We start from the raw sequence: 288358 nt of genomic DNA, 5'->3' as shown, positions 1-288358 counted from the left end.
TGAAGAATTGATGCTTTCGAACTGTGGTGTTGGAGAAGACTCTTGAGAGTCCCTGGGACTGCAAGGAGATCAAACCAGTCAATCCTAAAGGAAATTGACCTTCAATATTCATTGGAAGGACTGATGCTGAAGCTGAAGTTGCAACACTTTGGCCACCTGATGCAAAGAGCTGACTCATTGGAAAAGACCTTAATGCTGGGAAAGATTGAGGGCAGGAGGAGAAGGTGTTGACAGAGAATGAGATGGTTGGATGGTATCACTGACTCAAAGGACATGAGTTTGAGCAAACCCTGGGACATAGTGGGGTAGGGGGACAGGAAAGCCTGGCGTGCTGCAGTCCTTGGGGTCATGAAGAGTCGGACACGACCGAGTGACTGAACAGCAACCATTAACAGTAACGCGGTGTTGCGAGTGCAGGCGAGGTATGTTTCTCTGGGTCCATAAATGCTCTTCAGCTGTGAACTGCGCTCCACTTCCCAAGCTAGAGCCAGGATCGAGATACAGTGCCTCCGCTGGGTGGACTTTACTGAGCCCCATGAGGCGACAGAACCCAGATCGTGCACATGGGCGCAACCTGTTCTCTAAGTGAGACAGACCCGGGGGCTGGGGGGCTTCCTCGTTAGGGGTCCGCTGTGGGCGGGCCTCAGTCTGTCGGTAACTGACCTGTGGCTGGGCCCGCCCTTGTGGTTCTTATTATGACTGCAAGATGCCCTTTAGCAACGACCATTAGGAAACTTTGAAAACAGAGGTTTATTACTTACAGGGCCTGCAAATTACACAGCACACCTGGGGCCACACAGAGAGGCCATGGGTGGGGAGAGGGCGAGCAGGGCCCGGGGGTGGCTTTTACTGGGGTCAAGAGCAGGATCAAGGGCAGGGCCCAGGGGCTTGTGGGCTTCATTGGAGAATTTAAAACACAAGAGCAGGGATTTAAGGCACTGGAAGAGGAAAAAGCAAGTGGCTGAAAGGGTCAGATATCAGAATCAACCAAGTTCTCTGAAACAGAAGAGTTTCCGTGAAAGAAGCAGCTTGGACTAACTGGTCCTGAGGCTGCAAGGTGCTACTCCAAGAAGGCCGTCTCAGAGGTGGGTGCCTCCTCCGTTACCAAAGCTCATTCCAGGCGCTTGTGCTTCAAAGCAAGTAAACAAACGGCCCGGGAGCCCTGCAAGGCTCCTCTGTCTGTGCAATTCTCCAGGCAAGAATGCTGGAGTGGGTAGCCTCCCTTCTCCAGGGGATCTTCCCATCCCAGGGGCTGAGCTGTGGTCTCCTGTGTTACAGGCAGATTCTTTACCATTCGAGCCACTGGGGAAGCCCTGGTTTACACTACAGTGTCTTAGTTCTTAATTAAAATGCTTAGCAAATAGTAAATGAAGTATGCTCTAAGATGCTAATTTTCCTACACTGTAGAATTTCACAGAGCTACTCAGCACCCAAAGATTGAAGAAAAGTGTATAGAATGTATTTCCCCCAGTTTATTTGGTTGTGTGACTCTTTTTTATGCAGGATACCCAGAGAAAGTATATTTCCAAAATGAAGAAGAAATAAACAGTCTTTCATACATACAAAGGCTGAAATAATTCAGAACCACAGAGCAGAACTAACAACATAAATGCCATGTATTACTCCCTTCTTTTGAAGTCTTTAGTTATTTCTTGCGGCACTAAAAAATAATAATCCTTATTAGATAGGTATAGATAGATATAGATTATAGGTAAGTGAGTAAACCCAATATGTGATAGATATTGATAGATAGATAGGTTGATAGACATAGTGTGTGTATTCAGTCGCTCAGTTGTGTCTGACTTTTTGCGACCCCATGGACTGTAGCCCGCCAGGCTCCTCTGTTCGTGGAGTTTCCCAGGCAAGAATACCGAAGTGGGTTGCCATGCCCTCTTCCAGGGGATCTTCCCCACTAAGGGACTGAACTCGTGTCTCCTGCATTGGCAGGTGGGTTCTTCACCACTGCGCCACCTGGGAAGCCCAGATAGACAGACTGACGGGTAAACCAGTAAACCCAGTGGGTTTGCAGTGTCTCTGTGGGAACCTGTGGCGTCTGGGCACAGAGTCCTGGGCTGAGCCCAACCCAGCCCAGACCTTGAGAGCTGATACCGCCTGTCTTCCAGCTCACACTGCTTCCAACAAGACAGCTCTCATTACTGCAGTCTTCTGAGGAGGTATGTCTTTTAGAATCTCCCCTTGACAGCTGATCCTGGGTGATCTGATTATACTGTGTTTGGGTGTAGGACCCAAGGCGCTGGCTCCCACACCCCCTCCCTGCCCTGCAGACCACTTACAGAGGGTCTGTCCATCCCGGGGAGAATGTCCACGCTGCAGCCTCACTAGGGGAACGCCAGTTACCCGCCACTCCTGGACAGGAATTCGATACTCGTCTCATTCCATTCCCATTACTCCTGAAGCTTTTAATTGCACGTCAAGTGTCTGGGCCTGGTGTTTGATAAATATGTCTTGAAGAATCTTAGAGAAGCCAGAGAGAATAAAACTGCTGGAGCACACGGGGTGTTAGGGTGTTTCCCCAGCTTTCCTCCAGGCAACTTGGAGCTCTTGCCCATTCTTGCAGACTGGACAGGCTCAGGGAGCACTTCAGAGCACCCTCCCACCCGCATCCCACCAAGACACCCGCTCTTCAGGCACTTTGCAATCACACTGAGCACAGAGCCCCTGCAGGCTTCCGTTTTCCTTCAGAGCTCCTAGAAATCTGAGTCTGCTTTGTCCCCTCCATGTTGGTCTACACCACACCAAGCTGTCTACACCACACCAAGCTGTCTACACCACACCAAGGTGTCCATCCCACACCAAGGTGTCCAGGTTGACCATGGAAACAGCGATCTCCTGCCTCATTGTGTCTCTCCCATGAAATGAAGGCTCTTAGCCTTCCTGGATGAATGCTCTCATCTTGGAGGGTCTTCCAGCTGTTCTGGTGCTGTGGGCCCACAGACTGGGGCACAGGGTGCCAGGAAAGGGGCTTAGAGTGCTGTTCCTGCCTTTATCCCAGGGACAGATGGGCTGTGTGAGCAGTCCACTGGGGAAAGGGGTGACCATATTTTGTCTTTTACAGGACACATGGAGAAAATATAATGCCCAGTGGTATGGAATCAAGCCAGATAAAAAAATCAATTTATTATTCCAGCCACTCCTGAACAACACCTCTTTGGCGTCCCCAGGCCTGGGATGTGACGAGAAGCAGCACCACACTCCATAAACCATCTGGCAGCAAAGTGATTCGCGAAGCGAGCCCTCCCCTCCCTCCCCTGGCAAACGACTAGGCAGAGGGGCGGGGCGGGGCGGCGAGTGTGGGGCATGCAGTGAACCTCTAGCCTGGCTGCTCTTTCTGTGCATATTTCATCTTTGTGTGTGTCAGTCTCTCAGTCATGTCCGACTCTATGACCCCATGGGCTGGGGTGCATCAGGCTGCTCTGTCCATGGAACTCTTCAGGCAAGAATACTGGAGTGGGTAGCCATTCCCTTCTCCAGGGGATCTTCCCAACTCAGGGATCGAATCTGGGTCTCCTGCATTGCAGGCGGATTCTTTACCATCTGAGCCGCCGGGAAAGCCCTGTGTGCGTGCCAGCTTTTTAATGTTTGTAACAAACCTGTCACCCTCATGGGGGTGGGGATGTCTGAGCCATCAGGACGCGTCAGGTGCTAAGAGGCCCGCAGCCTGGCTCAGCGTGGCCAGGAGGACACAGCAGTGGCAGATCCTTTGTATCTGGAGCTCAGGCTCAGCCTTCAGGAGGCTCCTGGCTGGACCACGGAAGCTGAGAGCAGTACTTGCCTCTCTAGTAAGGTCCATCTCTTCTCGGAATTGGCAGGGTCCCCTTCAAGCCCTCGTGAAGGTAAAACACGTCCCTCCCTCCACCAAGGATAAGGCAGACCAGCTTCTGAATCCAGGACAAGAGTACCAACCACCCAAACCTTGAGGTCTGGAAGGATCCCAGGACACCCCCCCGCCCCCATTGAAGAAAGCCCTTCCCAGTGTTCACTGACGCCCCATCTTCATCCCCCCAGGATCTGCTCTTTGACGTAACTCAGCACTGCCTTTGTGTCCTTTAGAATCAAGAAAGCACTTGATGACTCTCGGCTGGTTCCGTCTTCACGGAGAAAATGAAGGACAGACCCCAACCCCAGGGCGGCCGAGGAGGCCCAGGTGGTTGGAGCCAGGCGTGAGCATACTTGCAAAGGACGTCAGCAGTGAGAGCTGAGGGTGCCACACCCCAGGGTGCTTGGTGGGGTCGCCCAGGGTGCTCGGTGGGGTCACCCAGGGTGCTTGGTGGAGTCGCCCAGGGCCCAGGTGCCCCAGAAGGCCAGCCTCGCTCCTCTGAGCCGCTTGTCTCTAGTCTGCCCCGCCACACCCCAGGGTGCTCAGTGGGGTCACCCAGGGTGCTCGGTGGGGTGGCCCAGGGCCCAGGCACCCCAGAAGGCCAGCCTCGCTCCTCTGAGCTGTTTGTCTCTGGTCTGCCCCGCCACACCCCAGGGCGCTCGGTGGGGTCAGCCCAGGGTGCTCAGTGGGGTCGCCCAGGGCCCAGGTGCCCCAGAAGGCCAGCCCCGCTCCTCTGAGCTGCTTGTCTCTGGTCTTCCCCGCCTCCCCCATTTCACCCGGAAGTGAGCCCCATCACTTCCTGCCCTTCTCTCCCGCTCCATGGACTCATGGTCAGTGTGGGGGCATTGCTGAGCCTTCCCTTCCAAGCAGCTGCACAGTAGAGAGGTCCTCGGCGCCTCCCCCTGGGTCTCCTGAGATGCAGGTAGGAAACCGGATGGCAGGTTCCCGATACTTGGGCGCCTCCCGGGGCCACAGCCGGGGCCGCAGTGAGGCCAGGAACCTAACATCCAGCTGGGCGCATCCGGGCTGAGCAGGAGTGAGCACTGCCCTTTTGTGCCTCCTGTGCATCTTTCTGGCTTTCCCGCCTTCTACTCTGAAGTCCTCCAGTTGCTATGGAAACGAAGGGCTTCTTGGGGCTGCCTGAAGGTGACCCACGAGGGGCACTGATCTCCATCAGGGCTGATGGCATAACCCAGCACAGGTAGGGCAAAGTACCACGGACACCACCTCCACTCTTCTGCATGGTAGGGATCCGGCTGCTGCAAGCCGTGAACCTAGGTGTGGGCACCACACTTTGCCCTAACTCACCAGTGCGGTTTGAAATCACGAACTCGGCCTCATGATGATGCAGCTACGGAGAAACACCCATTTCCACATGCATCTTCTCACGTTCCTCAGGGCCCTCAGGGCTTCTCCGTTGAGACTCCACCAGACCCACCTCTGTGGCCTTACACGCAATCTTCCTCCTGGGCTCTGCCCCGCAGGGACACGCCTCTGCTCCCCATCCTCTGCTCTTGGGGGACCCAGGCCCCTTACATCCCTGTCCTGAGACCTCAGGGCGGGCTGAATAACCCCAGAATGGCTTCTGAGGGCTGGTCCAGGCTGGACTCACCTTCCATGAGATCAAGTGCCAGGAGCCAGGACCGCCCTGGGTTCTTGCCGCGCGCCAGGGCTAGGCAAGTTGGCGTTTGTCTCCCAAACAGGCTCCTGGGGGCAGAGAACATGTGCTTCCCTGGCACGTGAGCAGCCCAGCCTCCCCGGGGCCCTGGCTTCTTTTCCCGCCCAGCCCCAGGGTTCTTCCAGCCCCTTTCTGCAGAGACCCTGGGCTCTGGGTGTCAAGGGCTCTCAGGGCTCCTGAGCCAGGGCGGGCCCTTCAGACACCCCACGGAGCTGCACACCCACTCAGGCACGGCGAGGTGCGGGCCTCCTACCTGAACCTCCAGCAATATTAATAACCAGGCGCATCCACTTCCGTGGCCTGTACCTCCCAGTGGGGAAGGCCCCTCCCTCTCAGAGCAGGGCGCACACTGGACACGGCCAGCAAAGCCCCCCGGCCGGCTCTCCGGGCTGTCACCCTGCCCATGGGGAGCAGGGAGCTCTTCCCAGAAGGATACAAGCCCGTCGTGTGTGGTCTTTTATGATGACGTACAGAGCAAACACTGGGGCACTAGACATAGATGGGAGGTGTGTGTGTGTGTGTGTGTGTGTGTGTGTGTACACATGTGTACGTGTGCCTGTAGAGAGAACGAGACAGCATGTGCATCAAAAACTGACCCTTGGGGGAGGGTTCCTCATCTTTTATAGTCTTCTGTATACTTCTTTAAGACTGATGCTTATGTAAGATGCATAAATTGTTTTTGAAATCAGAAAAAAAAACAGCCAGTGTACCCACGACATGAAGCAGCCTGAGGTGGCCAGGCTGGGGTGGCCTGGAGACGCTCCTCGCTGCCCCGTCTCTGTGTCCCTCTGAAAGGCCACATCTGTCCACTCACGTCCACTCCCAAAGGCCACTGTGGAGAAAGGACACTGATTTGCCGTCTCTGCTGAACCCTGGCCATTTCCCAGATCATCCGGGAGCTTAAGGGGCAGAGGATGCTGCCAACTGTGGGAAGAGAGGGACACTCAGCCCACCTTGTCCAAGATGGAGGTCTGGACGCGTCCCTGGTGGTGTGCTAACGAGCGTGCTCCAGCAGCGTAAGGGTGGGCTGTCCAGAGCCCCGGGGGCTTGCTGAGTAACCGGAAAGGCAGGATGAGCCCCGGAAGGAGAGCTCACCGCTCAGCCTGCTGGTGCCGCCGCTCTGCTGCCCCTCAGCCACCTGAGCCTGTGCCCTGCAGGGTCCTCGTCCTCCCCCTCCCTTTAGGCCAGAGCTGAAATCCAGCCTACCTGGGAGCACAGGTCTGTGGACCCACGAGCTGCATCTGAAGACAAACAAGGGGTGTTTAAATTACCCACTAACCCCTGCATTCATGCGGAGAATGGACAATTGACCAAATGCTGAACCAATAAGGATTAGGAGGCTGGCAGACGAAGGGCTCACCTGGGCGAGGCTCCATCCAGGAGAAGGATGGACTGATTCCAGGGCAGGCACTGGGATCACTTCGTCCACAGCCCTGGCTACACAAAGAGCAGTGAACTCAGGGTCTTGATCCAGACTATGCACTTTGGGGCCCGCATCTGCTGATGCTTCTGCAGGCCCCCTCTGTCTGGAGATGCCCCCTTGCAGGTAGGGCTCTGGACCAGCCACACCCGGAGCAAGCTGCTTACCAGCAGAGAATCTGGTAAACAACCTCCCTCTGGCTGACGCGTATGTAGGAGAGTCATTTGTATGAGGTTGGGGATTTGGATAAATACAAAGGCTGCCACGTTGCCAAAGCGTGTGACTGTACTTGTGTGGTCTCTGGAGGGACGCTGGCCCCCCGTGAGCTGGGACAGGACTCGAGAGCTCAGAGCAGACCTGCTGACCTTCCAGAAGTGGCCTGCTGGGCCCGGGACCCCACCGTCCCCCTTACATTTTCTCTCTCCCTGCCTCCTTCCCTCCTGCTCTCCTCCCAGGACATATCTCACCAGTAGCACTGCTGACCCCTCAGACATTGGGGGGTGCCCTTTAAAATGGCAAACTGCATCCAAACGCCTGCTTCCCAGCCTCTCTCAGATTTAATTACAACCGTTTGTAAACAAGCTGCCGACTGTCACAAAAGTCGCATCCGCGAAACAACGAGAGCACAGCAATCCGCTCAACATGTAACTGAGAGAGTGTTTTCTGAACTTTCCAGATAGGATTGGGATGTGGGGTTTAACAGAAGATTACGAGCTGCATTAGCCAGTGAACATGCAAATATTTGCCTTCTGTATTCAGAAGGCATGGTACGGAGTCATTTTTCAGTGTTGTGTCTTTCGGCATCTAGTCAGGAGCTGGTGCCAACAGATACAAAAGCGAATTAATTCTGGACACATTCAAACAACAAATTCCAGCCGACCACCTGTTTTTGGGTGACAGCTTTATGCCATTTCACTGGTTTATAAACAGGCCGGCAAATCAACTCCTCGTTTCTGAGCCACACGGAGCGAGGCCAGCTCGTTATCCTGCTCGGCCAGCTTGGTACCCTCACTCAGGCCTGTTGACATTAAGCAACGGTCAGCTTTAAGGGCTTTGCCAATTGTGAGAAGCTTCCAGAGTCACTTCCTTTCAGTGAACAGGGGGAAATTTGCAGCAAAAAAAAAAAAATCAAAAACTCTTTAAGGAGGAAAAAAAAATCTCAATACACTGGGAACCCACACCAGAAGTGAGAGTGATGCTGGAGGGCAGGTCTTTGGATGCAGCCCTTGATTAAGGCTGTCCACTCAAGTGAAAGCGAAATCGCTCAGTTGTGTCCGACTCTTTGTGACCCCATGGACTCTACAGTCCATGGAATTCTCCAGGCCAGAATAGCCTTTCCCTTCTCCAGGGGATCTTCCCAACCCAGGGATCAGGCCCAAATCTCCCACATTGCATATGGATTCTTTACCAGCTGAGCCACAAGGGAAGCCCAAGAATACTTGAGTGGGTAGTCTATCCCTTCTCCAGTGGATCTTCCTGACCCAGGAATCGGACTGGGGTCTCCTGCATTGCAGGTGGATTCTTTACCAACTGAGCCACCAGGGAAGCAGACAGCAGATCTTCCCCTCCAAGGTTTAGCAGACGGGGAAGATCTCTGTCCCTAGACACAGAGGAGAACTGGGGGCTTCCGGAGGCATTGTTGCCAGGTCAGTTTCAACTGTAAAAGGCGAAGGGTGTGACCTGGTGCCCATCAAAGCCGCCTTGTGGGCTGGCAAAGTTGGTCTGAAAAGATCTGAGACTGGATAAAAGGGCGATTCTCTTGAGATCTACAGAGAAGAGGCTAAATCCCAGGACTTGCAAGTACTTGGGGAAACGGCAGCAGGGCCGTGAACACCAAATGCTTCTCTTCTCCAGGCTCCTGTAGCCCAGTGTGCCTTGGGCAGGGAGGACTGCGCTCTGGCAGGTGGGGAGGCCGGGTGGGAGGCAGGGGATTGCCCCTGTGGGATGGATCCAGCTGTGCAAGTTAGAACTGCTTCAAGCACTTTTCAGCAAATGTCCTTTCCCTTGATGTATAAACATACATCAAGATGAACTCTTGTACCAACTCCATCAACATGAATTTGAGCAAACTCCGGGAGATGGTGAAGGACAGGAAGCCTGGTGTGCCGCAGTTTCTGGGGTCGCCAAGAGTCAGACACGACTTAGTGACTGAACAACAGCGAATCGTGTAATGGTGTGCTTTGTATGTAATCATGCACCATTGTAGACGTGTGCAGTGTAGATACGTGTGCTGTATGCACACACATGTCCATGCAGGCACACCTTGCTTTATTGTGCTTAAGATAACTATGTTTTGTTTTTTTTAATAAAAGGAAAGATTGCGACAGCCCCGTGTTCAGAGAGAGAGTCGGCACCATTTTCCCAACAGCGTTGCTCGCTTCCTGTCTGCATCACGTCTTGGTAATTCTCACATTACTTCAAGCTCTTCGTTATTATCGTACATGTGTTGGAGATCTGTGGTCAGTGATCTTTGAGGTAACTACTGCCACTCAGATGCGGAAAGCTTGGGTGACGGTTAGCGCTTTTTAGTAATAAAGTAGATTTAGTTCAGGTGTGAACATTTTTAGACATAATGCTATTGCATACTTCATAGGCTCCAGTATAGGAGCAAAAAAATGCTTTTATACCCCCTGGGAAACCAAAAAATGTATGTGTGAGACTTGATTTATTGTGACATTAACTTTACCGGAAGCAAACCCACAATACCTCTGAGGCTTGCCAAGGCAGCATGTATAGTTCTTGGGTTGGCCAAAAAGTTCATTTGGGTTTTTCCATAATATTAACGGAAAAACTTGAACAAACTTTGCAACGCAATATACATGCATAGCTGTGTATGTAATAAGCATTGGCTTTTTCTGATGCATAGAGAGACCAGCAATATGGCAACTGTCTCTCTCACACGCGCACGTCTGCCAGCGGGGGAGGCTGGAGAGAATCCTCAGCACCGTTCAGCCTTGACCTTCAGCTCACAGGGGCCCATCTGCTCATCTTGGTTGATGAGTTAACTGGGCCGTGTGTCCACATAGCACCATGAGACACACGGGAGGGTCAGGGGAAGGTAACCTGAGGAGCCACCATCACAGATCTCCCCCTCAGCTGTCGGCAGACACGTGGAAGCCACAACAGGCAGGGCCTGTGTCCCCTTCCTTGGACCCTACGCTATCTTTCTGTTTAAAATGATGATTATATTCGTTTTCTCTGGCTTGCTGTGGCTGTGCTGGGCCCTCGCTGCGCACACTGGCTCTTCATTGCTGCGTGTGGGCTCACTAGTTGTGTGCAGCTTAGTCACTCCACTGCACGTGGGATCAGGGATCGAACCTGCGTGCCCTGCAATGGCAAGTGGGTTCTTAACCACTGGACCCCCGGGAAGTCCCTGCATCATGATTCTTTTAAACGAAAGTGATGGCTCTTGGGGAGAAGGGCACTTTGTGCTTAAACAGTCAGCCTGAGCTGTCCTGTATTTAGTATTTCCATTGGTCAAAATAAATAAATAAAAGCACCTTCCCAGCCCCCACCCTGGATCTGCCCATCTCAGTGACGTGATCCTGCAACAGTCCAGCTGCTGGTTTCAAAGACTGATGTTTGTTCAAATGATCCAAGTCGACAGCTTTATAATTGTGTCCGCTCTATTCCTGGATTTAATGGCTTTGTAAATAGGGGGCATTCACCAAATTATTCCCCAGGGTCAGGGAGGGTCTTTCCTATTACGGACAACTGAGTTAGAAACTCACTTCAGAAGGTGTTTCTTGTTCCAATTTGTTAGTACTAAAATTACATTTTATTCCTTCTAAATGCAAATTAATCAAGGCTGTGACTTAAACTTAAAGGCTGTTCCAGCTCACCGGAAATTAATCTGATACTCCGCACCAGCGTGGCTAGCCTGGGCAGCAGGTCCTGTCTGCGCCGCCCTGCAGGACAGAACCACGTCCAGGACCACCTGCTGCTGCCCCCGGGAGGCCCCGCCGGTGGGAGAGGGCCTCTGCAGTCCTGTTCTGCATGTGTCCGGGAGGCCCCGCCGGTGGGAGAGGGCCTCTGCAGTCTTGCTCTGCACGTGTCCGGGAGGCCCCGTCGGTGGGAGAGGGCCTCTGCAGTCTTGCTCTGCACGTGTCCGTGATGACCAGATGCGGCTTCTGCCCGGCCGTCTTTCTTAGAGACTCAGGCTTCAAGAGGCTGGAGCATCCTGTTTCCAGATTATTCAAAAGGAACGAGGGGACAGGACAGGTTGGCCCTGGACTCTGGACCTTTCCACCCAGAGAGACAGGTGTCACTTCTCCCACCACCTTGGTCAAAGCAAGCTCAAGGTCATGCTTCATGTCCTCAAGGGCAGAGGCTCTTGAGTCTTCTTTGGGCATGGAAGGAACCACATTGGAGATATCTGTAGGTAACTATCAAACCCATTCAAAGCACCTCCAGAAAGCTGGTGATGCTGAAGGTTAAAATAGACAGTCGTGGGTGCATCAGGGTCACTCACTCTGCTTCATCAAGGTGGATGCCTCACGCAGATGGAAACTGAAATGGGTCCAACTTTATTCTAGAAACATGACTCCCACCCCCAACATTCCCGTCACTGCTGGAGATGGAACTGGGCACAGCAGGTCACAGCCCACAACACAGACATGCTCTCTTCTTGGGACCCACTGAAATGCCCGCAGTCAATTGACCACTACCCCAGTCCACCACCGGGCACAGGCTACCGGCCATGAACCCCTTCGTCAGACGCACGGAGTCCACCACCCGGCACAGGCTACCGGCCATGAACCCCTTCGTCAGACGCACGGGGCCAGCGTCACCTCCCCTGCAGGAGGGGGGCCTGAGGTGGGCTGTCTCTGGTCTTGGCGCCCCTCAGGGCTGGCCTGGTCTTGGGAATGATGCTGCTGTCGGTGCAATGCCAGTGGGAGCCGCAGAGTGGTACCTGCTCCCCAGTGGGCTCTTCAGGTCGCAGGTCATGCAGCATCTGTGTCATCCCACTCCCAGCTCCCCTCTGCCCCCAGCCCCAAGGCACAGCCCTTTACGTAGGAGCACAGGGCTGGAAAGACAGCTCGTGCTGTGTCAACTCTTTCTGGTCACTTGATTGACTGTCGAAGGGCTTCACACAGCCCTGAATCCCAGGGCGCCCCTGGGGTGTGGAGGAAGGGCCAGGGCACTCAGTTCAGAGCTGGGGGAGCCCCACCTCTTCCCCCGAGCCCAAGGAGACCAAGGTCCTGCACCTTCTCAGCAGCGGGGCTAGAACCCGGGCCCCGGACGCCCAGGCCAGCCGTCACCAGTTGCGGCCAGCACCTCCCTCCTCCTGACTCAGCGCTAGGTGGTCTCCGGTCAAGGTGTCTACAGAAGCCCCTGGTAGAGGCCATAGGTTTCGGCCACACCAGGCCCTGCATTCTGCTCTCCAGCAGGGCGGCCAGGCTGAGCATCAGCCCCGGGGCAGGACGCAGGACACAGAGGGCCCCCTGGCCCTTGGCTTCCTGTTGGCTTGAGGCCCTGAGTATTCATTTGACAGAGAACTGAGCAGAGGGTCTGGAGTGGAGAGGGGGCAGAGGGGAGAAGGCAGGTCCTGCCCGCGGGGGGCAGATGCTGACCAGGGAGAGGGGAGAGGGGAGGGGGCGGGCCCTGCCTGCAGGGGGCGGGTGCTGACCAGAGATCGGAGCCTCGTCCTCAGGACAGCCGTGGCCCCTGTGCCGCTCTCCCGGGATCCACGGCAAAGCACAACATACTGGGGCTGAAAGCATCCGAAACCCAGCCTCTCAGCGTTCCGGAGACCAGGTCTGAAAGGCAGGTGCCAGCAGGCTGGCTCTTCTGGAGGCTCCGAGCAGACTCGTCATGCCGCCCCTCCCCTCTCTTCCGGCAGCACCACCACCTTGGTGCCCCCCAGGGCTGCAGACGTGCCCCCCGTTCGTCACCTCCATCCCCCCACCATGGCACGCAGCTCCCTTCCACACCTCCCCATCCCAGACACCAGCTTGGATTTGGGGTCCACTCTGAATCCAGGGCCTTAATTGAATCACACATGCAAGAACCCCAGTTCCAAATAAAGCCACATTCACAGGTGGGGTTGGATGAAGATACGCCTTTGAGGGGACACTGCTCGGTCCACCCCAGTACCCACACGCTCCGGTTTCCAGAGAAGGCTGAGGGCGGGCAGGGCATAGGGGGAGGGCAGCTGGGGGTCTGAGCCCACAGGGAGGGGAGCCAGAGAGTGAAACTGGAGAGAGACTGTGGGCCACTTAGAGACGGGAACTTTTAAATCTTGCTGAGGCTACGATGAGCCACTCGGCCAGCAGAGTAAAGTGCGGGTGGGGTGGGGCCGTGGGAAGGAGGGGGCTCCTCTGAGGGCCCCAGAGACCTGGTCTTCAGGAAGGTGCCTCCAGCGGACCTCGCATGTGAGGAATCCACTACCCAAAGCTAAATTATCAGCATTCTGCCCGAAATTGCAAGGCCAGTGACGCCGTCCTAAGGAATGAATGAATAAGTAAATGAGTCAAGTCAATAATTTATACTCCGAGGGTTTCAGTATTAACACAATCACTGCTCCGTTTGTTAAATTTTAAAAATGAGAACAAAACACTAGAAATTAGACGATTTCCCCATTCTAATCAGAAATTCTCATTCAAATGTATCACCTCATATCACAATGTAGAACATGTTATTATACTGAATAATCAGATAATGCCGTTCAGGTTATAAGGCTCAGAACTAAGCCTCAAGGAAAGACAATAAGCCTGGAATATTAAACATGGAGTGTAGAGGCCTAGGCGTTGGGAGGATGCATGGTTTCCGGGTGGGAATCTTCCACGGCCTGGGGAGTGACTGCGGGAACCTGGAGCATTCTGGCCCAGTTCCCTGTGGACGAGCTTTACCAGCACCTCATCTGGACCCAGGCCCAGGGGACCAGGGGCTTCAGAGACAGCACGTACAGAAGCTCACGATAGATTTCGCGTTCAGTCGAAAATAGGTGCTGTAAGAAGCTGCTCACACGTGTCAAGTTCTTAGAGGCACAAAGACAGGCTTTGGTGCCGAAACTGGAGGCCTCCTGCGTTCAGTCAGCACAGCTTCCACTGCCCAGCCTTTCTTTTCAGGAAAGAAGGAAAATTCTCCCCTTTTCAGCCATCCTTTCATTTCAATTCTATGAAAGTGCATGTAACTTTATAAATCTTTTTAAAAGATACAGTTTTGTAAATAATATTCCGCTAGTTTGATTTTGACTATAAATATCAGGTATGCTATTTGGGGGTTTTAAGTTTTATTGAATTTTATTAAAAAGGAAAAGTCGTACATTTCTAGAATTTTTTTATGAGTAAATGTAATGTACTGAAAAAAAATTAAATGTGTGTTTCTAGTGAGCAGCGTGAGAACTAGAGTGGATCTCAGTGTAGAGCCGCGTCATCACTGTGGCGGATGCTGTGCTCTGCATTTGAACCCCTGAAGCTGCTCTCACGTTTGTCTCCAGCTGATGACACGTGACTGAGTGCCTGCTTCTCTCTTTAGCTCTCTTGCTTTTTGCTGCATATGTTCTGAAGCTCCAGAATTAGGCACACACGTTTATAATTGTGAGGTCTTGGCAGATATATTGTTCTTTTCATCATGAAAAGTTATTTGACTTTTAGGTGCATTTTTTTGTTCTATTTTGCATGATATTAACAATATGTGCTCGGAGAAGGCAATGGCACCCCACTCCAGTACTCTTGCCTGGAAAATCCCATGGACGGAGGAGCCTGGTGGGCTGCAGTCCATGCGGTCGCTAGGGGTCGGACACGACTGAGCAACTTCACTTTCACTTTTCACTTTCATGCATTGGAGAGGGAAATGGCAACCCACTCCAGTGTTCTTGCCTGGAGAATCCTGGGGACGGGGAAGCCTGATGGGCTGCCGTCTATGGAGTCGCACAGAGTCAGACACGACTGAAGCGATTTAGCAGCAGCAGCAGCAACAATATGTGTTAATGTGCTTGATATTTTCATGCACGACTTTCCTTCATTTTATTCTTCAAATCGATCCTTTCTGTTGGACCAATTGAGTGGTTTTTCCATCTTCAAGAAAAAGCAAAAGCTCTATCTGCTTTTTTTCTTTTTCTCAGATCTCGTGTTATGACTTCCTAGTAAGTTTTTCACTTAATTTTTGACTTTCTTGAGCTGTCGATTTTCCGTTTGGTTCTTTTTTAACTGTCTCTGTATAGATGAGAATCTCTGTTCTGACAGTGTATGTTGATTTTTTTTCAACACATTAAGAGGAGCTCCTCAGAGTCGTTGCCGATCGCAGCACTGGGGGTGTCTCCGTGTCAGTTACTGTTGAGCCTCTTTTCACTCTTAGTTCAGGTCACATTTCACTCTTTATACTTATTATTATTATTATTGGACAGTGGGCGTTATGAGTGATGTGCCGTGGAGACTCTGGCTATTCCTCTGTTACTCTAAAGACTGAATTCTGTCTTAGAAGGCAATTAACTACTTGGAATCATCTGTTTCCTCTGTAGGAAGAAACAGCTAAAATCTCAACTCAGTTATTTCAATTTTCAATCCTTATTCTCTACCTGCCCCTCCGTGGACCCTGCCCCTCCACGTGGAAGGCGACTTCAACCATGAAATTAAAAGACGCCTGCTCCTTGGAAGGAAAGCTATGACAAACCTAGATAGCATATTAAAAAGCAGAGACATTGCTTTGCCAACAAACGTCCATCTAGTCAAAACTATGGTTTTTCCAGTAGTCATGGATGAGAGTTGGACTATAAAGAAAGCTGAGCACTGAAAAATGGATGGTTTTGAACTGTGGTGCTAGAGAAGACTCTTGAGAGTCCCTTGGACTGCAAAGAGATCCAACCAGTCCATTCTGAAGGAGATCAGCCCTGGCATTTCTTTGGAAGGAATGATGCTAAAGCTGAAACTCCAGTCCTTTGGCCACCTCATGCAAAGAGTTGGCTCATTGGAAAAGACTCTGATGCTGGGAGGGATTGGGGGCAGGAGGAGAAGGGGACGACAGAGGATGAGATGGCTGGATGGCATCACTGACTTGACGGACATGAGTTTGAATGAACTCCGGGAGTTGGTGATGGACAGGGAGGCCTGGCGTGCTGTGATTCATGGGGTCGCAAAGAGTTGGACATGACTGAGCGACTGAACTGAACTGAAAAAAGACACAGAACACGAGAGCTGTGATTTAAGTTTTACTTGGGGTAAAAGAAGGCTGCAGCCGGGAGACTGCACCTCAGATATTAGCTGGGAAACCGCTCTAAAGATGCAGTGGGGGAAGGTCAGTATATAAGGTTTTGGTGAAGCGGGAGTTCAGTGCAAGGAAGCACTTATCTTACAAGAGGTTTTCTGCTAGTCAGGAGGAGTTGATGTCAGCATGAAGGGATTTAGGGCTTTTCTAGATATGAGGAGATACAAGGATTAGGATCGTGAAATCAGGTCCTGAAAATATCTATCAAAAGGCGTATTCCATTAGTTTTCCTGGAGCACAAAGCGCCTCCTTGTCTTCCCTGAACTCCCTTCAGGACCTGCTGAAGGTCAACAGCCACAGCAGCACAGGGTTCCATCCCCACAGAGGCAGATGGCAAATGCCCTTGGCAGGCGCCAGTTTGCAGCTGACACTGGCAAAACTCACCCACCCACTCGATGTTCAACACAGCTTCCCTCCAGGTTCCTTTGCTTTGGGTCTCCCTCAGTGCCTGCCCAGAGCTGCTGCTGCTAAGTCGCTTCAGTCGTGTCCGACTCTGTGCAACCCCATAGACGGCAGCCCACCAGGCTCCCCCATCCCTGGGATTCTCCAGGCAAGAACGCTGGAGTGGGTTTCCATTTCCTTCTCCAATGCATGAAAGTGACACGTGAAAGTGAAGTCGCTCAGTCGTGTCCGACTCTTAGCAACCCCATGGACTGCAGCCTACCAGGCTCCTCTGTCCATGGGGTTTTCCAGGCAAGAGTACTGGAGTGGGGTGCCATTGCCTTCTCTGTGCCCAAAGCTACATTCTTTAAGAATAGTTTTAGTCCAAAGTACGATTATTATCTGTGAGCAGGTTAGTTTGCTAAGCTACTGTCATTAACCTCTAATGGAATCTTGCTAATGATCTGGTTAAGTAACACTGATTCTGGATTCTTGAGGAAGAATGTTTAAAAGGCTGTATTTCAGATCTAGGCAAAAGCCAGAAACTCAGCATGATGGTGACAGTGGCCTTAATCATTTGTCTCCACTTGTCAGCTTACCAAAAAAAAATCATTCTGTGATTAAATTATAAAGTGCTAAAATCAGAGTATGATTATTGAGCCCGAAAAGACTGCTGCTCAGATTTCTGTACAGTTCCCTAGGGTTTCCAATCAAACAGTGTCAGGGACCATTTGATTGATTATTTTGGTGCTGGTGTCCTTGATGTATGGTACCTAACAAGTTAGCCGATTGCCCGAAGTGTTCCAGGTTTTTCCTTCCTGAATCACAGGGTGATCCCACAATGTGAAAGACTGCATAGTCACCCTCCTGAGAGCAGAGCGCTCTGAACACAGGTGGCTTCCCTTCATGGACACCAGGGGCCAGAGGGGCAGCTCTCTGGCATTAGAGCCAGGTCAGATGCCCATCTGGGCAGGTCCACGCCTGGCTGCGGAGGCCGGACTTCACCCCGACAGCCATGAGAAAACGCTTCAAGCAGCATCAAGGAGTGGATGGTGGAAAGGGACTTTTTTCCTAGCTTGTTTATTTACTTAATGTGTTTGTCATTTCAAAGTTGTGAAAAATACTCATTTATAAACTGAGGCTGACATAGTCAAAGCTATGGTGTTTCCAGTAGTCATGTACAAATGTGAGAGTTGGACCATAAAGAAGGCTGAGCACCAAAGAATTAATTGATGCTTTCGAACTGTGGTGTTGGAAAAGACTCTTGAGAGTCCCTTGGACTGCAAGGAGATCAAACCAGTTCATTCTAAAGGAAATCAACCCTCAGTATTCATTGGAAGGACTGATGCTAAAGCTCCAATACTTTGGCCACCTGATGCGAAGAGCCAACTCATTGCAAAAGATCCTGAAGCCAGGAAAGATTGAAGGCAGGAAGAGAAGGGGGCAGCAGAGGATGAGATAGTATTCAACTATCACCGACTCAATGGACATGAGCTTGCGCAAGCCCCGGGGGATGGCGAAGGACAGAGGAACCCGGAGTGCTGCAGTCCACGGGGTCACAGGGGTTGGACGTGACTTAGCAACCCAGCAACAAGGAGCAGGAGGTAAGAAGAGGCCCGGTGACACAGGAGGAGAAGGCACAAGTGTCGAGGCAGGCTCTGCAGGGGGTCTCGGGGGTGGGACTCAGGCTTGGATGGAGGGACGAGCTTGAGTGGAATGAGGGGCTTTCTTCCATTTCGACAGATGGAGAGATGGGTGCAGATGCAGATGTTTGCAGCTGAGAATGAACCCTGCCTAGTGTGTGAGGAGCAGCACCGGCACTTGGTACTGGGCCCTCCGCAGGTGAAGACACCTCCCTGCTTTCCTTGTTACTCGGACAACACAGACAGATGGGCCCCTGACGTTTTCACCTTCTCATCGGAGAGCAGGGTGCGGGGATCACCCTGCCAGCTTACAAGAAAAGGAGAGGCATCTCTGCAGAATTAAAGATCGACAAGCCGTCCTTTATTTGGGGGACGAGGAGCAGAGGTTGAGACAAGACCTGGGAAAGGTCCCGGGTAAGCCCCCCAGCCTCCCTGCCCCCACTTGCTCTGAGCACACAGAGCCACCAGCAGAATCAGGCTCACTACAGAGCCCCTGAGAGGAACAACCTGGCATTTCCTGTTTAAAGAATAGAAGGCAAGCCAGTACCAGCCATCTTCTCCTGGCAGAGGTGCAGTTCCGTGTGGGCAGTGAGGGCCCTGGAAGTGTGTCCACTGGGGCCTCTCTGTCCTGGCCCCGCTGTCCGGGCCTGGGAGGGGCATATGGTGAGGTGCCCTCCAGGGATCCAAGGTGCAAGGTCAACAGATCCAGAGGGCAGAGACAGCCAGGCCCCCACACTAGGCTTGTCTCACCTTCCGCGAGCGTGTCGTGTCCAGATGGGGGTGGCTGAGGCAGAGTCTGACTGCGGCTGCTGTCTGGACCGCTGGGCACAGTGCAGACTCCTGGGGGTCTCAGGCCCCACTCCATCCGGCCGAAGCGGCTCACCAGTCCCTGCACTTCGGGCTCCAGGCTCAGGGACACCAGACACCGAGGTTCTGCTGGCTCTGCCCATCTTGGCTCACCACCCTACCCTGACTGGAAGTCACCTGCCCTGCAAGGACCACCAGCAGGCTCAGCTGAGGGCTGCCCAGGCTCTGCGGCTTGTTATCAAAGGAACCTGTCGTCTTGACTCCCTCGCAGGCTGCAAGGGGTCCAGCTTCACTTCTGCTTCCCCCCAGTCCCAGGAAGCCTGCTGGTTTTGTATCCCTCCCCGCGGCCCACACTTCTGGTGACCACCCTTCTACTCTGCTTGCATGAGGTCAACTTATTTTTTGGAGTCTGCACGGATCACACCGTGTTCATTTCTTCCTGTCTGGCTGATGTCACCTAGCGTAGCATCCTCTAGGTCCATGGTGCTGTTGAGATGGCAGGCATCCTCCTTTCCCGGGGCTGAGGGCTGTTCCACGAGTGAGTCCCACGGTGTCCTCATCTGTCACCCGCTGGCGCGCACCCAGGCTGCCCCTGACCTGGCCTGTGAGCGGGGCTGCAGGGACCCTGGGCAGGCGGGCGTCTCTTCCAGACACTGGTTATGCTTCCTCTGGACGCATAACCCACAAGCGGGATTACTGGAGGATATGGTAGCTCTATTTTTACTTTTCTGAGGAACTTCCATTCTGATTTCCTTACAGCCTTTCCAGAATATCTGCTTCTTGAGGCCGCTTGTCCTCGCCACGACTTGAGTGGCCTTTCCAAGCTGCTGGCTGACGGCTGAACACGCGGACTTGGCACCTGACCTCGTGTCTCTCGTCACCCGGGCACTTCGTGAAACTGACACCTGGGACCCACCCCAGAGTCTCCGACGTAAATGGTTTGGGGAACAGCGTCTGGGGTTTGGCATTATTAAGGCTTCCCCGGTGATTGGAAGTTCAGGCAGAGATGGGCCCTGTTACCCTGCCTCCCGCGCAGGACATCGGGAGGTACGCCTGGACCCCTGGTCCTCAGAGCCGCTGGGTCCATCGGCGGGGAGCCGTGAGCTGCTGTCTTTTTGTCTTCAGGGGAGACACCACCTCCTGGATTCCATATACAGCGGGCGAGGGCTCTTCTTCTCAGACACTCACCTTCCCTGAAGAACCATCCCACGGCGAGCCTCCCTGCTGAGGACCGGCTTCCTGCCCCTGAAATGCTGAACTGAAGGAGCCTTTAAAGCTGCTGATTCCCGGTGGCCTGCTGCGGGCCCTCTGCTGGACTCCTCGCCATCACTCCCAGGCTTTTGCCCTGGAGACTCGGGCCTGCCTGCAGACGCTGTGGGGGCTGGGGGTGGGGCTGTCTCTTCCTTCCTCTGCTGCAGGCTCTGAGCACAGAGCAGCTAGAAGCCTCCAGCTCACAGGACGCCCTGGTGGGATCTGGGGGCCTCCACGCCTTGGGGAGAGGCCCTGTGATCCTGGGAGGGCTCTGGTCCATGTGGTCCTGGGGGCTCCCACACCCGCAGAGGCCGCTGCTCAGGATTCAGGATGCGAGCTCCTCCTGCACTGGCTCAGTCAGAAGCAGGAAGACCAGACACAGGCAGGGACTGGACTCTGGCTCAGTATTTGGTGGGAATACGATTCCACCTGTTGAGCTACCTGAGGCTGAGAGATCTATGTCCATGGCTCCTCTCACGCCTCACAAAAGCCTCCGACAGCCCCGGGGCCGGCCTGGCCATGCCACAGCCCTTTGTGTCCTGGATTTGCCCACAAGTGTGATCTGGTCTCACAGTCAGGGTGGGAGGCAGCATAGGGGACTGAGATCTTTGCGAGAGTCCAGCCTGCACCTTCTCATCCTGGCTGAGCGGGCTGTGGCACGGTGACACGGAAGGCTTAGACTCTCCTCCTAGAGCAGCTAGGTCTGTCCTGGCCCGAAGTGCTGCTGAAGATGGAGAGAGGTCCCCGCGGGGACAGGGAGAGGTTCCTGTGGGGATGGGGGGATGGGGAGAGGTCCACATGGGGATGGGGAGAGGGCCCTATGGGGATGGGGGGATGAGGAAAGGTCCCCGTGGGGATGGGGAGAGGTCCCTGTGCAGAATGGGGGATGGGAGAGGTCCCCATGGGGATGGGGGATGGGGAGAGGTCCCCATGCAGAATGGGGGATGGGGAGAAGTCCCCGTGCAGAATGGGAGATGGGGAGAGGTCCCCATGCAGAATGGGGGATGGGGAGAGGGCCCCGTGGGGAGGGAGGGATGGGGAGAGGTCCCCTGGGGATGGAGAGAGGTCCCCATGGGGATGGGGAGAGGTCCACGTGGGGATGGAGGGATGGGGAGAGGGCCCCATGCAGAATGGGGGATGATAGAGGGCCCCTGGGGATGGGGAGAGGCCACACACCAGCCTGCAATCAACATCCCTGACTCTCGCCTGCTTGTCTGGCCACAGAAACGATGAGGGTGTGAATTCCAGTTGATGCCACCCAACAAGTCACTTAACAGAGCTTTCTCAGGGCCAGCACCTCGTTTCTTGGAACAGTTTTCTGTCTTGTGTGACAACAGGGTTCTGGTTTTAATAACGAGAAGCCCCTAGCCCTCCATTCCGAGAATGCCCCTGGGTGCGGCCGGAGTGTCCAGGGCTTGCTGCTGGGATTCTGTGTGCCCTTCCTTCCTCAGGAAGCTCGGTGGGGAAGGACCAGCTTGTTAACATGCTTCCCCGCTCCTCCTGCTAGCCCCATTCTCTGCCAGTCTAAGAGGATGGGTCATCCATACCGATGAAATAAGAACCTGTTGAGAGAAAGATTGTTTCCTTTGCATTAATCGATATGTTATTTAGTTAGGAAGTTAAATTACCTGCACAGTGACCTTGAAGTGCTAAAATACGGATGGTTTTTATAAGCTGGGAATGAAACCCAGGAACACGTCTAAATCAAAAGTTTTGTGATAAATGAAGAGAGCAGAATTAATCCGATATTTATGGCCGTTTGAGTCTGTTTTGTGCTGCCAACCATGTGGAAAGAAATCAGATTTCTGCTCCAGAGCAGAAGAGCCGAGGCCCCTTGGAGCGCTTGGAGCCACTGAGGTCTGCGCTCACTGAATCCGGAGCTGCACCGGTGCTTGAAACAGCACCTTTCCTGCGAGTCCAGGAGCTTCCTCTCCCCTAGTACGTGGGGCGGGGGGTCCCTGCCTCCCAGGAGCTTCCTCTCCCCTAGTACATGGGGCGGGGGCTCCGGACAAGGGGCAGCTGCAGCATCACCTGGCCTGGTCCCCCGTCTGTTGATCCAAACCCGTGTTCACAAGATGCTCTGTAAGTCTTACCAAATAACTGCACCCTGCAAGCCATTCGGTTCCAGTTGACAGCCAAAAGTGCTGTGTAGGAGGTGGGCGTTACAGCCTGGAAAGCACCTTGCTCTCCCCATCCGGTTCTCTCACTGGATACAGCATGTTCACTGGGGGACGGGGAATGAGGCTGGGGTGCTCACAGGGGCCACCGAGGCTGGGATGCCCGCAGAGCGATGGCGCCAGAACCTGCCCCTCGTCCACGCCAGCTCCGGGTCGTGCAGACCACTCCCGCGGGCTCTTATTAGGTCCCGGAAACAACTTCAGTGTTTAAGACACACGGGGAGAATCCGAACTGGACCAGGATGCTCCACGGGTGTTCTGTTTCTGTTTGAAGGCTAGACCCTGACCCAGGGATTAGCTCAAAATTCCGTGAAAATATCCATCCTGTGCATCACTCAGACCAGTTGAAAGTCTCTTGTTTGCATCGTGTGTGGTGTCTTTTGGTGCATCGGATGTCATCAAGCTGTGTTGCCTCCAGAGAGACAGAGAGAGAGTCTGGTCCCTCCAGGAAAGGAATCCTGCCTGCCTTCTTTACGAGAAGGGCTCCCTGGCTGATAAACACTTGAGATGGTGCTCATCACCTGGGAAACCAGTGCAGGTGTGGAGAGTGGGGTCCACAGGATTTCCTGTCCATTGCCGGGGCGTGGGGGGTATTAATTAGTGTAATTACTTGGGGACACAGTTTGACATTCTCTCCTCAAGTCCTCCTCCACAGACACTTCATTCCTAGAGGAATACCCACAGGGGGACTGCTTGCCCGTGGACACCTGGAGACAGGCATTAGTATGTTCTCAGCAGCACCACTGACAACAGCAAAGCCCTGGGAATAAGCCAGCTGCCAATCAGCGCAAACGGACGAATGAAAACCGGGGCAGGCACTCGGCAACGTATGTTCTAGCATCCAATTGAATAAGCGCAATAATGCAACCCAATATGGCTTAATCTTAGCAGTATAACGTTAAGTGAACAATTAAAGCCTGAAGGTTACAGGCAAGAGAATGCATCTCTATAAAGTTAACTGTAATGAAAATAAAGCATGTAATTTAAAGAAAAATATAGAAATTGGAAAACAAAGGAATGACGAGTTTGGGATTGAGGAAATTTGCTTTGGGTGGAAGGAGGCGAGGGAAGGGGTGATCCAGCACAGGTTAGAAGTGGTTTCCTTTTCTCTTTTTGATCCTGACTTTCATTTTTGACCGTGGATTTGCAGACACTTATAATATAATAAAAATAACTAAATAAAAGTATAACCAAAGGGAAGAGCTGCATATTATGAATAAAGTTTATAGTCAGAGAACTCTACTATGCAAGGACTAATTTAAAAAATAATATATTTAATACCACAACTTTCTTCTAAGGTAAATATAATTTAAAAGATACTAAATTTCAAACCAGGAAACAAAGGCAGTTTCTAAACCCAGGCTGCCTAGAACACAGTCCAAAGCCCATTTAAAAATTGTAGGCACAGCTCATTCAAGGTTTTGAAGAACCGAATTGAAATAAAAAGTGTTTTCAGGAAAATGTGACTGTGTGCCTGCTAAGTCACTTCAGTCATGTCCAACTCTGCAATCCTATAGAGGTAGCCCGCCAGGCTCCTCTGTCCATGGGATTCTCCAGGCAAGAGTACTGGAGTGGGTTGCCATGCCCTCCTCAAGGGGATCTTCCCAACCTGGGGATTGAACCCAAGGCTCTTAGGTCCTGCATTGCAGGCAGGTTCTTGACCACTCACGCCGTAAAACCAGCAAATTAACTGCCTTCAGACCCTGCTCGAGGGAACTCTAAGAGATGCACTTCTGGGGAACGACAGGGCCCTCAGGAGGAAGATCTGAGGGGCAGCGAGACAGCTGAATGAGGTGAAGACTAAATAAAAGCAGACTGTGTAAAATCACAGACACGGGCTCTCTGGTGGTGAAGCAGCATGGACGGTAAGGAGCCCAGCAGAAGATGGGGAGCTGGGTCGGAGCCCAAGTGCTTGGGAGACTCCACCAGTCGGGAAGAAGAGGAGGCTATTGATTATCCAGTCTTTCAGCCTGCCATGGAAATTTCCAGCATAACCATGAAAGGACAGCACTCGGGCACTGGCGGGGGCTGTGGGGTGAGTGCTTGGGGGAGTGGGATGCGGGGGGTGGGTGAGCTTCAGGAAGGATGGCTGGGCAGACAGAGAGACCCCAGACAAGACGGGCCCCTCTGTCTGTAAGCCGCAGGTGGAGAGCCACGGCAGAGACCTTGCAGGGGGTCTGCCTGCAGGGTCTCTGGGTGGGATCAGGGCTGCACGTGTCCCTGGGGGAGCCTGGGCCCTGCACACAGCGGGCCCTTGCACAGGGAGCTCATGGCAGTCCAGGCACACTCTCAGCACCTCTAAGGGCCTTGGGCCTTAAAAATGCAGGTGGGTTTCCTTTTCTAATAAACAGTAAGGGTTGCAGGATGTTTCGAGCACACACACCGGTCCCTAAGCTGTTTGACGAAGCTGGTATGAAGAGCTGCTCTCCCACCAGCATGTATCCACACCAAAGCTGCTCTCACTTGTGCGCAGCTCGCTAACGTTGCAGGAAGTGGAGCAGGTTTCAGCAGCTTTCTCTGGTGGCTCGGTGGTAAAAAATCTGTCTCCAATCTGGGGGACTTTAGCTTGATTCCTGGTCTGGAAAGATCCCACGTGCCATGGAGCAACTAAGCCCAAAGTAGGAGTGTCAGTCTCTCATCTGTGTCCAACTCTTAGTGACCCCGTGGACTGTAGCCCACCAGGCTCCTCTGTCCATGGGATTCTCCCGACAAGAACACTGGAGTGGGTAGCCATTTCCTTCCCTGGGTCTTCTAACTCCGACCCAGAGTTAGCATCCAGGTCTCCTACATACGGGCAGGTTCTTTACCGTTTGAGCCACTGGTGAAAGTAAAGTGAAAGCCGCTCAGTCATATACAACTTTTTGCAACCCCATGGCTACACAGTCCGTGGAATTCTCCAGGCCAGAGTACTGGAGTTGGTAGCCTATGCCTTCTCCAGGGGATCTTCCCTACCCAGGAATCGAACTAGGCTCTCCTGCATTGCAGGCAGATTCTTACCAACTGAGCCACCAGGGAAGACCCTAACTAAACCCAAGGGCCAACCACTACTGAGCCTGTGCTCTAGAGCCCAGGAGCCTCAATTATGAGCCCACGTGTTGCAGTTCCTGAAGGCCACGTGCCCTAGAGCCTGTGCTCTGCAACGAGAGAAGCCACTGCAACGAGACGCCTGCTCTCCGCACCTGGAGAGTGACCTCCGCTCGGCACAACTAGGGAAAGCCCGTGAGCAGCGACGAAGACCCAGCACAGCGAGAGTGGTGAATAAGCAATGGCTGAAAATGGAGCAGGCTTCATATTCTGAGAGTGTGCAAACTTCAAAGGCAAAGTCTTTCTTTTCTTACAACTTGTGGCAGTAAATAAAGAAAGAGAGAGATTTGACAGCACAGCCATCTCTCGAGCACCATCACTAGCGCCTCTGAAAAGGACTCTTGCTTTGTTTTCTTATTCCTACAACGAGAGCTACTCTTCTCTGGCTTTTTGGGTCCTGAAGTATGTCAAACCCTCAGTTGACATCGTTCTAGGGCAAGTCAACCTCTTTGGTACTCAACCAAGGGTTAATCATCTTTTCTTGTTTTCAAAATTAGTTTTCCCCTTGAAATAGTATTTTTCTCTTCATATATCAAGATGTCAGTATAAGCACTTTGGAAACTGGAACATTCAAGGAGTCTTAACTTGGCAGAAAGAGAAAGGGAGTCATGTGAAAAGAGAGTGGATGTTGCGTCTGAGTCAGTAAGACGTGCTGAGAGAGGATGGGTTTCTGAGAAGTGTTTCCTTTGGTCAGAAGAGGTGCTTTGATCTCCGACCAGGATGATGTATTAATATCTAGAGCAATTCTGTATAGTTGAGAAGGAACTCTTTTTGATAAAATGAGAATAACACTAGTAATATATTAGAGGCTTGTTACTGAGATCAAATAGGCTCATGTGAAGGGAAAAGTGGATAAATTTTAATTCTAAGTGTCTGGTTTAATCTGTGGTAAAAATTCTGACAGGGTCCGTGCCTGCAACCCCCAGAGGGGGCCTGAGAAAGGGGACAGAGCTGAGCCAGGCTTGGGAGGAGTGAGGGGCCCAGGGTGCTCAGGGTCAGAGACAGAGATCTGCGTCTCCCAGGCCCTGGGTGCCTGCAGGACGGAACCCGCCTCCCGACGCCCCGCAGAGGCCAGGCGTCCGAGGGCCCCGCAGGCCCCACAGGGACCGAACCACCTCCCAGGCTCACCCTTGTTTAAGGTGGATCGGAAATCAGGAGTCGGTGAACACGTGTGTGCTGGTTTCTGTTTGCGAATTTCTTCCATCATGTTCCAGGGCAGAGCTTAGGGCCGGGCCCACCTCATCACGCAGGACGCTCACCACAAGCCCAGTGGTGGCGGGGCGGGGGCGCCACGAGCAGAAGAGTCAGAGCTGAATGAAGAGCCGAGAGGTGACGAAACACCTGCCGAAGCCTCCAGACCCCCCGCAGGGCCTGGAGGAGCCTGTCCCCCGTCCAGAGACCCCAACCTTCCGCCCGACCCCCAACCCTGCTGCGCTGTGTCCAGCCACTGAGAACATGCACCGTCCCCGTCTCCTCCACGCCCTGCTTTTCTCCAGACCGCCCCCCATTCCCCTATAATTTCCACCCACCACAGGCCGGGTTTCTGGATTCTCCTCAGCTGTTGCTCCGTAAGCTTGGCACCAAGAGCCTGAGGTGGTGCCTGTGTGTGGTCGTCCCTGCAGGGAGGAAAGCCCGTGTCTACACCAGCCTGAATGTGGGTCCGCTCTCCTCACAGGGTCCTGTGCCTGTGCCGGGGGCAGGGGGACAGGGCTGAGCAATCAGTGGGGGGAGTCCTGTGGGGTGCAGCACCCCGAGTCCAGCCCTTTTCTGGGGCAGGGGGGTGGGGTTCAGGAGCCCACCCTTCTCCTGGGACGAGCAGGGGTGGTGGGATTAGGACCGGAGAAGCTGGGGCCTGTCCTTCCTCAGGGCTGGTCCTCTGTCTGCATTAACCAGCCCACAGCTGCAGCACTTACCACATGCGTTCCCCCGATGCCTTAGCCTCTGAACTGAGCCAGCCCCGCTGAGCCCAGACCTGCCCCAGGCTGCCATCTGGCTGTCTGTCTGTCTGTCTGGGTGATGCCTGCCTGCTCCCGGAGTCCCAGCTGTCACACCTCCCTGCTGTGGTCCGAGGGTTCATGTCCCTCCCAAAATCATGTTGGGACTCTAACCCTCAGAAGGGATGGTGTGAGTAGGTGGGCCTTGGGGAGGTGCTGAGATCCTGAGCGTGGCGCTGCTATCCCTGGGATCAGGGTCCTTCTAAACGAGGCTGCGGAGAGCTCCCGCACCCCGTCCACCCCGCCAGAACCCAGTGAGAAGGCTCCAGCCTCGAGCCAGGCAGAGGGCCCTCGGCTGACCACGCTGAGGCCTTAGATCTTGGTCTCTCCTGCTTCTGGAACCGCAAGAAGTAAATCCAGGGTACGTTTAATCCACTCAGCCCGCGGCGTTTTATCACTGCAGCCCAAGAGGGCTGGGACCACCCCCCCCGCCGAGGTCAGAGCTTCCTCAGACTCTTCGCTGCCCTCCATGGGCTCTGACGGGCCGTCTGCCGCCCCAGCCCCTGGAATCCCTGCCTCCTGCACCGGGATCACCTCCTCTGTGTTGGCGACGCCTGCCCACTTCTGAGCCTGGGGCTGCGCAGTGGGCTTGCTCCAATCACCAGGGTTTGTGCTGCCCGCTGGCCCCCTGCCTCCCCTCCTGCATCTCGCACCCCTGTGATTCAGGACAAGACGCACCCAGAGCCTCGGAGCCACAGCGGCTCTCAGAGTCCTGGTGGGAGGAGTGGCTGTTGCTAAGTGACTCCATGGGGCCAGTGGCTGCCCTCAGTTCGTCAGAGAGTCAGTATTCCAATCCATTTTATTGCAAAAGCAAATGTTACAATTCAGATTTCTTTTCATATGCAAAAATAATTTTATATCTTTAAATCACATAATCACTGTTAATTGATTCTATTTTATAAATGGAGCAATTACTTTGTACAAAAAAGTCAGGAAATATTCTAAAATGATATCAATTTGAATATTACTCATAAATGGTACAAATTAAATCGTTAAAGTTCATATTTTACAATGTTAAGTGACATGGCCTGTGAACAGTTTTTTTTTTTTAATCTTAAGGTTTTTACTGTCTAAAACTTTTTTTTTTTAATGAGTATATAAAAAGGGACTTGTTTGGCCTTGGTTCAAAATAACACAGATGGTGAAGAAAGCCTGTTGGTGGGTGAGTTTCTTTTGATTGAAAGCAGCGAAAACTTTCTATGATCTCTGAAGAATGAAGGACGTGTCGGGAAGGATTCTGTGGCTCACTGCCCTGGGGATGGCTGGACCCTTGGGCCCAGGAAGGAAGGGCAGTAGGGCTGAGACCCCCTGCCGCCCTTTCCGGGATGCCGACCCCTGGCTCTAAGAGCCACTGTCTCCTGTCAACAGACTCAGCAAGATCTCAGAGCATGTGTGGCTCAGGTCCCGAGAGGAAAAGGAGACGCTACACCCAGAAGGCGAAGGGCAGGCATCCCGGGCAGCAAAGCCAACGTCTGACTGCGGCAGATATTTCAGTGATGGGGCAAAAGCAGCCCAGCTCCAGGCATGCGGACCCAGACACATCATCAATTTCAGATAAGCGATCAATAACAGGTTAGGACTTAGTGGATGAAGTGTTCTTCTGCAGATTTATAACATAATGTATTATGTTTGAAATATTTGAATTCTAAAACTCAGCCTAAGCATAACTATAAAAACCATTTGAGGTGGTGCATTTTTCCTAGCTTTTTGATAATTTTCTGAGATTGGAGTCACATATCCTTAAATTATTACCAAGATAATCTAGCATTTTGTAAGAGTAGAGGAAAAATTACCAAAAATAAAATTCACACTTTGTAAAAGAAAAATTACCAAAAAAAAAAAAATTCATCACGATGTTTACAAGCTGGGAGATAAATTTTGTGGAAATGTACCTAAAAAGATTCTCTGAGTACATTTTTCTTACATTTGAATATTCATTGTGTTCAATCGATGGGAACTTGCCTCCCACATGGATTTGATTAAGGGGAATTTTTTATGTATTCATATCTGTTTCTATGTCTGTCTGTTGGTCTACCTATCCATCTCCCCACCATCTACCTACCAGCCTCTCTGACTTCCAGGCTGGCTGCCTTTTGGACCTGAGACATCTACAGACACCTGACATGTATCTTCCCACTATGGAGTCAGTTCTGATCCAGGTGTGTATGAGAAGGTCCTTAATGCAGGGGATCAAGGGGGCTCTGTGGACGCTGGCAGGAAGCTTGTGGCTGGAGCCCAGGTAGGGGACACCCGGGCCATGACGGATGAGGAGGACTTAGTCACACAAAGCAGAGAAGAGCAAGTGTGATGTGGGCACAGCACAAGCTGAGACTCTGGGGTGTGCAGAGATGGCAAGGAGCAGGTCTGGCTGAAGCCCGGGCTATATCTGGGGGTCTGTGGGGATAAGACAGTTTTCAAAGACAAGACCCTCTCATTTCCCTCAAAAGCCCCAATTGCTCTGATGGGCAGGTCCCAATGAGCACGGAAACTTGCCAAGCAGAAGGATCTCCAGAAACCTTTATTTTTAAAGAGTCGGAGCATGGAACCCAGAGGCAGGAGGGGGTGGAGGGGAAGATGAATGCAGGGGACGGTGAGGGCCTCGCTGCAGAAGGAGGGATGCTCAGCCTGTCCTGGTCCCTGTCCTGCGCCTCCCCTGGAAGAGTCTAACACGGTGACTTGGTCGAGCAAAGTGCTGGAACAAACCAGGGGCACACGGCAGCCTTCAGACTGCACCTCTGCGTCCCTCACCGGGTGCAGCTTGAACTCGTGCCTTTGTAACTCATTCCAGCTCTTTGTGGATGTGGGATTGTATATAGATCTGCTTTCTTCAGTTAAAAATCAATTTTACATGATACTTTTATTCTCAGAAGTCTTTTTTATAAGTGCAGAACTGCTCATCCTAACAAAAAAAAAAGAGCATCTTGGCTTTTCATTTGTGGTTTTAATCAGAAAAACGGTATCAAGATTCCCATTACTGGTCCAGCCTGCTGTTCTCATGAACAACAAAAGCATCATGGCCATTTCACTCCAGACTCTATACACACAGGTTCTTTTGCTTTGAGGATTTTTCTGCAGTGGTCTAATTTTAGTGAAAGTCGCTCAGTCGCATCTGACTCTTTGTGACCCCATGCACTGTACTTTATGTGGAATTCTCCAGACCAGAATACTGGAGTGGAGCCTTTCCCTCCTCCAGGGGATCTTAGTGGATTCTTTACCAGCTGAGCTACCAGGGAAGCCCATTTTAAACAAGGTCTGATTTTAAACAAGGAGCAAAGTGAAGTTTTTGTTTGCCACACTGCTGACGGCCATTGCTGTTGAGTTAGGGTGGCCGAGGAGAGAAACCTCAAAGACAGAAAAGACCAACTGAAACACATCACAAAAAAGTGTAGCCTAGGAAAGTCCAAAAGGGAGAAGAGCAAGGTGCCAGAAACTGGAAAGAATTTACCTTAGTGAAGTCAGCTATAGACATTAAAAATGCTTTACCCTCTGCCTTGATATAAAATGGTGCCCAGGAATTGATAACTCAGTAATAACTCACGTGGATGCCGCATCGCAATAGATACCTACACAGATGGATATCTTCAGCAAAGAGGAAGAATTGAACAAATAGGAAGTAATAGGCACTCTGTAAATTCAGCCTAGGGTGAGGACTCTGAAGCTGCGAATGTTCATAGAAGGAGTTCCTCCAGTAGGAGTTCCCGCTCAGACTGACAGTAAGCGTAGCTTCCATTGCTAATAAATAGGTAACAAAGCTCTTCTTTCATTTTAATTCTGCTGCTTCCAACCACAGAACAATACTGTTGTTTCATTCGATGCTGAATCTCTAACCCTGTGAGGCTCAGGTTGGCCTCAGCTCATGGGGTCAGCAGTGCCCACACCACACCCAGGGAGGCTCAGCAAGGAGTCTTACTTCCAGCGCAGAGCTGAGCTCTGACACCTTGGAGCAAAGGGAAATTTCCAGCAGGGAGTGAGGGAGCCACAGCACCTACCCTGGACTGGGGAGCCGGGCCTGGGGATCCCAGGTGGTCGGGCAGGCATCTGCGGGCCAGGTGAGGGATGCAGCCACGCTCTGCCCCCTCCTGATGACCATCCGCCATCCCGATGTTCTGGAATGCTCTTCTTACCCCTGTGCATGCAGAGCCAATTGCATCCATGGTGCCAGCGCCCTGGACAGGGAGATACCCCCCTGTCTGCAGTGACCTGGGAGCTAGGGGCTTACCAAACGGAGGGTCCCCACAGGCTGCGCTTCATGGTGGGGGCCCAGGCTGTGTCCCCTCACAGGGCTGGTGTGGAGCTGCCTCTCCAGGCAAGGGCGGCTCTGTCCTGAGTTGTGAGGAGCTTCCCTCCACCCAGAGCACAGGAGGTCTGACTGTGCTTCCCTCCAGCGCAGGGAGCCCAGGCTGGGAGAGACGCTGGCCGGCCCGCTGCATGCGTGGAATCCTGTGTGCGCGTCATCTCCGCCTGGGGGCTGGGGGCGGACAGTGGGTGTTGTCTGCACAGTGAGCTGGCAGTGAGGCTGGGGGTCATCTCCACCCAAGTGTAGCATCCTGGGGTCCCCCATCCCAAACTCTCCTCAGGGCCCTGGCAGATTCCATAGCCTGTGAGCCTGTGCTGGGGCCTCATACCTGCCTTGGTTGGCTGGACAGGCAAACCCATCACAGTTGGAATGTTTTCCCCAAAGAGGCACATCGTTGAAACTGATCTGAGAATGAAGGGCAACAAGTTTGAGAGCCTGCTTGGGTAAGGAGGGCAGATTGGAGGTATCAGTGGGTTTCTCCTTTCGCATTTTAAGGATAATAAGCTGTAAAATGGTGATTTCCGTGAGAGTGTTTCAGAGAGGCATCCTGGCAGGGGTCCCAGAATGTGCCCCCCGCCCACACTGCCCTGCAGGACACAGGGGTTTCTGTGCTGGCCAGGCAAAGGCCCAGCCCTGGGCCATCATTGGGGCCAGCCTGGTGTCCGCAGTCCTGTGGGGTTTCTGCACAGGCCTGTTTATGGGGAGCTGGGGCTGGAGGCAGCCGGGACGCCAACTCCAGCATCTCCTCTGCTCACCTCCTGCGGGCCCCCTGCCTGGTTCCAGGAGCCATTCAAGGCCCTAGGCGGCAGGAAGCACACATCTGGGACTGCCCCTCTCCAGCTCCCGAGCTCAGGGGTCAGAAGCTTGGACTGGGGCTTTATAATAGGGGCCCCACGTGTCTTGCTTCCAGGACACTATGCCCTACATCCACGGCCTCTATGCAACAACCCCCAGCCCTTGTTCTCATTCTGAAGTGTCCTGGTCTGAACGTCAAGGGATAGACCACCCCTCAAATGACAAACAATTCTGCAGGTGAGTCTGTACTGGTCAGAAATCAGCATTTCGAGACTCAAGGGGAGACCCTGCTGGCTTGCCTCCCTTTGGGGTTCTGCTCCCTGAAGACCTAGAATTGCAGAGACCACACGTGCTCCTCAACCGTGGTCCTCAGCTTGTGTTTTCAGCCCCTGCATGCTTTTAGATGGGGGTCATATCAGGTTTGTGGGAGGGCGCCGGCCAGGATCGAGTGGGGCTGCAGGGCGCCTGTGTCTGAGCCCCGCCCCATGGGTCCCTCGGGGCCAGCCCCCCAGGGCTGCCCTGGGAGGAGTGGCTTCTTCCGGGCTTCCCCCAAGGAGGTGCACCGACACGTGGCCCGTGGCAAGTGCCCTGTGATCTCTGTGTAAATCCACCAACAGTTTGCACCTCCTGTGATTGTATGTAAACATTATGCTGTCCTCTCTGCCACTGGCTTTGTTTTGGAGATTTAGCCGTCTCGATGACATCTGTGGCTCCGGGTTGCTTATTTAAATGCCATGTTGTCGTGCATTTTATAAGTCGTGCATTTTATAAGTGGACTTATCCGCATATTTTCTTATTCATGAAAATTCAACGACTCTCAGTATTTCACATCACAGCATGCATTCTTGTCCCTGTGTGCGTATGTGGGAGAGTTTCTTTCTAGGGGATCTGTTTAGAAATGCGACCCGGGGGTGGGGGCGGGGGAGGCGGGCCTCGGTTTTGTTCAGTTTCTCTACGACACGCCGCACTGTGCTCTCCTCCCACAGCTGCCTCATCTGGCGGCCGAGTCTGATGGCTTCTCACTTCACGGCAGGTTTCCCCAGTCACCTGGGCCTCAGAAACGCTCGGCATGTTTCTGGCTATGCCTGATTCCTCGTCTGTAAGTTGCCTGTTTGTCTATTGGGTTCTGCTTTTTATCTTATTGATTTGTTGACCTTTCACTCATTTATCTTAGACATTGATTATATGCATCACAATGCCTTCTCTGTCTGCATCTCGGGTTTCCATGTTTACAGCATCCGCTTTTGTTGGAATTATAAAACTTTAATGTTACCGTATTTATCAGTCTTTTCTTCTGTGGTTTTTGTTTTGTGCATCTCATTTAAGAAATTTTTGCCTACCCCAGAGTCAAAGAGGCGCTCCTAAAAGTTCTTCTAAAACCTTAAAACACACACACACAAACCTGTTTGTACATCTCTTTCTGTTCTATTTCTGATACTTAGAAGTGTATTAGATTCTATTTCTGATACTTAGAAGTGTATTAGAATCGTTTTTAAGCCTTGCTGCCTCTTTTCCTGAGATGGGTCTGAGATGGTGTATGTCCAGGTCGGGCAAATAAGAAGCAGAAATCTCGATCAGTATCTTTTAACATATAGACTTAAGTTTTGAAATCCCTTAACACTGACAAGATGCAGCCAGCCCACAGGGAGTTACCGAACCCCCTTCCCAGCCTCCTCCAGTGGTGGTGTCTCGCATAATCAAGGGTTTTTTCAAAAGCGGGAGATTGGCATCATTACCATTCAGGTGACTCTAATACAGTCCTTGTTTGGACTTGTCAGATTTTTGTGGGCTGTCTCTTGTTTGGTGTATAGTCCTGTGGAAACTTACCATAGACACGGATTCAAGTTGCCATCAGCACCACGAGGGTGCCAGACTGATCCAGCACCACTCAGGGCTCCCTCCTGCCCCCTCAACAGTCAGGGGTCATGAATTTCTTCATGCTAACCCCTGAAACTTTGCCATATCTAGAATTTCATAAAAATGGAGTCAAACAGTGTGGAACATTTGAGCCTTGATCCTGGTGGCTCAGCTGGTAAAGAATCCACCTGCAATGCCAAAGACCTGGGTTTGGTCCCTGGGTTGAGAAGATCCCCTGGAGAAGGGAAAGGCTGCCCACGCTAGTATTCCAGCCTGGAGAGTTCCATGGACTGTACTCAATGGGGTCACAAAGAGTCGGACACCCTGGAGTAACTTTCACTCTCTCTTCGTTGCTCAGCGTGATGCCCTTGAGCTCCATCCAGCCCGTGTGCCTGTCGCTGGGGGGCAATATTTCGCCCTGTGAACCGACCACAGTTGACTTGTTCATTCACTTCTTGAAGAACATTTGGGCTTGTTCCAATGTAGGGAAATTACAAGTTAAATTAACTACTAATGAACATTTGCAAACACGTGTTTGTAGTAACATACATTTTTCATTTCTCCATAAATACCTGGGGGTGTGCTTGCTGGGTCATAAAGTAGTATCTGTCTAACGTCATAGGTGCATGCTGCCACTTTTCCGAAGGGATGCGCCGTTTTGTGTCCCCCCAGCAACGTACGAGGCTCTTGTTGTTCTGTGTCCTCGTCTTCCCGTGCTACTGTCAACACTTTTCCTTTATCCATCTGAATAAGTGTGCGTAATTTTTCAGCCCAGAGCTAATTTGAATAGTACTCATGATTAATGATAGTAAATATATTTGTGTGTGCTTATTGTGATCCAGTTCTCTAAAGAAAAGACAGCTGTGAATCTTTGCTCGAGTGTCTGTTCAAATATTTTGCCAGCTTTCCAATTAGATGTTTCATTTCTTATCACTCCGTATAGAGAATTCCTAATATGTTCCAGATACAAGTCTTTTTAGATATGTGGTTGGAAAATATTTTCTCTTGGTCTGTGACTTATTTTTTCATTCTTTTAGCATGATTTTCATAGAGCAAACATTTTTAATTTTGATGAAGATCAATTTATCATGTTTTTTATTGGGTTATGTCTTTGGTGCCATACCTAGTAAGTCCTTGCCTCAGAACCAGTCAAGAAGACAGTCTCTTATACTTTCTTCTAAAATTTTTGGAATTTTCTATTTTCTATTCAGATCTGCCATCCATTTTAGTTTATATTTGTAAAAGGGACAAGGTACTGACTGCTTGTCGGGAAGATGTTCATCACTGCTATATTATTGGACTGTTACTGGATGGCCCTTTGTCGCCTCCGTTTCTTTGCTAGTTTGGGGTATTATTTTGAAGGCGTGATGGCAGGAGCTGTGGCAGCTGCTTGGGTGTCATGAAGTTAAATGATTTAAGATGAGCAATAGCATGATAAGAGTGGTGGAGTATTGCAGCAGAAAAAGTCAGCAAGCCAAACCTGGGGCCTGACACCTCCAGACTGCTTTTCAATAGATGGCCTTGTAATTTGAGACATTGGTTGGGCTTTCTTTAATTAGTTTAGTGTGCCCTAACAGACGCGCCATTCTGGTCAATGAGGTGCTTGGTATAGATGGATTATTCATCCCCTTTCTGTCAGAAGTCCATATCCATAAGCCCAACAGAGAATGGAGGAAGCCTCTCTTAAAGCCATCCCAACAAAGCCCGGCTGAGAGGGTGATCAGCCGGCCTGGGCTGTGGAAGCACGAGGTGGTCTCGCTCGGCCTGGTCGAGGGTGAACTCAGGAAGAATGGGGTTTCCACCCAACACAGGATGGAGACGTGACACAGAGGGCTCTGTGCTGACCCAGAGGGGACAGTGTCGCTGCCGGACGACGGTGACTGACCTGACGATCCAGAAAGGACAGCTATGAATCCTTGCTCAAGTGTCTGCTCAAATATTTTGCCGACTTTCTCATGAGATGGTTTGATTTGTTACCACGTAGTTTAGAGAATTCTTAATATAGTCCAGATATAATTCTTTTTAGATAGGTAGTTTGAACCCATGGCTGATTCATGTCAATGTCTGGCAAAAACCACTACAATATTATAAAGTACTTAGCCTCCAATTAAAATAAATAAATTAATTTAAAAAAAAAAAATATTTTCTCTAGGCACAGCTGAATTGCACTGTGTCCAGCTGGGCTCTGTAGTCAGGTTCCAGCTTTGATTTCCTCACCCACCCTTCTGGGAACCAGGACTGCAGCCAACCCTGGGTCACTTTGCTGCCCCACCAGCTACAGAATCCATCAAACAGTGAAGGCTTCCCAGAGACGCTCCTGCAGGAATCCCCACCTACATCTTTTATGAGCACATTTATCACGGCTTTTGAAAGCATCCAATGTTAGGGCTGTCTGTGAACCAGGCTGCAGCTCCAGAGTTCATGGCGTGGTTAATTGTGGCTAACAGGAAAATGGGGGACATATGCCAATATTTATGCAAATAGCAAGGCTGCCCAGGGCGTGTGCCCTGGGGACATCCGCTCAGTGTGGCGTCTTCCAGAGACTCAGGCCCTGCTTTCACAGGGCAATTTAGATTACTTTGCAGATTGGATGGAAATAAATTTTGAATATTAATGCTAATGGTGTCAAAGGTTCATAATCAGACTCCGCGGGCCTAATTTTAGACCCAGCAGTGTGTCTGTGGGAGAGCAGGCTGAGAGTCTCCACGGCCATTGCGATGGTGGGAGAGCGGCTGAAACTCAGCTGCTCACCATTCCGGCATCAGGAGAACTTAGTATGAGCACTGAGAAGTGAGTATCTCAGAAGCTTAAGTGCAGGCTAAGAAATCCCCCAAACATCCAGACTTTATAAAACCCGCACAGCTACTGGCCCAGGTCTGGTCCCCTAGAAGCAGTGCTGGAGATGAGGGTGTGTGTTCCACTGACGAGTTATGGGCATGGCCCTGGGGATGGGGGTGAGGGAGGAGTGTGGGGCTGGGGAAGCCAAGCGAGGGTGGGTCTGGGCTGCAGACGGGCTTCATTCTGAACTGTGGAATCTCTCAGAAGAGCACGGAAACTCATTGCCATCTTCCCATTCAGGGCCCTGGCGTCCTCTTTCAAATCAGGAAAGAGATGGAAAGAAACTGTCTTGCTACTCCTGCCATCATCCAGCTCTTCATCCTCCTGATGGTGATTTCATGCAGAGGTCCTGGGTGACACGTACCGCCCTGTGAAGGGGCCTCCGCCTCTGCCCTTGAGGAAGCTTGGAGGACACGCGGGCTCTGGACCGACAGCAGCGGAACAGGGAGCAGGGGGTGTGGGGGGACTTGGGGTCTAAGCCACGGTAGCAGCACCGCACATGCCCTGAGGGGGCCCAGCCTCGGGGTTTAGACCAGAGTCTGGAGACCGCCGAGGCTCCCTCCTGGTGGGCCTGCTGCTCCCATTCCAGGAAAGCCTCACTTGTGGACCAGGCGGCATTTCCAGACCCCTGGAGCCCAGGTGGGTCTCTCAAAACTTCCCAGAGTGGCGCCCCAGGAAGCCATCATGGGTCAGCCTGGGCGGGTGGGTGACTCGGACTGTATTTGCCTCAGCTAATCTAACCCACGGGGAGCTACTGAGGAGTTCTGATTAGGGGAGTAATCTGAGCGGTGCTTTAGTGAGGCCAACTGAGCAGGAGAGATGGAGGTGCCTGGAGGCCAGACCATAGTCCCGGCTGTCGGCTTTGACGGTCATCCTGGTAACGGCGAGGACCACTGGGCAGTGGGGGGGTCGGGTGCGGAGCAGTGCATGGGTGGTGGAGGGTGGGGAGGGGGATGAGTCTTGCCTTGATGGGGCAGGAGGCATCCACAGGGTCCTGGACTCACAGCCCGCCCTGGAGCGCAGGACCAGAGGTTCAGAAGCAAAGATGTTGGCTGGGGGCAGGCACACAAGTCCAGGCTCCCGCAGCACCGCCTCTCGCCCTTCGTGATGGATTTGGGCGGGAGGGGAGGTGGGCTGGGTCCCACTGTGACGGACTTGGCCCGGGGATTCTCAGGAGGGTCCAGGCCCCTGCCCAGCCCCTGTGCCCGCTCTGCTGTGAGTCTCAGAGCTGACTGAGTGGAGGAATGGCCTCTCCTCCCTGAGAAAGGGCTCCTGGTGTTTCAAACAACCATCACTCTGCGTTTCTGCTTTCTGGGAGCTGGGGCGGCAGCACTCACTGCGCGCGTCCTGTCCCCAGTCCTCTGTGCCGCCCCAGGAACCACGGGGAGCAAGGCCAGGCAGCCGCGGGGCCCTGAGGTCTGCAGGGGGGCTGTCGTAGGCTGGTCTCGGTGTCCAGGGTCATCTGTCGGGCATGCTTGCCTTAGTCCCGGCAGGTGGTCAGGAGCCCTGCTGGACACCCGCTTGCCTTCCCCGGGACCTGGGCCCCCGGGGTCACACTCCAGTAGGAAGAGGCTGATGCTCCAGGCACTCGAGGGTCCTCCTGTTATTGGATGACCAGGCAGCTGCTCCCAGGGTTGAGTGCTCGTCCTGCGTGTCCCCAGGGGTTTGTGAGCGCGGGTCAGGGACAGGCCAGGGTGACCAGCACGTGTGCCTGCCTGGTCATCCCCAGGGAGCTGCCCCAGGTTCCCCGGGACAGTGAGGCACAGCGGGGAGCTCAGGCCTCCCCATCTCTGTCTCCCCACACCCCCCATCTCTCCCCCCACCCCCTCCCTCTCTCTGCTCCTCTCTTGCCATCACCATGGCAACACGACAGCTGTGTTCATCCCTCCCTATCACTCTGCCAGAGCACTTAGGTGGGTGCAGCTCAACTTTTGATCTCTGGTCTCAAATACTGCACTAATTACAGCCACAGGAAGAGGCCGCAGGTCAGGAGAAGGGAAGCCCACGTGTGCGCAGCCCACCGTGAGCCAGGCCTGCTGCTGGCGCCCTGACCCACGATGCCCGTGGATCCACACCAGGAACCAGGTTCCAGAAAGGCTTCTTGTGCAGACCCCCAACACCCTGGATGCTGCATCTGCCCCTCCCCCAGGTGAGTGAGGACTTCCACAGAGCCAAGGGGGAACTGGTCTGAATCCAGATCAGGCCGGGGCACTGGAGTGCGGAAGGCAGGCGAATTGTCCTGCTGCCTGGTGAGGGCTGAGGCTCCTCCCAGCCCAGAGCATGCGCTTGGCCTACGTGGACCTCCATGCCAGGGGAGGGACCCCCCTCATCATTCCTTTAGCTTCTCCTTAGAGGGATGATGGAGGAGGAGGGGGGGAGGTAGAGGAGGGGGAGAAGGAGGAGGGGGAGGAGAGGGAGGAGGTGGGGGGGAGGAGGGGGAGGAGAGGGAGGAGGTGGTGGGGAGGAGAGGGAGGTGAGGTGGGGGGAAGGGGAATGGGCGGAGGGGGCAGGGGAGGAGAAGAGAGCAAGGGGGAAGTTCTTGTTTGAATTTTCCACCTTTAAGCATCTTGGTCTTGTGTCCTGGGGGTACAGCTTGTAAATGAGAACTTTCTCCACTAGAAAAATACTACAAAACAACTATTAAATTAAGGAGCAGGTGCCACTCAGCCCTCAATGTGTGACTAGAAAAATAGAGCAGCTTTCTGTGTTGTGAAACGGGCACATCTTTGGAGCCTGCTCTGGGCTCTGAGTGTGCAGGTTCGCTCTGGAGGGAAACAGTGATGGAAAAGGTGGGGCTCCTGGCGCCTCCCCCTCCTTCATGGCATCTAAATCCTGGCACCGGGATGGGATTTATTCACGAAATACACATTAAACAAAACAGTGACCTGAGAACACCGCGCAGAGGAACATGGGTTTGCTGCGACATTTTCTGCCTATTCACTTTTTTCATACAAAGCACCCCAGAACAAAGATTAGTTCCATGGTGACTAGAACCCAAATAAACCTGTGGTTTTTCCCCTCCTTCCGTTAAGGCCCATCTCAGCCTGGTTACATGTATGGAAGAGATACGTGTGGCTCTAGAAGCCTCCAGGCGTACATCAATATTCGGGGAAGGCTTTTTCCAGGGGGCCGTGCAGAGAAACTGCATCCTGTAACACACAGCACAGCTTCTGCCCGATTCCCCCGTCACTCTCCCCGTGGCGCCCCCAAAGCCCTTTCACATGACACCTGCCTCTAAGTCATCCCTCCCCTCCCTTGTTTCACCCCTGGCTACCCCCTTCCCGGCCACCCTCACGGATACTTAAGACAAGAGTTTGGCCCCCGTCACAGCCGAGTAGATCTTCTGGGTCTGAGAATCTCACTGGGGGAGAGACAGAGTTTAGGAGCTCAGAGACCACTCGGCCGGCCGTTGCAGCTGGAGAGAGCAGCGTTGGCAAGGTGGGCTTCCAGGGTGTCCCTGTGGATGGAGACTGTATACCCGGTCCCCTGAGGCTTCATCACCCCAGTCAGGGGCAGAGGGCCACACCGAGGGTGCTGTCACTGAGTCCTGGATGCTAGGACTGAGCGTTCCCAGGTCCGCTGGCCTTTCCATATGGAGCGCCCAGGTTTTCGGATGAGCTGGGGGCCAAGGGCAGCCCTGGGGAGTGGTACCCGGGGAGATTGGCTGCTGGCCAGCAGTGTGGTGAGGGGAGGGGAGAATGCAGGATCGTGGAGGGAAGCAGGTGTGGGAACAAGGGTGGGCGGGAAGTGGCCGTGTGGGGGTCCACCGTGGTCAGGGAGGGGTGGCGATGCTGGGACGCCGTCTGAAAGGGGCAGGGCAGGTCCCTCTGCGGGCGACCGGCCCCACGTCCTTGGCATGCGGCCTGTGGATGGTGGTGCTGGCCTTGCCCTTGAAAGGAGCAGAGAGAGGAGGAGAGTCTGTATCAGTTCAACAACCAGGATGTTTCATCAACGCCCCGCAGCAGACGGGCGTGAGGTCTACACCTTATGGTGTGTCCGGCACCTCACCCTGAGGCTTAGCCCCGTGAACTCCAAAGGGGAAGCCCTGCTGGGCGTGGGGCCACGAGGGCTTGGGGAGGACAGGGCTGGCTGAGTGCCTGTCCTGAGGCAGGGGGTCTGCACACTGATGCACCTTTGTCTCAGCAGAGTCTCCTTCATCCCACAGTCGGTCCTGAGATCCCACTACAGGACGAATACTCCCGTAGGTGCTGGGACGAGGTCATGGAGAAAGCTGATCACATCCTTGACACAGTTACATGGTTCCACTTCAGTGGCAGGAAGAGACCATTGGGAGGGCTCCCCAGTAACAGTGCTTTGGGTTTCACAGACCTGGAACCACTCATCTGACGGGTAATAAGTAGCTCAGCTGGGGTGGGGGACGGGGTGGGCGCAGGCACAGGATGGAGCTCCTGGCAATGAGACCAGTGAGAACGGGCGACTTGCCCAGAGACTCCACGGCCACGTGGTGAGGAGGCCGGCCAGTGCTGGGAAAGGCCTGCCTCCTGCCTCCTCTGTGTCTGTCTTCCTCTCTGGGGGGTGCCATCCCGGGAAGGTGCCCCCACGGCATCTGAGACCCAGAGGAGACCCAAGGGCAGTACGTTCCTAAAAGGGGCTTGGAGGGGAGGTGACAGACAGGAGAGCATCTGCCCTGAGCAGCAGGATGTAGCGCCCAGTGGAGGGCCACCCACTCGTCAGGAACGGAGCCCACAGCTCGCCCAGCGCAGCAATCACACCGCACCGACGGGCGAGGTGGTGAAGGGCGGGTGTGGGCGCACGGCTCCTGAAACATGCGTGCGCAGTCTTTTCATTCATGTCCAACTCTTTGCAACGCCGTGGACTGTAGCCCGCCAGGCTGCTCTGCCCATGGGATTTCCCAGGCGAGAATGCTGGCGTGGGTTGCTATTTCCTTCTCTGGGGGGTCTTTCTGACCCAAGGATTAAACCTGCATTTCTTACGTCTTCTACATTGGCAGATGGGCTCTTTATCACCAGCGCCACTTTAAAAACAAAGTCTATTAATTTAAAAAACCTTGAACAAATGAAAAACTGACCGAATGTATTTAAGAACATTTAGAGTCTGTTTCTGATCCAAGAAGAAAAGAAGGAAGGAAGGAAGGAAGGAAAGAAAGTTCATACTCAGTAAGAGCGCAGGAAGGGACTTGTATTCTAGAGGGATGGTACCCTCGCAGTACAGATAGAGGTTGATAGCACAGATGTAAATATAATATATAGATACACATATATTATGTACATCTAAAATTTATTTTGATATGGGTTATAAAAGGGACCATAAGTAGAGAAAGGCTATGAATTTCAATGAATAAACCAAACAAAAAATAAATGGAGTAAGGAAAAATGTACTATAAAACCTAAGTTATATGATTTTGGTAGATAAACAGTATTTTTTCCTGGGTGCTAAAATAGAACTCCGGGAGTTGGTGATGGACAGGGAGGCCTGGCGTGCTGCGATTCATGGGGTCGCAAAGAGTCGGACACGACTGAGCGACTGAACTGACTAACTGCTAAAATACTTCATAGACTTTGACCGTGTAGTCTCACTTCTAGGACAACATTTAATCCAGATTATTTAAAAGTGAAAATGAAAGTTTTCCCAAATGTCCAGCCAAAAAGAAAACAGTTCAGTAAATTATTCTACTTTGTTGGAAAGGAAAATTATGGTCGTTGAAATTATGCTTTACAGGTTTTGATAACAAGCTTATTATTATAGTAAGAGAAAAATATATTTTAAAGCAAGGTCTTTCAATGTGACCTCAAATCTATGGAAAACTAAACAAATGGAGACCCAGGGTCAGAGGAGCCTGCAGGTTTGAGGTCACGACAGAAACGGGCTCTGGGAGCCCCACAGAACCTCCCGAGCCCCTTCCCAGCTTGCTCGTCTTGTCCCAAAGCCCGGGGAGGGACCCTGCCAGGTGGTCGCATGTTCACGCGTTTGTAAGGAAGGCTGTGAGTCTCTGCCAGTCTTCCCCTCGTGTGTGTTGCCAGGATCCAGGTGTGGAAGAGCTAAGTTTAATGAGACATATCTGCTGGGCTGTAGTCAGCTTCTCGGAGAGGGCAATGGCAGCCCACTCCAGTACTCTCGCCTGGAAAATCCCATGGACGGGGGAACCTGGTGGGCTGCCGTCTATGGGGTCACACAGAGTCGGACACGACTGGAGTGACTTAGCAGCAGCAGCAGTCAGCTTCTGTCCGGGCGTAGCGGTGGCTTCAAGGCAGCCCATCCTGCTCACCATGCTGACTCCTCAGGTGTGGGGACGTCAAGATAAAGGGTTAGTCTTCTAGGCTTTGTGAACAAGTGCATGGGCCCCACGCTGGAAGGATGCAGTTAGCAAAGGAGGAAAAAGGGTGGAAATCTGTTGAGCCAGAAGCTGGTCTGGGGGACGTTTCCCCAACCATCACATGGGTAAACTCTAAGAGGAGAACCAAGTCCTCTTAAAAGGAAAGTTTGCCTTCTCGGGTTAAACTCAGTGGCTGAGCACATGTAATTAAAAACATGCCATGGGAGCTTCCTTGCACTGGTGCAGTGGTTAAGAATCTACCTTGCAATACAGGGGACTTGGGTTCAATCCCTGGTCCTGGAAGATCCCACGTGCTGCTGGGCAACTAAGCCGGTGCCCTGGAGCTGTGAGCCCAAGCTCTGCAGAGCCCGCACCGGGCCACTGGAGAGTCTCTGCGGTGCAGCAGAAGTCCCAAGCGCTGCAACCAAGACACGGCCAAATAAACAAATAAAGCAATTAAGTTTTAAAAATCACATATACAAATGTGTCATATATCTTCTCTCTGGATGGATAGATGGAGGGATAGACTGAATTCTGTCTGGATACATATTCTATGTCAAATAGTTTCAATATAAACAATTACGTGTATAGTAGATAGATGTGTATATGTATATACTGGAGGAGGAAATGGCAACCCACTCCAGTATTCTTGCCTGGAAAATTCCATGGACAGAGGAGCCCAGAGGGCTCCTGTCCATGGGTGGCAAAGAGTCAGACACAGCTGAGCGACTGAGCGCATATGTAGGAAAGTATGTATAATTACTCTGACTGAAATTCCATGGAATATAACTTAGCCAGACTCCTACTCTACATGGCACACAATCAGCAGCGCTCCCTAAACCCCCGTTACCATCCCCGTGTACTGCTCTCACAGGCTCACATAAACCCACCAGGAAACACTTGCATTCTCTGCTCAAACAACAGGAGAGGTTTACATCAGAGAAGATGCAACTTATACCGCATGAATCAATCAACGACAAGCTGGTGAACAAGCACTGACAACTCAGGGACTGCGTGAGATGAGTGGCTGCCCCGGACATTCAAATGCCCTGAATTATTGGGGTTTATACATGAGAGAAATCTAATGAGATTTCCCCAAATTTGACCACAGTCTTAAATGTACAGGACATTTCCAGGAAGTTGGGAAGCTGAAAGAAATTGTCTAAACTATCAATTGAAAAGAAAAGAGAGGGAAAAAAAAAAAGTTTGATCTACCATGCTAAAGGAAAGTGACTCATTTGTCTATTCTATGTAGAAAATATTTTGCAAGATCATTTAAATTAAGAATCATTGAAGAGTCCATAGATTCATTTTGATATTTGGCAAAACTAATACAATTATGTAAAGTTTAAAAATAAAAAAAAATTTTTTAAAAATCAAAAGGATTATATGAATGTCAGGCAGCTAATACATGATTTGGGTGGAGGGAGATTTGTGAGGCTTCTGGCCTTGATCATTATTTGCAGATTTTGTAATTGGTGTTATATCTTGTCATTACACATATGTATTTTGTATCTAACTTACCTTTGTCATTTCATTGTCTTCCTCAAAGATTTTTCTTTCCCCTCGCATCAGCAGTGCCTAGTAGGTGATGAAACAGTCAGGAAAAGACGCCTCTCCTCCTAGGGAGTTAAACGAGAGGACACGTGACTTGGATAAAGTGAGCTGTTGTTGGTCCAGACCAGGTGGACAGACGTGACGGTGAGCAGGAAGTGTTGGAAGAGAAAGAAGAAGGAGCCGGAACCGCTTGCCCAGATGAGGTCCAAGAGGGGAGCTGGGATCCGGACGTGTGATCAGAATGACGTGCACCAGGGCAGAGGTTAGGGCCGGGTCTCAGTGATGCCAGGCTCCATGGTGACTCTGGACGTCGGGGGGCTCGTGTGTAGAGGCGATGGTATTGGAGATAGGACCGGGGTTAGGATGGCTTGTGCACAGGGACCTACGCCGCCTTGGATGCAGGTCGGAATTATGGCCAAGAAGGACATCATTGTCCAAAAGCCAAGGTATCTGGGAGGCCAGGAGGAAGTCACATGGCAGAAAAGGAAGAGGAAAACTTTTCTCAAGGGAACAGAAGACTTGAAAGAAAAACAGTGTTTTGATGCTCTTGTTTTATGAAGAAAAATGGCACATTGCCTGGAGGTGAAATGAACACTCTCTCCTCCTCTGAACCTACAGCAGCAGGAAGGATCCCAGGAGAAGCTTGGTGTTCAAGTCACATCCTCCCCACCCTGTTCCAGTCTCAGCCATAGCAGCAATGGACAGTGGGCACCATGTGAACAGCTGGAAGGCTGACTGCTCAGACCGCCCCCTGAGCTCCGTGAGCACTGGGGGGCCTAGAGTCAGGGCTGCAGAGGATGGAGGCCCCCTCGGAACAGCTCATCCTGAAAGTGAAAGCCCAGCAGATTGGCTGTTTACACACACACACAGGGCCCAGCTCTTCTAGACCTGACCCTTTCTTCAGGAAAGATCAAAATCCAAATATCCTCCCCTTACTGTGGCCACGGCGATGATGCCGTCAACATATAACGAAGCCTGCATAGCCATTCTCAGGGCTCCCTGCCTTCATCTGCTCAAAAGAAAAGACACATCACCTCTTAACGGGGAGGTAGGAAGTCTCCACACTAAAGGGTAAACTCCCTTCTCTGAGACTTCACTTTGTATCTGCTCTACTGGAAAGAACTGCCTCTTTGCTCAGTGAATGGATGAAGGGTTTCCATCTGTCCGCCCCCACGGTGCAGGGGGTACGAAACCCCTGTAGCGTCACAAATGGGCTAATGAGCCCGCTCTGCCTCCAGGCTGCACCCCACAGAGTTAATGCTGTCAGAGGCGGGGCACCCTTCAGCGGCTCCGCGGGTGCAGGGGGACGATGACTGGCGACAAGGACAGTATTTTTCAATTACTCATCCCCTGTGTGTGCTTCCCTGCGCTGTCTGGGTGCCTGGTCCCCCTCTCCACACCCTTCCACTGTTTCTTCCTCTAAAGTCTCTCTTGGTCTGATTCTCCAAAGAAACATAAAAACACTACAATACAATACAGTAAAGTTCTGTGCAATGAGGCAAGCTACGAATACACTTTTTAACATTTTTCTGACAGCCACATTAAAAAAAATGAAACAGGCAAAACGGATTCCAATAGTATTTTATTTAACTCAGCATATCAAAAATACTACTGTTAAAACATGTTGTTGCTGTTCAGTTGCTAAGTCGTGTCCAGCTCTTTGTGACCCTGTGGACTGCAGCACGCAGGGCTTCCCTGTCCTCCACTATTACTCGAGCTTGCTTAAACTCATGTCCATTGACTCAGTGATGCCATCCATCCATCTCATCCTCTGTCGTCCCCTTCTCCTCCTACCCTCAATCTTTCCCAGCATCAGGATCTTTTCCAATGAGTCAGTTCTTCACATCGGTGACCCAAGTATTGGAGCTTCAGCTTCAGCATCAGTCCTTTCAATGAATATTCAGGATTGATTTCCTTTAGGATTGACAAGTTTGGTCTCTTTACAGTCCAAGAGATTCTCAAAAGTCTTCTCCAGCCCCACAGTTCAAAAGCATCAATTCTTCAGTGCTCAGCCTTCTTTATGGTCCAACTTTCATTCCGTGCGTGACTTCTGGGGAAACCATAGCTGTGACTATGGGCCTTTGTCAGCAAAGTGATGTCTCTCCTTTTAAACACGCTGCTTTTAATTTCCTGCCTGCTGTTACACTCCACAGTGATTTTGGAACCCAAGAAAATAAAATCTGTCACTGCTTCCAATTTTCCTCCTTCTATTTGCCATGAAGTGATGGGACCAGATGCCATGATCAAAGAACATGCAATCAATATAATAATTATTAATGAAACACTTCTTATTTTTTTTCATATGAAGTCTTTGAACTCCAGCACACGTTTCAAACCTGCAGCACGTCTCAGTCTTGCTCAGCCCTAGTTCAAGGGCTTGGCAGCCTCACAGGCCTCAGGCATACTCATCACAGCCCTCTGCTCAAGAACTTCCCCAACTTGCTGTGTCCTCTGTGGCTTGTAGAGTCGATCACTCGGGTTAAATCCTGCCACAGCTCCTCTTGGCTACCTTGGGAAAGCTGCTTCTCATCTCTGAGGACGGTTTCCTTATCTGTAAAAATACCATGACACCAGTATGCAGCCTGTGGTCCTCATGTGGCATGGTCCTCATCTCGTAGGAGGCGCTGAGTCTGGGCTCCCCAAGCCCGTTGTGGGACTGCGGGGCTGCTCCAACCACAGCTGCGGGTTTGAAAGCAGCTCTTCTGCACTTTTCTTGTTTGCCCATTCCTGTTCCCAGCTAACCTTAAAAGAATCTAGTTACAGGAATGAGATCATGGGGCCACTTAACCTAACTCCTGACGGATGCGCCACTGGACACACACCATGCCCTGCTTAACCTGTTGATTCTTTTCCTAGATTGAAAGAAGTAAGAATGAAGAATTAATAAAGCTTTTGTCAGCAATGACCTTTAAGTGCTTATTAATAAAATAGTAAGTACTGATTTTCTATTTTTCAAGAATGAGTTGCCATCCTCCATGGGGGCTATACTGATATCATTGACCACATAAAAAGCTGAAGACAGGAATCTCTGAAAAGCATCAGCTACTACCTCAAAATTTATTTTCAGAATACTGCCCCCAAATAAGGATTTAACACTTTCAGCTGCACATTGTATTTTTATACGACTCTGTGTGGTACGACTTTTTATCTAAATCAAATAGCTGTTCTTCTCAGTTAATTTCACTTATTTTATATTACACAAGGACTTCCCTTGTGGGTCAGTTGGTAAAGAATCTGCTTGCAATGCAGGAGACCTGGGTTCGATTCCTGGGTAGGGAAGATCCCCTGGAGAAGGAAATGGCAACCCACTCCAGTGTTCTTGCCTGGAGAATCCCATGGACAGAGGAGCCTGGAGGACTGCACAGTCCAGGAGGTGGAAAAGAGTCAGACACGACTGAGTGACTAACACACACACGTTATACATGATTCTGGGCATATACCAAAAACAAAGAGAAGCGTATACCAAAAATAAGGAGAAGGCTCTATGGATTGACTCTGTAAACAAGCAAAAAATGAGCAGAGAATTAAGTAAAGAAAGACTAGCTGTCCACCCAGCAGTCCCCTTAGCAATCCTGTAGGCAGACCATGTGGGCAAGACAACCTCTGAAGACAGACCGTGAGAGGCCAGCAAGTCTGTGTGGAAATGATGCGGAATCCTCCTTCCTGATGATTTTCTGAGGTTCTTTCTCCTCCTTTGCTTTAAAAGCCGTCCTCATGGCCAAGCAGGATCTTGGGCGCTGGTTTGGGACACAAGCCTGCCTTCTCCCCAGGCTTGCCGGCTCCCTGAATGAAGCTACCTTTCCCTTCCACCAACCTTGCCTCTTGAGTTTTGGCTTTCTGAGCAGGGTTGACAAAAAACAGTCACAACTTAAAAGCTGAATGTTGTTTTATTCAGTGGTGATTTTTAGGACATTGAGCTTGGGAAACAGCTCTCCCCTGAAAGAGCTGTTCTGAGGAAGTGAGGGGAGGAGCCAGGTTATGTAGAAGTTTTCAGCAAAGGGCAGGTAATCTTAACATCAAAAGATGATTGTGAATTTAAGAAAAACTGATACCCCAAGTTAAGGAATTTAGTGTGTTTCTTTGCCTGGGAACGTCCGAGGATCTGGGTTCTCTGAAGTCACTCCTTTCACAGGCATCTCCGCTCTGCGGGGCCAGCATCCTGCGTCTGTCACCTCCTGAGTTCCTCAGTGCTCACAGTGGGGAGTGGCTGCAGCCTAAAGTTGCCTGATCGCAGGCGCAGGCACCCCTCTCCTCTCTCAGTTCCCTTAGGGCTCGCGGGTTCACATGGAGAGCCTGAGCCCCTGATGACTGTGCCACACTTGCTCACGATGTGGCAGGAACAGCCTCTCTCTAAGCAACTAGCAGCCCAACCTGAACCTGAGTTTGGCAGCAGTTTGTGGGTGTGTCTGGGGGTCGAGACTCCAGGACAGACCTCATCCGTCCACCCCAGGCCACTGAACACCATCACACCCCCCATGACTGACCCCCTGGCACCCCTCCCCCGTCCGCTCTCACGCCCCATCAAGCCGGTCCTCTCCCCTCCTGCCACAGCCCTCTCTCCTGACCTTCTCAGCCTAGTGAATTCCCACAATTTCTCTTCTCATTGAGGATTTCACTGAACCCTCCTAAAACCAAGTTCCCTTGCTGAGCGTCTGATTAACCTCTCTATCGAAAACTATGCCCTTTCCTGTCCTGCTCCTGTTCTCCTACAGATTGAGGAGTACAAAGGAAACGGGATGAAACCAGGCAGGTCCCTGTGGGCTTCCTGGGCACAAAGCCCCTCCTTGTCCCTGCTTCCTGTCTGTAGAAAAGGCTATAGTCCCCCAGGCTTTCCCTGGGTAACAAAGGGCAGACTAGAGCACTCACAAAACCGGAAGTGTGAGGGCGCAGGCGCAAAGGAGAAGCAGTCACGCCGCAACAGCAAGGACAGCAGCTCAGCAGTAGCAGCCCCAGTGCTTCCTGGAGGGGTTCCCGCGACAACCCGACACGTGTCTTTTGAGCAGTGGCTGCCCGCCCTCCTTGCTTGACACCTGCCGTAAAGGCTAACTTCCCGTCCCACAACCCCACGTCAGGTTTGGGAAGGATTGCCAAGTTCTATTAACATATGTTTCAGAGTCTGGCGGATTCCATGTTACAAATTAAGAATGACTGAATGAGTGATGTGCATAGGACTTGGAATACTCGTGCTTGCATTTATCATTTAGGAAGAATGATCTTGACTCAGCCTCTCAGTCGTCACGAAGCACAGGAATCCAAGCAGCTGCGACGCTGGAGACAGAGCGGTCGCTGGTGCAACACAGCTGTGCAGCTCTGGTGTGTGCAGGTCAGTGCAGACCCCGCAGGGCACAGCCCCTGGCAAGACTGCCTTCACCCCGACGCCAGCTGCTAGCCCACCAGGTCTCCTGCGCTGCCAGCCAACTGGCTACACACCTGAGGTTTCATGATCCTCTCACTTTCAATAATTCACTAGAATGACTCAGAAAACTCCAGAAAGCCGTACACTTATGATTCAGTTTTATTATAGAGGAAACAAATCAGAACCAGCCACGTGAAGAGACTGCAGGAGAGGGACACGATTTTCCTCTACCCTTCCAGGTCCTGGCTGGTCTAGTGATTAAACTGGCATGAGACAGGTTAACAGGAGAAAAATCAAGCAAAAGTTTAACAGCATTTAACATGGGAGAGACCCAGGAAGACCAGGTAAGGCCTCAAAATGGACAAAGCCCTCACATTAAACACCATCTTCAGACAAAACAAAAGGGGACTCTGAGGGCAGTGTTTGGGACTTCAAAGAGGGGACGAAGGCAATTGATGTGGAGACAAAAAAAAAAAAGAAAGGTTTCTGTGTCCCATTGTCTCTCCAAGGCCCAGTAAATATTTGTTTATCAGACTTTTGCTTTTCTAGGAGTTATCTAGTTAGCATAAGCTCAGATGTGGTCTCTGTACCCACCATGAATAACAAAGACATCTACTCCTATCAGTCAGGAAACCCAAAGGGTTTAGAAGCTCCCTCCCAGCACCTGGGGACAAAGGCTAGATGCATTATTTATTATGCATGTCAGTTATTCAAAATGCATTGGAAATGGAGTTCTTGTTCACTGCTATTTCTAGTAAATCAAGAATTATTACCATCTCAGTTCTCTCTAAAATTATGAAATAAACGTTTTTCAAGGGCGCACACATTTCGCATGCATTCAGAGAACGTTCCCCAAGTGTCCTGGAGGACAGAGCTCCCATAAGGTGAGAGAGGGCGAGAATGTCCCATAAGGTGAAAGAGGGCGAGAATGTTGCATCAGTTCAGTAGATGGAGATAAGGAGGGCGGGGATTCACACATGCAGTTGTTGAAAACACAAAACAATCATTACGGTATAAAAATTTTGGCAATGGAAAGAGAATTTTGAGCCTAAGGATAATTTTTCAAGTTGTCTACATTGATACCCAGTGACTAAGCGTCGCTTCACAGGTAACAAAGTGGCATTTCCCATAAATTAGTAAGATGACGAGCCCTGCGGTCCCTGCTACTATTTTGTTTCACTGTGACCATATCACAAGAAAGGCAAAGCAAGAAGACTTTGTGCCGGAAACCTGCAGTTTTCCCCCAGAATTACTGCAGTTTAGAGTCTTGATTTTCTGTTAAAGTGGAAAGTTGCATTTAAAAAAAAAACAAAAAACCCTCCATTACTTAGAGGCTTCCTGGCAAGGGAGGAAATTTCAGACTTATGACCTTGATGATTTAATTAACCTGTGAAATGTCTAAGTGCCTCCAGGACCTCCTTTATTTTTATCCTAAGGCCTCTATCAAACCACTTTCGGCATGAAACTCTAGTTTCTGTGGCACAACCCTTCCCGATTTATAACTTTGGCTTTTGAGAGAAAATAAGTAAAGCACTTTCCTGAAGTTCTTCTGGACTTGAGTTCCACTTTAAAGGAAGCTTTCTCGCTGCGTGAATATCCTTCAGAAGAAGAAACAAGTTCTGCACCTAAGGTGTGCTGGGGTGCATACACCTTATGTGGAATTTTTATAAACTGCAATGTCAAGTAATCTCATCAAATAATCTCACATGTGGCTTCATTTCTAAGCATGGGATGTATCTGGGCAGAGTGGTTGCAGGAAGGGGGACCCCTTCCAGGGCCCGAGAGAGTGCGCCTGTCCCACACTCAGAAAGGAATTGTCCAAGGAGACACGCGAGCTGACAAAGCATGAGACTTTGTAGGGAAGGGCGCCCGGGCGGAGAGCAGGAGGCCAGGGGAGTCCAGGAGGTTTGCTCTCCACGTGGCACGCTGTCCTGAGTTTTGTGGTGATGGGGTTAGTTTCTGGGTTGTCTCTGGTCAGTCCTCTTACTTGGCCCATAGTTGGTCTGGATTCCAGCGTGAAGGACTCTGGGAGGTTGGCAGGAGGTGTCTCCTCCCCTCTTGGCCCCTCCCAAATTCTCCCAATTGTTGGTGGCAGCACCGTGTTCCTTATCTGGACCTCCTGTCGTGTGACAGCTTGGCAAGTGGTCATCGCTGGGCATGGCCCGGGCAGGGGGTTCCGGTCAGCAGTTCCCTAACAGAATCAGGTAAAATACCAGTGATCACCACCGTGTTACGGCCTCTCTTCATCTTTACCTCCAGCCACGAGAATTCAAACAAAAACAAAACTTTTTGCTATTATTGATGGTTTTCTTCAACATTTCTTTTGAAATAACTGAGATCAGGAAAGACAGACAGGCACAGCAAAGAGGAGGTGAGCGTGGGATTTACTTTTGTCTCTGAGCGGAGCGGAGGTGGAAGGGCACGGAGCTTCTCACCTGCGTCGAGCGGGAGCCAAAGGGCTCAGAGCTGCTCGTTGCGTGTGTCAGTAGCTGAGTCGTGTCTGATTCTTTGCTGCTTCATGAACTGTAATCCACCAGGCTCCACGGAGTTCTCGGGGCAAGAATACAGGAGTGGGTTGCCATTCCCTTCTGCAGGGGATCTTCCTGACCCACGGATTGAACCTGGGTCTCCTGAACTGCAGGCAGCTTCTTTACTGTCTGAGCCTCCAGGGAAGCCGGCTGACACATCGAGCGGTGGTTTGTTTCCGCACATCTCAGAAGGACGTCCAAGAAGATGGGCCATTTCAGAGGAGCACTGCTCTCTTGTGAAAATCTTGTAATTTAAGCAAAGCTCAAATCAGGCCCAAAACAGAAAACTTGCCTTGAAACTTGCCTTGAAACACCCTGCAAGGCTGCTCATCTTCTGACAAGTGGGAGAAGCCACAGAGGAGCGGGGAGCCGTGCAAAACCCGGTCCTGGGAGAAGCCCGGCTTGTGGCTTCGAGCGGGCAGGGGAAGAGAGGCAGCTTCTCTGAGTGGTGCCGCCCTTTGCCCGGCGGCTGGGGTTTCATGTGACGCCCCCAGGCAGGTGTGCCATCCTGAGACGCCCAGGTGACTCCACTGGCTTTCCACTGTGCCCACTTGTTACCAAACACAAGTTCACGTGCCAAGAAGCACGGTGAGGCCAAACTGAAATGGCAGAGTCTGGAGCAAAGTTTTACTGCAGGGCCAGGCAAGGGCCGTGGGCGACTCATGCTTCAGAAACCCTCATTCCCTGATGGCTCGGGAGTGGGGGAAGCGTTCACAGACAAAATCTGGGGTGAGGGCTGGAAGCCTGTGTAACTTTCCTGATCCTTCAGTGGTAAAGCCACAGGGCCATTGTACGGGGATCTTGTCCTCAGCTGGACTTACCTTCCAGGTGGGAGGCCTCAGTTCCTGCAGAAGAACTCAAAGATACCCTTACATACATCCCTTGACGAAGAACCAGGACCCTGCGTTAATCACTGCACGACTGTTTCCTGACTATTCCTCCTTGTCTCTGTACCCCCTCCCTTCCCTGATTAGCAGCTGTTTGAAGCTGCCCTTTGGAACTCAGGGAAGGCCTGGGAGGCTGCATGAAGCCTGTTTCCTACAAACAAGAAATGAGGGACGCGGAAAGGATTTGTACCCGGAGGGCGCTGCCGGCTTCACTCTCTGCTGTCACAGGATCCGTGTGCAGGCTGTCCTTGTCTTCCAGCCCCTGATTCTTTTTAAAACTTCAAAGGGTGAACCATATCTTTGAAATTGTGGGAAGTTTTCCTTCCTGGAGTAAGTCTGACTGTAATACAAGTCTTAGTATTCAGTACACAGGGAGGACGCCTCCCGCGTCTGGCAACCCATCTGGCTGGGCTGCTTTCGTGTCAGAAGAAGCTCCACACGCCCTCCTGCCTCCTCGCCTTCCCAATCAGGCTGCTCTCAAACACCATCAATAATCTGGAAAGTGTCTCGTCTACGACCACGGGATTTATCAAATTCATAAGAGACAGGCTTGAATTACTGCCTTTCAAGAGATTTTTGTCAAGAAGTGGAAGTAGGTTGTAAGATTTCTCTGCACAGAAATCCTTGTGCCGTTCAGAGTCTGCTCTCAAGCGCTCACTTGAACTTCGCACACACACTTGGCCTTGCAGGAGACGGAGAAGGGCTGGTCTGGGGACAGTTGGCAGGGGAGGTGTAATTCACTGCTCGGCCCGCTCAGCGAGTTCTGCTGACATACGGGCAGGTAAGCAATGTGATTAAAAGCTGTCAGCATCTTGAGTGCGGCTGTGAAGACTTCTGTGGAACAGAGGCTTATCCTGCTTCAGGAACATCAGGGCTGCCCCTCCCGGATCTCTGCAGACAAAAGTCCGGAAGAAAAGAGTGAAAGTGTCTTCCCATTTCTCTTTGAAAAGGAATCTGGGGCTTCTCCCGGCAAGATGGAGAGGATGAACGTTTCCGTGTGCATCTCGCTGAGTCTGCTGCGACCCAGCTGCGTGCATGCTGCTGATGCAGGTAGATTGCGCCCATGCAGGGCGCGTGGATGGTGAGCCTGCGCCTCGGGGCCTGCAGAACAGCCAGTGCTGCAGGCGTCCAGGTCACCTCTGCCTCGTGCATCCAGGCTTGGGACGGAAGAAGCTGGCGGGGGAGCCTAGATGTGCCCCCACATGGCTGCAATGAGCCCCTGGCACCCCACCAGGGTGGTCTCAGAGCCAAGCAGGAAGGCAGCTCTTCCTCTCACGGGGCTGTACCAGGAACTGCCCTCTCCCCTCTCCGGCGCGTTGTCAGTGGAGATGCGGTGCTTTGAGTTTAGAGCAAGTTCACGCCCCAAGGCGCAGGAGTCTTGATTAAAAGTGTCACTCAGCCCCCGCTGCTCCGTGCCCCCATCGCCTTGCCTAGTGAGGTTGCTCAACTCCCCGAGACATTGATTGACATCAGTCCTGCTTTGAAAATGACCAGCTGTGAAATATCAAAGCTAGAGAGCTTCCCTCTGGGTGACAGTGTTCCAGCCAGGGCCTCTCCTGCGAGGGAGGCGTCTCTCCAAGTTTTGCACAGGGGCCTCCAGACCCAAAGACCACCACCCACCCCACCCCACCGCCCTCCATCTGGCAGAGCTCTGATAGCTCCCTGTGCTGCCTGTGGGCGTGAACAGGCAGCTTCGGTTCCGGTCTTGGGACGAAGTTCCAGGAGGCCTCGTTTGTTTTCTGGGCTCCCAAGACCAGCGTCAGCAGTCCTGGCAGGGGCATTTCAGGTTACAAAACACTCTCCCACACGCCCCCTGAATTCGTCTTGCTGGGACTCCATCCACTCTGCACTGGCAGAGACCCGTGTTCTTGCCCCCTGGCCCCACGGCTGGCCACCCCTCCCCTGATCCGTCCCATCCTTTGGGGGTCGCCGCAGGCAGCCTCCCTCTTCCCAGGGGCTGGGGTGGGTGTCCTCAGGGAAGCAGGGCCTCTCCTCCTCCTCTGAAGGCGCCCCGCCCCTGGGGAGAGCCCAAGGCAAATCCAGCAGAGGGCCAGAGTGTGGGTACCCGGGGGGTGGGGCGCGGATCGGGGCCCCCCTTCCCTCCTGACCTGTCCTCAGAAGATTCCAGGAGCCCCCTCTGCCCCCGGCAGACAATGCTTCATTCCTAAGGAGAAGAATAACGAAACCAAAATTGTGTTTCGATCATAAACATAAAATAAAATGAATAACAATAAACCACAAAAGGAAAAAAAGCAGACTGGAAAATTAAGATCTATAAATGCACAATGATGTACGATGAGAAGCTCTTTAGTCAATAGAGAGTAGAACAGACTGCTGGGACTTTGCAGGAGGCTGAGCCCAGAGGAGAGGCTTTCCGTGGTAACTCTGCGGTTTGGAAACTCAAGCTGCCTAGCTCAGCTGTTAGTGGCAGATTCAGCTCTTTATGGAAAGGACTCTGGTTTTGTCATTACTGTCATTTTTAGCAAGTGATGCACACATGTAAGAAAGTATAAAGAAAAGGCATATTTTAAAGAAATATATTTTAAAGACCTGTAATGCCGTAACCCAAGGGTAAGCACTGTTAAATTCATCTGCATGTTCTGCTGGGCTTATGCACATAGATTTACATAATTGAAATTATACTGCATGTGCAATTTTATATCCTGATTTTTTTCGACTTCATATTGTGCAGTAAAATTTTTTACATGTCGTTGACAATTTTCAAGAAGCATTTTCATGATAGTACATTTATCTGTTGTGTGATCTCAGTTCAGTTCAGTCGCTCAGTTGTGTCTGACTCTTTGCTACCCCATGGACTGCAGCACGCCAGGTTTCTCTGACCATCACCAACTCCCAGAGCTTACTCAAACTCATGTCCATTGAGTTGATGATGCCATCCAACCATCTCATCCTCTGTTGACCCCTTCTCCTCCAGCCTTCAGTCTTTCCCAGCATCAGGGTCTTTTCCAATGAGTCAGTTCTTGACATCAGGTGGCCAAAGTATTGGAGTTTAAGCTTCAATATCAGTCCTTCCAATGAATATTCAGGACTGATTTCCTTTAGGATGGACTGGTTGGATCTCCTTGCAGTCCAAGGGACTCTCAAGAGTCTTCTCCAATACCACAGTTCAAAAGCATCAATTCTTTGGTGATCAGCTTTCTTTATAGTCCAACTCTCACATCCATACATGACCACTGGAAAAACCATAGCCTTGACTAGATGGACCTTTGTTGGTAAAGTAATGTCTCTGCTTTTGAATATGTTGTCTAGGTTGGTCATAACTTTTCTTCCAAGGAGTAAGCGTCTTTTAATTTCATGGCTGCAGTCACTATCTGCAGTGATTTTGAAGCCCAAAAAAATAAAGTCTGACACTGTTCCCATTGTTTCCCCATATATTTGCCATGAATTGATGGAACCAGATGGCATGGTCTTAGTTTTTTGAATGTTGAACTTTAAGCCAGCTTTTTCACTCTCCTCTTTTTCTTTCATCAAGAGGCTTTTTAGTTCCTCTTCACTTTCTGCCATGAGGGTGGTATCATCTGCATATCTGAGGTTATTGATATTTCTCCCAGCAATCTTGATTCCAGCTTGTGCTTCCTCCAGCCCAGCGTTTCTCATGATGTACTCTGCACATAAGTTAAATAAGTAGGGTGACAATATACAGCTTTGACTTACTCCTTTCCTGATTTGGAACCAGTCTGTTGTTCCATGTCCAGTTCTAACTGTTGCTTCCTGACCTGCACACAGATTTCTCAGGAGGCAGGTCAGGTGGTTGGGTATTCCCATCCCTAGTGCAATATAATTATTCCCTATGGCTGGACATAAGATTTTTGCATTTTTTCACTATTATAGATAATATTAATTTGAGCAGCTTTATGAAAAAGCCTTTGGTGGTCAATTTGGTGACTATTTCTTGGAAACAAATGCTAAGGAAAGGAATTACCGAGTCAAATTATGTGAGTCAAAAAAGAATATGCCAGTTAGTTCTTACGTGACAGAAGCAAGCTGACGGTATTCTTCCCTGATAGGCAATAACTATTGTCACTATTTTTAAACTTTTCTAATTTAGTGAGTAACAAATATCTCACCACTGTGATAAATTGTCTGTCCCTAATCACCAGCAAATTTGAATAATTTTTAAGTCGCCTTATCAATAATCTCCTTGTAAATAATCTGCTCATTTCCTTCAACCACTTTTCAATTAAGGAAAACAAAAGAAAGACTATTAATTTCTCTAGAGTTTTTGTCACTTAGGAAGTTAACTCTTTGTTTGGCATATTTGTAGCCATCCTCTTCCCTAACTCCTGCCCCTCAGTTATAAACCCACTCTATGCTTTTCAAATAATGTTTTGAGTATTTGTTTAGCCATATCCAGAAGAAAATCATCTTCTTATGATTTCTCTTAACGTTTACAAGCTTCGAAGAAAAAAAGAAACATCAAACAAGAAATTCCACTCCTTCAGATATCAGGTAATAGTTTCCTCCATTTGCCCCCTTCTCTGCACTGCATTCTTGAATTTATTTTTGGTGTAATCATGAACGGTAAGCACCCAGAGCCCCCTCCCTCGCCCTTTATTTTTCAGAATAAGAACTGCCTTGGTAGATCGCATGGACCAGCTGTCTCTCCCTGCCTGATCAGCAGTGGCTCCCTGATTAAACAGGAATTCAAAGCCAGTCGGGTCCGGGTCCATCTGTGAAAAGCCCTTCCTGTTTCTCTGATCTCTGCCTTCTTCCAAACACATCCTGCTATTTCAGTTTCTACAGGATTACAGCATCTGAATGCTCCAAAATGGCCCCAGCTGTTCTCACCTGCTCATTACTCAAATGCATTTCTCTGAATAACAGAGTGTAAGCCACTGTGAGGTGGGCCGGCAGCTGAGAAACCAGAGTGCTGCCCCTCCCCTTCACAGGATTTGCATTTTTACAATCCCCTGCAATCCCATGGGGTGGAATACCGGAGCAAAGAGGCCTGGGGCCACCTAGCCCAGGTCCTAAAGTATTCCCCACTCCAGGGAGGATTCTGGCACTCCGCCTGCCCCCTGCCCTGGCCCCCGAGGGTCCCCGTCCTTGGGGATTCTCATGTGACTCTCAAGGACTTCCCCCCAAAAGACCTGAGTCCTCCAGGGCCACAGGGAGCAAGTCACAGGGAGCAAGCCTGCATGAGCAGAGTCCTGAGTCTATGGACCAAGTGTGAAAACAGCCTCCAGGGCAGGGCCTCTCAGGATGCAGGCGCTCTCGGGCCACTTTTTCTCCTTGGATCTATCTCCTAAGGATGATGTGTCCTAAAGTGACGCCTTCTAAGGACCAGACCATAGCTTTAGCATCTTTCTTTATTCAGACCGTGCATTGTATATGTCCCGATAAGGAAGCTGGGCTGGGGAAATTTCATTTCTGATACAGAAGGTGACAGGAATTGACTGTAAGCAGGTGAAGACATTTGAGGAAATAACAACCTCTAAGGATCCTGGAAGTGTGCATTTTCATCAGGGAACCCTGTGGGTACTCCCTTAAAAAGTCAGAGTGAAAAGCACACTTCATCTGTGTGCGTCTTCCAGTAATAACATGATAAAGTCTGTGACTATTGGAAAGACAGACAAAGCTGTTAAAAAAAAAAGGAAAAGAGACTATATCCTGCATACATTTTAAAATAAATTCATAAAATGAAGATTCAGGATTGACCAGTGATTATTCCACGAACAATTTTTCTTGAAAGTTTTAAAAGCTGACATTCTGAGAGGAACACAGAAATCAGAGGGCTTCTTTGCCATCGTGTGTAAGCAACTGAAAACAACACAGCACTCGACTTTCAACTCCACAGGACAAGGGCTGCGACTCCCCTCCAGCCTGCTGTCCCTGGTTCCAGACGCTGACTTTGCTGTTGTTCAATTGCTAGGTCATGTCTGACTCTCTCTGACCCCGTGGACTGCAGGACTCCAAGCTCCTGTGTCATCCACCGTCTCCTGAAGTTTGCTCATACTCACGTCCATAGAGTCAGTGATGCCGTCTCACCCTCTGTCATCCCCTTCTCCTCCTGTCTTCCGTCTTTCCCAGCATCAGGGTCTTTTCCAGTGAGTTGGCTCTTGGCATCAGGCGACCAAAGTATTGGAGCTTCAGGTTCAGCTAGTCAGGCACAGACCACGTGCTTGATAAACATCGCTGAATGGGTAGGAAGCAGCATCCTGGCAGCCTTCAGCTTGCCGTTGACAGGACTCTCCAATCTGCGACTTGGCGTCTCCAGCAGGGGAAAGGGAGCGGAGTGCTCGCTGTTTCAGTCTGATGATGCCGGAGCTCATCCCAGCCCCACGTCGACCTCCAGCCCCAGGAACACTTGGGGTGGCAGGCCCGGCTCTCCGGGCCCCTCCCTACAGACAAGGCACAGAGGAGTGTGGGAAGAGCGCTTTGCTGGGACATGCGGTCAGTGGGAGACTGGGGTGACAGCTGGCTTCGTGGAGTGGTGGCCCCTACAGGGTCTGGAGTTCTAGCTTGGAATCTGTGGCGCCTCCGAGCCACCCCTGGGACTCCAGCAAGGCGAGCCCCTGACAGGTGGCCGCTGTGGGTCCTGCCCCTTTCCCGCTCGGACCCCAAGTGCCGGGGGCTGTGCTTCAGCTGCAGGGCCAAGGTCTGCTCTGAGGAGGAGCTCCCCGCCAGGTTTTTGCTGGATGGTAATGGTGGTCAGACGTAGGGTGGTGCTTCCTGAAAGTTCTCCTAGAAGCTTGGCCCCCAGGGCAGCAGCACGGGGTGAGTGCCCTGGGGACCAGCTCTCGGGAACCTCCCACTCAAATACCAGCACTGCTTCCAGAACACTGGCTCCAGAAGGGGGTGCCAGCCACGAAATAAAAACCAGCATATTCACCAAACCGAGAAATTAGTATAGCGTTTTTCCCATTGAACTTATATATACATGCACATTTTTAAAATTAACGTATACTTGGTGTATGATATTATTGAAGTTTCAGATGCACAGTGGAATTTTTAAAGGTTATATTCCATTTACAGGTATTATAAAATGTTAACTATATTACCTGTGAGGTACAATTCATCCTTGTTGCTTATTTATTTCTTCTGTATTTATTTTTTTATTGAAGCATAGTTGATTTACAATGTTATGCTAGTGTTAGGTATACAACAAAATGAATTAGCCGTATGTGTGTGTGTGCGTGTGTGTCTGCGTGCGTGTGTGTCTGCGTGCGTGTGTGTATGTGCGCGCGCGTGCACGCACATGTGTGTGTGCGCGTGTGTGTGCATGTGTGTGTGTGTGTGTGTGTGTGTGTGTGTGTGTATCCTTTTTCAGACTCTTTTCCCACACAGGTTATTACAAAGTACCGAGTACAGTCTCTTGTGCTCTTCGGTAGGTCCTGTGGTTGATCTGTTTATTACACAGCTTTTAAAAGAACTTGGCCCTGAGCCATCAGTGCAATCAGCTGGTGCTCAAACTCGCTGGGCACAATAGGTGCTCATCTAGTGCCTGATTTGCTTAGTGTTGAGGGGCTCAGCATACATGGCTGCTTCCTCTCACAAAAAGTTCTCACAGCAACTGGGCCTCTCCCACTGTAACGAGCCTGGCTGCCACGGACAAGGGCCACTCTGCACGTATGGTCTCTGCTCCTGCAATTCCCTTCTTCCTCTCTGCCGGTCAGCCCAAGTCCTGAATGCTCAGCTCCACTATAGGCCCACGTCTCAGAGGCTGCAGAGAAGGTGAAGCAGATACAGTGATCCTCCCTGGATTTCACCCTGTGTTTCCAAGGACACACCGTTTGGAGACAGCCTTGCGTGAACCTTCATATTTGATGTGTGACTTCTACAAACCCGAAGGCCAGTTCCTGATTAAAGCAGCAGCAGCAAAGATGCTCAGGTAGGCAGGAATCAATGCTAACATCCTTGTGATAAAATGTCTCTCAGTCTCAAAGCCAAGCTGGTTCCTGAAAAGAAACACCGTGAGGCTCCAGGCTCACCATCTCTGTGTCTCTTGGCAGCAGGAGCCACAGCAACCAGGCAGGAGAAAGCAAGGCAGGGACAAGGGAGCCTTCCTGTCTGTGGCTAAGTGCCTCCATAGCGAATCCAGGAGACCGAGGACAAAGCCAGAGGCACTAAAGCAAACCTACATGCACAAGCAAGGCAAATTCACTATCAGGTATAAAATTAGCATAATAACAAGCAGCTTTTGTGTGTGCAAACAATGACCACATACAGGGGATGGTGGATTAGAGAACACCATTTAAACAGAATAAAAAGACAAGATTAGGAAGAATAAACTTAACAAAACTGTGGACTCATATGAAGAAATCTTTCAAATACCCTTCAGAAATAAAACTAGACTTGCCTCAATAGAAAGTCATGCTCTCTTTTCAGTTCTGTTCATTCAGTCATTCATTCACGTCCGACTCTTTGCAAGCCCATGGACTGCAGCACGCCAGGCCTCCCTGTCCATCACCAACTCCTGGAGCTTACTCATACTCATGTCCATTGAGTCAGTGATGCCATCCAACCAACTCATCCTCTGTTGTCCCCTTCTCTTCCCACCTTCCATCTTTCCCAGCATCAGGGTCTTTTCCAATGAGTCAGTTCTTCGCAACAGGTGACCAAAGTGTTGGAGTTTCAGCTTCAGCATCAGTCCTTCCAGTGAATATTCAAGACTGATTTCCTTTAGGATGGACTGGTTGGATCTCCTTGCAGTCCAAGGGACTCTCAAGAGTTCTCCAACACCACAGTTCTAAAGCATCAATTCTTTGGCACTCAGCTTTCTTCACAGTCCAACTCTCACATCCATACATGACCACTGGGAAAACCATAGCCTTGACTACACGGACTTTGTTGGCAAAGTAATGTCTCTGCTCTTTAATATGCTATCTAGGTTGGTCATAGCTTTTCTTCTAAGGAGCAAGCGTCTTTTAATTTCATGGCTGCAGTCACCATCTGCAGTGATTTTGGAGCCCCCCAAAATAAAGTCTCTCCCTGTTTCCATTGTTTCACCATCTATTTTCCATGAAGTGATGGGACCGGATGCCATAATCTTAGTTTTCTGAATGTTGAACTTTAAGCCAGCTTTTTCACTCTCCTCTTTTTCTTTCATCAAGAGGCTCTTTAGTTCTTCATCTCTTTCTGCCATAAGGATGGTGTCATCTGCATATCTAAGGTTATTGATATTTCTCCCGGCAATCTGGATTCCAGCTTGTACTTCATCTAGTCCCACATTTCACATGATGTACTCTGCATATAAGTTAAATAAGCAGGGTGACAATATACAGTTTTGACGTACTCCTTTCCCGATTTGGAACAAGTCTGTTGTTGTTCCATTAGAACTGTTCCAGTTCTAACTGTTGCTTCCTGACTTGCATACAGATTTCTCAGGAGGCAGATCAGGTGGTCTGGTATCCTCACCTCTTGAAGAACTTTCCACAATTTGTTGTGATGCACACAATCAAAGGCTTTGACATAGTCAATAAAGCAGAAGTAGATGTTTTTCTGGAACTCTGTTTTTCCGATGAGCCAGTGGATGCTGGCAATTTGCTCTCTGATTCCTCTGCCTTTTCTAAATCCAGCTTGACCATCTGCAAGTTCACAGTTCACCAACTGTTGTCGCCTTGGTTGGAGAATTCTGAGCATTACTTTGCTAGTGTGTGAGTTGATTACAATTGTGTGGTAGTTTGAACATTCTTTGGCGTTGCCTTTCTTTGGGATTGGAATGGAAATTGACCTTTTCCAGTCCTGCAGCCACTGCTGAGCTTTCCAAATTTGCTGGCATATTGAGTACAGCACTTTCACAACATCATCTTTTAGGATTTGAAATAGCTCGACTGGAATTCAATCACCTCGTCTAGCTTTGTTCGTAGCGATGCTTTCTAAGGCCCACGTGACTTCGTTCCAGGATGTCTGGTTCTAGGTGAATGATCATGATTATCTGGGTCATTAAGATCTTTTCTGTATAGTTCTTCTGTGTATTCTTGCTACCTCTTCTTAGTATCTTCTGCGTCTGTTAGGTCCATACCATTTCTGTCCTTTATCGAGCCCATCTTTGCATGAAATGCTCCCCTGGTATCTCTGATTTTCTTGAAGAGATCTCTGGTCTTTCCCATTCTGTTGTTTTCCTCTACTTCTTGGCACTGATCACTGAGGGAGGCTTCTGATCTCTCCTTGCTGTTCTGTGGAACTCTGCATCAGATGGGTAAATCTTTCCTTTTCTCTCTGGCCTTTAGCTTCTCTTCTTTTCTCAGCTATTTTTAAGGCCTCCTCTGACAGCCATTTTGCATTTCTTTTTCTTAGGGATGTTCTTGATCGCTGCCTCCTGTACAATGTCACGAACCTCTGTCCATAGTTCATCAGGCACTCTGTCTATCAGATCTAGTCCCTTGAATCTACTTGTCACTTCTACTGTATAATTATAAGGGATTTGATTTAGGTCATACCTGAATGGCCTAGGGGTTTTCCCTACTTTCTTCAATTTAAGTCTGAATTTGGCAATAAGGAGTTCATGATCTGAGCCACAGTCAGCACCCGGTCTTGTTTTTATTGAATGTATAGAGCGACTCCATCTTTGGCTGCAAAGAATATAATCAGTCTGATTTCGGTGTTGACCATCTGGTGATGTCCACGTGTAGAGTCTTCTCTTGTGTTGTTGGAAGAAGGTGTTTGCTATGACCAGTGCGTTCTCTTGGCAAAATTCTGTTAGCCTTTTCCCTGCTTCATCTGTACTCCAAGACCAAATTAGCCTTTCCTCCAGGTATTTCTTGACTTCCTACTTTTGCATTCGAGTCCCTTATAATGCAAAAGACGTCTTTTGGGGATGTTAGTTCTAGAAGGTCTTGTAGGTCATCATAGAACCGTAAGCTTCAGCTACTTCAGCATTACTGGTCGGGGCATAGACTTGGATTACTGTGATATTGAATGGTTTCCCTTGGAAACGAACAGATCATTCTGTCTTTTTTGAGACTGCATCCAAGTATTGCATTTTGGACTCTTCTGTTAACTATGATGGCTACTCCTTTTCTTCTAAAGGGATTCTTGCCCACAGTAGTAGATAAAATGGTCATATGAGTTAAATTCACCTTCCAATCAATTTTAGTTTGCTGATTCCTAAAATGTCGGTGTTCACTCTTGCCATCTCCTGTTTGACCACTTCCGATTTGCCCTGACTCGTGGACCTAACATTCCAGATTCCTATAGTATTTCTCTTTACAGCATCAGAACTTACTTCCATTACCAGTCACATCCACAACTGGGTGTTGTTTTTGCTTTAGCTCCATCCTTTCATTCTTTCTGGAGTTATTTCTCCACTGATCTCCAGTAGCATATTGGGCACCTACTGACCATTGGGCACCTACTGACCTGGGGTTTATCTTTCAGTGTCCTATCTTTTTGCCTTTCATACTGTTCATGGGATTCTCCAGGCAGGATTACTGAAGTGGTTTGCCATTCCCTTCTCTAGGGGATCACTTTTTGTCAGAACTCTCCACCATGACCTGTCTTGGGTGGCCCTACAAGGCATGGCTCATAGTTTCATTGAGTCAGACAAGGCTGTGGTCCATGTGATCAGTTTGGTTAGTTTCCTGTGACTGTGGCTTTCAGTCTGCCTGCCCTCTGATGGAGAAGGATAAGCAGCTTATGGAAGCTTCCTGATGGGAAAGACTGACTGAGAGGGAAACTGGGTCTTGTTCTGATGGGCGGGGCCATGCTCAGTAAATTTTTAATCCAGTTTTCTGTTGAAGGGTGGGGCTGTGTTCCCTCCCTGTATTTGACCTGAGGCCAGACTCTGGTGGAGGTAATGGGGACCTCCTTCCAAAGGCCCCATGATGCACTGCTGCACTCAGTGCCCCGACCCTGCATCAGGCCACCGCTGACCACGCCTCCACCAGAGGCTCCTGGACACTCATGGGCAGGTCTGGGTCAGTCTCCTGTGGGGTCACTGCTCCTTTATCCCGGGTCCTGGTGCACACGAGATTCTGTTTGTGCCCTCCAGAGTCAGTTTCCCTGGCCCTGTGGAAGTTCTGGCAGCTCTGGGAGGCCAGGCCTCTCAGGTTAATGTATACATTTCCTGAGATGCCAGTGAAAATGCTAGTAAGTTTACTTTGCTGAAACCAAACACATAGATTCCAAATTTCATATGGAAGCGAATGCAAAAGACTTTATAAAAAATTAAAAGAAAAACAATGAAGGGAGACGTATTAGATATTAAAAATATGATAATGTCTCTGACTAAAATAGTATAATATTGGGAAATGAATCAACAGACCACAGAAGAAAATAGAAACCCATAAATAAACCCAATTATATGTGGGAATTGAGCATGTTTTAAAGAGACTATCTGTCAAATCTTTAGGAAGAAGATACATGTTGCTTAGTGGTATTATGGACTTGACTGCCACTGGGAGAATTAGGCCATCAGTGTTCATCATAACACAGCTCAGATAGCTCTGAAGATAAAAATAGATATATGCAAATATTAGGAGAGAGCAGGGCTGAACTTCTTTTTAACCCAGAGGTGAGAAAAAGGTTTTCAATTTGGAACTCAAAATTTAAAGCAACACGACGAAAGACTGACGAGTGCGATGGCGTGCTTTTTAAGTCTCACGGTACAAGTCCTCCCCAGTGAGTTCAAGACGAACAGCGAGCTGTGAGAACGTATGTGCTCGTGAAGAAGGGTCATACGTTAAAGCTATGCGTTGATGCCTTTCCTCGCCTCTCCAAGTAGCACAAATCCAGGAACTTGAAGACTCCCGTTGGCAGGTAGGGAGAGGAAGACCCCTTCCCCACTGCTAGTCCAAGTACCAAAGGCTACTTCCCTGTGGAGGAGAGCTAAACTAATTGTCTAAGAAAATGTGTAACCATACACTCTGGCCTCAAGGTGCACTTCAAGGAGTGCCCTCAAAGATGAACTCCCCTTTGCCCACATTTACTGGGCAGCATTGGGCCCTCTGTGGACCACAGTGCTCCTGCTGGTGGGTGGTCGGGAAACAGGAGAAATGACCGGGGGCCTCTCTATCATAGGGGACAGGACCTGTTTCACTTACACCTCCTTCAAACTGAAGTACAGCTGATTAGGTAGTGCTAGTGGTAAAGACCCTGCCCGACGATGCAGGAGACTTAGAGTCTTGGGTTCAGGCCCTGGGTCAGGAAGATCCCCTGGAGGAGGAAATGGCAACCCTCTCCAGTATCCTTGCCTCGGAAATCCCATGGATAGAGACTCGTGGGCCACAGTCCATGGGTCATAAAGAGCTGGATGCGACTGAGTGGGTGCCCAACCTATAGCTGATTCACACTGAGTGTCAGCCCAGGTGTATAGAACAGTGAGTCAGATATATATGGATGCATACATGCACACATAGATTATATATTCTTTTCCAGATTCTTTTCTGTTATCAGTTCAGTTCAGTTCAGTCGCTCAGTCGTGTCTGACTCTTTGCGACCCCATGAATCGCAGCATGCCAGGCCTCCCTGTCCATCACCAACTCCCGGAGTTCACTCAGACTCACATCCATCCAGTCAGTGATGCCATCCAGCCATCTCATCCTCTGTCGTCCCCTTCTCCTCCTGCCCACAATCCCTCCCAGCATCAGAGTCTTTTCCAATGAGCCAACTCTTCGCATGAGGTGGCCAAAGTACTGGAGTTTCAGCTTTAGCATCATTCCTTCCAAAGAAATCCCAGGGCTGATCTCCTTCAGAATGGACTGGTTGGATCTCCTTGCAGTCCAAGGGACTCTCAAGAGTCTTCTCCAACACCACAGTTCAAAAGCATCAATTCTTTGGCGCTCAGCCTTCTTCACAGTCCAACTCTCACATCCATACATGACCACTGGGAAAACCATAGCCTTGACTACATGGACCTTTGTTGGCAAAGTGATGTCTCTGCTTTTCAATATGCTATCTAGGTTGGTTATAACTTTTCTTCCAAGGAGCAAGCGTCTTTTAATTTCATGCTGCAGTCACCATCTGCAGTGATTTTGGAGCCCCCCAAAATAAAGTCTGACATTGTTTCCACTGTTTCCCCATCTATTTCCCATGAAGTGATGGGACCAGATGCCATGATCTTCGTTTTCTGAATGTTGAGCTTTAAGCCAACTTTTTCACTCTCCTCTTTCACCTTCATCGAGAGGCTTTTTAGTTCCTCTTCACTTTCTGCCATAAGGGTGGTGTCATCTGCATATCTGAGGTTATTGATATTTCTCCCAGCAATCTTGATTCCAGCTTGTGCTTCTTCCAGCCCAGCGTTTCTCATGATGTACTCTGCATAGAAGTTAAATAAGCAGGGTGACAATATACAGCCTTGACGTACTCCTTTTCCTATTTGGAACCAGTCTGTTGTTCCATGTCCAGTTCTAACTGTTGCTTCCTGACCTGTATACAAATTTCTCAAGAGGCAGGTCAGGTCGACTGGTATTCCCATCTCTTTCAGAATTTTCCACAGTTTATTGTGATCCACACAGTCAAAGGCTTTGGCATAGTCAATAAAGCAGAAATAGATGTTTTTCTGGAACTCTCTTGCTTTTTCCATGATCCAGCGGATGTTGGCAATTTGATCTCTGGTTCCTCTGCCTTTTCTAAAACCAGCTTGAACATCTGGAAGTTCACGGTTCATGTACTGCTGAAGCCTGGCTTGGAGAATTTTGAGCATTACTTTGCTAGCATGTGAGATGCGTGCAATTGTGCAGTAGTTTGAGCATTCTTTGGCATTGCCTTTCTTTGGGATTGGAATTAAAACTGACCTTTTCCAGTCCTGTGGCCACTGCTGAGTTTTCCAAATTTGCTGGCATATTGAGTGCAGCACTTTATCTAAATACTGAGTATATTTCTCTGTGGTTACAGTAGGTCCTCATTGGTTATTTTATATATTGCTGTTGTTTTTTAGTTGCTAATTTACGTCTGACTCTTTGCAGCCCCATAGACTGTAGCCCGCCAGACTCCTCTGTCCATGGGATTTCCAAGAATATTCCAAGAATACTGGAATGAGTTGCCATTTCCTTCTCCAGGGGATCAATCTTCCCAACCCAGGGGTCAAATCTGCATCTCCTGCATTGGCAGGCAGGTTCTTTGCACTGAGCCACCAGGGATCTATTATATATAGTAGCAGTGTAAGCTCCTACTTTACTCCTCCCCCTACCATCCCTTTCCTCTCCGGTAACCATGTTGTTTTCTGGGACTGTAAGTAAAAAAGAAGTGCGAAAAGTAGTGTACAATCACTTATTTTGTTACAGAAAGAAGCCCAGGAAGATGAACTGTATGGTGTGGATGGAAATACGGTGAAGGGGCAGAACTGAGCCTGAGGGTCCTCTAATTAATGTTTTATGATTTTAATTTTGAGCCATGTAAATATTTTCCATATTAAAAAATGAAATTAATTAAGAAAGGGGAAGTAATAGTGAATTCAAACAGAACAATATGGTCCCAAGCACGCATCAAATTTATAACAAACAGCTCCCAGAAAAATAATTCAAAGATCTTTTAAATAGAGCACCCCGTCTACTCTTTGTGGGATATATTTTGAGAACAATAAAAAAATGTTATGAATTTTAGTTAGGCTTATCGTTGACCATGGCAATGAGGTAGTAATCACTAAATGACATGTGTGTTGGAGGAGAAAGTGGATGAGTAAGTATTTGGTTGAGGACGCTGGGAAGGCGAGTTCTCACCACTGGAGAAGGGAAGGAAAATGGAAGTGGCAGAGGGTGCAGGAGAAAACTGCGATGCTGGTTTTGAAAGAGTCATGTCAGCATAAACCTTTGATCTTAAAGATATACATTCTTTTTAAAATCTAAAAATAAAATTTCATGCACCTGTAATGTAATTGTGTGCATATGTGTGTGATGTGTGTGCAGATATGTGCATGTATATGTCGTTTTCTGTATCCACTCAGTAAAAGAATCCGCATCTTTGGAGTCTGGTGGAAGCAGAGTGGTTCATGAACCTAGGACATCTCAATGTCGCGAAAATAAAGCAGAACACAAAGGCGAAGGACTGCACAGCAGAAGGACTCGGACGCCCACCTCCAGGGCCTCCCGCTGGCCACAGGCGAGCCATCTGAGCGTCCCATACTGGAGACAGTGGGTGATAAGTCATTGAAAAACCTACCTGTACAGATGAATGTGAGAGAGAAAGGAGCAGAAAGGAACGTTTTTCTTTACCGATAGTAGCACATACGTTCCATTATTTTGCCACCTGTGGCGTGATGGTTCCCTAAGTGAAGAGTCGTGACCATGGAGGGTGGAGCCAGGTGTCCACACAGACTCAGCACCACCGAGTACATTCCCACAGACACTTCACACCCAGGGGCCAGTAAGGGAGCAAGGGCCGCCGTGTGCCTGCTGCCAGGAAGCAGTGGGAAGACACCTCCGCAGAGTCCTGGGCAGAAATGCCATCCCATGGTTAGCCACATGGCACAGTCCTATAACCCCAAGGGCCGGCGCTGGCCTGCCAATGAACCACAGTCTTGGAAAACAAAGACAGCGCAGGGAAGTGGACGGAGGGCAGCTCTGGATTTCTAAATGTCCAGAGGGACGTGACTGAACCAGTGAGTGACACAGACTGCACCCTGGGGGAGAAAACATGTAACACATTTTTATAAATAGAGGAGACTCAGATATGGACGTGAGCTGACCACTGTGAGCTAGTGCTGAGTTAATGCCAAAGCACTTTAGGTGCGACAGCGGTGTTCTGGTTGGGTGGGCAGGAGTCCTCACTCTTTGGAGACTCATGCTGAAGACTTTACGGGTAAAATGCTAGGATGTCTCAGACTCACTGTTACATAATTTATGAATAGAAAAAAAAGTGTGTGTGTATAGCTGTGTGCGTGACTGTAGGTGTACACACGCAGAGAGAGAGCACAGATATGACAAGCCGCTAAAATGTATGAATTTGAAAAATGTAGGAGTGTTTGTTTTACAAATTTTAAACTTTTTTTTTGAAGGTTTCAAAATTTAAAACTAGAAGCTGGGTAACAGAATAATTCTACGTGCTCAAAGCTAGCTGATTTCTTTAGTGACTAATATGAAAGGTGAGTCAGAACTGATTCTGGTTGGAAAAGAAAGACTCTCTCAGAAAAGCAAGTGTCTCAGCCCACGACTGGACAGGGACTGGAACTGCTCCCGGGCCCCTGGGGACCTGAAGTCGGAGGGCTCCGGGCACGGGGTGGTGGCCATGTCCCCCTCCAGTCCTGGGCAGACCTTCCAGGGACTGGAACTGCTCCTGGGCCCCTGGGGACCTGAAATCGGAGGGGCTCTGGGCATGGGGTGGCGGCCGTGCCCTCCTCCAGTCCTGGGCAGACCTTCCTGGGCCCTGCCCGCCCCGTCCTGCCTGCCTGATTTGTCTTCCATGTCCAGTGATTCATCAAAAACAACACCCTTCCCTAAGCTGTATCCTCAAATCAGGCTTGTAAAATTGTTCAGCTCGAAATCTGCAAGCCCACGATTGCATTTATACAACAGCTACACAATGTCCGATGTTTATGTGCTCATTACAAAATGTTTTTATAGCAAAATAAAATTCATATATTGAAAGGAATCAATGTCTTTAATAATTTCTGTGCCCAAATCATCTCACACTTGCATCTCCCAGTGGACACAAGGTGCGCTGGGTCTCGAGCTGCGTGAACCCTCATCCTCCGTCCTCCCCCACCCCATGGTCCGCAGAGCACCGGCATTGCCCTGGGGCCGACTGCCGTTCCATCCCGCATTCCGGGGGTGGACGGAAGGCCCACCGCGTGGTGCTCCTCTGCTCCCCTTTCCACGCACACACATGTGCGCACAAGTGAGTCCTTGCCCCAGAGTGCTCTTGCTCGTAAGTTGCATGCTTAGCCCACGTAGCTCAGACCATGCAGCATCCCTGCCCCGTCCATGCTTCTAGGGCATGAGACCTCAGCACACCCCAGCCCCACAGTCCCAGGGACAGTGGTCCCCTCGGCCGGCAGGGGCCCACACAGCTCTCGCTGCCCCTTCCCTAAGCACCCCTCCGCCCACCCTGGCCTGGTCTTCATGGCTGCCCTCCTCTTGAAGCCACACCCAGGAAACTGCAGTCCAGGTAACTGAGAGAAGCGGAGTAAAATCACTGGTGGGGCTTGTGGCCACAGGCACGAGTGCCTGAGTGTGACAAGCCAGCCATGCCGGGAATGGGCCTGGCCCTCAGGAGAGACCCCATGCGTGACATTCCAGGGAAGGGCCTTAGGCCCTGCTGGACATACGCTTGGCCCTGGTCTCAGCCCCCAGGGACCCTGGTGGCGGGCAGGCGTGGCAGGTGTCCCTATAAAAGGGGCTGCTGTGACCCCTCCAGGGAAGGCTCCAGGTCATCAACACAGGAGGGGAGAGCCCAGAGACACAGACGTTTCCAACCAGAACCCAGGCGGCTCTGCAGGGTCGGGGCCCGAGCTCACTCCTGCACAGGAGCCCCGCCTTCAGGTCACTCCCCTGCCCACCCGGGCGTCACTGCCTGCTCAAGCAGACCCCCAGCTCCCCTCCTCAGGTTTCCGCAGCCCACGTCAGTCCCACTGACCCTGGGATACCTGAGCACTTCCTCACTGCGTCCCTCATCACAGAGAGGGAGCCCTCAAGTCACCTCCACGAAGGGCCCTGGAGCCAGAGCCGCATACCCCCGGCAGCCCCTCCAGCCCCGGGGCTGGACCCAGGGATGGGGGGATGTGCTGTGCTCAGAGCAGGGCTGGGTCCCTCTGGGGGAGCCGGCAAGCACCGGCTGCAGAGGGCCTGCCCTCCCCCGCCCCTCAGAACACAGGCTCTAGGTCCTGGTTTGGGGCCATGTGCTTGTCCTGGATTTCTGTGTTGAGTCTGAACAGGGAAGTTCTAAATGCTTCTCATAAAAAAAAACCCCGTCTTCCAGTTAATCAATGTTTTGTCCAACAGCTCTGCTGAGACCATCAATAAACTTCTGAAGATGTAAATTGTGTCCTGATCTCATTATTGGGCCTTCATCACAAGGTATACGGTGAGCAACTGATTCTGAGCTCAAGAAACAGCAGGACGGTTGGCTGACCTTGCGTGGTGGTGGGGGGCTAGGCCCTTGAAGACCGAGGGGACCCGGCTGGACCCAGGAGGCTGGACGCACATGGATACAAGCAGTTTCTGTCCCTTCTGAAGTGTGTCGTCCCAGAGACAAGCACTAGGTGGAACCAGGCTGGGGCCACACCCAGCTGTCACCTCCATGGTGACACAGCGCCAGGCAGCCCAAGCAACAGAGGCACAGTAAAATGAAAAGGAGCATGGAACCAGCCAGAGGGCGCAGCGGCCGAGCTGCTGGCTTCCCACCGGCCTGCAGAGGAGAGGAGCGTGGGTCGAGGCGGCCTGGGGCTGGCCACTGCTCGGCTGCAGGAGGCCAGGGCGGGGCCTTGTGGGCATCCTGTCTTACGTCACAGTCACAGGGCGGGGCCTCCCTGCTCTGGGCCAGGCTGGGCAGGAGCCGGGGCCCAGCTAGTGCCGGAGCCCCTGGGTCACCGCCTGACCCCTGGTGCTGACCCATGGGCAGCCTGAAGTCTGGTCTGGACGGGGAGGGGCACCTAGGGGACCCACGGTGGCGTCTAGGGCCCCCAGCACGAGGCCTGGGTGCTTGGGGGCCGTTCTTCTGCCCCACTCTTCCACATGCTTGAAAGTGTGCATCTTTACGTGTTTAAAGACCTTGATTCATTCCAGGGCACCATCTCGCGGAAGCTCATCTGCGTTTTGTTGCTCAGCAACAAGGAAGGGCAAAAGTGAGGACGTGTACGGGCTTCACCTTTGCTTCTTCTGCTGGGGAGTCCGTCCTCATCCCCTCCCGGGACCTGAGGCTCCCCAGCCGGGTCCCCAGCCGTCCCTCCATCTAGTTCAGCCCATCCCTGCTGCCAGGAGGCTACGTGCTACTCACCATGTGGCCACAGCCTGGCTCCTTCCCTGGCTCCATCAGCTCCTGGGCTGGGCAACCAAGATGAGGCCAGAGCCCATGGTAAACGCGGTTCAGTCCAGGCCCCAGCCCGTGGTCACCAGCATGACCCGATCTGGCCATGACCCCTGCCCTGCCACCTTTGCTCCCAAACAGCAGCTCTCTGTTAAGCGCCAGGACTGCTGAGAAGGTGAGTGATCCTTGAAATATGCATCAAGGTGCCAAGAGGCTACGCCAGGCTCAGAGCATTCAGCACGGCCTCCGCAGCCACTGCATTCACACCCTGGTCATTCTGCCAGAGGCTGGGAACAGCAGGGCCCCTGGAGAAGGAGGCGAGGAAATGACGGAATCCTAACCCTCACCCCCGGGTGGAGAATCGGATACCACAGAGGAGGCGAGACTGACCGGCTGCTGCCGCCTGCCGCTGCCTGCCAGGCTGAGCCGGGCGCAGAAGGTGGTGCTGCAGGGTGTGCGGGGCAGGGGATGGCAGGGACACCCACCTCCCTGCTGCCACCGACCCCACATGCTCAGAGACCCTTTAAAAAGCCCCCCTGCACCTGGCTGGTTATCTCAGCCTGTGACCGAAAGGTACATTTAAATCCCAAATATTTTCATGTGAATTTGTCTTTAGACTTAATACTAAAAACTCAAATGATCATGGAAATGAACACATAGCTGAGAGGCTGTTTTTTTTTTTTTCTGGAGATATTTTCATTATTTGATAAGGATTTAAATGGATCTTAACTACCTCCCCAGACAGTTCTTTTTAAATGTTTTAATTTTAAGACCTTCCTGGCTTCATACATTATATGGTGCATAATCAGGTTATATATTCTCTAGCCTAACTTTGCCTGAATAATAAGAAAATGGGATTATAATAATACCTCTGCAGGGGCGGTTAAACGCAGCGAACGTGATGCATTGCTCATGTCCACCACCTGCAGAGGCCCCGGGTCCCGGCCAGGCCCAGTGCAGCCCAGACTCCAGAGTCCATGCCCCGTGAGAAGGACTTCTTGGGGGCACAAGACCCCGTGCCTGTGGCATCGGCCTGCTGTCTGCACGTGTGACCCCCCACCTGGCAGCCCCCCGGGAGATGGGAACTGAGGTGAGGTGGCAGAAGAATTGAATCTGGCCTCCCAAGAGTATGGGGCCAGCCCCAGCTCACTGATTGCCCGCCAGCCATCTCTGGCCTCCAGCTCTGTTTCAAACAAGTGTGAGCATCAGTGAAGTCTGGGGGGCCCGTGAGGTTGGGTGTGGCCTGGGTCTGCTGCCCTGGGCAAGTGCCTTCTCTCTGAGCCCCAGAAGGCATAAGAGCAGGATTCTGAGAGCCTTGTGGGCTGCTCAGTGGGGAAGGAGGGTGGAGGAGGGGGTATAGAGAAGGAGGTTCAGGGGAAGGGGCTGAGATACAGGAGCGCCAGGCTCCGGGCCCGGCGTGGTCACAGGAAGCTCTCTCTCCCTGGCAGCCACTCCCATCCTGACCGTGGGGGCCATGTGGAAACATGGCTGAATGCCCAGGTCCTCCAGGCAGAGGCTATGCTCCAGTCCCCGCCCCAGCGCCCTCTCTCTGACTCAGTCTGTCCGTCTATAAAATGGGACGATAACCTTGACCGGCTCCTGGTGCATGTGAGGCTCACAGGAGTGCCCCGCGTGAAGCAGAGAGACGCCTGGGGCAGGGGTCCTGACAGGACACCCAGGGTCATTGCTGCCTCCGGCTCCTTGACCCTCTGGACCCTGCCGCGCTCTATCAGCCGGGCCCCTGTCTCACTCCTGCCTTCCGGCCAATCCGGGTTCTGGAAGCAGGGCTGGCCCTGCCCCTTCATCCCCAGAATGTAACAGGCCCTGGCACTTGGTGGGGACGCAGCATCTTCTTTGACAAATTATGTGTGGGACCCAGTTTTCCACCGTCCACAGCTAGAGATGATGGAGGTGGCAGATCTGGGCAGCCAGAGACCCCTGGACAAGGCTCTCCCAAGCCGGTGACCCCAGAATTGCTGTCCTGACCTCTCAAGAGCTGCCTCAGCTGCCAGAGCTCAAGGTCTCAGGAATCAGCACCAGGAAGGCTTCACCGTGAGCAGCCCAGGTCCCTCTGCCTCCTGGGCCCCCGGCAATGCGGATGCAATCACAGAGGCCTCGCAGGCCCCTGTATGGGCCATTCTCATTTCTAAACTAGGGTGTAAGTTGCCAAGTGATGATGCATGTGGCAAGAAATATTTATTATGTGCAGGACCGTCGTAAATATTCCTTTTATATCCTAAATAAAACCTAAAAATCCTGAGCGTTTTGTGGGCCTCTTTTGTGTCTTCCCATTACAGCCCTGGTCCTGTGATTTAGCCAAAATTTAGTGGCCGTGAACATGAGCTACTGTGGGGCTCCCTCTGACCAGGGCAGCTGGTACCCAGAGCCATTCCACCACCTTTGTCCTGCTGGGGCCGGCGTCTGCTTGGCCCCCAACAGTTGCGCAGGGCTCTCTGACCTGAGCTTCCAGAACTCCCAGAGGACTGACGATGTACCCATGCAGAGTCCTCCAAAGGCTGCCCAGGGCGGGGCGAGACGGGCGGAGGACCAGCCTGCAAGGCGGGCACACACCTTGCCGACGACTTCAGTGAGGGCAGCACCGCTGGCGTGAGGCCCTCCCACCGTGGGCAGTGTTCCTGAGCACTTGGAGGACGGAGTTTGGAACAAGGGGATGGCAGCCCTCATGAAAATTCTTCACAAGCAGTGGCAGGAACTCGGCCAGAAGGCCGCTGGGGTAGCCAGAAGAGTGGTCCCTACTGGGGCTAACCTGTGTATGAGACTCTCTGCCGTCCTTGGGGCGACGAGGATTTCCCAGATCACACCAGCCTGGAGGAAATCCAGGATCCTAAGGCAAAATGGAAAAATAAAGCCCCTCTGGGTTAGACTCATCTGCTAACACAGGTGTCCCTACATCATCCCCTCATCCCCACTCCCTCCGATGATTTGGGCCATTTCTAAAAGCATGGCTCTGGTTTTTGAGCGGGTCCTGGGAAGGTTGCTCACCCCTGGTGTTCGGGCTGCGTCCTGAAGCCCTAGGCATGATGGAGAAGGAGCCCTAATTCCCAGAGGGCTCCGTTTCTGCACGTGCCCAGCTTTTGGGCTATCCTCTCTGTGCCCAAAGCAAAGTGTCTATGCTGGGGTTGAAGAGCAGGAGTTGTAAAGTCATCTGATTGCAAACTTGTCTGTGTTGCAGAAGATGTCTCAGAGCAGAGGAGCAGCTGTCTTCATCTGCCGTTTGCAGGCTGAGGTGCCCAGGTTGAGATCATCTGGGCGAGGTGCCTGGGCTGGAAGGAATCGGTCATCTCTGGACTGCCCATCCAGCGCTGCAAATTCACACCTAGCTGACACAAACTGCATCCGAAAACCCAGAGCCTGTGTGCTGAGCAAACAGGGAAACATGCACAGCTAATCAGCTTCCCAGTTCCTGAATGATCCACAGGGAGGTGGAGGGGACTGAGGAGCTGCCAGCTGGTGTCTCCCAGGCCAGGGACTCAGTCTGTTTCAAATCGCACCTTCCCTGTCCTGGGGTAAGAAGTCACTCACATCCCAGCCATCCGGACCTGAGCCTCGGGATAGGAGGCAGGGTCCAGCCCTGATGAGAATGTCCCCGTGGCTGGACCCATGTCAGACGTGAGCTGGACTCAGTGTAACACCTCAGAGATGAGATGGGAGCCAGGACCGATTAGATCTGATTCCAACCAGATGGAGGGCTTCGTGCTCCTAAACAGGGGGTGTGAGGATGGGAGAAAATGGGGCGCATGCGACGGTGCCGAGTCAGCTGCCGTCCAGGGTGGAGGCTGGGCCAGATGACCTTGATGTCCAGGGCGCCTGGGGGAGGCTGCCCCTCACAGGGTAAACGTGCAGCTCTCCCCCTGTGGCTGCCCTACAGAGGTGCCCTCTGCTCCCCACTCCTGCCTCATCCCCACAGGAACCTCGACCCTGCAGGTCCCCCACCTCCAGCCACTCTGGGGTGCTGGTTCCACTGAGCCCGTGCTCCTGGACATGCCCGCCCTGTGCCCGCCCGGCCCCACCGCCCCCTGCTCTCACCGGTGCACCCTCCTGGGCCTCCGTCCCAGCCCTGCCCGCTCGTGACCCCACACACTGACCGGGTCATTCCTTGTCCCTTTCGGGGCCTCTGCCTTCTCTGCTCCAGCATGAAGTTACCAGAAGGCAGGGCCACGTCCCTCCGTTTCCTGCCTGGAAACTCAAATGAATGAATGAGACCATCTGACAACACGACCTGACTCTCCAGGGACCCACACGAAACAGACTCTGGAGAAACCTCCTGGGTCCACCCACTGATTCAGGCTCTCAGTGTGCTTGTGCCCCAGGTATCCGAGCTGAGGCCCGGTTCTGATACATCAGACACACCCTCGAGGACCACTGATGCTGGGGCGGGACGCTGCGGGCAGTTCCCCAGGCCAACCTCGCTCCCCATCCCTGCCCTCTGAGCCACTGCTGAGCTGGCCCCTCCTCCCCGCCCCTCCCTTCCCCACTCCCTCCTCCCCTCCTCTCCCCCTCCTCCCCAACCCTCTCCCTCCTCCCCAACCCTCTCCCTCCTCCCCCACCCCCCCTCGCCCTCTCCTGCAGCTCCTGGCTCTGCATTAACTGCTCCATCGTGGGCTGACCCTCCTACCGACCTGAGAGCTTCTGCTGGAGTTTCCTTCCCGCAGGGCCTGGTCTGAAGACACAGAGAAGACGGCGAAAGCCCACGAGTGAAGGAAGGCTGACTGCTTTCAGCCGTGGCAGCCAGATTCTATGTGCCCTGAGGGGTGGGGGCCAGGGAGGGAGTGGTTTGGAGCAAGTTTCCGGAGTCAGATGGACATCTGGGCAAGTCCCGCCTGCGTCAGTCTGGGCGCCTTTGGGCAGGTTGCTCACCCCTCCAGAGCTGAGGTTCCCAGTGAACAGAGGATGGTAGCAGAACCCAGCCCAGAGGGTGCCGAGAGGTCCCATGAGGCCCCCCGCTGGCAGCCGGCAGGGAGCGGCGTCTGTGACGTCATCCACCAGGGTCAGCGTGTCCCATCATGTGCCCTGGTCACTTGGACTGAGAAGCATGTCCTGGGTACCGAGTCACCCTGAGCTGCGGTGGCTCAGAACAAGGGCACTTCCTGCTCTGCTCATAGCCTGCGACGTGGGTGGGCTGGGGTCTGCTTTCCTTGGGGGTCGCTGCTGCCTCCATAAGGTTGGGAGCCAGAAGCACGGCCCCCAGGTGGGGCCCACGACTGGGACGCCTGCACCCGGCTTTTCCACGTTGACAGGGCTTCCAAACAGCCCGGTGGCTCCCAGGGAGGGCTTCCAAACCTGGAGGAGTCACGAGAGGCCCCATCCCGTCCCGTCCTGGCCTGGCCAGTCACAGCACGAAGTCCGTCACACTCTGATGCTGGAGGCGGGCGCAGACCCCTACCCAAACCCCACCCGCTGCAGAGTGTCAGTAAGGTGAGCACGAGGGCTGTGTGTGTGTGTGTGTGTGTGTGTGTCGGGGGAGGGAAGGGCCATTTTTGGGACACAACTTGCCACAGAACCACACTGGAGTAAAGACAGGGCTCTAAAGCTGCCGCGTGCCGGACCAGGGAACAAAGGACGGTGTAGCCACGCGGTGCCGCCACCCGGACGGGGAGCCCGGCGGGAACGCAGGACAGAAGCAGGGTGCCTGCGTCCAGCCATCGGCCCCTGCAGCCACCCACCCACCTCCACCCCCAGGCACCCTGAGGACACTCAGGGCAGGAAACACAGGATGCCAGCCCCAGAGAGCCCAGGCGGGGTCAGAGGAATGAGTTCAGTGAGCCCCGACCCTCGCGTCTTCCCATACGCATCTCTGAATCAGCAGCAGTCTTTCCAAGTTCCGACCACCCAGTCATCTGTTGTAAGAACTCCTACGTGCGTGCGTGCGTGCTAAATCACTTCAGTCGTGCCCCCATGGACTGTAGCCCACCAGGTTGCTCTGTCCATGGGGTTTCCCTGGCAAGAATGCTGCACTGGGTTGCCATTTCCTTCTCCAGGGGATCTTCCCAATCCAGGGATCAAACCTGTGTCTCCTGCATTGCAGGCGGATTCTTTACCGTCTGAACCACCAGGGAAGCCCTTCACAGAAATGACCCCCTTCGAAATCGTTACTTCATTATCTTGGCAGACATTTCATGAATCATCAGGAGACTTTAACCTGGTTGACACTTCAAAAACTTTATCAGGAAAATATAAACAAAGTTCACAAATTTGGCAAAAAAAAAAGACACATGAACAATTTTCTCTCACTATTGTTGATGAACTGTTTGAAGCAGATCATCCAAATGAAGCATCAGTGAAGACAAAAACATTTAGTAACAAAGTGAGTACTCAGCAGATCCGGGGTGAGAAATCTGCCATCACTTACATATAAGAGCAACCAGGAGCAAAGCCGCTCAGGCTTGTCATTCTGGCTCCTGTCGGCAGGCGGTCCAAAGCTCCACGCTGTCTCACTGCTCTGGGGTCCAGGCCCCCCGCCTGTCTTCTGAGGACCCTCCTGCAGAGCCGGGGGCCCCAAGGTGGGAGATCAAAAGGGCAGAGTTCTCCCGGGGACGTCTGCCCTGGGCGAGAGGTTCCAAGAGGCTGAGGAAATGGGGCCCATGGCATTACCAAGAAGGACTTGAAGACCACCAGGTAGAGAGGAAGAAGGGTCACTGATGGCCCAGGGGTCACAGGCAGCACCCACCTGTAGGTGCCGTGTAGCAGGGTAGCAGGGGAAGAGGGGTCCGGAGGACGGGTTCTCATCTGGGTGACACATTGGGGCAAAAGCAAGGGGAGGTGTGGGGTGATGGGGACCAGGACCAGAGCCCTGAAGCTCAGGGACACGAGGAGGGGTTCAGTCAAAGGATCGGGGACAGAAAGAGCCCCCCTTTCTTCCAGCTCCTGTCTGTCCTGTGACTGAGAGACGCGCTCACAGCCTCCAGGTGAGCTTTGTAAGAGCAGGTGCAGGCGAGGTTCGCTCTTTGTCCTCTACGCCTCACCCGTTCTCCCACCTGCACCCCTGCCTCTGGCGACCGCCATTCGGTGGTTAGCTTCCTGCTAATGTTTCGCAGCTTAGAAGTCCCACTGAGTTAACCTCAGCGATGCTAGTGGCATTTAAATGAATGTGAAATGCACAAAAATTAAAGGAAGCTATCGTTTAAAAGAAATCTTCGTCTATTATATTTTTACAGCATCCATATATGCAGACATCTAAAAAATATTGATGGTTTCTGCAGCCCGGAAAAGGAGCAAGCGTTTGAAATGCAGTCCATGTACAAAGATAAACCAGCTTTTCTCAAACTTGTGTTTCTCCTGAGGCCTTGTCTGGTTAGACCCTGGGTGCCTTGCCCCTCCTGTGACAAACTGATTGATAAGTGACAGATGTGAATCTAGATGTAGATATAATCAGAAATTATCTATCCATCTTCAACTGTAAATCATTTAATTTTTTTAGATTCAACATCACGACTACATGAACTAAAAGGTAAGTTCCCCAATGCTTGGGTGAAAAGCAAAAATGTCTAGATTTTTCTGCAGGGTGTTGGGGAACCTGTGTCTTTCTAAGCACTAAGTTATGTATAATTTAAACTTTTAGTCAATATCCCTTTAGTGATTAATTTGTAACAAAGTCAATAGAATATGCAAAAAAGCAGAACCAAAATGCTGGATTCTGCCCCTGGGGACCAGACTGTCCAGACTCAGAAGCTGGGAGGTGGGAGTAAGGATTCCCTGGGTGGGTCACTGAGCTTAGTAATGAGGGGGCCCCCTCACCTCCCCTTCGTGGTGATGGGGAGAGTCAGCCTAAGAAGACAACCCCACAGCCCAGCCTCTCAGGACTCTGTCCCTCTGGTGGCACCGTGTCAGAGCTGACCAGTGCTTCATCAAGCCAGCTGCTCCCAGGGTATGAGGCTCCTGGTCGCTCCAGGGAATCTGGTGGGTGTGAACCCATTGCTGCAACTACTCTCCCAGCAAAAGTGTTCCTTGGTCAAGAGAACTTTCTATGGGAAGCCAGGACGACAAGTCCTTCTGCGAGAGCATGGACTGTGATGATGGTGGAGTCGCTTTGGGCAGGCAGGGGGATTGATATCTGAGGGACTCATTTATTCAAGAGGAGAAAGTGCTGCCCCAGTAACGGAGTGCTGATCCCCGTGATCAGCCTGGAAAGGCACCGCAGTGAGGACAGAGCCACCTCTCACGGCAGCAGCTACTCCATGCTGACCCGCAGGTTGCTGAACGTACAGGAGTCCCACCCCGGCATCATGGTCTCTCTGCAGGCGGGACCACTGAGCGAGGATCTGGGGAAGGAGAGGGCTGACTGCCGCAGGGCCGCCCGCCTGGCCCTCCTGGGGTTGGAAGCTCTTTGTAAAGCTCACGGGGCATCAGTGCCTGCAGGCTCTTCAGTGACCTCTCCATCACCTGTCACGCCCGCCGCTGACACCGCATCAACCCCAGCCTGCAGAGCGGCGTGGTTCCTGCCTTGGGCTGGAAAGACAGGTTCTAGAACTGTTGTTCTGAGCAGTCTCAAGCTCCCCCACAGAGAGACCCTCCTCCTCTGGGGCTTTCGGGGGTCTCTCCTGACCCTGGCTATGATGGGCCAGGGGCTGCTCACGTCTGGAGCCAGCAGCTGCACCTTCTAGGTGGTGAGCAGGGTGGTGAGAGGCAGACCGCGGGCGGAGAGCATCCAGAAGGGGCGTGGGTTCCCTCCCACCTCCAGACCGGCTCAGGCCCCGGCTTGGCTGCAGTCATCCATTTTAAATGAAACACTGCCAGGCACATCCAGTGTCGCGCTGGGGGATCAGACGACAGTTTACAGAGGGCAATCAGGCTGCAGACGTTTGTGTGAAGAACGTGGAAATAGCAGGAGTAGGGAGCAGCCATCCCCCACACCCCACACCCCAGGCTCAGAGAAGCATCTCTGGAACGTGCCTCTCATGAGTGCAGAGATGCAGACCCTGACGGACAGGGCACAGCTGGCTGAGCAAACGCCAGAGAAGCCAATGGGAGCAGCTGGACAGCCACCCCCTAGGGTGCCGGGCCGTCCCTGTGGCCATGTCTCCTGAGACGCACTCCGCTCAAACCCAACCAGAGATGGCACGTTGGGGACGCTCTGGCTGCCCAGCTCTCAGGGGCTGGTGCTCAGGTGGTTGCCCCCAGCCCCTCATCAGAGCCAGAAGCAAGCAGCTGGCTTGGCAGATGGATCCTTGCTGCTGATGGCAGGAGAGGGCTCCAGCTTCCTAGAAATCCCAGGGGTTCCCCGGGAGCTCCTACATTTCCCAGTTCCCTCCTAATACATTCAGCAAAGTGTTCTTTCTCAGGAATTGTCTGACGAGAAAGAAGTTACGTGGGAGACATTGCCAGGGTTGTGCTGGGGACAAAGACAGGCTATCTGAATAGACACTTCATAAACCTGAAATCAATAAACAGATGCTCAATAATTCACAGAATGCGATTAATTAGGAGGTTTTATCAAATATGATTCCACCTGGGACTGGTAGCTTGAAAAGCAAGACTTCCTTTTGAGTAGTCCTTTCACAGCCCTTACAGGCAATCACAGATGCTTTTATGAATCTTTTGAAATAGAGTATCTTTAAGTAAAAGTGTTAGTCGCTCAGTTGTGTCTGACTCTTTGTGACCCCATGGACTATAGCCCACCAGGCTCCTCTATCCATGGGATTCTCCAGGCAAGAATACTGGAGTGGGTTGCCATTTCCTTCTCCAGGAGATCTTCCTGAGCCAGGGGTCGAACCTGGGTGTCCTGCACTACAGGCGGGTTTTCTACCATCTGAGCCACCAGGGAAGCCATAATTTTTGTTGCTTAAGATTGGAAGTCTAAGCCACAAGATACACTGGTTTAAAATATTTATTAATTCAAAAAAATTTAAAATTTTTTTATACAAAGATGGTGAGAAAAATCTCATGCAAACTCTGGGCATACAAGAAAAATAACTCAAATATTCATAAGATGATTTTGTACAAAATAATTCTTTTTTAAGGAGGACCTCCCACAGACAGTGCAGCCCCCTTCTCCAGGCCCTACACTCCCCGGGGAGAGGGTGGGCGATCACCCTTCGACCTGCAGGCGGTCCGTGGTCCATGTGTCTGATGGTCACAGGTGTCACTGCGATGATGAACAGCCTATGCTACTACTCAGAAAACTAGACTGAGACCCGGGACCCGAGTCGGGGAGTCCCAACACCATGGAACTCCTGAGGGATGGAAGGAACTCACAAAGGTTTCCAGAAAAGTTTCGGATAATTGGCTCGACTGATGAAAACACCTTGAGGGGGTTAGAGTCGGTGCCTCTTTCCGCTGAGGTGCAAACCTGCGGCAGACTTAGAGTCTGTCTGTATTACAAGTAATCTGCATAAGTAAAACACTTCAGGGAGCGACATATCATGGCAATAAGAAATGCGTCAAACTCAGAAGGCTGTACCAAAGGGAGCTTCAATATGAAACAGTAATCCTGGGAGAATGAAGCCCACGGCCCCGCGGGCTCCCGCCCCCACGCCTCCTCCACCTCCGCCCTGACGCTCGGACGCTCAGCCTGATCGCGTCCTCACACTCTCATCTCATCTTCCGGAGCCTGAGTCTGTTTTCCTTGTCCCGCTTCTTGAGAATAAGGATGAACTGGTTGAAAAAATGCTCCTGGTCCTTCCGCTTTTGGACGAGTCGAAACCTCTGATCCCGGCCGTACTTCTCAGCAAACTCCTTAAATGTGGTCCTGGAAGACAAAAGGCATCCTGAGGGCTTTCCTGGAGGAGAGCGGCTCCTGGGGCTCTGAGCACCTCCTTCCTGAGCCCAGGGTCCCAGGAGCAGGACGCTCGGCAGGTGGATGGGCAGAGGGAACGGCCACTGGGCCTCCGACACCACCTGTCTGCTCCCCATACTGGGCATCACTTCCCACAGGCCCGGCCGAAGCCCGAGCCACGTTAACTCACACAGGTGCCCGTCTCTGCACCCGGCCGCCCTCTGGGCCCGAGCCTGGCTTCTCGTCCCTCCTGGGCCCCGTCACTCCGAGCCCCCGGCGCCCACCGGCACTTCTCCGGCCACACAGGTCTTCTTGCTCCCTGTGCTCTCAGCACACTCCTGCTTGCCTTGGGCTTCGCATATGCTGTTCCATCCCCTGGCACACCCTTCCCTCCTTTCCCCACTCATCCTTCAGAGCTCTCTCCTCACTAGAAGTGAGCAGCAGGACATTTCCTGCCACATCAGTAAACAAAGGATGTCACAGGCACCAGCGATTGCAGCCCCCACGGACAGTGCACTCAGGAAGGAAAGAACCCCTGCCAGCTGGCAGCCACCAGACAGCAGCCACTCCCCACGGCGAGTCCCGAGAAGCTCGGGATGTGGAAACACAGGACCCTGGCCCCAGACAGCCAAGGTGCAGATCAAAGGATCGGCTTCCGGGAACCCAGGCTCTAGCACCTTCCCATGCACAGAGAGGCTCCCTCTCAAGGCCCTCACCACAGATGTCATCTTGAAGAGCCTCAGTCGTGCGACTCAACTGGCCTCTCCCTGCGAGTGGAAGTGCGTTACCTGCTTTGTTTCTATGGAGCCTCTTGACGGTCTAAGCCCAGTGGCATGTGCTTAGCACCCGAATACTGACTCACTGAACCTGTGATCGCCAGGTCAGGGAGGCACCTGTAAGGAGCTCAGAGATCCCAGCCAGGCCAGGCCTGAGGGGCCAGGGAAGCTCACAGGGCGGGAGTGGATGCAGCCTTGCAGGGACAAGTGGAACCTCGGCCAGGACCTGGTCCCTAGAGCTGCCTCTCCTCCCAGCTGTGAGCTTGAAGCCAAGGGTTTTGACAGCTCCAGGGGGCAGCGGCCCTGGGTAGCTGGGTGCCTGGACATTGGCTATCTGCCTCCTGCCTGGGGCTCCTGCAAGAGCTATACCTGGAGCTGCAGGAAGGGCCCAGAGTGTGTGAGAGACTCATGCACCCTGTGCCGGGGGAGACCTCTTCCTCCAGTTTCTCTTTGCGGACAATTTCATTTTTTATTGCAGAGATTTCATTGTTGCATTGAATTCTTATAACTTAACGTGCTATGCTCAGTCTATCAGTCGTGTCCGACTCTTAGCGACTCCCTGGACTGTGTAGCCCACCAGGCTCCTCTGTTCATGGGGGTTCTCTAGGCAAGAATACTGGAATGGGTTGCCAAGTCCTCCGCCAAGTGATCTTCCCAACTCAGGAATCGAACCCAGGTCTCCCACATTGCAGGCAGATTCTTTACCTTTAATACATGAATAACAAGATTATATTGACACGGCTATTAAGAGACAAGACCAATAATTAGTAGACCCTTGTTGGCTTCCCCAGTAAAGAATCTGCCTGCAATGCAGGAGACACAGGAGGTGCAGGTCAGGAAGATCCCCTGGAGAAGGAAATGGCAACCCGTCCAGTATTCTTGCCTGGGAAGTCCCGTGGGCAGAGATGGGCTGCATTGCACGGGGTGGGAAAGTCAGACGTGACTAAGCTGCGACAACTGTGACTGTGTCTCACTAACAAGGTGTCTCACACCTTCCTCGAGCACTCGGGTTCTCCGGGAATGTTCCAGAACCCCGCTTGCTCCCAGGCTTCCTAGACAGAAAGCACTTCTCTCTGGTTGCCAGCATTCTCCCTTCTTGCTTTCCCTCCCTCCCTTCCTCCCTCCATTCCTTCCATGATTTCACAATTGCCTGGTCCTGGACTAACACACTTATTTGTACTTCCATCACCCATCTGCATGAGGAAAGTGAGGCGCTGAGTCACGGGGTGCTTGTCATCTTGGGGTGTCTAGAGGGAGCCTGAGCATTTTCAATAGGGGGCTGGGTAGAGACCCTTCTAGAGAAATCCTATTTCGGGCACCTCTGAAAAGAAGCATCCCTGAAAAGAAAAACGAATCAAAACTCTGTGAGCTGTTAGCCATCTCGAGGGGGCAGCCTGCCTTACTGTTGACCCTGGTGGACAGTCCAGTGAGCCTGAGGAAGTTCTCTGAGCAACTAGCACTGCGGCTTCCTTTCCCTGGCAGGGACTTGGCTGTCCACAGAAGGAGGAGGCTGATCCAGCCAGAGTGCTGGTCCCACAGCCCACAGGGATGTTCCCCCGAGGCTCCTCTCCCTGCCCCCAGACCCTGAGAGCTGGGCAGGGCTGGAAGCGGGCCCTGGACTATCCCTGTGGTCAGGATGGGAGCCAGGATGATGGAAGGTGTCACCAAGGGTCCTCGGGACGCCTGCGCTGGGCCAGAGGGCAGCAGCAAGAACGGCCTGCTGCCGCTAGGACACCTGTGAACGGCAGGAAGAGAACGTGAAGAGGATCTGGAAAGGGTTTGAAACATCCCGGAATTGGCTGCCTGTGAAACGCAAGCCAGCTTTGTAATTACAAAAGTATTGTATGCCCAGTGTACACTTCTAAAAAGTGGCAGGAATTAGATCTAATTTCAACAAAGAGTATATCCATTTATAGCACTGATTTTCCTTCTCTCTGTGTGTGTGATCTTCCTAATTGTCAAATACAGCCTGAATGTTTCTCCTTTGCATTCATGATATGTTCACGGTACGGGGAGACACACTGGCTTATGGTTAGCATCTCGGCAGTGGATGGACAGACACCATGAGCTAACTGTCCTTGAGGCCGGCGCAGTGGCAAGGACGAGAGTCTGAAGGACCTGCCGGGCACTGCGCGTCTTGCCTGGTCTGCCCCACACGCCGTCCTCCTAGAGGCCAGTGAAGCAGGGCAACTCATCCCCTCAGATGGAGACACGTGAGCTGTGAAGGTCCAGGGCCTGACCCAGGGCCAGGACCAAGGATGGGCAAGGCCGCTCTGCACTGATGCAGGAGCTCCAGAACCAACCCCCGACCCGGGGTCACTGACTAGGATGGTGGGGCAAATCCATGGCCTGAACCCAGCGTTCCCGTAGAAAACCGCAATTTACAAATCATTAGACCCACATTTACTTTTCAAGGTTAGCATTTGGCGATGGGGCTAATTCATTCAGGAAGTACCCACCCTCTAAACAGCTGAGAAGTTTTCTGAGGACCCATAGTGAAGTGAAAATGTTAGTCACTCAGTCGTGTCTGACTCTTTGTGACCCCATGGACTGTAGCCCACCAGGTTCCTCTGTCCATGGAATTCGCCAGGCAAGAATACTGGAGTGGGTAGCCCTTTCCTTCTCTAGGGGATCTTTCTGACCCAGGGATCGAACCCGGGTATCCTGCACTGCAGGCAGATTCTTTACCATCTGAGGCACCAGGGGAGGGCTATATAACCAATACAAAATCACATTATCCAATTATTGACCAAGTGAGTTAGCCAGTTACTGGTCAAAATGTAGATGCCAACATCTGCACAGAAAGCAAATGTCAATTAATGCCCAATTAAATATGAGCTGCTGCTGCTACTGCTGCTAAGTCGCTTCAGTCGTGTCCGACTCTGTGCGACCCCATAGGCGGCAGCCCACCAGCTCCCCAGTCCCTGGGATTCTCCAGGCAAGAACACTGGAGTGGGTTGCCATTTCCTTCTCCAATGCATGAAAGTGACACGTGAAAGTGAAGTTGCTCAGTCGTGTCCGACTCCTAGTGACCCCATGGACTGCAGCCCACCAGGCTCCTCCATCCATGGGATTTTCCAGGCAAGAGCACTGGAGTGGGTGCCATTGCCTTCTCCTTAAGCACTATTAAAAATGTACACTATCAGCGTTATTATTAAAAATAAAAATGCACAAATGTCCACTAAAAAATAATGTCCTAATTGAAAATTAGGACAAATCAAAATTAATCATTTTTCACTCATAAAATTTATAGTTTTATAATTAAAAGTAGTATATACACGTTAATTTTTAAATGTCAGTCAATTAAAGTTAATTTCTAGAAGAGTTAAGTTTATGCATTATTTTATTTCTAACATCATTTTCATATCAGCTTGTTTTATTTCTCAGACATAATGCCTGATTATCTTAGGTGAATTTGATGGCCAAGTTCACTCCTCCCTTTGGCCCGTGTAGGACCATCTTCATATTACACTCTGGACAGCTGCCCAGGAGTGTGGAACCCAGGCTGGTGGAGTTTATTTTGCTGTTGTATGTTATTTTGGATTTTCACTCTCATATCATTTGATCAGGACTTAGACCAATCTAATGAGGGCTGACCTATTGATGAGTTATTTTGGCCTTGGAGTCTGGGCTGCTGACAGGTTGAAAACCATCATGCAGGATGGACAAAATGGCCAGGGTGCCCTTGGTCAGCAGACAGCACCCCCATTGCCGGGTGCTGCGAGGTAGGAAGCACCCTCGAAGCAGGGCTGCGAGGTCCATTCATGAACAGCACAGGGAGAAGTCCTTCCTTCTCCAAAATTACATGCTCGACGGAACACAGGTCACCGGATGTAACCCACACTGATTTTAAAAAATCCTCTCACAAAATGCGGTAAATTTCCAGCCCCAGAAATTGCCTGATGTTAACTCTCTCTCCATACCTGGGTGACAGTTTGGATTCCTCTAGAAGCTTTTTGAATTCTTCTTTGGCTAGCAGCAATTTGCTTTTCTTTTCCTTGTATTCTTCTTTTATTCTTGTCTTGACGAACTGCTCAAATATCTTAAGACACACACAAAAGAGAAGTATTACAAGACTGCACATCAGAAGTGAAATCTCGGGCTTCGCACCCAACAGGAAAACAGCGAGGATCTGAGCTAAGCCTGTCTTCTTCACGGCTGCTGGAGCTACAAGCCAGAGCCTTCCATCACGGTCTCTCTGTGACACCGAGTGTCTCCACAGTCACACCTGCTCTCCCAGAGACCAGTGCGCTCCGTCTGCAGGTGCAATCTGCAGTCAAACACTGAGTCAGCTTGCTTAGAAATCCCTGGAATGACTCAGGGGTGCTCTCTAGAGGCAGTGGGGGCAGAGGGCAGTTTAGAAACCCAGCTCCAGGGCCTCAGTATCTCTCTTTGGAACGCCTGGAGCTTCCCTTACCGTGTGAGTTTTCTCACCAACTCTCACATCCCAGCCAGCAGTACCACGACACAGGAGAGTATGCAATTTGTTCTAGCAATCCCCAGGGCAACGTAACTGGCATTTGAGTCTCCAAAATGACTTTGAACTTGTGAAAAGAAAGTCAACCCAGCATCTCTCACTTCCCCACCTTGAGGCTCCCAGAAGCCCCTTGTGAAGGGGGGCCTGGTTCCCCAGGACTCCTGCAGATGAGGTGAGCCTCTCCTGGGTGTTATGGAAATGCCCAGTGAGGAGCCCTGACCCTTGGGTCCTGCACTCCCGCCCCCGGCTTGATGAGAAGTGGGCCTGAAGGCTCCCTCAACAGGGAAACCTGCCCCTTCATCTAAAAGGCCATGGGCATCATCTGGTAGGCAAATCCACCCACAACTTTGGGGAGGTTTCTCTCAGAAACCAGCAGCTGACATAACACAATGCCACCAGGGACTCGCTCTTTGCAGCAGTGCCTGGAGTGAGCCTCGCTTGCTTGGATTAAGGCCGCTCCCTGTCGTAATATCAGAAAATTGTCAGTTGCAGACGAGGGCCAAAGGAGGTGGAGACAGCTGTGTCATTCCCGGTGCTCTCCAAGCTTCAAGGTCATTAAAAGGAGGATATACTAGAGGTCATTTAGACGGGTTGTTCAGTTCAGTTCAGTTGCTCAGTCGTGTCCGACTCTTTGCGACTCCATGGAGTACACCACACCAGGCCTCCCTGTCCATCACCAGCTCCCGGAACTTGCTCAAACTCATGTCCACTGAGTCAGTGATGTCATCCAACCATCTCATCCTCTGTCATCCCCTTCTCCTCCTGCCTTCAATCTTTCCCAGCATCAGGGTCTTTTCCAATGAGTAACCTCTTCACATCAGGTGGCCAAAGTATTGGAGTTTCAGCTTTAGCATCAGTCCTTCCAATGAATATTCAGGACTGATTTCCTTTAGGATGGACTGGTTGGAGCTCTTTGCAGTCCAAGGGACCCTAAGAGTCTTCTCCAACACCACAGTTCGAAAGCACCAATTCTTAGGCGCTCAGCTTTCTTATTAGTCCAACTCTCACGTCCATACATTACTACTGGAAAAAACCATAGCTTTGATTAGATGGACTTTGTTGGCAAAGTAAGGTCTCTGCTTTTGAATATGCTATCTAGGTAGGTCATAGCTTTTCTTCCAAGGAGCAAGCGTCTTTTAATTTCATGGCTGTAGTCACTATATGCAGTGATTTTGGAGCCCCCCAAAATAAAGTCTCTCACTGTTTCCATTATTTCCCCATCTATTTGCCATGAACTTCTGGATGTTCAAGCTGGATTTAGAAAAGGCAGAGGTACCAGAGATCAAATTGCCAACATCAGTTGGATCATCAAAAAAGCAAGAGAGTTCCAGAAAAACATCTACTTTCGCTTTATTGACCACACCAAAGTGTTTGACTGTGTGGATCGCAGCAAACTGTGGAAAATTCTTAAAGAGTACCAGACTACCTGACCTGTCTCCCGAGAAACCTGTATGCAGGTCAAGAAGCAACAGTTAGAACTGGACATGCAACAACAGACTGGTTCCAAATCGGGAAAGGTGTATGTCAGGGCTGCATATTGTCACCCTGCTTATTTAACTTATATGCAGAGTACATCATGTGAAATGTCAGGCTGGATGAAGCACAAGCTGGAATCAAGGTTGCCAGGAGAAATACCAATAACCTCAGATATGCAGATGACAACACCCTTATGGCAGAAAGTGAAGAAGGACTAAAGAACCTCTTGATGAAAGTGAAAGAGGAGAGTGAAAAAGCTGGCTTAAAACTCAACATTCAGAAAACAAAGATATGGCTTCTGGTCCCATCACTGCATGGGAAATTTAGATGTGTATGTGGACATAAATAAAAAAGATTAATAAAAGCTCACATTGGGTCCTATTAGGCCAATAAATAGCAATTGTGTGCCAACCCAATCAGTGGCCTTTGCAGATCCTGGAATTTGAACCAAGAGTTCAGTGAGTCTCCTGTGCTCCTCCCAAGGATCCTCCTGAGGACACAGAGCCGGAAGTGACCACATGGTCAGTCACAGGCCCCCATTGTTCCCCGGGCAGAGTGTGTCTCCTTGGCTCTGCCTGATGGCTTCAGATTCCATTGCAGTCCTGGCAGCCTTTGTGGGACTATAAATCCAAAATGCTTCTCACCTCCAGAAGAATCATCAGCAAAATAAAATATTCACGAACAGGACTTAGATGGAGAGGGTGCATATACGTATCAAGGCAAACGGTAACGTGAGCTCTCCAGTTCTCTAACAATTTCAGCTAATAAAAAGGTGAATGCAGGGTTATTGTCCAAATACAAGCGTGGGGCTCCATCATTAGTCAGAGTTTTGCTCTATTAATTTTAAATCTGGATAGACACCCTGGCTGGCAGTGGTCAGAGCTGTGAGAAAGACCTGCTTCTCTGTCTGCCTGGAACCATTTATCCCTCTAATCAGATTCTGCTCTCTCCGCTGCCTTTGCTCTTGTGCTTTATTTATGCCGCTATAATTTAATGTAACAGGTTTTTTTTCCTCCTGTTTAACAAATTACACTAGTCTTATTCAAAGTGGGGCATGACTTTTTAAAAGACAGACCACTGGCCATTATCTTGTCATGCTGTGTTTCGGTGAAATAAGATGGATTGCCATTTGTTGCCATAGAAACAGTTCTGACACGCGCTCCCCAGAGCCCTGCTCTCTGTCAGGCCCCTTCACCACTCCCCTGCAGCCCCCCGCAGAGGGATGGATGCAACGAGCACACTGAGCCTTGGCTTTTGCCGCGAAACACTAAGGGACAGTGGGTCCCCGAAGAGCCCAGGACCGCTGCTTCCAGCCAGATCCATTCATAAAGAGGACCGTGTTTTCTGAATGGGCCCCAATACCGTCTCCTTCATCAGCTCTGCTTCAGCTCTGCGCCTCTGAGAAATGACAATATGCCGCTTTGCCGGGAGGTGGGTCTCTCTGACGGTGCCGGGTTCCCTCTGAGGCTCTCTGGTGCTGAAGGACGTCAACTACGGGGAGCTGGCCTCCTCCTCCTCCTCGTGGGGCTCGGGGACCACACTGCGGGATGAGCCCCTCCTGTGTGCAGTGTGAACGTCAGAGGGCCCGACGTGCCCCCTGGTGATTTCACAAAGATACCTGTGAGCTCCACGCAAAGGGTGGACTCGGCGTGAGCTGACCATTCATCTAGTCTGGTCTGTCCGCCCCCGGTGCATCCTGGCACCCGAGCCCCTCCTGTCGGAGCCTGCCTCTCTGACCAGGGCTGCGGGATTCCAGCCCGGCTGCTACTGAGGGTGCTTCTCGTATCATGGCCACCCCTCCAGACTCAAGACGGCAGGCAGGAGTCCCCACTCAGCCGGGGAGCCCAGTCCATCCAGCAAGCAAACAGGCCCTGAGCACCCTGCCTTCTGAGAGACGGGTAAACATCAAACCATCAGCGGAGGAGAGTCTTACTTCTTCAGCTTCCTTTAAGGGGCTGATGGCCTCTGAAAACATCCATGGACTGGAGGCAACAGCGTTGACCTCGACGGTCAGTGAGACGCCACTGGCAGCTGTGCTGAGTGTTATCAGTTATGGCTTAAAGTGATCCTGTCACCAAATTAAACGAGCTCCTCACCATATGTGGTCATGGTTGGAGAGTGAGCTTTCTGATTTCTAATACTGCAACAAAAGGGGGTGATGTTACCAATGATTAAAGTCGCCCGGTTTTCTCAGCTGAGGGGAAAATAGATATAAAACGCCCAGACTCCAAGTAAGCCCCTCCCCGAGTGCCTTCTCTTGAGCCCCTGGTCTGCACCCTAAGGGAACTTCATGAGCTGATGATAGAATTGAAAACAAAGCCGCACTTTCTGTCCTCCTGGCTCCTGCTTTCCAGGACCCCGCATCTGAAATCAGACGGATGCTTCTGATGGCCCGTGATGCCAGCTCCCTCCCTGAGAGGGCCCTCGAGGGGCTTCTGCTTCCCGGGGTGGCTCCCGGTCACCCACTTTCCACAGGCATCCTCTCTGCACTCGGAAGTCTGGGGGAGAAGCCCGGTTGGGATGGAACCAGAGATGCAGAAGCAGAACCGGAATCCTTCTGGAACTTCTCTCAGGGCCCTTCTTGGCTATATGTGCTCCGGGAGCCACAGACGTCAGCAGAGCTGTGAGAATTCAGGCCTCCCCACCGGCCTGCACAGCCATCCGTCTGTCTGTCTAACCCTGGAAGCGGTTGTGGCTCCCTGATGGGACTGGTCGGCACGCCAGGGTAGACTCCTACCAGGTACTCATTTAAAATGACCTCCAGGCCAGCTACCTGCAACCCATTCTTGCATTTCTGGGGATCTGTTTTCTAGAAGCGTCCATCCTTTACTTCTGTTCCTGTGTTCCCTGGACCTCTCCTACGTCACTGTTCTTACGCTGGATCTTAAGTTTTTTAATACAGTCATCTAGGATACGGTTAACACGCCCCCAAACTGAGTTTTACCTTCGAATATGAGTATTGTCTCTGGGGGTGATGACCAGACATTTCGCCAAGAGCAGGAACAAGGGTAAGCCCCCTCTGCACCCAGGGCACTTTCCCTTCACAGCTCACAGGCTAGCACTCAACCTCACAGCTTCCCCACAGACACAGCGAGGACACCAGGCACCTGCTCGTCCACAGAAACCTCTGGACGGAGCATCAGTTCAAAGCCTCATCTCTCGAGTCTGTCAGCGTGCCTCCCACCACCTTACCTGTTTCCGCTCCTCCGAGTTCAGCAGGAGATAGCGTGGATCAAACACAATTTTGTGTAATTCTTTCTCCCAGGTAGAAAACGCTGACACCTGAAGAAAGATATTCAATAGAGTTGCTTTTAACATCTAATGCTGAGCCTGAGTCACAACGAACTGGTCGATGGTGAGAAACAGCCCTGAGGAACCACGGGTTTGGGGACGCAGCAGCGTTTAAAAGTGTTTGACTTGTCAAACTTTTAAGAAAATCAATTTTTTGAGCATAAGAAAATTTAATTTCTAGACTCATGACACTATGTCTTCCCTGGATATCTTCCAGGACCAAGTGCCCTGATCTAAAGCCCTGATTGTATCTGTGAGTCTGAGATATTCTCAAATGTCACATCTTGAGAAGAGAAATTATACTTGTGAGAATTTTCAGGATGCCACAGGCCTTAACGGAGGGCAGCGTCTTGTAATTAGTCAGAATTTGGCATAATTTTAATTGATTTTTAATCAACATTTAAACCTTTTTCAGGTAGGTAGCTTTTTAACCAAACTGCCTTATCTTATAGCAGCTTAGATTTACACAGAACTTGCGAGAACACGATGAAGTCAGCCTCCAGCCCACCCCCGGCTTACTGTCTCGCTGACATCGCAGCACGACTGTTAACAGGAGTCTGCGCCTTACTCAGTTTCTTTAGTCTTTGCCTAATTATTTTTCTGTCCTGGGATCCCCCCAGGGCAAACACCACACGGACTCTCACATCTCCTCGGGCTCTCAGGGGTGACACAGCTTCTCACTCTCCTTGGTCTGGATGACCTTGACAGCTCTGAGGGGAGCCAGTCAGGTGTTCCATGAGATGCCCCTCTGCTGGGTTTTGTCCCAGCTTTTCTCACGGTTCCACTGTGGGTTTGGGGAGGAAGACCCCAGAGTAACGTGCGCTTCCTGTCAAGGTCCATACTGCCGACGTGATGTACCACAGCTGGTGCTGACGTTGGCCGCCTGGCCGGGGTCTCTCTTCTCTGCATCTCTTTTTCCCTGAGTCGTGCTGTCCCCTTTGGAGGCGGTCTCTGTGTGCCTGTCCCGCTGTCGCTCGGTCGCGTCTGACTCTGTGGCCCCGTGGACTGAAACACTCCAGGTTTCCCTGTCCTTCCTTATCTCCCAGAGCTGCTCCAACTCGTGTCCATTGAGTCGATGATGCCACTTGAGGGGCCTGACCCACCTCCTGATACGGAAGAATCTGTACAAGTGCCTTGGAATCCTTCTGGGTGGGGATTTATCCATTCTCCCACATTTACTTCTTAGTTCAGCCATCTGTTTGTGTCAGTTTAAACTCATGGATATGTACTTCACGCTTGGGGTTGGAATCTAATCTGACTGCTGGTTTGTGCTCAGATTGCTCCAGGTTGGCTGTTGTTGGCCTCCCGTGTCCCGGGAGCGTATCCCCACTGTTCCGTTTTCTGGGCCCTGGAAGATGCTCCAGGATGATCTCCTATCTCTCCTGCGTTGGCCCTAGAATCAGCATTCTCTGAGAAGCCCTGGTCCCTCTTATCGGAGAAGGTGTTGGGACTTGAGATCCAGGTGAGCAGCTCATTGCTGCTGAGAGGTTGCGACTTCCAGATTCTCAGCTGATGGGGCAGTAAAACTTTTAAGTCATCCAAAAATAATTTATTCACTTAAAAACATTGACTAAATATTGGCTATGTCTTAGGCCCCTTGCTGGGCGCTATGGGTTCAGAGAAAATAAATCAAGGCCACTGACCTTGAGAGGTTGGTGGGGGGTGAGACAGAAAGTGAATTCAGGATCTCCTGGGGGCATGAGTGTCCTTCTGGGTACAAAGAGACGTGCCCAGGAGCCAAGGGCACAGAGAAGTGCCCCCATCAGCCTGGGGGGAGCTGTCTCCAGGGCGGTGGTGTCGGGACCTGGCCCATGGAGGGGCCTGGGAGGGTGTGCAGCAGGGGCTGTTCGTGGTGCGGAGGCCAGACTCCGGGGACCGCGGGAATGTGGGGGTCTCAGGGGGATGTAGGAGGCTGTGCAGAGCTGGGAAGAAGCGGGAGAGACGGCCTGAGTGGATGTGGGGACACTCGCCGGCCTCCTCAGGAACCAGGGGTTTGTTCTGAGAGTAATGGGAAAAGCCAGATGCGATGTGCGCCCAGGGGCCCGGGCCAGGGATGGACTCAGCGCAGTGGAGAGGAGAAGCTGATGGGCAGGTTTCACAAACAAGGCCCACCCGCTCCTATTTCTGAGCAGGTTACAGTATGGCTGGTAGAGATACTATTTCGACAGACATGGGCTTTGCTTGGAACGGGCTTCCCTTGTGGCTCAGCTGGTAAAGAATCCTCCTGCAATGCAGGAGATCTGAATTCCATCCCTGGGTTGGGAAAATGCCCTGGAGAAGGGAAAGGCTACCCACTCCAGTATTCTGGTCTGGAGAAGTCCATGGACTGTATAGTCCATGGGGTCACAAAGAGTCAGACATGGCTGAGCAACTTTCACTTGCTTGGAACATTGTAAAGATTTTCTAAATTTACAGTTTCTGTATTCAATAATAAAAATCAAAATTCTTTTTAAAACTCATGAGCTCTTTTATGGGCAGGGTGAACCAAGCTCCACCCAGGGATCTTTCTCAATTGATTAAGAACATGGTGAAGTATTGACATGTCATGGCTGGGTGAGGGGGACTCCAGAAGAACATCAGGGCAGAATGGTCCCTCTGTTTGGCTAGAGCTGATGCTTGACCATGTGAGCATTAAGGTGGACATGAGAGAAGGGATGGTCACCTTCAATTCAGCCCAGTCAGATGGGGTCAGTCCATCACACAGAGCCCTGAAAACCCCTTCAAGGTTTCAGCTCTGTACAAAAGGCAGGTGATTATTAAGAACTGGTATCACATAACTGACTCCACGAGTGTGATGAGAATTTTTGGAGTTCTAGATATATAACAAACTAAACTCAAAAATATATATATATATATATATATATATATAGAGAGAGAGAGAGAGAGAGAGAGAGAGAGAGAGATCATCCTTGGCTCCAAAGGAAATTAGGAAATTACAATCTATATACAAGGCAAGGAGATCAAACCAGTCATTCCTAAAGGAAATCAACCCTGATTATTCATTGGAAGGACTGATGCTGAAGCTGAAGCTCCAATGCTTTGGTCACCTGATGTGAAGAGTCAACTCCTTGGAAAAGCCCCTGATGCTGGGAAAGATTGAGGGCGGAAGGAGAAGGGGGCAATAGTGGATGAGACGGTTGGAGGGCGTCACCGACTCAAAGGACATGAACTTGGGCAAACTCTGGGAGATAGTGAGGGACAGGGAGGCCTGGCATGCCGCAGTCCATGGGGTCAGAGTCGGACACGACTTAGACATGCCTGAGCAACTGAACAACATGCAAGGAAGAAGAGTCATTTCCACAGAGACTAATTTGTGATGAGAAGACAGACGTCGTCACGTAACCTGACAGCCATGCCAGCGCATGCTCTGACGTGCGGAGGAGGGTGCAGTGCTGGGGAGGGCAGCCCGGGCACAGGGCCCGTGACTGAGGCTGGAGCCGATGGGCAGGCTGGACAGTCAAGTGTGAAACGGGGTGTGGCAGTGCCTGCAGGGGGGCACAGCCTTGTCCACCAGACCCACTCTTCCCAAAGGACCCTGATGACTGTTGCTGCCTCAACCATGAGACTCACTCCTGATGGAAGACCACCCTCCCCAGGCCTGCATCTCTGCAGGCATGTCCTGGTACGCTTATTCTGTGGGACAGGGCCAAGGCCTCCCCTTTCTTGCTGCAGGCCAGTGGGGAGCCATTCTCCGCTCCCAGGAGTCCCCAAATTCCCTGTCGTGGCCCCTTCTGCAACAGGGCGCCTTACTGGAAACCGGTGGGAGAATCTCTATATATGAGGCCTCATCTTACGTAACATACTATCACAGCATCACAGGGGAACGCCTCCGTCCTATTCGCAGGCCAGCCCCCTCAAGGGACGGGGTCATTTGGGATGGGTGTCCCGGGGTGGGAGTCCTGGGACCACTGTCGGGATGTGCCCACGCAGCAGGTCCCTGAGACGAATGCACCCTCTTGCCTCCAACGTGGCCTTCATTCTCCACCTTGGTCTTCATCCCTCATCTGCCTAACAGACCTCCCTTTGATACTATGGCATTTCACATGTGTTTTGGTCCTAGATAGTGGGATTCTTCAGCCCATTTTAGACCCTCTCCTGTGGAAGTCAGTCCTTCCCTGCAGCCTGGCTGGGTCTGGGGTGGTTCCGTCTCCCCTCCTGGGCTGTGTTCTGTGATGTTCACATCATCTCCTGACAGTCGGCAACATACTCCCAGAAGCACCTGAACACCTCAGGGTGCTGACGCCGGGTGACACCCTGCCACGGGCGAAGGTCGGTGCTCCGTGCTGGTGCGAGTGCGTGTGGACATGGCCCACGCCGCCAGGTTAGGGCTCTGGCTAGCGCTCACACACGTCTTTATTTGACCTCCCCCTGGAGCACATCCTGGAGTATCGCCATCGTTTGGGAACCAGGAGAGCTCGGGCAGCAGTCCCCTGGGCTGGGCTGGTGGCCAGGCCCTTCCTTCCTCCCAGCATCCTGCCAGCAGACTCTCCCCGGCCCCGACTCATCCTTAGTGTCTGAACTGCGCTCCCTGCCATTTCTACAAGGGCCGACACCAGAGCTTGTGGTTCAGAACAGGCACAGGGAAGGAGCCGCCGCGTGGACCCTGGCGGGGGAGCAGTCCCCAGGCTAAGACCGCGGCTCCACATCGTGGAACGGGGTCCGCCCCTACCGGGGGTCGGGGGCCACCGCCTGCCTGCCTGGCAGGGGTGCCCTCCTGGCTCTCCACCTCCAGCCCCCAGCCTGGTCCCAACACCACCACCTCTGTCAGCAGCGCACTCCACGCCTCCCCTCCCTGCAGGGCTGCCCTCCGCCCCCCCACCCAGCCCTGACCCTGAAGGTCAGGTGTGCACACGCGCCCTGTCCGCCCGCCCTCCCTTCCTCTGGGCCTCTGCTCCGTCCTCCTTGCTGCCTGCGGCTCTGCGGATGACAGACGGCGTGTTCCTTGCAATTAGCACTCACACCATTACCCTCTTTATCCAATTTCCTGGAACGCACAGCTGTGTCTTCTATTTCTGGCTCTGGAGTTCCTGACAGTTCAAGGCAGCTCCAGGCGGGCAGACCACAGGATGCAGCAAGCAGGCCATGCTCTGAGCTCAGCCTGCCCAGACGCAGGGTCGTCTTGACGTTTGGGAGGTAATTCCAGGCATACAGGCCACCGACGCGGGGAAGGAGACGGGCTGAGGGTGATGCAGGAGAGAGCAGGTCCCCCAGGAGCCACCCCTCAGGGGAACCCTGGAGGAGCACATAGGACCTGCCGGGGCCCGCCTGCGATTCATCCAATCACGGGGCAGGAAGCGGGGGTTTCCTCCTGACCCACCCCTCCCTGGTGCAGTGTTGCCCCTGGCAATGCTCCAACCTTAAATTTAGAGGGAATGGTCAGCCTGTGGAGAGGTCTCGTGAGCCAGGTGACCCCCAGGTGAATCCCGAAATGACAGAGGGGTTGGTGCCCGCCCCCAGACTCTGGGACTTGTTGACTTCTACCCCATCTCCAAACTAGATAGCATATTCAAAAGCAGAGACATTACTTTGCCAACAAAGGTCCGTCTAGTCAAGGCTATGGTTTTTCCTATGGTCATGTATGGATGTGAGAGTTGGACTGTGAAGAAGGCTGAGCGCTGAAGACTTGATGCTTTTGAACTGTGGTGTTGGAGAAGACTCTTGAGAGTCCCTTGGACTGCAAGGAGATCCAGTCCTGGGTGTTCAGTGGAGGGACTGATGCTGAAGCTGAAACTCCAGTACTTTGGCCCCCTCATGCGAAGAGGTGACTCATTGGAAAAGACTCTGATGCTGGGAGGGATTGGGGGCAGGAGGAGGAGGGGACGACAGAGGATGAGATGGCTGGATGGCATCACTGACTCAATGGACGTGAGTCTGAGTGAACTTCGGAAGATGGCGTGCTGCGATTCATGGGGTCGCAAAGAGTCGGACATGACTGAGTGACTGAACTGACTGACTCACCCCATCTCCCAGTGCTCAGAGTGTTCTACCACTTTCTGTATTATGTGTGTGTGTGTGTGTGTGTATTTTGATCAGTAAATAAAATCTTGCACTGTTATTCCACAATATCTCACCTAACTTGGTTTTCACACTACGGCTAGTTATACTCCCATCTTAAGCTTAGAGTGGGTGGTCCATGTGCCCCGCCCCTCGGGTCATCTTCTTGTTAGACGGCTGTCTAATCACTAACAGAGAGGTGACCACAGTAATATCTGCGGAGTGGAATCACCAAAAGCTGTGGCAGTTAATTCAGGAAAGAACCACAGCACAAAAGCTGAGAGAAAACACAAATCAAAGGGAAGGAACCATGAGATTCAAAAAATAATAAGTAGTAAATATCTATACTTCTTACTATTCAGTGGTGGTGGAACGTGCCGAGAAAACAAATTTTCAGGAACTTTCAAACACTGCTGGGAGAATACACTGTGTGAAAACAACTTTTTCCAAAACAATTTGATAACACAGGTCAGATGTTGACGGCACGCAGGAAGCAACCCCCCACACACATAAACCAACGTTCATGCATCAGTATGGTCATCGGAATACTATTTAAACTAGCAAAATTGGGCAGAGACTAAATGAATGAAAATGAGGGCGCTTTGAATGGACAACGAACTGACAATTATATCCTCATCAAAAATGTTTCCAAAGGTTTATAATAATATTTTAAAACTGCTTCAAAGGAGAAATAGTATACAAATGTATAAATTAGGTTGAACCTTATCAAATTACCTATCTTTTAAAAACAAATGGGACTTCCCTGGCGGTCCAGTGGTGAAGAATCTGCCTGCCAATGCAGGGGACACGGGTTTGATCCCTAGTCAGGGAAGACGGCGCGTGCCGAGGAGCAGCAAAGCCCCACGGTGCCACAGCGGCTCAGCCTGAGCTCTAGAGCCCTCAAACCACAAGTACTGAGGCCCCTGGCACCCTAGAGCCTGTGCTCTGCAACGAGAGGGGCCGCCGTGATAAGCAGCCTCGCACCGCGGCTAGAGAAAGCCTGCAGGCAGTGAAGGCCCAGCACAGCCCGAGTTAATAGACAAATAAATAAAACATTGGTTCAGCCACGTTTAACCACGGTTCAATCCTGGTTATACTATATAACTATACCGTATGATATGTATTGTACTATATAATACGAATGTTTGATTTTGCTATTGCCTTAAAATCTGTTTCTAGGATAAAAAGACTAGAAGGAAAGGGATGCATTGATGGCAATAACTGTGTCTTAGGACTTCAGGTGATTTTCATTTCTGTTCTTTGAATTTTGCATCTTTCCTATAAAGAACGTGCACTCCTTCGATGGCACAATCTTATTTTATTAGTGGCATGTGCCTGGTGAGACTTTGAAGAGCTGCCATAGGAACACGAAACGGGTAAGCTTCCTAAGGAGCAAGGATCCGTCTCATGGGGAAGCTCCTGCCAGTCTCCAGGACTCCAGAGCCACGACTCAGGCGCTTTGCCTCCAGTGCCATCTCAACCCGGATGTATACCTGCACATGAGGGGGACCGAGCCCTTCCCCGAGTCCTGGCCCAGTGGCCACTACAGCTTCAGGCAACACCACCTACGCATCTGGGCAGAGGGGCACTAGACGCCAGCCACGGGGAGGTGCTCCTGTCCCCCACCTGGGAGAAGGGAGAAGGCACGGCCGCCGCGCTGGCAGGAGGGCACCAGGGAAGAGCCTCTCCTCATCTGGGCTGCCTTTGCACCAACAACTCAGCGCAGAGAGAGCCCTGTGGCTCAGCCAGGACGGGTGTGTGCATTGTGAATTCCTCTTTCCAACACAGACTCAGATGCAAAGTCCAGGGGTCTCAGCTGCAGGGCTGGCCACTGTGCCAGTCAGTCTCCCCAAGGCTGCCGCAGCTGCAAAGCTGGCCAGGGTTCCCCTGCAGAGGGGCCCGACAGTGTCTGAATGAAAATTCAAGGTTATGGAAGAGTCTTTCTTTCCCGGCCTCTGGGAAAGCCACTTCCCAAGGGCTACTTTGCAGAAAGAAGAGACCCTCGATAAAATGTCTCTAATGCATTTATCTAAATAGACAGGGTTAAATTAATCAGCTGCTACTCAATTAATCCTGCCCTTTATAGACTGAAGTTTAAAGAGAGCCCTATTGTGGTTTATACTAGTGAAAGCAGATAAAAACAAAACCTTCCACCTACATATTACAAAACCACAAAACCGAAGGCCTTTCCCCAAGCCAAAATCCCCACAGCACACCCCAAACCATGCCCTTTTTAAACTGCTGGAAATCCACATACCTAGCTCCCTCTTTCTATAAGCACATGAATCTCTGAGCTGAAGCATTGAACAAATGCAATAAAAATTCTTATTAATCACTCAGTCTATGAAAAAGGTGACCTTTTTCAGCCTCATTTTTAAGCAACTAGAAATCTGACGGGCTTAGCCATCAAAGCCTCTTGAGCATGGGTAACTCATAAAATCTGCCGACATACTTTATAAAGTCAAGAGTCATAAATGCGGGCATTGCTTTATGACATCAGCAGTACATTCAGATTGGTCTTCTCTATTCATGAGGGGTATGTGGGCTTCTTCTGAAATCCTTGTAAGATGAGGGTCTCAGCTTTACCCCCGTCTCTGTCTCCTGGGAAAACCCAGAGTACTGGGGCTCCCGTTTCCACATTGTTTTTGCTGATTCTCATACGTGAATATATCTAAGAACCAAGGCTGGATGGAATCAGCTCAATGAGACAAGAATGCACTGAACACACCCTTAGTAAAATCGCTCAGCTGAGGGCTCTGGGGTGCATCAGAGACCACGTAGACTCAGTGTCCTTGGGAGGGCGGGGTGGGGTCTCCAGCAGTCCTCACCCTCCAAGTGGCTTAATATCACGCTGTGCGAGTAAGCTGGGCATGGGTGGTTTCCAAAACAAAGCGGTGGAAACCTAGGCATTGATGAGATGAAGGCTGCATATGCTTCTCAAATGCTCACGGTGCCGTCCCTTCTCTGGGAATTCTCAGTTAATTCCACTGGGGCAGACTGGCTGGGTCCATTCAGACCTCAGAATTGTGACTATTTCTGCACTGGCCTTGCCAACAGAAGAGGCATGGCGGCAACACTCAGGCACTTCCACCCTTGTGGCCTGCAGAGAAGAATCCTCTTCTTGGTGACTTTGTGGGGAGAGAAGCCTGCTTTATCATGAGTGATGTCTTATCCTGCAAATGCTTTGGGGCCATATGAGTGGAGGAGAAGGAAACAGGAAGAACAGCTGCTCCAGGAGATACACCCCTCCTCCAGGCTCCATGGGCCTACTCTCTGATCAGCGCAGGGACGGCCCAGGGCACACGCAGCAGGACCAGGGCTTGGACATGAAGGGAATCCCGGGAGGTCCCTGAGCGGCCCTGGGAGCCAGTGCCTGGATCCGGGCTCGAGGAGCCCAGTGGGGCATCAGAGCGTCCCCTGCCTCCAGGACCCAGCACCATGACTCGGCAACGAGAAGGCACACCGAGCGGCTGTGAGGCACACGTGTCAGCCAGGGAGTGGGGAGGCCGGGCTCGGAGGGCCTCCCAGGAAAGAGACCTCATGCCAAGGTGCAAGGAGGGCAGGGCGAGTGAGACAGCTCAGGGCCCAGGCCGGCGGTGACACTGGGCACAAGCCTCCAGGACCCTGAGGCTGGCCCGATGGCTGCGCAGCAAGCAGCCTCTTCAGGTGGCAGTGACGGTGTCTAAACCCAGCCAGCTCCATCCTCCTGGAGCACCTGGGACTTGATGGCGGACCCACTTCTCCAGCATAGGAGCAGCGGGCCGGGGCGGCCAGAGCTGGGCACTCTGGCCTGTGTTCCTGGCCTCCTCTCTTTAGCCAGGGGGAGAGGTCATGTCTTTGCTGTTGACGTGGGGAGGCTGAGAATAGGGCAGTGAGGGCCGAGCAGGGAGTGAGAGAAGGGCTCGGGGGAGCCCTGCCCATCAGCCATGTGGGGTCTGTGGTGGGCCCGGTAGGGAGTACACACCACACACAGACACACACGTGTATACACTCACAGCACACACACACACAGACACACGTATACACACTCACAGAACACAGAGAGAGACACACATGTGTATACACTCACAGAACAAACAGAGAGACACACATATACACTCACGGCACACAGACACACACGTGTACACACTCACAGCACACACACACACATGTATACACTCACAGAACACACACAGAGATGCACATATACACTCATGGCACACAGACACACACGTGTACACACTCACAGCACACACACACACACACGTATACACTCACAGAACACACACAGAGATGCACATATACACTCATGGCACACAGACACACACGTGTACACACTCACAGCACACACACACACACGTATACACTCACAGAACACACACAGAGATGCACATATACACTCATGGCACACAGACACACACGTGTACACACTCACAGCACACACACACAGAGACACATGCACGTACACTCACAGAATACACAGAAAGACACACCTATACACTCATGGCACACAGACACACATGTGTATACACTCATAGCACACACAAAGTATACACTCACATAACACACAGAGAGATGCACATATACACTCATGGCACACAGACACACACATGTATACACTCACAGCACACACACACAAACACCCACAGACACACACATGTATACACTCAGAGCACATATACACACACATATATACACTCACAGAACTCACAAGAGAGACATACACATATGCTCACGACACACAGATAGACACGTGTATACACTCACAGCACACACACATGTATATACTCATAGCACACATATATACACTCACAGAACACACAGAGAGATATACACAGACACACATGTGTGTACACTCACAGCACACACACACGCACCTCTACACACGCACCTCTACACACAGCACACACACACACACACACACACACACACAAAGATACATCCCTCACAAGAGCATCAGCTGCTTCCAAGGCCATCCCATTCTACAGGATTTTGTGATGAAATCACCTCTACATCTTGAAAGAAAGAAGAAAGTTGCATGGGAAGGGATTCTATATTTGGCAAAACTAATACAATTATGTAAAGTTTAAAAAATAAAAAATAAAAAAATTAAATTAAAAAAAACATCATTTTAACCTGGTAAATATAACTCTTAAAATCATGTTTTTTAAAAGAAGCTGCCCTCCGTCCACATCGGGAACAGGTCCTGTGCGTGTGAGTTCATGTGCCCCTAGGCGTCCTCATGACTTCACACTAAACATACGGCATTGCCACTCAGATCACAAGCCTGCTTCTCCTCCAGGTCCTCGCGCCAAGGGCTGTATTTTACTTTTGAGTGTGTCTCCAGACAGATAAAGCGACGCACACATTAAAATTCATGGTGCAGAGGAGACGAGGGGCCCCTCGGAGTGCGGCTGAGATAATCTCCTTCTCCTAGTTCTTCAAGAGCTCACACCGGCTCAGCTCCGGGGAGCCTGTGGGCCCCGCCTTCCCAGGTGCCAGCCCTGCTCAGACTCTCCCCAGGGGAGTCAGGGTCTCCACAGACCACCCTCCCCTCGGTTCTCGGCTGCACCTGCTCTGGGAGGGGCCTCCCAGGAGGCAGCCTGCCCTGGGTGCTGCCTGCAGAGGGAATTTGCTTTTGCATTGCCAAGGCCACTTACAGTGTTCATAATAATTATCATTACACACCAGCTCCCATCACTGCCTTCTGCGTTCGGGCTCATCCTACGAAGAAACCCAACTGGGTTGAACTACTGTATCAGGCTCATTTTATACCCAAAAGCCAAACCAGGAAATAAAAGTCATTGGAAGGAGATTCAATTATAAAATGCGTGTCCCCCTTCAATTCAAAGGTGATTCAGAAGTCAACAACCATGAAGACATCCCACCTGCACGAAACCCACTGGGCTGACCCAGAGGGGTACGAGCCCCTCCCTGAGTGAGGTCACCGCAAGGGTGTGTCTCGTGGAGGGCTGGACGTCAGAAGCTGGCTGGGCTCCTGCAGGAAGGCCATTGACACCAACCAGCGCTGCATCCTGCGTCCCCTCCGGGAGACCCACATCTGCTCACCTCTCAGCTGCATCCGTGGACAGGTGGCAAGAACCGCCCTGCGACGCATCGCACCCCCCAAAGCCTCGCTCCCTCCTAGGACTGGTCCCTTTGCGTGTCTTTTGGCCCCTGAATGTCCTGCACGCAGCCTATCTACAGCTCGGTGAGGAAGGGGACGTGGTCCTGGGGGGGCGATGGCCAGTTCGCCCCCCACCCCGCCGAGGCAGCCACGGTGGGGCCCCCTTACCCCTCTCTCCAGAAGCATGTCTCGGAAGTGGGTCGCTCGCTCCTCCAGCGGCAGAAGGATCTGGGGCAGGGGTGTCTTGGCACCCACGTCCTGTCTCTCCGCCTCCTCAGCACTGGGACTCACGTGGCCTTCCGTCCTTCAGGGCACAAGATACAGAGAGTCAACTGAGACTTTGGAGACCCACCTGATTCTCACTGTGACCTTTCAAAGCCCTCCGGGCCCCTGGAAGGACCAGAGTCTTTGAACACTTTGCAAAGCACAGCTCAGATGAGACTTGGCTCTTGGGATACAAACTGCTTTGCTGCGTTTGGGGCAGAAAGTGGAGACCAAAGCCCCGACAGGACAGCACGGCCGGAGGGAGACCTCGGTGGGGCCTGAGGGTTGAGAGCGCTCAGAACGGCCTGGGAAGGAGGCCGAGCGGCCCCGAGGCTTCCCCGCCAGCGGCCACTGCCACCTGAGCGGACGGAGCCAATCTGTCACTTGGACCAGTCACTGCATCTTGAACCTGGTTCCACTTTGGCTTTTAGAGATGACTTGACTTTGAACAAAGGCATGGAAGACAGTCGTGGGGAAATTATTCTATCTACACCCAGAGGGCAGAAAGCACTGTCTGGGGGTTTAGCCCAAAAGGGAGGATTTAGTGACGGCAGTGAGACAGGACCACACCCTGGGGACTCTGCAAAGGACAGGGAGAGCTAGGTGACCGTGAGCCCAGGGGTGGCCACAGGGAGGAAGCAGGACCCAGCGTGGGCACGGCCAGGGGCCAGGCAGGGCGGCCCAGAGGAAGGAGAGAGAGTCCCCTTTTGTGAATCAGCGACCCGGTAGCTCGCATCATTTGTCTAACTGCCCATCTGACGGGGGTCCTCGTGGTTCTACTCCTCGTATTGGAAGCACCTGGAAACCTCCCTCTACCACACCTTGATGCTCGCTGCTGGAAGAAAGCATCTGACCAAACACACACGGTTACTCCCACCTCCTTCCCTCCTGTTCCCTGACACGGCCCTGCCTGGGAGTGGTCCGCCCAGCACCTCATCCTCAACCAACCTCTTCCCATCTCCTAAGGTGCCGACTGGACCCCTGCTGCCCAAAAGGCATCCTGGCTCTGACACCCAGACCCCTCTGTGGGTACAGCCACAAAATTAAAAGACGCTCCTTGCAAGATAATCTATGACAAACCTAGACAACATATTAAAGAGCAGAGACATCACATTATTGACAAAGGTCTGCACAGTCAAAGATATGCTTTTTCTAGTGGTCATGTATGGGTGTGAGAGGTGGACCATAAAGAAGGCTGAGCGCCAAAGAATTGATGCTTTTGAACTGTGGTGTTGGAGAAGACTATTGAGAGTCCCTTGGACTTCAAGGAGATCAAACCAGTCCATCCTAAAGGAGATCAGTCCTGAATATTCATCTGAAGGACTGATGCTGAATCTGAAACTCCAATACTTTGGCCACCTGATGCAGAGAGCTGACTCATTAGAAAAGACTCAGATGCTGGGAAAGATCAAAAGTGGGAGAAGGGGGTGACAGAGGATGAGATGGTTGGATGGCATCACCGACTCAATGGATGAGTTTGAGCAAGCTCCAGGAGATGGTGAAGGACAGGGAAGCCTGGTGTGCTGCAGTCCACAGGGTCACACAGAGTTGGACGACCTAGTGACTGAACAACAACTCCTCCACCCTCCAGGACCAGGATTGCAGGCAGTGATGTCAACAGGCCAGTGCAACTCTGATCAGAGGCCACCTTTCCCGGAAGTCCTAAAGAGAAGTGCGCTGGGAAGCACCATGACTTCCTCGCATCCTGGGTGCTCACAGGTCCAGAACAGCGGGGCACGTGCATTTCAAAAGCCCGCTGCACCCCAGGAATTGCGGGGAGAGAGGCACGCACACCATGCATGTCCGGGTTTCCTGATGTAGGTCACGATCAGGGCTCCCCAGGTGGTCTGCTGCCAGGGGCCTGTGGCAGCGTCTGCAGACATTTGTGGTTGTCACCACTCGGAAGGTGCTCCCAGCACGTAGGAACAGAGGCCAGGGCAATGCACAGGAGGCTCTGGGCATGTCTCTGTCCCCACATTTGGGAGGAGGAGACAACCATCCAGGTCACAGGTGCTAAGTCGCTTCAGTCATGCCCAACTCTTTGTGACCCTATGGACCATAGCCCAGCAGGCTCCTCTGTCTGTGGGGTTCTCCAGGCAAGAATACTGAAGTGGGTGACTATGCCCTCCTTCAGGGGATCTTCCCAACCCAGGAATCAAACTCGAGTCTCTTACGTCGCCTGCATTGGCAGGTGGGTTCTTTCCCACTGGTGCCACCTGGGAAGCTCCATTAAGTCATACAGTCATTTAACTACCCAGCCAGGGCAGTCTCACCTCCTGACACCCACCAAGGCTGCAGCTTCTCCAGCTCTGACCAGGGTGCCGTGAAGACACGCAGGTTAGCAGTTTGGGACTTGCTAGGGGCGTGGAATATATGTAGCATGTGCTACATCTGACAAGGGTTGCCACGCATCAGGGTTATAATGTGGATTAATCCAACCTCACACAGAATGTGCAAAGAAAAACAACCTGCTTGCTCAGCCCATTAGGGAATCTTATTTATAAACCAACAATTTCAGAACTTACATTCTTCGCTTCTTATGCCATTATGTGGAATTTTGAAAAAAGAAAATTGCCAGTGGATTTGCCATTGTATCACACTCCAAAGGGTATAATTAGGATTTCTTTGTAATAAATTTTCATTAGTTAAAAATAGAAGTGTGGAAACAAGTCTTGCATTGTTTTAACTCGAAACAAGACTAATAGGAACATGTGATGATTGCAGATTACAGCTTTTTCCACGAAGTATTTTGTTCAGAACCACTGGACGCCTTCCAGACCGCAAAGCAATCGGTTCAATTAGAGTCAATCAAAAGCAAAGCAAACTTGGCTAAAAATATTTTTTACATCCTAAGTCTGAAAAGCTTGGTACTAAAAGTAAATCCTAATACTGAAAAATAGAGTAAAGTCAACATCATACGGAGGGTGAGAGGCGTTGCCCCCAGGGGCCCGGCTGGGTACCCGGGCCCTGGGGTGGCTGTGTGGGTGGGGACCACTGCAGGGCCGGGGTCTCCTCGCTGCGAGGGGAGGGGCATGTCCCCTGCCTCCTGCACCCCCTTGGGAGACAGGGGGCCAAGCCCCGCCCTGAGCTCTGCCCTCTCCTGCTCCCATTCCGCCCCTTCCCCAGAACTGCCTCTGAGCTCCAGCAGCTGAACCGCTCATGAGACGTGTGTCAGGGCTTTCTGACCCTGCCCGTGAGCCCAGGACAGCACAGGCTTCCGGTGGATGCTCGAGACCAGACGCAGTACAGCAGGATTCCAGAGGCAGCAAGTTCTTTGGCAGACGACGGACTTTCCTGTGTTTATCTGGTGTGGAGGTACTCGGGCCACTGGCCTTGGTACTTCTGTCCCTGCCTGGAGGCCGTTCTTGGACCCACAGACTCGCCTTTTCTGCCTCCTGAATGGTTCAGCATGGCCATTCTGGGGTTGGAATGGTCACCTTGGCGAAGAAATTATGGCCACAGACCAGCTGCCTGTTACAGTTCAAAGGAAAGTGTTTTTTGTTTTTGATTTTGTTTTCACTGTCCAGTCTATGAGGGGAGGTGAGGAGAGAGAGAAGGAAGAAAAGAAGGGAGGAGGGGCGGAGAGAGGGCGGGAGAGGTTGACTCAGAAGGCGGCGATCTTCGCAGCAGCCGACAGTGGAGGGTGCGCTTCTCCAGATCTAAGGCCCCTCCCACCGACTCAGCATGCACACCTGCCGCATGGGGCAGGTGAGGGGAACACGCTGGACCACGTCTTTGGAAAACCAGTTTGAACAGGAAGATCCCGACACGCCTCCATCTGTGATGCTAACGTGAGCCTGTTTTTCAGTCCTGTTGAAATATTTAAACATCTTGATTCTGCCATCAGTTTATTAGCTCTGTCTCCCAATTTTGCAGTCCCCATAGATGTGATAAGCCGGCCTCCTGCACCTCTGTCCAATTTGTTCATAAAAATGTACAGCAGGAAATGCCAAAAGCAGATGCTTCTGGCGGGTCCAACCAGCCTCTCCCTGCAGGTGACAACCTCCCTTTCCTGCTGCTGATGAGCAGGGGCAGGATGGCCACCGTGCCCACCAAGAGGTCTGGAAAGCCCTGGCTGGCAGGAACTGTGTCTACTCCTGCCACAGCCATCATCTGGGGCTTGTTGCTCCGAGGCCCAAAGGGTTAAGGGTGGCGTGTCCTGCGGCTCCTGCTGCCCAAAACCCTGACTCGCTCCTCTGCCCCTCCTCGTGCCTGGCCAGCGGGTCCACCAGGGTGGGGTCCAGGTCCCTGGCAGCTGACATGAGTTCCCTGCCAGGGCATGGAACATGGACATGTGGTTATTTATCCTCAAGATCCCGAGGAGCTGAGATCCATAGGCTTGCATCTTCCTAAATGATTCCTGGACATAAAACAACTCCTGAATGCCTATTTCCTTGGCGTGCCTTTTATGATTATTCATTATTCCAGGTGGGGCACCAGATGCCAGATGCCGCCTGAGGCGAAGGACAGAGATAAGGAGCACAGCGCGGCCCAGAGACCCTGCAGCCCCATCAGAGGACGCCTGATACTTGCTGAAAACACGGTCAAACCCTCTCCTCCCACTTTACTTGCACCTCATTTAGTCCTTCTCACAACCCTTTGAGGCTCATTTTACAGCTGGGAGAACTTAGATGAGGCATGTAAGTTCCTCAGCACAATGACAGGTCTGAAAACAGTGATGGTGATGGTGACGAAGCTGATGGTGGTGATGGTGACGAAGCTGATGGTGGTGACGACGGTGGTGATGTTGTGATGGTGACGTTGATGGTGATGTGATGGTGATGGTGTGATGTTGTGATGGTGATGATGGTGTTGATGCCGATGGTGATGGTCTTCATGATGATGGTGATGCTGGTGGTGGTGGTTATGATGGTGTTGATGGTGGTGGTGGTGGTGGTGATGGTGATGCAGCTGATGGTGGTGATGGTGACGAAGATGGTGGTGACGATGGTGGTGATGGTGATGATGGTGCTGATGTTGATGATGGTGACGTTGATGGTGATGTGATGGTGAGGGTAGTTATGTTGGTGTTGATGGTGGTGGTGGTGGTGGTGGTGATGGTGAGGATGGCGGTGACACGACAGTGACAATCACGGTGATGACAGTCATGGTGATACTTCTCCTTCATTGTCTCTGGCGCTTCTGACGATCCCCACCAACCCTTCCCCAGGCTGGGTTCCAGCCTTCTGTTCAGCCGGATGACATCTCATCTTTTATTTAATTTAATCGATGGGAGAATCTGTTCTTTCCTCTGGCAAAGAGGGCTAGGAATTTATCATCAAAATGCTGCCAGGCTGTAACTCCGATGTGAGACATGATATAAAATTCTGCAGGAATCAAAGTTTCTGTGAATCTCTGCCTTGTGGGGCCTCAGACACTCTGTCATGTGGCTTGTAACAAATGGTCTTCGGATGAGGCCAACTTGGAAAGATCTGTGTTCTCTAGTTTTTAGCCTCGCTGTTGTAGCGTAGGAGGGTGCCTTTGGCTGCTGTCAGAAGACTGGGCCATCAGTCAGGTGGTCTCCAGGCCCCTGGCTGGGCTGGGGTGCAGGGCACCAGCTCAGCTGGCACTGCCCACCTACGTGGAGGTCCAGACTCAAAGCCAACGCTGGCATTGAGGAGGATGCCCCCCTAGGATGGAGTCATGGCCCAGGGTACATCCGGGCTCTCACCCCAATCAGGGAGCCATGGGAGCTGAGCAGGAAGTGCTGTCCCCAGCCCAATAGAGCAGCCCTGCTCCACAGTGTGCAGGGACAGGGCCATGACACGGGAGAGATGGGGCCATGACACGGGAGAGATGGGGCTCTAAGATGGCAGGGATGGGGCTCTAAGATGGCAGAGATGGGGCCATGACACGGGAGAGATGGGGCTCTAAGATGGCAGGGATGGGGCTCTAAGATGGCAGGGATGGGGCTCTAAGATGGGCAGAGATGGGGCTCTAAGATGGGCAGAGATGGGGCTCTAAGATGGCAGGGATGGGGCTCTAAGATGGGCAGAGATGGGGCTCTAAGATGAGCAGAGATGGGGCTCTAAGATGGGCAGAGATGGGGCTCTAAGATGGCAGGGATGGGGCTCTAAGATGGGCAGAGATGGGGCTCTAAGATGAGCAGAGATGGGGCTCTAAGATGGGCAGAGATGGGGCTCTAAGATGGGCAGAGATGGGGCTCTAAGATGGCAGGGATGGGGCTCTAAGATGGGCAGAGATGGGGCTCTAAGATGGGCAGAGATGGGGCTCTAAGATGGGCAGAGATGGGGCTCTAAGATGGGCAGAGATGGGGCTATAAGATGAGCAGAGATGGGGCTCTAAGATGGCAGGGATGGGGCTCTAAGATGGGCAGAGATGGGGCTCTAAGATGGCAGGGATGGGGCTCTAAGATGGGCAGAGATGGGGCTCTAAGATGGGCAGAGATGGGGCTCTAAGATGAGCAGAGATGGGGCTCTAAGATGGGCAGAGATGGGGCTCTAAGATGGGCAGAGATGGGGCTCTAAGATGGCAGGGATGGGGCTCTAAGATGGGCAGAGATGGGGCTCTAAGATGGGCAGAGATGGGGCTCTAAGATGGCAGGGATGGGGCTCTAAGATGGGCAGAGATGGGGCTATAAGATGAGCAGAGATGGGGCTCTAAGATGGCAGGGATGGGGCTCTAAGATGGGCAGAGATGGGGCTCTAAGATGGGCAGGGACGAGGTTCCAGGATGGGCAGAGACGAGGCCCTGACATGGGCAGGGACACAGAACCCCCTGGAGGAGAAGGCTGAGGCCTCCAGGCTGTGGCCTGGGCTGTTTCAGACCTCAGGTACTCCTCCAGCCGGAGTTCACTGCCCTCTGCTCTGTCTGACTGCTGACCGCTGACTGCCTGGCTAACCCCCTCATGCCCGCCCCTGCCCTGCTCCCCTCAGCCCTGCTCGTCCTGCCCTGGCCCCACCCCCAACCCTCGATGCTGTGACACCTGCCCGGGAGGGGCTCTGGGGGTTACGGAGCTCCTCTCTGCTCTCTGGAGGCCAAGCAGCCCTTCCACGGGGGTGACCACACTCACCCAGCCTTTCTGTCCACATGCTCAGAGCGCTGTGAACCAGGAGTCACGCGGGTGGAGGGAGGGGATGAGGAAGTGAGCAGACCCCCCATGACCCCCGCCTCCCTGAAGCCCGGTCAGCGTGGGCCTTGGGAGGGATGGAGGGTTGCCAGCTGCAGGCACGCTTGGTCTCGGAGGCCAGCGTTCCTTCCTGGGGAGGCCGCCTGGGAAGGCGTGTCTCCGTGCCAGAAGGTGGCCCCTCTGGGGTGTGGAGGAGCTCCTGTGAGCAGCAAGAGCAGGCTCCCCAGGTCCAGAGACAGGCGACCGTGCTGCTGGAGAAGGCCCGACCCCACATCTGCCCCCAGCCCGACTCTGCGGGTGCTACATGGTCGTCTTAAGGGCTCGTCAGCTAAAGCTGAGAGGACTCCCTGGAGATTAAAGGTCCTCAGGCGGGTCCCGGACCCTGTGCGGCCGCCTCCCTCATCTGGGGACTCGCACTGGCAGCCTCAGTGCACCAGCGATGTCCCCCAACAGGTGACAGGAGACACTGCCAGGCCCACCAGCGTCCGCCCCACTGTGCCTTTGGTAGGCCGTTTCTAGCCGCATCCGTGAGGTCACCACGCTCTCAGCCCTGAGAAGCGGCCGGGGGGCCCTCAGCCTGAGGGCTTGGGGTGCATCTCACAGAGGCTGCTGTGTCACTTCTGTCCCAACAACAGCGAAACCCAGACCACCCTCCCGCCCCCGCTGGCTGCAGCCAGAGTCACCTGCGGGGGCCCTGGAGGACACGTGACGACCTGATCGCATCTGTCATATAACACACGATGCTTAGGGCTGCCTGTCCTGAGGCTCAAGACCAAACAGACCTCCTGACATGAAATGCAGCGAAGGATGCTTTTTAACCTATCCGAGTCCTCACACAGAAGTAGGCAGAGCTGTTAGAACAAGAAGCCTGCAGTGTCCTCACAAATTATGGGGCGAGGGGTCCCCAGAACTTACACTGTGAGCAGGGCACCAAGGACCCTCAGGGCGTTTGCAGCCGTCCAGAGAAGCTGAGAGGAGCCAGAGGCCCATCCCAGGGCCGTGACCCCAGGAGCCTGTGATGCCCTGGACGGAGGAGCAGCCGCTGGCTGTGGCCTCTGAGAGCGGGGACACTGAAGCTGGAGGCGCCTCTGGGCTACTGACTGCGAAGGGGCCAAGGTGACCCACGGGGGTCAGTGAGCAGGGTGCCCCTTGCAGGATAAAAACAGGGATGAACTCAGAGAAACAGACGCGAGCATAATCTTAACACTCCTTAGATAAGATACCAAGGAAAGGGGAGAGGCGTTCCGGGGAACGTGAGGAAGCAGAGGGCACAGTCACACCGCGCGGTGGCACGAGAGGAGGCGCCAGGGCCCAGAGCCAGCAAGGCCGTCCTGGGTCTCCGTCCTCCTGCAGCCACTCCATCAGGTCACTCCAGTCCACCTGGGGCTGCAGCGACGGTCACCGTCTGGCCCCACATCAGGTCACTCCAGTCCACCTGGGGCTGCAGCGACGGTCACCGTCTGGCCCCACATCAGGTCACTCCAGTCCACCTGGGGCTGCAGCGACGGTCACCGTCTGGCCCCACATCAGGTCACTCCAGTCCACCTGGGGCTGCAGCGACGGTCACCGTCTGGCCCCACATCAGGTCACTCCAGTCCACCTGGGGCTGCAGCGATGGTCACCGTCTGGCCCCACATCAGGTCAGCGAGAGAACAGGAGGAGAACACAGCCTAGACGAGCACACAGGCAGAAGAAGCGGGAAGACAGCCCCACGCTCCGATGAAACTTTACCTGATTCTTTGAACAGGAGCTGAAGTTTTCAAAGAAGATGGTGCATGCTATGAAATAGCAGCACGTATCAGAACAGACAAATTCAGTGGGAAACGGGACATTGGACCAAAGAAAGATAGGAAAGACATCCCAGAGATCCAAGAAATTGGAAATAAAAGGGGACGAAACACTTTGGGGGCCAAGCAGTGTACTTGGCGTCACCAATATGGAAACTCAAAGCAATGAAATAGAACAAACATTAAAAAATAGTTCAAGGAAAATATCTTTACATAGAAAAGATGCACACCTACATTTTGAAAAAGTGCACATCCTACCTGATAACTACCCAAGAATCACCAAGACAGAGACACACTCTGTCTCTTACAGGCTAAAATTAAAAACGAAGACGGATTGAAACGTACCAACTATGTGTAGATCTAGGGATTGATAATGAATTTGTCACTGCTGGAGAACGGTGCCAGAGAAACGACACAGTATTTTGAGAATCAGTATTACAGGGAGTGAGTGATGAGTGAAAGTCGCTCGGTCGTGTCTGACTCTTTGCGACCCCATGGACTGTAGCCCGTCAGGGTCTTCTGTCCATGGAATTCTCCAGGCAAGAATACTGCAGTGGGCTGCCATTTTGTTCTCCAAAAATTAAAGGGAAGGAATCAATAATTTACTTTGGGTATTCTGTTTGAAGTACACCCCCAGGGAACCAAATGGTTTATGAAGGTATGTTTTGCTTTATAAAAGTTGTCAAGGTACTAAATGCAAATGAGATAATATAATTGAAACATTAGCATGAAAAAGTCCTTTTAGAAAGAAAGGATGAGGGCAAGTCACCTGCTCACATCACAGAAGACAGAGGATCAGACATCAGATGCCTCTTGACAGAAGGAACTCAATACGACCGTGAAGGATTCTTGCCCAAATACTTATCGAACTCAAACTCATACAGCCTCCAGATCTGCTAGAGAGTTGCAGAACCTACCAGGTCAGAAGAACCAGTTACAGCACAACTTGGAGATCCAGTGATATCCACAAGCCAAGGTCCAGACTGTGGGAGATTTCACAGTTAAGAAGAAATTCTGATGTCTTTAAAAACAAATGAAAAAAAAAAAAAAGCTGGAGCAAAAGGGAACAAACCTACAGATTAAAATAAATTTAGGAGAGAGTCACGGAGAGCTGTGTACAAACAATCTTGACTTGACTTGAGAAATAAAGTTTTCAAATAAAACAGTCAAGGAAATCTGAGCAATGTCTGAGAAGCTCTTTGATAACAGTAAGCTGTTTGTTAATATGTGTCGTTTATTTTTTAGGTGTGACTATGATTGCTGTTAAAATGTCTTTATAGTTTCGTCATGTGTCCTGATATATTTACAATAGCTGGGGTTTGCTTCAAAATATTCCGAGTTGAGGGGTAATGAGAACTAAAGGTGATCAATACTGGCCTTGAGATAGTTGTTGAAACTGGGAAATGTGTATCTGGGAGGGTTAAATAGCCTGTTCCATTGTCACATAGAACTTTTCCATAGTAAAAGGTTAAAAATGGGCAAACAAACTTCCTCATTGGGCGTTTGGGGCCATTTGCTCTGTGCTGGGCCTTTCCCCGCGAGTATCTAACAGCTGGATGGACTCAGAGCCACGGACTGGCCCCGCCCATCATCTGAGGATGTTTGCTGTAGTAGAAATCGTGGCGGCCGGGCCTGTTGGCTGTGCGGGCTGCCTTTCCCCTCCGCTCCCGGGTCTCTCCAGCCCCTCCCGGCGCTGAGAGTACATCTCCCATTGTGCTCCAGCCAGACACCCGCCCTCCTTCCCTTTGCAGCAGTAAAGGCCACCTCCTCTACCTGCCTCGTGAAGCTGAGCGCACGTTCCAGCAGGAGGAATCACAGACTTGAACAGAACTGAATTATGAATTTATAGTTTAAGGGACTTCCCTGGTGGCTCAGACGGTAAAGTGTATGCCTGCAATGCAGGAGACCTGGGTTCAATCCCTGGGTCAGGAAGATCTCCTGGAGAAGGAAATGACAACCCACTTCTGTATTCTTGCCTGGAAAATCCCAATGACGGAGGAGCCTGGTGGGCTACAGAACATGGAGTTGCAAAGAGTTGGACACGACTGAGCGACTTCAGTTTCTTTTTTTTCAAACCATGAATTACCATAAAGAGCGGAAATACATTCTTCCTCATGGGAGATGAGAGGAGAGACTCTCCTAGATGACTGCACACTTACTACTCCAGGAGCATTTGGGTGTGCTCTTGACTGCTGAATGGAGCCCCCGAAGAAGAAGATTCTGCAGCAGACACCCCCCATCCCGGTCCGGCAAGAGCAGACAGACCTGACTTCATCTCAGAGCCACGCGTCTGCTGCCAGAAAGCAAGGGCCCCGGGAACGTCCCGCCACTCTCGTCGTGTCTGCTACAGGGGGATTCACGATACCCACTGAAGGCCAAGTGCTTACTGAACGCCAGGGTCAAAGGCGGGGAGAGGCAGGCTGAGATCTGATAAAGGGCCAGTGAAGAAGCCCCAAGGTCAAGAGCTCTATTAGAACTGATTCCAGAGTGCAGTGGTCTCCTGGTGGCCAGATTTCAGCTTTACCTCCATGAGGGTGAAAGCTTCACAGAAACTGGGAGCAGAACTTGATCCAGTCACTCAAACTCCAAGAAACGACACCTGCTGTAGTGAGCCAGGGGGTGATGTGTGGGTCTCAGGATTTATGCTGACGTCTGGTCTCCCTCTCAGAAAGCCACAAGTTTCATAATCTTTTTCGGGGAGGAAATAAATGCCAGGGAATATTGATGCTTCGATCTGAAAGGACAAACTAAAATCTCATGGCAAGTGACCTACGTGCACACAATCTTCTCGTAGCCAGGCATCCATGGAGTGTCCGTCGGCCCAGGTAGGAGGCCCCGAAGACTCAGGGTGCAGGCTATTCACAAAACTGCAGGGCTCTCGAGAGAAACAACTGGTTGACTAGACTCATGACCTGTGTACAAGGTAGGAGCTCGAGATGCTTGTGTGCACAGTTGTGTCTGACTCTTTGTGACCCCATGGACTGTAGCCCGCCAGCCTCCTCTGTCCTTGGGATTCTTCAGGCAAGAATACTGGAGTGGGTAGCTCTGCCCTTCTCCAGGGGATCTTCCAGATCCAGGGATCGAAGCTGAGTCTCCTGCATTACAAGTAGGTCAGCATAGGAAAGTGGATATTAAGTCATTGTCCATGCAAGTCTGAGGCCACAAAGAGATGCACAGTGTCCCATCAATCTGATTCTGAAGAAAACCAGACTCCGCACTCGCATTGGAGTGCAGCTCATTCTCTTGTTTTCTTGGGTGTTTTAAAGATATAGTTTTACAGCAATCTTAATTTGGAGTCACGTGTTTTCTGGCACTACCTCATAGCATGCAGAGAAGCCATGCTCGCACGTTCTCAGTAGCTAATTTTTGGGGGATTCTGGAAACCCATGCATGTGGAAGTGAAAGGGCTCAACTCGTGGTTCGTATGAAGACAGGGTTCAGCACATTGACCCCTCCTCGCTGCCCACACTCGCTGACCATAGCCCTTGCACTGGGGTGGGGTACGGGCAGCATAAACATATACTTTGTTGGAGTATAAAAAGAGTGTTTCCTTTTCTCTCACGCAGTTGACTCTCTCTAGGTGTGGGCTTGATTTGGGGACAGACTCAGGGGTAGTGGCTGCAAAGCCTCCAGACACTAAATTATTTTGTCTTGTCCTGTCTTTTGGGTGACGGTGTTGCTTCTTTCAACCTAGACAGAGGCTCTCTGACCCAGAGTAGGATGCAGAATTGCAGCTCAGTCCAGGGGACATGCTTTGAGTGTGCCTTGGCCATCTTGGTTTGTGAAGAGGAGCATAATGGAGGGTATATTTGGGGAAAACAGAAAAATGCCCCCAGGAGAACTTCTTGCTAATTTCACCCTCTTCAGTCTCCAGATACAGCTGTAGATGATCCCATGGAAGCGCCTGTTTGATGTCAAGGTTTTACTCTACAAGGTCAACTTCTTACCTCCAAGGCCATCAACTGGGTGTCCTCAAAGTTTACCGCAATAAACAATGTTCTGGGATTCCCTGCTGGTCCAGAGGTTAAGCATTTGTCTGCCAGTGCAGAAGCCTCGGGTCAACGCCTGGTCCGGGAAGATCCCTCATGCAGGTGCAGAAGCCTCGGGTCAACGCCTGGTCCGGGAAGACCCCTCATGCAGGTGCAGAAGCCTTGGGTCAACGCCTGGTCCGGGAAGATCCCTCATGCAGGAGAACAACCAAGCCTGTGCACCAGCTCCTGAGCCTGTGCTCCAGAGTCTGGGAGCTGCAGCTTCTGAAGCCCATGAGCCTAGAGCCTGTGCCCCACAACAAGAGGAGCCACTGCAATGAGAAGCCCACACACAACTAGAGAGGAGCCCCACTAACCGCAAGTAGAGAAAGTCCGTGTGCAGCAGTGAAGACCCAGCGCAGCCAACAACACATAAGTAGATAAATTTAAAGAAAAGAATAATGTTTCCAGCCGAGATTTCTTTGGGTCACTTATAGTAAAACACTTCTATACCAAATGGCATAAAAACATAAATAAATTTCTAAAGCTGTGGGGCCAATGATATTTGAAAACTCACAAGAGCAATTTCACCCTGTCCTGCTATGGAAAGCCATTAATTTAGCAGGAATCCCTTGGCTCAGCAACTGGCAAAACCCGGCACATGGAAAAGGGGCTGGGAGACACGCGTGCCACCGGCAATTTCTTCTCTAACACGTTTTGTGGATAATCTCATTCTAGTTTTTAAACCAAATGACATACTTTTGCTGAATCCTTCAAATAATTCTACTCAATTATTTGAAATAAATTCTAAGTTCTTTAAATAGTGCATTTGAAAAACAGGTCTGAACTATAAAAAAACCGTCAGGTGGGAAACCAGCAGAACCTCCGGGGCGCTGCACACAAAGGGGAGAGGCAAACAATCAATTTCCTGGTCCCAGGGACGCGTGCAATCGTGCAGCACAAACACCTCCCATGAAACAGTAAATAACAAGCCGTCTGGAACGGCACTCACCAGTAGCTGAAAATATTTGGGTAATTTGAAAGCTTGTCACTGTGACATATTTCTCTTCCCAGGGAATGTTAGGAAAAGTATCATTTGGATCTGAATTATAGACACAGCTGATTTAATCCCATTTGCATAATAATGTCCAAAATGCATATGAACGGGCCAGGATGTACAAAGGATGCAGGGAGCAGGCAGCAGCGTTCAAAACCTGCCTCGTACTTTAGAGGCCAGGATATGGCAGCTGCAGTCATACTTGGCAGGAGCATTTACGTGCTTTTTGATAAGAGAAATTACATCACACATACAAAAGGAAGGTCAAATGGACTGATTCCGGCAGGTTCTCTGGAGCCTGGCCTCTTACTAGTTAGGCCAGTATCTGCTACATAAAAACGCACAAAAGCAGATAGACGCTTGAGGAGTCCTTGGGTGTATGGCAATGACCTTCCCCAAAGGCACAAAGAGGCCAAGAGGATGCCAGTGTCAGCCCACCGGTGACGAGCTCTGAGCCAGGGAGCAGGCCCGGTGGGGAGGGAGCTTCAGAAAAAGCCCCACAAGGGCGAAACTTCACCCAGAGTGAGCGCAGTTTGTGTAAAACGGCCCAGAAGTGAAGGATCAGGACTGTCAGAACATTCCAGATCCTGAGTCCAGCCCACAATATTCACTGAAGCCTTTTCCTCCCGAATCTCAGAGGCAGAACAGAGCAGAGTGACCTGGGGAGTGAGCCCTGAATTGCAGAGGGAACCGGGTGTCTGGGCACTGCCCTCACACACGGAACCTGTGGGCCCAGCGGGCTTGGAGACCCACAGTTGCTGAAACTCCATGAAAACACCTGTGATGGCTTCAAAGTCAGTGCTCAGTCATGGAAAAAGTCACTGAGATGATGAAAACAGAGATGAATGCTTTGACGCTACTTAAAAGCCAAGTGTGCAGAATCTGGGGCCGGTCCCATAGACAAATGAAGAGAACTGGACGATGCGGGAGGACTGCCCAGTTCCCTGGGGCTCAGTGAGTCTTCCCTCCCGCGAAAGTTTAAAAACATCCCATAACGGCTAGATTGCTATTTCTCTTGTGCCTCAGGAAGCTTGTCTTGTTTTTAAAATTATATGCATTTATTCAAGATCACAGAGACTGACGCAGCTGCCGCAGGGTCTGAGCGCAGCAATAAAGCGATCACAATTTGATTCCTGTCCCGAGCCCTTGACGCCAGCGAAGGTGCTCGGTGTCCGTCCTCTGTGGCCTCTGCCACCCCTAAAGTGACTGTTTAAGGACAGGACCTGGGGGCGCGAGAGCACAGAGGCCTGTGGGGAGGTTGGGGTCAGCCCTGCCCCAGCGCCGCAGAAAGTCCAGCCAAGCCGCAGCCCCTGATCTCCGTCAGCTGGAGAAGCAGGCCCTGCCTCCCACCCGGGCTGCCCCCTGGACCAGTGGAGGGCACTGCTTACCCTGCCCTGGACTGCTCTCACAACCTTCTGGCGCGTCTGCTTGGCATCAGTTAAAGTGACCATAAACCCACACTTGGTCAGCAAAATCATTCTGAGGGGTGCTCGTGGGAAAAGGCCAAAGATACCACAACAGAAGGAACAGGGGCTCTTTGTTATTTAGCCACCCAGTCGTGTCCAACTCTGTGACCCCGTGGACTGTAGCCCCCCGGGCTCCTCTGTCCAGGGGGTTCTCCAGGCAAGAATACTGGGGCGGGTTGCCACTTCCTTCTCCAGGGGATCTTCCTGACCCAGGGATTGAACCCGCGTCTGTCTCTGTTTGACAGGCAGTTTCTTTCCACTGAGCCCCCAGGGAAGCTCCAGTTGCGTGGGTTTGTGGCTACTCGGGCCGCCATCAGAGCCCAGCCCTGACCCCAGGCTGCTGGCCCTCTTCCCCAACAGGGGTGCCCTCTCTGCCCCCCTCTCCCACCGTCCTTCCCCAGGAAACCGCAGGGCAAGGACAGAAGAGCTGAGAACGGGCACCGCCTCCGGGGCGAGATCACATCTCCCTTCATTGCTGCGCACGCCTGTTGCTGGAAAAGTCTTACCCCACCTAGGGCACAGTTTAAAAAAGAAGACACGCAGTGCCAACACCCTGACCGCTGCTCTGGGACTCCTGCCGCTGGCCTGGGGTGCCCCCGATGGGAGCGGGCGCTTGGACCCCTGGAACAGGACTGGATGTGCCGCTGGGCGGGACGCAGCCCACTCTGCAGGGTCATCGGCACCACGTCTGCTCAGGAAGTGGGCTTGCGGTCCCTTTCGACGCCCCTCATCCTCCCTGCCCTGTGCCTTTCATCCACCTGCCCTTCCAGGAACTCAGACTCACAGACCTCGAATTTTACCCCTTTGCCTGGAAGTGAGTAGGGAAGGGCCACAGACCGGCCTTCCAGGAGGGCTAAAGGGGGAACAGCCACCCCTGGCTTGAGGGGAGGCCGATCTCCTCCCTTCTGTGCTGTGCCTGCAATGGGTCGTAAAGAGCAAACTTGGGCGAGAACGTGTTCTCCGGGCGCCACTGTGGGTCATTGGTCCTCACCCAGGCGTCAGCCGCCTCACTGATGACACGTCTGATTTGAGTTGAGAATCAACCTGAATGGAGTTACTGAATGCAGACCTGGTGGAGTTACTTTGCCCAAAGTCTCGAAGCCGGCAAGCCACAGAGCCAGACCTCTGACCCAGAGCTGCAGGAGCCCCGGCCCACCCCTCACCCAGCACACGGCCCCACACGGCACCTCGATGGCTCCGTCCACTCCTCAGGGCCCCGGAAGCAAGGCCAGGGCTGAGCATGGGCCCAGGGAGGCCGCGGAGGGAGGTGCCGTCCAGTGTAGACTCGGGGCTCCCAGAGTGGCTGGGATCCCCCACCCTCTGTTTGGGGTTGAACCCGTTCCTGGCTCAGTCAACAGAGTCAAAATGATACTTTTCTTTCTCAAGGAAAGACGCACAGGGAAGGGCCTGGTCACCTACCGATTCCTCTTGGTTTTCACATCTGGGTCTTCCCTGCTGTCTTCAGAGCTCGATCCATCGCTGGGCTCGGCTGAAAGAAAGTCAGTTTGGTACTGTCAATACAGAGCTCGCAGCTTTGGCAAGCCACCAGGAAGCACCTCTTCCAGCAGGCTCAGCTTGAAATTAGGAAAACGGATTTCCCTTAAAGATGGACCTCAGTCCTATAACTATGCTACTGGGCTTCCCTTAAAGACGGACCTCTGTCCTGTAACTATAATAACTATCCTAGGGGGCGTCCCTTAAAGATGGGCCTCCATCCTATAACTGCACACTCCTTCCATACTTCAGCAGGAGAGAAATCTGTGCTGCTCTTGTGCACAGAAAAGTCATCTCTAGCTGCTGGCCGTGGAGAGGCTGTCAGACCCTCCAGAAGGGTGGGCGAGGGAGTGCATCCACCTGACCCCACCCCTCGCAGGACACGGGCCTGGACCGGCCCTTCTGTCCAAGCTGCCTCCGCGTCCCTGGGCTTGAACTGCAGACCCAGGCTCCCCCTCTGACTCCTGCAGTGAAGGACCCGGGTTCTCTGCACACAGCCTGTGGACCGCTGCTGTCTACGTGTCTACTTTCTAAGAGCCAGATTGGTTTTGAAGTCAGGTCCCCTCCTTACACTCTGAAGAGGCTGGCCCTGTAAATGTTTGATGAGCTTTTGGAATGAAAAAGTAAAAGGTTCTTGGGTGTTTCATATTTGTCTCCAAAAGGAAAGAGGAAAAATGAGTATAAAGATGGTTCCAGAGCGTTATTATTTCGGTCCTGACAGGCTGAACGATGCCCAGACACTCCCTGGCATCACAACTGCCTGCTCGCCTGCTTTTCATTCTGCGTCTGTCGTCCCAGGAAGCAGCCTTCTCGGAAACTCGTCCCTGGCGGGCCCGGGGACAGGGCTGGACCACCGCCCCCACCGCAAGGCTCGAACCCACGTCCTTCCTGAGGAGGCTCTGTAACAAGCTCGTAATGAATGTGATGTTTATGGGGAAATGTGAATATCCTCGACAGAAAAGCCCTCCACTCCTTTTCTTTTCATAAAACCCAACAGTCCTCCATGCGCACTGACTGCAATCCCAATAATGCCTCCAGCTCCGGCCCCAGCTATTCTCTGGCTGGCTCTCAGTGCCTGGTGTGGGGCTGAAACAAGACGAGGAGATGTGGGTCACGCCCTAGAGGTGCCCAGCGAGCCCGGTCCACCCAGCCTCTGGGTTCTGGCGGCCTCTTCCCGCCAACGGCCTGTCCACTCCAGACCCTGCCCTGCCCAGCGTGGCACAGTCAGCGGACCCAGGAGACTCCCCTGGCGGGCGCCTGAGCCCAGAGCAGGGCCCCCCAGCCCTGGCACCAGGGACACGCGGGCTGGACGACAGGGCATCCTGTGCCCCGCAGGGTGCTGAGTGGCATCCCTGGTCTCCAACCCCGGATGCCTGGTGTCCCTGCCAGTACTGAAAACCACAAGTCTCCAGAAACCACCCAAACTCCCCCCTAGGAGACAGAGCGTCCTAGCCCCCGGCCCTGTTGAGAACCAGGGGTCTAGAGAAAGACCCTCGCGAGAGCAAAGCTAACAGGAGGGGAGGGGCCCGCTCCTTCTCACCCACACTCTCTCCCCACACTCCCGTCTGTGGCCCCCCAGTCACATAATTCAATGACAAAGACAACGCACACGTCATACGAACGCACAGCAAAACAAACGGCCAACCAACCAGTCGAAGGGTTCAATTTCTCTCATAATTACAGAAATGCCAGTGGACACAATGAATGGTTTTAGAAGCTTAAGGTTGGGTGATCTACAGTGCTCATGAGAGTAGCAGAATCTATCAGCAGGCGTGTGAACTGGCCCATCTTTTTGGAGGAAGATTTAGCAATATCTGTCACAATGTGAAATGCATGTACCTTTCGAACTGGTAATTCCAATACTATGAATTTATACAATGAAAGTACTCACAAATGCTCCTGAGATAAGTATATGCGTACGAAGGTATTCTTATCAGTATTCTGTGTGTGCATGAAAAACCAGTGACCTGGAAGTCCACCAACTGGAAAGACCTGGTGGAGATGTCGGAGTCCAGTCAAGGTGGGCACGGGTGCGAAGGGAAGGGCTCAGAACTCGTGCATGCACACGTGCTCAGTCGCTTTAGTCATGTCTGACTCTGCGACCCCATGAGCTGTAGCTCACCAGGCTCCTCTGTCCATGGGGTTCTCTGGGCAAGAGTACTGGAGTGGGTTGCCATGCCTTCCTCCAGGGATCTTCTCAACCCAGGGAGTGAACCAGGATCTCTTGCGTTACAGGCAGATTTCTTTACCACTGCTGCAAACTGGGAAGATAGCCATAGTGATGAGAAGCAGAAAGCGGAGCAGGTCAATTCCTCAGCCGTTCTATTAAAAGCACACGTACACACAGACATCTGCCTGTCTTCACAATACATTGTTTTGTGCGTTTAATGGACAAGGAAGGGCACGTCCATTTGTGAAAAGGTGGAGTGAACAGGATAGTTGAAGCAGGTAGTCAGAGGTCTTCTTAGTCTGAGAGAATCACGTCTCCCATTCCTTTACAACGGCTGCCCTCATCCAGGGTCAGGTGAGCAGGGGAGTGTGAAGCACTGGTTTCTGAGGCAAACTGCTTTGAGAAGTGCTATTCCGGTCTCTCCTACGTCCTGGGCCTTGAAGGCAGAGACAGGACACAACCGCTTTATCGGCACTGATTCGGGGGCATCTAGAAACCTGAACAAGCCTTGGCCCTGCCCATCCAGCAAACTGAAGGCGAGTGTTTACAAAGCATCATTACAGAGCGTTACGGATCCCTGTGGGGCCTGCACGCCGGGCTCTGGAACCTTCCATCCCATCATAGTTCAGTTCAGTTCAGTCACTTAGTGTGTCGGACTCTTTGTGACCCCATGGACTACAGCACACCAGGCCTCTCTGTCCATCACCAACTCCCAGAGTTTACTCAAACTCATGTCCATTGAGTCAGTGATGCCATCCAACCATCTCATCCTCTGTCGTCCCCTTCTCCTCCTGCCCCCAATCTTTCCCAGCATCAGGGTCTTTTCAAATGAGTCAATTCTTCACATCAGGTAGCCAAAGTGTTGCAACTTCAGCTTCAGCATCAGTCCTTCCAATGAATATTGAGGGTTGATTTTCTTTGAGATTGACTGGTTGGATCTCTTTGCAGTCCAAGAGACTTTCAAGAGTCTTCTCCAACACCACAGTTCAAAAGCATCAATTCTTTGGCGCTCAGCTTTCTTTATAGTCCACCTCTCACATCCATACATCCATACATCCTACTGGAAAAGCCATAGCTTTGACTAGATGGACCTTTGTTGGCAAAGTACTGTCTCTGCTTTTTAGTAAGCTGTCTAGGTTGGTCATAACTTTTCTTCCAAGGAGCAAGCATCTTTTAATTTCATGCTGCAGTCACCATCTGCAGTGAATTTGGAGCCCCCCAAAATAAAGTCTGTCACTGTTTCCACTGTTTCTCCATCTATTTGCCATGAAGTAATGGGACCATATGCCATGATCTTAGTTTTCTGAATGTTTAACTTTAAGCCATTTTTTTCACTCTCCTCCTTCACTTTCATCAAGATGCTCTTTAGTTTTTCACTTTCTACCATGAGGGTGGTGTCATCTGCATATCTGAGGTTATTGAGATTTCTCCTGGCAATCTTGATTCCAGCTTGTGCTTCATCTAGCCCAGCACTTCTCATGATGTACCCTGCATATAAGCTAAATAAGCAGGGTGACAATACACAGCCTTGACGTACTCCTTTCCCTGTTTGGAACCAGTCTGTTGTTCCATGTCCAGTTCTAACTGTTGCTTCCTGACCTGCACACATATTTCTCAAGAGGCAGGTCAGGTGGTCTGGTATTCCATCTCTTGAAGAATTTTCAACAGTTTGTTGTGATCCACACAGTCAAAGGCTTTGGTGCAGTCAATAAAGCAGAAATAGATGTTTTTCTGGAACCCTCTTGCTTTTTCTATGATCCAACGGATGTTGGCAATTTGATCTCTGGTTCCTCTGCCTTTTCTAAATTCAGCTTGAACATCTGGCAGTTCACAGTTCATGTACTGTTGAAGTCTGGCTTGGAGAATTTTGAGCATTACTTTGCTAGCGTGTGAAATGAATGCATTGTGCGGTAGTTTGAGCATTCTTTGGCATTGCCTTTCTTTGGGATTGGAATGAAAAGTGATCTTTTCCAGTCCTGTGGCCACTGTTGAGTTTTCCAAATTTGCTGGCATATTGACTGCAGCACTTTCACAGCATCATCTTTTAGGATTTTAAATAGCTCAACTGGAATTCCATCACCTCCACTAGCTTTGTTCATAGTGATGTTTCCTAAGGCCTACTTGACCTCACATTCTAGGTGAGTGATCACACCATTGTGTTTATCTGGGTTGTGAAGATCTTTTTTGTATAGTTCTTCTGCGTATTCTTGCCACCTCTTCTTAATATCTTCTGCTTCTGTTAGGTCCATTCCATTTCTGTCCTTTATTGTGCCCATCTTTGCATCACAGGGTACCTGGTAAATTCTGTCAGTGAGGGATTCTCTGCAGGGATGACCTGTCTACACTTACCTGCTTTATGCTGGGTCCTGTTACAAGGGCTAATCAGAGTGGGTGCCAATCTGATAATGGCGTTAACAAACAAGAAGCCTGGTTCATTCTTTGTGCGGAGGAGGCGCGGGTGAGGCCACCAGCTGGTGTCAGGGTGTGGACGGAACACAGGGCAGGTGATGGCCAGGGTTCCTCCCAAAGAGGGGCCAGGTGATCTGCATGGAGAGGTACCCTCTCGCCCGCCAGAATCCTTGTGGATGAGCGGTGATGCTCATCCTTGACTCTGTGGAACAACCAGCATCTGCGTTGTCAGCGGTCCCAGGTCTGGCCAAGCACCGGCCACCTGGCCCCCTGTGGCGTGGAGAGTGATGCGTTGTTCCTGGGCAAACAGCACTTGGGAAAGTGACCCTTTCACAGGTCACAGCTGTGTTTACTCACAGGCACGGCTTCATGCCCTTCTTGGTGAAATGAAAGTCATCGTCAGTGTATATCTGCCTTGAATAAAAACGGCTGAAATGTTTACAGTTCAACTGAAGCCAAGTGACATCCTGCCAAGTCTATCACGGGTCGGGACAAAGCAGGGTGGAAGTGCCTGGCTCCCCGCACCCAACTTTTCTGTGTCAAGCAGGAAGCAAAATGCTTACCAGAGCCCCTTTTAATCTAATGCGCATAAGACATCTGGCCAGGCTGGCCCTCCTTAGATCTGGAGTCAGACTCTCCACAGTGCAAATTCCTGGTCCCCTGCTCGATAGGAGTGTGACCTTGAGCAGGCCAAATGGTCTGCTTTCTTTAATTCCCTCTACTGTCAAAATAGGCATAAAGACAGAAGATTGCAGACCAATGGCCTCCAAAGAGGTCCACACCCAAACCCTGGAAAAGAAAGTGAAGGTGAAAGTCGCTCAGTCATGCCTGACTCTTTGTGACCTCATGGACTACACAGTCCATGGAATTCTCTGGGCCAGAATACTGGAGTGGGTAGCCTTTCCCTTCTCCAGGGGATCTTCCCGACCCAGGGATCAAACCCAGGTCTCCCACATAGCAGGTGGATTCTTTACCATCTGAGTCACAAGGGAAGCCCAAGAATACTGGAGTAGGTAGCCTTTCCCTTCTCCAGTGGATCTTCTCAACCCAGGAATTGAACCCAGGTCTCCCGCATTGCAGGCGGCTTCATTACCAGTGGAGCCACTGTGAATGTCTTAGGTTGCATGGCAGGGGTGAAGGCTCCTAACCAGCCTTGGGGCTCCAGAAACCAGATGCCTCTTGGACTGGAAGACACAGGAAGTGAGTTATGCCTGAGAGCCTCCAGAAAGAAGCAACTCAGACCCACCAGGGAGACTTCAGTCGGGCTTCTGACCTCCAGGACTGGAAAGCAGCAAGTTGGTGTTGGTTCAAGCTACTAAACTTGTGATCATCTGTTACAGCAGCAACAGGGAGCTGATATGGGTGGTGACCAGCTCCTGGGGAGGTGGCAGGCATGGAGGAACCAAGAGGTCCCTTTCCCCCCAGGGCGCCCCCCCTCCTCCTGCCTAGGCAAGCCCCCTGCCCTACCCCACAGCAGCACCCTGTCCACCTTAGCCTCTGGGAGGTGCCCACGGGAGACAGAAGGCAGGGGAAAGAGGCTGGGAGATCGTCCTCTGCCTTGTCTGCCTCCCCACCCTAGAGGACAGACTCACAGGCGTTTTATCTGATCACCCTCTGGTACATCCTACCAGACTGCACCAAACCCCCGGCAGAAGGGATGGGATCCCCATCCTGAATGGGGCAGGTGATGAGGCAGCAGGGGCCAGAAGGCAGGAAAATTTCTACTGTGGACCAAAAGAGGTCACCTGCCATTTCAGGAAACAAAGAACGTTGCCTGCTAACAAGCCATCAGTCACAGCCCTGACGCTGAGCCTTGAGGGGACTTCAGGGCAGAGAAAAGCAGGGCACAGGTCCTCGATAGTGAAGGTGTGCGTCTCAGGAGAGATGTCGCTGAGTCCGACTCTCGCACCTTCCCGCACACAGAAAAGCACAAATCGTTTACTTGAGATGTCTGTTTTTTGTGATTAGCTGTAGTCTTTTGGGTTCAATTAAATTTTTTTTCCTAAGGAAGAACCCCTGTATATCCTGGCTCCTCCCTTATCTCTGGAGAAGGAAATGGCAACCCACTCCAATATTCTTGCCTGAAGAATCCCATGGACAGAGGAGCCTGGCTGGCTACAGTCCCTGGGGTCCCAAGAGTTGGACACAACTTAGTAACTAAACCACCACCACCTCCTCCCTCACCTTGGTCACCCACAAACTGGCACCTGCCGTCCACCTCTACAAGGGTTACATCAGGCTCTGCTGCACCTGCCAACCTTCAACACCCCTGGAAGGAGCTCAGGGTGGAGAGCAGGAGCAAGGCTCTCTGTGCTCTGAAGAAACTGGCAGGACAGGTGTTCAGGCAGCTAGATATTTTCAGGAGCTGATTTTATGAGCCCAGTTCTTGTACCTCCTCATATCTATAAAAGCACCAAAATCCTTCATGGTGATGACTGCCCCTCGTGACTAGCAGTAACCCTCATGAGACTAGTAGAAATCTGCAAAAATATGTGTCTGATTGCATGGACTCCCCCTTCACCAAAATCACATATATACTGACCTGCCCCCAACTCATCGGAGCTGTCTCTCAGAGCTAGCTATCCGAGATGCTGCCTCCCAGGCTGCAGTCTTCATTTCACCACAAATAAAACTTGACTCACAACTCTCACATTGCGCTTTTTTTTTTCTGTTTTAAGTCAACACCGTTTGGAGCAGCTCCTCAGAGTGATCTGAGAGGCTCTCTCCCTGGCTACAGTCCTCAGTGAGGTCCCCGAATAAAACGTATCTCACGACTTTTCATTTCACTTCAGTCTCCACTACCCATTGCCCTGAAGAGAGGTCTTTGGTGCTTCAGGTAAACACGGGTGGCAGAACTGAGCTGCTAAGAGATTTGGGAAATGCTGAAGCTGGAGGGAAGACAAATGTGAGTGGGGCGTCCTCACCAAGGAAGAGCCTGTAGCAGCCCCGAATGTCAGGACACGGAGCGGACATGGCGTGAAGGCTGCTCCTTCTCACTTCGCAGTTCAACAGGCATTATTCCCAACTAGCAGTCTGTCTGCTAGAGCCGTAAAAGTCCAGATGCACTGGAGGATGATTAGGAAATAATTCAGGCCTTTAGCTAAACCTCTCAGCAAGGAAAACAGAATGGAGAAAAGGGGGCCTTTTCTTTATCTGTTGAAAGGCTTAGTCCTTCTGGCAGTTCTGCACCCTTTTCCCATAGTTGCCTGACAATATTAACTCCTCCTTCCATGCTGATATTCCTAGTATGCACACAAAATACTCACACACACACACCCCTCCAAACCTACTGCAGTTAAATGTGGCAGAAAGTGAAAGTGTGAAAGTCGCTCCGTCCTGTCTGATTCTTTGCGATCCTATGGACTATACAGTCCATGGAATTCTCCAGGCCAGAATGCTGGAGTAGGTAGCCGTTCCGTTCTCCAGGAGATCTTCCCAACCCAGGGATCGAACCCAGGTCTCCGACACTGCAGGTGGATTCTTTAGCAGCTGAGCCACCAGGGAAGTATTTTGTCAAATTCTACTTGCCTCTTGAAAAATAATGAATATCAATTGGAATGCTTAATGGTTCCATTTCAGACAAGAAACAGGTTTTAATATTTAAATCTATAATGACTCATAGCCCAACACAATGTGAAAAACAAAATTCTATACCAAGGACAGTCTTCCCTAGAGCTGATTCTTATAATAATTAGGGTCAGAACATTAGATGAGTCATGACAGGTGATCAGCCAGGGAAAAATTCACCTTGCTCGTGGCCTGAGGTCAGCAACTCTGCCTGCTCATTGCTAATTAGTCTTCCAGAAATACTCCCTGTCCTGTTTTGCTGCAAACAGAATAATTTCAGTGAGTGGATCTTAGGAAATTACAAGTTATCCATTTAAATGTCAATTCCTTCTCTGCAACCTGAAGTTGAGAACGGAGGTCATTTGCATGTCTTTAAGATGCAGGTTAAAGACTTTTAAGACGGCTTAAGGCAGCTCTTCCTCTTTTAATAAGAGTAAGTAAGGTTAAAGCTCATTTTGTAGCTGCTTGTAAATTTATGATCACACATCTATCTGGATAGAGTGGTTCAGGGGCCACCATTACAATGGTCAGACAAAAATGGCTTGATGTGTTAAGCCTATAAGAGTCGGGTATTTCCAGCTGTGTTTGTTAGATTTAAGGCTCCATTCTCCACCTTTTTAAGTGCAAAATGAGATTCAGGCCAGCAGAGTGAAATGAAGCCCTGATCTATGACCCAGATAATTCAGGTCCTTGTTGTAATTAATTATACAAGGAGGCCATTGGACAGACCTCTGAGCCAGTAAAAGCCTCAGGGTTACTGGTCAGTGGGGATGCTGAGGAGGGCCAGCTGGGCAGGAGGCAGGCCTTCCTGGTGCCTGGCAGCTGATTCCCCCTGCTCTGCCTCTGTGCCTGCACCAGGCCAGCCTTCCCTGGCTCCAAGGACTTCCGGTTTGGAGCTTCAGGATCAGAATCGATTTTTGCTCACATAAACTCATCACTTTTCTAACATGCTTGTTAATCTTCTAATACTGTCCTCCACCTCAGAAGCCTGGAAAGGGCAGAGGACTCGGGGTGGGGGAGGACCCTGCTCACCCCTCTCTGCTCTCGTAGCCCTGGCTCAACTTGGTCCAGGGCAGAAAAACAGGTGACCAACTGTGTCCTGACTGCTAACAAGTTCCATCCTTTCTCATCCCTGCCAGGCCTCGGAAAAATAAAGAAACAGCACCCAATTATCTCTGAGAATGCAAGCTGCAGGAAGGAGCGAGGAGACTGCCCACATTGTTTGCAAGTAAGTATCCCCGTGACAAGCTGCACCTGAACGTCCTCCAGGGGTTGGCAGGTCTCGGGACACCAGCCCCACAGGTGGTGACGGTGAGGACGCTGGACGCCGGGTGTCTGTGTGTGAGGGGTTTTGGTTCAAGCCTTCATTCAGCACGCAAAGCATCTTTTCAGATAATGGATGCCTCAGTCAAAGGAGGGAGCAAATTCACAGCCCAGTTCCCGCTGTCCCTGAGAACAGCTTGTGTTACAGACTGAGATCTGCATCTGGAACATTCGCTTCTCAGAGTCAGCCGGCTCGAGCTGATGCTCTGGGGGTGCACTCATCATCTTACGAGAGGGGAATGTACCGAGAAACGGAACACTCCCTGCCATACCAGGAAACAAGGATGCCTCGGTCGCCAGTGACCGCAGCCCTCCAGCGTGAGCTGGTGAGCCCTGAGGGCACTCAGGAAGGAGAATACAGCACCTAGCAGCCTTCAGAAGACAGCTGCTGCCCACGGTAAGCCCCAGGGGAACTCAGGGTGTGAAAACGCAGGGCACTGGCCCCAGACAAGCCGAGGTGCATACGGAAGGAACGATTTCACTAAGCCCACACTCTTGCACTTTCCCATACATTGAAAGGCACTAAATTCCTTACTTTGGGATATCTGGTTTTCTTTAGCAAACAATAATCTTTGGGTGTTCAGACTACCTGACCTTTGTTGTAAAACTTCTATGGAACCTGGCTTGCTCAGAATAGTTCTCTCAAGGTCACTTGAGATGCTGTCTCCTGGGCTTGAAGTCCTAAAAATGTCTGCCAAATAAGACTTAACTCTCAACTTGCAGGTGGGGTGTACTTTCTCAGTTGACGGAGTTATCGGTATCCATCACTCCATCTCAGCAGACTGCTGCCAGCTTTGCAAGAGCAACCTGTCCATGTCCGTTAGCACTGATCAAAATGTTGACGAAGCTTTTAAGACACTTTCTCCTAAAGTTCCATTCAAATGCTTCTGGATCCAGCACAGGCTGATCTGTGTTATCTGTGTTAGCGTCACTTGAGATGGGCTCAAAAATACTCAAAAACCACTCCAAAGCTAAAGCAAACACTCACTCCAGAGGTCAAGATTCCATTTCCCGGCCTTTCAGCCAAGCTCTGCGGGTCAGTCAGGGAAAACTGTGATCTCAAGATCTCAGTGAAGCCAAGACTGTTTCAACCCACGTGCTCAGGGAGTGCACCTTTCCCAACACAACTGATAAAAAATGTATAAGACCTAATCGGCGGATCCTTTCTGAGCACATGGAAGTGTTCTGCTCTGGCTCTCGGGAAAATGAGATTTGCTGGGGCAGTTTCTGAACAGCTATCTCTCTGCCACGCATTGGATTCCTCTGCAGCTGGGAAAGATCTTTTCCCTTCTCCACATGTACTTTAGGTGAATCCAAGCACCCTTCAAACAAAGAGTGGATGGACTTCCTACAAAGCTCTGGAATGGGTGCATGATGGAGAAGGTTCAGTTCAGTTCAGTTCAGTCGCTCAGTCGTGTCTGACTCTCTGCGACCCCATGAATCGCAGCACGCCAGGCCTCCCTGTTCATCACCAACTCCCAGAGTTCACTCAGACTCACGTCTATCGAGTCAGTGATGCCATCCAGCCGTCTCATCCTCTGCCGTCCCCTTCTCCTCCTGCCCCCAATCCCTCCCAGCATCAGAGTCTTTTCCAATGAGTCAACTCGTCGCATGAGGGGGCCAAAGTACTGGAGTTTCAGCTTTAGCATCATTCCTTCCAAAGAAATCCCAGGGCTGATCTCCTTCAGAATGGACTGATTGGATCTCCTTGCAGTCCAAGGGACTCTCAAGAGTCTTCTCCAACACCGCAGTTCAAAAGCATCAATTCTTCGGTGCTCAGCCTTCTTCACAGTCCAACTCTCACATCCATACATGACCACAGGAAAAACCATAGCCTTGACTAGACGGACCTTTGTTGGCAAAGTAAGGTCTCTGCTTTTGAATATGCTATCTAGGTTGGTCATAACTTTCCTTCCGAGGAGTAAGCGTCTTTTAATTTCATGGTTACATGTTACCAATTATGACATGTAGTCTCAAGGGGCAGTCTTACAACATCTGGAGCAAAAACCAAATGATGGGGAAAAAAAGAGCAAAGAAACTGTTGCAGTAAAAAGGGAAAAAAAGGAATGGGTTTTTTTCTTTAACTTCCCTTGTGACTCAGACTAAAGAACCCGGCTGCAATGTGGGAGACCTGGCCTCAATCCTGGGTTGGGAAGGTCCCCTGGAGAAGAGAATGGCTACCTACTCCAGTATTCTGGCCTGGAGAATTTCATGGACAGAGGAGCCTGACAGGCTACAGTCCATGGGGTTGCAAAGAGTCAGACAGGACTTAAAGACTTTCACCTTTCCTGAGAATAAAGAAGATAAGGAGAACAGTGAGTAGGCCTGAACATTCCTAGTTATTTTTTTTTTTTACTTTAACTGCTTCTAACTCTGCATGTCTATAACTAAGTTTGCTTTTCTGCCCCTTAACTCTGCAGGAGCTACACTTCACACCTATTTCCTTTGACTCGATACTAAATACATCCTGTGTCTGGTGTTTACCCTCAGGACACCCTTCCCCCTGTAGTCACATATCAGAAAGAAGGCTGCAGCCCCAGGGACTGACAGATGCGGTTGCTGGGCTGCTGGCACTGGCCTGTGGCCTTCTTTGAAACAATGCGAGAGGGGGAAATCAAGACCCTAACAGCTTTGTTCGTCTTCACTGACTCCTGACTGTGAGCCCTCATCTTACATAAGCCCCTAGACTCCTCATGACGCAAATGGCTGCTTCAATGGAAAAGACTGATGTTGGGAAAGATTGAGAGCAGGAGGAGAAGCGGGTGACAGAGGATGAGATGGGTGGATGGCATCACTGACTCAATGGACATGAATTTGAGCAAGCTCCGGGAGATGGTGATGGACAGCGAAGCCTGGCGCGCTGCAGTCCATGGGCTCACAAAGAGCTGGACACGACTGAGAGACTGAACAAGACTCCCCGTGGATGGGGACACAGTTCTGGAGGCCTGAGCCTGCTGTCTTCCCCTCTCAGCCAGGTGAGAATTAAAGCCACCTTTGTATCTCCTCCACACTCTCTGTATTTTTCCTTTGGCTTCGGTGGGCAGAGAAGGCCAAGATTCTGGCCAGCAACAGAACTAGCACATCAAAGCGATCACCACGGATGAGTTTACCTGGTGAGACTGCTTTGCATTTTCTAGAATGCTTAACCAATACCCATTAATTTGATAATAGAAAACAACTTTTTAAAAGTAAGAGAGAAGGTTAAATGCAGGCTAATATCTGAGCTGGAAAGGAAGCTCCCGGTGGCTGAAGGATAACCTTCTCTGGGTTTGTAAATTTACGCAATGCAAAGAGAAAGCCAGAACCGATCCCGTGGAAGGATCAAAGTTTCTGCAGAAAGTGCCATAAAAACTTAATGACTAAATTCTGAAACAGGGAGCACGAGTCCTTCAAAATCAACTGCCAGCACAACCGGGCATTGTGCTCTCCTCTCCCGCTAAAGGATGTAGAGTCTAGACTCTCCTACAGGTGGGTGCCCAGGGCCCGGCTGTCTTAGTTACTTGCTGCCGCCTCCAGCTTGCGCTTGTGCGGAGGGTCTTCGATGATCCTGTTGAGGTCCCCGCGGTTCCTCAAGTCCATTGGCTTCTCCCAGACGGATAACTGCATCGTCGGGTTGAAGAAGAAAACTCGGTCATCGCCCGTCCAGACCACACACCTGTGCAAATCGAGAAACCGCTCTTAGTCTCCCTGAGAGGCATGCATCAAAAGACCATAGTGTGTGTTCTAAGTTGATCAGTCGTGTCTGATTCTCTGCAATCCCATGGCCTGTAGCCCGACAGGCTCCTCTGTCCATGGGATTCTCCAGGCAAGAAAACTGGGGTGGGTTGCCATGCCCTCCTCCAGGGGAGCTTCCTGACCCAGGGATCAAACCCGAGTCTCTTATGTTTCCTGCATTCGCAGACAGGTTAGTGCAGGCATGCGTCCAAACCCAAAATGCCCTTGGGGCTGAAATCCACACATTCACAAAAGTAGTATTTTACAAAGTATGAATAATAATAGCGATGTCTGGCTTTTCAGGGTGATTCTCAGATGTTTCTCATACATTCTCTCATTCGATTCATAGGCAGACAGCTACCTGACCTTCCTTCTACTGGTAAGGACAGCAAAGTTCAGAGACATGAGAGGCTCAACTGGGTCCCAGGAGGTCTGAGCTCTTCCCAAAGGCCAGCTCTCCTTTCAGTTGGATTCCCACTCTGGCTTTGGGTCCAAGGACCAGGTAACACAGACCTTGGTTCCCAGTAACCTTCCCCGATTGGATGGTGACTGAGCAGCAGGGTTCATGGAGCCACACAGAGGCCACAGCCCATCCCTCTCCAGCTGAGAACCAGCAACCTGGCTGCTGGAATCAGCAACCTCAGCCCTGTTGAGGTGTCCCGCTTTGCTTTCAGAAGAGCAAAGAATTAGCTTTGCATTTTCACATGGAGGAAACGAAAATCTCCAAAAGGAATAATATGCAATTTTAAGACTTCATCTCTGTGAAAGTTTATCAGAGAGAAGGAAAGATTGCAAAGGAGAAATAGTGAAGAAAAGAAAAACAAAGGAAAGGAAGAGCTCCCTTTCCGCGGAGTGAGTCTGCAGTGTGGGAACGCACACAGGAATTCAGACCTGGCCTCAGTGTGTCCCAGCAACACAGCCGGTCGAGGTCACCGGAGCGGCCTCAGGCTGTCCTGTGACCAGTCTCGTGATGGTGCAGAGAAATGAGCTCTGTCCTGCCTCTGGTCTGGCCCTTCCAGAAGATTCTTCTGGGGTTAGGCCTCTCCCCTCCGGTGACCTCAGCATCCTAGTGACCTCTGAGGGCCCGGGAAGCTCCAGGACTCTCCCCAGGCTCCTCAGAAGCTGCAGGAATGGGCAGGACTAGTCCTCGTGGACTGAAGCCCTCTGGTCATTGATTTCTTGAGGGATCAGGGACACTTCTGGGCACTTGCCGGCCTCCTGAGCACCAGCTCCTGCCTTACCATCAGACACACCTGGTTGCCTGCCCCCTTTCTGGATCCAGGCAGCACACACCAGTCTGCTTCCCACAGAGAAAATCACCCCCACCCTTGAGCCTCTGTGCTCAGACCAGCGGGCCACTTCCCGTGGGCCAGACAGAGGCTCAGTGCAGGGGCTAGCCTCACGTTCTGAAACTCTGTGCAGACCAGATCCCTACGTAGAAATGACCTTTAGATGGTCTGTCTGATTTACTCCGCAGCCAGGCAGGGTTCATGGGAGTGGTGAGCCTACAAAGAGGTCTACATCCTACTCCCAAGAACCTATGAATGTCACCTTACAGGGCAAAAGGGATCTCTCAGGTGTGATTAAGTTCCTGTCTTGAGATGCAGGGAGTAGGCTGGGCTGTCAAGGCAAGTTTAGTGTCATCAGAAGGCTCCTCATAAGGGAAGAGGGAGGCTGGAAGTCAGAGTGAGAGAAGGGGATGGGAGGATAGAAGCAGAAGACAGACAGACAGACACACACACAGGATGGGTGGAGACAGAGGCCAGAGGATGCGCCACTCTGGCCTTGATGTTGGAGGACGCGGCTGTGGATGCCAGTGTCTCTAGAAGCTGGAAAGTCTAGAGCAGTCTCCCCTGAGCCTTGGGAGAGAATCAGCCCTCTCCTCCCCACCTGGATTCAGCCCCGTGGGGTTGGATTCTGACCTCCAGAGCTGTGAGATGTGAGTTTCCACAGGTTGACAACCAGTAGACCTCACCCTTGACCCCTCCCCATCCTGGGCGCCAGCACCAGGGTCTGCATCTGGCCAGCAGCAACCTAGACCCCCACACTGCATAGGCCCCTGCTGGCCTGGTCATCCAGGTAGAAGGCCATGACCTGCCTTCTCAGTGGATGCACCATCCAGCTCTAGGCCTGCCCTTGACCTTCAGGTGACCTTGAGAGCTGCCCTCACCCTCCGTGATCTCCGTTCCATCATCTGTGTGGGGGGGGCCTGCGATGGACATTTGTGTTATTCTAACATGCCCGTCACTGCAGGGAAGCTGAGGCAAACATGAGGGGCAGCCTTTACTAGAGACTGGATGACGGGCCAACAAGGGCTAGGCCTGAGGGGCAGGACTGGCGAGCTGGACAAGGACCTGCCCGATGCACGGGTCTGCCTGCCACCCCCAGCAGGCCCCGACAGGGCACAGGTGACCTCTCGTGGGAGGAAGCTGCCTGCCTGCCGGTACAGAAGTCGTCTGGCTTAGGAAGCTTTCACTGTGTATAAAGCTGCAGGTAATTATGCTGTTCTGTACATTATGTACAATTCTGCCACTGTGAGTCTCGCACAGAATTCTGGGCCAGCAGGGACCATAAACCCTGCCAGGAGCACAGCCCCTTCCCTCTCAGATGCTCTGCAGGGTGACGGAGTGCCTCCTGCCGGGTCTGGGGGCTGCGCTCCTGGCAACACTCAGCACATGTTCTTAGCACCACGAGTAGCCCACCTGGGTTATCTGCGCACCAGGGGGTGGGGTGGGGGGAGGTTTGCCTGGTGTGAATGCAGGCTGTTTGCAGCTTCAGCTAGATCAGACTGCAGGCGATGTCGAGTAAGAAGCCAGCAGACCCTCAGCAGTGCAGAGGGTGAAGCCCAGTCCTGGGCACCTTCTAACACGGAGGGCATCCATCTGTCTGGTCTGGTGCACGCAGGCGGCTGGTCACTGCCCACACACAGGCTTCTAAAGCCTTCTTTGGCCAGGCTGCAGCTGGAAAAATAGCTCCAAGACCAAAGCTCCTGGCAGCGAGTAGGTTGGTTTGTGACAGTCGCGATGATATCTTTTCACTGTCTGACTGCGCTTGGCCTGAGTGGGAAAGTCCGGATGCAGCTTTGACTCGCTGCGCCCTTGTCTATCTATTTACAAATTTAGGAGCTGCTGTGTGACCCCGGGACCCCTGATGGCACCTGCAGTACAATGAACCTTTACAGCAGATACACCGGACAGGTACAGCTGTTCTGGCAGGACGTCATCCTGTGCTCAGCACCCCTCCACCCATACACATGCACACACGCTTGTGTGTGCACACACATGCACACACATACATTCACACATATGCACACACACACTTGTGCATAAAGGCACATGCACACACACTCACACTTGTGCACGCACACACGTGCATTGACACACAGCATATACACTTGTGTGTGCACACACGAGTACACACTTGTGCGTAGATGCACATGCACACACACTCACATGTGTGCACCCACACATGTATCCCCACACGTGCATATACAAGTGTGCACGCACACACAAGCACACCAGTGACCTGGGCGCCACAGCCCCACCCCCAGCGGCCTCAGCGTCATGGCTGCCTGGTCTGCTCCCTCCTCCAGAGTCACTGGGGGGCACTGAGGAGCCCAGGGGCGTGGAGCCCTGCCGTCCAGGATGGCTCCGCCTCTGTGTGTCTCAGCACCTCAGGCAGTGATCTCCTGCTGTGGACTCGGTGTCCTCATTTATAAAGGCAGTGATCTCACTGCTGTGGACTCGGTGTCCTCATTTATAAAAGCAGGCTGGTGGACGCAGGTCTAGTCCCAGATGATTTCTTAAGTCCCTTCTAACTTCTATTCTATCTTCTATTCTTTTCTGTTAATTTTCCAGCTTTGTCCAGGACCCCAGGCATGGTCATACTAATGCCCTTCCATGCGGATCAACCTTATGGGCAGGGACACAGTCCCCGGCTCCTGAGCTAGTCTGTCCTGGGCTCTGGGTAGCTGTGCTCAGAGGTTCACTGCTGCACCTGGAGACCATGCCTGCCCTGGGATTGCTTCCCCTAGCAGCCCGGTGGGGTCAAGGGCGTGGGGCAAACCCTCGGTGATTGGCCTCCTGCTGAGACCACATTCTCTTAGCCCAGCCCTTCCCCCAACCACCACACCCCGGCCGCCTTCCTCTGCCCCTTTCCTGGAACCACTCCTCAGTACCTCCGGGCTCTGGGAGCTCTGTCCTAAGTGCTGCTTCTGTGGACCCTGACCTAAAGGGGAGGAAGGATGGAGTAGAATCTAAACTTCAGGAGAGTTTCCGACAGCGAGAGGCAGGCGGTGTCTGTGCAGGACACGCACCCTCACCTCCTCCTTAAAGACCGCACTTTGGGGTTTTCAAAGACGAGACCTGGTCCCACCAAACTTGGCACCATCACGGCTACAGCGACTGAAGGGCCCGGGGAGCGATGAGTTCCCTGAGAAAGCGGGTCAGCGAGGGTCTGCCCACATGAGAAAGTCTGGGGCGTGTGCATCCACCCCCAGGGGACGGGACACTTCAGCCAGAATTACCAAGGGGCTGGCAGCCTCGATCACAGAGGCAGGGAGGGGCTCATGCTCCCGTGGGCGCAGAGAGGGGTGCAGAGGTAGCCCCCTGCCAGCACCCCAAAGGCTGTGTGAGGCCAGCCTCAGCCAACCCGTCTCCCCACTCTCGGAGGTGTCCTGGGGTCCTAGAGCCGTGATTCTGCCTGGCCTGAAAAAGTTCTGGATGACACGTGAAGTGGGGCCCGGGGGAATAAGAAGCAGCTGGAAGCAGGTGAGTGATGCTGTCGCAGCCCCTGGTGGGGTGGGGGGCCCTAAGCCGTGCTCCTGGTGGGCGAAGAGTGGAGGGGTCTCAGCCTCCAGCCCCGGTAGCTGCTGACAGCCATCACCTCCCTGGACGCTGGCTGAGGGCAGACCGTGCACCTGGGCATGTATCCTTCACAAGAAGTGGATACACTCAGACGCAAAGACACGTGGGCTCCAAAAGATCCCCCTGACAGGAGGCCCAGTCAGACTCAGGTCATCATCCCACTGAGCTCCTGGGCTCCTTCCCCTCTGGCTCCAAGCCCAGCTGTTAAGAAAGAAGCTGCACGTCGACCGGAACTGACTTGGTTCTCCCCAGATGCGGGACGGGTCTGTGCTGTAGGTTTGCTGCCTCTGGGTCGTGCTGATTCCGTCGGAACCGGGAGCCACGAAGACAGATGGTCACACCACACCCTCCTCTCGGAGAGACCCAGTGCCCGGACCGCCGTGCAGGGAGCAGCCCCAGCCCCCACTGCCACCACCACCCAGCCTCTCCAGTGACGGGAGAGCGGAGCCAATTAGAGACTTAATGGAGGGTTATTACCCTGGAGACAGAGGAGTGACAACAGTTAACAGGCACAGGCTCATCCAGAACAAAGAGCCCACTTCCTGTGCCACAGGGACGCCTGCGGAACTGGAGCAAAGAGCTGGCGGCAGGTAAACCACGTGATCCCCCAGGAGAAATCTGCCCACTGGTCACGCCTGGTCTCCACCGGACCGAGCCAGCTGTGTGATGCAGAATTAATTTCACATATCGTTTATGCACATTTTAAGCAATACATATACATTCCTCTGGCTTAATCACAATGTATGATTTCTGGATGGCTGCCATGTTCCCTCTCCTCTTTAACTGTCCCCAAATCCCAGAGGGTACAATTAGCGTGCCAGAGTTAGTTAAGTCTGGTACAAAACATCCACGCTTAGCAGCCTTAGAACACGAAGACCCGTTTTAGCAAATGGAAATGGGGACTGCTGGCTTGCCGTACAAAATGATCCCCCCATTGCCTTCACACAGCACACCCCAGCGTTCACGGCTCTGCAAGGGGCAAGATATTTCCACTCCTCTCTCCAAGCATCCAGCTCAGCCCAGCGGGGAAGGGCTCCGTGCCTCACCCCTTCTCCCGCACGCGGGAAGGCACACCCAGGTCCCTCTGTCCTCCGGGCACTTGTCCCGAGTGCGCTGTCCCAGGAGCAGAGTCCCGTCTGCAGGGTGGACCCGTGCGCCCTGGGTCACAGCCACAGGGCTGAGGTCTCTGACCCCAGAAGGCAGCACCTCTGTGTGCTCTGTTCTCTACCCCCTTCCCCGTTCTGCCCACCTTTGTCCCCGGGAAGGGGCTGACCTGGGAGAACTGAGAAGCCCCGGCCCCATGGGGCAGGTCGGGTGAGGCACTGTGGGGCCTGCAGACAAGAAGATTCAGGGAAAAGAGGGTGGAAACAGCTCTCCCCTCTTCCTCCTGGGACATGGTGGTTTATGCTCAGAAATGCGTATCTGGTTATGGCCTCATTCTGCACAGAACTCCTGGGTTTCTGGCCGACCTCTGATGTGAGAGCAAGCCTCCCGTGGGCAGGAAGTGAAGCAAACACCTTCTGGGCAACTCCACTTGGACCACGGGCCGGGGCATCCAGGGGCACTTGCCTTCTTGGACAGTCACGGTGCCACCTACTCTGTTGTGACCTCCGTCAGAGTCCAGCTTCGTCACAGCAAGGGCTTCTGACCACAGGGACCCCCGAGCACCTGCTGCCCTGCCCATCGTTATGAGGGCCAGAGCAGGGGGCCCTGCAGGAGCGGGCCTGGAGCTGGGTCAGCAGGGGCCTCTGCAGAGAGGCGGCCCGTCCAGGGGCAAACAGGCAGATGTGAGACGTGAGGGGGCTCAGCACACGGCTGTGACATGTGGACGATCGTGCCGTGCACGCCTCCCAGCTCCTTGGCAGCCTTGCCCGCGCCTCGGGTCACCCCAGCTTCTGACAGCACCCGGGGGCCTGCGGGGTCCCGGGGCTCACGTCTCACAGACCCGGTCCCCTGCCCCAGTCTCCCTGCCTCGCGGGTAGGGGGACACCCCCGCAGGTTCCTGCTTCTCTGAGAGCTAACGGCAGCAGGTGCCCGCGCGTTCTCCGTCTGCGTGAGCTCTCACACGCGGGGGTTAGGACCCCAGGATCCCACGGAGCATTCTGCCCTCAAACACAGCGTCACCGAGAAGTTGAAACCACAGCCCTGAAAGTCTCTACGGCTCAAGGTCAGGTCTCCTACCCAATTATAAGCCCCGGGGCAGCATCAAGTCCAGTGTGACAGGGTCACACACCTCGCTGAATTTACTGCAACCCCTCATATGATTTGCAGTCAAGTGTGCTTGCCTTAGAAACACACGCGAGAGACTTTGGTTCCAGAAGACCCCAGACAGCATCTCTGGCATCATAAAAAAAAATAATAGTTAAAATCTGTTTTGTCCCCCATTCAGTTACTGGCACCAAGCTCCTAAAACCCTTTTAATTAGCTGAGCGACTGGGGCATCGTTTTTACTCCTAAGGAGCACCCCTGACCTCATGTGAGTTCAGACTGATGACATGGTGACTGATACGCCTCCATGTGTGACCATGGAGGGTGGGGGCTGGTCCCAGAAAGACTGACCACGTGATCAGAGGGTTGGTTTTCTGGCCCCACTGCCAGCCTCCAGGAGCAGGGAGGACAAGCCTAGTAATAAGGCATTCAGAAAGCTTCCTTTGGGTTCAGAGGGCTGCAGTGTGCTGATCTTGCTAACGTCCTGAGCGGGTGGCAGCCCCAGGAGGGCGTGGGGCCTGGAGACCCCCGCCCTGCTGCCTGCCCTTACCTCTCTGCCATCCAGCTGTCCCTGGGCTGCGGCCTGTATAATACAGATGTCATCACAAGTGAATCAATCACTCTCCTAAGTCCTGTGAGTCGTTCTAGCAAATTTTCAAACCTGACGGGAGGTTGTGGGAGCCCGGGACTCGCAATCAGCTGGGGAGACGTGCAGGGGCAGGGGGCTGGGACTCAGCCCTTGGCCCGTGGGGTCTGCGCTAACCCGGGAGCTGGCATCAGACCCGACTTGAATGGCAGGACACTCTCAGCACTGGAAACACTGCATCGTTAGGTGTCACCATCAGGGGCCCCGGACCTGTGAGGCATCCCCAGCTCACCGAGCACTAGAGCTGAAGGGTGGGAGGCCCTTGGGTGCCCGTGACACCAACCACTGAGCAGAGAAGGAGAGGGGGCCCCGTCTGTCGAGTTAAGAGCAGGGCTTCCCACAGTAAGCAGATGGCCAGGGCAGGACAGATGCTGGGATCCACTCGGGACATCACACAGGGCAGACGCCACACCCGGGGACCGCGGTCGGCTGCCGCTGCTACCTCGACGGACCTTAGGTGGCTCTGTTCCTGTTCTCTAAATTAGCTGTTCCTCCCAACCGTATCCTGCAGTCTAATCTGCAGGCTTTAAAACTAATTTTACTATAATAACCTTTTTTTTTCTGATTCTAAATTACTCCATTATAAAAGGACATTTTTGAAAACCAGAGTCGGCGGCTCCCTCGCGGAGGGCGCTTTGAGGGTTGAGGCGCGGAGAACGGGAATCCTCACAGGGCAGCCACAAAGAGCAGGCACGTCTTTAATTAACAGCTCCTCGGTTACGCTTTTCCTGGAGTCCACGGAAAGGCCTTTGAAGTGCAAGGCGTGCCGCCGACTCTCCAGACACGGCCTTGCTCAGATCAATACACAACGGCCTTCCTACTTTAATGCATATTTGCAAATATATTGGAGCAGGATAACTTATCACTTAAATGCTGTTTTTCTTTTGGCAGATGGTGACAACGGTGTGGAACTCTACCCGCCAGGAGCTGCAAATTGCTTTGTGTAAAACAGCATTACCCACAGGGCATGCGTTTCTCTTTGGTGGAGACAGCAAGCGGTGGGTCAGGCAGGGCTGTCTCCCTGACCCCCCGGGCCCGGGGTGTCTTACCAGGGGGACCCCGGCACCGGGGTGGAGGCCACGGGCCTCGTGCCTTTGGGCGCGCCGTCCTCGCTGGCCACCAGGATTGACGGAGGCTCCTGTGAATAGAGAACAGGAAAGCACTTTAAAACAAATGGAAACACTCCTCTTCAATTAGAGGCAACCAAGTAAAGACTAACTGGTCTCCTGCAGACAGGCCTGCCCACAGCGGCTGTCAGGCAACGACCGGCTCAGCAGAACCAGCGCGCAGGCCTGGGGGTCACGAGAGCCTTTAGAATTCACAGCATGAGTGACGGTGTTGCGCGACCCAGACTAGGGCCTCCCTGTAATTATCCCAAATTGGCTTGGCTGCCTGCTTCTGCAGAGACAGACACAGGCAGAGCAGCTGAGAGCTCGCTTCTGAACGGCCCGACTCGTCTCTGGAGACAGGCTCACGGGGCCCCCGAGCCCAGCCTCCAGTGGCGGAAACCCTCCGAGCAGTGAGGGCCCCGGGAGGCTGGGCTGGGCGGGCCCAGCCCGTCCCTGGCAGGCAGGGGAAGTGACAAGCCCGTGTCCATGCAGTGTCCTGTCACCCCAAGGACGCCCCCCCCATTTCTGGAGTGTCCACCTGGGGGCAGAGTTCATGGCCTGTTTCACAGGGTGCAGCTGACTGTGATACAGTGGGGTCTCTGTCTTCATGTAGAAAAGAATGTCTGAACATGATATCCCCTAGAAGAAAATGAAGATTTATTTCCTAAAGTTAAAAAAAGAAACTTCAGCTAGGACACCTGACCATTGCTTATTATGGATAGAATCTGGACAGAATTAAAAGTTTTTCTGAGATCAGAAAACATAGGCAATTATAGCACCAACATAAACGTGAATCCAAGACTCAGATTGGCCTCTTTAGCTACGCGAATATACAAAAGACACTGGATTTTGTTAAGCAAAGGGAAAGTGAAAAGCGAAAGTGTTAGTCACTCAGTTGTGTCCAGCTCTTTGTGACCCCATGGACTGTAGCCCACCAAGCTTATCTGTTCATGGGATTCTCTAGGCAAGAATACTGGAGTGGGTAGTCATCCCCTTCTCCAGTGGATCTACCCCACCCACAGATTGAACCCAGGTCTCCTGCATTGCAGGCAGATTCTTTACCATCTGAGCCACCAGGGAAGCCCTTAAACAAAAGGAAACAGAACCAAACTCCTAATGGTAGAACTGAAAAATTACCATGAGAAAATTATTTTAAGAAGTCAGTGCTATCTCAAATTTTGAGCAGCTCTAAGAGAAAAATGGGAGAAGGCAATGGCACCCCACTCCAGTACTCTTGCCTGGAAAATCCCATGGATGGAGAAGCCTGGTGGGCTGCAGTCCATGGGGTCACGAAGAGTCGGACACGACTGAGCAACTTCACTTTCAGTTTCATGCATTGGAGAAGGAAATGGCAACCCACTCCAGTGTTCTTCCCTGGAGAATCCCAGGGACAGGGGAGCCTGGTGGGAGGCCGTCTATGGGGTCGCACAGAGTCAGACACGACTAAAGCGACTTAGCAGCAGCAGCAGCAAGAGAAAAATGAAACCACAGTGAGCACAGTAAATTCTAGTGGCAAAGAAACATTTCTTTCCTTCTACCACCTGTTTCCAATATTTTAATCTCAAATTTAGAATGATATAATAAGGACCGCATTTTCTTTCTCTCGAAAAATCGGTAAGATTACAAGGTCCTAGTGCATTATTCCAAACAGCAACCAGGTTCTGAGCTGAGAATGTTCAGTTCAGTTCAGTTGCTCAGTCGTTTCTGACTTTTTGCGACCCCATGAGCCGCAGCACGCCAGGCCTCCCTGTCCATCACCAACTCCCGGAGTTCACCCAGACCCACGTCCATTGGGCAACTAAAGCTCTAGACTCATTTAGAAAAAATTAAATGTCATCCTGAAAGCTGAGATTCTTTTTCTACCACCATCAGCGTCAGCGCTTTATGAGGTAGTGTGGGTAAGGACCTGGTTAGCCGGTTGTCTGAATGATGAAACACGCAGGACGCCAAGGCTCCCTGCCCTGTGGGGCACCGCTGATGGGCAGCCTCGTGAGGACAGGGCCGTTGCACCGAAAGCCCAGACGCTTGTCCAGGGGCCCCTGAGGGCCACACTGGGACCACAGCTCATTCCCACCTCCCAGCTTCCTTTCGAACAGTTGTTAGCGAGGAAAGTGCTGGGTCATAACAGCACTGAAACGTAAGATTCAAATATAAAGTTAAAAGATCACCAGGGTCTATCTATACGGGTGAGATAAACCCCAAAGAAGTCACTTAAAACTACAGTAAAATCACAGGCAGTGACGTGCGGCCTCCTCCTGCTCACACCCTAGCAGGGCCCACGTCACCAGGAGTGAACAGCCAGTGTCAGCAGAGCTGGCCAGAGGACGAGCAGGGAGGCCTGGGATGCAGAGGTCAGTGGACCAGGCCCAGAGTGGCCACTGGGAACCCCATTCATTAAGCGTTAGATAAGTAAGACCCAGGACTTGAGGGGTGGTCTCGTGCACACTCGACCATCCTGGTCTCTTACTGGGCTCTGCCCGGTGCCCTTCATTCGTTGTGACAGGTAATGACACGGAATAAATGGTTTGTAATTTATGTGATTATTCCTAAGTTCACGAACAACTTTATTTTAGAATTTTGGGGTAGAAGAAAATGTCTTAGTTTCCTATGAGAAAATAAGTTCAGGATAAATAATGAACATAACAGGGTGTATTCAGAAACAGTTGTGTTAAAAATATAAGGGTATATTGAGACCAGAGATTATATTACTAATCCAATTAGGAAAACGAGGGGAGATTTTCATTACGAAGCTAATTGAACAATGAAACCCAATGAGAAGCCTCTGAGTAGTAGATTCCCCCTGATAATTTTTTCAGGGAAATATGGTGGGACATGATTTGTGATAGAGACTAACACTTAAATTCGGCGATGCTGGGATTCTCCACCGCTAATTACCAAGGTCGTCTTCTGGTGCAGCACTGTGGTTATGATTTCCTGTTGGTGATAAAAATGGCTAATCATGGCATAAAATTCCCCTCCGCACTGAAGTAATAAAAGTGAATTAGACGCACAGAGCGCAGAGATAAAGAAAGTAGTTAAAGCAGAAGAGAGACGATCTGTTTAATAAATATGTAATTCTGGCATGGATGTTCGTCTCATAGAGAGAAATCCTTCATCAGGAAGCAAGAGATTGATTTGCACTGTTGTTCATGATTCATTTGCACCATCTAGCCCCAGCACTAATGATGGAGAGGATGGTGGGGACCCCAGGTGAGGACGCCCAGGGATGTCGCTAACGGGGAACGGGCTGGACAACCGCAGGAATGGGGGCACTGACAGGCCGAGGTGGAGACAAGGCTGATAACAGCATGGGAAGAGAGAGTGTTCACACAATCCTGGGGTAGACCCGAGGCCACCGGCGTGTCCGACGGGTCAGACCCGAGGCCACCGGGGTGTCCCATGGATCAGACCCGAGGCCACCAGGGTGTCTGACGGTCAGAGCATGTTATATGCCATTTGTGACTTTCAAAGGCAGCAGAAAAAGTTGAGTTCTTGGTTATTCATGGGAAAAGAAATGCACTCAACATGTTCTTGGTCAATCTATAAAATGCCTCTTTATTGGGAAAGACCTGAGATTCTGTGTTCAGAAAACACAGGCATGCACTGGTTTTCCTGTAACAGTGAAAGCAAGTGCAGATCACAGCTTTGCCCAAGCGGTGTCCAACTGCACAGACTGGTCTCCTGTGTGTACACGCCTTCTGAGACGGGGGGACGGTACACGTGAGAATCCAGGGTTACCACCCAAGCCCCTCTGAGTAGAGCCTGCCAGTGAGCTCCGGACTGGACACAGACGGGAAGGCCAGGCTGCTCCTGCTTGGCTCCCAGACGCCCTTTCCTTCTGCTGGGTTCTGCAGCGGTCCAGCTGGCAGTGGCCTGGTACCACAGGGGGACTGCAAAGTGCCCCTGCTGAGAGTCAGGTGGGAAATGGGTAGAAGTGTGTGCGGGCCCCCAGGGCCCCCAGCCGGGGGTTTTGCATCTCGCAGACACCTACCTTGTCCTCTCCTTCCCCCGCCGGGCTCTTCTGCTCTGTGTGCAGCACCAGGGCTGGTGGGCAGGGCGCTCGGCTGCGCTCTCTGCTTTTATCTGTGGGACCAAAACAACCATCGTTAGCGTCCGTTTGTCACATCAGTTTGTAAAACCGGAAAGGGACCAAGAGCAGCCTCGGGAATGCTAAGTGGTGGCACATACAGTGCGTCTCGCAGGAGGCTGTGCCATCCGCACTTCTGACCACGCTGTGCTGACTGAGTCTCCACCAGGGCTTTGTGTCCAGTCTGGCAACCCCATCTGAGCCTGCACAGCACTGGCCATGGAGCGGTTGGCCACGCACGCTGGACCAGGCCATGTGGGCCACGATCGACAGGACCCAGGCCTCTTTGACAAGGACTAGGGGCCAGTGTGGGCGGCAGAGCCAGCAGGCTCTATCAGCGGCTGTGATGGCCACCCTGGTCCCCAATCCCAAGCAGGAATGAGTCCATGCTGGTCACACCCTGGTTATCATTGTTCGTCAGTCACTAACGCAGGCTCTGGCTCCAGAGGCAGCCTTCTCAGTGCTTCGACTGTGCAGACAGTAACTGTCTGATGGAGGAAGTGGAAAGTGCCAAAATCCTGAGGCTGGATATGATAACAGTTAGGCTTCATCTTATTCTAAGACATTGTGTAGCCTCAGATGTCGGTAGGCAGTGATGGGCGGCAAGGTTAACCATGTGGTTAGGACCAAGGATGAGTGGAAACTCCAAGCCACCCAACCACAAACCAGCCTCACAAAGAGATACATCCACCGAGGGGACCCTGCAAGGGTCCATAAAGTGTTGCATGACCTGGAGCTCTGTCTGTGCAACACGTCTGGGGGGATCCCCGGGGTGGTTCCTGCCCAGTAGGATGGAGGAAGGAAGGACACAGGGGATTGATGTGTGTGTGTGTGTGTGTGTTTGTGCGTGCACATGTGTGCATGCGCATTTGTGTGTGCACGTGTGTGCATGTGCACACGTGTGTGCATGTGTGCATGTGTGTGCACGTGTGTGTATGCACACATGTGTGCGTGCATGTGTGTGCATGTGTGCACATGTGTGCTTGTGTGTGCATGTGTGTGTGCACACGCATGTGTGTATATATGTGTGTACGTGCATGTGTGAGTGTGCTTGGGCTTGGCTCCAGCATGGAGCCCGGCCGTGGTGGCCACAGTGGCATCAATACTCGCCCCTAGTGGCTGCAGAGCTGGGTCCGGGCTCCAGGGCAGCCTTTCCAGAGCCCTGGGTGAGGAAGCACCTCCCTGCGGACACTAACAGCTCATCTCAGAGCTGCCTCAGGGCCCTCAGGTCAGCTCTGGACCCAGACCAAACATCCAGTCTGCACAGAGGAGCTTCATCTGGACAAGGCAAAAGCAGGCGGGAGCCAGCCACGAGGCCTGGCCTCTGTCTGTCACAGGCAGGGCCGGATGGACAGAGGTGGCCCTGGGCACAGCCAGGCCCCTTGTCCGTGACATCACTCTGAAGGGTGGCCGGGCCTGCGGGCTCTGCCCCAGGGCCCGCTGGCTGGTCCTGGCTGCTCGGGAGCCCTGAGCTCAGGCTGGGAGCAAACAGACCAAATGTGGCCTCAGGACCTTGTGGGCCTCCTGCTGCCCTCGCATCTCCACACCGAGTGTGTCTGGAGCCTAGACAGCACTCTCCATTCGCACATGGGCGGCCAGTGCCGACCACTCGCCTCCCAGGCCGCTGGGACCACCACCCAGAGGCCTGCCTCCGGCCTGGAGACACCACCTACGGGGCCATTTCACCCCCGGACAGGGGGAAGGCGCTCCCAGCTCCTCACTGGACCATAAACCCAGTCTGAGTCAATAGACCACCTTTCACACCATGCTCCGTCCTGGAAGGCAGTGGGCCTTTACTTCATCATCCTTCATGGTGATGAGCAGAGCCCCCCGGGCAGCTTCCAGAACCTATGAGAATGAGCCCGCTTCTCGTCAAGACGAAGGGCTGTGTGGGGCCAGGAGGCTGGCTCCGGATGGGACAGTCCTGACCACCCACTTCCTGTGTCTATGAAACAGATCATGCCACCCACAAAAGACAGAGGAGCCGATAGAGGGGGTGATGTAGGAAGACGGTCACTAACTGGGGGACACTGGAGCTCTGCTTGAAAAATCAGAGGAAGAGACGAGAGCAGCCCACGGAACAGAATCCCACGGGGAGGGTTTCATCATGAAGTCCCACGGCTGTGTCCCCCACATGTTATGCTATGGTGGGACCACGTGTCCGAGTTAACATAGGCCTCACCAATGCCCACGGCAGGGCCACCCGGCCCATACTGCCTCCTGTGGCTGCTTATTCCTCTCCTCCACGTGGGGACCCTTCAGGACTGCAGACCCCAGAGTTCTACCTGCTGGCACCTCCCAGCAACAAGATGCTCCTCTGCGGGTGGAAAGAGCCATAAAGTCCCACTGGGTCAACAGTACATTCTCAATGCCCTGGCCCCAGGCCTCCCACAGGCGCTCACAGATAACGCAGTCAAGAGTCAGGGAGCCCCGGCAGCTTCAGCTCAGGCCCCGATCCCACCGGCCACAGGCTCTGTACGAGGCTGGGGCGGGTTTGCAGGAGGCGTTCAGGGGGCAGCCCTGGAATCCAGAAGTTCTCGCTGCTGTAGCTGAGGCACAGAGTGGGGAGCTGGAGCCCAGGGTGGGCAGACGGGGGTTGCAATGACGTCTGGGTGCAGGTGACCTCAGAAAGACATCTGCACCAGGCAGAAATGTGCAAGCGCCTGCGCTGGGGGAACCACCGAGGAGACGGCCGTGGAAAGCAGTGTCCGGAGACCCCACCAGAGCAGCTCTCCTGAGGAGAGGAGCCGGGAACACGGCGCTCTGCCTTGCCCTGGAGATCTCAGCTGGAGAACCTCCCCAGAGCCTCCCAAAGGACCTGGGGCCCTCGACCCCTGCTCTGCAAAGGAGGTCAGAGAACAGGAAGCAGCTGAACACCCCCCCAAGGACCCCCAGCAAGGCCCCAGAAAGGAAGAGGAGAGCTTGAACTCGCAAGGAGATGGAATGGTCTGGTTACGAGCCGGGGCTCCGATTTCCAATTGCAGGGCCGGGCAGCTTCCAGGGGCCTGAGGCATGAACAGCAATGAGCAGATGGCTGTTCACCACCTAAGCACATGGTCTCGGTACCTTGCCAGACTGCAGGGGTCATTCCAGGATGGGGGTGTGTGCTGACATGGGGGGAGAGGGGTTGGGGGGCTTCAGAGAGAAAACAAAGCGATCAGGTATCCCTGAAACGTGAGGAGCAGATTCTCGTCTCGGGCCGATAATGCACGCTGTAAAAAGCGTGCGAGGAAGCTGATAGCATCCGCGCTTGTCACAACGTCATTCTCAGTGACCGCGGTCTTGCTCACGTGAGTTCCCTCACTACCTGAGAAAGTATTCCTTTTTCATTTATTGAAAACACTTGATCCTTGTAAAGAAATTGGTTCTTCAAGTCCAGCATTTGGGCTGCATGCCTGGCGTTGGTCACAGGACGGCTTCTTCGAGAAGACGGTCCTGATCATCACTCTAAAGCCCCCTCGCTGCATGGCTGGGCCGGGGCCCAGAGCCCCCTGTAAAGCCTGCGTCTCCCCGTTCATCCTGAAGGGCTGATGTGATGGCTCCCCAAGGGCCACTCCAGCCCCTCTGACCTGCTTCACCCCCTTGCGCTTCGACCTCTCCACAAACCCGATGGTGTAGCCATCAAACACCCCCTCGGGTGTCAAAGAAAACTAGTTTATGGAGGGAAATCAACAAGTCATAAGACCCTGACGAGCTTAGGGGTGCCCAAGATACATTTCCACGCTGCGAGGGAGGCAGGGTGGTCCTATCTTCAGGGCAGTTGGTCTATTGATCCAGCTCAGCTCTGAGTTTGAAGAGCCCTCAGACTGTCTGCAGTTCGCTTTTCCTCCCAGCAGGGCTGAGCAACAAGAAGGCCTGGGCAGGTTGCATGGAAGCCAGGAAGGAGAGTGTCTGCGTGAGAACCACCACGAGATGCGTGACACACACATTCAGTCCTTGTATGGAACCCAGCACAACCCGGGCTGCGTGTGGGGACAAGTGGGGAGGAGAAGCGTGAGAAGTGAGACGCGCCTCAGCACACTGCAGGAGGACTTCCCCGGGGGTCCAGTGGTTGAGACTCTGTGCTTCCAATGCAGGGGACTCCAGTTTGACCCCTGCCTGGGGACCTAAGATCTTACATGCCACATGGCTAGGCCCAAAGATCAGAGGAAAAAAAGACCTTTTTAAAAAAGAATGAAACAAAAAGAAAAAATACTGTGGGAGTTGATGAGGGTGACGGCAGGGGACACACAGCAGCCCTGAGAAGGTAGACAGTGGCGGTAGCTTGTCCGATCCTTCTCGTGGGCAAGATAGCTCAGCAGTCGATCAACCTCGCCTCCCTGAAAGGAGAGCCAGGTGGGGTCCCTGTGCCCTCAGCTGAGCTCAGGGGCCACCAGCACGTCACCTGTTGCTCAGTAGTCCCCTCGAAGCCACCTGTTCCCTTAGAGGACCAGAGACGTAAGGACTCAGAGGTGTCCGCCAGAACCTAGCATCAGGCCTCAGACCAAAGACGGCTGACGTGTCGGCAGCGGGACAGTGACGTAGCTGGCACTTCAGCCGAGGCTGCTTCTACTGGATAAAGCACGGGATTCTTTTAAACATTTAAAGGTCGATCTTTTAATTTCTAAAATGAAGAAACACTGCAGACAAGTCAGAATTGTCTAACTTACCAAAAATATATGAGAGTATGTCAGCCTCTTCTAATTCAAAAGGTGATTCTGAAGTTGAATCTCATTTTAATCCAACACACTTTGTCCTCTCTTGGTTTCAGTTTCCTCGTGTGTGAGTGTGTGTGAGTGTGTGTGTGTGGTGAGTCACTCAGTCGTGTCCAACTCTTGGCGACCCCATGGACTATAGCCCACCAGGCTCCTCTGTCCATGGGATTCTCCAGGCAGGAATACTAGAGTGGGTTGCCATTTGCTCCTCCAGAGAGTCTTCCTGACCCAGGGATGGAACCTGGGTCTCCTGCATTGCTGCCAGATTCTGGGATTCTGAAAGTAAACAGGACATCTGGAACTGTCTGCGGAATATCACAAGAAACAGAAGAGCCAGCTGGGAACTCGGTTTCTTGCTGGGGAGAAAGGAAGTGGATTAACCCCAAGGAGGAGAACGAAGGAGGCAATTGACCTTTTCTGTCCTGAAAACCAAGAGTGGCTTCTGATGGATTGTTCCCTGGAAACCAGCCTCCTCTGACCCATTTGCAATCAGTGGGGAATCTCCATTAGACCGAGGGGGCCCTGATCTACAGGTGGTCTACACTGCACGACCCTGGCAGTGACTTCCTGGGGTGCCCGTGAAGTTGCAGGGGGCACCAGGATGGCTTGAGTTCCCTGGTTGTTGCAGAGACGGGCCTTGGTGGGAAGGGTGACAAAGCCTGTGCACACGCTGAACCCCACATGCACGCCGGCCTCCGCCTGCAGAGGCTGGTCCCTGCTGCGGGGGCTGTGCTTGGAAACAGAGGTGACCGCCACACCTGGAGAAGCCTCTGCAGGACGTGGGCTGCCAGACGGCAATCCCGGCATCACGGGGCCCCAGCTTTTGTGGTTGCCACAATCTAGAGACCCCACTTCCATACACGAGCGTTCTCACCTCCGAGCACCAACAGTGCATCACCCGCTCAGGAAAACGTCTTAAGGAAAATTATGAATGGAGTTCTAATCTTGAATCCTGTCTCCCTGTAACCATCATCTTAAAAACAATTTCTAATGCTTAAGCAGAGTGGAAACAATCACCTCATTTTATACCAAAGTAACTCAGACAAGAGAAGCCGTTTTTCAGGTTGCAAAATTAACCATTGGGGAGGGTCAAAATTATCTGCCAATTTTAGAGGCATTGTACTCCTTTGAAGAACGTGATAATAAAATAAAGGGAGAGATGTGACATGCTGAAGACGCCCCCAGGTCTGCTGTGTGTGGCCCTGAAACAGGCTGGAGGCGGGCTGAGCCTCAGTCTCCCCTCCGGAAAACCACGGCCCCCGGGAACCTGGCCGAAGCCCAGCAGTACTGCCGCCCAGGTGGCGCCTTCGCGAGAGCTGCAGGCCCTGGGGGACCACAGAGGCAGGAGAGACGCAGAGATATCCCAGGGACGGAAAGCCGGCCAACAGGAACACCATGGGAGGCAGGCAGGGTGCTCGGCTGGCCTGTGCGAGGGAGGGGCTGCAGGCGGGCAGAGCGAGCACGTCCCTCCAGCCCCATTGTTCCTCAAGCTGCCCCCTTAGGAGCCCTGAGGGTTTCCCGGCTCAGACCCTGGAAGGAGGAGGCGGAGGCTGAACTCCTGGGACCCCGTCTTCCAGGGCAGACTTCCAGGCTGCCGGTCAGTGTGGCCGGGTGCAGACCTGGCCAAGGCCAGGGTCCCAGGCCCGTCCTTCTGTTCCTTTCCTCAGGCACACATATTGGGGTCACCACAGAGGGGCCAACACAGCCAGAGACCTGCGGCTGCGAGTCAAATCCCGGGGGCCCTGGGAGCCTAGCAGGGGACGTCCACCACCAACACGGTCAGCGGACACGAGGGCATCTCAACGTCTCACCGAGGACACAGCAACTGAGCAAGCCGCGGGCCATGCGCCTGTGACAAGGGTCCCAGCATGGGCTGCAGTTGGTCAGTTTTCCCCTAGAGCCCGGAGCAAACTGAGGGTACAGGACAGACACGGGCCAGCAGAGGCGCCCGAGTGATGCTCTCAAGCCCTCTCAGGGGCCAGCAGGGCGGCCTGAGGCCAGGACCCCAGGCTCTGGACAGAGCCGAGGCCCCAAAGGTCAGTGGATGCGGCCTGCGGCTGCGGGAACCCGCTTCAGGCACACAAGCGTTCCGCCCCGCAGCAAAGGCTGGCCAAGGCCTCCCCGCCTCTGCTGTAACTGAAGATCATTTTCAGGTAAGTGGCAAATCATTTCTGAGTCCGCCTGCATTTTTCATAGGCGGTGATTTCTCAGAGTTGACAAGCTGCAGAGAGAATTCATTTTCTAACCCGTTAGTAACACCCTGGGTTTCCCTTTGCAGGAACAAAGGGTTTTAAAACACTCAGGAGAACTTAGCTTCCTCCACAGAAAGGGTCACAACACGGCACGTGGCCCCCCTCCTGTAACCTGACTGTTTCCTCTCCCACAAAGTGACAGCACGGAGCCTGTCTCCACCCCCAGGCCCCAGCCAGGACCCCAGACCAGTGCTTCCGGATCCTGCCGCTGGCCTGGCTGACTTAACAGGGGTCTGATGTCACCAGCGGACAGGAGGGCGTGGACAGGACGGGCCATCCTCAGCGGACTCCTAGAGCCTGAGGCACCCAGCGCTCTCGTGAAGGCAGGCTGCCTTAGACCATGGGCAGCCACGTTACCTGATGGCATCACTGACTCGATGGGCATGAGTTTGAGCAAACTCCGGGAGCTGGTGATGGACAGGGAGGCCTGGCGTGCTGCAGTCCATGGGGTCACAAGGAGTCGGACACGACTGAGCGACTGAACTGACTGACTGACTAAGCCGTGTTAGAACGGAGATGAAGATGAGAGGAACTGCCCGAAGCTCAGTGAGCTGTTGGACTTCGATGGTCAGCGCGCTCCTGCCCCGTTTAAGGGCGCAGCTTCTACCTCACCGGGACGTGGGTCTCCCAGTGCAGGGGTAACGTCAGGGCTGGGATGGAGGCTGGCTCCACGCTGTGCCAGCCCAGAGAGCTGCTCCCAAGGTCCCCGGGCAGCGCCGACCCCAGGGAGCAGCCCCAGAGGAAGCTGACACCCGGGACAGTGAGGTCCAGGGATGCTTTAGCGGGCCGGCCACCCAGCCCACCCCCTGACCTAGTAAACGTGTGATCAGTGGACGAATGGATGACGGAGCTGCAGGGACTCCAAGGACAGGTGCCCTTTCAAACACATGCTCAAAGTTCTGATCATCATGATTCCTAAGTAGGGATATCAGAGGCAAAACAGATGCGTGAAATGAGCCGATTTCTCTAAGAGATGAAAAATCTTCTGTGCACTTCATCAGACGTGTGGTGAGCCAGCTACGACCTCCCCGCAGACGCGGACCGGGAGAAGAGGAGACGGCTGGGTAGAGGGGGAGGTGGGGCTGGAGGGGGCGTAGGCGGGGGAAAGTGAGAGACGCCCCTGCAGGCTGCACACCGTCCCTCAGAACACGTCTCTCCAGCCCAGGTAGAGCGTGTGGCAAAAGGGCAGCATTCAACCTTTTCGGACAAGCGTAAATCCATTTCACAGTCCCAGGCTGAGTTGCTTCAGCAACACCCACCTTTCAAGGCAGCAGGGGAATTACAGGCGCTGAGAGACGGAAAGCACCCGCCCACCCCTGCACCTCGCCCTGGGGCGGCTGGGGGGCGCCCGCCCGGCAGTGAATGCACCCCTCGCGCAGGCGTCGTGGGTATCACAGGGGGGCTGGCCCTGCAGGCACCCCGGGACTCCAGCAGCACAGGGCTCAGGCTCCATCCACCCCACCCGAGAGGCAGCGGTGTGCCCCCAGCACACACAGGCGCACGCTCACACACAGACACACACGCACAGGAGAGACGAGTGCTCTGATGATCTTTCAGCCGTCACAGAAGTTACACTCATTACACGAAACCCTCTGCTTAGTTAGCTTACTGTCTGGTCTACACACGCCAGGAAGGGATGGGGAAAAAAAAAAAAAACAAAACACATGTGCAGAAAGTGAGATGACTTTTTCTAAAGATGACATCAAAAATGAGTTATCTGTGCTATAAAAGCTGTTCATCATATGCATCACTTTCAAAAACCGCCACAATATTGTCAAGCAATTAGCCTCCAATTAAAATTAATTAATTAAAAAGAAAAACGTGGATGCACCTTTGGAAACTGTGCTAAGGTGTATCATTTCCCCTCTTCTGACTGCAAGGACACTGGATCCTCTCCTGCGTGGGCACTGACACCTGTGGGCAGGCCAGGGGCAGGTGTGTGCTATGCCCCACATCCGGCAAGCCTCCCGAGGCCTCTGCTGGCAGCCACTCTGGGGCTGGCACCGAGAGCAGGCTTGGGACCAGCGTCAGCGGGTGGGCAGGTGAAAGGCGGGAGGGAGGGGTCCCGGGACACCACTCCCCAGGACGCCCTTGGACGCCCCCCTCCCGGACGTCTCCCGCCTCCACTGAGGTCTGGCGTTCCCGACGCACACTCCGGTCCTTCCCGTCTCTAACGAGGCTGGCATGCCCAGACTGGAGCTTTGCGGCCCCCGAGCCCCTGCGCTGCAGCTTAGAGTCTGTTCCCACGCCTCTGTGCCTCCAACAACACAACCGGGCATGCTGCCGTGTTTTATCTAAGCAGCCCCTACCTTCCCGGGCAGTTATTAAATCTCTTCCCGCTCTTTCACCCTGAGGCTTTTTCTACCTGCCTCACATGTCCCGTGAGCTTTAACAACCGCGGCTCCCATAGGGACCTGAGGTCACAGGGGAGGGGGTCTAACTTAATGGAGTCAAAATGGCTAAAGCGGACGCCCCCCAGCTCCCCGGCCGGTGTCGACCTCGGTCATCTCTGGGCCCCTGAGAACGTTGCCTCCTGTCTCTGCACACTGAGCCTCCCTGTTTTAATGGGAGGATGAATTTCAGACTAGATAATGGCCTGGGTGATGCTCCTAGGAGCTCAGAACGAGTCTCCCACGCAGGTGCAGGAAACGAGAAAGCTCCCTGGCTGAGGTGCTCAACGTGGTCTCGGACAAGGATGAAGAGGTCTGAGGGTGACTGGCTCTCGTTCCATCAGCTGAGCTTCGATAGACACGGTGAGGAGTGTCTCAGGACTCCTGGGGGCTCCTCTAAAGGGCCCCTCAGGGCTGAGTGTGATTCCAGGCAGGGATCCCCCACCATGGGGGACAGGACCCCTTGCTGTCGGGGGACTGGCCTTGGTTGAGAACGTGGGGGTGGCCCCCCCAGACCTGTGGTCGCTGCCACCGGGGGCCCCAGGAAGCACGCGGCTCGGGCAGCCTCCCCGCCCCCTTGGTGGCTCTGGGCCCCTGGGGACCAGCATCCGCTGTGTGCAAACGCTGTGGACTGTGGTTTCCGCACTCGCTCGCTCTCTCTTCTGTCACGTTAAAGAGCAGAATCAAGACACGGGACTCCAATGCCCCCTCCAAAGAGCCGCAGGTTAACTGGTTAATGAGAAAGCAGCCTCCCCAAGGGCGCGGGGCTCCCTGCCTCAAAGCCTGGAGCACTGAGCAGCTCCATGGGCTCCCTGCTGCCGGCTTCGGTCCCCCGGGGACACACTCCCGCGTGGTCCTCACCAAGGTGGCTGTAGTTGTCTCACAGGGACACCAGGCAAGCGTCCCGCCCTGGGGGGCCGGGGTGGCTCTGGTCACTATCCCTCCTGCCCTCCCCCACAGTGGGGCGGGGGCAGACTGAGCCAGGCCCCATCAAGGGGGCAGGGTCCTGGGGCCACCTGGGCAGAAGCTGCACCTGTGCACAGCCCTGGAAGGAAACTCTGCTTCCTCTCCCGGGTCCTGGGGACACACTGCACTTAGGGGCAGGACTGGCTCCAGTTATAGAAACGTCGAAACTGGTATCATTTAGTTGTAAACTTTCCTCTCTGTTCGGGAATCGACCGAGCAGAGGCGTTCAAACTCTGCTGTTCAGAGTGACCGGAGAGGAGCTCGGTCTGCCCTGCCCCACAGGCCACCGTCCCCCAGGTCCCATGGGCCCCGCTCCCCAACCTCACAGCAACCAGGAGTCCAAGCCAGCCCAGCCCCAGGAATCTGGGAGGTTCGAGCAAAGCCCTCCCACCCCCACCCCGCTGCCAGCAGCAGGACCGCCATGGAGGGCTGGGAGGCAGGGCCTCCCACCAATGTCTTCCAATCCGGGGTCATTCAACAAGGACCACAGATTTTGGCTTGATTTGGGTTTGGGGGTTAATGAAAAGGTTGCTGATCGCTAATCCACAGCAGCTGAGTAGAACCTCACCAGCACCTCCCGGTGATGGGAACGGTCCTCACATGGCGGTGGGGTCATCATGCTATTGATCATTGCGGGTCCTTCCGTGGGGAGCGCCCGGAAACCCCGATTCCCCAGCAGACGGTTCTGTTCTGACCGCAGAGAGGCGACGGCCAGCGGCTCAGACGTCCCCACATTCTCGTTTCTGCAGCGGGTGACAGCAGAGCTCCCCATGGCTCACAGCCGTTTCTTCCTTTTTTGGCCAAGAGCACGTGGCAAGCATGGCGCTGCTCCAAGGCGGCAGGAGGCAGGAGGGGGTTAGAGGAGAAAGAGAGGCAGGCGAAGCCAGGCGAGCTGCGGGCGGCAGGCACCAACCAGCCCCGCGGCCGGGGTGCCTGGGTGAGGACAGAACAGGTCCCCTGGGGCTGTGACTCCACAGGTGGAGAAAGGGTCTGGAGGTGGATGCAGGGGGGTGGGAACGGCTGATGGAGACGAGGGAGAGCAAGTCCCAGAGCTGAGGCAGTCACATCCAGGACCCAACATGGGCCCAGGTGCCAGGGCAGGCGACCAGAGGCAGAGCCCAAGGGGGAGCGAGGCCACTCAGGCCACCCCGCGGGGGTCAAGACAGCGAGCAGTCAGCGCTGAGAGTCTGAGGACAACGACACCACGGGGACCTGCCAGTGTAAATAATGCTGTGCACACTGCACTATGCAGGATATGTTATAGAGTGCTTTACACATGTAGCAAAATGGTTACATTTGATTTTCACACTCAAGTTTTCTCCAAGGCGACTAGCTCCTGCTACTATTATTTCATAGAAAAAGAATCTCAAGAGAGACCTGCAGTTCTCTTAAGAGCATTTTGTCAGTGGTAAATTAAAAGTTAAGACTCTTAGAGTTCAAATATCGTATTTAACACCTTGGTTATCTTGACATGAGTATTCATGGCTTCAGATTTTAAACCATCCTCAAAGAACCTTTTTATATAACCTTTAGTTATACGTGGAAGAGAAACGCATGATTAAATATATAAATGACACCATTCACTTGTATCAAATAGGAACACATACAGGAAAATCCAATATCAAAGCAATTGTAATATAACAGGGAGATTTGCGAGATCTCCATTTCCGGAATAGGATTTATGATCACTGAGCTTATTCTATTGTTAGCGATGTCCGTCTCGTAAAAGAGGGTGTGTGTCTGGGCCTCTGGGCTGACCCAGCTGTCGTGGGGATGCTTACTGTGGGGAATTTGGGGTTCAGGAGGTGGGGCATGGCCTCCCCGAGCACATGGCCACCATGGAACCGAACCAGCCTCCTCTTCCTGGGAATCTCCCTGGTCCGTGCAGTCGGGACATACTCTCCCAGTTTCTGGCCAGGGCCAGGCCCGCCCCTGGCAATGGAGCTCTGATCAGGGAGGAGGCAGCTGTAGTGGGGCTCAGGTAGGGAGCACCCTCTCCTTTCTCCTGATCTGGGGAGCTCAGGAATCAGAGAGGAGGGGCAGCAGCCACCATGTCCTGGGGGTGCCAGGCTAGGGCTGGGCTCAGCACAGGGGTGGAGACAGGAATCAGACCGGCCTGGGAATAGAAACCCAGCTGAGTTGCTTACTAGGCCTGAAATATGGGGACAATCTCTCAGCTCCTTTGAGTCTCAACTTTTCCAACAGACGGGAAAACTAATACCTTAGTTTGCTCAGGCTGCCATAACAAAATGCACAGACGCCGTTCTGGAGGCGGGAAGTCCAGGGTCAGGTGCCAGCACTGTGGGGTTTTGACGAGCAGTCTCCTTCCGGCCCGTAGATGCTGCCTTCGTGTCCTTCTGTGGCAGAGAGACTGCTCTGTGTCTATCAGGGCACTAACCTCACCATCAGGGCCTCACCCATGTGACCTCATCTGAACCCAATGACCTCCCGAACGCTTCACCTCAGATCTGACCACACTGAGGGTTAGGGCTCCAGCATATGAATTTGGGAAGCGTAGGAACGTTCAGTCCATAGCAGCACTGCACGCAAGCTTCGGGCTGTGGACAGAGATACTGAATACGCTGAGCACAGTGTCTGCAAAGCAGGTGCTCACGCAACAGGATACGAGGGATTACCGGGGCAGAATCCTCCTGAACCAGCCTCCTCTACTGCACAGGGTCTGCCTGCCGCTGAGCAAGCAGAGAGGACCCCAGCCTCTCTGGGGAGACTGGGAAGGACCCCACAAGTCAGGAGCAGGGGTCTCCCTGCATCCCTGCTTCCTACACGTGCAAACTCAGCCCCAGGTCCAAGTGTCTTATGTGCAAAACGCCTGTTCTTCTTGCTGAATCTTATGAAAAATTGTAGAAATTATTCTATAATGAACCTTGTAAGGGAAACATTTGACAGCCCTTTGCAAATGCAACAGGAAAGACCATTCATTCCTCCCCAAGCGTCATTGCTCACATTAAGATGTAGCTGCAAATCAGGACACAGAAGCCAAAACTGTTCTGATGCAGCAGTGAATCTAAGTGCATCTGTGGAGTGTGTGTGTGTGTGTGTGTGTGTGCATGCCCATTTCCAGGCTTTAAACCAAGTCATGCTGCTGAACATTCTAGACCCTTTTACAGGTCCCTGAGTCTCCAGGGCGAGTGGACATAGGAAAAAAGGCCTGAAGAACTGCCAAATACCTCTTTAAAAAGTTCGCCTTTCAGTGTCCTCGTACAGAAGCGAGGGGAGCACGCACGGGGGTCTGTCACCGTGAAGACAGTGAGCCTTGCTGAGTGGCTTCTGTCCCCGCGTCCGGCTGGGGGCCTGGCACCAGGAGCGCTTCATTAAGTGTATCATTTAAAAGGAATTGACATCTATTTTAAAAAATTCTCTTAGATATAAATCATGGTGTGTGATAAATCCATCCTAAGCTAACCCACTGGCATGATCTAAAGAAGCAGATATTTACAAGGTGCGTGCCCGACACACAGAGGTGTCCTTATGTGTCTGATCACTCCGCAGGACTAACGCCAACGGCGTTTTGAGAGGACTGTGCAGACTGCACAGTCTGACTGCGGTCGCCTTGGATTTACACGCCCGCCGCTCCAGCATGTGTGGGCCGGCTAGACTCCGAAGAGCTTCCTGGTGAGGCGGCCTGACTTCTGCAGACGAATCTACATGAGCACGCCGTCCTCACCAAGCTGATTTATTTTCACATTTAGAGGTAAGAAAATTAATCGTGCAGTGCTGTCAGTGGATGAAATTAACTCGGACTGTTTTGTGTTTTTTTTTTTTTTTGAACCAACTCCTTTCAGTTATTTTCTTTATTTCCAAAAGGGAAGTTATTCCAGTCATTTGATACAAATGGGTTTAATTAGTTTAAGGCAAACATAACCTTTAACAAAAACACAGGCTGGGGACCGCTGGTCTGTGTGCTGCTGGAGAAAAAAGCAGCGCTGTGCTCGAGGCTGATTTTTCACAGCAGCTGTACAGTCCGATTCGGTTCAGCATCAGAGCAAACCACCCACCACCTAAAACAGCAATTCCTCTGCCGAGGCCATCAGAGAGCTGGCCCGTCCCGACACACAAACACACTTCTATGACAAGGGCAGGCACGTGGGCAGATGGTGAGGGGGAGGCGGTCTGTCGCATCCATGCCCTGAGTATTCTCCTGGGTACCACCCGAGACGGCGCTGGCTCTGGCTGAGGGCAGGGCACACGTTTTCCAAGGGCCTTGCATTTTTAATGACTCTCTCTTTGAAAGGTATTAAAAATTTAATAAGAAAAAAACCCAGTCAATCCCACACTTGCCATGAAGCATCTGCTAGAAAGAGACCCTTGGTTTCGCAAACACTCAAACGGAGGATTCTTGTCTTAGGTTTACCCTTCCCCAGGTCTAAGGGGCTGGTTACCACCTGAGTGGTAACCTGATCAGCGAGGATCGGAATTATCGGTCCAGAAGCCAGCATTTCTGCTGTGAATCCGAGCTTGGACACCCATGCCCTTCAACGGCACCCTCTCCCCGCAGGACAGAACCCAATCCATTCCTCCCTGGTCATGTCTTGTTCTCCAGGACTCCTCCTGCCCCGACGAGCACAGGACGCAGTCCCACGTCTCTGCTGTGTCTGCGGTGACTCCCCAGCCCTCTGGCACGGGGGCTCGTGTTTCATACTCTCCAGTGCTGTCGTGACTCCCCATGTCCATGTCTCTGCTGTGTCTGCAGTGACTCCCCGCGTCCACGTCTCTGCTGTGTCTGCGGTGACTCCCCAGCCCTCCAGCACGGGACTTGGGGCTTGTCCTCTCTGGTGTTGTCCGTGACTCTCCGCATTGAGCGGGGCATCCCTGCTCTGTCCTGCGCTTTGTCCAGCCCCAGTCTCTTTACTAAAATCATTGGCCGATGCAACTCTCCTTCTTGGCAGATGAACCCTGTGAGGTGAGAGCCACGTACCTACATGCAGGCTGGTGTTCAGTCCAAGTCACCTCCCCACTGGGACTGTCCCTTCTCTCTGCTCCTGGCTGGGCTGTGGGTCTCGATCTCCCCATGCCCCTGTACTTGTGCCTCTGCAGTGAAGGCTTCTGTTTGCCGGAGCCCATGTCCCTCTCTGCCTGAAAAAGTTCTTCCCTCCTCCACAGTGGTAAGCACAACTGCTCCCTTCTGCCAAGGCTGCACGCAGAGTGCCACCCAGAGAAAAGACCTCTTGTTCTCCTGGTTTTAAAATATGGGATGCATATTTCTATCCCTGCAAGTCACTTTTAAATGACTCATTTCATAGCTGTGAAAAACAGAAGCCACGCCTTTTAATCTTTAAACCTATTTTCAACCAACTGTGTGATTGGCACCAATAGACAATTAATGAGCGTTGAAGGGCTGACTCAGTGTCCACACAGATGAGTGAACACCTATCCGTGGGAGGAGATGAGTGGGTTTGTCTATCTGTCCCCTTCCATGGGCAGAGCAATCAAACCAAAGAGAAACAAATCAGCAGATAAACAAGGAAGTGGACATCATATTTGGCAAGAGCCGAGGCAACTGCTGTGGGGGTTTCCATCTCAGAGCAAAGTCCTCCACAGCGGCCATTCAGGGAGCCCCTGACCACCGGGAGGCTCCCCGGGGCAGCTGCACTCAATCTCAAGTGAGAGCAGGGTCTGTGCAGGAAGACAGGGGATCACGGCCAGGACTCACCCTTCCACTGGCTGATTCTACAGTGTGAGTGGGTAGCCCAGGATCGCGGACACTCGAGCCAGTCTGCAGCGATAAAGAACAAGGTCAGCTGTAGACACAAGCCAAAGAGCGACAGTGGATCTCACGGAGTGGAGAGGGAAAAGGCCAGACACCCTGGCTAGGGCCTGTTCATTTCACAGCGTGTCCTTAAAGGGACTGAGGAAGGCACTTCATTCATTAAGCAAGAACGGTACGCTATCAAAAATTAACAGAAAACATAAATAAGCTCTAGGGAACTATATCGGAGAAAGCAATGGCACCCCACTCCAGTACTCTGGCCTGGAAAATCGCATGGACGGAGAAGCCTGGTAGGCTGCGGTCTATGGGGCCGCTAAGAGTTGGACACGACTGAGCGACTTCACTTTCACTTTTCACTTTCATGCATTGGAGAAGGAAATGGCAACCCACTCCAGTGTTCTTGCCTGGAGAGTCCCAGGGATGGGCAGCCTGGTGGGCTGCCGTCTATGGGGTCACACAGAGTCAGACACGACTGAGGTGATTTAGCAGCAGCAGGGAACTATATATATCATATAATCTATATATGTATATATTATGCTATCTAAAAGACACGTGCTCCTTGGAAGAAAAGCTATGCAAAGTAGACAGCTTGTTAAAAAGCGGAGACATACTTCACCAACAAAAGTCTGTCTAGTTAAAGCTACGGCTTTTCTAGCAGTCATGTTTGGTTGTGAGAGCTAGACCATAGAAGGCTGAGATCCAAAGAACTGATGCTGTCGAGCTGTGGTGCTGGGGAAGGCTCTTTAGAGTCCCCTGGACTGCAAGGAGGTCCAACCGTGTGCTAAGTCTCTTCGGTCATATTTGACTCTGTGACACCATGCACTGTAGCCCGCCAGGCTCCCCTGTCCATGGGATTCTCCAGGCAAGAATACTGGACTGGGTTGCCAAGACCTCCTCCAGGGGATCTTCCTGACTCAGGGATCGAACCTAGGTTGGATTCTTTATAGCTGAGCCACCAGGAAGCCTTGGAGATCTAACCAGTCAATTTTAAAGGAAATCAATTCTGAATCTTCATTGGAAGGATTGACGATGAAGCTGACACTCCAATACTTTGGCCACATGATGTAAAGAGCCAACTCTGAAAAAGACCCTGATGCTGGGAAAGATTGAGGGCAGGAGGAAAAGGGGACGACAGAGGATGAGATGGCTGGATGACATCAATGACTCAATGGAGATGAGTTTGAGCAAACTCCAGGAGATAGTGAAGGACAGGGAAGCCTGGTGTGCTACATTCCATGGAGTCACAAAGAGTTGGACACGATTTAGTGACTGAACAACAATATCTATATGTACTTATATTTACCAAATATATTTATATTAACCTATGACATATATACAAATATGTGTATATATTAATATTCCAGTCTCACTGAGATAAAGATAATGCTCTGTTTACCCCAAGAACAGTTGCCAGCCTAATGCAAGAAAATACTTATGCAAAAGCTTTGAAGAGTCAGAATCTAGAGACTGGAGAGGTGTCCGGGGGAGCCATCACCGCCTCTCTGACCCCTAACCCACACCACCAGCCATAGGTCAGTGGCCCTTCACCCCATGCAGGTCCCTTCCCTCCCAGCCCCTTCCATCACCCCACTCTAGCACACGGCTCTGGCCCTTGTGACCAGAGGCAAGTCCACTAGACTTGGCCAAGTGTGATGGAAAAGCCCGGCTGAGAGCGGGATGAAGGATAGAGGCTTGAGATACCACAGCTGGTGGCCTCAGTGACAGCAGAGCATCTGGGTTGAGTCTGCCGCCCCCGCTGCGGACAGGAGGATCTGCAGAAGCAAGGCTGACTCACACAGAGCAGCAGGTGTTTGCAAGGGCTGTGTGACGTCAGAGCCAGGGTCCACGCCAACCCACAGCTGTCCCAGACCCTCCTGTCATCTGGGACGTGATGACGGATCCGAGAGTCCCAGCACGGAGCATCCCACTTGGCCCATGGCTGCAGGACTGACCCCGCCCCCGCATCCCTCCCTGTGCTCATAAGGAGGGTGGGTCCCCAGGGAGGTGCAGGTCTGCGCTCCGCTGCCTCCTTAACTTGAGATGGAAAACCGGAGGCTGAGGTGTGTGCTCCCGTAGCTGGGGTCTGCACGGCCTCCCTGCGGTCTTCAAGTTCCTGACTTCCCGCTGCCCCTTCACCGCCCCTCACTCACAAAACTGCCCTAAAAGCTGGTGTTTGGGCCATGCGGGCCTCTGCAGCCCACTGTCCCATGCTCTGAAGGACTCAGGGTGTGCAGTGCAGGTCAAAACAAGAGACACACCACACTGTCCCTCGCAAAGGGTGTGCCCTGCCTACACTGCCCACGCGGCCCACACGAGCCCAAGGCCCTCCCAGTCAGCCTCCCGCCTGACGGATGGCAGGGCATCGACTTGGGGGTGAGGTAAACACGGGCCCTGTATCCCAGATGCTCCTCCCCTCCTGAATGACAGCCTCTGCCCTGCCCTCCAGACTGGCAGCCCATGCCAGTCAGTCCCCAGCACGCTCCGCCCTGGGATCCCCTCCACCGCCCGCCTTGGCGCAATTAGAGCCAGGAGCACACGGCTTTTGACAAGAAGATGGAGGGCCTGGCTGTCGTGGCGGTTAATTGGGGGTGTTATTTATGTGTTTGGAATGCTTGTGACGTCCCCTGGCTGGTTCTGATGCAATTAGTTCCACTGATGGCCAGGTTTATGAGCTGAAAGAGTGAGAACCAGAGCACCACGCCTGACACAATAAGACACAATAAGAATGAGCAGGCTCTGCTGATTTCCATGCAGAACACCCAGAAAATGGGCTGCAAAGTTTTTACAGGGAGATAAAAGCCCCCTCTTGCCTGCACAATTACCTATCCACTTTGGAAATACATAGGCCACAGTCGGGGAGAACTGAACCTCTGAAACAAGAGGCAAATGTATATGAAAACAGTTTTACCGGTAGGCAGCCCCAACATCTAATTAGTATTGCAGAAACAGAGCTGAATTTTTACATTTCAATTACTCCTGTATTCAGTAATGGACGCATAATTAGCATGAATTCAGGACAATTATTATAGAAAACTTCAAAGGATGTCTCATGCAAACGTTTCAATAGTTTGACTTTGGATTTTTTGCATGTGTCAGTGGGATGGGACCCTAACACATCTTTTAAAATCAGTTTAAATTGTCATAGAGGTAATACCGTATCTGGGACCCAGGTGAGTGAAGACCACACTGACCTTTTCAGCGGCTCACGGTGTCCCGTGTGGCTGTTCTAGCGGTTGTTCCATCTCCTCTGTGGCTATAACAGGTCTTGCTGTCACACTCAGCCCTGCACACACCTGGCTGGCACGTGGGGGGTTTACTGAAGGTCAGTCCCCATGGGTGAGCCGCTGGGTCAGAGGCCACACGGTTTTGTGACTTTGATAATGTTGCCAAATCGACCACCTCATCTTGCATTGTAATGCATGGCTGAGCCTCACACCTGGAGGGGGCCCTGGCTGCCTGAGTCCTGGCCTCACATGGGGCCTGTAAGACCCATGCCAATCTAAGAAGTGAAAACTCAGGTCTTCATAGAGTCTCGCCTAATTTTCACTCCTCCATTCCACAAATATTTTTTTAGAACTTCCTGTGTCCCTGGCACCATCCTGGCCTGAAAGAGCACAGGACAGAATGAAACCTGAAGTCCCCTGCCCCGTGGAGCCTATCTCCTGAAGACTGGGGACAGGGGCTCGTTAGGGTCGTGTCTGAGCATCAGCACAGGGTTGACGCGGTCGCTGAGCTGTGCTTCCTCTGGTTAAACTGTGTATCCACGGGGGCTGCCCTCTCCCCTTTGGGGTTGTGGCTCAGTCGTCTTATACATTAAGGGCCCTTCTGTCTAGGATGCATGTGTGTGTCTAGGGTAAGGATGGTGAAATACCATTTTCTTTCTGACTTTCCTTGTGACTGCAGTCTCTATGACAAACCCAGGCAGCATATCTAAAAGCAGAGACGTCAGTTTGCAGACAAAGGTCCACAGAGTCAAAGCTGTGGTTTTTCCAGTAGTCATGTATGGATGTGAGAGTTGGACCATAAAGAAGTCTGTGAGTGCCAAAGAATTGATGCTTTTGGGCTGTGGCGCTGGAGAAGACTCTTGAGAGTCCCTGGGACTGCACGGAGGTCATATCAGTTAATCCTAAAGAAAATCGACTCTAAAAATTCACTGGAAAGACTGACGATGAGGCTGAAGCTCCAATAATTTGGCTACCTGAGGCAAAGAGCTGACTCACTGGAAAAGAAAAGACCCTGATGCTGGGAAGGATTGAGGACAGGAGGAGAAGGGGGCTATACAGGATGAGATGGTTGGATGGCATCACTGACGCAATGGGCATGAATCCGAGCAAACTCTGGGGGATAGTAAAGGACAGAGAAGCCTGGGATGATACAGTCCATGGGACTGAAAAGAGCCAAACGTGGTTTAGTGACTAAGCGACAAACACAACAGTAATAGTTTCTGTGCCCCAGGTTTAAGGGTCAGATTCACTGTGCTCTTCTTCTAGAGCTCCTGGGTTCTTGCTGTCTTGAAAGACTTATCTTACTCCAAAGCCTGGTCATAATTCTCCCACGATTTTCCCTAGGAGTTTCACAGTTTCATTTTGCATGCCACGGATGGCTCCACGTGGACTTTAACCAGGTGAAGGTGTGAGATGTGGATACATCTGTGTCATTCACCAGGCGGCTTCTCTGCTCCCTCAACACCATCACCCGGACCATCCCTGTCACCCTTTGATCTGAAATTCTCTCCTGTTGGCCACTCCGTCCTGTGGGAACCTGCATCCATCCCTGGGCCTGCATGCACCTATTTGTTAATAGACACGAGCAGACCTCTTTCCACTGTACTTTGCTTTATGGTGCTTTGAAAATGTTGCATTTTTTACAAACTGAGGGTCTGTGGCAACTCTACACTGTCAAGACAATAGTTACATTTTTAGCAATGAAGTATTTCTAAATTAAGGTATGCCCGTTGATTTTTTTTACACACTACCGTTGCACACTTAGTAAGCTGCACAGTAGTGTAAACATAACTTTTACATGCACTGAGAAGCCAAAACATTCCAGTGACTGGCTTTATCATGGCATTTCTTTATTGCAATGGTCTAGAACCAAACTCGCAGTATCTCTGAGGTGAGCCTGTACTGATCGTGTATTTTTGCTCACACACATGTGCACACACATGTGCTATTTTAAGATGGAAAAATTTATCTGATGATACACGCATTAGTAAATCCAACCCATCAGGGTTTTCCCTGTTCCGTTTCCTGAGGTCCCTGACAGAGGCAGCCCATCCCAGAGAGCCAGCCCTTCCAGCATCTGTAGAAAATCTGCCTTCGACACGACAGCCCAGGCTGTGTTTCAGGGTCAAGGGCTTGGGACTTGCTCCGACAAGCACGGGGCACAGGGGTGAAGTGGGGATGAGCAACCTGGCCGGGAGCCTGGAGCTGTGACCAACGTGCCCGAGCCGCAGTTTGTCTGTCCTCCTCTGGCTGGCGGGGGTGCACAGCTCAGCCCAGAAACGAGAGACCAGATGGATGACCGAAGGGCACCTCAGGCTTAGAACATGGTGAGTTTAACCAGAGCAGCCGATGGAATCAGGCTGAAATGGGAACAAGGAACTCCCCAAATTGCAGGGTTATTAGCTTTGGGAATCCCTCTCTGAAGTGGGCCAAAGGAAGTCTGCCTTATCCGTAGACAGTCTCTCCTGGACCGCCCTCCCAACTCCCCATCCTGAGAGCATCCGGGGAGGGGCCCACAGAACCAGACAGAGTCCCGCCCACCCTGGGTGCCTGAAGCTCCCATCAGCAGTGGGAGGTGGTCCCCCGAGGGGCCCTCCTTGTGGGCCTAGCTCCTCCCCTGGCCTGGGATGGTCCACCCTCCTCCCCAGCCTGTCCTGTCCTCCTGTGGATGCACCCTGGGTGGGATGCTGGCTCAGGCATCGCCTTGTGCAGAGCCCCGAACACCAGGGTGGTCAGCTCTGTCTGTGGACGCCTCTCTCATCCCTCCGGCAGTGCCCAGGAGTTGAGTACAGTCACCTGTAACCTAGTCTTAAGTAGACTGGGTCGGGGAGGGGGGTCAGTCCTTGAAAACCATGTCACAAGGGTACATCCTCAGGGCCTGGCTCAGGGCTGGTATGCACTAAACTGGACACACTAAACCAGGAGAAGGAAGGTCAACCACCCTGATCACAGGTGAGCACCCACTTCTGCTAGCCCCACTGGTGTGCTGGGGGGTAAAGAGTCCAACATTCATGAAACTCACACTGTAGGGGGGAAAATGCCATGGGAAAATTAATGGATAAGAAGTTAACAGATAAATGAAAGGCATAAGATGCTCAGAATACAGTATAAATCAATAATAGAGCAAGCCCGTTACCAGGCCCTGCATAGACGCTGAGTGTAAGGGCTGCAGCCTCCTGATCGCCCACCCACTGGACACTCCAGTTTGCCAGCAGCAGTGGGAAGAGGATGCTCTGCCTTAGAGAAGAAGTAACTTCCCCTCCCTGTAAAGTGAGCCTCCATCTGCTGTAACAGATGGAGCTGTGACCTCTGCCCTGGAGATGGGGTGTTTGTAGGCTCAGCGCCATCTGAATACCTGTTGAGAATGCCCTTGGTCACCACTTTTCAAAGCTCAATGATCACTGATGTCCTTGAACCCAAGACGGAGGCGCACGCACGTGGCCTCTGCGCAGGCACCGCCCATGTCTTCAGAGACGGACATGTGGCCCCTCCCCATCCCGTACCGAGAAGAAGAGGAGGCAGGATGCTGGGGTGTGGGTCAAGGGCACTGGTGCGGCTGGCGCACCCACACCCAAGGCTGCAGCATTTTCTGCAGACGGCCTGGGACGCCTCCTCTCTCCCGGCTCAGAAGGGTCAGTCTCTACCATCCTGCAAGTCTGTGAACACAGCCTGATCCCCCCACTCCGCCCAGTGCAGACTCCGAGACAGAGCAGGAGGGTCGTGGGAGCAGAAGCCCACCTCCTCACATCTCAGGGTCACCACCCAGAGTCTCAGCTTTTCTGCAGCCTGAACGGATTCGCTTTGCCTGGGGCACCACCACCAAGCAGTTTATCAGAACTAAAGACAAACAGCAAGCGTCTCTGCTGCCATCACATAGCAACCACTCACCTCTTAGCAAAAGCGGGGAAATCTGGATTGTTGATCCCAAGGACATTAAAAAAAGAGGAAAAACATTTTAGAGAAGGAGGCACTTAGGCAGAGCCCTAACCAGCCCCCAAAACGGAGGGAGAATGAAGGAACCGGGCAACAGGACAGGACAAGAGCAGGGGCTGCTCCTGAGAAGCAGAGACGCAGCGAGGAGCTGCTGCAGGGGCACGGCCCACCCCCACCTCCCGCCCCCACCTCCCACCTCTCTGCCCGCCGCGGGTCCCTCGTGGTCCTTCAGCGTCAGGGACCGGAAGTCTCATCGCATCTTCCCGCGGGCACCCACCCGGTCCCCTCTTCCCAAGCATCACACAGGGGTTCCCTTCTCCCTGCTATTTTTTCTGACACAAACCGCAAAAAGTTTGTCAAGGAACAAAATGCAAAATAAAGCAAAAAATAAAAGCACGCGTCATCCAGTGTTAGGAAACAAAACTAAACCGTCGTGAGTGTCTTGTTTACTTTCCAATCTTTACTTTGGACACATCTACCCAGGCAAGATGATCAAGGTAGCAAGCCTGTGCAGAGTGCCAGGCCCTCTAAGAAAAACAACACAAAAATTACAAAAACCAACTAGATACAAGCAGGAACCTTTACTTCAGATGAGGAAAGAAAACACACTTTGAAAATTTTAAAATACATGTATGTATATTTCACCAAATCAAGAAAAAATTAAATGATATTTATATCTACAGCCTTTCATACTTCTAAAATTCTCTTCGCTCCTACATTTTTGAGCTGTATCCCTCTCGGACACTTCTTTGTATGATAATTTTGTAACATCATCACATTGCCCTGTAGAAAAAGAGAAATGTGAACGCATTTTGCTGTAGTATCATTGGTAATAGCCACCACACCTGAAGCTGTTTCTGCGCCTGCAGCCAGGCTGGCCGGGGGCAGTGTTCCTGCCCAGGGGCACAAGCGTTCAGGTCAATTCTGCTTTGCGGCATTATCGTCACTGCATTTACATGCTCTGTTATAAACTATAATTGGACCAGGGAGGATTCGTATTTGACTAGCTGTTTTTGTGAAATGAACTCTTATCTCACCGTTTTACACATGTGATGACTGGACGCATTTTCCCCTGACCAGCTCCGCACGCTTCCAGCCTGGTCCTCACGTGTCCTGGCGGCATCAAGCACCATCAGATATTCTCTAGTCCTGCATCCTCATTTCATGACATAGGCTGAGGGGGAGCAAGATGCAGCAGATCCCCCAGAGTCATGCCCACCAGCTGCAGCTGGCACCGCTTTGCTGGAAGCGGGCAGAGATACTCAGAAACTACCTCCTGCACTCAGGGACTAAATAAGCCCTAAGCACCTTCCCTGCAGGAGGGATGGGTGGTGGTAGAGTGGGGAGAGAGGGACAGACAGCAGCCCGGGAGTGGCAGAGTCTGACACCTTGGCAGATTCCACATGAAGAACACATGGTCACGGGGACGCGGTGCCAGGAGCTCCCGGGGCCTTGGAGACATCTCGGAAGGGAGGGACCCTGGAGCTCCAGGCTCCTTCTTGTCTCTGCAAACCGTCCCAGAAACTCTGGAAATGCCTGCTCTACTTAGCATGCTATCAGACGTGTTCTCCCTGCTACCCAGAGCTCCTGGCAAGCATGGCTTTAAAGGCTGCTTAATCTTTCAGCAGAAAGACAGACGACTGTGTTCTCAGCCTTCACTGCTGGGCACTGGGGCTTCATTCTCAAGTCCTCTGCTTCCAACCGTGTTCTGTGGGTGTCCTGATGCCCCCTTCGCTGGGGGCCTGGATGATGCTTAACCAGTGGCTCAGATGGTAAAGAGTCCACCTGCAACGTGGGAGACCCCGGTTCAATCCCTAGGTTGGGGAGATCCCTTGGAGAAGGGAAAAGCTACCCACTCCAATATTCTTGCCTGGAGCATCCCATGGACTGAGGAGACTGGCGGGCTACAGTCTATCGGGTTGCAAAAAGTTGGACACGACTGAGCGACCAAGTGCACACACAAGCTTGGGATCTACCGCTCAGCTTGCCGAGGAGCCTCGCCCTAGCTCACCCCCGTCCTGGGGTGGCCTCAGCTGGCAGTGCCGCATTAGCCTTCTTTCCAGATGAAGGAATCAGGTCCAAGACCCCTCCCAAGCCCCACGGCTATGTGGGGCTGGTGGGTTCACCCCCCTCCCACGGGTTGCGGCCGCTCTTGGGGTTCTGATGACAGCGTGTCTTAAGACAGAGTCCCTGGACTGGAACCGCAGGGCTCACTGGTTTGGAAATACTGAGTCTCGATTTTTAGCAACCTCCTTTTCTTTTCAGACACATTGTAGCAAATTACATTATCACCAACTACACATGCTGCTTTACCATCTGTATGAAAAAGTGTGTAGAAAACACTCAGAGCTATTGGTAACGGTCCCACGTTAGAAACAGCCTAATGTCCAACAACAAGTAAACATGTTTACGCTCAAACCACGGGATACCCTCTACCGGAGCAGTCAAGACTGGACTTTCTTTCTATGTCACTGTATTTTGATCTTCAAGGTACATCGCTAAGTAAAAAGTCAGAAACACTTGCACTACACGACCCCATGCTAGTTTTAAAATAGCCTTCATATTTTTATGAAAACATGTGAATGCCAAAAAGGGTAGGAAGCATTGGATTATCACACCAAACTGCTAATAGAAGTCTCCTTTAGGAAAAGAGGAGCAGGACCTACACACTTCTAAGCTGCTTCTGTTTTTTAAATAGAATCTATTCACAAATAGAATCTGATTAGATCTACTCTTTAATTAGGAAAAAAGGTAGACATTTAAATAATTAAGTTTCTAGTCTACAGAGACACACAGCTCTGCTTAAGATAGTCTGACAACTTGTATTAATCAATTAACCACCCCCCTCAGTGCCAATTTGGGGTGGAGAGGTTCTTCAGGTTCCCTGCCAATGGAGGGAGGCGGCAAAGACCTCCCGGATGTGCGTCTGCTTGGTTTATCACGATGCTGCTGGGAGTGCCGCTTCTCAACTCAAGAACCCCCGTGAACAGCCCTCAAGAGCGTGAATGACTGTGGCGGCCTCTCAAGGAGCCGGAGCCGCATCTATGGCTGATGCTCTAGCCTCATCTCCAGCCTCAGAGATGCGCGCACTTGATTCCCTGCACCCCCTCCCAGAGCAGCCGAGTGGGAGGAGGGTCTGCTCCATAACTCTCAGCGTAGTCCACCGTGGCGTCCACGGGGCGTCTCAGCACTGCTCATCTCGGTGAAGGACGGTGTGTTTGATAAGGCTGATGACTCAGAAGCCCCCAGGACAGCTCTTTTGTCTTATGACAAACTGTTTCCAGTGGATTACCCCAGCTGACCCCAGGCACGTGAAGGTGTTTGCACCTTGAGAAAATGCCTTGTGAACTCCGCCATGAACACACCCCTAGTGTCCACCATTCGGGCTGGAGATTAGTCATCCCGTGTAAGAACCAGTGACTCAGGGACATGGTCCCTCCCTGCAGTCCTCAGCATCTCAAAGGAGTTAGAGTGAAAGGCAGGTGGGGGGTGAGAGCTTGGTCACAGTGCCAGGGAGCTGACCTCATTGCTCTGCCAGTCGGCTGGTCAGAACCAGACTGCAGACCACCGCTGGCCACCTTGACTCAGGACACCAGGAAACACAGTCCTGAGCCAGCAGCCACGATCCAGCTACAACTCTGCCCTGGCAGGGGGTGGCAGCAACCTTGAGTGGATGGCTAGTGTGTGCACACAGCACAGCCAAGGGTGAGGTGGGGGCACATTAGGTGTCAGATCAAGAAGGGGGCTGGCATCACCAGCCCACCAGCACGGTGCCCACAGGTCATCAGGCTCCTAGGCCTCGGCATCTCTCATAACCCTTTGGGGCTCCCCGATTCGGGTCCTCCCTGTGAATGTCCAGGATGGGGGCCCTGGGCATCAATGCCACGCCCTCAGCCCACCCAGTGGCTTCAGGGCGATGCAGGTTGCAGGTTCACAGCCCTGAAACGCTGGCTCAGGGATGCAGGTGCTATTTTTGTGGGAGATGATAAATTATAAAATTTGCTGTAGTCACTGTCAATTTAACTGGGTCATTTGATCTTTGGGTGTGATACACCCAAAGTGGATTCCAGTCGATCATAGAAATAAGCAGGATATTTTGATGAAGTTGGCCATGGGCTGTAACTAAGGATGTCCAGCCCTACTGGGCTTCTCTGTTGAGTTTCACTCATTCCCAGTGCCATGGCACCATCATCAGCTACTGATGCTGCTGCCAAGCTTCTGACGGCAGAAGTTGCCTGGTCTGCAGGGTGCACACCACTGCCTGTGCAGTAAGAAGGTGCCCCTGGGCCCTGGTTGGGGAGCAGAGTCAGCCTGCCTCCAGGGGTCTGTTCCCGAGCACTGATGACAAGCTCTCTCTTGTCTGTGGCCTGAGCAAACTTCAGTGTGTCCTGGATGGACATGGAGGGGGTGGCCCAGGTAGGATTCTGGAAGGGAACATTGATCATGACCCAGAGCCACCACCAGCAGGCTCTGAAATCCCAGTCAAGCGACTTGTCCTCTTAACCTTCATATGCATGGGTGAGAAATGGCCTAAGAGGGTTAGGCCTTCCTCTACACACTAGCAAGTACCCATCCAGCCCTTTCTAAAGTGGGGAGTCCTGTCTGTCAAATGCCAGCTGGTCCACACCGCCAGCAGAGCTCAGAGCTGAGCACCCCTTGAGCTCTGGGCTGGTGTAAACCAAATGCCTATGTCCTCAAGCTGAAGGACGTTGCTGGATCATTCTTCCTCTGGAGGCTACAGAAAACCCATAGACTTGCAGTGTGACAAGGGGCATTCTGTTTTTAGAGCAGAGGCCTTTATAGAGAGGCCCCTCTTGGTGGGGGATATTTTCCATCTGCCTTTCTCAACTGGACTGCAGGGTCAGTGGGTGGACTGGGAAGCAGATCTCCAAGAGCCTGGATTCTAAGAATCCCTAAATAGACAGAGCAGCACAGCCAGGGAGAGGCGGCAGGAAAGGGTGAGAGGGGCGGATGTCTAAGCAGGGGTGGCCACGAAGTCTATGCTGTGTCACAGGCATCACACATCCTCCCAATTAAAACAAAAGTCACATTGTTGAGGACACTTTAGTGTTCTGGGGCTGCTAAGATTAATTACCATGAACTGATTTGTTATTGTTCAGTCGTCAAGTTGTGTCCAACTCTTTGCAGCCCCATGGACTGCAGCATGCCAGGCCTCCCTGTCCCTTGCCATCTCCTGGAGTTTGCCCAAGTTCATGTCCATTGAATCAGTGATGCCATCCAAACATCTCATCCTCTGTCATCTCCTTCTCCTTCTGCCTTCAGTCTTTCCCAGCATCAGGGTCTTTTTCAATGAGTCAGTACTTCTCATCAGGTGGCCAAAGTATTGGAGCTTCACTCAGCATCAGTCCTTCTAATGAATACTCAGGGTTGATTTCCTTTAGAAAGGACTGGTTTGGTCTCCTTGCAGTCCAGGAAACTCTCAAAAGCTCTGTCTTCTTTATGGTCCATCTCTTATAATCTTTGCATGACTACTGGAAAGACCATGCCTTGACTGTATGGACCTTTGTCAGCAAAGTGATGTCTTTGCTTTTAATACATTGCCTAGGTTTGTCATGAATGGGTTGAAGCACCAGAAATTCATTATCTCACAGTCTGGAGGCCAAAAGTCCAAAGTCGAGGTGTCAGCCAAGTTCCTGCTGAGGTTCTAGGGTTTGCTCCTTCCTGCCTCTTCCAGCTCCTGGTGGCTCCAGGCCTCCGTGGCTCGTGGCCGCATCACTCCAGCCTCTGCCTCCGTCTTCACGGGGCCTTGTTTCCTAGGTTTCTGTGCCTCCTTCCTTCTCTCGTAAGGACACCAGTCACTGGGCATACAGTTCATCCCAATCCAAGATGATCCCATTTCAAAATCCTGAGCTAATGACATCGACAAAAACCTGTTTTCTCAATTAAGTCACATTCTGAGGTTCCTGGTAGACAAAAATTTGGGGGGGACGTTATTCACTTCCATCTTTTTTTACAGTCCAGAGGGCTCTACTAGTCATGTATGGATGTGAGAGTTGGACTATAAAGAAAGCTGAGCACCAAAGAATTGAAGCTTTTGAACTGTGGTGTTGGAGAAGACTCTTGAGAGTCCCTTGGACTGCAAGGAGATCCAACCAGTCCATCCTAAACGAGATCAGTCCTGGGTGTTCATTGGAAGGACTGATGTTTACGCTGAAACTCCAATAATTTGGCCACCTGATGCAGAGAGCTGACTCATTTGAAAAGACCCTGATGTTGGGAAAGACTGAAGGTGGGAAAAGGGGACGGCAGAGGATGAGATGGTTGGATGGCATCACCGACTCAATGGACATGAGTTTGAGTAAGCTCCTGGATATAGTGAAGGACAGGGAAGCCTGGCATGCTGCAGTCCACAGGGTCACAGACAGTCCCACACGACTGAGCAACAACAAGAGCAGCGACATTCACCCCCACAGTACTCCTGAAATAGATTTCTTCTTAGAAGAGGTACAAGGATGGTTCCTGCTTCTGATTCGGTGCAGACTGAAACCATCAAGGGGTTTGCACAGGAGAACGGTCAGGAATGAAAACACCGAGACAGTCAAGGTGTGCCCGCTGCTCGGTCCGCTGAACTCAGAAGGCGCCTGGGCCTAAAGCTGCCCATCTCCCGGTTTCATTGGCAGGTTCTCCTCAAGGCTGGGGATTCCTGGATGCCAAGGTCAGGTCCACAAGCCCAGGGCTCGGTCTGTCCACATTCAGGACCCGGGCTCTCCCTCTGGGACTGACCCCAGCCCTGCCCCTTCGCTCTTCCTGTGGCCTCTCCGAGAACCAGTCGAGTCACATCCACTGAGCCATTTCATAATCAGACCCCTCCTCCCTCCATCCAATCTCATCACACCTGGTTTGATTGCCTTCTGTGCCTGATAAGTGGTTCCCTTAAAAAGGGAAAGAAAATGTTCCTCTTAGCACTTTATCCTTTCATCCCCACAGATCTCTTTTGTGGGAAGTGGCGTAATTAGAAAAGGAAAGAAGGTCTCCTCGTGTGGCGTAAATTAAACCCATCCTGGCAACCGGCTGTGTCACTTACCTCAGATGCAGAGCTAGGAAATCTAAGCAGGTTTTCAATTTCTCCTAATGTCAAAAAATGGCAATAAAATCAAAAAGGAAAAGAAAGGGAGAAGGAGAGAGGCTCAGGAGCGGCATCCGCCCCGAAACTACATCAGGTGTGACTTACTGCCTGAGACGCCTTTCTCTGCAGAATTGCCTCCTCCCGCCCCTCGCGCACTGAGATGCTTTCAAAGGCTGAACTTCTGTTTGGAAAAAAAATGAAGACTCCTCGTCAGTGGCCTCTGCTGCAGGGGACGCTGCTTCCTGGGAACGCAGCACACCCCGCCCCCACCCAGGATCCTTGCTGGGGACACGTGTCCCACAGGCCCAGCCTGGCTATCCTGATGCATAGGACGTGGCAGAGCAGAGGCAGAGCCAGGTCCAAGGTGGCGGGCAGCACGCAGCTCTGGCCAGGGCCAGCGTTGGGTCTCTTCCCACCTGCCCACCCACACCCCCTACCCCCGCCCCCAAGCCTCTGTGGGGCCTGCAGGGCCCTGGGGATCTCTGCAGACACAGAGCTGGGGGGCGTGCTGCAGAGCCCTGAACCCACCCTCAAGATTCCCGGTCTGGGGAACCAGCTGGTGGTTCTGCATTCTAGGAAAAAAAAAAAAGCACAGACAGTGCTTAAACGGTGCCTCGGGCACCAACCCCGAGAGAGGGTCCTCATGGGGAAGGCTGAGGGGTGCCCACCAGAACAGCTGGTCTGCAGGCCAGGCGTGGTCGCCCAGTGGACTGAGGCGATGAGGAGCAGCGTGGGCCTCCAGAGGAACAGACACAGGCATGGTGACCGACCACAGTCTCAGGGGGCTCTGACCCGGCCTCTCGGACCCTCTGCCAACCTGGAACAGGCAGGCCCTGGCGGGGGAACAGGACAAAGGGCAGAACAGTGACCCTTCGGGCAGGTACCAGGATCTGGAAGGCGGACTGTGAAGCAGGCAGTGGGGAGCTCAGTCCACACGGAGAGGGGCCCTGAGGGCGCACCTGAGGTCACGGCCAGTGGCCAGGCGTGCGGAGGCAGCTGCACCCCCGACCAGTGACCGCGGTGGGGACCAGGGCATCGTGGGAAAGTGCCTGATGCTCGCGGGGCCCGGAGGCGGGGCTGAGACCAGCAAGGGGTGGAGGGGAACCTGGGGCAGCCCCGGCCACAGACCTCTCCAGAGGCAGCTCAGGGCCGGGCTTCACCACGCGGAGGACTAGGAGTGTGGGGAGAGGATGGGTGGCTTCAGGGAGGGACGCAAGGCAGGGCCTGGGACGCCTCCTCACCCCCCGGGGGCCAGGAAGGGCCGGGAAGCAGACGGTCTCCTCAAGAGCTCTAGGTGGCACCCATGGCTGGCATCTTCCTCAGTGCCCATCTCCAGATCTGGCCCAAGACCCATCAAGGGATGCCCTGTCTTGGTGTGTGACCACAGCAGCGGGTGCCCCACCCTGGCTGGCTGTCAGCAGAGCCTGGAAAGCACCACCTGGTTATTCGTGGGGAGGTTCCCACCCTCTGAACCCAACACATGGGGCCCTGCTTCGAACTCTGCCCCAGGCAGCGGTGCCAGCTTCCCTGGTGGAGTGACGTCCCCTGAGCACCCCAAACCGGCTTAAGTCTGCAAGTGTGTTGCTCATGGAGGGGCCCCTTGGGGCGAGGCGGGCGGTGCAGGGCCCTGGACCCAAGTTCAGCTCAGTTCCTTCACCCAGACACAGTCACAGAGGGCCCATCTGCTTGGGCCGCAGCCATCTCCCCTCTGCGGCATCTGCTTTGCCCTGTCCTGGCTGCTGGGGCTTTGAGGACATGGACGGGTGAAAAATAAAGACAGCAGAGGGTCACACGGAGGGGGGCAGGGCGTCCTGTCACGGAGGCAGGCCCTGTCCCCTGAGGGGGGCTCCCTGTGACCGTCCTCCGACACGGACTCTGCAGGCCCAGCAGCGGGTCAGCTGTGAACAACCAAGGTGTCCAGAACCCCTGCGTGGGTCTCGGCAGGGAGCTGTGGATGGAGGAAGGAAGAGGGCACCAGCATCAGCCTCCACCTCCAAATGCCTGGGCAGGCAGCTTCGGGGCTGGGGCAGGGGGGTGGGGAGAGGCGCTGTGGTCCCCACCGGGGCCTGATGTCCTGCAGACCAGCCCCACCCCCATGCCTGCACAGCTCTGCCCTGTTCCCTCGGGCTCCATGATCCGCACCCCTGGATCACAGGGCCGACCCAGCAACCTGCCAAGTCGCTGGGCCTGCATCGTGCCTTTCTGTGCACAAAGCCGATCCGGAGTCTACACCCCACAACCACCTCCCCGTCTGCCTACAGGGACCCTGTCTCCCCTGCTGCCGTCACCCCAGGGCCGGGGCCAGACAGTGCGGAGCACCCTCACCCAAGCCCACCAGGACCAGTCAACCCGCGGTCCTGACCCATCTCCTTGGCCCGCCCACTCTCTCACAGGGTCCACCGTGAAGGCGCTGGACTCGACAACAAGTACTCCAGTGGTACTGGCCTCCCCACATGGTCAGGAGTCACCTCTACGAAGTAAGACCTGGACCAGCCTTACCTAAGCCCCCAGGACCCTGGGGGCTGTGGAGGGCAGGGCTAGATCGCATCAGCCACCCTGAGTCCTGTCATCTGAGTCACCCCGTGCCCCGCGGGTCAGCAAGCCTGGCCTTCCCCCACCACCCTCCTCTGAGGCGCCACCCGACACCGCTCCTCCACGAGGGACCCCTTAAGCCAGTGCCCCTCCTGCAGGGGGACCCCCAGCTTACTGCAGTTGGCAAAGCTCCCTGCCCGAGCCTGTGACAGTGCCGTCACCCGAGTCTTCCGGCCACCACGCCTGGGAGGGTCTGCAGGGCTGGCCTGCCCCAGCGAGGCCGCCTGGCTCCGGCCGTGTCCACATCCACCAGCTCAGCAGAGACCGTGGGTTCCGACCCCAGCTCTGAGCCGATCTCTGTGGAGGTGACGTCTCGGCAGACAGAGCTCCGTCGTCGGGGTCAAAACAAAAGCAGCACTGACATCTGGGTGCTGGGTCACCTGTCCCTGCCCGACCGCTGCTTGGGAGGAGGGAGGACATTCTGGTGGCAGCAAACCCACCTTCCTAGCCCGTTCTTACCAAACACGAGGAAGCGTGGGAAGCCACGTACCAGTCACACACGAATGAAAACCAGATTTACTGATAATTTCTAGTGCAATAGTAAGGGAAAGTGCATACCTGCATACTCTATATTCCAAAGCAGGAGTTTTGTTTAAAAATCATCAAGAAATCACCATGAGGACTTGGAGGAACAGACATTTTTACATGCGTGCGGCATGATGAAAAAAACAATTCTATTATCACAGATGTAAATGTTCCAGATAAATGTACTTAGAAAAATAAATAATCCCTACCGCTTGCAAGGCCTGCCAACCTTCTCTGAATAATCACTCAGATTCTGCATGTTCTGGCAGCCAGTCCCCCATATGCCCCCCCATCACAATGACTGCGCTGTGGACGGCGTTACCATCATTCCTGTATCTATCATTATTTGAATACTTATTAAAAGAAGTTGTGAAATAAAACATTTTAATCTACATAAATTAATCTAAATGAATGTAAGTATTGAATTCATTTTAAGCTGAAAGAATATTTTATGTTTTAATATTAATTTTCGGATACATGCTTTATAGACACCATTGTGTGATATATCACAGTCTTAGCAATAAACACCTCAGATAGCTGTATCCCAAAGACATAGTGTGCCTGGAAACTCAGCGTTCATGGGTCAGGCTGTATAATGAAACTGCCATGATTTCACTCGGCTGGCCAGACTAACAAAAGGGAGAATTTTGAAATCTAGATAAATAGTTTTCTTTTCCTAGATACCAGACATGTATTTTTGTAAGGAGCATCAATGGGATAAAGATTAACAGGAGAAAATATAAAAGGCCTGATCTGAAATTCAGTGTAACACACTCCCAGGCATCCTGACACCCTCTGCCTCCTTTTGGCCATCACTTCGAGGACACTGGGAGCTCTTCCTGTGCCCATTCTGCAGATGTGGGCACTGATGCTGAGGGATGTGCTCCCCCCACCCGAGGCTCTGGCTTCACGGGGAGTGTCCACAGCAGTGCCTCCTGGATCCTTGCCACCCCCGGCCCCGACCCCACCCCTCAGCACAGCACAGAACCTGCCCACCTCACTTTAGTCCCTGCCCAGGGCCACCTCTGGAAGGACCCTCCCTGCAAAGCGCCCTCCAGCACAGAGACAGCAAAATGGTCAAAACCAAGGGGGACACAGCAGAAAGAGAAGCCAGGCAGTGGGTGTCCCAACTTCGCCGACTCATTTAAACCTGCCAACTCTGACACCGAGGTGACTAAGAACACGCTTAGCCCTGGGAACATCACAGGATGAAATTGTAGGTCAGGAGGAGCCCAGCAGATGTGTCCTGGGGCCGGGGTCTGACTCCTCGCCTCTGGGGACCCCTCAACACATCCTCTGCCTAGTCCTCTTCTGGTTTTGCTAACCCCTCTGTCAGGCCCAGGTTATACACATATTCCACTTATTAGGAATAAATTAAATCTGAAGCCAATAATTCATTTTCCAAAAATTAATTTGGGAGCAGCAATACCCAGCTCCCCAAGTAAAATCAAGTAGGGGCTGAAGCCTGGGCAACCCCAAGCTGTTATTCCACATCCTTCCTGAGTTTCTCATTCTCCTCCAGTAAAGATTTACAATTTCCATGAAGAGCTGCCATGCACTTTAATGTTTTAATCAAAATAAAATGTCTGGAGACGTTGCGTTCAATCTCCTCTTCTGATTCAGTCCCACTTGCGGACTCTCTGATGCTTGTTTTGGGACTCTGCCTGCAGGGTTTGCATCCATGCTCTGAGGATGCCAGCAAAGGATCCACAGAGGGGCAGGGGAGACTGGCAAGGGATATTCTACGGGCAGTGCAATGCAGTCAGGCCAGTGAGGCCCCAGGAACACTGAGTGGGCAGTGCGGGCCATCAGGCCAGCGTGGCTCAGTGCTCAATGCCAGAGGCACTACAGCCCTCCGGCTGCAAGTAAAAGAACTAGGCTAGCCTGGCAGGGCCAAGGGCCATTCTGGGCCATCATGGGCCCTCAGGCCTCCAGCAGTAGGACTAGCATTAGACCAGCTGCCCCACATCAGGACAGAGTCGTCACCTGACCTGCAGGTACCCACAGCTCTGTCTTACCATGCCATCAGGCCCCAGGGGTGATGGAGGGCTTCCTGCTGCAATTCCCTTCCTGGTGTTCTGGACCCAAACTGTTATGGAGATCCCTCTCTTAAACACAGCGCTTCTAGCTAAACTGACATTCATCATTCAGTGATACCTTTGCTACCAGCTCCACCACCACCACCAGGATCATGACCATCACCTTCACTACCACCACCACCATCATCATCATCATCATCACCATCATCACCACCATCACCATCAACACCATCACCACCACCATCACCATCACTACCACCATCACCACCATCACCACCATCACCATCATCACCACCATCACCACCATCACCATCATCACCACCACCACCATCACCACCAACACCACCACCATCACCCACCACCATCACCACCACCACCATCACCACCATCACCATCACCACCATCACCACCATCACCATCACCATCATCACCATCACCACCACCACCATCACCATCACCACCATCACCATCACCATCACCACCACCATCATCACCACCATCACCATTATCACCACCACCACCATCATCACCACCATCACCACCATGACAGCTGCTATTTCCATCTTCACTATAACTCCTAACATTTTTGGAGCTCTACTGTGTACAAGGCCCTGCATTAATTATCCTCACAGATAGCATTTAATTCAATTCTTCCTTCTACCTTCTGCACTATAAATATCCACATTTTATAGTAAAGAAACAAAAGAAGAGACAGTTAAAGAGACCTTCCTAGGATCATACAACCTTTCCATGGTAAAGCTTAATCCTGAGCCCCAGACCTCTGACTCTAGGACCATGGTGTCTAACCCCTAAACTGCTCAGTAGGGCCTGACACTGTCCCATGCTAACCAGTTCCATTCTCATCTCAGCCTGATGTCTCTTTTCTAGCACCAGACCATGATTTCCGGGAATGCTAGAAAGCCACTCTTGACTCCCCTTTGGCCCATGGTCTGGACTCCCAGCCAGGTCCCATTCTTGGGCATCCCTCAACCCTTGCTCGTGTTGCTTTGTCCTGGAACTGAGTTAGAGCTGTTCTGGTCCTCTGGACAGTGGCCAGTTTCCCTACAAGAGAGTGAGATCAGCAGAGCCAGTTCTAAACACCCACTTGACCTCACGCCTCTCCTCCTTGGAGCATCCTAAGTCCCCCGAGCACTGCCATGCACATTTGACTATCACTCAACACGGTTCCTGGGGGGTGATGCATGGCCAGAGACTCAGCACAGAGTCGCAAGGTCAGGGAAGGCTCAGGGAGAAAGAAGGGAGGGCCTGGGATGCTGACACAGGCAGATGCCCACCAGGGAGTCAGGGTGCCCAGGGGAGAGAGCCCACTCCCCACCAAGGCCCACAGGGAAGGGGATCCTGGGAGAAGAGCCCCGATGAGCACATAAGACAGGTCCCGATGGAGCCTCCCCTGCACCCAGCCAGCCTCTCTCTCTCTCTCTCCCTGCCTCATCTGCTCATCTACGGACCCATACACACAGAAGTAGTACAGAAGTCTGGGAGACAGTTACCCCCACCCCAACCTGCCACAGTCCATCAGCAAAATGAGACATTTTATAAGGAAATCAGCCTACATGCAAACTGACACAGAGATCCACAGTAATTGTTGACATGCGGATGAATTAAAGTCCACTCTTGGCGGAGAGCCTACTTGCTTATGATGTTTCAAGTGTCCATCAATCCAACATCCCCAGGTGTTCTGGGAAAGCCCCGCTCCCCTTTCTGCTCAGGGCCTCAGTGATATCCTCCCGGATTCTGAAGTTAGAGACTGGAGAGCAGGGACTCTCCACTGCAGCAACAGAGCCCCAGGTCTGGAGAGGAGGACCGTCTTCCATGTTTCAGAGAGCACGACCCTCACCCAGGAAGATCTTGGGGTGACAGTGTTGAGGTGAAATAAAGCAGCTCAGTGAAGTGACGGTAGTGAGTTCCCATAAAAAGAAATTGAGGAAACAATCCCATTTCAATCACATGAAAAAGAATAAAATACCTAAGAATAAGCCTACGTAAATGAGGTGATGGAGGAGGAAATGGCAACCCACTCCAGTATCCTTGCCTGAAAAATCCCACGGACAGAGGAACCTGGCGGGCTACAGTCTGAAGGGTCATGAAGAGTCAGACGTGACTGACTGAGCACTGAGCACTGAGGTAAAACCCCTGCGCTCAGAAAACGATAAGACTGATGAGAGGAACTGCGGACAACACAAACACGAAAAGACGCACCATGTCCTTGGGTTGGAAGAACTAACGTTGTGAAAATTATCATAGTCACCCAAGACAATCTATAGACCTGATGCATTCCCTGTCAAAATACCAATCTTTCAAGAGTTAGAACAAATAATTTTAAAATTTGTATGGAAAAATAAATAAATAAATAAATAAAATTTGTATGGAAACACAAAAGACCCCAAATACCTCAGACAACTTGAAGAAAGAACAGAGCTGGAGGAATCAAGCTCTCTGATTTCAGACTATTTCAGACTACAGACTGATTCCAGACTGATCTTGGACTACAAAGCCACAGTAATCAAAACGGCATGGTACTGGCACAAAAACAGACAAATAAATCAATGGAACACGATAGACAGCCGGGAAATAAACTCACACACTTTTGATCAATTGGTCTTAAACAAAGGAGGCAAGAATATATATAATGGGGAAAATACTGTCTTTTCAGTAAGTGGTGCTGGGAAAATTGAACAGCTATATGTGAAAGACTGAGATCAGAACATTCTTAACACTACGCACAAAAATAAACTCAAAATGGATTAAAGACTTACACATAAATCTTCCTACTATGAAACTCGGAGAGGAAAACATACGCAGAACACCGACATAAAATGCAGCGGTAGTTTTTTTTTAATCTGTCGCCTAAGTTAAAGGAAATAGTAGCAAAAATAAACAAATTGGACCTAATTAAACCTAAAAGCTTGCACAGCAAAAAAAAACCATCAATAAACAAAAAGACAATCTATGGGCTGGGATAAAATGTTTGCAAATGATATGACTGGTACATGTCACTGGCTTAATATTCAAAATATATGTAACAGCTCATACAACTCAACATCAGAGAAAGAACAACTTGGATGAAAAATGAACAGAAGACCTGAACAGACATTTTTCCAAAGAAGACACAGAGATGGCCAGCAGGCAGGTAGAAAGATGCTGGTTCAGATCACAACCTTTAGTGCCTAATTTAAACTGGGAAAGGAGCTAGGATTTTGATGCAGTTTATTTTGCAGGCAAAGCTCTTTAAGACAAAGACCCACGGTGTGGGCAAGTTCAGCATGATGGGAGACCCCTGGCTGGTGGAACGTGGCAGGGCCCAGGACTCGGGGCCTAGACTTGCTAGAGCCTCACGAATTGCCCTGACGCGTTACACCTTGAGACACACTGACACCTTCATCCACCTCCCTGACCCAGAGAAGGCACGCCAGGCTGCAGCCCACGTCTCAGCCAACGGAGGGAGCCTGCAAGAAAGACGATGAATGAGTTCCTTCATGCGCACAGCCTATGTTACAACACTCAGAGCTTCCAGCTACTCAGCGCTTCCAGCTGCTCAGCCACAGGGCAGGAATTACACAGTCTGAGGAACATGCCTCTGGACGTGGACTCAGGCCTGAGAGTGGGCCCTGCGTCAGGAAGGGCCAGGCCGCCTGGCCACTCGACTGCTGCTACCGCCTGGACACCCAGTGGCTGGCAGCACGCATTTCTCTGAAAGGTTATGCCAGAACTATAAAACATCTGTCAACAAATAGACCAAAATGTCCATGGCATTAGTCCCGGGCAAAGCCATCTTCGTGTCTGTACTGTATACGACCACTCACAGGCCTTCTTGTTTCTTTCCCAGGTTATGAAACCGTGACAGATGACGAGACACATGTGATACCAAGGCACTCTGCAGACACACAAGCACACTTAGGGGCGTGCGCTCTCTCTGTGGGAGCCGGGCTGCCTGGGGACACACACAAGCACACTCAGGGGCGTGAGCTCTCTCTGTGAGAGCCAGGCTGCCTGGGGACAAACACAAGCACACTTAGGGGCGTGTGCTCTCTCTGTGGGAGCCGGGCTGCCTGGGGACACACACAAGCACACTTAGGGGCATGCGCTCTCTCTGTGGGAGCTGGGCTGCCTGGGGACACACACAAGCACACTTAGGGGCATGCGCTCTCTCTGTGGGAGCCAGGCTGCCTGGGGAAGCACAGGGTGTGGGCGCCAAGAGAAGCAGCTCTGCCCCTCGGGCTGTGTGGCCCCAGGGGAGAGGCACAAGCTCTCTGTGCCTCGGCATCTTCATCTGGAGAGACAACCACGGTGACACTTGCCAGTGCCCTCCCTGTGGGCACACGAGATAAACGCCGTCTCTGTGACTATCATTCTCGTGGGATTATCACAAAGCTTCCCCAGGAAGCCTGGATTATTTTAGGGAGCATGGTAGCACCCAGAGTTGGCTTACAGAGAATTATATTTCCAGACTGGAAGCTTACATTTCTACCCACTGCTGAAAATCTCTCAGCTGAATTTAATTCTTGGTTTGGTCCTCTGTCTAGCAAAACTCAAAAACACGATGCCCAAAGGCTCTGAGGCTCAAGGTGTAGTGTGGTCACGCCATCCTTATCTCTCAGGTGGACAAGAGACTGTCTCACCCCCGGGTGATGCACTGAGGTGAAAGCAAGGTCAGCCAAGCTGCGTCTGCTTCCTGATTCCCTCTCTCTGTCTGCTGACAGCATCTTAACTCAGACGGGGACTGGGCAAGAAGGCCGTCCCCTCTCTGCATTGCTCTCAGACACACGGCACCGTTTATCTTGCAAGGTCTTAAAGAAAAGATCTTGAAAATGCTTCTCAGTGTCCACATTCATGACCTGACATTAAGAATATCCCAGATGCATGATGGGAAACTCATTCATCCAGCCAAATGCATGATGGGAACTTTCATTCATTTAGAAATGCCAACTGTAACATGAAAATTATTAGACCTCACCTAATGAACCTATAATTAAATTTAGCCTCCAAAAAGGAATGGAAAATAAAAGAGGCAAGTTTCCAAATTTGACAAGTGTGTATTATAGAGAATTCTTTGAAGGGTCTCTGGGTCCCTCTAATTTGCACACACACAAATCTGCTATTCCAAGATTCTTAATTATACCTGAAACTACTAAATTAGGCCTGTTGTTTACTGATGGCTAATAAAACAACTAATTAACTTGTGAAGGCTGCTGAGTAACCACAGATGCAAATAAAAGCTCATTTTACAATAAGGTGAAAATGGCTAAGACGTGAATAGTTAGGATGGTTTAAGAGGAGACGGCTGGTGCAAGCCTGGGTGACACGTGCTATGGTAAGTGACAAGGTGCCCCAGGTGGGGCCACGTCCCTGGAGAGCTCTTTACAGAAAGGTTCCCAACCCATCCTCCCTGTGCCCACTGCTCGACCTTCAGCTCTTCATGCATCTGCAGATTTCAGCCACTACGTGCACGCGTGCTCAGTTGCTTCAGTCGCTTCCGACTCTTCGCAACCCCACGGACTCTAGCCCGCAGGCTCCTCTGTCCATGGGATTCTCCAGGCAAGAACCCTGGAGTGGGCTGACATTTCTTTCTCCAGGGGACCTTTCTGACCCAAGGATCGAAGCCTTATCCCCTGCATGGCAGGCAGCTTCTTTACCACTCAGCCACCTGGGAAGTCCGCTTTAGTCACTACTGAGCCCCCAGTGCTCCTTTGTGCTCCTGTGAGATGGGCAGTCCAGAAAACCATTTCCTAATCAGCCTCCATCAGCAGTGGCATCAGCAATCGGGGTGCTGAGGAGTGGCTGCAGCACCCCCTCCCAGAGGCCAGGTAGGACCACCCATCTGTGGCCAGCACAGCCCCAACACCTGGAATGTGTCAGATTTCACGGTGGGAAGAAGGATCAGCCAGATTCTGCAGAATCAGCACCGGCATGTAGGCTATCCTGGGGTGCTGGGAGGCTGGAGATCTGGACATTTCTACGGAAACTCAAACACGACAACAAATATAATCAGAGTTATAGCTCATGTTATAAAATAGTTCTTCACCGGGACCAGCCATTTGCATCCACTCTGTAAAGTATTAGGGCTTCCCTGGTGACTCCGGTGGTAAAGAATTTTCCTGCAATGTGGGAGACCCAGGTTTGATCCCTGGGTCTAGGAAGATCCCCTGGAGAAGGGAATGGCTACCCACTCCAGTATTCTTGCCTAGAGAATCCCATGGACAGAGAAGCCTGATGGGCTAGAGTCCATGGGGTTGCAAAGAGTGGAACACAACTGAGGAACTAACATTATAAGGTACTTACACAGATCAAACCAGTCAATCCTAAAGGAAATCAATCCTGAATATTCATTGAAAGGACTGATGCTGAAGCTGGAGCTCCAATCCTTTGGCCACCAGATGCAAAGAGCTGACTCATTGGAAAAGACCCTCATGCTGGGAAAGATTGAGGCAGGAGGAGAAGGGGACGACAGAGGATGAGGTGGTTGGATGGCATCACTGACCTAATGGACATGAGTTTGAGCAAGCTCCGGATGTTGGTAATGGACAGGGAAGCCTGGCATGCTGCAGTCCATGGCGTCGCAAAGTTGAACACAATTGAGCAAGTGAACAGGAATAACATATGATTCAGTTCCTCAAATTCCTAGTGAAATATCAGAGAGCAGCTGAGAGCCCAGACTCTGGGAGCTCTGCAGCCTCAGTCAGGCTCCAGCTGAGCCGCCCTCTGTCTGTCTGGCCAGACTGCATCTGGTCCCTTTCTGCAGATCTGGACAAACCCCAGAGCCGTGACCAGGGCAGCTGGGAAGGTTCGATGAACTCACTTAAGCAAAGCACTTAGAAGGGCACCTGGCTCCAGGTAAGCCCTGAACAAACGCCATCGCTGTATCCTGCTCTCTGCTCTGTTTGCTGAACAAATGCCTGATTCAAGGAGCGATTTACACAAGAACGTGAGAACTTAGGTCAGCAGAAGCTTAGGGCTGCTGGCGTGCTGCACTCTGGGGATGAAAGGGAGGAAACGGGATGCCTGCCCCATGAGAGGCAAGGATGCACAGCAGGAGGACCAGTTCCTGGGTCCTGAGAAGCCCTCTTGGGTACCGGTCTGTCCTGCATCGAGGATGCAGTGAACCTCAAAGCCAGCAGAGGTTCCCTGTGTGTAAGGATGAGGGCGTGCTTTAATGCAAAAGTAACAAAACAAAACCCAGGGACCCTGTTGACTGCGGAACTGGGCTTTTTTGGTGTGTGTTCCCAGATTTTTTTTTTTTTTTTTTTGCAGAAACAGGTTTTGTGGTCTTCCCTGAATGTGGCTCCAAGGCCCTGCCAAGAGAGAGGCGGGGCTCCCTGGGCCTGGCTCACAGGCAACATAGCTTGGCTGGTCCTGAGCTTCCCTCACAGAGCCAACTCCTCAGTCCCAGAGCCCCTTTCCATCTTCAGACACCCCTCCCTGAGCCCAGGGTGCCGTCAGCCAGTGCTCTGGGAGCCCTCCACAGCGCAAGGCTCACGGCTCCCCTCCGTCCTCCCTGAGCTCCTCCCAGGGCGAGTCTCCAGCACCTTCGCCCAGGTCTCTGCCTGTGGGTGGGGCGGCGAGCCCTGCTCCTAGATTAGGGCCTGTTTCAGGAAACGGATGCGTCAACAGTCTGGCCACGGATGGAGCCTGCGTGGACCTGTTTCATACAGGGCCGCGCTCACTGTCCACACCCTCCATCTTCACTGAACATGGAGCGTCAGGAGAGCAAAGACGCCGGTTCCCACAGAGCTCAGCTCTGCCTTCGGCTCTCCGGAAGTGCCCGATACTAGTTTCAGGGGTGGGGGGTTGGCAGGGTGCTGCGTCCAGCTAAGGAAGGACTCCAACACAGAGGCGGTCTGAAGACAGCACGGGGGTGCCCCTTCTGTGCCCTGCGCTGCCCGAGCCCTGACAAAAACCTCAATGAATTTTCACAGCAGCCCTAGCGGGGGGCACGCTCACATGGAAGCCGGGTCTCAGAGCTGGGTCTGTCAGCTTCTCCAAACGACGCGGAGCATATTCGGGGGTTTGGGTCAGCCAGGCCATGCCCCCAGTTCCTCATGGATCCTCCTGGGTGTGACACAGCCTCACAGGGATGGGACCTACTCAGCGCTGCTTGGAAACAACACTGCTGTGGGCCCACCAATGATTTCTGGGCATGAGGAGACCTCCAGGCCCTAAGCCGCCCCAGGGGCTTTGCCATCTGCCATCCCTCGACCCCCACGTGGGGTCCACATCACCCCTCGAGCCAGAAATGAAGCGGTCATCAGACAAGATTATTTTTAAGTTGCTGCTAGATAAACATACTAACTGCTGAGAGAAAATTACCTTAAAATGTATATTTACACATAAATGCACATATTAATTCCAATCCAGTTTGATTGAAATGGAAAAAACACAACTGGTGAGGGCCGAGCCTTCTGCTCTGCAGAGACTGTTAACTGAGGAGACAAGGGGTGTAACCCGGAGGGGCGCTGGGCCCTGCGCGGGAGAGGAGACCTGGCCGGGGCGGGGGCCTCCTGTGAGGGGCGCAGAAGGGAGACGCAGGGTCTGAGGGCGTCGGTCCAGCCCTGAGAGGGTGCAGGGTGCTGGCCACGGCCAGACAGAGGGGCTGCGGAGGAGGAGAGGAAGTGGGGCCCCCAGTGCTTCAGAGGAAGTCCTGAGGACCGGGAGAGGTGACCTCTGCAGCGAGGCAGTTCCTGGCCACTTTGCCCTTGATCAAGATGCAGAGATAGAAAAACCGTCCCAACTGTGCAAAGCCCAAGGTGAGATCAGAACTTCTGCAAAGAAAAGGACAAACAAAGTGAGTTGTAGAGAGGCGTCCACACGTTTCCCACAACAAACCTACATGACCCAGAAGAACAGGGACCAAGCCAAGCGCAGAGAGGAGGCCGGTCTGCTGTTGGTGTGACGCCCGGGGCTGAGCAAACCTCCGGTCACCGCGGAGGCCAGGCTGCCAGCTCTGTGCCGGCAACAGCCTTGAAGGCAGAGCTGGGCTGGAACGGAATGGCTTCATTTTCAGTAAGATCAGTTCCACGTTGGCAAGATCCAGCCAACAGTCATCAGTGGGTCAGTGCCCGGTCCCCCTGCCCTCGATTAAGGGGCAGAAACAGAAAACCCACCCCAACCGTGCATACAAAGCCCCAAGGATGCACAGCGTCAGAGGCGGTCAGGCGCGGGACGAGGGAGGCGCGAGACTGGGCAGAGCGGGGCTCCCAGAGGCTGCAGGCGCCGCCACGGCAGCGCCAAGGCTTGGCCTTCGGAGGCTCCGCACTGCCTCTCATCACAGACCGCAGCTGCCTGCTCTTGTCACAGGGTAAGGGCTTCAGTCTGGACAGCAGTTTGCCTCTTCCAAGTGTTTGCTTTGAGAACGCTGGGATAAAATGGGCATAAGCCTCTTTTGGAAACTCTGAGGTAGGTTTGATCACATCATTCTCATGGATCACAAAGAAGGAAACAGTCTCCTCCAGGCAGAGAGCTGGCTTCTCTGACTCTCACTTTCTCTTTTATTTTACTGGGGCTCAAAGAACAGACTCCCTTGGACTGCAAGGAGATCCAACCAGTCCATCCTAAAGGAAATCTGTCCTGAATATTTGTTGGAAGGACTGATGCTGAAGCTGAAACTCCAATACTTTGGCTACCTGGTGCAAAGAACTGACTCAGTTGAAAAGACCCTGATGCTGGGAAAGACTGAAGGCAGGAGGAGAAGGGGACGACAGAGGATGAGGTGGTTGGATGGCATCACTAACTCAATGGACATAAGTTTGAGTAAACTCCGGGAGTTGGTGATGGACAGGGAGGCCTGGCGTGCTGCAGTCCACGGAGTCGCAATAGTCGGACACAATGGAGCAGCTGAACTGAGAGAGCAGACGCATGAAGATCAGTAGAAAACATTCCTAAGAAAACAAACTGCCAGTCAGCCCAGGGCAGGAGATGCCAGTTCCACTGACCATGGCGGGCAATACCTACTGGCGGCATTTCTGAAAAGACACTTTGTGCCAACCTCGAGTCGGCCGTGGGAGGTGTGCCACATGCATTGTCTTAGAAGGCATGTGCCTTTGCCCGTGGCTGCAAGGGGAAGACGCTGTTGTCCAGAGACCCTGGCTGGTGGCAAAGGAGATGGGGGGTGGCAAGGGGGAAGGATGGAAGCAGGTCTGGATCTGAGACACAGACCCAGCTGGTGTCCTGTCGCCTGCAGAGCGTCTCTGCATGTAACCTTCCCGCGGACAGGGAGGGTGCTAGTGCGCCTGGAAGCCAGGAGGGTGGCCATGTGGCAAAGCCGGGAGGAAAGGGGACAGCTCTGATCTGACCCCAGGCGGTGCTGGCTTCTTAATCAAGGTTGAAACAACCCATCCCCAGGGCATGAGCCACAGGCAGAGCCGGTGGCTGCGATGCTGGGATAATCAGAAGCAGACTCTTCCCCACGCAATGCCCTCCTGGCTCTCAGCCTTCCTGTCTCCCTGAGCGTGTTCCCTGGCCCACTGACCTGCATTGCTGTAACCATACATGCCTCTTATTGTATCTCCCTGTGAAGTTCTGTGAGTACCATTTAAGAAAGTGCCAGTACATTGCTTCCCTGGTGGCTCAGCTGGTAAAGAATCCACCTGCAATGTGGGAGACCTGGGTTTGAACTTTGGGCTGGAAAGATCCCCTGAAGAAGGGAAAGGCTACCCACTCCAATATTGTGGCCTGGAGAAGTCCACGGACTGCATAGTCCATGGGGTCACAAAGAGCCGGATATGAGTGAGTGACTCTCACTTTGACTTTCAATACATCTGAAAGAAATGAAATTGCTAGAGATTCTATTTCTACAGCACCCAGAGGAGAGCCAGTCACCCTGGTGGCTGCCTGCTGTCACACTGGGAGTAGCTGCCAGTCATTCTTTCTGCAGTGACCCTGGCAGTTTCTGGCTTGGGAGTTGTCACGACACTTCATGTTGACAAAGTTCTCATATGAGAACTCCAGAAAGTTCAGACCTGGCTAAACTTGAATCCGCTTTTGGAACTGTCTCCTCTGTCCATGAGGAAACCACCATTTCAACCTGTTGATTTTGTGCACTGAACGTAGGAAGCTGAAGCATCAGTGGTTTAGACATGAGCCAGCCCATCACCTGGGCCACTGCTCGTCTGGAAGCCCATCACAAAAGCACAAAGATCAGCTGCCATCAAGCAAGGTGAGAAGGGAGAGGTCGGGGGAGATTGTGAGGGCTGCTGGCTCAAAGACAGCCCCCTGGGAGAGACCCTGCACTCGCGTGGCCCCCCCAACACACCTGAGTCTGCGACCAGCCACCGGACCCACTGTGTCCCCTGCCCCTGGCGGCTCAGGTCAGGAGGGTCCACAGTCGGGAAACGAGACCCCGATTCACAGGCAAGCTCCTGCTCGTGTTGCCTCCTAAGCACAGGATTTCGGGGAGAAGCACCCCAACCCTGGGTGGACAGGGCTGTAGGACAGTTTACATGAGTTTTGACTCAAGGGAAGAAAGCTTATCACTCAGCCCACTTATCGTCCATTGCATTGCTTCTACTTCTTTACATTGGTTACAGATGCCAGTGAAATTTCCCAGGTAGATTCCAGGAACGTCTATCTCTTAGCCATCCTGCACATCACGATGTGACTCTCTTTTTAAACCTGTCAGATGAATCCTGTAAAACCTGGAGCCGTTTGTCTCTGCCTCTCACAGGGCCGTCGGCCATCTTCCATCACATGCACACCGAGTGCCAGCTCCACTCCAAGCATCGTGGAGACACCACCCGCCCCACGGCAGCTCTTGGAGAAACATTCTAGTTGCTTCAATTTATAAGTGAGATGATCGAGTGGCATCAGGAATATGGGGGGGGGTGTCCCCAGGAGCCCCTGGGCTGGAGGGACCGTCAGTGTAAAGGGACATTTGGCCAAAGCTAAGTGGATGACTGGAGGGGCTCTGCTGTCTCACATGGACCCGGATCACTTCTAAGGCACCAGGCTGTCCTCCACAGACACACGCACACTTCTGGCAGCCCAGGTGAGTTACAGCCTCACTGAAGCAGGAGCAACCAGAGACCCTGCTGCCCTGGTAGCCCTTGTCCCTGAGTGAGGGGTCCTGCCCATCCTAGGACCCTGACTCCTCCCTTCCGCCCATCTTCAGACCCTGACTCCTCTCACCCATCCTCAGACTTTGACTCCTCCTGCCCATCCTCAGACCCGGACTCCTTCTGCCTGTCCATCGTCAGACCTGACTCCTCCCTTCCATCCATCCTCAGACCCCAACTCCTCCCGTCCATCCTCAGACCCTGACTCCTCCCACCAGCCCATCCTCGGACCCTGACTCCTCCCTTCCATCCATCCTCAGACCCTGATTCCTCCCTTCCATCCATCTTCAGACTCTGACTCCTCCCTTCCACCCATCCTCAGACCCTGACTCCTCCCACCTGTCCATCCTCAGACCCTGACCCTCCCACCCACCACACTCCGGGGGCCCTGGCCATCCTCAGCCCTCCTCCCACAGACAGTGCACGGAGTGGCCAGTCTGTAGATTTCTGGTCTGAGTGGTCCCCACCAGCACCAGGCTGCCTGGACATTTCACTGTCTCCCAGGGGATGCCTGTGCCTGGTCTCAGAGCCTGGTACAGAGCGGGTGCTCAGAAAATATATGCTGGGGGGTGAGGGACTCTTGGCTCAAGACCACCCTGCAGCCATGGCCCCTGACCCTAAGCGACATGGGGTGTGGCGCTCGGGCCCCAGGGTGGCTTCCTCACTGCCCTGCCCACATCCCCACTTTTCCCAGGAAGGCTTTCCCAGCCAGCCCCAGCCCTCAGGTGCCTCCAGGGCAGATTCCTCTGATGGAAGGCTCCCAAAAGCCACAGCCCTCGGAGTTAGGAATCTCCTATTTATGCCACACTAAGCAATTTAAACCAGACTTGTCACTATAAGACAGTGCCACGTCACAAGTGGAGGCAAAATTCAAGTCAACAGTTACCTTCATGCTGTGGTTGAAAGACCGCCCTCTGCTGCCCTGGGACCCTCCTGGAGGGTGGGCTGAACTGCAGCCCTGGTGGTGCTCTGCCTGCTGGGCAGGTCCCGGCTGAGCAGAGCACAGGACACACCCTCACACACACACATGCACGCACACACACACACGCACACACACACACACGCACGCACACGCACACACACACACACGCACACACACCCTCACCCTCACACACACACGCACACACACACACACACCCTCACCCTCACCCTCACACACACCCTCACCCTCACACACACACATGCACACACGCACACACACACACACACACGCACATACACCCTCACCCTCACACACACACACATGCACACACACCCTCACCTTCACACACACATGCACACACACACACACGCACACACACACACGCACACATACACACAAGCACATACACCCACACACGCACACACACACACATGCACACACACCCTCACCCTCACACACATGCACACACACACACGGGCACACACACACACCCTTGCACACACACACACGCACACACATGCACACACACCCTTACACACACACCCATGTAGGCACACACACACACGCACACACACATGCACACACACACACACGCACACACGGACACACACACACACCCTTACACACACACACACACCCTCACACACACACACACGCACACACACACACACGCACACACACGCACACCCTTACACACACACACCCTCACACACACACGCACACACACGCACACACACCCTTACACACACACACCCATGTAGGCACACGCACACACACACACGCAGGCACACACACCCTCACCCCTCACCCTCACACACACACCCTCACCCTCACACACACGCACACGCACACACACCCTCACCTTCACACACACACGCACACACACACGCACACACGCACACACACCCTTACACACACACACCCTCACACACACACACACGCACACACACGCACACACACCCTTACACACACACCCATGTAGGCATACGCACACACATACACACACACCCCATGTAGGTGTGTGCACACACACACTGCCTGGGTGCTGCCACCCTGCCTCTGTGACCTGGGAAACGCATCGGGTTCTCACTCCACTGAGCCAGTGGCAGAACACAAACAAAACACAGAACAGAAGCCGGCAGTGCCGACAACCCTCACAGAGCCCCCATCCTTTCCACTCCACCCCCGGCTCCCCATTATGCATGTTCTACACCAGGGTCAGGAGCACAGACCCGCACACCCTGGATTTCAGTGCTGGGAGTTCCTCCAGAAGCTACCTGGGTCACGGCTTCACCTTCTGTAAACTGAAGACAAGACCGGCGCCTTTCCCTGGGCTTGTTCTGAGGCCACAGGCGGCCAGACGCATAAAGAGTACACGTCACAAAGTAAGTGCTTAATACATGTTGAATTAACACTTCGTGAAGCAAGTGCTGAATGACTGCTCTGTAACCATGACACCAACGCTGGCTAATGCCCCAGACTTGATCAACCGCCTGAGCGTGAACCGACCAGGGAGGCTGTTCCCCGTGGGCCTGGATGATCAGAGGATGAACATAGAGGACATTTGACCAATAGCCTCTTCTCTGCAGACACCAGAAAATCGACTCCAGGACCCATGGGTGGTGGGCAAGTCACCCCAGTTTCAGAGCAGCAGCTTCTGTCTCCAGGTAGCAGGTGAGGATGGGGGTCCCTGGTCTCCCAGGAAGAAGAGAGTGAATTAAACTGTGGTTTTTTCCCTATGACTGAGACTCAGCATCGCACTCAATCCTAAAGCATTCAGCCCAAGGAAACAATGATCATTCCAACATTCAACAACCGATTTCCCAGAAAGCACACACTCTGAATTTTCAAACCTATGCTTTTCAGAGACATTTTGAGCAGAATGCATCTTAAAATTTTATCAAGGAAATCATCTCTTTTTTAGCAGCAGATTGCATTGGTAAGGCCAACTTTATATTTCTATGCATTTATAAGGATTCCCAAAGGACAGATTTTCTGTGAATTAAAAAATTTCACCATGTTTCTCCTTTTATGTTACACTAGTCTAGCTGTGTACATACAAAGGCATTTTCTATTTTGAGAAGCTGTTGCTGGTTAAGGAGGAGACGGATGGCAAGAAGACTGAGTTCCGAGATGATAACACCAGGACTCAGAACTGCAGGACTCTTCTCTCAATGTCACCCTCCACAGAGACCTCCAAGGAGTGCCCTGGGGAGCAGTCCTCCAGGGAGAGGGCAAGGAAGTCTGCAGAGAGAGACCCTGCCAAGGAAGAAAGAACAGTGTCCCCAGAAATGCCCCCTGCACAACAGAAGGCAGCCTGAGAAAGAGGGGTCTTCTGGCCACGTCCCCAAGCCAGAGATTTCTAAATGGTGTGTAATATACACGCGCCATCCACAAGGAATAAACTCATAAAATTTCCCAAACAGGCTAAAACTTATAGGTAGTATCATCATTCATTAAAAACAAATTCAAAACGCACCATTTTTCCACAGCTGACCACGTCCCCGGGCAGACACTCCACGCAGACTCCAGGACGCATCACCCCAGACAAGAGGCTGTGTGGTTGCTCACCTGTGGCCTTCACATCCTCCAGGAAGCAGTGGGGGTCCCTCTGCAGAAGGCTCGCCCTACCCTGCTGTGCAGCCACCCCATCCCCTGGGACCCCAACCTGCAGGGTGACAGCCTGACCTCAGGCATGGGGTGCTCCCTGCTCACTACCTGTGCCCTCGCAGGCTCCCAGGTCCTAGTCCTCAGAGGACACAGAAAGACACCCTTCCCCTCAAAACCTGGGGGTCATCCACATCCTGCAACAGCCCAAACCAGGAGCCCGCCCGTGCACTGCGTCAGGCGGGAAACAAAATGGGGTTTTCCTCCCGGCCACCCTGGCCCGAGGCCCTCCCCCAGCTCTCCCAGATAAAAAGTCAGAAAACACTGCAAATCTCTGCAAATAACCAAAAAGAAAAAGCAAGTCTGGCAAGTTCCAATCTTGATAAAATCACAGTTTCTACCCTAATCAGGGCACCTCTGCTTTAGGAATTCTAAGACAGTGATAAGTAGAGCAGGCTTTACGATTGCTGGAGACAGTAATCCTGACTTGGAGAGATGGCAACATGGTTTGTAATAACACTAAACCACTCCACTCTGCAGTCTGTCATGCACTGAGCGCTGTTGCTCATTAAGCCATCGGTGTGTCACCAGGCAGGAACCTGGAATCCCATTTCACAGATGGATACACAGAGGTGCTGGGGGCACAGCCTCTGCTCATCACCCAAGCTGGCAGCACCAGGATTCCAGCTCGCTCCCCTCAGATGCCAGAGCTCAGGCATCCTTCTGCCTGGTGCAGAGTATTATTACTTTCTGATTAATAATCAGGTGCCTGAGGACAAAGACCACAGGGACAGCAGAACTGATACCAGGGGATGGAGCTTCTGTGTGTGGGACCACGTGTCCCAGACACGAAGGTCCAACAGCAAAGCCCAGAAGCTGGCCTGGCCGAGCTGCTCAGGTCGAATCGCCAGTGAGGGTCAAGAGGACTGGCTCCCAGGAGACCCCGTGTCTACCCACACAGGTACAGTCAGATGGGGGTGGGCAGAGAACACAGGAGACCCCACGTCTACCCACACAGGTTCAGTCAGAATAGGGGGTGGGGGAGAACACAGGAGACCCATGTCTACCCACACAGGTACAGGCAGATGGGGTGAGCAGAGAACACAGGAGACCCCACGTCTACCCACACAGGTTCAGTCAGAATAGGGGGTGGGGGAGAACACAGGAGACCCCACGTCTACCCACACAGGTACAGTCAGATGGGGTGAGCAAAGAACATAGGAGACCCCACGTCTACCCACACAGGTTCAGTCAGAATAGGGGGTGGGGGAGAAGACAGGAGACCCATGTCTACCCACACAGGTACAGGCAGAACGGGGGGCAGGGAAAACACAGGAGACCCCCCATCACCCTCACAGGTTCAGTCAGAATAGGGGGTGGGGGAGAACACAGGAGACCCTGTGTCTACCCTCACAGGTACAGTCAGAATAGGTGGTGGGGAGAACACGGGAGACCCTGTGTCTACCCTCATAGGTACAGTCAGAACAGGGTGGGGAGAACACAGGAAAACCCATGTCTACCCACACAGGTACAGTCAGATTGGGGGGAACACAGGAGACCCCACATCTATCCTTACAGGTAAAGTCGGAACGGAGCAGGGAGAACACAGGAGACCCCATGTCTACCCTCACAGGTACAGTAAGAACAGGGAGTGGGGAGAACACAGGAGACCCCACAACTATCCTCACAGGTACAGTCGGCATGGGGGGAGTGGAGAACACAGGAGATCCCGCATCTACCCACACAGGAACAGTCAGAACAGGGCATTGGCAGAGAACATAGGAGACCCTGTGTCTTCCCTCACAGAAACAGTTGGAATGGGGTGGGGAGAACACGGGAGACCCTGCATCTACCCTCACAGGTACAGTTGGAATGGGGCAGGGAGAACACGGGAGACCCTGAGTCTACCCTCATAGGAACAGTCATAACAGGGGGCAGAGAGAACACAGGAGATCCAGCATCTACCCTCACAAGTACAGTTGGAACAGGGTGCGGGGAAAACATGGGAGACCCTGCATCTACCCACACAGGTACAGTCAGAACAGGGGGTGGGGGGGAAACAGGAGACTCCGTGTCTATCCTCACAGGTACAGTTGGAACGGGCTGGGGAGAACACAGGAAACCCCACATCTACCCACACAAGTATATCAGAATAGGGTGGGGAGAACACAGGAGACCCCGCATCTACCCTCACGAGTACAGTCAGAACAGGGGGTAGGGAGAACACAGGAGACCCCGCATCTACCCTCACAGGTACAGTCGGAATGGGGCAGGGAGAACACGGGAGACCCCACATCAGCCTCACAGGAACAGTCGGAACCAGGCGGGGAGAACACAGGAAACCCCACATCACCCTCACATGAACAGTCGGAACGGGTGGGGGGAGAACACAGGAGACCCCATGTCTATGCACACAGGTACAGTCAGAACGGGGGGTGGGGAGAACACAGGAGACCCCACTTCTACCCTCACAGGTACAGTAGGAACGGGGTGGGGAGAACACAGGAGACCCTGCATCATCCTCATAGGTACAGTCAGAACAGGGCGGAGAGAACACAGGAGACCCCATGTCTACCCTCACAGGTACAGTCGGCATGCTGCAGTCCATTGGGTCTCAAAGAGTTGGACACAAGTGAGCAACTGAACGACAACAATGAGACAAAATGACTTGAATGATAACACACCTCAGAATCATATACTCCAGACTCCAAATGCAAATGTCCCTTAACAGCTAACTTGCCTGATACTTTTCCACTCAGCAGAATTCTAGTCAGTCCCAGACAGGTGACCACCTTTCAAAGAAGAGAGAAGAATCCAAAAAAGGATCGGGCTTTCAAGTTTTCCTTCAGGGCCATAAAAATTAAGCGCACAGCACGGAAATCTGCATTCAGAAGGGGCAGGTTTTCTGCTCCTTGGCTAAGGAACTGAAGCGTGGTTTTATTAAGCAGACAACTAGAGGAAGTGAGAAATAATCAATGCAACAGCTGCTGTGAAAGAGAAAAATACATCCGCAAATTCAATTTAAAGGCATTCAAGGTAAATTAGCCACATAGTAAATACATGTAATCAAAAATAATTATAGTTTATAAGTTTAAAAGCTCAGGCAGTGAAAACTCGGTTCATTTTGAACAAAGAGGAATCCTGTTTTTGCCCAGGGGCATATGGACAGAGAAAATGCTGTTTTTTAATGTTTGTGCAAAATTTGGAAGGAATTGCGATTTCCTGCTTCAAAATAAAAGCCCAGAAACCAAACAAAGGCTGGAATGTGGGCGTTCGTACCCCTGCTGGCCCCTGTGTCAGCTCCCAGGAGGGCTCGGGCAGGGAGGAAGCGCCTCTTCCCCTCCCGGGGGCTCACCTGCTTCCCCAGATGTGTCCCCTGCCTTTGGCCTCCTCACCATGGCCAGGCTGGAGATCCCAGGAGAGAGTCAACCACCTCAAAGGGCTGCTTCCAGAACTTTCCATGGGTGTGGCCACAGATCTTGGGCAGGGAGCTTTCCTTCAACCAGGAGTCACCACCCGGAATGGAAATGGGGCCCCTCTCCCCTTAGGGGGCACCCACCTCTGTGCCCCACGCAGAACGGTCTAGGAAAGACCACCACCATGTCTCATCCTCCCAGGTGGGGTTTGGAACTGGGAAACCAACAAGCAGAAGGCACTTGGGGTCAAGAGGTGTGGGCGCAGGTGGGCGGAGTCGACTCTGCCAGTCTCAGGTTATGCCCCTTCCCAGGTCGGCTGTGGCCCCCGGTGTCAGGGCTGGGGCCGGAGGGGTGCCCACCCCACCTCCACACGCACCTGACCCAGACCCGAGACGGCGACACCTCCGAGGACCAGCACGTCCACAGTCATAGATAATCTGTGGTTTTCTGAACTGATCTCTCTGCTCAGCCAAACAACCAGCCCGGCCAACGTGTAAGAATCCATCAGGCTGACTGCCTCTGAATTGGCCATTTAGGACTGAATAGATGGGCATGTTATAGACATGAGCACATGGCCTAGGATGTGCAATGTGATGATTGCAGAAAGATTATAGTCATACTCGCTAAAACATTGATCACTTATGAATAATGTTCCTTATTCCTCACTTTTTCACAGGAAAGGGAAGCTCTGCTAGTCGTGTCTGCTGCTGCTGCTGCAAAGTCGCATCAGTCGTGTCCGACTCTGTGCGACCCCATAGATGGCAGCACCAGGCTCTCCCATCCCTGGGATTCTCCAGGCAAGAACACTGGAGTGGGTTGCCATTTCTTTCTCCAGTGCATGAAGGTGAAAAGTGAAAGTGAAGTTGCTCAGTCGTGTCCGACTCTAGCGACCCCATGGACTGCAGCCTACCAGGCTCCCCCGTCCCTGGGATTCTCCAGGCAAGAACACTGGAGTGGGGTGCCATTTCCTTCTCCAAAGCATGAAAGTGAAAAGTGAAAGTGAAGTCGCTCAGTTGTATCCAACTCTTAGCGACCCCATGGACTTCCTCCATCCATGGGATCCTCCAGGCAAGAGTACTGGAGTGGGGTGCCATTGCCTTCTCCGGTGTCTGTCTAGCCCTGGAGTATTCATCTGAGCATGCATCTTCAAAGTTGAATTGAGAACCTTCTCTTCGACCTGAGAAAACTCCAACCTGGGGCTCAGCTGGCAGGACCTTCGCAGCCCCATGCCACCTCACCCCCACATCTCAGGTCCTCGCTGGGGCCCAGCAGGCTCCCGCCTGCAGCTGGCAGGGCCTGGGGCTCCCCAGGAGAGTGTTCTCACCCACTCACTGTCCCCTGTCCCCCAGGGCTGCCCTCCCGAACTCACCTGCAGCCCAGCCAGGCTGCATTCAGACCTTGGCCTTGGATTCCTCCAAGACCTATTACCCTGAACACCAACAAACAGGTAACACAGCAATAAACAGTAACACACCTGCTCGTTAGAGCCCCAAGGGAATCACAGGAGACTAGAAATGGAGCTGATCGCCTCCATGAGCAGCGGACACCAAACGCACTAAGACCAGGTTCTCACTTTTGTACCGACAGAAAGACGTGTGTGAGACAGAGGGCACGTGTGTGCATAGCGTGCGTTTATAGGGAAGCCCAGAAGGCTGCCCACCACACTTCCACCAGGACCCGCCGTGTTCCCAGGGAGTGAGGTCAGACAGGACCCACGCGTTTCCATGCGCACCGTGCGTTTGGACTGCCTCCCAAGCACACGTGACTTCTGTCCTCAATCCTGACGGCCACTGCGCCCCCCTCCTGCCCACTCGCCTCCTCCCGGGCCAGCAGCCCCACACCGGCTCCGCAGAGGGGACCGGCTGAAGCAGCAGAGTCTGGGCAATTTTCACCTGCAGCAAATCTTGAGCAGGTGGCGAGGCACCAAGTAAAACAACCGTTTTGCAAAAGAGACAAAGATTCTGCCAGCTGGTGAGACTGGTGGTCCCCACTGGAGGGGGGCGCACACTGACTCTCGGCTCAGCAAAGCCATTCGGCTCCATGGGCCACAGAGCCCAGGCTGGACTGGTCGTCAGCAGGCCCGCTGGATGGCAGCCACTCCCAGCCCCTCCAGGGGTAGCTCTGAGGCCCCCGGAGCAGCTCAGGGCTGGGCTCCCTGGCCACAGAGAGAGGCTGGCCTGCAGCCCCGGGAAGGCTGACTGGCACATGGCGGTCAGTGTGCGGGACCAAGGAGAGCAGTGTGCCCCAGGTCAGCACAGAGGGGCCTCCGGGCTGCGGGGGGGACACGGCCTGGGTTACGATCCAGCACTTGCGCCTGCTTGGGTGCAGGAAACAGGCCCTAAGAGCCAAAAGCATGAGCACAGTCAGCAGGCGCTGCCAGCCCACGGTCGTGTCCAGGGGCCACAGCTGGCGTGACCCTCAGATCTGGAGCTGGACTTCTGCCAGGCCAGGAGGACTGTCACCGTGTGCGTCCCGAGGGGAGGTGGCCCTCCACCAGAGTCACCATGGGTGCCACAGCAGGCCGGGGAAAAGCAGCCTCGATTTTAGGGTGGGTGACGCTAAGCATCTCCTACAGTAGAAAGCGACCAGGTCACCCAGCTGCTCCCCTGGGGGTCCCCCTCTGTGATAATACAACCGTCGTTGGCAAATGAACAAGTCAGGCTTGAGCACCTGTGCCAGCAGGCTTTCTCCCTCTCACGAGTCTGCATCCTCGTGACGGGGAGCACCTGTCATCCTACTAGGACCCCTCCTGGTCCTGTGACTGCCAGGCAACCTCTCAACTTGCTGAGCAGCTGCCCAGCTGAGGCTTATTGCTGCCCAACACCAGAATTTTGCTATTTGTTACACAGCGTCACTGGGGGGTTGGCTAACTGATGCATCTCAAGTACCTAAAACCGGCACAAGCAAAAGCCTGTGTAACAGAATCCGTCTCCTGTGCTTGGGTCCACAGCTCATTTTGCTTGATGAATCCTGAAGAAAAGTTTGAAAAGAGTTCTGTTCTTTCTCTTTTAAATTTCAGCGTGCAGAGAATTGCCAAGGAAGAGCTGTTATGTTCTAACAGAGCTGGCTCCTCCAGGAGCATGTGCATAGAACACTGTCTGCCGGGAGCCGCTCGATCAAGAGTGCCTGGAAACCCTTCCGTCTCAGCTCCATCACACAAGTGGCCGCCTCCAGCTCACAGGACAGGAGTCCGAGGATGGAGGCTGGCTTCATGGAATTCCCCACCAGCCTCCAGTCTCTGCGTCTGAAAAGCACTGTGTGTGCTTGGCATTTCAGGTCACTCTGCAGTACTGGTAGGTAGCTTTTTCAAGAGGTTACATGAAAGAGTTATTTCAAAGAATAACATATATATATATATATATACACACACACACACACACATAAAACCATTGGAGTTATAAATTACTGCCAGATTTAAAACTCACAAAAATCACAGTTCTGCTGAGAGTCAATTTCCTATGTCCTAAGACTACTAACTCCTCCAAGGGAAAGTGTCAGGATACCCATGTCTTTTAAGGAAATGATACAATTTCCCAAAATGTTTTCAGGAAGGTACTTTACTAACAGCAGTCTCTGTTTCCACCACCTTCTCCTGCAGTAGGTAATACAATACAGAAGGGAAGGCAGGAGTCACAGAGTAAAATATTGAGATCGCGTTAAAATTTTTCCATTTTTTGATTATTAGATTATTTTTTATTATTTGATTATTATTTTTATTATTCTATACTTTTATTAACTTATGAATTTCAACTTTTGATCCCTTTATTCATAACACTATATTTTTTTTTATCAGTAAGAGATACCATTTATGTGAGTGCTAAATCACTTCAGTTGTGTCCAACCCTTTGCGACCCCATGGAATGTAGCCCGCCAGGCTTTTCTGTCCATGGGATTTTCCAGGCGAGAATACTGGAGTGGGCTGCCACTTCCTCCTCCCGGGGATCTTCCTGACCCAGGGATCGAGCCCTCATCTCTCGTGTCTCCTTCACTGGCTCTTTACCACCGTGCACACACATTCAAATTCTAGATTAAGCATTCAAGTTTTTCTGGCTTTTTGTGACTTTTCTCTCTCATTTCTACACTTTACTAAATTCTTTTCTCCCAGATGTTTCCCCCAGTGAGCACTATTTTTCTATGTCATTTATATCCATTTTTAATAGTACATTAAAACATAAAGTGCGAAACTATCAAATACATATATACTGCAGTAAAAAAAAAGAATCTGTACTTCCCATTAAACTTATACGAGATTATTTAATTCTTTAAAAATTCTTGGAAGCAGATCATCAGGTATTTTTATTTTATTTCCTGCTCCAATCAGTCCTAATCCACTGAGTCCCAAAGATCCAATGTACCTTGCAAGTTCACTGTTGGAAATACATTTCATAGTAAAGTAAGCTAATTTCACTAACGTAATTTCATGAATGACTGCAATGATAAATAATATTTTTGCAATTTATCACTAGCTGTTAAGAACACCAAATTGCTAAAATTGTGGAATGAAATATGAAGCCTATGGAGCACAATCATTCCAACCTCTAACGTGGAGGTTCTGAGGGAACAAGGGCTTCCTGGCTCATAAACAGAACTGAAGGGGATCAGGGGTCAGCTGTTAGCTCCAGGAACCGTCTCTGAAGGCGATGTTTGCGTCCTTCTATCACAGCAGCATAGCTTTTAGCGTGTTTGCAGCTTAAAAGTGGCATCTATTCAATCACGGCCACCCCCACTGGGTAGAAGAGCTGTGAATCTTTTAATCAGCTCTCTTCCTGTATTGAATCACAGCGATGGATGACCCAGGATAAGGACACTGCATAGAAGGAGAATCCGCCCAGAGCCCAGACTCCGAGGAGAAAGGCCCTAGAGCAGGTGAGTGAGAGCATCTGCAGGAGCCTATGGCCTGGTTCAAACAGAACCTCTGGCTGCCCCTCTTGTTTTCCACGAACCAATAGCTTGGTGTGAACAGGCAGTGCACTGTTCTAAGACATCTGACCAGGTGAAAGTGTGCCTTGCCCTTTGCCCCAACACTGTCTATTCTTAGGAGCCAGAGAGACACTTCGTAACTATGAAGTGTGGTGTCAGGCCCTTGTCCCAGCCTGGCAGAGGCACCCTTCACTTGCAGTAAAAGTCAGTCTGGAAAACATAGCGTGTATGTGCACGCTCAGTCACGTCCAGTTCTTTGCAACTCCATGCACTATAGCCCGCCAGGCTCCTCTGTCCGTAGCATTTTCCAGGCATGAATATGGGAGTGGGTTGCCATTTCCTTCTCCAGGGGATCTTCCTAACCCAGGAACTGAGCCTGCATCTTCCGCACTGGCTGGCAGATTCTTAGCCCCTGTGCCATGTGGGAAGCCTTGAACTGGTAACAGGGAAGAACAAGTCAGGCTGCTTATTGGGTCTGTTTCTTTTACTTTAAGCTTTGTGTTCTGTTCCTTTTGCTGCAAGTTCAGAACATTGCCCACAGCCTGAAATGTACATTCTCAAGGCTCTGACCTTTAAAGGTGTAACACTTTCCCATCAGTATAGAGGTAAAAAGTTGCTGAACAGAGTAACATGTGTCTTGTTGGGGGTTTACAGGAACACTGTGACCTGACCTTCCTGAAGAGCTGCAAGAACAAGGGATTCCAACACCAAGAAATTTACAACAGCCAACCACACCCACTCCTCTTTTAGTAAAAGAAGCCTGATTTCTCACTTGGGGAACATGGTTCACAGGGACATTAGTCCATTATCTTCTCAGTCTGTCAGCTTTTGGAACAAAGTCAATATTCGCAGCCCCCACAACTTGTCTCTAGATTTACTGGCCCATTGTGCAGGGAGCAGTACAAGTCTGAATTCAATAAAAATATCAAAACTGCTGTGTCCCAGCTCCCTGCCGTCTGCCCATCGCCATCTCCCACCACACCTCTCTCAGCCTGCTTGCTGGTCCTTGAGTGCGTCAGACTCACTCCTGACTTGGGTCTCCCTATGGCCGTCCCCTCTGCTGGGATGGTCTTCCCCCAGAGAGTCACACAGCTGAACCCCTCACCTCCTTCCAGCTTTGGCCAAAAGGTCCCCTCTTCAGGAAGCCCACCTGCCCCCATCTCACTGCGAAAGCCCCTCTGCACCTGCATTTCTTCTCATCTGCCAGCTTGTTTTCTATAAAGGTGTCACTTTCCAATGTCCCAGGTAACCCCCATCACACCTTATCTTTTGTCATTTGCCTCACCTGCTATGGTTACGGAGAAGGCAATGGCACCCCACTCCAGTACTCTTGCCTGGAAAATCCCATGAGGGGAGCCTGGTGGGCTGCAGTCCATGAGGTCGCTTAGAGTCAGACACGACTGAGCGGCTTCACTTTCACTTTTCACTTTCATGCATTGCAGACGGAAGTGGCGACCCACTGCACTGTTCTTGCCTGGAGAATCCCAGAGACGGGGGAGCCTGGTGGGCTGCCATCTATGGGGTCGCACAGAGTCAGACACGACTGAAGCGACTTAGCAGCAGCAGCAGTGGTTATACCTCTCAAGGTTTTATTTTGTTTCTCAAGGCTTGGTGGTGGTTTAGTCGCTAAGTCATGTCCAACTCTTGTGACCCCATGGACAGTAATCTGCTAGGACCCTCTGTCCTTAGAATTTTCCAAGTAAGCATACTGGAGTGGGCTGCCACCTCCTTTCCCAGGGGATCTTCCTGACCCCCTTCGAGACACCAGAAACGGTGCACAGAAGGCGCTTCGTGAGCGGTTATTGACGAGCAGATGAATGAATAAAGGAAGGCGACTTAATGCAGCCGCTAATTCAATATCTAGTTGCATTGTACCCAGTGAAGCAAAAGCGCAGACAGAGCCTCTGAGGGACACATAAAATCCCAGCATCTCCCAGAGTACTTCAGGAGGGTGCAGATGTTTTCTAGAAGCAGTCACATCTCCCAGGTGTACCTGACATGGGGGCCTCTGCTGGTTTGCGGTGGTGGGCGCTGGTCGTCACTGGCAGAACTGTGTTCTTGGCAAGGCCGGGGACCACACCACTGAACTCCATGTCCTCTGTACTGACTTGAAGCAGATGGGCAGTAAATAAATCTCTGCTGAACGAACAGAGGATTGAAAGTGTGACCTCTTCTTGCTTGGCTGAGCCCACATTCGAGTGGAGACTGTGGGGCTCCCAACACAGACAGCGGGTCGGGCAGTTTCACGGTTTACTCTGAGACATGGAAACAAGCCAATGTCTGCAGACTTCGGTCTGGAGAGTGTGGCAGATCCCTAATGGCCAGACCTGTGCTCACGCCCACAGTGACTGGAGAGCTGCCCATGCTCTTTGCTTGAGCAGCTGGTCAAGGGGTCAGCGCATCAGGAGAACATTAACCCCACGGTTCCACCGGCCCAGTTGCGTCTCTTGTACATATTCTCCTGCAGGTGGGACGGGGCTGCACCCAGTGACACCAGCGGTTTGCACGTTCCAGGGCTCTTTCTTCACATGTAGTGAGAACTGAGCTGTATTTGCTTAGATTCGTGTGTTCTTTGATTGGATACTTTTTCCATTTTCGATTCAGAGTATTACGTACAGCGCCCCCGCCCCTGAAGTCCTATTTCAGAGCATTCCTAACTCAAGAGTGGTGAAATATATGAGTTTATCTTCATCAAAATACATCTTTGTGTTTTGGAAAATCATGGGACGATTGGTGACGTTAGAGTCCGCGCGTCCTGCCGTCCGTCCAGCCTGGCCACAGCAGCCCCCCGCCCGGGCCTGGGTCAGCCTCGCCGCTGAGTCCAGCTCTGCCCACACTGGGGCCTGGGTATGCGGCGCCACTGTCAGTCCAGCTTGAACCGGTTGCGCCCTGGATCTGATATTTTGAAGCATTTCTGCAAAAGGTACAAGCTTTCATCCCAAAGGAAGGTCTAATGGAGAAAGTCAGCGCTCTGTGGCAGAGTGGGCCCTCCTCCAACACCGCCCGAAACCAGCACGTGCAGAAACTCACCAACAGGGCGGCATCGCTAATGGGGGTGGGAGGGCAAGACCAGCTAGCAGGGCCCCCAGGAAACACTGGGAAGGAGCCACATCCAGGGAGAGGCTTCCCGGGAGCTGCATATGTGTCCTCGCCAAGCCTTGCTCCGTGTTCATCACTGCTGCTGGCTCAAGGGTCCCGAGACTCCGTGGGAAACAGGAAACGATGCTGCACTTAGAAGCTGCAGCATCGGCCTGAGCAGTGAGAACCGGAGCTGGACCAGAAGCTCACACCCAGGAGTCTGATGGAGACTGCTCCAGAAAAGCTGGGCCCTTGAGCTGGAAACAGACCCCAGGTGGTCCAGTCCTCTCATCATCACGAGGGCTGGCTTCAGCCTGGGCCCAGCACTGCAGGCCCAGAGCCCCTCTCCCCATAGACACCGCACCCTGGGGCGGTGGCTCAGCGGGTTAGCTGTCTTTCCTGGTCATGAGGGCGTCCCTGGCCAACACCGCACACCAGCACACGTGCCTGCAGTCCCGGGTGCCCTTGCCCACCGCACACATGAGCTCTGAGAACACAAAAGCAGAGGCCCCGAGGAGCGTGTGCCCCTCCCTCTGCTTTTGGGCAAGCAAATACCTTTGCCCAAAGGGCAGTCCATGGGGGCACCCACGGCTAGAACACAATGCAGCTCAGAGCGGAGCAGGGACAGACTCACACTCTCCCCGGAGACACACGCCATATCTGCAGCCCCCCTACTGAAATGCAGTCCCACACCTTCACTGGAATGCAGCCTTTATCAGACATGAAAAGTAAATAACCATCCCTGAACTGTTTGCTGATGCGGACACCAGAGATAGGCAGACAGACAGAGGGATGGCCACAGAAAACACGTACGGAGCAGCCAGAATAAAAACGAGAATTAAATGTCAACACACATCTTATCTCCCCAAAGTAAAGCGACGTCGAGCAAAGAACATGTTCCCTTGTTATCTGTTTGTTTATTACCTCGAAAGAAAGCTTTTTGCAGATTTTGACAAGTGGTCAAACAGTGGAAACAACTTTGTTAATAATCAGGCATCTTTCCCAAACATCGGAGTCAACAATTTCTGTTTGCAGAGACTGCCAGATGCCCCCGCTGCTCAGAGCCCAGCTGCTGAGCCAGAGTAATGAGAGGTCAGCAGAGTGGCAGGAGCACGGGGCTCTTTATGGGATTGACCTCGAGGCCCTCGACGCCACGCACACCGGCGAGAAATTGCCTCCTGCACTGCAGAAATTCTGTCGCTTGACTTTCTCCCAGGAGCCTGCCTAAACAGGGTTGCGGCCATGTCCTATCTGCAGGGTCCCTACAAAGTTGAGGGGGAGCAGTTATAAAGTGTCCAGAACACAGAGAACTGCCATGCCAGCCTGTCGCGAAGAGGTCAGGTGGGGTCAGGAAATGGGACCCTGGGGTGGGGAAAGGGTCCTTCCCCTGCACTACTCCCGCTGTCTGTCCCTCTGATGGGAGGTGACCCTCAACCTCAGAATGTGGTCCCCCAAGGAGCCCAGCAACACCACGTGACTCTCCTCCACGTCGACTTTAATTCTGTGCAGAGATGTGGCCTTGTTTGGGTGGAGGACACAGCCCCCTGCCACACCAGTTCTGGCTCAGAACGTGCAGGGGACAGGGCGGGGGCAGGTGCTTGCCATGTGGCCCCCACCTGCGTCCACCCTCTGGCTGTGGGGCCTCTTTGTCATCTGCGCAGGAGCCAGGAATGTCCCCCCTCCACCACACTGTCCCCCTTCATTCATTTACTGAACACATTTAGGGGCTGGTTTATCGTTTTCTCTCCACCTCCTCTTCCTAACCCGGAAGCTTCCTGAGAGCAGAGTTTTTGCCTTTTTCATAAACCAACAACCTCATGCATTGGCACTATCCCTGGGTGCAGACTCAGACCTGCCTGTGAGTGTCCGGGAGTCTCTGGCCGAGGCCTGGGTCGGGCTCCTGCTGCAGGGTCCCCTGCTGCAGGGCCGGGGACACTGTATGCACAGGACCTTTTGAAGGAGGTCACCATTGTCTTCATTACTCCACCGTAGTTTGGTCTCAGGTCAAACAACAGGGAAACAGCTCCACCCATCAACAGAAAATTTGATTAAAGACTTACTGAGCATGGCCCCCCCATCAGAACAAGACCGTTTCCCCTACAGTCAGTCTCTCCCTCAGGAAGCTCTCATAAGCCTCTTATCCTTAGCCCTCAGAGGGTAGACAGAATGAAAACCACAATCACAGAAAACTAACCAAGCTGATCACATAGAACACAGCCTGGTCTAACTCAATAAAACTATGAGCCATGCCATGTAGGCCACCCAAGATGGACAGGTCTTGGTGGAGAGTTTTGACAAAACATGGTCCGCTGGAGAAGGGAATGGCAAACCACTTCAGCATTCTTGCCTTCAGAACCCCATGAACAGTATGAAAAGGCAGAAAGATAGGACACTGAAAGTTGAACTCCCCAGGTCGGAAGGTGCCCAATATGCTACTGGAGATCAGTGGAGAAATAACTCCAGGAAAAATGAAGAGACGGAGCCAAAGCAAAAACAATCCCCAGTTGTGGATGTGACTGGTGATGGAAGTAAAATCCGGTGCTATAAAGAGCAATATTGCATAAGAACCTGGAGTATCAGGTCCACGAATCAAGGCACATTGGAAGTGGTCAAACAGGAGATGGCAAGACTGAACATAGACATTTTAGGAATCAATGAACTAAAATGGACAGGAATGGATGAATTTAACCAGATGACCATTATATCTACTACTGTGGGCAAGAATCCTTTAGAAGAAATGGAGTAGCCCTCATAGTCAACAAAAGAGTCTGAAATGCAGTACTTGGATGCAATCTCAAAAATGACAGAATGATCTCTGTTCGTTTCCAAGGCAAACCATTCAATATCACAGTAATCTGAATCTATGCCCCAACCAGTAACACTGAAGAAGCTGAAGTTGAACGGTTCTATGAAGACCTCCAAGACCTTCTAGAACAAACACCCAAAAAAAGATGTCTTTTTCATTATAGGAGACAGGTGTGAAAAAATATGAAGTCAAGAAATACTTGTAGTAACAGGGAAATTTGGTCTTTGAGTACAAAATGAAACAGGGAAAAGGCTAACAGAGTTTTGACAGGAGAACGCACTGGTCATAGCAAACACCCTCTTCTAACAACACAGGAGAAGACTCTATACATGGACATCACCAGATGGTCAATACCGAAATCAGATTGATTATATTCCTTGCCGCCAAAGATGGAGAAGCTCTAAACAGTCAGCAAAAACAAGACCGGGAGCTGACTGTGGCTCAGATCATGAACTCCTTATTGCCAAATTCAGACTTATATTGAAGAAAGTAGAGAAAACCACTAGACCATTCAGGTATGACCTAAATCAAATCCTTTACAATTGTACAGTGGAAGTGAGAAATAGATTCAAAGGATTAAATCTGATAGACAGAGTGCCTGAAGAACTATGGATGGAGGTTCGTGACACTGTACAGGAGGCAGTGATCAAGACCATCTGCAAGAAAAAGAAAACCAAAAGGACAAAATAGTTGTCTGAGGAAGCCTTACAAAGAGTTGAGAAAAGAGACGCTAAAGGCAAGGGAGAAAAGGAGAGATATACCTATTTGAATGCAGGGTTACAAAGAATAGGAAGGAGAGATAAGGAAGGCTTCCTCAGTGATCAGTGCAAAGAAATAGAGGAAACAACAGAATGGGAAAGACCAGAGATCTCTTCAAGAAAATCAGAGACACCAAGGGAACATTTCATGCAAAGATGGGCTCAATAAAGGACAGAGACGGTATGGACCTAATAGAAGCAGAAGATATTAAGAAGAGGTGGCAAGAACACACAGAAGAACTGTACAAAAAAAGATCTTCATGACCCAGATAATCATGATGGTGTGATCACTGACCTACAGCCAGACATCCTTGAATGTGAAGTCAAGAGGGCCTTAGGAAGCATCACTATGAACAAAGCTAGTGGAGGTGATGGAATTCCAGCTAAGCTATTTCAAATCCTGAAAGATGATGCTGTGAAAGTGCTACACTCAATATGCCAGCAAATTTGGAAAACTCAGCAGTGACACAGGACTGGAAAAGATCAGTTTTTATTCCAATCCCAAAGAAAGGCAAAGCCAAAGAATGCTCAAACTACCACACAATTGTATTCATCTCACACGCTAGCAAAGTGAAGTGAAGTGAAGTCGCTCAGTCGTGTCCGACTCTTTGTGACCCCATGGACTGTAGCCTACCAGGTTCCTCCATCCATGGGATTTTCCAGGCAAGAGTACTGGAGTGGATTGCCATTGCCTTCTTCAAGTAATGACAGGACTTCCCTGGTGGCTCAGATGGTAAAGTGTCTGTCTACAATGCAGGAGACCCAGGTTCGATCCCTGGGTCGGGAAGATACCCTGGAGAAGGAAATGGCAATCCACTCCAGTACTCTTGCCTGGAAAATCCCATGGACAGAAGACTCTGGTAGGCTACAGTCCATGGGGTCGCAAAGAGTCAGACACAACTGAGCGACTTCACTTTCACTTTTCTGCAAACAATGCTCAAAATTCTCCAAGCCAGGCTTCACAGTATGCGCACTGTGAACTTCCAGTTGTTCAAGCTGGATTTAGAAAAGCCAGAGTAACCAGAGATCAAATTGCCAAAATCCACTGGATCATACAAAAAGCAAGAGAGTTCCAGAAAAACATCTACTTCGGCTTTATTGATGATGCCAAAGCCTTTGACTGTGTGGATCACAACAAACTGTGGAAAATTCTTAGAGATGGGAATACCAGACAATCTGAGCTGCCTCCTGATAAATCTGTACGCAGGTCAAGAAGCAACAGTTAGAACTGGACATGGAAAAACGGACTGGTTCCAAATAGGGAAAGGAGTGTGTAAAGGCTATATATTGTCACCCTGCTTATTTAACTTATATGCAGAGTACATCATGCAAAACGCCAGGCTTGATAAAGCACAAGCTGGAATCAAGATTGCCAGGAGAAACATCAATAATCTCGGATATGCAGATAACACCACCCTTATGGCAGAAAGCAAAGAAGAACTAAAGAGCCCCTTGATGAAAGTGAAAGAAGAGAGTGAAAAGTTGGCTTAAAACTCAACATTCAAAAAACTAATATCATAGCGTCTGGTCCCATCACTGCATAGCAAACAGATGGGGAAACAATGGAAACAGTGAGAGACTTTATTTTGGGAGGTTCCAAAATCACTGCAGAAGGTGATTTTAGCCTTGAAATATAAAGATGCTTGCTCCTTGGAAGAAAAGCTATGTCCAACCTAGACAGCATATTAAAAAGCAGAGGCATCACTTTGCCAAAAAAGGTCTGTCTAGTCAAAGCTATGGTTTTTCCAGTAGTCATGTATGGATGTGAAAGTCAGACTATAAAGAAAGCTGAGGGCTGAAGAATTGATGTTTTTGAACCCTGTGTTGGAGAAGACACTTGAGTGTCCCTTGGACTGAAAGGAGATCCAACCAGTCCATTCTACAGGAAATCAGTCCTGAATATTCATTGGAAGGACTGATGCTGAAGCTGAAGCTCCAATACTTTGGCCACCTGTTGCGAAAAACTGACTGTTTGGAAAAGACCCTGATGCTGGGAAAGATTGAAGGCAGGAGGAGAAGGGGATGACAGAGGATGAGATGGTTGGATGGCATCACTGACTCAACGGACATGAGTTTGAGCAGGCCCCAGGAGATGGTGAAGGACAGGGAAGCCTGGTGTGCTGCAGTCCCTGGGGTCACAAATAGTCAGACATGAGCAAGTGTAGGAACTGAACTGGGTGCAGTAAGAACTCGAAGCGTATCTGCTGAATGAATGAAAAAATGAATGAAGGTCTTTTCCCACGGCCAGGTGCGGGCAGGTGACAATGACATAAACACAGCCCCCACCTGGATGGAGCTGGGGCTCGTGGGAGGACACGAATCAAACGCCTCAAGGACTACCGCACACCCTGATGCTTGTGGTTACGGAGGAGGTGCCTGTGCTGCTGCCCATCCCTCTCAAGATACAGACGCTGACGCACCAGGAGGAGGAGGGCACGAGAGGAGGGGGCTGGGGGTCTCCACCAGGGAGAGTCCACGGTTTCAGGGCAGTGAGGGGCAGGGGGAGCCTGGAGGCCCCGGGGAGGAGCTGTGGCATCAGGTCCTGTGGCTGAGACTGGAGAGGCTCCGGCCACGGACGCTCCAGCACAGAGGAGATCTGCAGCCTCAACTGGGAAAGAGTAGTGGGGCAAGAGGGGGAAATATGAGAGCCGCCAGCAAGGAAAAGATGGACTAAGATGCTCGGGGAGGATGAGGCGGGGAGCTGAGCTGAGCTGACAGCAAGGCAGGATGCGTGACCATGTCCAAGGAGGGTGGGGAAGATGCTGTGTGAGCCAACGGGACAGGAAGACGTGCCCAGAGGATGCAAAAACGTGCTCTGATGTGCAGACAGAAGTTTTAAAAAATCCATAGACTTGGAAAAGAAAGATGAGAAAGTCTCCCAAAATGTGGAAAGAAGTCAAAGAAGAAGAAAACATGGGAGAAAAAAAGAAGCCTGGAGGGACAGCCTGGCAGAGCATAGGAACTCAGAAGCAAAGCACACAGAGGGCGATTACACAGGACGGGCCATTTCTGTTACACTGCATATGATATGCATTTATATTACACTGTATATTATGCTGGCTTTCCAGGTGGCTTAGTGGTAAAGAATCCAACCACCAAGCAGGAGACGTGGGTTCCATCCATCCTTGGGTTGGAAAGATTCCCTGGAGAAGGAAATGGCAACACACTCCACTATTCATGCCTGGAAAACTCTATGGACAGAGGAGCCTAGGGGGCTATAGTCCATGACACAGCTTAGCCACTGAACACCATCACCACCATGTATTATACAGGTGCTACATTATGCTAAAAGTGAGTGAATAAATGCACTCAGTCGTGTCTGCCTTTCTGTGACCCCATGGACTGTAGCCTGCCAGGCTCCTCTGACCGTGGAATTCTCCAGGCAAGAATACTGGAGTGGGTTGCCATTCCCTTCTCCAGGGGAATCTTCCTGACCCAGGGATCAAACCCAGGTGTCCAGCATTGCAGGCAGATTCTTTACCATCTGAGCCACCAGGGAAGCCCATGTTGTACTCTATGTAATGTATAAACTATGAATACAGCATGAAGATATAACATTTAATATATATTGACAGCACATTATTTGTTTGTATAAACCAAAGAGAGCTTCCCAGAGGTAAAGAAGAGCATGACTCTTTGTATTGAAAAAGATGATAGAATTTTTCCTCAAAATTAACATTTTTAAAATGTAATGTTTTTAAAATTAGAGATTTACTGCATATCAGAGATAAATGTGATGCTGTCTCCATAGTATCTTTCCACGAAGAAAATACAAGACACCCATAAAGTAACACCAACTGGACTGTGCCTTTCCCTCCGAGAGTTCAGATCTTAGGTGATGTTATAGCAGCGTCTTTAAAATTTTGAGGGAAAAACAATCCAAGCAAATGTGACTTCACACAACAACCTATCAGTCAGGTTTGAAGGCAAATGAGAATTTTAAGCATCAAAGACACCTGAAGTATTTTGTATTGGGACATAATTTCAGGATGTTCTCCAGTAGAGTATGGCCATGGACGAGGAGAAGAGAGAAGACTCTAAATTCAAGAGACGGTGGCTCAGGGCCAGCAGAGCGGCGACACGGAGCTCCAGCATCCCAGCCTGGAGGGAGCCACTGGGAGGATGTGAGTCAGAAAGATAGATGCTCTGAGGATGGGAGGGCTTCCAGGAGAAAGAAGAAGAACGGACGGGGAAAGTACAGTGAGGAATCTGAGAAAGATCCTGGCAACACGTCAGAGGAAAAAAACCAGAGAAACGGGAAGAAATCAACCGAAGGTACAAGATAAGCCACCGCTTTATCTGGCATGCTTTTCAGCAATTAGACAGGCCTCTCATCTCTGTCTGGCTCTGTTGGTAAAACATGTAGTCCTGAGTGGGGTGGGCGAACTCTCTCCAAACAGCATCTACTAAATTGTCACATTGAAAATCTATTCATTCACCTGTTTACTTATTAACTTGTAGAACCAGTCTGTGAATGATGCGGAAAACGTCCCTGGTGCCTGTGGAATACGGCCACGAGGGCCGTTGACCGTGTCAAAGTGTAGCTGCCCAGTTAGCACTGGGGAGGAGATGGAGAGGCCGCAACCCTCGTGCTGTACCGAAACAGAGTCATCACATTAGGGAAGAAATGCACCGTCTTACGGAAGAAGAGTTAGTCAAGTCTGAGAGCTTCATTTCCCTGTAATTCACTGAAAGGGTATTTCGCTTGGAATGCCTAAGACAATATAAACATCTTCGTGTGGGGCGGCGTATGTGGACTCGGAGAAGGGGGTGGCTGTAAACAGTGGACCCCTGTTTGCTCATCCCTCCCTCTGTCCAAGCCCCTTGCACACCCACTTGCACCAGCCCTGGCCTTGACCTCTAGCCCTGCATCCCCAGTGGCACAGGAGCAAGTGTGTCGCGAGCAGACGCTTGAAAACCGCCTGTGGGTGTGGTTTGCTCTCTCGCACCGCCCTAGTGTCGTTCAGCCTCCACGCGGAATACACGGCCTCACGGAGGGGCACGGGCCGTCCTCCCCCTCCTCCCTGCTTAAGCCAACAGACAGGTGTGTGGGGAACACCACCCTCGGTCAGCCACCAGGGGGCACACTGGCAGCCGACAGTGACGCCTGAGGCACCAGCCGGGAGTAACAGAAGAGTCACCCAGCTGAGCACGGGCCCAGCTGCAGGCCCAGGGCACCACAAGCTAGACAAACGGTAGCTGCTTCCAGTCAGTAAGTGTTGCGGTGGTGGGTTATGTAGCAGCAGGTGACAGTTACAGAAAGTGGTACAGAAAGAGCTGCCAAAGCAAAAACCTGAAAAGCATGGCACTTCCATCAGGCCTGGTTGGAAAGTGGATGCTGGGTCCTGTTAGATAGCATCAGAACAATCAGCAAGGCCACGGCCTGTGGTCACTCGGAAGATGGAAAATACACTCGGCGACCCGAGTCACTGACCTCGGAAGATGATTTCCAGGCAAAAGGCTGCAGCTGTCAATCAGCCCCTTGGCTGCTGGTTTCGGGACGTGACAAGCGAGGGGAGAGCTGTGCAGTCTGTAGGTGGGACTGAGAGGGATCGAGACTGGCTGAGCTGGGAAAAGCAAACCGTTTCTCACTCCCAGGCCCCCGGCTGGGAAGTCAGCCTCAAAGTGAAGTGGAACCTCCACCAAAGACCAAATGAAAGAAGTTACTGTGAAGCACCTTGGCAATTAGGCTTCTGAACCATTTGGGGAGGGGGGTGCCTAGCTCCTGTGTTTACTCACTCAGCTGTGGCCACTTGTTTACAACCCGTGGACTGTAGCCCACCGGGCCCCTCTGTCCATGGGATTCTCCTGGCAAGAATACTGGAGTGGGTTGCCATTTCCTACTCCAGGTGCCTTCCTGACCTGGGGACCTAAGCCTCATCTCCCGCAAGTCTCCTACCTTGCAGGCAGATCCTTTACCCTTGAGCCACTGAAGAAGCCTGGGGTGGTGCCTAGCAGCTGGATAAAGAGGCTTCCAAGAAATCGTAAAGGTGCAATCCTACAGAAGCCTAGCCCTATAAGTATTGACAGGTCTATCTCAACAAGACATGTGGGTGTGGCTTTTGTGGAATCGGACACATAGAAAACTCACAAAAATTTTAAGCATGTTGTACCAGCAGAAGGACAACCTGCCTGGACCTAGTCCAGATGGCTGACCTACAATATCAGGAATTAAATGAGTGGTCACTCTTGTAAGCCACTACATGAACTGGTTGGTTAGTCAGCAAAACATCACTTTTCCATTACACCGCTAATAAAATTCTTCACCTTCCATTTGATGTGAATAGCCATTTTCTAAAACAGATCAAGAAATAAAATACCAACAGTCTAGTTGCAACGGAAGGGCTAACCGACAAAATCACAGAAATGAAAAGTAGCAGTTGTGGAAAGGGACCGCCTCTGGAGCAGGATTCCAGGCCCCGGGGCAGGAGACCCTCGCTCTTCATCCGGATCTTCTGTCCCCACGTGCACAGACGCGTGAGTGAACACACGTGAACACCCGTGGGACGAGAGCCCTGGGAAACGCCGCAGGTCGGAAGTGCTGGAGGCACCATGACGCGTGGCAGGCCCGGCTTTAGCTGGGGTCAGGGTGTGTGTCCAGGAGAAAGGGAGCCCCACGAGCAAAGCACGTGAAGTTGGGGGGGTTGGGGTACCTGAGGGAGGCAGCCTGCAAGGATTATTAAGCAGTGATGGGTGAAACACGACGGTGAGGTGCCATCAGGATTTACAGCGGGGACAGGCACTACAGCTGAAATTAACGTTTGGCTGGAGAGCAGCCAGCAGCCAGCTCACTCAGGACACTGCCCCTGCCCGTCCCGCCAGGACTCAGAGTCGCGGTGTCCCAGTTTGGTGGGACGGCCTCGGTGGGCTCTGGTCAAGATGACCAGTTGAGGAGGGCTTCCAGCAGCTCACCTGAATGTGCTTTCCCTCTGGACAGAGTTATCTGTGTGACCTCAGCAGCACCATAGACTAAAGGGCCCTGGTCCCCTTCCTGCTCAGCTGCTCCTAGAATGCCAGCGCTGCTCTCCTGGCAGGCGGGGGAGCCAGGAAAGACATAGAGCATCTCCATTCTCAGGAGTACAGCTGAGCTGTGCTGTCTTCCTGCCCAGGACACCTGGCCTTGGAGCAGCAGGCTGGGGACAAGGGGAGCTGCGGTAGTTACGGGAAGGGCAGGTCCTGCAGGGGACCCAGTGTAAAAAGACCCCGCTCAGGGCTGCTGCAGAGGCACCTGGAGAAAGTCAGGCTCCAGCCCCAGAGGCGGGGACACGTTGGCGGCATCCACCGCCCAGGCCGGCCCCGGAACTGAGCCTGATTTCAGCCCCACCTGCCCCATCAGAGAAATCAGAAACCCCCGGGGATGGATCTGCCCTGATGAAAGAGTGGCAGGACCTCCCGCTTTCTCGAAGGGGCCTCCCTGGTGCTTCTGCCATCGGCATGCGGAGCAGGGCGCCGTGACCAACGCACGCTGGGAGAAGTGTCGGTGAGACGTAATTACAGAGGCAAGTGAAAGTAGGCTGTGGGAGCAACATCAATGAACAGCATTTAATCCGTTAGGCGGTGCTGCCTGCTTAACCTCTTTGGGATTCTTTGAGTTTGTCTATGATTAATTCTTTTTGGAAATAAGAGCCAACATCATAGTTGGCTAATAGGTTTAAAATAATAAATTTATTTTAAAAACCGTGAGAGGTCTACATCAGCTTTGGCTTCTGAAGCACCTGCAGTAACGCCGCTTGTAAAGCGCATGCCCTTCCATCCAAGGAGGCTTCTCTGTCTGCATCCTCTCCCCACAAAGGCACGGCTCTCCCAGGGCAGGCGCCGTGGGCACGCGAATTCAGCACTCACCAGCCTCCCAGAACACCAGGACCCTCTGCGACCCAGTTCTCCAGTGTCCACACCAGAGGTGGGGCCACCCTTCATAGCCAGAGTGATGAAGCCTGGCTAATAGCATCACGTCCTATCACAGAGCTGGCCCGAGGTCTGCACTGGTGCCAGGGATGCAGTGGGCACTGCACACATGCACTCCATGCTTCCATCTGCTAAGGGAGCCGTGTGCCAGGGGCCGAAAGGGGACAGCTGGAAGGCTGGACTAGAAAGCTGGCCCAGCGGCAGGGGTGTCTGTGGGGCCTGGTGTGCGGGCAGAGGGCGCTGGCCCTCAGCATCCCACGAGCATCACACTCCTCCAGGCTCTGAAGTCTTCGCCCCAGGATCACTGCTGGGAGGGGGCGCTGCAACCACAGTGCAGGAGGGTCATTCCAGCCACAGTGCTGTTGACCCCTGGGTGCTGGACTGGGTCGGGCAGGAGGGAGGGTCACATGGCAGGCTCACTCCAGTGACAGTGGACAGCCCCTGAGCAGGACACACGTTCCCCCACGTGCACTCAGGGAGGCTTTCTGGGGGTGATGCCAGCTGAGTGTTCAAAGATGAGCAGGTGTCAGCCAGGATCACCATGGAGAGAAGCCTGGGCATCCCGAGCGAGGCAGGGAAGGCTGGGTGTGGTGGGCGGGCTGGAGGCAGGTGCAGAGGCCACTGGGGAGAGGACCACATGCCTGGCCAGGACATGATGCTGGAGCCTGGGGGTGGGGGCGTGTGGGGTGGGGACCACATGGCATGGGGCAGCCTATAGGCTGCAGTCTATGCCTGGCCGTAGGAAGAGTGGGCCAGCTGGGCAGAGGGAGCCCAGCGACAGAGGGAAAGCTGGGGGTCCGTGAACCCCCTCCTCACCCTCCTTTGTTGTCTCTCTGCAGAGCGCTCCTCCACGTGGCTGCCTGTGCCCGCCTGTGCAGAACCCAGGGACCACCGGAGTGCACCAGAGCCACCAGGGGCCTGGCAGAACTTGAGCAGAGGGAAGGGACTCGGTCCAGAGAAGAAGTCCAGGCTCACCTTCGGCCCCGCAGGCAGGACATCTGCATGGAGGAGACGTGTTCAAGCTTCGTCTGCTCTGAGCACCTCAGGCTGGAAGCCACTGGCTGGCACCCGGAGTTACAGGCTCCAGGGACAGAATCACCAGGACTCTCTGTCCAAACGTGTGTGCAAAGCCCCTTCCCAACACCCTTGACACCCACCACCCAGGAGCCTGGGCCCAAAGAACCCCCAAGTTCACATGTGTGCAGAGTCACAGGTTTGCCAGTTACTTAAATGCACCTGAGGACTTGCGCATGTGGACGGGGCATGCACGTCTGATCTGGATACAGACACTCTGGTTTTCGGTCCCCTCAGCAGTACTCCCCGCCTCGCCTGTGACAGGTAATGACTTATTCCAGAGGAAGGGGCCGAGAGGCCCGGCCACAGCCCCTCCTGGTCTTCCCTGCGAGGGAGCAGACACTGGCTCCAAGGCCAGCACCCTCTTCCCACCGAGAGGCCTGATGCCCACTGCCCCGAGTCCTCTACCTCCCCCACCACTCCACCCAGGAGACCCACAGCCCCTCCTCCTGTAGACATCTGGACGAACAAGCCTGGAATCGGGGGAATGTGGAAGGCAGAAATTGGGGGTAACACTGTGGAGGTGGCAGTTTAGCCACAAGAGCAGGTGGTTTCATTGCAAGTTGTAGCCGTCAGCTCGGACGACTACGTTGGAGAAACCTAGCGTGGACTGAGAAGGGAGGACCAAGGGCAGAGCCCTTGGGGGTTGGGGGTGACCAGAGGCACACAGCGTGGGCGCGGGCAGGGTGGCACCCAGGGAGTCAGGATAACCAGCCTCGCGGTGACAGGGAGGCAGATGGAACAAGGACGTGTCAGGAGGTGAAGAAGATGAACTGGTCAAATGCCATAAAAGGCCAGTAACTGGAGGATGGGAAACACACGCTTGGGTTGAGGGAAGTCCAGGTTGTGACCCCAATAAGAGCAAATCCAGCAGAGTGGAGAAGCAAGATCCACTTGGATTGAGCGCAAAAGAAAACAGGAAGAGAGAAATAGGGCCGCGTGCAGTGACATGGACGGACCGAGAGATTGTCATGCCGAGTGGAGTAAGTCAGAGAAAGGCAAGTATCAGATGGTATCACTTATGTGTGGACTCCAAAAAAAAGGGACTTACATAACTTCAAATGAACTTATCTACAAAAGAGAAACAGTCACAAATTTAGAAAATAAGCTTATGGCTACCGGGGTGAAGAGGGGATGGATAAATTGGGAGACTGAGATTAACATACACACACTGCTGCTGCTGCTGCTGCTGCTAAGTCGCTTCAGTCGTGTCCAGCTCTGTGCGACCCCATGGACTGCAGCCTACCAGGCTCCTCTATCCATGGGATTTTCCAGGCAAGAGTACTGGAGTGGGGTGCCATTGCCTTCTCCGAACATATACACACTACTATATATAAACAGATAAGCAACAAGGACCTATTGTATAGCCCAGGGAACTCTACTCAGTCCTCTGTAATGGCCTGACCTCTGTAGGAAAAGAATCTGAAAGAGTGGAAACGTGTGTGTGTTATAACCGACTCACTTGCTGCACACCTGGCACTACCACACAATGTGCATCAATTACACCCCAATAAAAGGTTAAAAAAAGGAAATCCAGATGGTCCTACATGCTTCACCCCGGCAGAGCCCATTACCAGGAGCAGATCTGAGTGGGTCATCCCTGTCACCTTCGCCAATGTAACATTCCAACTACAAAACAGGAAAACGAAGACAGCTGGCTGGGAAAAGCCGTCCTCCAGGCCCGTGTGGCAGTTAAATGTCAGGGATGCTGAGAGCCAGCTCCACAGGGCTGTTTAAAGCCCAGCATCTGCAAGTCCCAGACAAGAGCCACCCTCTCCAGGGAAGGCAAACACTAGGGTCCTTGTCAGAAGAAGCAGCACGCTCTATCCTTCTGGTCGCCATCACCCTTTCAGTTCCTTCTTGAGAAGCCTCAGATGTACATGAGTGTTCCTTCCACGTGTGTACACTAGTAAACTATGGCTGCTGTTCCATCGCTCAGTCGTGTCTGACTCTCTGAGACCCCATGGGCTGCAGCGTGCCAGGCCTCCCTGCCCATCACCATCTCCCAGAGCTTGCTCAAACCCATGCCCACTGAGTGGGTGATGCCATCCACCATCTCGTCCTCTGTTGTCCCCTTCTCCTCCTGCCTTCAGTCTTTCCCGGCACCAGGGTCTTTTCTAATTAATAGACTCTAACACATACCCAATCCAGTCAGAACGTGGATGCGCGAGTCCTCACCATCTGCCCTGGTGTCCCGACCCCAGCCTCCACCACCCTCCTGCACACACCAGCAGCTGGTCTAGGGGGCTGCAAAAGCCACACCCCCCTCCTCCCTTTCTGATCTTTGCAGGACAGCACGGGCCGTCAGGCCAGCAGCTGGGAACCCGGGTGCAGGGCAGTCCTGTCCGGCCACTCCTAATTCAGACACGGCCCTCCTCCCTGAGGAGAGCTTTGCCTGCAGAAAGCAGCTCATACCTGCCCAAGCCCCTGGACTGGACCCTGCGCCCAAGCCCCACCCCCGGGCCTGTGGTTTAGCCTCACGCTTGACCACGAGGGCCGCCCGTTGACCTGGCCAGAGGGGAGAGCAGGAGGCTTTCCAGGGCTGGGCAGGCTGGGGCTGGGCGGGGTCCGGGCCATTTTGTCAGCTCTTTTCCAGATGATCAGAAACTGTTTCTCTGTCCTGAAGTGATGGGCTTCCCTTCCCCTCACCCCCTGGCATCCCTGGTCTCAGCCCCCACCTCAGCCACCCAGCCCTCCCTGAACCCCTCACCCCCGTGGGGCCAGTGGCACCTGGCTAGTCCAGGCTCCTCCCCAGCCCACGCCTGGGTGCATGGTGATAGGTGATGCGGGGTGACTTCCCAGCCCCCCTCAAGGTGAGCCCCCAGGCATGGTCCACACCTGGGTGCGTGACTTCCCCAGACCCCAGCCCCCTCAAGGTGAGCCCCCAGGCATGGTCCACACCTGGGTGCGTGATGATAGGTGATGTGGGGTGACTTCCCAGCCCCTCTCAAGGTGAGCCCCCAGGCATGGTCCACACCTGGGTGCGTGATGATAGGTGATGTGGGGTGACTTCCCAGCCCCCCTCAAGGTGAGCCCCCAGGCATGGTCCACACCTGGGTGCGTGATGATAGGTGATGTGGGGTGACTTCCCAGCCCCCCTCAAGGTGAGCCCCCAGGCATGGTCCACACCTGGGTGCGTGATGATAGGTGATGTGGGGTGACTTCCCAGCCCCCCTCAAGGTAAGCCCCCAGGCACGGTCCTTCTCGTGGCCACTGCCTTTGATGCTCTATGATGCTGAACTCCAGGAGCAGCTGAACAGCTAAGAGCAGTTCAAAGAGCTGCTTTGTCTCCAGCAGAAAGCAAACGGGACGCAGCCGATGCCACCTTCTGTGGCTGGAGGTGGGATCACAAGCACCCACGTCCCCCGCGTGAGCTGAGCAGCTGTGCCCAGGAGACAGAACAACAGCTTCAGGAGGAAGTGAACCCAGGAGGACCACTCCTCTGTTCGGTCAGGAGGACTGTATTTACGTCGGGGAGAACAGGAAAGGACTGTGTTCTCTGCAATCTGTATGGACAACGGAGGGGGCGAAGCTACAGAGTGATTTAATCTTAGCCGTCCGGCCTCACCTGACCGATGGACGTTCCCACCTGTCTTCTAGCCGCCGAGCCTCCTGTTCAGGTAACACCCTTGGGGCCAGTCTAAGTGCCGATCAGGGAGAGACAGCCCCGTGGGTGCTCAGCCTGGGGAGACGAACCATAAACTGCAGGGCTCACAGTCAGTTAAGCGGCGAGTGAGAGAAGGACAGGACAGGAGTGTGAAGGCTGCACCAGCTGCGGTGGGCCGAGCGGTCAAAGCGGGCGCCGTGGACAAGGTCGGCTGTCAGCCGGCTTTCAGTGAGGTCTGGGATGCAGACAGAGCGAGAGCAGAGGCCGTGGGACAGGCTGGAGGGAGCCCAGCAGGGAGGCTGCAGGAGGCGGCTCTGACATCCAGCCCCTCTCCTTTCTGAGCACCCTCCCTCTTCTCATGAAGATGGCCTTTGGCCCTTCCCTGGGTGGGCCCAGCCTGCACCGAGGTGGGGTGCCTGGGGAGCCTGGACCCGGCAAGAGCGGGGCTCCGCGCTGCTGCTGGCCCACCCCCACCAGCCCCCTGCCCCTCACGGGAAAGATGCCCTGCGCATCTCATCTCAAGAACCCGGGAGACACCAGGGTGGCGAGCGCAGCTCAGGCGCGACTCGTAACCCAGGGTCCAGCTCAGCCGCTGCCAGGCACCTCGGGGGATGGGAGGCCAGCGGTAGGAGCTATCGGGGGATGGGAGGCCAGCGGTAGGAGCTACGCCGCGGGGGGGCCGCTTCCCAGCCACGCCGGCCCCTTGTGCTCCGCGCAGCGGCCGACGGCTCAGCTGTGAGCCGACCTGCCAAGGAAACGAGGCACTCACGCGCTGCTCGCTAAGGAGGGTGGCCCTCAACTTCAGCATCCACAGGCTGCAAACTACCAATGCGACGATTCAACAACCCGTACCGCCCTTAGCTAAAGGTTCCTAAGTGCTGACTTCTTTTTTTTTTTTTTTAGTTTATTAAACTTTTTATTTTTTTAATTAATTTATTTTAATTGGAGGCTAATTACTTTACAATACTGTGGTGGGTTTTGCCATACATTCACATGAATTAGCCACGGGTGTACATGTGTCCCCCACCCTGAATCCCCGTCGCACCTCCCTTCCCATCGCGTCCCTCAGGGTTGTCCCAGTGCACCAGCCCTGAGCGTCCTGTCTCATGCATCGAACCTAGGCTGGCGATCTATTTCACATGTGATAATATACATGTTTCAATGCTATTCTCTCAAATCATCCCACCCTCGCCTTCTCCCACAGAGTCCAAAAGTCTATTCTTTACATCTGTGTCTCTTTTGCTGTCTCGCATATAGGGTCATCATTATCATTTTTCTAAATTCTATATATATGTATTAATATACTATGTTCATATATTTCTTTCTGACTTACTTCACTCTGTATAATCGGCTCCAGTTTCATCCACCTCATTAGAACTGATTCAAATGCATTCTTTTTAATAGCTGAGTAATAATCCATTGTGTATATGTACCACAATTTTCTTATCCATTCGTCTGCTGATGGACATCTAGGTTGCTTCCATGTCCTGGCTATTGTAAACAGTGCTGCAATGAACACTGGAGTACACGTGTCTCTTTCAATTCTGGTTTCGGCGGTGTGTATGCCCACCAGTGGGATTGTGGGGTCCTATGGCAGTTCTATTTCCAGTTTTTTAAAGAATCTCCATAGTGGTGTTCAGTTCAGTTCAGTCGCTCAGTCGTGTCCGACTCTTTGTCCAACCCCATGGACCGCAGCCAGGCCTCCCTGTCCATCACCACTCCCAGAGTTTACTCAAACTTACGTCCATTGAGTCAGTGATGCCATCCAACCATCTCATCTTCTGTTGCCCCTTCTCCTCCTGCTCTCAATCTTTCCCAGCATCAGGGTCTTTTCAAATGAGCCAGCTCTTCGCATCAGGTGGCCAAAGTATTGGAGCTTCAGTTTCAGGATTAGTCATGCCAATGAATATTCAGGGTTGATTTCCTTCAGGATGGACTGGTTGGATCTCCTTGCAGTCCAAGGGACTCTCAAGAGTCTTCTCCAACACCACAGTTCAAAAGCATCAATTCTTTGATGCTCAGCTTTCTTTATAGTCCCACTCTCATATCCATACACGACTACTGGAAAAACCATAGCCTTAACTACACAGACCTTTGTTGGCAAAGTAATGTCTCTGCTTTTTAATATGCCATCTAGGTTGGTCATAACTTTTCTTCCAAGGAGTAAGCATCTTTTAATTTCATGGCTGCAGTCACCATCTACAGTGATTTTGGAGCCCCCCAAAATAAAGTCTGCCATTGTTTCCACTGTTTCCCCATCTATTTCCCATGAAGTGATGGGATCGGATGCCATGATCTTCGTTTTCTGAATGTTGAGCTTTAAGCCAACTTTTTCAGTCTCCTCTTTCACTTTCATCAAGAGGCTTTTTAGTTCTTCTTCACTTTCTGCCATAAGGGTGGTGTCATCTGCATATCTGAGGTTATTGATATTTCTCCCAGCAATCTTGATTCCAGCTTGTGCTTCCTCCAGCCCAGCATTTCTCATGATGTACTCTGCATATAAGTTAAATAAGCAGATTGACAATATACAGCCTTGACATACTCCTTTTCCTCTTTGGAAACAGTCTGTTGTTCCATGTCCAGTTCTAACTGTTGCTTCCTGACCTGCATACAGGTTTCTCAAGAGGCAGGTAAGGTGGTCTGGTATTCCCATCTCTTTCAGAATTTTCCACAGTTTGTTGTGATCCACACAGTCAAAGGCTTTGGCATAGTCAATAAAGCAGAAATAGATGTTTTTCTGGAACTTTTTTGCTTTTTCCATGATCCAGGGGATGTTGGCAATTTGATATCTGGTTCTTCTGCCTTTTCTAAAACCAGCTTGAACATCTGGAAGTTCATGGTTCACGTATTACTGAAGCCTGGCTTGGAGAATTTTGAGCATTACTTTACCAGCATGTGAGATGAGTGCAATTGTGCGGTAGTTTGAGCATTCTTTGGCATTGCCTTTCTTTGGGGCTGGAATGAAAACTGACCTTTTCCAGTCCTGTGGCCACACTGCTGAGTTAATTTGCTGGCATATTGAGTGTAGAACTTTCACAGCATCATCTTTTAGGATTTGAAATAGCTCAACTGGAATTTCATCACCACCACTAGCTTTGTTCATAGTGATGCTTCCTAAGGTCCTCTTGATTTCACATTCAAGGATGTCTGGCTCTAGGTGAGTGATCACACCATCGTGATTATCTCGGTCTTGAAGATCTTTTCTGTACAGTTCTTCTGTGTATTGTTGCCACCTCTTCTTAATATTGTCTGCTTCTGTTAGGTCCATATCATTTCTGTCCTTTATTGAGCCCATCTTTGCATGAAATGTTTCCCTGGTATCTTTAATTTTCTTGAAGAGATCTCTAGTCTTTCCCATTCTGTTGTTTTCCTCTTTCTTTGCATTGATCACTGAGGAAGGCTTTCTTATCTCTTGCTATTCTTTGGAACTCTGCATTCAAATGGGTATATCTTTCCTTTTCTCCTTTGCTTTTCACTTCTCTTTTTTTCACAGGATTTGTAAGGCCTCCTCAGACAGCCATTTTGCTTTTTTGCATTCTTTTTCTTGGGGATGGTCTTGCTCCCTGTCTCCTGGACAATGTCAGGAACCTCCATCCATAGTTCAGTAGGTACTCTGTCTATCAGATCTACAGTGGCTGTACTAGTTTGCATTCCCACCAGCAGTGTAAGAGGGTTCCCTTTCCTCTGCACTCTCTCCAGCATTTATTGTTGTAGATTTTTTGATAGCAACCATTCTGACTGGCATGTGATGATATCTCATTGTGGTTTCGATTTGCATTTATCTGATAATTAGTAATATTGAGCATCTTGTCATGTGTTTGTTAGCCATCTGTATGCCTTCTTTGGAGAAATGTCTGTTTAGTTCTTTGGCCCATTTTTTGATTGGGTCATTTATTTTTCTGGTATTGAGCTGCATGAGCTGCTTGTATATTTTTGAGATTAATTCTTTGTCAGTTGCTTCATTTGCTATTATTTTCTCCCATTCTGAATGCTGTCTTTTCACCTTGCTTATAGTTTCCTTTGTTGTGCAAAAGCTTTTAAGGTTAATTAGGTCCCATTTTTTTTAGGTTCCATTTGTTTATTTTTGCTTTCATTTCCATTACTCTTAGAGGTGAGTCATAGAGGATCCTGCTGTGATTTACGTCAGAGAGTGTTTTGCCTATGTTTTCCTCCAGGCTCACTTCTTATTCACGTGAGCCAGCATCTCAGGCTGTATGGACACTGGCCTTTGAGGCATCCTTGCCCTTCCTGAGCTCTTCTCCACAGCTGGAGCTGCCAGAGGACCAGGCGCCTTGAGGATGCTTGTTCAACCACCGTCCCACGGGCTGCCGAAGTTTCGGCACCAGGGGCAGAAGGCCAGCTCCCTCCCTGACTCGGGCCAGCGGTAAGCACAGGCCCACCCTCCCCCCAGACAGTCTCTTCGTGGCCTTCATCTTGCTGGCCCAACAGAGGGGTCTGTTTGGGCCTGAAGATGCTCCCAGGGGCTTCCTGGACCATGGTCTCCAGTGAGTGCACATCCAGCCACTGCGTCCCCTCCCACACCCTCCACCACTTGCCGGGATACTGTTTCCAAGGCGATCTCATCACAGGTCAGAAGAGATGGCCCAGCCCGGGAGGGGGCTGCTGCTCTTGTTACAGCAAACTTGCCAAGACAAGGCTCTTGTCTTATCTGTGACTGTGGCAACAGGACCTAGCGCAGCAACCAAGCCTCTTAAGGATGCGCTCCATTAAAGCCACAACCATCGGGCTCCTTCTTCCTTCTGCAGACCAAGCTAATCTTCTTAGTCCTTCGGGGCTCTCTTCTAAAAATGCCCTTCCTCCAGCCCCAAAGAGCTCACCCAGCCCCCTCCCTGCCCCAGGAATCCGACAACATGCATCACGCGTGTGAGTGTGCCTGGGCTGTCTGCCTGGGCTGGTCAACGTCCCTGCAGCCCCAGGAGCCTGGCCACAGCCCTGGTCATCAGGCCACATGTTCCAGCTCAATGGCTCTATGGCTGAATGTGAACTGTGGCAGGTGGGTGGGACCAGTGGCGGGAGTCACGGATGGTGATGCCTACAAAAGAAAGGGCAGGCCCTCGGAAAGGGGGTTGAGTTCCAGGCTCACTTGTCTGTTATCCTGGTCTCCCATCCAGTGGGTGGAGGGCAGCAGAGAGAAAGAAGCCGGAAACAGAGATGGAGCTAATTCCAGACAATGAGAAATGCTTCAGGGGAAGTGAACAGGTGAGTCAAGAAGGAGTTGATTCCTGAGGGTCCTTCGGGATGAGACGGCAGGACCGCACCTCAGCTGAGCCTGAACGGTGGAGGAGAGCCTTGAACGGGGAACGGCCGGTGCAAAGGCCCCGAGGCAGCCAGGCTTGAGGTGTCTGAGGCTCAGCAGGAAAGCAGAGATTGGGAGGAGCAGTAGCAAAAGCACAGGCTGCAGTCACAACGGGGGCTCCAGAGACTCCGGAGAGAAGCCTGGGGCTTGTACTGAGCTGCATGGGAGACAGTCACCAGGGTCCTGAGCAGAGGAAGGCTTGGTCTCATGCACATTTTGAGACCTGAACGCTGGCTCCTGTGGGGAGAGTGTCCGACAGAGACGTGTGGAAGCAGAGGGGTTGGGGCAGCAGTCTCAGCTGGGAGGTCGTGTGGGTTTGGATGAGGAAGTCAGACGTGGGGAGCAGGTTGGGAGGGACTATGATGCCAGTGGGTGGATGTGAGGCTTCAGGTAGAAGGAAGACCAAGGATGAGTCTGGGTCCAGGGCACAGAAAATGGGCAAGTTGGGCGGAATTTATGAATTAGGGAGAACGAGTAGACAGCACATTAAAAAGCAGAGACATCACTCTGCCCACAAAGGTCTGTGTAGTCAAGGCTGTGGTTTTTCCTGTGGTCATGTATGGATGTGAGAGTTGGACCATAAAGAAAGCTGAGCACCAAAGAATTGATGCTTTTGAACTGTGGTGCTGAAGACTCTTGAGAGTCCCTTGGACTGCAAGGAGATCCAACCAGTCAATCCTGAAGGAAATCAACCCTGAAATATTCATTGGAAGGACTAATGTTGAAGCTGAAGCTCCAATACTTTGGCCACCTGATGCAAAGAACTGACGAATTGGAAAAGGCCCTGATGCTGGGAAAGATTGAAGGCGGGAGGAGAAGGGGACGACAGAGGATGAGATGATTGGATAGTGTCACCGACCGATTCAGTGGTCGTGAATCTGAGCAGACTCCTGGAGACAGTGAAGGACAGGGGAGCTTGGCATGCTGCAGTCCATGGGGTCGCGGGGTCAGGCGTGACTTAGCAGCTGAACAACAGCGACGGGATAAGCGCACTTGGGACAGGGCAGAGAGCAGGGCCCTGCACTCCTGGGCTCTACAGGTCTGTGCAAAGACGCCCCTCCCAACCCGGAAGGACTCTCAGAAGGAGCGGTAAAGGCTTCCAGAGGAAAGGGGGCAGCTGGCCCGACACCTCCCACAGCGGAGAGAATTCGTGTGGACTCACACAGACCAGTAAACACGACACCACAGTGAGCGTGACTGCACTGCAGCTGCCAGCACCGGCAGGGACTTTACAGAAAAACAACAACAACAAAACGCCACATCATTTTGAGCAAAAAAGGCAATCACAGGAGGATGCACGAACTGTGATTACATTTATGTGAAATTCAGAAAGCGCCTAAACCCGGAAACACATTGTTAGAAATAATGCTTATACATAAACATGCTTCTGAAAAACAGCACAGCAGTGACGGGCCCCTATTCAGGAGATAATTATTCCTGGGGAGGGTCGCGGCTCCCAGGGATGCTGGGGTATGGAAACGGCTATTTTTGGGCTCAGAGGGAGGTACTGGGGGGTCTGTTGTATCAGCGTTCTTTATACTTGGCATAAACATAGACATGTTTTTGTGTGCAGGCCGGATTGCCAGTTCTTTTCAAAGGAAGAGTGAGCTGGAGCTAACAGTGTGGATGGCAAGTGCATCTCGAGTGACGGGAGCTCCTCAGGGAAGGTGGCGCCAGGTAGGTCCCAGGGGAGTTTTCTAGATGGATCACCTAAAACAGGCCGGCTTGTCGATAGGAAGGGTTCACAGCTGGATCTGCACTGAGAAAATTCTGCACTTGATGTGGCCCAAACGTCTTAACACCTGCTTGACGAGTTTTATCTTCATCCATAACATGAGTTCACGTGTGGGTAACAAACTAGACAAAGTCCTCTCTTGTCTGTGTAAATCCAGCAAGTTTTCTCCTAAAAGCGGCTCATTCTCCCCATTAAAAACACATATGTCTTTCTCACGGAAGCCAGCTGAGTCTCCGGCACTCTGGGGTGTGAGTAATTCTGCTGCAGCGGTATTTCTGCCTCTGTAAACCTCTAAAATGTTAATATGTATTATGACATGTTTGATTAGAGTGGAGGAGGAAACAACTCCCGGGTAGAAAGAGAAGAGGCTGCATGCCCAGACGGCTGGGTTACTGTGGTTACACAGCCTGGTTCAGCAGCCACGGATTCTGCTGATGCGACAGGCGGACGGCTCCGCAGAGGCCACGAGGACTGTCTGGCTTGGCGACTTTGCTGCCTGGTTATACAGCCTGGCTGGTAAGTTCCTGACAGAGAAAAGAAGAGTCACTTCCCAGCTGTTCTGTGGCAGGACAAAATGTTAAATTTAGACCATGAAATGGCTCTGGAAGCAAAAGAACAGGTGGTAAATGGCTTCCGAGGCAGATGGCACACTAACGGCTGTGTTCACCAGTCACTTGCTGAACCAGAGACCGTGGTGGCCACTCACGCGCTGCCATTTTCACTTGAGCGCTTACGGAATGGGGGGAGAAGTCTTAAAAATAGCTGCCGTCATTCTTAAAAAGGATCACTGTTTCATCAGACAGGAGCAGACGCTGGTGTGGCAAGGTGCTTTTACCCTCCCTACGGTGGGTGCCCACTTCACACCCCGCTGTAACATCGAGGGGTCCGCCGAGGGGTGCAGGTCATAGGCCCCCCCGGAGAGGGCCCCCCTGGAGAGGGCCAGGAAGCAGGTCCTCCCCGCGGATCCTCTGGCACAGCTTCAGTTCTCCCCTGACAAACTCCACCTTCTCCTTAAAAACTAAAATATAGGATACAAGGCATGCTTTTCCCTGAACACGTTCCTTTCTCAACCTGAAAATTCCAAGGCTTCAGGAACAGTTGGGAATAAGGCGAAGCGCGTTAGCTGAGACCCGCTGGAAGGAAATGAAAAGAAGGGCAGCCAGCCCTCCCCGTCTGCTGACCCTCTTTAACCAGCTGCCCGCCCACGTCTGAGTGTCCTCCAGTGAGGTCTCTCCAGGTGAGCCCTCCTCTTCCCAGCCTTTCCCTGACCTCAGCCCTGATTCAGGAGCAAGCATGAGAGAGACGGCGTCAGAAATTACAGCAATCACGTGAGCAAGTGGAAGAGTCCGTGTCCATCCCGTGGAGAGCCGACACTGAGGTCCTGGAGGCTTAGTCTTGGATGGTGCTTCAGGGCGGGCAGGGAGGGGACAACATGTCCTGCCAGCAGGCGACTCCCAGGCTGGGCAGGGGACGGCGACCGCACAGACTGACGTGAGCCAGTGGGAGACCCCGGGGCGCGCGGGGTCGTCCAGAAGAGCAGTGGCAGGGACTAACTTGGCTGCATGTGCCAGCAATGCTCTCGAAGAGAAAACCTGCTTTTGAACTGAATGTGGAATGGGTCAAGGGGTTCTCTAGGGTATCTTATTTGAAATCCTAAACCATGACCAAGGCATATCATTCAGTGGTGCTCGTGGCTGATCTTCTTTCCAGCACCAAGCCTTCTTTTGGGTCCTTCGGTTACTGGATCAGAACTCTCCAGGGAGCTTCTTCACACACTGATCCTGGTCTCCACCAGGTAGGTGGACATCTAGACCATGAACTAGGCCTCCTCCATGGAGGCACCTCTAACATCTGGGGCCAGATTATCCTTCCCATGGGGCTATCTCAGAATGTCACATGTGTAGCTGACTCCCTGGTCTCTACACCAGCAACAACCACCAGGTCTCAACAAACAAAGAGCACTTCTGGCCATGGGTGAGAGTCCCTGGGAGCAAGCTTCCCTCCGCTGAGAATCACACAGCTAAACCACACAGGCCTCCTGAGGTTATCAGGCTTTTACTACCAAGCCAAGGGCACAAATAAAATAGTCTAAATCATTTATCTAAAACGGAATTACCTTCTAAGTAGAAACAGGGTCACTCAACTGTAGACACATTGAAGTTTACACACTTCTGTGACTTCCCTGGTGATCCAGCGGGTACGAATCCAACTTCCAGTGCAGGGAATACAGGACTGATCCCTGGTCGGGGAACTAGATGGCGCATGATGTAGAGCAACGAAGCCCGTGCCCTGCAGGTACTCAGCCCTGTGCTCTGGCCCCCAAGAGCCATGGCTAGACATCCCAGTCCAGTTCAGCATCATGTGGCTGAAGTATTGAGTTTCAGCTTCAGCATCAGTCCTTCCAATGAACACCCAGGGCTGATCTCCTTTAGGATGGACTGGTTGGATCTCCTTGCAGTCCAAGGGACTCTCAGGAGTCTTCTCCAACACCACAGTTGAAAAGCATCAATTCAAAAGACAGCACAGGCGCCGCAGAGGAGTCTACGTGCTACAACGGAGACCCAGCACAGCCAAATAAATTCATATTAAAATCAATTTGAATACGGAGCAGTCTTCACGGGGAGGTGATCCTCTGAGGCTCTGAAACCTTTGCTGGCAATGCCACTCGGTCCCCTCAGTCGCCCTCCCCCCACCAGCCCTCCTTCCTCCCAACCCCCTCCCTCCTCCTCCTCACCTGCCTCAAGTGGGTTAGGGGTCTCCCAGCAGAAAGCACGGACCTCCATTGAGAGTCAGGACCCTCCACTCTTCAGTCTCACTGGATCTCATTCCATGGGCTGCTGACAGTGGTTAAAAGCCCACCCTGACACACACTATCTGCCCTCGGTCTCTTTCACGTCTTGGTTTCCAGAAAGCACCCCAGGGAAATACTGGGAAGGGTTTCCCCATGGGCACGGGCAGTCCCTCTCAAGTGCCTTCTGCTTACGTCAAGAGGAGCGAGCCGGGGCAGCTGGGCTAGGAGCAGCTGGTCCTGCTTCCCCAAGAACCGCTTCCAGGGGCAGCCCTGGCAGAACCGCACGCGCCACTGATGCCTGGGACTGGCCAAAGAGCCCAGAGGGCGCCCACCAGGCTGAGGTCATCGGCCCAGACAGACAGCCCCAGTTCCACCCCTGCAGTTATCAGGGTTTCCAGAAGAGAGGGACCAACGCCCTCAGCACAGAGGCTATTTCAGCAGCCGCCTGTTGAGTGCGGCCCCGTCGTGCTCTGAGAGCCACTTCAGCAGTCTTCTACAGGATAGATCCACGGATACCGCCTTCGTCTGACTGAACGCACATGATGGCAGATTTGATTATAGAGCCTTATAAAATGCCAACACGGAAAGACGCCCGATGAGTATGTCGCTTTATAAATCACACGAGACATGAAGAGTGAAGCCGCCCCTGGGGTACACAGGGTCTGGTTTGGGGTTCTTTCTAAGATTAATTTGCTCAGAAAATAGTAAGTCATCCTTAATAAATGCCAATGGACTGATGGATTTTAACCAAAATCTTGACACAGCTGTAAATTATGTTCCACACAAGAGATTATCCGTGCGTTTTATTTATTCCCCCCGTCACACCCAGAATGCATGTTCACTGACATGCTGTTCTTGAGAATACAACTTTTTACTGACCAACTAATTTACCAAATTAACACAGAAACACTCACGCCCAGGCCCAGCGTTGAGAAGACCACAGCACTTACACTAGGAACAAGCCCAGAAAGCCAGTAACACTCCCCCGTCTGGAAGTAATAAAACCAGGTTATCTCTAGTTCTCCCACAAAGATGCATTTTTGTGTGTGTGTGTGTGTATCACAATCCAGTGGTGTCTCTGTCACTGATAACAGAGCCATCAATGATATAACCCTGGAGAAGGAAATGGCAACCCACTCCAGTACTCTTGCCTGGGAAATCCCACAGACAGAGGAGCCTGGCAGGCTACAGTCCACAAGGTCGCAAAGACTTGGACATGACTTAGCGATTAAACAAACAATGAAACAATACTAGTATACAATTCTAGGATTAACTCTAGTATAGAATCAATAATCCCACAGAATTTCTATCCAAGTCTTACTGTATCATGTGAAAAACTAGAACTCCAATAGATAGTACTAACTCACAAGACTCTAGCACTTGCTAAGTGTCCTCCAGATCAACCCTGCTTTTGTGACATTTAAGGACCGACCCAAACATGCACTTGCCAGGACGGCCGGGGCACACGCCTGCTGGTGACAGTGAGCAGGCACGCGTGTGCAAGCTGAGGACAACCAGTCCGGGACCAGGCCCTCCAGCTCCCTCATCCTCATCCCTCTCCTTCCTGAGACCCTCATCCTGCACCTCAGCTCACAACACTCGTGTCCGCCAGCCCCGCCTCGGCCCCGAGGACTTCGAACAGCAGGCCCACTGCATGGCGGACTCAGAGCCTTGGTGCCCCCTTGGCGCCCAGCCACGGGCTTTGGTGGGCCCCTGCACAGGCCCTGCCGTGATGGGGGACCCACCCCTCGTGCTCATAGCAGGCCCGGGCCAGCCCAGGAGGGACGGCTCAGGGAGAGCCCCGGGCGAGTCTGCGCTGTGTACTTTTTCATTTCATTAACTCGGATGCATGGTTCTTTTCCAGCACATTGCCTGGGCTTTCTTCCAAGTTCTGCCTCAGACAATTAGATATTTCTCTGTTATGTGCAACATTCCCATGAAGAGTAAGTAAAGGCGTGCCTCCTTTCTTCAAATGGAAACTTGACACTGTTTCATGGCAGGAAATGCCCAGGTTGACCCACTGACCCACGCAGCCTTGGTCAGTGGGACTGAGGTCCACGGGTGTGGTCTGAGGATGAGCACACCCGGGAATCCCTCCCCAGTGCGCCCAGAACCAGAACCCAGGGAACCATGGACCTGGAGGCCAGCAGGGCCCCACCTGGGCTGCCATGCTGTGGACTCTCGCCAGCCCATGGCTTGGAGAGACGGGGCTGGGTACTTACCGGGGAAGGGTGCGGTCCGCAAGGGCATTCTGATGGGCGCCAGGGTCAGCAAGTGGCAGGGCTGCACCCTGGAGGGGGCCGGGCCCCCGAGCCCCTCGGGATCCACGGAGAGCACGGCGGTGGCGGCGGCGGCGACGGCCACGGTGGGGCCGCTGCCCAGGGGCCTAAGGCTGCTGTGACAACCACCTGCAGAGGGGGACAGGGAGGTCAGCACAGGATGCCCAGCATCCACCGCAGATAATGCCATTTCATTACGGAGCATTTGAGCACCAAGAAAACAAGAGTGTGGTGACCCCTTTCTTGGAAGCCCATGACCTGGCCACTGTCCCTGAAATAAGTGTGATGAGCTCTCAACCCGCCCAGATGCCACCTGTGCACAGAGCTGTGTGCCCTCAGGGCCACAGTCTCCAGAGGACAAGCCTGCCTTAGACAGAAGGCACTTTGCTGCCGCTCACAGTATGAGGGTCAGTAAACAAAGCCTCTTACACGCTCACCTCCATTTCTACACAGCCGCTAGGTCAACCAGTCTTCACTTGGTTGAATAGATGCCAAGTATGTTCTTGGTCTCAGGGACAGAGCTGCGCGTCTCACACTTTAAATAGCAAAGGGCACACTTGGTGCCAGATTCCTGCATTTCTGTTCATTTCTGTCTTTCTGTATTTTCCAAGTGCGCTGTGATGGCATTCACAGACTTTTTAAATTTAATTTTTTATAGAGCAGGTTTAGAGTTACAGACAACTTGAGCAGAAAGTGCAGAGAATTCCCACATACATGAACCAACACTGATACATTATGACCCCAAGTCTATATTTACATTACGGTTCACCGTTCGTGCTGTACATTCTACAAGTTTCATCAAAGGCAGAACTAAAAACCCTGTGTGCTCTGCCTGTTCATCTCCACAAGCCAGAAATGACTGAACACAATGAGGAAGACATGTCAGAAGCTGAGATGGATTGAAAGCAAGGCCTCTTGCACCATTCGTCAAGGTGTGAAGAACTGATGCTTTTGAACTGTGGTGTTGGAGAAGACTCTTGAGAGTCCCTTGGACTGCAAGGAGGTCCAACCAGGCCATCCTAAAGGAGATCAGCCCTGGGATTTCTTTGGAAGGAATGATGCTAAAGCTGAAACTCCAGTACTTTGGCCACCTCATGCGAAGAGTTGACTCATTGGAAAAGACCCTGATGCTGGGAGGGATTGGGGGCAGGAGGAGAAGGGGACGACGGAGGATGAGACGGCTGGATGGCATCACTGACTCAATGGACATGAATCTGAGTGAACTCTGGGAGTTGGTGATGGACAGGGAGGCCTGGCATGCTACAATTCATGGGGTTGCAAAGAGTCGGACATGTCTAAGTGACTGAACTGAGCTGAACTGAAAGCAAAGGAAACATTCTTGAAGGCAATTAAAAGTGTTGCTGTAGAAGCCACAGCAAGTTATTCAGAAGATCTAGCTAAGATAACTCATGAAGATGACTATACTAAATAATGTATTTTTAATGTAGGCAAAACAGCCTTCTATTGAAAGAAGATGGCATCTAGGACTTTCTTAGCTAGAGATGAGAAGTCAATGCTTCAAAGCTTCAAAGGGCAGGCCGACTCTCTTGTTAGGGGCTATCGCAGCTAGCCCCTAACTTTAAGTTGAAGCCAATACATTCACCATTCCAAAAATCCCAGGGCCCTTAAGCATTATGCTAAATCTACCCTCCTGTGCTCTACAAACAGGATAGCAATATCACATCTCTTTACAACAGGCTTACTAAACATTTGAAGCCCACTGCTGAGACCTACTTCTCAGGAAAAAAAAAAAACAGATTTATTTCAAAATATTACTGCTCATTGACAATGCTCCTGGTCACCCAGGAACTTTGACAGACAGGACATTAATATTCTCATGCCTGCTAATGCAGCATCCATTCTACAGCCCATGGACACAGGAGTCACTTGGACTTCTAAGTCTTATTATGTAAGAATTACATTTCATAAAGCTGCTGCTGCATGCTCAGCTGTGTCTGATTCTTTGCAACCCCATGGACTGTGGCCACCAGGCTCCTCTATCCATGGGATTTCCCAGGCAATAATACTCGAGTGGGTTGCCATTTCTTCTTCAAGAGGATCTTGCTGACCCAGGGATTGAACCTGTCTTCTGCATCGAGAGCTAAATTATTTACCACCGATCCACCTGGAAAGCCCCTCAGAAGGCTATAGCTGCCATACATGATGATTTCTCTGGTGGATCTGGGGAAAGTCAACTGAAAGCCTTCTGCAAAGGATTCTCCATTCAAAATGTCATTAAGAATATCTAAGATTCCTGGGAAGAGATCAAACCATCAACCTTAACAGGAGTTTAGATGAAGTTGATTCCAAGCTTCGTGGGCGACTTTGAGGGCAGTAGGGAGGGAACCACAGATGTTGTGGAAAGAGCGGGAGAACTCAAGTGAGACGCGGCACCTGAAGACATGCGTGAACTGTTGCACGTTTGTGCTAAACTTTATGGATGAGCACGGAGCTGCCTCTTAAGGATGAGCAGAGAGAGCGGTTCTTTGAGATGGAATCTACACCTGGTGAAGGAGCTATAACAACTGCTGAAATGACAGCAAAGCATGTTGACTATCGCATACACTTAGCTGAATAAGCAGTGAGAAGGTTCGGGAGCACTGACTGAAGTTTTGAAAGAAGGTCTACTGTGAGTAAAATGCTATCAGATGACACTGCAGGCAAAAGAGAAGTCATTCTTGAGAAGAAATAAACTTATGCGGCAAATTCATTACTGTATTATTGAATAAATGGCTGCAGCCACCCCAAGCTTTGGCAACATCACCCTGATCAGCCAACAGCCGTCAGCATCACGCAAGTTCCTCCAGCAAAAAGGCCACAACCCGCTGAAGGCTCAGATGACGGTCAGCAGTTATTAGCAGTAAGGTATTTTTTAATTAAGGAATGTATGCTGTTTTACACATAATGCTATTGCACACTTAATGGGCTGTAGGATAATGCAAAGATATTGTTTATATGCATTTGGAAGCCAAAACGTTGCTTTATTGCTGTATTTCTTTTATTGCAGTGGTCGGGAACCAAACCCGCTATATCTCCCAAGTGTGTCTGTTTGTATTTAAAGTCCCCTATGTCTTTTCGTGGCTAGAGGGCTCATTTCCTTTTATTACTGAGTAATATTCCACTGTATGGATATACCACAGTTCACCCATTCACCTGCTGAAGGCTTGCCTGGTTGTTTTTAAGTATTTAAAATTACGAATAAAATTGTTGCAAATGTTTGTGTGCATGTTTTTGTTTGGACATGAGTTCTCAACTCATTTGGGTAAATATCAAGGAATGCGACTGCTGGGTCACACAGTAAGACACCTTTTGCTTTATAAGAAACTGCCAGACTGTCCGGCAAAGCGGCTGCACCTTTTCACTCCCCACCAGCCATGAAGCAGAGCTCACGTTGCCCCACAGCCCATCCGCACTTGGCGTCAGTGCTCTGGGTTTCAGACATTCCAGCAGGGCGCAGCGGTGTCTCATCGTCACACAGAGATGTAAAGTCAGGGGAAAACCCACTGTTCAATATATATTGTCTTACTTAATAAAAACACATTATAAAAAGGTATAAAGTGGAGAAAATAAGTGTCTAAAAACATCCGCACAGCCCCCCGCAGCTGAACACTGTGGACCTTCTGCCGTGTAGCCAACCAGAAGTTTCCAGAGGCAAGGTCTGGACTGCGCGCACACTGCCTGCACTGCTCCTCCACGAGGCATTAGAATAAACACGTCCCCCGTCATTAAATGGCCCTCCCAAGTCCAGTTATTAACTAGAGCCTAGTATTCCCAGCAATGGACCCAGCGCACAAAATTGCCTATTCACTTAACCAGCCACCATTACAGCAGGGGTTGCCCGGTCAATAGCTCTGCGGGTACAGATTCCGCCGGCAATGCTGGAGACACAGGAGACACAGGTTCAATCCCTGAGTCAAGGAGATGCCCTGGAGAAGGAAATGGCAACTGACTACAGTATTCTTGCCTGAAAAAAAAAACCCTATGGACAGAGGAGCCTAGTGGGCTACAGTCCACAGGGCCGCACAGAGCCAGAGTGACTAAGCATACAGTATAAATAAGCATGACTTATATGACTGTGTTTAAAAAAAAGTTACTTTCTGCATTTCGTGCCTAATCCAGGATGGCTGTTCAGGGTCAAAGCAGGGTGAGCATATTAGGGTATGCAGGGTCAGTTTAATAAGGTAATTCTGAGAAAGCCCACACACGGTGAGGCTTCACACAAAAATTTCTTTGTAATTTCAGCTTCCCTCCTTCAGGACTCCTGTGTGTCATCTCACCGCCGGTGCTGTCAGCGGAATTTAACTCCTTGGCCGTGTTCAGAGTCAGGTCTGCCGCTGTGACACAGGGCTTCAGAGGACTGCGATTCTCGAAGCCACGGTCGCTGACCTTGGTGGTAGGCTACTCTCGAATTTGTTGAATAACTGGATCTTTGGTTCAAAATGAAGATGGTCTTGAAGCAAAGGATGAGAGAGTAACTGAGAGTGAGTTGAACAGTTGCCAAGGCAAGAGCATTTTACAGATGGGCATGTGGGAACAGCTTTATCTTCGAGTGATTTTGCTGTCAAAAATGATGATTCAACCAAAGGAAAAAAAAAAAAAAAACCTTATCTGCCTCTTAAAAAAAAGAAAAAATCTCAGAAAGATAGGTTTTAACCTGCTTTGCATCCATTTGGATACATATAAAAATGCACCACTCACTAGTTAGAGCACAAAATTGACTGCATAATATCAGTGGAAATAGAAAGTTAATAATCAATGTTGCCAAAATTACTGTCATAATTGGTGGACGAGATGAGACGGAAAGAAGGGATCTTGTCACCGCCAGGCTCCCACCAGCTCAGCCTTGCTCAGGCGCATCGAGTGTCGATGCTAGAGCCAGGTACTAGGTGAGGGAGGAGGAGCTGGTTCCCGGCCTCCAAGACATGGAGCACAGGTGAGCGCAACCCGGGCCGGCAGCTGGAAGAGGCAGCACGTGCCGGGAGGGGAGCGGCTCAGGAGCCCCCTGTGACCCCTGTCTGGAGTCCAACACGGGCAGGAGTCACTGGCAGCGTCCCTCCCTCTCCATCCCCCGGTGCCCCCAGGACAGGTGTTTATGGAGTGTCTCCACCTGTCAGACTGCACGCAGCCTGGGGCAGGAAAGATGAGGCCGTGGGAGGCACTGATGCAAAAGATGATCGCCCGCAGGGACACGCTGCCCGTGGGCCCCAGCCAAGAGGCGCGCGGGGAGGACGGGCCCCGGGAAGCCAGCTGCTCCTCGGGAGAGGCCTCTGAGCCGAGCCTTGGAAGACGAGCAGGCACTCAATAAATTGTGTCAACTGATAAGTCATTATCATAACTTGCTTTCCCCAAAGGACTGCAGAGAATCCCTTAGTTGAGTAAATAAACTGAGATAAGAGGTCCAGCCAAAAAATAAGAAAAAAAAAAACTGCTAAGCCAGCTAAGAGATAAGCCAGAAATGCTCTCCCATAAGGATTACTTATAAAATCAATGTTTTAAGCAAAACAGTAATTAACCGTGTGCTTCCCTTGGAGGCGGCCGGCAGCCGCGGGTTCACCGGTCGGGCTCACGGACTTGTTCTGCCACTTCCATCACGGCCGCCACCCCCCAGCCCCGCCTCCGACGGCCAAACATGCAAAGAAGCACTGCCTGCGCTCTACTCTGAGTGACCCCAGGGGAGCCACACGCAGGAGCACCTCCACGGCCCTTGTTTGCAGCCAGAGAGTGGGACTCACCGCGATTCAGGGAACTCACAGGGGCCCTGGACAAAGTCCGCACTGACCCCCGGGCCAGACGTGTCTGCCCCGGGCAGGGTGGGTGCTGGGGCCCCTCTGGCTTAACACACCCTCCCTCCCCCTGGGCGGGCTGCAGTGTTGGCACGGGGGTCTCCTTCGAGCCGCCAGAGCCCACCCTGCGGTCCGCACGGGGGCCTCGGGTCACTGACACACCGAGGGAGGCCTCACAGGACATGGAGCATGGGCTCCGTGCGGACCACTGGCCTCTCCCATCACCGTCCTCCAAACCCAGAGCCCAGCCAGCAGCTAGAGTCTGCTTTTCCCAGGATTCAACAGAAAAAAAAGGAAGAGAAAGGCCGGTGGCCCTGGGGTGGCGGGACAGACAGGGGCTCTGGAACCATCTAGGCTGAGCTGCCCGTCAGGCGCTGTGAGCTCTGGGGTATCCACGCGGGCTGGGTGGCCCAGTCTGTTCCTGTCTCCTGGGTTTTCTCTTGCTCTCAGGCCTGCCCTGGACTCTCAGCCCCAGGGTCTCCATCAGTGGCTGCGTTCGGCAGGGGGCAGGGGAGCGGCAGTGCTGGAGAAGACCCCCGCCGTGTCCCTGCTGTGGAGGGCCTGCCCTGGCACTGGAGGGTCCTCGGAATTTTGACCACCAGCGGGCTGCAGGGTACGTAAGCCGCTAGAGACCTCACTCCCGTATCCGTCCAGAAGAGCTGGGTAAAGGCCTCGCCTGGAGCATCAGATGCTGAATACACTGTGGAGAGGAAGACCCTTGTCTTGGGCTGCAGAGGGTGCGGCAGAAACAGCAGGACGAGGCGGGTCTTCTGATGACGAGGATGCGCGCCTGATGTGCAGGAGATGCCGTGCTCTCCGCTCGGCCACGGCCCCGAAGAACAGACAGTCATCAGTTTCTTTCTTTGTTCAGCGCACGATTCAGCTGCTGTGGAATCCTCCAGGTGAGCTATCTGCCAACTGGTCATAATTTCTGCAAACACAAGTGCGTGGTCGAGAGGAGACTTCACGCAGCTGTCCGCGTGCGGGGCTTCGCCTGTGTTCACACATGGAAGGCGGGTCAGGGGTCTTCAGTGACACTTGTGGCTTTGACACGTGAGCAGAGGGAAGGACAAGGGGATAGAGTCAGAACTCAGGCTCGTCCTTCCTGCCCTGTCCGCTGCGGGCATGTGTCCCTGCGCCCTGACCTCTAGCTGTGGGGAATAAGGAAATCCGTCAGCCTTTACCCGGCTGCTTCTAGAAAGAGCAGCGATGGGTCTTGGTGTCTACAGGACAAGCCAGTGCCCAGCTCCTGCCCGTGTGTTTGATTCTGTTTGCCTTTCTTGGTGTTTGTCGTTCTGGCGGTTTTCTGAAGGAGATGTCCAATTCCTGGTTTTGGTCAAGTTTTCCACATGCTGAGGAAGCAAACCCAGGAGCTGGGCTGGTTGGTCACCAAGCTCCAGGATGCTCTCACGCTGCCCCCAAAGTGTCTGTGTCTGGACCAGCTCTGGCTGTGTGTGAGCTGCCCAGGATGCCCACCACGTTTGTCTTCTCTGCCCCCCAACACCCAGGCAGCACCCCTGTGATGACGGAATCTGTTTGCCGGAACCCCACAGGGGTGGCAAGTCGGTGACCCTGCAGTCCAGCCACTGACATCACCCTGCTCCCTCCTCCAGACTGTGGCCCAGGCGTCCTAGTAACCTGAGTGCAGAGGAGACTCCGCTCCCCTTGCTAGGACTGCCAGCCGCCCACCACCGTGGAGTGAGCACCACCCCTTCCCGAGGCAACTCTTCCCGGCTCCCTGCAGCCCCCGGTTACACGCAGACCCACAAGGAACAGGGTCTCATACACACCGCCTCCTGCCGCAGAGGGGGGCTCTGACACTACCCTTGACCCAGCACCCCCTTCATGCCCACTTTAGACGCAACCGCTGATGTGTGTGTCTGCCTCCCCAGGGGTCCCAGGGACCTGCAGTGCTCAGGCCCAGCCCAACCACGATAGGAGGGCACACAAGGTGGGGACGTTCTCAGAAAGCTCTCTGCTCCATCTTTCCTGGAAAGAAGAAAATACTGTCAGGATTTGCCCCCAAGCAACAGTCAGTGGTCAGAGGGCTCCCAGAACCCAAATGACAGTCTGCTATGAGGAACGCCCCAAGAGAAGGAAAACTCTCCGTTCAAATCCCCCATTTCCTACCGTCTGGTGTCAAGAACAACCGCATGTTGTCTTGGCCTGTCGTACAGGAGTGACCGTCCTCGGAGTCTCGTCCCCTCACTGCCCTGCCGGGCTGCCAGTGCACCAGCCTTGGGCTCCTAGACCCGGAGGCCCTGGAAAGCGAGGACTGGGAGCGGCATGTCTGGAAGGACCTACGTCTCCATATTCTAAAGGGTCATTCCGTTCCTAAAAGGACACTCCGTGCAGAGTCCAGCCTCTGGACCCACGGAGCAGGGTGATGTCTGCTCGTGGAGGACACACGAGTGTTGCCAGGGCCGACTCTGGATCCTCCATCAGAACCTTGCCCCCTGCCCCCCAATAGGAACTAAAGAAAGTGGAAGTGAAGTCACTCAGTCGTGTCTGACTCTTGGAGACCCCAAGGACTGTAGTCTATGAGGCTCCTCCGTCCAAGGAATATTCCAGGCAAGAGTACTAGAGTGGGCTGCCATTCCCTTCTCCAGAGTATCTTCCCGACCCAGGGATCGAACTCAGGTCTCCCGCATTGGAAGCAAGATGCTTTACCGTCTGAGCCACCAGGGAAGTCAATAGCAACTAAGGCGAACCTTTAAGTCCTGGTCTGGAGACCAAGAAAGGAAGCTTCTCTTTCAGAGAGAAAAGCAAAAAGCAGATGGAACCAAGATGGGAATGAACTTGAGCTCATTCTCTGCAGACGTTACTACATTAACAGCTCAATGTCAGGTACCAGTGGCCTTGACCAGAAATCACAGAACCAAAAACAGATGAACAAGGAAGGTTCCCCAGTCCCTTGGAACCCCCGCCTTTCCCAGGAGACCTCATTAGCCTCACGCTCCCCCCGTCTTTACTCTTAAAATCAAATCCCTCACCATGTGGACGAGAAGTCCATCTATGAACCAAGTCCCTGCTTCCCCATTCTTTGGCCACTGAATAAAGCTAATGCTCCGTGCATGTGTGTGCTAAGACACTTCAGTCTTGCCCGACTCTTTGCAGCCTCATTTACTGTAGTCAGGCTCCTCTGATCATGGGATTTCTCAGGCAACAATACCAGAGTGGGTTGCTGTTTCCTTCTCCAGGGGACCTTCCCAGCCCAGGGACTGAACCCATGTCTCTTACGTCTTCTGTATCGGCAGGCAGGCTCTTTACCACTAACACCATCTGGGAAGCCTGGCGCCGTGCAGGTTTCGGTTCCAGTTTCGTTATTCGGCTGCATGAGCCCAAGTGTGAAAGAACATTCTTCCCCAGGGCAGAGGGTCTCGGCTGGGTGAGGGGTCCATCGACTTAATTCTATAACACAAGCCTGGCTCCCAAGTGCGCATGTTCACTTCTGTTTGCCTGTCTCAGTTCAGTTCAGTTCAGTCGCTCAGTCATGTCTGACTCTTTGAAACCCCATGAATCGCAGCATGCCAGGCCTCCCTGTCCATCACCAACTCCCGGAGTTCACTCAGACTCATGTCCATCAAGTTGGTGATGCCATCCAGCCATCTCATCCTCTGTCGTCCCCTTCTCCTCTTGCCCCCAATCCCTCCCAGCATCAGGGTCTTTTCCAATGAGTCAACTCTTCACATGAGGTGGCCAAACTACTGGAGCTTCAGCTTTAGCATCATTCCCTCCAAAGAACATCCAGGGCTGATCTCCTTCAGAATGGATTGGTTGGATCTCCTTGCAGTCCAAGGGACTCTCAAGAGTCTTCTCCAACACCACAGTTCAAAAGCACCAATTCTTCGGCGCTCAGCCTTCTTCACAGTCCACCTCTCACATCCATACATGACCACTGGAAAAACCATAGCCTTGACTAGACGGACCTTTGTTGGCAAAGTAATGTCTCTGCTTTTGAATATGCTGTCTAGGTTGGTCATAACTTTTCTTCCAAGGAGTAAGCGTCTTTTAATTTCATGGCTGCAGTCACCATCTGCAGTGATTTTGGAGCCCAAAATATAAAGTCTGACACTGTTTCCACTGTTTCCCCATCTATTTCCCATGAAGTGATGGAACCAGATGCCATGACCTTCGTTTTCTGAATGTTGAGCTTTAAGCCAACTTTTTCACTCTCCTCTTTCACTTTCATCAAGAGGCTTTTTAGTTCCTCTTCACTTTCTGCCATAAGGGTGGTGTCATCTGCACATCTGAGGTTATTGATATTTCTCCCGGCAATCTTGATTCCAGCTTGTGTTTCTTCCAGTCCAGCGTTTCTTATGATGTACTCTGCATATAAGTTAAATAAGCAGAGTGACAATATACAGCCTTGATGTACTCCTTTTCCTCTTTGGAACCAGTCTGTTGTTCCATGTCCAGTTCTAACTCTTGCTTCCTGACCTGCATATAGGTTTCTCAAGAGGCAGGTCAGGTGGTCTGGTATTCCCATCTCTTTCAGAATTTGCCACAGTTTATTGTGATCCACACAGTCAAAGGCTTCTGCCTCCCCTCATTTCAGACACTCGGAAGATGACTTTCCCATCAAGTCCTCTCCATCTACCACAGAACCCAGTCTCGGCGGGCATGTGTGGTGCAGACCTGCTCTGCAAAGGGAGGATTGCAGTCCGCTTGTCTCTCTTAAAACTTCAGGAACCAGCCCTTCCCAAGGAGGCTCTGCCACCTGACTTGTCTTACTCCACCTTCGTCTGCATATCTGCACACATTTCCACTTGCGTCCTGGCACTGGGCTGCCCTGTTGGCCCCTGATACACGCAGGCTGTGGACACAGACCCTGAAGACGCCACCGCAGTGTCAGAGACCCCCTGCCCCAGGGTGACTGAGGATCCCTCCAGCTCCTCGTCCCTGACCGGGGGATGAAATGCCCTCCCCACGCTGATGCTGGCACTGAGCCCCAGGTAGGAGTAGTCCGGCCCCTTCCCCTCCCATATGGAGAGGAGCAGGTGTGGCTTTGATACATGTCTCTGTTGGGGACACTGAAGACACGCGCTCCGACGGTGCCCTGGGCCCACCTGGTTGGTGACCCAGGACCTGCCCACCCTGGGCACAAGCCCACACGCCTAAGCAGAGCCACCCTTGGAGCCGCATCACAGCCCGGGAGCCCCCCGCCCCCACCACAGATGGTACAGGCGAGCACGTATGAGTTAGCTCGCGCTAAGAGGGGGCAAATTCACTACCTTTGTGCTCGGGGTAGACATCCTAATTTATTGCTGTTTTTGTGATTTCACGTAACTTGGTGTGCAAGTTTGAATATTCACTATTAAAGTCAGAGATTAATTACATGGCCCCAAAGAACAAATTGTTGCTAATACTGGGTGATCTAAACATCCTGATGTAGTGAACAGTCAGTGAAGAAAAGGGGAGGAGAAGGGGCCACAACCATCTTCATTAGCAAACAATGGACTGAGGGGGACAGTAACACCTAAGGGGCCGACAGCCCAGCCTCCCCCTCCAACTCCCAGCCCCCTGGGGGAAGGCGTGGGGTGTGTGGCTGGTGGGGGGCGGCGTGGGGAGGGACTGTGACAGTCCACGCGCCCAGCCGAGCTGGACCCCAGGGCAGGCTCAGCAGAGCAACGGCCCCACCAGCCTCACTTTCCATGGAAACCTCCAGACCTCGCACTTTAACAACCTCCTTGAGGGCAGGACGGTGTTCTCAGGACGCGTCCAGGTGGATACAGCAGGCGCCGAACCAACGCACGGCAACCCTGTGGCTCCCAGGCAGCACTCGGCTCCGGGTGGATTCATTCCAGACGCGCTTGAGTGACCTCAGTGGGTCCAAGCAGATTCTCCACCCTCTGAGTTTACTCCTAGAGGGGTCACCTGAGGGGGAGCAGGCCACGCCTGCCCCATGGAGCGTCCCAGGGTGCACGCAGCTGTCCCTGAAAAGACTGTCATTTTCTACGAATGCAGTAGCAGTGGCAAAAACACAGCCTTTTGCCCGGAAGCAAAGGCATTTCCCTGTGAAAGTCACAGCAGGTGGATTCCGTTCCTCCCACCAGCCTGAGGTTTTGGTGACCTTGAAAAGGACATGGCCTGTGTGTCTGCACAGCAGCAAAAGGCGTGGGAAGGGCTTCGGTGAGACGTTTACTGACACAACCTGCCCATCACCCGGCAGCTGCTGTCCAGCTGCTTCATTATGTTCAGTGCACAGGACTTACAAGCACTGCTCACGGGTCTCACCACCTCCCACAGCAGCTGTGAAGCCCAGGAATGATGCCCAGCCCCGTCTCTCTCTACAGAGAAGCATTTAGACAGTGACGCCATCAACGAGCTGACGGTTTTCAGGGATTTTCCTGCTTGCTTGTGTGTCTCTCCGTTATGAAATTAAGGTGATTGACTGCCTCGTAATGGAGACACCAACCCACCTTTCCCTTCAGCCCCAGCCAGCAGTGGGTGCTGTCCTGAGTCCCCAGGGGATGGTGTGAGGCCATCACAGGGCTGGTCGGAGGGTCTCCTGGACCCTCGCTGGATGGGGCTTTCATAGGTCACGCCCACACGGATCACGCCACTGCTCAGAACCCCAGCACTCCCAGGAGACAGCCTCTGGACCAGGGCTGCATCCATACCCCCAGTGAAGATGTACGGTGTTTGAGGACAGGAGCCTCCGAGACAGGAACTGGCATAGACATGTCCTCGCCATCTGTAGCTGCTGCTGAAATGTGCTGTGTGGAACCATGGTTCAGCAAATAGGGGGCACTGGTGCCTGTCCTTGTAGAACTGATACCCTGGAGAGATGAAAACGTGAGTTTGCAGAATCAGAGTGTCTGTCGGGGTTGGGGTCTGACATCCTTGCTGATGCAGGAACAGTAGGGAGCAGCTCTTCTCTCACATGCAGACCGGTCCAGGGAGCCGGGCAGCCCACGTGATCTGGTTCAACACTGCCTCCCTGGAAACGAGCCCAGCATCCCCGGGAAACAAGGGTCCCCCAGGGCGGTGAAGATGCTCTTCCTGAGTCACAGAGGCTGTGAGGGTTGGGGGAGCTCAGGCCCGTCCACGGCAAGGGCCTCATAAGGTGTCTGCACACAGTCCATGCTCAAATAAAAGGCTGTCAGCCTCCTTACAATTTTAAGGCATCTGCACAGGTGCTGGCCCCCTATTTGCTGAACCGTGGTTCCACACAGCACATTTCAGCAGCAGCTACAGATGGCGAGGACATGTCTATGCCAGTTCCTGTCTCGGAGGCTCCTGTCCTCAAACACCGTGCGTCTTCACTGGGGGTATGGATGCAGCCCTGGTCCAGAGGCTGTCTCCTGGGAGTGCTGGGGTTCTGAGCAGTGGCGCGATCTGTGTGGACGTGACCTATGAAAGCCCCGTCCAGCGAGGGTCCATGAGAACCTCCAACCAGCCCTGTGACGGGGCAGAGGGAGTGGTGGGGGAGAAAGGAAGGGGGCAGGGGGCAGGAGCATAGGATGCTTGGTGAAGGGTATTCACCCATAACCGTCATTCCTGCCAGGGAGTTCCAGGGAGCCTGTCGCCTCGCCCAGACTGCTCGTGGCCTACAGCAGCCCCAGGAAAGGCCAGAGAAGACCTGTAGCATCAGGGCCAAGAGCGAAGTGAAGGGTTCCTGGGAGACGTGACACTTGGTGAGATAGCTGCACGTTTACTGTGCCCAACGCAAAGAGAAGACCACGGCCTCGTGAGCCTGGAATCCATGAAAGCTCCAAACAAAACATATGGAAAGTCAAGATGAACCCAAGAGGAAGGCGGGTCATCCTGTGTCCCCGAGGACGATCAGGCTTCAACAGACCCGCCCGACTGCATGAGGGAAGCTGGCCTCACATGGTCCGAAGGCATCAAACACGGATGCGTTCAGGGCTGTGGGTCTCAGGCAGCCATGACCCTCAAAGCAAATGTGTCCAAACCCACTTCCAACCACTCCTCCGCCATTCATCGCCTGGGGAAGCCACTCGCTTAGGGGGCAGCTCCTCCTTCCATCAGGAGTTTCCACTGGGAGTCCCCGGATGAGACAGCCTCCCTTGGTCCCCAGGCAGAGCAGAGGCAGCTTGCAGCCTTAAACACTAAGCTACGCGTGACACCACGCCTGCAGAAAGGTGCACACACACACACACACCCCCGTTCTCTTCGTGTGGACACAGCCACACATCCTGCGTAGCCTTGCAGAGGCACCTGTGACCAGCCCCGGACAGCAGTGCTGGGACCTGTTCACCAGAGGCTCTGCAGCCAGAGGCACCAGGTCCGTAAGGGACAGTTCATCATCCACGGAATCCACGTGGACGCTGCGGCCTCTGCCCTCCCCTCCTGTCTCGACATCCGTGCCCTGACCTTCGGTGTCCAGCACAACGCTGCAGTTACGAGGTGGCATGGTCCTCCGAGGACACCTTCTCTCTCATCCATCAACGTCCATGTGCCTCTTTCTCAGGATCTCAAGGGCAGCAGTCTGCCCACAGTCACTTGCGTTCCTCCTTCTGTGATAAATGGTAGAGCCCCACCTCTGCTTCCCAAGGTGCCTCCACTCTTCCGTTTCCTGAATCAGGGGACCTTCCTGAGTGTGCATCACGGGCGAGGTCTCACAGCAATGTCTCTGATGCGTTCCCCCAACTTGCCCACATGGCACGGGAAATCTATGAGCAGGTTTATCTATCACAGGGAATGAATGCAAATAGGCCAATTAGATCAGGAGAGAGTCAAGGTTCATTTCCAACTTAAAAAAAATCCCCTCTACTGAGGATAATGCGGCCTGAAATGAATACTTACTTTCCTTAAAAGAGTGAATAATATGTTGTTTCTATAAAAGGTGTTTGTGTTGATGCCAGAGGAACAAGGAAGCTACAAGTAAAACTCAAGACCAGCAGGTTATTATCACAAGGAAAAATTCAAGACTCGATTCTCAGGGAAGCACTCACATTTCTCTACTTCCCGAGGGCAGGGCTGCCTGGGCTGATGAGGCTAGAGCTCCAGGGCCTTTGTTCAACAAACTCTCCCAAGGCTCCAGCCCTAATTCTTACTGGTGACTTTGTATTCTTTTCCTTAAAGCACACACTGTTGCTGCTGCTGCTAAGTCACTCAGTCGTGTCCGACTCTGTGCGACCCCATAGACGGCAGCCCACCAGGCTCCCCCGTCCCTGGGATTCTCCAGGCAAGAACACTGGAGTGGGTTGCCACTTCCTTCTCCAATGCACAAAAGTGAAAACTGAAAGTGAAGTTGTTCAGTCGTGTCCAACCCTCAGTGACCCCATGGACTGCAACCCACCAGGCTCCTCCATCCATGGGATTTTCCAGGCAAGAGTACTGGAGTGGGGTGCCATTGCCTTCTCCAACACTGATTTTGGAGCCCCCCCAAAATAAAATCAATTACTGTTTCTACTTTTTTCCCATCTATTTGACATGAAGTGATACGACAAAGTGCCATGACCTTAGTTTTTTAAATGTTGAGCTTTAAGCCAGCTTTTTCACTCTCCTCTTTCACCCTCATTGAGAGGCTCTTTAGTTCTTTTTTGCTTTCTGCAATTAGAGTGGTATCATCTGCATATTTTAGGTTGTGGATATTTTTCCCGGCAATCTTGATTCCAACTTGTGATTCATCCAGCCCAGCATTTCACATGATGTACTCTGCATATAAGTTAAACAAGCTGGATGACAACATACAGCCTCGACATACTCCTTTCCCAATTTTGAACCAGTCCATCATTCCATGTCTGATTCCAACTGTTGCTTCTTGACCTGCATACTGATTTCTCAGGAGACAAGTAAGGTCTAGCTCTTTAACTGGCTTTCAGACCACAATCGTATATAATCTTTGAAAACCATGTACAGTCTAATGGGCGTTTCTTATTATGCAGCTCGACAGATAAGTGGTTCTGGGCCCTGGGCTGACCAGTCTTCTCGGTGTCTGTACCACAAAACATCCTCACAGGCAAACGGGGAGTGGAATGTGCTTTTCTAAGCTCTTTGATGGACAGTTAACAGAATCTACGATCCCTGTCAGTGCTAGAGGGGAAGGATTTAGGAGCATCCGCCGGGAACGAGAACCGAGAGTGCCTGCTGCCACTCCTCCATTACGAGCTGCGCAGAAAGTTTGAGACAGTGAAGGTAAGAACAGAACTTTAAAAGTAAAATCAATGCACTCGAGGATGGAAAGGGAGAAACAGATCCTTTTCCCGATCAACACGTCTGTAGTTCTACAAGGCAGTCTTACACCCTTTAAAGCAAGTGAAAACCTTCGATGACTTAGATTAAGACATCTAAGAAGTCTCAGAAATTATTATGAAGAAATGATGCTCAATTGCCTACAGAGTATTCATGGACAGTAAAAACTTGAAACTCTGACTCATCAGTCAGATTTTAAAAAAATTAAAGATGACAGTTGCTAGTTTATACTATGATGAAGAAAGCTGTATTAAAATATTGTCGCAGGAGAGCACAGAACTACGCTACAATAGTGTATCAAGTACGGCAAAGCAGCAACACACCAGCAACGTCTGCAAGCGCACACGTGCTGGAGCCGCGGCGGTCTTTTGTCTTCCATCTGTATTTTGGGAATTCCCAATTTTTCTACACCTAACAAATATGAAGTGTTCTTAAGCTGGGGAAAATGGGATGTATTAAAATCGGCCACTTTTGCATATAAACACCGTATGTTTACACCTTTTAAATATTTTAGTTATAGGAAAAATGGATGCTTTAACTATTTTTATAAGGTCACAAATTCATGAGCATTAATTAAATTTCTTTGAAATAATACCTTGACACCTTATTAAGTAGTCATGCTAAAATACACACACAAAGAGATCTTCAAGATTGTCACAAATAAATAATAAGTAAATAAACATTCCCACGCTGCCCTGTCCCCCTCGGGGACTCCAGTCACACAGCAACTGAGCACTTGAGATGGGCTGAGAGTGAAAAGACACACTGGATTTTAGACAATATGAAACAGATTAACGTGACTATCTCATTAATACTTTTATACTGATTATCGATTACATGTTGAAATGACAGTGTTCTAAATATACTGGGATAGATAAATTACTAAAAGTAATTTTATGTTAATTACTAAAATTAATTTTACATTTTACATATGCTACTGGAGATCAGTGGGGAAATAACTCCAGAAAGAAGGAAGAGATGGAGCCAAAGCAAAAACAACACCCAGTTGTGGATGTGACTGGTGATGGAAGTAAAGTCCGATGCAGCAAAGAGCAATATTGCATAGGAACCTGGAATCTTAGGTCCACGAATCGAGGCAAATTGGAACTGGTCAAACAGGAGATGGCAAGAGTGAACATCAACATTTTAGGAATCAGCAAACTAAAATGGACTGGAATGGGTGACTTTAACTCAGATGACATTATATCTACTACTGTGGGCAGGAATCCCTTAGAAGAAATGGAGTAGCCATCATGATGAACAAAAAAGTCCAAAATGCAGTGCTTGGATGCAGTCTCACATTTCCAAGGCAAACCATTCAATATCACAGTAATCCAAATCTGTGCCCCAACCAGTAATGCTGAGGAAGCTGAAGTTGAACAGTTTTATGAAGACCTACAAGACCTTCTAGAACTAAGATGTCATTTTCATTATAAGGGACTGGAATGCAAAAGTAGGAAGTCAAGAAACACCTGGAGTGACAGGCAAATTTGGCCTTGGAGTACAGAATGAAGCAGGGCAAAGGCTAACAGTGTTTTGCCAAGAGAACACACTGGTCATAGCAAACACCCTCTTCCAACAACACAAGAGAAGACTCTACACATGGACATCACCAGATGGCCAACATTGAAATCAAATTGATTATATTCTTTGCAGCCAAAGATGGATAAGATCTATACAGTCAGCAAAAACAAGACCAGGAGCTGACTGTGGCTCAGATCATGAACTCCTTATTGCCAAATTCAGACTTAAATTGAAGAAAGTAGGGGAGAACACTAGACCATTCAGGTATGACCTAATCAAATCCCTCACGATTATACAGTGGAAGTGAGCTGTAGATTCAAGGTATTAGATCTAATGGACAGAGTGCCTGATAAACTACGGAAGGACACTTGTGACATTGTGCAGAAGGCAGGGATCAAGACCATCCCCAGAAAAAGAAAGGCAAATGGTTGTTTGAGGAGGCCTTACAAATAGCTGTGAAAAGAAGAGAAGTGAAAGTCAAAGGAGAAAAGGAAAGATATACCCATTTAAATGCAGAGTTTCAAAGAACAGCAAGAAGAGATAAGAAAGGCTTCCTCAGTGATCAATGCAAAGAAATAAAGGAAAAAAAATAGGATGGGAAAGACGAGAGATCTCTTCAAGAAAATTAGAGATACCAAGGGAACATTTCATGCAAAGATGGGCTCGATAAAGGACAGAAATGGTATGGACCTAACAGAAGCAGAAGATATTAAGAAGACGTGGCAAGAATACACAGAAAAACTGTACAAAAAAGATCTTCATGACCCAGATAATCACAATGGTGTAATCACTCACCTGGAGCCAGACATCCTGGAATGTGAAGTCAAGTGGGCCTTAGAAAGCATCACTACGAACAAAGCTAGTGGAGGTGATGGAATTCCAGTTGAGCTATTTCAAATCCTGAAAGATGATGCTGTGAAAGCGCTGCACTCAATATGCCTGCAAATTTGGAAAACTCAGCAGTGGCCACAGGACTGGAAAAGATCAGTTTTCACTCTAATGCCAAAGAAAGGCAATGCCAAAGAATGCTTAAATTAGCGCGCAATTGCACTCATCTCACACACTAGTAAAGCAATGCTTAAAATTCTCCAAGCAAGGCTTCAACAGTACATGAACCATGAACTTCCAAATGTTCAAGCTGGATTTAGAAAAAGCAAAGGAACCAGAGATCAAATTGCCAACATTCGTTGCGTGAGCAAAAAAGCAAGAGAGTTCTAGAAAAACATCTACTTCTGCTTTGTTGACTATACCAAAGCCTTTGACTGTGTGGATCACAACAAAGTGTGGAAAATTCTGAAAGAGATGGGAATACCAGACCACCTGACCTGCCTCTTGAGAAATCTGTATGCAGGTCAGGAAGCAACAGTTAGAACTGGACATGGAACAACAGACTTGTTCCAAATAGGAAAAAGAATACATCAAGGTTGCATATTGTCACCCTGCTTATTTAATTTAAATGCAGAGTATATCATGCGAAATGCAGGGCTTGTTGACCCACAAGCCAGAATCAAGATTGCTGGGAGAAGTATCAACAACCTCAGATATGCAGATAACACCACCTTTATGGCAGAAAGCAAAGAGGAACTAAAGAGCCTCTTCATAAAGGTTGAAGAAGAGAGTGAAAACGTTGGCTTAAAACTCAACATTCAAAAACTAAAGTCATGGCGTCTGGTCCCACCACTTCATGGCAAATACATGGGGAAAAAGTGAAAACAGGAACAGATTTCACCTTCTTGGGCTCCAAAATAACTGAGGGTGGTGACTGCACCCACAATATTAAAAGGCACTTGCTCCTTGGAAGAAAAGCTATGACAAACCTAGATAGCATGTTAAAAAGCAGAGACACTACTTTGCCAACAAAGGTCCATTTAGTCAAAGCTATGGTTTTCCAATAGTCATGTTTGGATGTGAGAGTTGTACTATAAAGAAAGCTGAATGTCAAAGAATTGATGCTTTTGAATTGCGGTGTTGGAGAAGACTCTTGACAGTCACTTGGACTGCAAGGAGATCCAACCAGTCCATTCTAAAGGAAATCAGTCCTGAATATGCATTGGAAGGACTGATGCTGAAGCTGAAACTCCAACCCTTTGGTCACCTGATGTGAAGAACTGACTCATTTGAAAAGATCCTGATGCTGGGAAAGATTGAAGGCAGGAGGAGAAGGGGGCGACAGAAGATGAGATGGTTGGATGGCATCACTGACTCTTTGGACATGAGTGTGAGCAAGCTGTGGGAGTTGGTGATAGACAGGGAGGCCTGGCATGCTGCAGTCTGTTGGGTCACAAAGAGTTGGATACGACTGAGCGATTGAACTGAACTGACTGAATTTTACATCTTGTTATACTTTTTAAAGAAAAATGAGCACTGAAGAATTGCTGCTCTTGAACTGTCGTGTTGGAGAAGGCTCTTGAGAGTCCCTTGGACTGCAAGGAGATCCAACCAGTCAATCCTAAAGGGAATTAGTCCTGAATATTCTTTGGAAGGACTGATGCTGAAACTCCAATCCTTTGGCCACCTGATGCGAAGAACTGACTCATTGGAAATGACCCTGATGCTGGGAAAGATTGAAGGCAGGAGGAGAAAGGGACAACGGAGGATGAGGTGGTTGGAAGGCATCACTGACTCGATGGGCATAAGTCTGAGTAAGCTCCAGGAGTTGGTGGTGGACAGAGAAGCCTGGCGTGCTGCAGTGCATGGAGTCTTACGAAGAGTCAGTGGACATGACTGAGTGACCGAACTGAACTGAACTGATACTTTTTAAAATGTGAGTACCAGAAATTTTTAGTTTCCATCTGTGGTTCTCACTGCATTTCCAATGGAGAATACTGCTTTAGAATGGGTACTGGCATTTAGAAGCTTCCAATGACAGGAAGGTAAGGTAATAATCATGCTTCGTTTAGAAACACACGGGTAACCCATGACCTGGCATTCCCTCCATCCTTTGTTTGCGGCATTTCAGCGCTGACGCCACAATTCAGGATCATGTCTGTTACTTACACTCGCATGTTTCAACGAAGTCATTCATTACTTTGTGAAATGTCACCAGTGGATTCAGGGGAAAAAACGATCACCAGGACATAAATTCCTAGTTCTTTAAAATGATGTGTGTCACGTTGACAAGCACAAATCTCATTTAGTTTTTTCATTATCTTGGCCATCTCTCAATTTTAGTTGGTGTCTGAATACTTTACCACTTGATCTGGGGGCACAGCCAATTTTCATACTGATGGGCCCTTGAAGTACAGTCTAGAAAAGATAAAGTGACCACACTTGATTACTGCCAAGAAGGCACCTGCCTCCATCCCGTCTGGAGACGCATCATGTAGGGAACATCTCTGCAGAGCCGTGGGGATGGAGCTGGCATCAGAGATGCGCTGAGGATGTCAGCCATTTGTGTGGATCACTAACACTAATGCAGCGAACTCTTGAAATAACTGCACTTTACAGGTGAGAAAGCTGAGGCACAGAGAGGATAAATAACCTCCCAAAGTCACACAGCTGCGGAGTGATTCCAGGCAAGAAGCGTGGAGAAGGCAATGGCAGCCCACTCCAGCATTCTTGCCTGGAGAATCCCATGGACAGAGGAGCCTGGCGGGCTACAATCTAAGGGGTTGCAGAGAGTCAGACACGACTGAGTGACTAAACAGAAACAACAAAAGCACTTATTAGAAGACAGCTTTGGATTAATGTTTCTCACATGCAAGTATTCTGATTTCTCCCAGATGGCATAATCCACGGTACTTCTTGCATTCTCTCCATCGATTTCTCAGCAGCCGGGGGAAGGTGTGAATACATTAGCTGGCTCGGGGACAGATCCCAAACTGGGCAGCACAGGCCTGAGGTGTCCATGAGGGCTTCCTGTTACCTCTAAGAGTCAAATGCCTTTTTGTCTTCTATTGAAATATCTGATTTCTGTGATAGGAAAGCAGTGTGTCTCCCCCAACTTTCTAAGTAAAACTGGGAACCTGAAAGATGATCTGTTTATCCCTTTTCCTCCAGAAATCGCTGGGCTCGGGGTGCCCCCCAGTTTGAGAGCTGAGGCCGCGGGACAGCAGTGACATCATAGTTTGACTTCCTAGTAAGTCGAGCTGAGTCCTGAGTAGGTGTGGCCAGTCTGCTTCTGTTTACTCCACCACGTCCACCCATCACTGGCATCCGGACGCACAGTCTTAGGTGAAGGCAGACCAGACGGTCCAGGACAGCTGCTCTGTGTGGACACAGTGGTCAGGGAAAGTCAGTGCTCACCTGCGCTGGACCCTGAGGCTCCCCAGGGCAGCTCCAAGGAGGAAACAAAAGACCTCTTCCTGAGGTTCTTCCAGACGTCTGACCCTGTGGCTACAAGATGGAGAAGCCCTCCTTCCCCAGACACGTTGTTGTTGCTGTTCATCGCTAAGTCATGTCCAACTCTTTGTGACCCCATGGACTGCAGCACACCAGGCTTCCCTGTCCTCCACCATCTCCCGGAGCTTGCTCAAACTCTTGTCCATCGAGTCGGTGATGCCATCCAACCACCTCATCCTCTGTCTCTCCCTTCTCCTTTTGCCTTCACGCTTTCCCAGCATCAGGGCCCCCAGATATAATGAGTGGTTAAAAACCAATCAAGCTTTAGGTTGATATCGGGCTATTTCTCTGTGGAACAGATGGCTGTGACTCCATTATGGTTCCATCAGAGTGATACAGCCAATGGGAGGCTCAAGCAGCATGTAATGTTCTCTTTTTTAACACCACAAAGAAGAAAGGAGTATTTTCATGCATTTTATGGCATTCTGTATTACATAAGTAATACATGCTCATTGCAAATGGGAAATGAAAGAAACTACATCATTGGAAATAAAAGTGGCCCCTCATCCCAACATCCAGTAATAACCCTTACATTTTCTGATGTTTCCTTCCGTCCTTTATCAGCACGTGTGTGAATGAGGACGTGGGTGCACTGCCTCTCAAAACTGGCATCATCTGGCTCACAGAGGTTGCAATCTGCTTCTAAAAATTAATAAAACAAAAACTTTTTCTTTTGTCTGATTCATCTTCCAAATCACTTCTACTAATGGTTGAAGAGTGCTCATTTTTATTGATACGTGGTAACTGACTTAACCAGTCATTTTAGTCATGGGCAGTTGTGTCAGTGTGTCTCCCCAACTTTCTAAGTAAAACTGGGAACCTGAAAGATGATCTGTTTATCCCTTTTCCTCCAGAAATCGCTGGGCTCGGGGTGCCCCCCAGTTTGAGAGCTGAGGCCTCGGGACAGCAGTGACATCATAGTTTGACTTCCTAGTAAGTCGAGCTGAGTCCTGAGTAGGTGTGGCCAGTCTGCTTCTGTTTACTCCACCACGTCCACCCATCACTGGCATCCGGACGCACAGTCTTAGGTGAAGGCAGACCAGACGGTCCAGGACAGCTGCTCTGTGTGGACACAGTGGTCAGGGAAAGTCAGTGCTCACCTGCGCTGGACCCTGAGGCTCCCCAGGGCAGCTCCAAGGAGGAAACAAAAGACCTCTTCCTGAGGTTCTTCCAGACGTCTGACCCTGTGGCTACAAGATGGAGAAGCCCTCCTTCCCCAGACACGTTGTTGTTGCTGTTCATCGCTAAGTCATGTCCAACTCTTTGTGACCCCATGGACTGCAGCACACCAGGCTTCCCTGTCCTCCACCATCTCCCGGAGCTTGCTCAAACTCTTGTCCATCGAGTCGGTGATGCCATCCAACCACCTCATCCTCTGTCTCTCCCTTCTCCTTTTGCCTTCACGCTTTCCCAGCATCAGGGCCCCCAGATATAATGAGTGGTTAAAAACCAATCAAGCTTTAGGTTGATATCGGGCTATTTCTCTGTGGAACAGATGGCTGTGACTCCATTATGGTTCCATCAGAGTGATACAGCCAATGGGAGGCTCAAGCAGCATGTAATGTTCTCTTTTAACACCACAAAGAAGAAAGGAGTATTTTCATGCATTTTATGGCATTCTGTATTACATAAGTAATACATGCTCATTGCAAATGGGAAATGAAAGAAACTACATCATTGGAAATAAAAGTGGCCCCTCATCCCAACATCCAGTAATAACCCTTACATTTTCTGATGTTTCCTTCCGTCCTTTATCAGCACGTGTGTGAATGAGGACGTGGGTGCACTGCCTCTCAAAACTGGCATCATCTGGCTCACAGAGGTTGCAATCTGCTTCTAAAAATTAATAAAACAAAAACTTTTTCTTTTGTCTGATTCATCTTCCAAATCACTTCTACTAATGGTTGAAGAGTGCTCATTTTTATTGATACGTGGTAACTGACTTAACCAGTCATTTTAGTCATGGGCAGTTGTGTTTTTTTTTCCTTTTGTTGTTATAAATTGACTACATGTTTGTTCTTTATTTAGCTTGCCATACGAGAATCACTGAGTGAAATTATATTAATTAAAAAAAACCTTCCTTGGAGCACAGCTGATTTGCACTGTTGTGTTTCTGGTGCAGTCGGGAAGATTCCCTGGAGGAGGGCGTGGCAGCTCACTCCAGTGCTCTTGCCTGGAGAATCCCATGAACAGAGGAGCCTGGCGGGCTGCAGTCCCTAGGGTCACAGAGAGCTGGACATGACTGAAGTGACTCAGCATGCACATACAGTGAAGTGAGTCAGTACAGACACACAAGGGTCTATGCTGGGCTCCCCACGTTGCTTGGTGGTGAAGACTCTGCCTGCTACGCGGGGGACATGGGCTCAGTCCCTGGGCTGGGAAGATCCCGTGGAGAACGAAAATGCAACTCATTCCAGAGTTCTGGCCTGAAGAAGTCCACGGTCTCTATAGTCCACGGGGTCACAAAGAGTCAGACAGGATTGAGTTTCACATCCAGAATTCTTGCCTGGGAAATCCCACTGACAGAGAAGCCTGGAGAACTCCAGTCCTTGGGGTCTCCAAATAGTCGGACACAATTTAGCGACTAAACAGCAACAATATCCACTCTATCTTTTAGATTCTTCCCCCAAATAGGTCGTTATAAAGTGCTGAATAGAGTGCCCTGTGCTACGCATACATGCATGTGTGTGTGTTAAGTTGCTTCAGTTGTGTCCGACTCTTTGTGACCCTGTGGACTATAGCCTACCAGGCTCCTCTGTCCATGGGATTGTCCAGGCAAGAATACTGGAGTGGGTCGCCATGCCCTCCTCCAGGGGATCTTCCGACCCAGGGATCAAACCCATGTCTCTTTTGTCTCCTACATTGGCAAGTGGGTTCTTTACCACTGCCGCCACCTGGGAAGCCCCCTGTGCTATACAATAGGTCCAAGGGTCCGTCCAGTCAAGGCTATGGTTTTTCCTGTGGTCATGTATGGATGCGAGAGTTGGACTGTGAAGAAAGCTGAGCGCTGAAGAATTGATGCTTTTGAACTGTTGTGTTGGAGAAGACTCTTGAGAGTCCCTTGGACTGCAAGGAGATCCAACCAGTCCATTCTGAAGGAGATCAGCCCTGGGATTTCTTTGGAAGGAATGATGCTAAAGCTGAAACTCCAGTACTTTGGCCACCTCATGTGAAGAATTGACTCATTGGAAAAGACTGATGCTGGGAGGGATTGGGGGCAGGAGGAGAAGGGGACGACAGAGGATGAGATGGCTGGATGGCATCGCTGACTCGATGGACGTGAGTCTGAGTGAACTCCGGGAGTTGGTGATGGACAGGGAGGCCTGGCGTGCTGCGATTCATGGGGTCGAAAAAAGTTGGACACGACTGAGCGACTGAACTGAACTGAACTGAATTATTTATTTTATATATAGTAATGGCACCCCACTCCAGTACTCTTGCCTGGAAAATCCCATGGATGGAGGAGCCTGGTGGGCTGCAGTCCATGGGGTCACTAAGAGTTGAACACGACTGAGCGACTTCACTTTCACTTTTCACTTTCATGCATTGGAGAAGGAAATGGCATCCTACTCCAGTGTTCTTGCCTGGAGAATCCCAGGGACGGGGAGCCTGGTGGGCTGCCGTCTGTGGGGTCGCACAGAGTTGGACACGACTGAAGCGACTTAGCAGCAGCAGCAGCAGCAGTGTGTGTGTATGCCAATCCCGATCTCCCAATTTGTCTCTCCCTGCTTTATCCCCTGGTAACCGTGATTTTGTGTTCTCTACTCTGACTCCACTCTGCTTCGTAAAGAAGTTCGTTTGTACCCTTCCCTTAGAGTCCGCATGTAAGTGATGTCGTGTGGTATCTGTCTTTCTGTGTCTGGCTTACTTCTCTCAGTGTAACAGTCTCCGGGTCTACTCATGTTGCTGCACATGGTATTATTCTGTTCCTTTTTATGGCTGGGTAATAGTCCACTGTACTTATGCACCATATCCTTTTTTGCATTCCTCTGTTGATGGACATCTAGGTTTCTTCCATGTCCTGGCTATTGTAAATAACACTGCAATGAACATTGGGGTACATTGTTCTTTCTGAATTATGGTTTTCTCCGGATTTATGCCCAGGAGTGGGGCCGTTGGGTCATAGGTAGTTCTATTTTTAGTTTTTTAAGGACCCTCCATTCTGTTCTCCTTCGTGGCTGGACCAGTTTACATTCCCACCACCAGTGTAGGAAGGTTCCCTCTTCTCCATATGCATTGCTTATAGATTTTGACCGGTGTCAGGTGCTACCTCATTGAAGTTTTGATTTGCATTTCTCTAATAATTAGTGATGTTGAGCATCTTTTCATGTGCTTTTTGGTAATCTGTAGGTCTTCTTTAGAAAAATGTTTATTTAGATCTTCTGCCGAGTTTTGATTGGGTAATTTTTTATACTGAAGTGCATGACCTATTTGTATATTTTAGAGACTAATCCCATGTCGGTTGTTTTGTTTGCAAATATTTGCTCCCATTCTGAGAGCTATCTTTTTGCTTGATTTATGGTTTCTTTTGCTGTGCAAAAGTTCATAAGTTTAATTAAATTCTATTTATTTAGATTTGTTTTTATTTTCATTACTCTAGGAAGTGTATCAGAAAAGATGTTGCTGTGATTTGTGTCCAAGAGTGTTCTGCCTATGTTTTAAACTAAGGCTTTTAGAGTGTCCAACCTTACATTTAAATATTTAATCAGAAAGAGAAATCAAGGGAACAATCCCACTTACCATCGCAACAAAAAGAATAAGATGCCTCGGAATAAACCTGCCTGAGGAGGCTCTGTTCTTCTTTCTCAAGATTATTTTGGGTATGTGGAGTCTTTTGCATTTCTGTACAAATTTTTAAATTTCTTCTTTTAGTTCTGTGACAAATGCCACTGGTGATTTGACATAGACTGCACTGACCCTGATCTCCATGGTTAGGATGGCCATCTGAACAATATTGATTCTTCCAGCCAAGAGCACAGCAGACCTTTCCACCTGCTTGTGTGTCTTCAGTTTCTTTCATCAGCATCTTACAGCTTTTGGAGTATGGTCTTTCCCTCTTCTTAATTCAGTTGCTCAGTCGCGTCCGACTCTCTGTGACCCCATGGTCTGCAGCACACGAGGCCCCCCTGTATCACCAACTCCTGGAGCTTGCTCACACTCATGTCCATCGAGCTCGTGATGCCATCCAACCATCTCATCCTCTGTCGTCCCCTTCTCCTCCTGCCTTCAACCTTTCCTGGCATCAGGGTCATTTCCAATGAGTCAGCTCTTCACATCAGGTGGCCAAAGGACCAGAGCTTCACCTCCAGCATCAGTCCTTCAGTGAATAGATCATGGTGTATGATCCTTCTACTGTATTGTTGGAGCTGGTTTGCTAGTATTTTGTTGAGGATTTTTACTCTATGTTCATCAGTGATGCTGGCCTGTAATTTGTGTGTGATATCTTTGTTTGCTTTCAGCATCAGGGTAATAATGGCCCCACAGATGAGTTTGGAAATGCTCCTTCCTGTGCAAATTTTTTGGGATAGTTTCAGAAAGACAGGTGTTAGCTCTTCTCTAAGTGTTTGGTAGAATTCACTTGTGAAACCAGGTCCTAGAATTCTGTTGTTGTTCAGTCCTAAGTCATGTCCGAATATCTGCAAACCCGTGAACCGCATCACGCCGGGCTTCCCTGTGCTTCACTGTTTCCTGCAGGTTCCTCACATTCATGTCCATCGAGTCGGTGATGTCATCCAACCATCTCTTCCTCTGTCGTCCTCTTCTCCTCTTGCCTTCAATCTTTCCCAGCATCAGGGTCTTTCCGATGAATCAATTCTTCACATCAAGTGGCCAAAGTATTGGACTTTCAATTTCAGCATCTGTCCTTCCAATGAACATTCAGGACTGATTTCTTTTAGGATTGACTGGTTTGATCTCCTTCTTGTCAAAGAGACTCTCGAGAGTCTTCTCCAGCACCACACTTCAAAAATATCAATTTCTTGGCCCTCAACCTTCTTTACGGTCCAACTCTCACATCCATACGCGACTACTGGAAAAACCATAGCTTTGACTAGATGGACCTCTGTTGGCAAACTAATACCTCTGCTTTTTAATATACTGTCTAGGTTTGTCTTAGCTTTTTGTCCAAGGAGCAAGTGCCTTTAATATCGTGGCTGCAGTCACCAACCTCTGTGATTTTGCAGCCCAAGAAAATGATCTGTCACTGTTTCCACGTTTCCCCCATGTATTTGCCATGAAGTGGTGGGACCAGACACCATGACTTTAGTTTTTTGGATGTTGACTTTTAAGCCAATGTTTCACTCTCTTCTTTTACCTTCATCAAGAGGCTCTTTAGTGAAGAGCCTCTTCACTAATCCTTTTAGGATTTGAAATAGCTGAGCTAGAATTGTAGTAATGATTCCTCTTCACTTTCTGCCATAAGGGTGGTGTCATCTGCATATCTAAGGGTGTTGATATTTCTCCCAGTAATCTTGATTCCAGCTTGTGAGTTATCCAGCCCAGCGTTTCTCATGATGTACTCTGCATTTAAGTTAAATAAGCAGGGTGACAATATGCAACCTTGACGTACTCCTTTCCCAATTTTGAACCAGTCCATTGTTCCATGTCCAGTTCTGACTGTTGCTTCTTGACCTGCGTACAGGATTCTCAGGAGGCAGATAATGTAGTCTGGTATTCCTGTCTCTTTAAGAATTTTCCATTGTTTGCTGTGATCTATACAGTCAAAGGCTATAGCATAGTCAATTGAGCAGAAGTAGATTTTTTTTTTCTGAAATTCCTTTGCTTTTTCTATGATCCAATGGATGTTGGCAATTTGATCTCTGGGTTCTCTGCCTCTCCTAAATCCAACTTGAACATCTGGAAGTTCTTGATTCACATACTGTTAATGTCTAGCTTGTAGGATTGTGAGCATAATTTTGCTAGCATGTGAAATGAGTGCAATTGTATGGTAATTTGAACATTCTTTGGCATTGCCTTTCTTTGGGATTGGAATGAAAACTGACCTTTTCCAGGCCTGGGGCCACTGATGAGTTTTCCAAGTTTGTTGGCATGTTGAGTGCAGCACTTTGACAGCATCAACTTTTAGGATTTGAAATAGCTGAGCTAGAATTGTAGTAATGCTTCCTAAGGCCCACTTGACTTCACACTTAAGGATGTCTGTCTCTAGGTGAGTGACCATCACTGACAGTTGAGGGGGCACAAATATTAAGACACAGAGTGGGCACAAAGTTTACCCAGGTCATTAAGACTTTCTGTACAGTTCTTCTGTGTATTTTTGCCTGCTCTTCTTAATCTCTTCAGCTTCTGTTAGGTCCATACCATTTCTGTCCTTTATTGTGCCCATCTTTGCATGAAATGTTCCCTTGCTGCTGCTGCTAAGTCACTTCAGTTGTGTCTGACCCTGTGCGACCCCATAGACAGCAGCCCAGCAGGCTCCCCCGTCCCTGGGATTCTCCAGGCAAGAACACTGGAGTGGGTTGCCATTTCCTTCTCCAATGCATGAAAGTGAAAAGTGAAAGTGAAGTTGCTCAGTCATGTCCGACTCTTAGTGACCCCATGGACTGAAGCCCACCAGGCTCCTCCATCCATGGGATTTTCCAGGCAAGAGTACTGGAGTGGGGTGCCATTGCCTTCTCCGGAAATGTTCCCTTAGTACCTCCAATGTTCTTGAAGAGATCTCTAGTGTTTCCCATTCTATTGTTCTTTTTTCTATTTCCTTGCATTGTCTACTTAAGAAGCCTCCTCATCTCTCCTTGCTATTCTCCGCTCATGAGTCACCACAATAATTCTGCATTTATGATACCATGTTTTATTTTTGTCCAGTATTTTCCTTTTGCTTTTTCATATTTTCCATTACTGTGATGAAATTCTCTATTTTTCATCCATGTTGCCATCCTTTTCCATTAGACTCATAAATATATGAATCATAGTTATTTCAAAGTCCCTGACTGACAGTTTCAAAATATATCATCTTAGGATCTGATTCTACTGTTTATCTTGTCTGTTGACCATTGCTTTCATTTCCTGCTTTGTGTGTCTTGTAGGCTTTTTGTTCAAAGCCAGACGTCACGTATTTTCACAGGTGGCGCTAGTGGTAAAGAACCTGCCAGCAATGCAGCAGAGACGCGGGTTTGATCCCTGGATTAGAAAGGTCCCCGGAGGAGGGCGTGGGAACCCACTCCAGTATTCTTGCCTGGAGAATCCCATGGACAGAGGAGCCTGGCAGGCCATGGTCCATGGGGTCATGAAGAACTGGACACGACTGAGTGAATCAGCACGCAGATGTCATGAGCAGAACAGCAGAGAATGAAGTAAATAGGATCCCCCTGGAAATGGGCACTCCTATCCTCTGCCAGGGCGTTAGTGAACAAGTGTGTCGCTGGGAGTTGACCTGCTTGAGTGTTTCTGCCACAATCGCCTGCCACGCCCACAGGCCCCTTAACAATGTCTTTTTCTTAGAGTGAGTTCTGGGGTGTCTACATCTTAATATTTGTGCCTCCTCCACTTTCAGTGATCCCCATATTCCTGCGTGACACAAAAGCCACTCTCCGTGCCCGCCCTGCTCCAGGGGCAGATGGCTGCTGCATTCATTAAATGTGAAAGGTTGGCTAAAGGGCAGGAGTCCTTGGCCGGGGTCAGTCTTGGATAACCTTGTTATCTGGCTTCCAATGCAGAGAGTTTCCTAGTGTTTCAGCTTCTTTTATTCTATTTGAGGGATTTTTAAATACTTTGTATCCTCACATTTCTCACTTCTCCTCTTCCCAATTTTACCAACATAATTTGAGGTTATGTATTGAGATTATAGTTATTTTTCTCAGCTTTAGTTTGGGGAGAAAAAACTTGTCAGAATTTTTCACTCACTTTTTAACCAAATTAACAAATATTTACATATATTCTAAATGATTGAAAAAAATTGTTGACAATTACAGATATTTTGGAACCTGTCACCACCCCATTTTTAGCTGTTGCTTTAGGTTAATTTGTCAGTTAGAGGAAACTTAAGAGAAAAAAATAAATTTTTATGATATAAAGTTTTCCAAAATTTTCATACTCTATAAAAAATTCTAAAGGGATAGCATTGTCATGATTTGAAAATTAGAGGAAACAGAGAGTTAACCTGTTTTTTCCCTAAATCTTACTGTTAATTGCTTGACAAAATAGAATGAGTAGGAACAGATTCCAAATCACCATGTAAAACTCGAATAAACAAAACCAGACAGAACATACAAGGCAGAGCAGAAGAACGAAGACAGACTAGAATGAAGCGATAACAAAAGACCACAAGAAACAGGAACATACAAGGCAGAGCAGAAGAACGAAGACAGGCTAGAATGAAGCGATAACAAAAGACCACAAGAAACAGGAACATACAAGGCAGAGCAGAAGAACGAAGATAACAAAAGACGATAAACAGAAAGACGAAGACAGGCTAGAAACAGAACAACAAAAGACCACAAGAAACAGGAACAGAGCAGAAGAAGAACGAAGACAGGCTAGAATAACAAAAAAAGACCACAAGAAACAGGAACATACAAGGCAGAGCAGAAGAAGACAAAAAAAAAGACAGGCTAGAATGAGCAGAAGAAACGAAGACAGGCTAAAAGACCAAAAGACCGAGAAACAGAACATACAAGGCAGAGCAGAAGAACGAAGACAGGCTAGAATGAAGCGATAACAAAAGACCCCGAGAAACAGGAACATACAAGGCAGAGCAGAAGAATGAAGACAGACTAGAATGAAGCAATAACAAAAGACCGCAAGAAACAGGAACAATAACGTGACAGAGAGAATACAAAATCAGGAAGTCAAATATAAGTATGCTGACGTATAATATCGGAGAAGGCAATGGCACCCCACTCCAGTACTCTTGCCTGGAAAATCCCATGGACAGAGGAGCCTGGTGGGCTGCAGTCCATGGGGTCGCACAGAGTCGGACACGACCGAAGCAACTTAGCAGCAGCAGAAGTATAATATAAGTATCCACCTTTAAAAAGCAAAAGCAGAAACTGTGCCTTTAAACAACAGACCTAAACTTAAAACAATTGCAACCGATTCGAATTGCTGTAACGGCAGAAAACAGCACGATAGTTTAAAGCAACTTTCCTCCAACTAAAAAATAAATTAGAAAGGTAAGGAAAACACTGATGAGCAAAATAACCTAGAAATGTGGAATGGCAGCAACATTAATGTGAGACGAAGTAGAGCTTGAGGCGAGAACATTAGAAGAGAAGAAGGCGACCCATCAGTGGCTCGAGGATGTCTCTTCCTTGCTGACACGTACGGATGACTTCTTGTTGGGCATTTATTTCTTTGATCACAAACTTTTCCCCCTCCTAACTCCCTAAGGCTTTCCCCACCAGGGGGTCACATCTCACGCTGCACCCTGATCTGAAGCTGTGTCCTGCAGGCAGCGGCTCTCCACTCATACGCTTCAGCGAGACACAGGGAGCCAGGCCCCCAGTTTGGCCACACTAACACATCTGCCGCGTTAGATTCGTGTTTAAAGGAGTTCAAATCAATATTGATGTGCCATTTGCCTTCTACCTCACACATCACCTTGTCATGACCCCACCTCTGTTTGCTGTCGTAGCTAAGCGTGAAGAAGCCTTTCATGCCATCTTCTGCCACCTGATCCAGACCCCCTTTCCGTGCGACTTCATGCCTCTGCCAGCTCCCTGTTGATTTTTCTTTTATTGCTTTGCTACACCATTCTTTTCTTCTTATTAAGCTAAACCAAGCACTGATTTATACAAAATGTTTACAAGTTCCTGTGCAGAAGCCTTTTCCCAGATCTGCCTTCCTTCTGTATGTTTTGAGTAAATGCATCTTTCTTGAAGCAGAGTAGTTTCCGGGGCTCCACCACATCTCCCATTTTCTCTCCCTCTCTCTAGTCTTCTTTGAAAGTCACAGTCAGTATTTTTTCCCCAGCAAGATATTGGTAGAATCAGGCTCTTTGATCTCAAGCCGAAGGGCAATGCGATACAGACAACTTTTAGGCAAATCTCCAGTTTCCAGCAGAGTGTCATGTCTTGTGTCTTTACTGCGCAGAAGCTGAGTTTATCATTCTCCAGCTTGATATGCTGAGTCTGAGTTGGTGTATTTCTGAATGGCTTAAAAGACTCTGAAGTCCTATTTTTAGACATGAAGAGCAGAAACTCTTCGGAAAGGACCATTTCCATGCTGGTCCTGCTCCCATCTCCAGCTGTGATAAACCTCACATCCTCAGAAGCGATGCAAGTCCATTCCTCCCTGGGATGAAGAGGGCCCCGGTGCTGCATGGGAGAAGGGAGATGCTGGCAGCAGAGACACAGGATGAGGCCGCCCCCCAAGCGCAGAGACCTTCAGAAAGAAGGGCGTGCCTGTGCCGGCCCCGGGCAACCTCACCCTCCTGCATCAACCTCTGAGGCCTAGAGTGCTTCCCAGTGCAGTCCATTCACACCGTGATGAGGGATTATCCCTTAAAAAGCCACTAACCCATTCACTGGAGACTTTGGTTTCTAATACAGTTGGAGCATTGCATACGTTGGTACGCTGGCACACTGGCATTTATTTTTCAGTAAGGACGTGCTGCCTTCTCTTTGTCTGCTCTGCTTCCTGAGGATGGATTCACACTTGCCTGGAGAAACCACGGCTCCAGAGCTGAGGAAGGGTGGAAAACCCCGACACCCCGGAGAGGGCCCAGGACTCAGCAAGTCCTGCCCAATACTAGGATTCCTCTTGCAAGGAGAGGCCCCGCGCTGGGCCACCGCTGCCCCCACGCCACTGCTCCCCTCCCAAGGCTTCTCACCCGATGAAACGTTTGCTAGGGGTTTATGTGACGCTGCCTGCTCCACTCCTGTGCTGGCTCTCCCGCCTCTGGAGATCAAGTTCTCTGATCTCCGTGTGTTTCGGCACATCGTCACCCCGCCCCTCCTGCAGAGACCTTCCCTGATCACCTCCTGAGACTCTCTGCACATGTCTGCAGAGAGCCCCCAGGACCGCAGCACTGGGTGGTCATCTACCGACTGCACGTGCCCTGGGAGAGCGTGCGCCGTGAGGGCATCTTGCAGCGTCCATGCCTACGTCGCCGGCAGGAGAGGAGGCGCCTCCGATGAGTGCAGACGGGAACACGACTGACCTCCACTCTACGCTTCTCAGGGGCCAACGGGCTCTCTTCAGGTCTGCGTCTAACAGCAAATCACCATCTTTATTCTCAATACATCAGTTTAATATATACATAAAAATGAACTCCTTCAAAATACGCATTCAATTTTAGAGGATTTACCCCAATTTGATCAAGTTGTGCCAATATTATATAAGACCCTGTTGTGGTACAGTTACTGCTTAACCAACCACAGACCAGAAGGTGATATCAATGGGATTCTCAGAGGTCACAACATCCCTACCCACCCCAACCTCTAACTCACTTCAACAAACCACATGCTCATTCAGAAAAAGCCACTTCTGAGTTTCCATGAGTAGCTAGGGCATCATGGTCCCTCAGGCTCCCTTGTACAAGGCACTCAATGTGCCTAGAAAAGTACAAGCACTTTGACTAGATCTCTTAGCGTGACAATGAAGCAAAGGGGCTTTGAGGAGACACCTAGGTTTTAAAAAAAAAAAAAAAAAAAAAAGCCACTTCTGAATGTCACAGCATTTGAGCTCATGGTACATTCTGCCATTGTCAAGACTGATCATTACACAAAGGCACTATCTTTCCAAGAAAGGAAAATGCGCTGGACCTGCTAGCCCCGTTTAAAACAAGGCAGGTCTGACTCTCTCCTGGTTCTCCTGGAGTTCTAATAGCACTTCTTTGATGAATTTAAAGTGCATTAATAAAATATATCTATGATCCTAAGGCCATTTACTCTGAACATAATTTATAAGCAGATCAACTTAAGATATCACTTATATAATATATTCATATGTTAATTACATATGAATATACTATATATTATATGATATACCTGCCTCCTGAGAAATCTGTATGCAGGTCAAGAAGCAACAGTTAGAACCAGACATGGAACAACAGACTGGTTCCAAATTGGGAAAGGAGCATGTCAAGGCTGTATATTGTCCCCCTGCTTATCTGCAGAGCACATCATGCGAAATACTGTGATGGATGAAGCACAAGCTGGAATCAAGATTGCCTGGAGAAATGTCAATAACCTCAGATATGCAGATAACACCACCCTTATGGCAGAAAGTGAAGAAGAACTAAAGAGCCTCTTGATGAAAGTGAAAGAGGAGAGTGAAAAAGTTGGGTTAAAACCCAACATTCAGAAAACTAAGATCATGGCATCCGGTCCCATCACTTCAGGGCAAATAGATGGTAAACAGTGTAAACAGTGAGAGGCTTTCTTGGCTCCAAAATCACTGCAGATGGTGACCGCAGCCATGAAATTAAAAGACGCTTGCTCCTTAGAAGAAAAGTTATGACCAACCTACACAGGGTATTAAAAAGCAGAGACATTACTTTGCCAACAAAGGTCCATCTAGTCAAGGCTATGGTTTTTCCAGTGGTCATGTATGATGTGAATTGGACCATAAAGAAAGCTGAGCACTGAAGAATTGAGGCTTTTGAACTGTGGTGTTGGAGAAGACTCTTGAGGGTCCCTTGGGCTGCAAGGAGATCCAACCAATCATCAGTCCTGAATATTCACTGGAAGGACTGATGCTGAAGCTGAAACTCCAATACTTTGGCCACCTGATGTGAAGAACTGACTCATTGGAAAAGACTCTGATGCTGGGAAAGATTGAAGGAGGGAGGAGAAGGGGATGACAGAAGATGAGATGGTTGGATGTCATCACCTACACAATGGACATGAGTTTGAACAAACTCTGGGAGTTGGTGATAGACAGGGAAGCCTGGCATGCTGCAGTCCTTGGGGTCATAAAGAGTTGGACATGACTGACTGACTGAACTGAACTGATATTTATAAATGTATAAATTTATCTAATATAAAACAAAATAATAAATTTATCAATTTATATCAAGTATAAAATTTAAAACAGTAACTTTCCATAACATACCTGAAAATTTACATGTAAAATGTTTTAATGAGGCTATCTGATATTTTCTCACAAATTATAATAACATTGAAACAATAAATCTTTTAACTACCTTCCCACTTTACTTGTTCCCCTTTCTAAGTTCTCAGTCAAGCAGTCAGTAACATATAAACAATCCCCTAAATGTATTCTTTGGTGCTTCCTGGGTAGCTCAAATGGTAAAGAATCTGCCCGCAGTATAGGGGACCTAAGTTTGATCCCTGGGTCAGGAAGACCCCCTGGAGAAGGGCATGGCAACCCACGCTAGTATTCTTGCCTGGAGAATCCCATGGACAGAAATGCATTATTTGGACTAAGGGTCATTTAACACATGTTTTCCAGATTACTAATTTCTAAGAATTCTGAAATGTATCAAGAAATCAAAACTTCCATATATCAGTTCAGAAACTTCCATCTCAAAACAAAAGCGTTTGACTTAGTAAAATAGCTCTGATGACAGATATATTATTCCCCAAAAGATATGTAAGCCATATTACATTCTTATGGTTCATAATTCCAAAAAACAGCCCAAGAATCAAAGGAAGAGACCTGAGAAATGGAAGATGAGGTGGAGTTACTCTACAATCGACCATGTTAGTAAGAAGTGATTATTTTGTTTCATCGTTTAATATAGCTTAGCCAAAAAAGTCAGGGGCTCCCAGGCAGCGCCAGTGGTAAAGAATCTGCCCGCCCACGCAGGAGACGCGGGTGTGATCCCTGCGTCAGGAAAAGCCCCTGGAGGAGGAAATGGCAACTCGCTCCGGTATTATTGCCTGGGAAACTCCATGGACAGAGGAGCCTGCTTAGCTACATGGGGTGACCGGAGTCCACGTCACCATAAGTCCATGGGGTGACAAAGAATCAGACATGACTGTATGACTGAGCACACATTACAAAACGTCAGGAGGTAAAATTTACACGGATATGCTTCAAGTACGAAATATGTGCCACAAAAAGTAAGTAAAAACACCCTGTGATAGAAAAGCTATGATAATTTGCCAGAAGCTCCTTCAACTAAGTAGATATTTAGCATTCCCACAGTATGGGTTTTCTAAGAAAATTCAGGTATAATGCAAATGTCAGTATGATATTCAAGAGTGAGCCGACAGGAGGAAAGGTCACTCAAAGGTTTTGTTCGAACAATGAACTAATTTCACTATTTTTTAAACTGTATGTGCTGATTACTTTGGTGACAGCGTTGATAATGCACTGCTGCTGCTGCTAAGTCGCATCAATTGTGTCTGACTCTGTGTGACCCCATAGACGGCAGCCCAACAGGATCCCCCGTCCCCAGGATTCCCCAGGCAAGAACACTGGAGTGGGTTGCCATTGCCTTCTCTGATAATGCACTAGGAAAGTAAAAGATCCTACTTTCAAGTCCCAAAGAGACGTCTGAAGCCCTGGATACCTGTATATTACATGCTCTCGGATCCTCTCTTGTCACCATCCAATTAGAAAGGAAATGTGACCACCTTAGTGTCAACTAAATGTATGCTCATACGACGCTTGCTCAGACCCTAGTAACTCAGTGATAGATGACAACAGGGACAGAGGCACATTGCAGTCAAGAATCACAGCTTCAGCCCGTGAGAACACACAAATGCAGTAAGGCCCCTCCACAGGCCCCTTCAGCTGCGAACTTCCAAAGATGTGGACGTGAGCGTTCACACATCCAGTCAGGTAGGTCAGCCTGTGTTGGCGTGTGCTGTCACACACATGCGTCCTCTGCAAGTGGCCGCACTTTTGTGGACTTTGCGGCACTGTGCTGGGTAGAGGACAGGAGCACAGTGTCTTTCTTTCAAGCCCAAGATGTCCAGAAGCAACGATAAAAGCAGTGGTGAGGCAACCGGAACGACCGTACTTTTCACGGTACTGTACTGCAAGATTAAAGATGTTTTCTTTACTTTTTCTGTTTTTTTTTTTTTTTAATGTATGATTTGTGTGAAAATATTACAAACCTATTACAGCACAGGGCTATATAGCCCATGGTGTTGGCTGGGTACCTAGGCTAAATTTGTTGGATTTACGAATAAATCAGCCTTATGAATGCACTCTCAGAACTGAACTTGCTCATCTGTAGGGGACTTGCTGGCATTGAGTGTTCTTTCTGACTTATTGATAAGTAGTGCCCAGAGCAAATTAGACTCATGAGGCAGAAGAAGAGGGAGGAAAACAAATACGTCTCCCAAACCAGCAATGAACTTCCCACAGGTACATGTCCTTATTGCTAAATTTTAGAGCCACACACTGAGACAATCTTGGTAGGTAGGAAATTACAAGGAAGATAATGAAATTCTGAAGTCATAAAGTATCCTGTAATGGAAGGTGTTGCAAGATAATTGTGGCATGGGTAACATTTGCTTTTGTAATATGATCATATGTTAAGGTGATTTTTAAAATCAACTTAAAAATTCATAAGATGATTTTATTCTCTTGTTACTATATAGGTTTATTATATCATCTTTCAACCGGAGATTATTTCATGGGAGTCTGTTCCAGGACAAATGTTCTCTCAGGTCACTAGACTCCAAAGATAGAACCGAATCCGTCTCCCAAGCAGCACACTTTTATAGACCATAGCCAGTATCACCCACACCCCTCCAAATCTTATGTGTGTCTGTGTCCTGTGGACCACAGAGCTGTGAACCTTTTCCTACATAAGAAACACGTTTAAAAAGAGTTGCCTGATCAATTAGGGCCCCTCTTAAGAGCTATCCACAGAGGATTTGGTCCCATTCTAAAAACAGAGCACCAAAAACGTGATTCTGTGCAAATTGTTTCAGCCATCTCTTCACCTTAAAACAGATTCCATTCTCCAAAAATACAGTGAATAATCAAACCCAAACTCAATTTCTTTATGAAAAGGAATCCTGACCACAGAAAAGGGATTATATTTTCCTGGAAGAATTATGTCATTAAATGACAGAGATAGTTTTCATACCTAGAACTAGTCTGTAGCTAAAGCTAGCAAACAAACGCAAAACCAACCGCACGCTGTCACTGCCGTTTGGGCACCAACCTGGCAGGGGCTGAGGAGCTATCAGCACTGTGGGCAGAGGCCTGGAGGCGGGAGCTGGTCTGGACAGAGACACGGCTACTTGGTTTGTCAACAGCTGAGGCTTTTGGGGCCCATGAAACAATCTTGATTCCTCAGGATATATCCACGTTGAGTCCAGAGCCAAGGAATTATTTAAAAAGATCTGTCCAAAGAGAAAGCAAGCATAACATGGAAGACCATGAAGGCTGTAAAATGCTTATCCTGTCTAACGCTGAATCCTGAAGATTCTATGGGTGGGACTCTTCAGGAGCACTCTTGATGCTTGGGGTTTTGGCATCAGTCACTTTCTGGGCCTGGTCTTCGGCTATTCACTTGGTCAGTTCATTCCAGCAGCCAGTTAACAGATGAGCGAGTCGCCTCAGGAGGCGAGCAGCATGTGGGGAAACAAGCCACATACTGCTTTCCCTTGGTTTTCAAGTAAACAAAGTGTGGCCAGTATATGTGAATTCAAAAGTCAGGATAAACCATGAGAAAGATGAGCACTCAAAGCGGTAGTGGCAAGGAAAATGCTTTTCAAATGTATTTTCGAGTTATATAATGTTTAAGGCTAGATTCTGATCAATGGGTACAAATTTAAAAACCGAAAAATTCAAAAGGTAGATTCTGATTCAGAAGTAGAACTTTTCTGTTTTTCCATGGAATCCAAATATTTTAAGCTAAAACAAAATCCCCCACCATCACCATCTACTGGTGCTTTTGAACAGGCCAGTCTTATTCTGAAAAGGTTTCTCTCTAGAGCTAATGGTGGATCTACTGCAATAAGAAACTAGAAATATACCATAGTTTTTGTCGTAGGAATACCCAACAACTTAGTAACAAGTAGCCCATCTGTCCAATGAAACCAACTGAATTTTTACCTTACAGTTAGGGATCCTTTTGTCTATCCAGCTTTTCCCAACAGGAAGTGGAAGAGCAGATGTGCAGACATGTGGGAAAATGGGCACCAGTTCCACAGAGGAAGAGGGGGAAAGTCCAATCGATGGGGAATGACCACCAAACAGCCACTGGAACCCAAGGAAAGAGAAGGGCATGCTCATTAGCCTGTATCAGTCGACTCTACTTCGTACCAAAAGATGCTGGGGTAGCTGCTTTAAAAGGGAATTTTAAAATGCATGTATTTGGTTATGAGAAAAATTTCCTCTTTCCAGTCCCCAAACCCCACAAATATTCAAAAATTCTAAAAATTTATAAAAGTTTCTGTATCTGAATCATCACAATGCATTGACAACACCGCATCCTTTAACATTAGGAAAGAACTTCTAAAGCACAAAACCACAAGAGCATGGTAAGAAATGAATTTCTGCCCTGAGAACAAGACAAACCATAGTGGAAAGGGGACATGCTGGGTATTCCTTTTATAATTCTTGAATTTTCTTCATAAGCAAGCAGAGAGCTATATTTTATTATATTCTTTTCCATACAACATCTCATATTAGTTATACCCATCACCTTAAAAGCAGGGACTGGCAATATTTTCAAAATAAGAGGTTAAGATTCAAAGTTTTCCAAGGTCCACAAATGCAAATAGATTCCAAGGCAAAGAAAATGTGAGTGAGATCATCACGTAACTCAAAGTCCCGAGGCACAGAATAAGGCAGCAAACGTCGAAAGGGGACAGACGGTTTAGGAGAAAGTCTCTCTAATTCAATTAACTGAATCGTTATCAGTGGAGAATAGGTTCATTGTTCAATGATATGGAATGCTTCAATATGCATTTGTTTTAAAATCATAAAAGCATTTTTGAATTTCCTGTTATGTGAAAATGTTCTTCTAAGATAAATACTGTTTTTAACAGAAAATATGCAGCACACAATATTTTAAAGATTAATATTGTTTGGGAGAGGTTTTGTGTTTTAAATTTACACAAGAAAAAAAATGCAGTTTTCTATACAGGAAAAAAAAAATTGTAGTTCCTTGACATTATATACCTCTAGTGGTAGTACTGGGATATCACAACCCCTTCAAAATAGCAAAAAAAAAAAAAAAAAGAAAGAAAGAAAGAAAAAAGAAAAAAAGAAAGAAAGAAAAGGAAAAACTACCAATGCTTATTAAAATATATATATATACAACATGAACATGACTGCATCACACGTCAAAACACCATATCCATTACCACATATGTGATGTATCATTATATCCAAAGACCAATTTAGGAAGAGTTAACCACATCTTTTAGAAAAGCTTACAATAGAATGTTGGAATTAAATTAATGATGTTGTGTATTCTGTCATCCACTCATTTGAATATGCTATGGATGATAATCAATGGAATAAAATACACATTATTCCCTGATTTAAATCCATCTGCATAGTTAGATAGCACACAATGGATCTTGCCAAAACCAGCTTGTCCTAGTCCGTTGCACCATTAATCAAAGGTACAGTCACTTTCTCTTTTTAATTCCAGGTTTGCAACGCCAAACTCCTCTAAAGTGCAATATGACAATAGCTAATCTAGTGGACTCGGGCAGGCTAGGGTGGGAGTGGAAATCACCCAGTAGCGTTTCTCAGTATTAAAGCCAGGGTTTTCCTGCAGGCTTCCACCGGTTTGAATTTTCTTAAGCATTGTCCTGAGTCTATTTTCAAATGGAAAAAAAAAACACTAGATCAGAATCAGAAATAGCTATTGATTCCCAGCTTGGTTTTCAAGCCTGGCAGAGGCTGTAAAAGTATTAACTTCTATCCGCTAAGTCGGCCACAGTCCGCAGAGGCAGCGCTGGGCTTTCGAGGCGCCGACTTCAGCACCGCGCTTTGGACAGCGACCCCGGCAGGGGCCAAAGTTGGGGCGGGCAGTCCCGACTCTGGTTTTGAGGCGCGGGTCTCCAAACTGCCCAGCGAGAGACCGGGGAGAAAGACTTGCAAAAGCTGCCAGAGGCGGAACGGGACGTCGGAGCGTGAACTTTGTTGTCCATGCATGGCTGCCAGGCTGCGCCCTGATGAGCTGGGGGCCCGAGGACCACTGCGGGAGGAGGGAGTGCGCGCCAAGGGGCCGGGGCCGCCGGAGTGGGGGCAAGGGCGGCGCCCAGGGGCAGGGGGACGCCGGCCACCCCGAGCCCGGGTAGGGGCCGGGGACGCGTTACCTGCCCGTTGAGCACGGGGTAGCGGTGCGCGGCGGCGGCGGCGGCGGCGTGGTCTGGCGCAGAGGGCAGCGGCAGGAGCGGCAACAGGGGCTCGCCAGGAGCTTGCCAGGCGGGCAGCCCCGGGAGAAGCGGGCCGGCGGGGGGCTGCGCCGAGGCGAGCAGCACGGGCGGGGGCGCGACCCCCGCGCCCAGCCGGAGCAGCCCGGCCGAGCCGGGCACCATCCAAACCCAGGGCGGCGGCGGCGGCGGCGGGTCTGCATTCATCGGCCAGAGGAGAGGCTGCCGCCGGCGGGGCTGGTGCTGCAGCTGCCGCCGCCGCCGCTGGAGCCTGGCGCCCACCAGCATCCTACATCCCGGCGCGGGCGGCGGCGGCGGGGGCGGCGGGCGCCCGAGGTGCTGGCCGGCGGCGGCGCGGGCTCCGGAGCCAACTCACTTGGTTCCGCGGCGCGGCCGCTCGCTCCGCCCCTGCCCCGCGCGGGGAGCCCCTCCTCCCGCCCGCCGCCCTCCTCTCCGAGCGCGTTCGCCCCGCGCCGCCGCCGCCCCCAGGCCCCGGGCCGGGCTCGCAGCGTCTCCGGATCCCGGGCTCCGGCCGGCGCGCGCCCCTGAACCCCTGAGGCCGGCGGCGGGAGAGGGGAATAGGGGGCGGGGAGAGGGCGGGGGCGCGGGGCGCTGAGGGCGCGCCTGGCCGGGATCCCGCGGATCGCGCCCAGGGCTCAGATGTGGTCACCGGAGGCCTCCGGCTCTCGCGGACGGAGCGCACGCAGGGAAGGCACGCACGGCTCGGCCCGGAGCCGGGGTCCACCAGCAGCAGCGAGCGGAGGCCAAGGTGGCGGCGCTGGAGCCTGGCACGTCCCGCCGCCGGGCGGGGCTGGGGGCGCTGGCGCGGACCGCTCTCTGCCTGGTTTTATCGGGGTCAACCGCGGAGGGCCCCGAGGGGACGCTGGCTGCAGCCTCCGAAGCCGAGCGGGCACCAGTTTCCACCCGGGGCGGGTAGATGACACTCCCTCTTTGGAGAATCTGCCAAACACTTTCCTAGGCCCTCAGCGCGCCCTCCGCCCGATGGCCCCTACCCCGCGCCTCAGCACCCAGGTGCCGCTCTCCGGGCAGGTCGCCTCCGGGCCTTTGCACAGGACGTCCGGTGGTCGCTGGGATTGCCCGTTGTGAGCGGGCCCTGGACTGTACTGGATCCAGAATTGTGCGGCTCCTTTCCCCACCGCACGCGGCCTCCGCAGTGCAGCCCTGCGCTGCTTGGGGCCAAGGACCACCACCCCTCCTGCGGGGACCCTCTCTCGGCCTGCACCGCGGAGCCTGGCTTGGCGCTGGTCACACGCAGTTGCCGCCAGGCGGCGCGCGCCCCTGCTGACCTCCGTCCTGCTGCAGACCCGAGTCCCGCGCGGTCTCTCCCTGGGATGCCGGCCCTGAGACCCAGCCCAGCTCTGGGCAGCTCGCACAGATAGCTGGATGGAGACTTCCATGTGCTAATGAACTCCTTAGGGCGCCGGAGAAACCTCAGCGCAGCCACAGCGCAAGCCCAGTGCTTCTCAGGAGCATCTGGTGAAGGGCTTTCCTGCCGCCTGAAGCAGAGGGAGGTATTATGAAGTATGCTTTTCAGAGCTGGCATGAAGGGTCCACCCTGACCTGAGCAGGAGCGCATGCACCCACCCAGGTACACCCGCGGGCACACCTGAGACTCCAAACACCAGCAGTCCTCACCTCCAGGCGGGTCCCAGACCCCCCTCCTGAGATAAGCTGACCCCGCAGAGTGCTTTCCATTTGCTTCCAGGGTGGTTTCCTCATTCTCCTAATTTGCTTAATTTCCTCCTGGCCTGGCATGGTTTCTTTTCCATCAGGGCATATGCTAATTTACATAGCTGGCATTTCCATGTTTTCCTCCATGAGAACCATTTTTCTTTTCTTTCTTTTTTTTTTTTTTTTTTGAGAATCATTTTTCAATTAGCAAGTTGATTTCTTTCTTTGATGCAAAAAGCCTGGCAAGATTTTGTTTTTTCTCACCTACCATCAGAAAGCTCTGCAGATTAGGAGCCTGTTACTATTCAGTGTAAGCCTTTAATTCATGCGCACCCCTGGTAGGTGTCTTGATCTTGGCGGCCACAGCCCGGCTAAGGAATTGGGCCTGGCGACTTGGGGCAGGCCAATATGGACCCCTTGAAGGGTCCTGTTTGAATAGGAGTTACCCACCTTTTCTCCACTGTTGGGAGGCTGGCAGTGCCCAGATTGCGTGCTGCTCTCAGCAAAAGAAAAAAGCACATGCACAGACCCCACGCTTCCGGGAAGCAGGCCTTAGCCGTGATCTGGGGATGCTTCAGCAGGTACTCTGGGGGGAGTGCCACCCCTTCCCATGCAGCCCTGTCTTTGGAGTGGTTCTGCTAAAGTTAGCTTTTGTCAACTGGTGATATTTATTCCCTCCCTGGCTTTTTGGTGCCTTGAGCACAGGATGCCTTGGGCAGCTGCTCGGCTCTGAGCAAGAGCTGGGGAATCACAAGTAAGTTCACTCAAAGGACCTCAAAGTAGCCCAAACTCCTCTGCTGCTTCCTGCCATGGGCTTGACTGTATTCGTTTATCACAGCGCTCGAGCCCCTTTCCCTCCATACTGTGTGCTGGGTTCTGGGGACACAGCAGAGGACAACACGGGTGCAGAGCGATTTGCACGAATTCGTTAATTAATTGATATGACAAGGGGCCAGGAGATGGGCTTATCCCCTACTTCCGGCTCCTGTTTCAATCACATTCATCTCAACGTTTTCCCTACACCACCCCCACTCAACCCAGGAACAACCAGACACCCTCGTGGACAGGAGAACCCTCCCCACCCCCCAACGCTCTCATTCCAAGGGGTATTTAAGAGGACTCTTGTAAAGCAGGGAGCCCTGTTCTCCTTCAGGACCGGAAATCACCACCCGTCTGTGAGCGAAGGCTCTGTGTCAGGTAAAAGTGAAAAAAGCGAAAGTGTTAGTTGTCCCATCATGTCTGACTCTTTGTGACCCCATGGACTGTAGCCCACCAGCCTCCTCTGTCCATGGGATTCTCCAGGCAAGAATACTGTAGTGGGTAGCCTTTTCCTTCTCAAGGGGATCATCCCAATCCAGGGATCAAACCTAGGTCCCCTGCATTGCAGGTGGATTCTTTACCTTCTGAGCGACCAGTGAAGTCCTGGTGCTCAGGTGGAGGCCAGGTAGACCTGTGCACCCCTGTCAGTGACCCAGGGGGTCAGCCCTGGGCTAGCACCCCATAAACTCAGGCCCTATTTCTCCCTGTAAAAATCATTGAGAAATTCTCCTCATAAAGGGTTTTACACACAGTCTAGTCTCAAGTTCTCCTAACCAATAAAAGCAAGCTTCAGTCTGTCTGTATTATTCAGGCAGAACCAGCAGAAATTTCCAGCTAATCTGTGACAGACTGAAGAAAGGAGATCCATGCCATGAGAAACGTGTGAATTAGCCTCATATGCTAATAAGTTCTGAATTGCTTATTACCTTGCAGGGGAAAAAAACAGTTGAGTGTTAGGGAGAAATCAGTGGAGTAAGATTTTGCAGCTTGTAGAATGATTTATTTTCAAGTTTTTAAAAAATCTTTTTCTAAGTAGAATATAATAGACCTCCCCCGACTCCTCGCAAAAGAGAGAGACAGAAATATGAAGGTGCTTTCTCCAGGCCTGCGGAGTTAAAAATAACCCTCAGGGGGAAGGGGTGGAGGGGAGGGTGGAGAACTGAGTTGTCACCTTGCAGCACCCTGCCCCACCCACCTGCTCACACTGCCAGAACATCTTTCCAAAACAAATGCTCATCCTGCCAGGTCCTTCCCTGCTGAAGGCTCGTCAGCTGTGATGTGACGAGGCCCGGGATGGAAGCCACGAACGTGAGCCACCATCTCAGGGGCTGGCATCTTCAGGACGATTGGTGGTTTGATACCTGGCCCAGTGCGGGTGAGAAGGGGCTGGTGGAAGAGTACTTTTCCTACCTTCTGCTCGACTCAGGAGTCTGACTCGAGCATCTTTTCCCGGGACGAGCACCCAAGAGGAAAGGCTGCTCTGGGCAGGACGGCTTGGGAGGCTCACACCTGCAGTGGGAGCAGGGGGTGGGGCAGGGTGCGCCAAGGTGACAGCTCAGTTCTCCACCTCCCCTCCACCCCTTCCCCCTGAGGATTAGTTTTAACTCTGCAGGCCTGGAGAAAGCACCTTCATATTTCTGTCTCTCTCTCTTTTGCGAGGAGTGGGGGGAGGTCTATTATATTTTACCTAGAGAAAGATTTTTTAAAACTTGAAGATAAATCATTCTACCTGGAAAGATCCACCTGGGATCTGTTGTGATTGTAAGCTCCAGTCTGGGGTCAGGAACAAAGCCTTGGCTGGAGACACAGAACTTGAGTTAGCAGAAGAGTGGAGAGGGGCGGCTGTCTTCGGCCTCTGAGACAGGATGTGTGGATGGGGTCACCCCAGGCGAGCACAGAGTAGGAGAGGCCGCCGCCAGGGGCCAGAGATGGAGATGGTGCTCTCTGGGAAACACAGAGGAAGACCAAAGGCAGGCGGGGGCGCAGAGCCACCTGGACGGGCATGAGTGTGCTTGCTTGTTAAAGGGTTTTATCACTGCTTTTTATTATAAATGTGGTACTGCAGACTATCTGGAAAATACGGAAAAGCATCATGAATCAAACCCACATGGGGAAAAAGGAAAATGAACCTTCTGTTGACCTCCCTCCGCAGTGTGTTTTTTTCTACTCATCTCTATCGTAATTATGTCCATTATACACAGTGCATCTTATTACATTTTATGTCAAATTGCATCTTGTAACAAATAATTCAAACCTTATTTTTCACTCAGCATTGCAGCATGAAGTGTTCCCCACATTGTTGGAAATCCCTAGAGGAACCCCGTTATCCACAGCAGAGCAGACAGCCGGTGGAGGACGAGCAGGAGTGGAGGGGAGTCTGCCCGACAGGGGTGGGTCAGCAGTGCACCCCACTCAGCGGCCTGTCCATTTTGTAGTTATAAAGAACTGCCCATCTACCCACCTAACTTCCTACCCAAAGACTGGGGTGCATAGATGCTGTGTGGGGCACGTGAGCCCTTGAAATCAGTCACCTCCCCAGTGGATATTTGAGATTTTACTCCCAGGATGCCCAGGACAAGGCAGACCCCGCCCCCTGCAGCTCCCCCGTACCCTCAGCTGCTACCTTCTGCAGCCATTCTGAAGTCCACACTGATCCCCAGTCAGCTCAGTGGGGCCTGGACAGCAGGAGCCATGCACTGTCCTCCCCTTCCTCCACCATACCTAGTAAGAAGCTCCCAGTGTCCAGGGACTAGACCAGAGGATTCCTCATGCTAGAGTGAAGTCCAGCCCAGGTCACTGCTGAGCCCCCAGCAGGTGCAAAGACAGGTCAGCGATGTGACCCTGTTCCGTCCAACCGACAATCACGCAGCCGGGTCCTGCCTGAGGGCGCTCAGCCAGGAGGAGTGGAGAGGCGAGGGGCCAGCCAGGCCCCGGGAGGTGTCCAGCCAGAGAGGCGACTTCCTGGGACCCAGGCCACGGCAGCCTGGGCCCTGGGCTCTAGAGATTGACCGTAAGGGAGAAAGATGGCCCCTGCGAAGCTTAGAGTCCAAGGGGTGGTGCCAACATGACAGCACCAAACAGGCAGCCACAACAACACGTGACCCGTGCTCATCCTAGGTGGCCGGCCGGAGAGCCAACGGGGGCAAGGGGGCGGGCCCAGCATCCTCCCCGAGGCCCCGCCCCCCTTTGGCCCAGCATCCTGCCTGAGTCCCACCCCCCACCCCCCACGTCTCAGCATCCTCCCCGAGGCCCCGCCCCCCCGGCCCAGCATCCTCCC

At 51.6% G+C, this 288358-nt stretch overlaps 1 protein-coding gene across 1 annotated transcript; it reads right to left on the bottom strand.

Annotated features, from left to right (window-relative positions):
• Positions 1-84298: 84298 nt before the first annotated feature.
• Positions 84299-282858, bottom strand: TCERG1L (transcription elongation regulator 1 like). The gene is made up of 12 exons (XM_070363955.1): positions 282514-282858; positions 280292-280438; positions 279396-279576; positions 240480-240665; positions 149731-149822; positions 145680-145768; positions 136698-136852; positions 123654-123723; positions 106771-106906; positions 94404-94493; positions 89182-89300; positions 84299-84455 (listed from the first exon to the last, which is right to left on the bottom strand). Exons 1-12 carry the CDS (start codon positions 282856-282858, stop codon positions 84299-84301), a joined length of 1767 nt encoding a protein of 588 aa, XP_070220056.1.
• Between the last annotated feature and the right edge of the window lie 5500 nt (positions 282859-288358).

This window comes from Bos mutus, chromosome 26, assembly GCF_027580195.1.
Source record: "Bos mutus isolate GX-2022 chromosome 26, NWIPB_WYAK_1.1, whole genome shotgun sequence".
Taxonomy (NCBI): Eukaryota; Metazoa; Chordata; class Mammalia; order Artiodactyla; family Bovidae; genus Bos; species Bos mutus.
Note: the sequence above shows the minus strand (reverse complement) of the source record. Positions and strands in the feature narration are given on the sequence as shown.

Excerpts from the sequence above, each read along its gene's own strand:
- TCERG1L (XM_070363955.1), bottom strand. The coding sequence starts at position 282,858 with ATGCTGGTGGGCGCCAGGCTCCAGCGGCGGCGGCGGCAGCTGCAGCAC. Across the intron at positions 280,439-282,513 it reads ACCCCGTGCTCAACGGGCAG|TGGCTGTTTGGTGGTCATTC; the intron begins GTAACGCGTCCC and ends CTTGGGTTCCAG. Across the intron at positions 240,666-279,395 it reads AGCTCCTCAGCCCCTGCCAG|GTGGTTGTCACAGCAGCCTT; the intron begins GTTGGTGCCCAA and ends CCCCCTCTGCAG.